We start from the raw sequence: 266,239 nt of genomic DNA on the forward strand, positions 1-266,239 counted from the left end.
GGAGGGGGTGCTGGGCTCCATGCAACCATTTAGGGTGCCAAGGTGCCATCATCTTCAAGGCATGAATCCCGAGGCATCCCAGGGCTTTGACATCCCAGTGACACACCACATGAGGGAGTGAGTGCAGAGTCACACGGAAGGCTTCTGCAGGCCAGGGAGTGGCATCATTTCCACCCACATCCCACCAACTAGAACTCAGTCGTATGCCACAGGCGCCTGAGAAAGGTACCCAGGAGGAAGTGCAGGAGGGGCCACCGTGGTCTGCATCTTATGTTCCCCCAAAATTCACATGTTCAGATCTAACCCCCAATGTGAAAGTAGGGAGAGGGGGGTTTCTTAGGGGGTCATGAGGGTTAGTGCCCTTATAAAACGGATCCCAGAGAGCTGGCTAACCCCTTCTACCATGTGAGGACGCAGCAAGAAGCCTCTATGAGGAATGGGCTGTCATCAGACACCAAAGCTGCCAGCAACTTGATCTTGGACTTCTCAGTCTCCAGAACTGCGAGAAATAAATGGCTAGTGTTTATAAGCCACCCAGTTTATGGTATTTTTGTTATAGCAGTCCAAACAGACTAAGACAGGGGCCTCTAGGACTCGGCCTCCAGGATCTTCTTAGTGGGCCAGACTGTCTCCCATCTCAGGCACCCAGACCCATGGTGGCTATCCTGTCTGCAACTTGCTCTAGGACCACTGTCCATGTGTGGGGCTCACTCCTCCTGTCTCCTTCTTCTCTGGCCTTCTCCAGTTACTTTTCTCCTCTTCCTATTCGCTCTCCAAGGGCATCTACCCTCTATTGAGCTCCTGTGGTTGGAGAAAGGTTCATTGTTTGGCCATGGAGGCCTCTGGTGGTGAGGTTCCCTAGGGATTTAGCAACAAGGGATGTTGTAGGGTGGAGCTGGTAGAGGAACCTTCCAGGGAGGAGAGCCGTGGCCACGTCCACCTGCTTCCTGTGAGATCAGGAGAGCAAAATCCCAGGCTGCTGGGCTCCCAGGAGACTGCAGGGGCTCTTAGCCTCTGATGACCTCCCTGATCCGTAGCAGCCGTATCACCAAGGAACTTAGGAATGCAAACTCTCAGCCCCCTCCCAAACCAGCTAAATCAGAAACTCTGCTCAGAAAAGTCAGTAACCTGCCCCAAGTCACACGGCAAGTAAGGGACAGGACAAAAGCATTTGAACAAGACTTTCAGATGATTGGGGTGCACGCAGGTCTGACAGTCCCTGCTGTAGGGATGGATGGGGCCCACCGGAAGCGTGCAAATGGGAAAGTGCTTCTTACTGCCCTCCAGTGGCCATAAAGTGAACAACAGTCAAGCCTCCAGCTCTGGGGACAAACTTGGGGTTGAGGTGGCAGGAATGACAACACATAGATTAGGAAGCAAATTCTAGAAGGCACTGGGAACTCCACAGTCCCAGCATGGGGCTTACCTGGGTCTGCCTCTTGGACAGTTTTTAAGACTTGAACTAGAGTCCAGCCCAGAGCCAGACCCAAAGTCAGTTTCCAGAAGGGTGAACCCACCTACATTTACATTTCATAGGGACCAAGTACAGCTGGCTGGAAGAGGCATCTGTGGTTGGACCGATGAACCCATCAGGGTCCAGGCTTTAAAATGCTGCTGTCATCCTCAGGGGGTACCAAGGCAGGCAGAGTCCCCTCTTCCCTGGGAGAGCATAGAACTCCAAGCTAGGGGTGCAGTGCGGAGCTTGGGATGTGAGGGAGGAGGAGCAGCAAAGCCACTGCCCAGCTCATCCAGAGGAAGGACAGATGGGGTCCCTGTAGCAGTATGTGGCAGCTCGGCCACCACAAGCCCCAGATGCCAGTGCCCAGACCCTCTGAGCCTGGGATGGTGGTCCTTGGATGCCCCACTGTTCTTCTGGGTGCACCACGTGGGCCACAGCCCCTCAGAGTACAGACACTCAAAAGTAAGCTGGTTTTTAAAGATACATTTCCAGCTGCAGACTTGAAAGTACATAACAGTCATTAAAACAAACATGAGAAAGCATGAATGGATCTGTGCTTTAAACTTTATTCAACACAAAATTGTCATCAGAGAACCCGACATAGATAACCTCAGGTTCTTTCCGGGTATCTGACTCAGGAGTCAGTGGATATGGCATGCTGGACTTTTTGCCTTGCCAGAAGATCCCAAGGACCCTCCAGTTTGGGAATTACCAGTCTGGCTATCATCATCATCATAACCAGAAGCCCAGAGTGTCCACCTCTCTACCTTGGTGTATCTTCCCCAGCCCGTGTCACTGGCCAGATCCTCACTGTGAGGCCCCAAAGATGAGGTGGGCACCTTGAGGGCACCAGGGCTGCTGTCCAACAGGTTGGGTGCAAAAGACCTCTCTTGAGGGTCTGCACAGGCCCCGGCTCCATGGAGTAATCCAGGTAATCGTGTCTCAGGCCTTGGGAGGCAGAAGAGCCAGCAGCAGTTCCATGCCAGGTGGAAAGACAGCCTACATCTGATGCCCTCAGGTTGGTCATCGGCATGGACTCCTCCTTGGAGACATCCCTCTGTGTCGTGCGGATGGACTGGCACCTGTCTGAGGCTGAGGCTGCTGCCAGCCACTCCCTGCTCAAGGTTGATCCAACCTTCCCTTTCCCAAGGAAGCCGAATGGGACAGCAAAGGCCTCCCCTGGAAATCTCAAGAGTGTGGCCCTCATTCCAACTCCACTCTTTTCTAGCCATGCATCTTTTGGTAAGCCTGGGTCTGAGTTTACTTTTCTGCAAAATGGTTGTTTGAGTGAGGCTCCAGGCTTCTTTATAGGAGGCACTTATGAACACCAGTGTACCCTAAAGAAGGTGAGTGGGGTGCTAGAAAAGGGCCTGAAAGCACAGGCACACTCTTTTGCTTAGATTTTTTTTTGGCTTTGCCATTTCTTTTTATTACAGATTGTTTATTATTTTTACACCAATACTTCTGGTACAGGTGAGTCTTCAGTTCTTCAGAGAAATAGCATGAACATCAAATGCAAATAATATTATTATATTTATGATTTGTTTTCATAATTGAATACTAGGTCATGATAAAATTGCTAACATTTAGGCAAACTCAGTATAAAATAGACATTTCAAACATTTAAGTATAGCCCAACAAGATAGCTCAGTAGACTTATCTTTTGTTTAGATTATAGGCTAACTAGAGATGGCTCGGGAGCCTTGGGGACTGGGAACCAGGGCGATACTGAGCCCCTCCCAGACATCTCTTGGTGCTGCCACTGGTTACGTGGCTCAAAGCCTGCCTCCCTCATGGGGGGGCTGCAATGGTCAAATGAGATCATGCAGATGAAGATGAAGCCCTTCAGGAACTGTCATCCTCTCCACAGATGGAGCATATGCTTTCCCCTCCTACAGTAGGACCCCAACTCTCCAGCCAAGAGCCTGACCAGCATTGCTTACTGACAGCACAGTGAATGATGTCCCCTGGGACCCCTTCTGCAGAAAAGCCACCAATGAGCACTTTCCCAGCCCTGCACCATGCACCAGCTGGTTGCCTGGGGGCTTCTTCCCAAGCCAGAGACTTGGTCAGATCTGCCAAGCCCCCTAGAGCACTATTTTCAGGAGGAAACGCATCAGCAGCCCAGGTGGTCCTCTAAATAGGTGGCCACAGCCTTCAAAGCCTTGAGGGCTTTATTCTAAGGGGTCAGTAGTCCTCAAAAGGTGACCACTGCCCAATTATTGCAGGAACATGGGGATGCTGGTGAAAAATGAAATTCCAGGGCCCCATCCTGGGTCTAAGGAATTCATTTTTGGGAGTGAGCTTGAGCGATCTGTGTCTTTTTTTTTTTTTAATTATAAGCACTCCTGTTTATTGTTGTGCACACTTAATTTGAGTTTTGGAAAGGAACCGTCATGAGATCTGGTCCCCTGTCCAGAAAAGACTTCTTGTGAACCATTCAAATTCCAGAGAATCTTTCCCACTTCTAAAGAGCCCACCTTGTTTTGGAGGACAAGGAAGCGACAGGAATGCATTAAACTTATCAGCCAAGTGTCCTTTGGGAAGAGTCAGCTGAGACAGTGCAGGAAGAAGACCCAAGATAAAAAGGAGGACTGGGGAGGTCAGGTCTTAAATGCACTTGCAGCTTTTGCTAAGGGCGGAAACTCCTGTCTGTGGTAAAAGATAGAAAACTAGAGGAGGTCTCACTAGGGGGACTGGTGGGTGCCCCATTAGACTCAGCCCAAACTTCAGCTCCGCCATGCCATTTCCTCCATCACTCCCTCCCCAGCACACCCACCCCTCCGCAGAGCCGTCGTCACTAATGTGCCACACATGCTGTGTGGCCCCTGCTTAGCACTTTCTCACCTTTGAAGTTCTCCACATGTCTGTCCTCACTAGGCTAAAAGAGCTAGCATGAGGTCCTGCTTGGCTCTGCAACCCCAACCCCTGGCCCAAAGTGCTGTTAGATGTGTGTTGAATGAATAAATGAACCAATTCCATAATCAACTTGTGGGATGAACATCCAAAGGAGAGAATCAATTTTAAGAGATAATTTAAAGAGAGAAAGAAGGTCGGGCGCAGGGGCTCACACCTGTAATCCCAGCACTTTGGGAGGCCAAGGCGAGTGGATTACCTGAGGTCAGGAGTTCGAGACCAGCCTGGCCAACACGGTGAAACCCCGACTCTATTAAAACTACAAAAATTAGCCAGGCATGGTGGCGGGTACCTGTAATCCAAGCTACATGGGAAGCTGAGGCAGGAGAATTGTTTGAATCCGGGAGGCAGAGGTTGCGGTGAGCCGAGATCACATCACTGCACTCCAGCCTGGGCGACACAGTGAGATTCCATCTCAAAAAAAAAAAAAAAAAAAAAAAAGAGAGAGAAAGAAAAAAGAAGTCTTTATCATACAACCCATTATCTTTATAAATAACATAGTGAAAACAAACAAATCAAGGAAGGGTTAGACGAACCCATCATCAATAGTTCTAGAAGTGAATAATTCAGGGAAGTAGTGTCCTGTGAGTCTGGCCCAGTGTGGCAGTCCTGGGGATCTCTAGGTAATTCCTGGAGCAAAAAAAAAAACAATCAACACAATGAACGTCTGTCTTTCATGCCTCTACTGTCTCAGAAGAACGAGGGTTGTGGTGGAAACCTAGGAATTAGGAATGCTCCCTGTTGGAAGCGGTGGATCTCCTGTGCAGTCTGGGGGGCAGAGCCTCTTCTCTCTTTCCCTGTGTCTTCTCTTTTTTGCTGCTCCCTCACTTGGTGGCCATCCCGGGACTGCATGGAGCGGGTGTCAGTGCTGCCTTCACTGGATGGGAAGTCACTTTTATTACCTCGAGGCCAGGTTTTCCAACCCGCCTTTCCCCATCCTCCACTCCCTTCTCACATCCACCTTGTCTTCCGTTTCTGAATTGCCCCAGAGGATAGGGGAGGGGAGGAAGATAAGCGTAGGGTAGGGAAGAGTGCTGGGCGGGCCCAGCGCCAACCACTCTCGAGGAATCAGCCCGGCCTTTGCGGGGGCGCCCGTGGGTGGCTGAAGTTTGTTTCTCCACAGAAGCAGACGCCAGTGGCTTGTGGCTTCCACAGTCTGGAGACGGCCTCGCAGCACCATCTGTGTTCTTTCCCCACCACAGTCACAGATGCACCCACGGGTTTGGAACAGCCAGGCTGCCCAAGAAACCGAATCTCTATATTGTTCCTCTTCATGGGAGAAGTACAAAAGCCTTCTGTAAAGAAAAGAACAGCCGGGTCATCTTTCCAGTCAGGCCAGAGGGAGTGTTTCTGGGACAGCCCGGGAGCCACGGTGGGGAGAGGCAGTGGCTGTTCTCGGCTGCCTGGGGCAGCTACTGCAGGGCGATGCCTTCAGGGTATAGTCTCAAAATAGCAGCTCCAGCAAGATCCCAGGGTTCTTCGGGACCTTGTTAGGAATACAAAGTCTTGGGTCCCACCTCAGACCTACTGTGTTCCTACAGGCCTTCCGGGTGATTCCAAGTTTGGGAACCTCTGGGTTAAGGGATGCCATGAAGTGAGCCCTCGGCCCTGGGATGGGAGGCAGGAGCTGGGGTATGGGAGATCATGCTGGGGCCTCCACTTACAGACCTCATCCCTTTACCCCAGCGTTGCAGAAATACATAGTACTCGTGTGTGTGTGTGTGTGTGAAAGTCGTGTCCTTTTCTCCCTGAGAAGCATACAATGGGGGAGAAATGCTGAGAAATGGTGCTTTCACTCTTCCAGGCACAGGCGAGCATCTATCCCGACTTGGAGAGCTTGTTTTCACAGATTCCCAAGTAACCTGGCTCCGAGGCTAACACCGTGTCCAAATCCTGTTGCCCCACGTGCATCTGCTGTTTGAGCGCAGGGCCGCCATTTCTTGCTTGTTCGTCCCCAGGGACCTGGCATGGAGAAACCATGCGGGTGTGGCTGAGGGGTTCCTGTGGAAGGGAGCCCCTCACTGGGCCACTGGGTGGGGCCTGGAGCAACACAGCCCGAGGGTGCCCAAGGGATTCCACAAAGGAGCAGCCTTTGGTGAAAAACAGCATGCTGTCTCCCATTTCACAGATGTGGTGTCCTGGACAACTTCTACCTCCAGTTAGGCTGAGTCACTGGGCTGTTCTCGCATAGACCATCCCATGATTTGGCTTCATGCGTCACTAGAAAGGTCATTGATAGCTAACATGTCACCACTGCCCCATGCAATGTGACCTTCCATCCAGGCAGTGGGAGGTCTCTGTGCGTGTGTGTCTGTGTGTGTGTGTGTGTGTGTGTGTGTGTTTGGGGCAAGTGACTGCTACAGGTTTGATGATATGGCTGAAATGAACTGGCACATCCCGGTCCCTTATCCTCAATACCCCCAACCCCCTCAACACAATCCAGTGAAATTTCAGCAATGAGTCTGCAACAGTTCATGAAATGACCAGTAGAGAGGGTGCTTTCCCCATCTGTGGAATGGAAATGGCTCTAGGCACAGTGCCAAGTGAGGGTCTAGCTGCCAGACTTTCAGGGCTTAGAAAAAGTCAGATGTACTTGCAAGCCAAAGAGGCACTGGTCTAAGGCAGAGTAACGTTAAGGACACAAGGAGAGCCAAAACCTCACCCCGTTTGTCTTACTGGACAATGGAGGCTGGCGGAGCTGTATCTATTCAGCCTAGACCACGTTAAAATGCAAATACAACTGGGATTATATTTGAGGTTGTTGCCTGTCTTTTGTATCTGAGATGAAAGGAGATGAGACAGTATTTTGACAAACTAGAAGGTGAGAATGAGTTCTGGGATGGACAGAGAAGCATAAGGGGCATAAAACAGTCAAACTGGGGCCTCCTGAGCAGCGCAATCCTCTGCTCAAACAATCAGAAAAGCCCTGCCTGATTCCAACACTGAGAACTGAGTCTGCTCCTGCATGTCTGTGTCTAGCAGAAGGGGCCGCTGCCCCCCTGGGGCTCCCGTTTCATTTGCACATGTATGTCCTCTTGGCAAGTGCTGTGGACTGAAATGATTTCTTTTCTTGTCTTTGAGCATCTTGAAAGAGGAACATTGTCTTTGCATTTCCAGCTCCTATCACAAACTGACAAAATTCTAAATGCTCAATGTTGAATAAGTGAATGAATGAATGTCCACGAGTAGAGAAGCAGTAGGTAAGGATGTTATGTCAGCTTATTGCAATATTATGTGGTTATGTAAAATAATGCTTATAAAGGACAATTGGAAAATGCTTATGGTCTTATGTTAAATATAGAAATTGCTTTATTCTTATGTAAAATTATGCATGCCTATAAACTAAAAGAGAACAAGAAAAATTGAGTTGTACATGGGTAGTGGGCTTGTTGGTGGCTTCCTTTCTACCTTGTTTTTTAATTTCCTTTGTGGAGGATTGTGCAATAAATATAGGAACCATTTTTCCTGCTCACAAAAGCAACTCAGTTTTGTTCTTTTGGTGCCCAAATCCCTTGGCTACCGTCTTATTTGCCCATATCTCCCCTGAATTCAGATATGTGCTGAATTCATTTTTGTTTCACCATCTTTGCACAGTGCCCAGCACTGTACCCACATGTACATGCAAGTGACAATATTTTGGGATAATAATAATTTTATTGGCAGCTGCTTATAAATAGTGTCAAGTTTGGACCTGGGGCGGTGGCTCACACCTGTAATCCCAGAACTTTGGGAGGCCGAGGCGGGCGGATCACAAGGTCAGAAGTTCGAGACCAGCCTGACCAAAACAGTGAAACCCCGTCTCTACTAAAAAAAAAAACAAAAATTAGCCAGGCGTGGTGGCGCACGCGTGTAATCCCAGCTACTCAGGAGGCTGAGGCAGGAGAATCTCTTGAACCCGGGAGGCGGAGGCTGCAGTGAGCCGAGACTGCGCCACTGCACTCCAGCCTGGGCAACAGAGTGAGACTCCATCTCAAAAAAAAAAAAAATGTCAAGTTCAAACACTGGTTCTTTCAAATCGGGCTGCTGCTTCTCAAGTGTGTGTTATCAGTAGCAAGTTCCTATTCACACTGTTTTTTAAAATGAGAGTCATAATGGATCTGATTCATTGAGGACCTACTGTGTGCCTTCTGCTTAAATTTAACCCTCACCACAAAGCTGCAAAACAGGAAATATTGTCCTATTTAATTGAGGAGGAAACAGAAATTCAGAGGGTTTAAGTTACTTTCCCAAGATCATAAATAGGTTTCAAACTTAAGACTTTGGGCCCCCCAAAGACCATGTTTTTATCCTGTAATTCATGATGAATACTTTGTTTCTTTTCTTTTCTTTTTTTTTTTTGAGATGGAATTTTGCTCTTGTTGCTCAAGCTGGGGTGCAATGGTGCAATCTCAGCTCACTGTAACCTCCACCTCCTGGGTTCAAGTGATTCTCCTGCCTCAGCCTCCTGAGTAGCCGGGATTACAGGCATGTGCCAACACGCCTGCCTAATTTTGTATTTTTAGTAGAGACGAGGTTTCTCCATGTTGGTCAGGCTGGTCTCAAACTCCCTACCTCAGGTGATCTGCCCACCTCAGCCTCACAAAGTGCTGGGATTACAGGCGTGAGCCACAGCACCTGGTCAATGAATACTTTCAAAGGGCTCATGGTACAGTTGAGGCAGTGAGATAATGCACATAAATAACAGAAGAAAACCATTCAAGGAATCTACCTTATGAATAAGAGTACCAAGTATTGAATAACGTTGCAAAGAATGAGTCTATTGCTGTGTATAGCCTCTCCAGGGACATCTTTTTAAATTCTGAGCTCCTGATGACACAAAAGAAAGCTCTGGCCGTGGACAAATTCTGCCCTAGCTGGAATGACCCAGAGCTTGTCTGTCTTGGTTTGGGGTCAAAGTATGTTTTGAAGAATTCAGCCTTTTAACTGAAAAAGAAAGCACTGCCACTCCTATTTCAGCCTCATTTTAATTTTTATGCATTATGAAACCTTATGAAAATCTAATTTATCATTTTATCTCAGGGAGTGTGGGGCCAGTTCATCCCTGGAAGAATCAAATGTTTTCCTCATTATGGGAATGAGAGGTATGCTCAAGGAGCATTTGTCAACCAAAACCTACGGCTCCAACCAGAAATCAAGTTTCCACTGGTTTCCGCCAGGTTGTTCTCTTTACAGTTACCATTTCATCCAGGGGTTAAAATAATCAAGATAAAGGGAAAAGTGCAAATGGGTACATATAACAAGATAAAGCAAAGGCTTAATATGCCACTTGTCGAAATGGAAAATGAGGCTTATATGTCTTATTTTAATGAGTCCTTTCTAAATTTCTCTCCTGTGACGTCCTCTTCTCCTTTCTCGAGGCTATAGGGCCTCCAGGCCCCATCTCCTCCTCCCTCCTATTCAAACCTGCTCGCAGGACAGCCATCAGACTTAAGATGAGATATTCCCTCTTGGTAGTCTGGTGTGCTTTGAAACCTTCTCTCTCTTTAGGGACCCAAAGATATTGTATCTCCGGTGAAAGGTCAGAAAGGCATTTTCCAGGCATGGGATCCTGTCAAGGGCCCTGAATAGGGCGGGATGTCACCTATTAGTTTGACCACTCTTCTTGCAGAAAGTGAGGGGCAGTGTGGTGAGGACAAGAAGCTGACACTAACAGGTGGCTTACAGGAAAGAGGTGACTTCAGAAATGTGTTACTTACCTAGATTTCTTTGCCTGCTATTGAAAATAAAAAGGTATCTTTTTTTCTGGATGGAAGTAGTTTTTCCCACTGAAAATCTAAATGTAAATTTTAGTGATTCTGAATGGGATCTGAGAAAGGTCTTAGATTTTAAAGTTCCTATTTCTTATAGGGTAACCGGTAACAGATAAAATGCCATGTTATTATTTTATATTTTAAACAGTTTCATGGCTTTTGCCTCAGATATTTAGCTGTTTGTAACACTAAATAATGCTGGAAACTTTCTCCTGAAATATCATACTAATTATAATTTAAATTGCATGACAACGGATGGTAGTAGCAGCTTTTTATAACTTTTCGTTTACGCAGAGGTAGTATCTTTCTTTGCAGCTACCAATTCTCTTCTCTTTGGCCTCATTAATAAAACCACCCTAATTCTTCTGCCTGTCTTTCCCTTAGGCTCCTTCTTTGTCTCCACTAACTCTATGTTCCACCTACCTCCTTGTTAGAGGCCTTTGATCCTTCATCCTCCCTTACTCTTTATTTTCTCTATATTCTCACATTGTGAATCATTGATCAATGTAGTGATAGCCAGTTTCTCCTTTCTAGAAGCAAGACCCTTTTCAGGGAATCCATAATGTCCAAACTCTTTTCATAATAATACAAAGAAGTTATACACCTTTTTCACTATGTTGACATTTGCAATGATGGTGTAAAGGTGGTGGCGGGTAAAATTGCTGTTCTACACTAATAGTTTAGTCCCACTTGCTTATGTTTGTTTTTGCTCTCTGTTTTTGGTGTCATATTAAAAAAAAATCATTGCTCATCAATGCCTATGTTTCCTCCCTACATTTTATGATTTCAGGTCTTATATTTAAGTCTTTGTTGTTGTCGTTGTTGTTGTTATTGAGATAAGGTCTCATTCTGTCACTCAGGCTGGAGTGCAGTGGTGCAATCTCGGCTTACTGCAGCTTCAGCCTCCTGGGCTCAAGAGATTCTCCCAACTCAGCTTTCCTGAGTAGCTGAGACTACAGGCATGTGCCACCACACCTGGCTAATTTTTAAATTTTTTTTGGTAGAGGCAAGGTCTTACTATGTTGCCCAAGCTGTTCTCAAACTCCCAGCTCAAGTGATCCTTCCACCACGGCCTCCCAAAGTGCTGGGATTACAGGCAGGAGCCACCACACCTGCCCTGTCTTTAATCCATTTGAGTTGATTTTTGTGTATGATGTAAGATAAGAATCCAATTTCTTTTTTTTTTTTTTTTTTTGCATGTGGTTATCCAGGTTTCCAAACAGTATCTATTGAAGTCTATCCCTTCCACATTGTGTATTCTTGTCACAGATTAATTGACAGTATATGTATGAGTTTATTTGTGGGCTTTCTGTTCCATTGGCCTATGTTTGTTTTTATGAGAGTATCATGCTGTTTTGACTACAGTAACTTTGTAATATCATTTGAAATCAGGAAGTGTGATACAGCTTTGATCTTTCTCAAGATTGCTTTAGCTATTCAAGTTCTCTTGAGGTTCCACACAAATTTTAAGATTGTTCTATTTTGATGAAAAATGCCATTGGAATTTTGAGAGATATTGTGTTTAATCTTAAGGTTGCTTTGGGTAGTTGGACATCTTGACAATATTGATTCTTCTGATCCATGTACTTGGGGTATCTTCCCATTAATTTGTCTTCAATGTCTTGCATCTATGCATTATAGTTTTCATTGTACAGATTTTTCACCTCCTTGATTAAACTTATTTCTGAGTACTTTATTCTTTTTGATCTTATTGTAAATGAAATTTTTTGCTTAGTTTTTCAGATAGCTCATTAGTATATAGAAATGCAACTTTTCATATGTTGATTTTGTATCCAGCAACTTTCCTGAATTTATTTTTAAATGTTTTTTCATAGAATCTCTAGAGTTTTTTATACATAAGATCATGTTATCTGCACACAATTTTAATTCCTTTCAGATCTGGATGCCTTTTATTTCTTTTTCGTGTCTAATTACTCATGTTAGAACTTCCAGTCCTACTAAATAGAAGTGGTAAGAGTGGACCTCCTTGCCTTGTTCTGGATCTTAGAGGAAGAGATTTCAGCTTTTTCACCATTGAGTATAATGTTAGCTGGGGGCTTTTCATAAATGGTCTTTATTGTGTTGAGGTAAGTTCCTTCTATGTCTATTATTTTTGAGGTTTTATCATGAAGGGGTGTTGAATTTTGTCAAATACTTTTTCTGCATCTATTGAGGTGACTATATAATTTTTACCCTTATAGTATATCACATTTATTGAATTGTATATGTTGAACCATCCTTATATCCCAGGGATAAATCCCATTTGATCATAGTGTATGATCCTTTTAATGTGTTGTTAAATTTGGTTTGCTAGTATTTTATGGAGGATCAGGGATACTGGCCTGTAATTTTATTTTCTATAATGTCCTTGACTGGTTTTGGTGTCAGGGTAATGCTGACCATTAGTTTGGAAGTGTTCATCCTCTGAAATTTTATGGAAGACTTCGAGAAGGACTGGTATTATTTTCTTTGAATGTGTGGTAGAATTCACCAGTGAAGCCACTGGGACCTAGGTTTTTCTTCTACGGACAATTTTTGATTACTGATACAATCTACTTACTTGTTATTGGTATACTCAGATTTTCTATCTCTTCATGACTCAGTCTTGGTAGGTTGTATGTTTCTAGAAATTTATCAATTTCTAGGTTATCCAGTTTGTTGAAGTACAATTGTTCATAATAGTCTCATGATTCTTTGTATTTCTGTGGTATCAGTTGTAATATCTCCTCTTTCATTTACAATTTCATTTGAGACTTCTCTTTTTCTTACTCTAAGGTTCATCAATTTTGTTTGTCTTTTCAAAAAATAAAACTCCTAGTTTCACTGATCTTTTCTATTATTTTTCTAGTCTATATTTCATTTATTTCTATTCTCATCTTTGTTATTTCCTTCCTTCTACTAATTTTGGGCTTAGTTTTTTCTTCTTTGTCTAGTTCCTTCAGGTGTAAAGTCAGGTGATTTATGTAAGATATTTCTTCACGTAGGCATTTATTGTTATAATTTCCCTCCCTGAACTGTTTTTGCTGCATTCCATCAGTTTTGATATGGTAATGGAAATAGAAAGTATTTCTATTTTCATTTGTCTCAAAATATTTTTTGATTTCCTGTTTGATTTCTTCTTTGACTCACTAGTTGTTCAGAATCTGTTGTTTAATTTCTACATATTTTTGAATTTTCCAGTTTTCTTTCTATTGGTGGGTAACTTCATATCATTGTGAAATAATATGTAATTGTGTAATTTCCTATCATTGTAAGCATCAGAGAAGTTGCTTAATATGATATTATGTCTTAAGGAACATATGATTATTTCAATTGTATTTCTTATTTAAATGTATTTTAAAGACATTCTTTTGGGCCTAACATATGATCCATCCTGGAGAATGTTCCATGTGTACTTGAGGAAATGGGGATTATGTTGCTATTGGATGGAATATTCGATGTATGTCCATGTGGTCTAAGGTGTAATTCAAATCCAATGTTTCCTTATTGATTTTGGCTGGATGTTCTAACAATTGTTGAAAGTGGGGTACTGAAATTCCCTATTAATTCTACTGCTACCTATTTCTCCTTTCAGATCTGTTAATATTTGCTTTGCATAATTTTAGGTAGTCCACTGTTGGCACACACACACACATGCACACACAACTTGTTGGATCCTCTTAAAGAATTGACCCCATTAAGGCCAGGCACGGTGGCTCATGTCTGTAATCCCAGCACTTTGGGAGGCCAAGGCGGGAGGATCATGAGGTCAGGAGATCAAGACCACCCTGGCCAAAGTGGTGAAACCTCGTCTCTACTAAAATACAAAAAATTAGCTGGGCATGGTGGCGCAGGCCTATAGTACTGGCTACTTGGGAGGCTGAGGCAGGGGAATTGCTTGAACCTGGGAGGTGGAGGTTGCAGTAAGCCGAGATCACGCCACTGCACTCCAGCCTGGCAACAGAGCGAGATTCTGTCTCAAAAAAAAAAAAAAAATTGACTCCATTATCATTATATAATAGTCTTCTTTGTCCTTTGTTAAAGTTTTGTAGGTGTTTTGTTTGTTTGTTTTTTGACAAGAGTCTCACTCTGTTGGCCAGGCTGGAGTGCAGTGGCACAATCTCAGCTCACTGCAACCTGTTTCCCAGGATCAAGCAATTCTCCTGCCTCATCCTCCTGAGTAACTGTGATTACAGGCGTCTGCCACCACGCCCGGCTAATTTTTTTATTTTTAGTAGGGATGGGGTTTCACCATATTGGTCAGGCTGGTCTCGAACTCCTGACCCCAGGTAACCCACCCGCCTTGGCCTCCCAAAGTGCTGGGATTACAGGCATGAGCCACCACACCTGGCCAAAGTTTTTACTTAAAGTCCATTTTGTCTGATTTAAATATAGCTACCCTGGCCAGGTGCAGTGGCTCACAACTGTAATCCCAGCACTTTGGGAGGCCAAGGCAGGCAGATTACCTGAGGTCAGGCATTCAAGACCAGCCTGGCCAACACAGTAAAACTCCATTTCCTAAAAATACAAAAATTAGATGGGTGTGGTGGTGCACACCTGCAATCCCAGCTACTTGGGAGGCTGAAGCATGAGAATCACTTGAACCCAGGAGGTGGAGGTTGCAGTGAGCTGAGATCATGCCACTACACTCCAGCCTGGGTGATGGAGGGAGACTCTGTCTCAAAAATAAATAAATAAATAAAGCTACCCTGCTCTATTTCTGTTTCCATTTGTATGAATTCTCTCTTTCCATCCCTTTACGGCCTATGTATATCTTTAAAGCTAAAGTGACTCTGGTAAGCAGCATACAGTTTGGTTTTTAAATCCATTTAGCCAATCTATGTCTATGATTGGATAATTTAACCCATTTACATTTAAAGTAATTATTGACAGGTAAGAACTTATAGGCATTTTGTTAATTGTTTTCTGGCTGTTTTAAACATCCTTTGTCCTTTTCTTCCTCTCTTACTGTCTTTTGTGATTAGATGATTTTCCTTAGTAGTATACTTAGATCCCTTTCTCTTTATCTGTGTGTGTCTACTACAGGTTTCTGCTTTGTGGTTAAAACAGGTTTACATAAAACATCTTATTGTCTATTTTAAGCTGATAACAACTTAACTTTGTTCACACACAAAAACTCTACACTTTTATATGCCCTCATTTTATGCTTTTGCTGTCACAATATGCATCCTTTTATATTGTGTATCATTTAACGAATTACCAAAGCTAGTTATTTTTAATATTTTTATCTTTTAGCCTATACACGAGTTAAAATGATTTACACATAACCACTGCAGTATTAGAATATTCTGATTTTGACTATATACATATCTTTACCGGTGAGTTTTATACTTTTTTATGTTTTCATATTAGCATTAGAATTAGCATACTTTTGTTTCAGCTTGAAGAACTCCACTTAGCATTTATCGCAAGGTAGGTCTGGTGGTGATTTAACTCCCTCAGCTTTTATTTGTCTGGGAAAGTTAATCTTTCCTTTTCTGAAGGACAGATTTATCAGGTAAAGTATTCTTGGTTAGCAGTTTATTTTTGTTTTTTAAATTTCAGCATTTTGAATATATCATCCTACTCTTCTTGGCCTGCAAGGTTTCTGCTGAGAAATCTGATAGCCTATGGGGTCTCCCTTGTATGTGATAAGCTTCTTTTTCCTTGTGCTGCTTTAAAAATTCTCTTTGATTTTTGGCTGGGCACAGTGGCTCATACCTGTAATCCCAGCACTTTGAGAGGCCAAGGCAGGGGGATCACTTGAGGCCAGGAGTTTGAGACCAGCCTGGCCAACATGGTGAAACCTTATCTCTACTAAAAATACAAAAAAAAAATAGCCAGGCATGGTGGTGCACACCTGTAATCCCAGTTACTTGGGAGGCTGAGGCATGAGAATCGCTTGAGCCTGGAGGAGGTGGTTGCAGTGAGCTAAGATCGTGCCACTGCACCCCAGCCTGGGAGACAAGAGTGAGATTCTGTCTCCAAAAAGAGAAAAAAAAAAAAGAAAAAAAATGTAATTATTTTACTTTTGACTGTTTCAATGCAATGTGTCTTGGCAAAGTCTTCTTTGGGTTGAACCAGATTGCAGACCTTTGAGTGACATATACCTTAATGTCTGTGTCTCTCCCACATTTGAGAAGCTTTCAGCCATTCTTTATTAAATAAGCTTTCTGCTCCTTCTTTCTCTTCTCCTTTATTATTTCCATAAAGCAAATGTTAGCTCTTAATGTTGTTCCATAAATCTCATAAGCTCTTTAATCTTTTCATTCTTTTTCTCTCCTCTGGCTGCATATTTTCAAATGACCTGTCTTGGAATTCAGATTCTTTCTTCTGCTTGATCAAATCTGCTGTTGACCACTGCATTTTTCCTTTCTGATTGTATTCTTCAGCAACAGAATTTGTTTTTTATGATTTCTATGTCTTTGCTGAACTTCCATTTTGTTCATGCATTGTTTTTCTGATTTCATAGAATTGTATATCTGTTCTCTTGTAGCTCACTGAATTTTCTTAAAACAATTTAAATTTATTGTCAAGCAATTCATAGATCTCAATTTCTTTGGATTTGTTACTGTAATATTATTGTGCTCCTTAGGTGATATCATGTTTCCATTTTTTGTTTTCTTGAAGTCTTCCATTTCTATCCTTGCATTTGAAGAAAATCACTTCCTCCAGTCTTTATTGACTAGCTTCAGGAAAGAAATGCCTTCATCAATCTGCCTGGCTAGGAATTCTGAGGCTCTCTCCTACCTTTCCTGTGGATTCACCTGCTCCACAACCCCTGTTCCCACTTGTGGCAGGGGATTCTTAAAAGTTATATGCCTTCTCTTAATCCCACAAAGCCAGGCCAGGTGCTGACAGCCTCCTGTTTGTTTCCCCTAGGGTGGTGCCCTGAAGTACTCAAGTTTGTGTACCTTGCTTCAATTCCACAATCAAGCCATCTGTCTCTATATTTGATGCTTGCAGTTGCCATCCAATGATGCTTGGGAAGCCAGCCTCAGGGAGGTGGGGGTGAGGTGCACAGAGAATTTGGCGTGGCCATGGGTCATGTGGGAGGTCCATATGCAAGGTATCCCAGTGGCTGGTGGGTAGGCTTCCTGATGGAGTCTGTGGAGTGCTGAGTAGGTTTCAGAGACTTTCTTCCCTGCTCCCAGCCTTTCCCAATGCTTAGCTATGCCAATCACCTCAGTATTTTAATTGGGGCAAGGAAGAGGTAGGGTTCTTAGGCAGCATCCCACACAGCTAGGGGCTGAGCACTCACTCACTATGCTATCACCTTCTCCCATGGGAGAAATTGTGTACTGAGGGGAGTCTCTCTTGCCACTAAGCTGTGCCAACTTCAAGGAGGAGTGATGCAGATAAAGTGAAAATCTTCTTCTTCCTTTTCTTTAATGCATTTATTCTCAGATATTTCTGCTCCAATGGTGTGCTGGAACTTCCACATAGGACTTCTGGATTCCTACAAAAGAACTACCATCTGAAAGTACTGGTAAAAATCAATGCTTCTGTGGAAGAATGATGACATAAAGCTCCTGTTCTGCCATCTTGCTAACATCACTCTCTAAAGTTACTTTTAAAGGAATAAAATATTTTAGTATCTATTTTAGCCCTGACCCTGGTAGACTTTGTTTCCTCATTTTATGTTCCATGCACTACCTCATTCCCTCTTTGCCCATTCTGAAATTTTATAATACCTTTAAACTCCCCATGTGTACCTAAGCATCAGAATTCTTCAAAAAGTCATAGAAAATTAACATAAAAAAATAAATTTATTTTGAGTCTGAAATACTGAAGAACAAGCATACAGATAAATAGTACAAAGAACAAAAATTAGAACATGAGTAATGACTTAAGACACAGGCATTTTTCTAGCTATTGCATACAGACACATTTTTACACACAAACATATTTTTTAAAGACATCTCTCCAACATTCTCAAAAAGCAAGAGCTGTATTTGGGACATTTGTAATAAATGCAACAGCTTTTGAAACATCCAGTTTCTTTCCTAAATCATTTGATTAAAATTCACACAAGTGATGATTACCTATTCCATTTTCTGAAAATACGACATACAGTCATGTTTCGATCAACAATGGACCACATATGACAGAGATCCTATAAGATTATAATGGAACTGAAAAATTTCCTATCACCTAGTGATGCCACAGCCATTGTTACATTGTAGCACAATGTATTATCTGTTCTATGTTTAGATTACACAAATACCATTGTGTTACAATTGCCTACAGTATTCAATACAGTACCATGCTGTACAGGTCTGTAGCCTAGAAGCAACAGGCTTTGCCATCTAGCCCAGGTGTGCAGTAGGCTCTACCACCTAGGTTTGTGTAAGTACACTTCACGATGTTCACACAATAATGAAACCACCTAATGACAAATTTCTCAGAATGTAGCTCGTCATTAAGTCACACATTACTGTAGAATTATAACATTCTTGCTTGACATATTACAGACAACTTTCACTCAAAATACATAAAAATTATCAATTCATTTTGCATTCTGTCACATATTCCATCCCCTTTCTAATCAACAAGGAAAAATACACATAACATATATGTATATGCTTTTCACAAATAAAGTATTCTAAATTTTATTTGTAATTTGTTCAAAACCTCAGGAACTCAACAAGTACATGATTATTTTAAACAACATTGATAGTTTAAAAATAAAAACAATTATTTGGGGAGAGACCTTAAAATATATTTTTGGCCATTTTTACCTGTAATGTAAATATCAAAGGAAGCTAATGATTGGACATACTCTGCTTGAGTTACCCTCAACTGACTAAAAAGGCTAAAAAGAAATGTAAAAGTCCCTTGTATCCATAAGGTAGCAATCACATTTGTTTATCCAATTGTCCAGGGAATTTTTCTCTGGCTGGATTCAAGTTCCTGTGATACAATAATTTGGTCTATTCCATGATTAATGGCATTTAATATTTTGAAAAGATCTTTGAGATCAAACTGAACATATTCATTTCATGGATGAGGAAAATGCTGCCCAGAGAGGTTTAATGATTTGTCCAGAGTTATAGGAACATACAGAAATATATCCAGGACATGGACACAGAGTTCCTGATTCTTAGTCAAATTCTTTAGGTAACACATTCCCCAGGGTCAGAATCTACATAATTTACAGTCACTTGATTATAGAGAATGTTATAATTTCAATATATATCAATGCATATATTCTGCCTGATATAGTTGGGATACTTGTCCCTCCAATCTCATATTGAAATGTAATTCCCAATGTTGAAGGTTGGCCCTAATGGAAGGTGTTTGGGTCCTGCGGGTGGATCCCTCATGGCTTGGTGCTGTCCTTGCAGTAGTGAGTTTTCACAAAATCTGGTTGTTTGAAGGTATGTGGCACCTCCCTGCTCTCTTGCTCCTGCTTCGCCATGTGACATCTCTGCTCCCACTTAGCCTTTCACCATGAGTAAAGTTCCCTGGGGGCTCCCCAGAAGCCGAGCAGACACTGGTGCCATGCTTACACAGCCTGCAGAACTGTGAGCCACTTAAACCTCTTTTATTTATAAATTACCCAGTCTCAGGTATTTCTGTTCTTTTTTTCCTGAAACAGAGTCTCGCTCTGTCACCCAGGCTGGAGTGCAGTGGCGCAATCTCAGCTCACTGTAGCCTCCGCCTTCCAGGTTCAGGCAATTCTCATGCCTCAGCTTCCCAAGAAGCTGGGACTACAGGCGTGTGCCACCATGGCTGGCTAATTTGTGTGTGTGTGTGTGTGTATGTATTTTTAGTAGAGATGGGGTTTTGCCATGTTGGCCAGACTGGTCTTCAACTCCTGGCTTCAAATGATCCACCCATCTCAGCCTCCCAAAGTGCTGGGCTGGGATTATAGGTGTGAGCCATCGTGCTCAACCTCAGGTTTTATTTATTTATTTATTTATTTATTTATTTATTTGAGACAGTCTCACTTTTATCTCCCAGGCTGGAGTGCAGTAGCGTGATTTTGGCTCACTGCAACCTCTGCCACGTGCATTCAAGCAATTCTCCTGCCTCAGTCTCCCGAGTAGCTGGGATTACAGGCGCCTGCCACTGCGCTAATTTTTGTATTTTTAGTAGAGATGGGGTTTCACCATCTTGGCCAGGCTGGTTTTGAACTCCTGACTTTGTGATCCACCTGCCTTAGCTTCCCAAAGTGCTGGGATTACAGGCATGAGCCACAGTGCCGCGCCTGGCCTTTTTTTTTTTTTTTGGTATTTTTTTTTTAGTAGAGATGGGGTTTTACCATGTTGGCTAGGCTGGTCTTGAACTCCTGACCTCAGGTGATCCACACGCTTCAGCCTCCCAAAGTGCTGGGATTACAGGCGTAAGCCACCACGCCCAGCCGAAATATTTCTTTATAGCAATGCAAGGATGGCCTAACACACTGCCTAAATCAAAATTGCTATTCACTTCAAGGGTATTCATTACCTGACTAGCTTTTTTGGGTGCATATGAACATAATGTAAATTTTATGGCTGATCAAATGTCATTACTATGAAGATACTCCCTATGAGCTCAGAGAGTCAGGACATCAACAATATTTAAGCTCTCACTGTAAACATGACACAGTGGTAGGCACTGTGGAAATATATTTGGTCTTATTTTCCCTACCTGAGCATATAACAAAGCAGACTGTTCCAATAGTGTGATGACTCTGCAGTGAAGAAAAGAATCCACTCTCCCGGCACACTGATGGAGCATGTACCTGGGCATAGTATTCCTCAAAGGAGAATGGTCATAAAAATGATACTGCAGAATTCAAACAGCATTCAAGAGGTCTCCACTAAATGGGGACATGTAGGCTATCTGAAGTTATTACAGATTTCCTTATTTCAGGAATCTTCAAGGCAAAATATAGGATGTGATACATGAAATCACGAAATAGCCAGTAACATATATGATGAAATTGTCTTACTAGAAAGTTATACATCAGGAAGAAAAAAAAAAAAAAAAAGAAAGTTTAAAAGAAAAAAAAGGCAATGGGTACAAAACTACTCTATCTCAAGTTGGAGTGAAAAAATACAGTGTTAGCATTTATCCATGATAGAAAGGCAGCATAGAAAAGAACTCAAGAAAGAATGAACCTGTAACCAGGCTCCTTAATTAGAACATAATTCTAAGACCAAAGTCTGGGTAGAATCTGTACACAGAATAGTTTTTGTAGCCATTGACTGCATGTGTTAAAAAGTACTTTGTAACAAGAGTACAATAAATGGGAAAAATCTTAGAGGTCATCTGAAAGCCTGATCCCAATGCTGTCCTTTGTGGGTGAGCAGTGTCATGTTGGTATGTTGTACTCATACTGAAGTGGCTTGAACAGCTGGTCAGCACAGTGAAAAAGGCAGCCAATTAGGAATATACTGTACATTTAGTTCCACTGGATATTTTAATATATAAACTGCATGAACTATTATATCTTATGGGGACTGAACACCCCATATTATCACTTTAAAAAGTCTTCTAAGCTTCCATTTTCTACAAAAAAGAAAAACATCGACTTTTAAAAAGTAAATGTCAAGAAGCTTACTTTCAGATACAATATAAGACTAAAAATCGGATACTAATTAGATAAATAGTAGTGTTAACATGATGTAAACAGAAGAATTTTAAGAAAATTTCCCTTAAATTAACAATTAAGCAAAATAATAATTATGCATTTAGAGTTCATATGGTAATTTTCAAGTAAGTGTGTCTATTCCCCCACCACATACAAACCCAGCCTTGGTGCTCACATCTCTCTCCAAGGATGATGATATTGTCTCAATTACTACAGGACAGTAACTTTTCCTTTCTCTTCAAATTGCTGATTCTGACTGCTTGGATAACATAACCGTTTTTGGTTCTTGGTCTGTGGGACTGTCAGCTGGTACCTATAAAAACAATCAGAAGATTAAAAATGTATAGCATCTGGTATATCCTATTATAACAGATCAACAGTTGACTCGGGGGGAAAATATCTAAATAAAAAAACATGGTTTCACATTTATTCTATACATACTTCTCAACAGTATAATCATAAAAATATTCATTACTTACGGCTTTAATATCAACATTTGTAATTCCTATATTTATGTTGTGTCTTCGCAGATCAGACTTGATTAATGCTGAAACAGAGGGGCATCAAGTTACTATAAACTGTTATGCGAAGATTTTTTTAAAAAGCAGCTCAAAGTCTTTCTTGGTATTGTCAAATTTAATACACTGTAGTGTCATGATATTTAATAGCATCCCAACAGCCTGAAAAATAATAGTACCTCTCTAAAGTTGTTAACAATTAATAAGTCATTCAGTATTGAACAAATACGGGAATGCTAGCAACCAATGATACAAAAATGAAAAGTGTAATTCTTTTTCTTAAAGGACTCTCCAATCTAGGGAAACTTTGACATGTAAACAAGTATAACAGTGTGTGATAATTGCAAGGTACAGTGGGGAAGTGGGAGCAAAAAAGTCTATGTCAGCCAAAGGAAATTAGAGAAGGCTTTCCAGAGAAGACATACTTGATACTGGAAAAAACTGAGTAATAACTTGTCAAGCAGACAAGAGGAGAGGAAGGCATTCTAGGCAGAAGGGAATGCAGGTATATCTCAGAGATATTGTGGGTTCAGCTCCAGATCACCACAAAAGAGTGAATATTGCTGGGCATGGCGGCTCACGCCTGTAATCCCAGCACTTTGGGAGGCCGAGGTGGGTGGATCACAAGGTCAGGAGATCGAGACCATCCTGGCTAACACGGTGAAACTCCATCTCTACTAAAAACACAAAAAATTAGCCGGGCGTGGTGGCACGCACCTGTAGTCCCAGCTACTAGGGAGGCTGAGACAGGAGAATCACTTGAACCTGGGAGGTGGAGGTTGCAGTGAGCAGAGATTGCACCACTGCACATATTTTTTGGTTTTCCAGTGCATAAAAAGTTATGTTTATACTATACTGTAGTCTATTTAAAGTTTGCAATAGCATTATGTCTAAAAAAAAAAAAAAAAATCAATCTACATGCCTTAATTTAAAAACACTTTACTGGCCAGGCACGGTGGCTCATGCCTGTAATCCTAGCACTTTGAGAGGCCGAGGCAGGAGGATCACTTGAGGTCAGGAGTTCGAGACCAGTCTAGCCAACATAGTGAAACCCCCATCTCTACTAAAATACAAAAATTAGCTGGGTGTGGTGGTGGGCATCTGTAATCCCAGCTACTCAGGAGGCTGAGGCAGGAGAATCACTTGAACCCAGGAGGCAGAGGTTGCAGTGAGCCCAGATGGCGCCATTCCACTCCAGTCTGGGCAACAAGAGCGAAACTCCATCTCAAAAAAACAAAACAAAACAAAAAACACTTTACTGCTAAAAAATGCTAATGATTATCCAAGCCTTCTGCAAGTTATCTTTTTGCTGGTGGAGGGTCTTGCCTTGATGTTGATGGCTGCTGACAGATCAGAGTGGTGGTTGCTAAAAGGTGGGAGTGGCTGTGGCAATTTCTTAAAGTAAGACAGTGACGAAGTTTGCCATATTAATCAACTCTTCCTTTCACGAAAGATCTCTCTGTGTGCAATACTTGTTTGATAACATTTTACCCACAAAACTTCCTCAAAACAGGAGTTGATCCTCTCAAACCCTGCCACTGCTTCATCAACTAAGTTTATATAATATTCTAAATCGTTTGTTGTCATTTCAACATTTACAGCATCTTTACTAGTAGATTCCAACTCAAGAAAACACTTTCTTTGCTTATCCATAAGAAGCAACCCGGCCAGGCGCAGTGGCTGACACCTGTAATCCCAGCACTTTGGGAGTCTGAGGCAGGCCGATCACAAGGTCAGGAGATCAAGACCATCTTGGCTAACATGGTGAAACCCCGTCTCTACGAAAAATACAAAAAATTAGCCAGGCATGGTGGCGGGCACCTGTAGTCCCAGCTACTCGGGAGGCTGAGGCAGGAGAATAGCCTGAACCTGGGAGGCGGAGCTTGCTGTGAGCCAAGATCGTGCCACTGCACTCCAGCCTGGGCAACACAGCAACGCTTCGTCTCAAAAAAAAAAAAAAAAAAAAAGCAACCCTTCATTTGTTCAGGTTTTACCATGAGATGCAGCAATTCAGTTACCTCTTCATATTCCACTTCTAATTCCAGTTCTCTTGTTATTCCCACCACATCTGCAGCTATTTCCTCCACTGAAGTCTTGAACACCTCAAAATCATCCATGAGAATGGGAATTAACTTCCTCCAAACTCCTGTTAATGTTGATAGTTTGACCTCCTCCCATGAATCAAGAATGTTCTTAATGGCATCTAGGATGGTGCATCCTTTCCAGAAAGTTCTCAATTTACTTTGCTCAAATCCAAGAGAGGAATAATTATTTCTGGCAGCTACAGCCTTTTGAAATGTATTTCTTAAAGAATAAGACTTGAAAGTTGAAATTACTCCTTGATCCATGGGCTGCAGAAGGGATGCTGTGTTTCCAGACATGAAAACAACATTGATCTCCTCGTACATCTTCATCAGAGCTCTTGGGTAAACAGGTGAATTGGTCAAAGACCAGTAATATTTTGAAAGGAATGTTTTTCTCAGTAGCAGGCTTCAATAATGGGTTTAAAATATTCAGCAAACCATGCTATTAACAGATGTACTATCAACTACGGGGTTCAGGTTCATTGTTCCATTGTTAGAGCTTAGGCAGAGAAAATTTGGCCTAATTCTTAAGGGCCCTAGGATTTTCAGAATGGTCAACAAGCATTAGTTTCAATTTAAAGTCACCAGCTGCATCAACCCCTCACAAGAGAGTCAGCTTGTCCTTTGAAGCCAGACACTGATTCCTCCTCTCTAGCTATGGCAGTCCTAGATGGCATCTTCTTCCAGTATAAGCCTGTTTCATCTACATGGAAAATTTGTGGTTTATTGTAGCCACCTTCATCAATCACCTTAGCTAGATCTTCTGGATAACTTACTTCAACATCTACATCAGCACTTGCTGCTTCACCTTGCACTTTTATGTTATGAAGACAACTTCTTTCCTTACCTCATGAACTCACCTCTGCTAGTTTCCAGCTTTTCTTCTGCAACTTTCTCACCTCTTTCAACGTTCACAGAATTGGACAGTTAGGGCCTTGCTCTAGATTAGGCTTTGGCTTACGGTGATGTTGCGGCTGGCATGATCTTCTAACAAGACCACTCAAACTTTCTCCATATCAATAGGCTGTTTTGTTTTATCATTTGTGTGTTCACTGGAGTAGCATTCTTAATTTCCCTTAAGAATTTTTCCTTTGCATTAGCAACTTGGCTAATTGTTTGGTGCAAAAGGCCTAGCTTTTGGCCTATCTGGGCTTTTGACATGACTTCTTCACTAAACTTAATCATTTTTAGCTTCTGATTTAAGAGGAGAGATTTACTACTCTTCCTTTCGCTTAAACACTTGGAGGCCACTGTAGGGGTATTAATTTGGGGGTATTAATCAGGGCCCTGATTTCAATATTGTTGTGCCTCAGGGAATAGGGAAGCCCAACAAGGGAAAGAGAGATGTGGGAATGGCTGGTCAGTGGAGCAGTAAGAATACACAAAACATTTATTTATTAAGTTCACCGTCAGGCCGGGCACGGTGGCTGATGCCTGTAATCCCAGCACTTTGGGAGGCTGAGGCGGGCGGATCACCTGAGGTCAGGAGTTCGAGACCAGCCTCAGCATGGAGAAACCCTATCTCTACTAAAAACACAAAATTAGCCGGGCATGGTGGTGCATGCCTGTAATCCCAGCTACTCGAGAGGCTGAGGCAGGAGAATTGCTTGAACTTGCGAGGCGGAGGTTGCAGTGAGCCAAGATCGTGCCATTGCACTCCAGCCTGGGCAACAAGAGTGAAACTCCGTCTCAAAAAAAAAAAAAAAAAAAAAAAAGTTCACTGGGTGTAGTTCATGATGCCCCCAAACAATTACAATATTAACACCAAAGATCACTATCACAGATGACCATAACAGATATAAAGCTCTCTAGTAAAATACTCAACATATGAGAGAAATTAATTAGCATTTGAGATGGTAAAAGCATCAATGTAAAACTAATTTTAAAGATCTATTTTCAGTTCTTAATTTTCTAGACTTGATTTGTTTGAATTAGTTTCATGAATCTCTTGTAAAAGTAATTTGAAGGAGGATTACAAAACTGCTCCCTTCTTTGGTATAACAATAATACTGTTTTTTTTGAGACGGAGTCTCACTTTGTCACCCAGGCTGGAGTGGTGGTGTGATCTTCACCACTCACGGCAACCTCCGCCTCCCAGGTTCAAGCAATTCTCCTGCCTTAGCCTCCCAAGTAGCTGAGATTACAGGTGTGTGCCAATACAACTGGCTAAATTTTTTTGTATTTTTAGTAGAGACAGGGTTTCACTATGTTGGTCAGGCTGGTCTTGAACTCCTGACATCAAATGATCCACCTGTCTCAGCCTCCCAAAGTGCTAGGAATACAAGCATGAGCCACCACGTCCAGCCAATAGTAATAGTCTTAGATAAGATATAGTACTTGCCTAGAAATTAAGAACCAACATGGAATTACTTATGAAAGAACAATAGTTAAAGCAGTTAATGTATTACATATTTCACAGTTCTGTATGTTTTATTTTACTAACTGGACAAGGGGAAAAACTCCCTGTGATAAGATGTTTTTCTTTGAGGAAACAGAGTGCATTCACTTTCTTTTAGCTTCATGAATGAATGCTCAGGTTCCTGTCATTCATACAATAATGAGTGAGTGACCTTAGGTAGTTGTGTATATCCAAAATGTCTATCACTGGTGAGATTTCATATTGAAGGTTTCACAAAGAATGATCAGGTATTCAACAAACAGTAGAAGAAATTCTGATTCACATCTTTCTGATAGATTCTATCCTCCAACTAAGTTATAACCAGATCAAAGAAGCACAATCTCCCTTGGTATCTGCGGGGGATTGATTCCAAGACCCTGCCTCAGATACCAAAATCCACGAATGCTCAAGGCCTTTATATGAAATGGTGTAGTATAAGCTTGTTCAACCTGTGGTCTGCAGGCCATATGTGGCCCAGGACAGTTTTGAATGTGGCCCAACACAAATTCACAAATTTTTTAAAAACATTATGAGATTTTTTGCAATTTTTTTTTTTTAGCTCATTAGCTATCATTAGTATTAGAGCATTTCATGTGTGGCCCAAGACAATTCTTGTTCCAATGTGGTCCAGAGAAGCCAAAAGATGGGACACCCCTGGGTAGTATTTACATATAACGTACACACATCCTCCTATGTACTTAAACCATCTCTAGATTACTAATACCTAACACAACGTAAATAGTTGTTATACTATAATGTTTAGGGAATGATGACATTTTAAAAGTATGCGCCTGGAAAAAGTTCTGAACATAAGTCTTGCCTCCAAATCTATTGTACACCCATGTGCATGGGCAAACTATGGATAAAAATTCTTTGACATTCTCTTTCTCTGGAGATTGAGCACTATTTTCTTTCCTGCCCATGTCTATGATGACTATACCTAAGAAGTATAAGCACTAGCTAAGGATTCCACATACTATTTCCACCACTACCACTTGACTGCTTACCATCTCTACCACATTATAACAATAGTAACACGTGTTAGGCACGTCCCAGGTGCCAGACACTAGGAACTTTTCATGAACCATTTCAATTAATCCTCACAGTAACCCTATAAACCAGGCTTTAACACTCTATTATATAAATAAGGAAAGGAGGATTTGAGAGGTTAAGCAACCTGTCTAAAGTCACACTCCCAGTGAGCAACAGAATCAGAATTTGAGGCCAGGTCTTCCCAACTCCAGGTTTTTTTTTTTTTGAGACGGAGTCTCGCTGTTGCCCAAGCTAGAGTGCACTCGTGCAATCTTGGCTCACTGCAACCTCTGTCTCCTGGATTCAAGCAATTTTCCTGCCTCAGCCTCCCAAGTAGCTGGGACTACAGGTGCGCGCCACAACTGGCTAATTTTAGTAGAGACGGGGTTTTGCCATGTTGGCTAGGCTGGTCTCAAACTCCTCACCTCAAGTAATCTGCCCGCCTCTGCCTCCCAAAGTGCTGGGATTACAGGCATGAGCCAACACACCCAGCCTTTACTACTCATTACAACAGTTTTGCTTGCTATGCAGAGTAACTGTATTGAATTTGAAATCTGCAAAATGAAGTAAGAGATTCATGACCTTAGAAGAAAACAAATAATGTCCTGCTTTTTATCTCATTTTTTCCCCTTGAGTTGTCAAGCTATTGAGAAGCAATATACATGAAAATTAACACATAACATAAGACCTTTTGCCAGGCAAACGCCCTAATTTACCTGTTAAAATGATGCCTATAAACATCCAGACACAGAGAAAAATGTTCCCTGCCTTAGGACCATAGTCTGATGTGAGCTTTCCTTGAGCCAATGTGAACAAAATTCCAAATATCTAAAATACAATAAGAAAAATAATTCGTTATTAAGTTAACTTATTTAAAGCAAGTATAAAATATTCACCAAAACTTCTCTTAACTTATTTTGTTTATATGATTTGGTTTCCAGAAACATTCATTGAAAAGTTGAATTGTTAAAACAAAAACCATGGTCAGGCTGGGCGCAGTGGCTCACACCTGTAATCCTAGCACTTTGGGAGGTTGAGATAGGCGAATTGCTTGAGCCCAGGAGTCCGAGACCAGCCTGGACAACATGGCAAAACACCATCTCTACAAAAAATAACAAAAAAAATTTAGCTGGGCATGCTGGTGTACACCTGTAGTCCCAAATACTCTGGAGGCAGAGGAGGGAGGATTGCTTGAGCCTAGGAGTTTGAGGCTATAGTGAGCCATGACTGCACTACTGCACTCCAGCTTGGGTGGCAGAGCAAGACTCTGTCTCCAAAAAACAAAACAACAACAACAAATAAAACCATGGTCAAACTCATTACTCACTAGAATATCTGGTACAATAATCATCTCAGGTTTAGAGAAATCAGAGGTTTACCTGTGCAGAAGCATTAAGAAGACCAGATGAAGTACCTTCAGATTCAGGGTAAGTGATTTCAACAGCAAATTCAAAACCCAAAGGGAGGTAACCAGTCATGTAGAAGCTAGGAAAATAAATCCAGAATTACAGAAAGAATGATCAGAAAGTCACAATCACATACTGATGCAATCATTCTGCCTCTCAGGCTTATTCTAATGACCAAATAAGTGAATATTTTGAAGTTGCTAGTCAAAGTAAGGAACTATTATCATTGACCAATCAGCTCAAGGTTACAGAACTGGAAGCAACAAATACAAATTTCTTTTCTCAGAAAAATGTACTTCTAGTTTTATAAGTTGATTGTCTTTGTAACCAAATAAAGTTACACAGATTAAGTAAGGCTCATCCATTTTTTTTTTACCTATGGTATACCAAAAACCAATTTTAAATAATTTTTAATAGTTCTTAAGAATTACATGTTTATATGCATATAATGAATCCTTTAAAGTTTAAAATATTGAAGAACCTTTGGATGAACTGAAAAAATTAAAGACCAGAGTAATAATACTTCAGAATTATAACAGCATGCTATCATTCCTCCTAAACACATCTGATACTTACCCAAGCACCCCTCCAGTAACAAACACAATGATAATGTATCCAAGGTCCAATGTGAAAGTAAAGATAACCATTCCAATAAAAGACAAAATATAAACTATCAGAGTTGTCTGTCTAAAACAAAAACAACAAAGCTGTTAGTATTTTGTCTGATTCTCCTAGGAATATAAAAATCATCAGTCTTAGCTGTTCAGTAATGAATCTTTGTTTTTCAAAGTTCACCCCTTCTTGTCTATGGAAAATGTATCCACCAAAGCATAAATTTTAAAGCATTTTAAATTTTAAAGATTCAGCAGCACCAGAAAACCACACCATATCGAATGCTCAGATGGGGATCATTTTATAGGAATAAAATCATTTTTATGCCACAAAATGGGATAGTTCTCTATTCACATTTCAAGATTCAGATCAAATTCTACCTCTTCCAAATGCCTTCTGTAACCACACCAGTTTATAAGAGTCTCTCTTTCTTCCAAATTCCCTTATCATATTGGCACTATAAAACTTATGACATCTATTTTACTTTGTTATATTATTTAACTTTTCACATGTGAATGCCTTATTTGCTCCATTTAGACCACAAACATCTTAAGAACAGGGATCACATACTGCTTGCCATAATTTTCATCTAAGAGAGATGCACACAACAGGAGTTTGGTGAATGAATGGCAGTTACCCTGAGAAGAAAGCCGCAGTGGCAAAGAACACAAGTCTATGCCTATCAAGTTTTCTAAATGTATAACGGATAAAAGACTTAAGAAATCTAATCCTTTACATATGCTCCCTTCATCTATAAATCAAGTAGGTTTCACTCTAAGCTATCATTTTACAATAATGACGCTAAGGCAAGTGTTGTCTTAAATTATGGAAGAATTATCTTGGAGAATTTCAAGATTAGAGATACTTTTGGTAGGATTTAGACTAATAATATCAAATATACCTTGAGCCTTGAAAGGCACACGGGACACAGTTCCATATTTCATTCATTTATTCCTTAATAGTTTCATTCATTCATTTCCAAGTACAGTGGAAAGTTTTGGCCTGTTACAAAATGTGGTGATTCTTTTAACTCCCAGAGCAAAATATGCTGCCTCTGAAACCCCTTTCTTAGTCTCCCAGTTGGTATCATTCATTTTCTTTGGTGTTAGCATTTTGGTGGTTCCATATAATATACAATTAACAGAGTACATTCTTTCTTTCTTTTTTTTAAGACAGCGTCTTGCTCTGTCACCCAAGCTGGAGACCAGTGGCAGGCTATCTCAGCTCACTGCAACCTCTGCCTCCTGGGTTCAAGCAATTCTCCTTCCTTAGCCTTCTGAGTAGCTGGGATTACAGGTGCCCACCACCACACTCGGCTATTTTTGTATTTTCAATAGAGATGGAGTTTAACCATGTTGCCCAAGCTGGTCTCGAACTCCTGGCCTCAAGCAATCTACCCACCTTGGCCTCCCAAAATGCTGGGATTACAGGCAGACATTGTGTCAAGACAGCATTTTCACATTATGCATTATATTACAGTTAAGTGGTACTGTAGTCTGGGGGTACTTTAGCTAAAAAGTTCTTACCAAAATAAAGTCTTATGCTCAACAATAATTTTTTGATTGGAAAGAACTACTTTTTTGTTTTTGTATTTAAGCCCACAACATAAGAAAAGAACAAGATAGGTCGGGTGCAGTGGCTCATGCCTGTAATCCCAGCACTTTGGGAGGCTGAGGTGGGCAGATTGCCTGACCTCAGGAGTTCAAAACCAGCCTGGGCAACATGGTGAAACACTGTCTCTATCAAAAATTCAAAAAATTAGCTGGGTGTGGTGGCGCACACCTGTGGTCACAGCTACTCAGGAGGCTGAGGTGGGAGAATCACTTGAGCCTGGAAAGCAGAAGTTGCAGTGAGCCAAGATGGTGCCACTGCACTCCAGCCTGGGTGACAGAGTGAGACCCCATATCAAAAAAAAAAAAAAAAAAGAACAAGATAAAGTCTATCAAAAGTCAAATATTTCTCAGAAATGGCTCTTTTTAGAATAGAAATAATTCCTTCGGAAGTGGTAGGTATAAGTACTGTTAGAAAGAAGGGGCTCATAAGGTATCCAAGTTCTCAAAATAGAAATAAGTGTGACCAATAAAACAATACAATACATAGAGTATTGAAACACTTGTTAAGTGAAGAGAACCTACTAGTGTTTAGAATCCATATCTTTAAGTAATAACATGTTTTAAATTTCTTGAAATAAAAAGCATATTGTCCTTTAAAATCAAAATACCTTTGGTTATACACCATATATGTATTTACTTTCACTTACTTGTATGTTTTAGTATAATCCAGCCATAAGCCACAAAGAATAGAGCCCACCATTCCAGCTACTACTAGCGTTAGCCCAATCCTTCCAGCATTGACTTCTTCTCCCTGAAAACAATTTGCATAAGAAGTTGATCAAATAAATGGATTAACTAATTCAGACTCTTCACATTCCCACACCTTTCATAGTCAATGAAAATAATTAGATAAAACTAAGCGCACAATAGGAAGATTTAGTACACGTGGCAGGGTGGGAGGGGAGGGCAGGTAAAGAATATATAAAAGCATTATATTTTAAAACCAGAAAAAAAGCCTAAAATAATAGAAGAAATAAAAAAGGAAAATTTTCCTCAATCCTCTATGGTTAGAAGTACAATGATTTTTGTTAGGATTCTTAAGTATAGATAGTCATGTGCTCCATAATGACGTTTAGGTCAACTCTGAATCATATATACAGTATGATCCCATAAGATTATAATACTGTATTTTTATTCTACCTTCTCTGTTTAGATATATTTAGATACACAATACTTACCATCGTATTACAACTGCCTACAATATTCAGTAGCATAACATGCTATACAGGTTTGTAGCCTAGGAGCAATAGGCTACACCACATAGTCTAGGTATGTAGTAGGCTCTACCATCAGGTTTGCATAAGTACACTCTATGATATTCACACAACTATGAAATTGTCTAGCGAATTTCTCAGAAGTTATTCCTGTCACTAAGCAAGGTATGACACTGTATAGATACCTGAAAAGGAGGTTAATCGATAGCTTTTACATAGTACAACTGCTTTATCCTTTCAAAAGCAAAGATACATCAATCGGAACTTGATATTTATTTATCTATATTTATGCTGAGTTCCCTTAAAATGTTTTGTCTTTTTCCATATAACCAATCATATTATTTCCTAAAAATAAATTTAGGTATTGTCACAGGGATAGTAACTTCTGCTTTCCATATTGTGTGTGTGTGTATTTTGTTTTGTTTTTTTTTCAGGTGGAGTCTCACTCTGTCACTAGGCTGGAGTGCAGTGGCACTATCGTGGCTGGGATTACAGGTGTGAGCCATGGTGCCCGGCCTGTTTTTTTTGAGACGGGGATTCGCTCTTATTGCCCAGGCTGGAATGCAATGGCACGATCTTGGCTCACCACCACCTCCACCTCCCAGGCTCAAGTGTTTCTCCTGCCTCAGCCTCCTGAATAGCTGGGATTACAGGCATGTGCCACCATGCCCAGCTAATTTTGTATTTTTAGTAGAGACAGAGTTTCTCCATGTTGGTCAGGCTGGTCTCGACCTCAGGTGATCCGCCTGCCTCAGCCTTCCAAAGTGCTGAGATTACATGCGTGAGCCACCACGCCTCGCCATACTGTGTGTTTTATAAACTGGATTAAATAAGTTAAATTAAAATGATGGGAGGCCATTGTTTTGGAGTGAGCTCCCACACTAGGCCCAACAGACCAGACCACATAGAATGGTGTCACTAATGCTAGGTGCCACATAATCAAACTGAACTTTAAAAGGGGCCACTTTTCCCAAAAAAAAAAAGGAGATTCACAGCAACCTATCAGATGGGGCCCAGTCCCCTTTGCTTTAATCCTATAAGGAAAGTAACTTTGTAACAACCAATCTGCTCTTCGTTCCTTGTTTCTGCTTTCTTCAGCCTTTTTCTGCCTATAAAGCCATCTCCTCTGCTCAGCTCATCAGTACCTTTCTAAATCTTTAGATGGGATGCTGTCCAATAAAGGAATTGATAATAAAAGCCAATTAGATATTTAAAGTTGTGGAAATTTCATTTTTTAACAAATATATTCTCAATTAAAACAAATGTAAATATTTGATAGCAACAATGTCATAACCCTTAATCTCATGACCCTGCTAATGACAATTATATTGCTAAAGAAAAATTCTTGGCCAGGCATGCAATCTGATATAAGCAGAAGCTTACCTCATAATATGTCAATATCATTTGATTTAATAATGTTGAGACTGAATAAAAGGCACCAGTCATGATACCTACAATAATAAATAAAGATGATATTAAGTCATGATACCTACAATAATAAAGAGAATACTAAAAGTGTGTCATTTACCAGTTCATGAAGTGACATGGAATATTATGTGACAATTGTGGAAATATATTTCTTAACACAGTTGATAAAGGAAATTAAAAACCATTGCCATTCCCTTTCAGAACATGGACTAATGAATTTAACGCCTAACTGTACTAAAGATATAATAGCAGAATTCTGTCCTAACACTATTATTATTTAGATTGACACATACTGACCATAAATCATACCCCCACATGCAACACATATATGGCAACCAGTCAAGCAATGGATTGTTTACTGAATTCCTACAATGTACTACTACAGTCAACGAATGTGCAAAGCCTAACAGAAACTGTGCTTCATAAATCTTACCTTTTTGTATCAAAGACTTACTGAAAAGTCATAAGACAAAATCAGTTAATACTTTTTCTTTTGAGATGGAGGCTTGCTCTGTTGCCCAGGCTGGAGAGTAGTGGTGCAATCTCAGCTCACTGCAACCTCCGCCTCCTGGGTTCAAGCAATTCTACTGCCTCAGCCTCCCAAAGGATACTTTAAAAGTGAATAATAAAAACAACTGATTATGAGAAGCACAGGATAGGTTTGAATCCTGATGTCTCCTAGCATGTATTGTATGAATTTAGGTAAGACTCTTAACCTAAATTAAGCTAAAACTTAAGTTTATTATTTACCCATTACTAAATATTTTAAGCATATAAAATAGTATACAGAATATAACAAATATCCTCATATATCACCCAGATTTGGCAAACATTAACATTTTTCCATCTTTGCTTCAGATTCATTTTTCAGACTTTTCTCAGTCCTATTCTTTACCAAAGGCAAGCCCTAGCTTCAGCTTGGTGTTTATCATTTTATATATTACCATATATGCATATTCATAAACAATTAGAAGTATTCTGTATGTATATAAATATTATTTGTATCCATCTGCAACTTGCTGTTATTACACAATATTGAGGTGGTTTTGAGATGTACCCATGTTGATATTTTTTGTTGTAGTTCATTAGTTTTCTGTTGTACAGTATTCTATTATATTAATATACTTCAATTTAATTATCTCATCCTGTCAACAGACACTTAACGGTTTCTTTTTTAGTTTTTCACTGTTTAAAACAAGACTGCAATGAGTATTATGTTTTTGTTCTTATATATAAGGGCTTCTCTAAGTATATATCTAGAATAGACCTTCTACTTTCTAGATATAAGCAATTCGCTCTTCAAAGTAGTTGTTATCTGTTCATACTACCAGCAGAGTTCCTACTGCTCCACATCCTTGCCAAATTTGTTTTCACCAGATTTTAAATTATTTTGCCAACGTGAATGTGTGTGATATTACATCTTACTCCGGCTTTGATTTGTATTTCCTTGATTACTGGTAAGGCTGAATATCACATAAGAACAATACACACAGACACACACACACAAATGTCTTCTGGTGTCCTTGGATTGTTTGCTCTTCCTCATTTGCAAGAGTTATTTTTAACTAATACTAATCCTTTGTTGGTTATATGCATTGCAGACAATTTTCTCATAGTCTAAGTCCTGTCTTTTCCCTTTTTTAATAATTTCTTCCTAGAAAAGATTATTTTAATGTAATAATATTTATCAATATACTTCTTTAGGGTTTATGTTTTTTGCATTAAGAAATTCTTGGCTGGGCACAGTGGCTCACGCGTGTAATCCCAACACTTTGGGAGGCCGAGGTGGGTGGATCACGAGGTCAGGAGTTCGACACCAGTCTGGCCAAGGAGTTCGTGACCAGTCTGGCCAACATGGTGAAACCCCGTCTCGACTAAAAATACAAAAATTAGCCAGGCGCAGTGGCGTGTGCCTGTAGTCCCAGCTACTGGGGAGGTTGAGGCAGGAGAATTGCTTGAATCTGGGAGGCGGAGGTTGCAGTGAGCCGAGATTGTGCCACTGCACTCCAGCCTGGGTGACAGAGAGAGACTCTGTCTCAAAAAAAAGGAATTCCATAGAGCGAGACTCTGTCTCAAAAAAAAAAAAGACAAAGAAATTCTTTGAGAATACTAAAGATGGTCTCCTATATTTGTTCCTAAAACTTTAAAGTTCTTATTTTTTCTCTTTGTTCTCTACTACAATTCATTTTTATGCATGGTATGATGTAGAGATCTAATTTTAGTTTATTTCTCCCATATGGACAATCAATTATCCTGGGACAATTTACCAAATAGTTCCTCTTCTGCAAAACCTCAAGTTTTCCTATATGTATACAGTTTGCAAATATTCTAGTTTTTATTTTTCTAGGCATGGCAACATGACTTTAAATATAAACAAAGATGACATTCCCTGTTTTCTGCCTTAGTAATCATGGAAGCATTTACAGAGATGTCAGGCTGTATCCTTGAGTAACTTTGATGAGCAGAAACTAGCTGCCAATTCACACTGGACATGCAGTTTTAGCAAGAAATAAACTTTTCATGTTTCAGGCCACTAAAGTTTTTGAGCAGGACTTTTTTTTTTTTTTTTATACGGAGTCTCGCTCTGTTGCTCAGGATGGAGTGAAATAGCATGGTCTCGGCTCACTGCAACCTCCACCTCCCAGGCTCAAGGGATTCTCCTGCCTCAGCCTCCTGAGTAGCTGGGATTAACAGGCGCCCACCAACACACCTGGCTAATTTTTGTATTTTTATTAGAGACAGGGTTTCACCATGTTGGCCACACTGGTCTTGAATTCCTGACCTCAGGTGATCCGCCCGCCTTGTCCTACCAAAGTGCTGGAATTACAGGTATGAGCCACTGCACCTGGCCAGCAGGATTAATATAACCTAGCCTAGGTCAAGTGACACCCAAGGTAGGTCTCTGGGCTCTGTATTCTGTTCCAGTGATCTGATGTCTATCCCTTATTCATGGCATCTTAATTACCATAGATTTATAAATTTTGATAACTAAGAATAAGTCCCTTACCATGTTCTTCATCAAAATTATCTTTGTTGTTCTTGGCCCTTACTTCACTCACAGGAATTTTTACAGTTGGTTTGTTCCATTACAATCCCTGTTTAAACTGGAGATTAAAGGATGAGACCTATAGCTGGTCTAAAAACTTGTTAACAACACTTATCAAAAACACCTGGGTAACTGGCCTTTGTTATTCAACTTCCCACTGAGCTCGGGAACGCACATGGACCAGGTTGGGTTAGCCTGCGGAAGATGAGGATAACAAATGAGGCCTGTGCTCAGGCCTGAGTGTACTCTACTACACTGCACCCTATGGTGATTTTGAATCTAATACATACTGAAATAAGGATAGCAAGAATTTGGATGAAGAATTATAATAGCAAAAAAAAAAAAAATACTATGTTATCTGAACCTAGAGTATGGTATCTAAGTTTCAGATAGCAAACAGCAACAGTTGGGATAGTAAGGGATCATCTTTTCTCCAAATAGTGCAACCTCAAAAAAAAAAAATGTGGCCGGGCGTGGTGGCTCATGCCTGTAATCCCAGCACTTTGGGAGATCAAGGTGGGTGGATCACATGAGGTCAGGAGTTTGAGACCAGCCTGGGCAACATGGCAAAACCCCATTTCTACTAAAAATACAAAAAATTAACTGGGCATAGTAGTGCGTCCCTGTAGTCTCAACTACTCCGGAGCCGGAGGCATAAGAATTGTTTGAACCCAGGAGGTGAAGGTTGCAGCGAGCAGAGATCACACCACTACACTCCAGCTTGGTCAACAGAGTCTATAAAGATATCTATTTATATTATAGACTTTATTATAGATAATTTTTTTCCAAAAAAATTTTATCTTAGTCCATTTGGGTCCTGAGTTTGGGACACTGCATATATGATCCTGAAGCTCTATTCTAGAAGTATTATTCCTTATCCACAGTATCCCACATGCAAGACTGCTCCAAGCTTATATATATCATATTAGGCATGGAGGGGGACCAGGGACATGTCTAAAAGGTATGATGTGACCCTCACACAAACATTATGATCCCTAACTCTGGACCCCTTTGGTGAAGAACATGAAGTCGAGAAACTACTCGAACTTTATCAGAAAATACTGTTGAACCCTCCACAGTGTTTCCCAACTCCTTCCTCCTTATAATTCCTTCAACAAGTAAACTCTGTTTAATTTCCTAAGCAGTTTCTGTATCTGGTTTTTTAAAATCAACCCAAATCTACAATTGGCATTTGATAACACAGTGGTCCTGTAAGGATTAACTGGCACCTTTATAATTTTAAATCTTTCATAACATGGTATATCCCTCCATTTAAATTATTTAGGGGAGAGGTGGCTGGAGAAAAAATAAATTATTTAGGTTTTTTTTTTTTTTTTTTTTGAGACAGGATCTCACTTTGTCACCTAGGCTGCAGTGCAGTGGCACAAACACAGCTGACTGCAGCCTTGACCTCCTGGGCTCAAGCGATCCTCCTATCTCAGCCCCATAAGTAGCTGGGACTACAGCCACAGACCACTGTGTCTGGCTAATTTTTGTATTTTTTTTGTAGAGATGAGGTTTTGCCACATTGCCTAGGATGCAGATCTCCCTTTATACCTTTCGATGTTTTATAATTTTCTCTATGAAGTTCTTTTGGTATATTTATTCTAAGATATCTTTATAGTTTTAGTTGTTATTACAAAAGATATCTTTTCATAGGAATACAATACCTATAAATACATAGGAATGCAATTGATATTTTCACATTGTCAGCTATTTAGTAACTTTGCTAACTCATTCTTATTAGTTTTAATAGCTGTCTCTAGGTTCCCTTGTATTTTTTTTTTTTTTGAGACGGAGTCTCACTCTGTCGCCCAGGCTGGAATGCAGTGGCGCCATCTCGGCTCACTGCAAGCTCTACCTCCCACGTTCACGCCATTCTCCTGCCTCAGCCTTCCTAGTAGCTGGGACTACAGGTGCCCACCACCACGCCTGGCTAATTTTTTGTATTTTTAGGAGAGACGGGGTTTCACCGTGTTAGCCAGGATGGTCTCGATCTCCTGACCTCGTGATCCACCCGCCTCAGCCTCCCAAAGTGCTTGGATTACAGGCATGAGCCACAGCGCCCGGCCTCTCTTGTATTATTTTACTAGATGGGCGACCACCAAACATTTTCTGTAAAGGACCAGGTAGCAAACCTTTGTTAGCTTTGTAGGACATATGGTCTCTAATGTAACTAATGTAACTACTCAACTTGCCCTGGTAGTTCAAAAGCAGCTATAGACAATATGTAGACAAACAAAACTTTAATTAAAAAAACAGGCAATGGCCAGATTCGGCTCATGGGTCACGGTTTGCTGACCTCTGATATGCACAATCATATTATGAGCAATAACACCTTTTTTCTGTTTCGTATACCTTTTCTTTTTTCTTGTGTTAGTGAGCCAGCCAGGACCTCCAGTTACATGTTGAACAGAAGTGATGACAATAAATATCCTTAAGGATACTTCTTATTGATTCTTAAGGATAATGGCTCTAACGTTTGCCTTTAGTATAATATTTGCTATAGGGTCTTTGTAGATAAGCTTTATCAGGTTCAGAAAGTTCATTCGTTGGCACCTAATTAAACTAAAGAGCTTCTGCACAGCAAAAAAAAAAAACTATCATCAGGGTGAACAGACAACTTACAGAATGGGAGAAAATTTCTGCAATTTATCCATCTGACAAAGGTCTAATTATCTAGAGTCTACAAATAATTTAAATTTACAAGAAAAAAACAACCTCATTAAAAAGTGGGCAAAGGACATGAACAAACACTTCTCAAAAGACATTCATGGCCACGCGCGGTGGCTCACGCCTGTAATCTCAGCACTTTGGGAGGCCGAGGCAGGCGGATCATAAGGTCAGGAGATCGAGACCATCCTGGCTAACACAGTGAAACTCCATCTCTACTGAAAAATACAAAAAATTAGCTGGGCATGGTGGCGGGCACCTGTAGTCCCAGCTACTAGGGAGGGTGAGGCAGGAGAATGGTGTGAACCCGGGAGGCAGAGCTTGCAGTGAGCCAAGATCGCGCCACTGCACTCCAGTCTGGGCAACAGAGTGAGACTCCGTCTCAAAAAAAAAAAAAAAAAAAAAAAAAAGACATTTATGTGGCCAACAAACATGAAAAAAAAAGCTCAACATCACTGATAATTAGAGAAATGCAAATCAAAACCACAATGAGATACCATTTCATGTCAGTCAGAATGGTGATTATTAAAATGTCAAGAAACAACAGATGCTGGCAAGGTTGTGGAGAAAAAGGAACACTTTTACACCACTGGAGGGGGTATAAATCAATTCAACCATTGTAGAAGACAGGGTGACAATTTCCAAGATATAGAAGCAGAAATACCATTTGACCCATCAATCCCATTAGTGGGTATACACCCAAAGGAATATAAATCGTTCTATTATAAAGATACATGCACATGTATGTTCACTGCAGCACTATTCACAATAGCAAAGACATGGAATCAACCCAAATGCCCATCAATAACAGACTGGATAAAGAAAATCTGGTATGTTTACACCATGGAATACTATGCAGCCAAAAAGAAATGAGATCAGGCCGGGCGCGGTGGCTCACGCCTGTAATCTTGGCACTTTGGGAGGCTGAGGCAGTGGATCACCTGAGGTCAGGAGTTCAAGACCAGCCTGACCAACATGGTGAAACCCTGTCTCTACTAAAAATACAAAAATTAGCTGGACGTGTTGGCACATGCCTGTAATCCCAGCTACTCGGGAGGCTAAGGCAGGAGAATCACCTGAACCTGGGGGCAGCGGTTACAGTGAGCTGAGATTGTGTGCACTCCAGCCTGGGCAATAAGAGTGAAACTCCGTCTCAAAAAAAAAGAAATGAGATCATGTCCTTTGCAGGGACATGGATGGAGCTGGAAGCAGTTATTCTCAGCAAACTAAGGCAAGAACAGAAAACCAACCACAACATGTTCTCACTTATAAGTGGGAACAAAATGATGAGAACACATGGACACATGGTGCACGGGGGTGGAAACAACACACATTGGGACCTTTGGGGTTTGGGGGAGAAAGAGCATCAGGAATAATAGCTAATGGATGCTAGGCTTAATACCTAGGTGATGCCTGAAGTCAGGAATTCAAGACCAACCTGGCTAACATAGCAAAACCCCATCTCTACTAAAAACACAAAAATTAGCCAAGTGTGGTAGCACATGCCTGTAGTCCCAGCTACTCATGAAGCTGAGGCAAGAGAATCGCTTGAACCTGGGAGGTGGAGGTTGCAGTGAGCCAAGATCATGCCACTGCACTCCAGCCTGGGTTACAGAGTGAGAAACCAACAAAACCGAATATTGGGGGAAATTCAGCCAGATATCAGGCAAAATTCACCCCCGATATTTCACGTAGGTTCTTTTCTATTTTCCCTAAGTGTCAGCCGGTCTGAGAAATAAAGGGACAGAGTACAAAAGACAGAAATTTTAAAGCTGGGCATCCGGGGAAGACATCACATGTCGGCAGGTTCCATGATGCCCCCTGAGCTGTAAAACCAGCAAGTTTTTATTAGTGGTTTTCAAAAGCGGAGAGAGTGTATGAATGGGGTGTGGGTCACAGGGATCACGTGCTTCACAAGGTAATAGAATATCACAAGGCAAATGGAGGCAGGGTGAGATCACAGGACCACAGGACCAGGGCAAAATTAAAATTGTTAATGAAGTTCCCAGCATGCACTGTCATTGATAACACCTTATCAGGAGACAGGGTTTGAGAGCAGACAACTGGTCTGACCAAAATTTATTAGGCGGGAATTTCCTCGTCTTAATAAGCCTGGGAGCGCTATGGGAGACTGGGGCTTATTTCATTCCTACAGCTTCAACCATAAAAGACAGCCACCCCCGGAAGCGGCCATTTTAGAGGCCTACCCTCAGGGATGCATTCTCTTTCTCAGGGATGTTCCTTGCTGAGAAAAAGAATTCAGCGATATTTCTCCCATTTGCTTTTGAAAGAAGAGAAATATGGCTCTGTTCCGCCCGGCTCACCAGTGGTCAGAGTTTAAGGTTATCTCTCTTGTTCCCTGAACATTGCTGTTATCCTGTTCTTTTTTCAAGGTGCCCAGATTTTATTTTGTTTAAACACACATGCTCTACAAACAATTTGTGCAGTTAACGCAATCATCACAGGGTCCTGAGGCAACATACATCCTCCTCAGCTTACAAAGATGACAGGATTAAGAGATTAAAGTAAAGACAGGCATAGGAAATCACGAGGGTATTGACTGGGGAAGTGATAAGTGTCCATGAAATCTTCACAATTTATGTTCAGAGATTGCAGTAAAGACAGGGGCAAGAAATTATAAAAGTATTAATTTGGGGAACTAATAAATATCCGTGAAATCTTCACAATTTATGTTCTTCTGCCATGGCTTCAGTCGGTCCCTCCGTTCGGGGTTCCTGGCTTCCCGCAACAACCGAGATTGCAATTAACTTAATCATTTATGTATAGTCAAGTTTTTTGGGTTTTTTTTTTTCTCAGATGGAGTCTTGCTCCGTCACCTAGGCTGGAGTGCAGTGGCACAATCTCAGCTTACTGCAACCTCTGCATCCTGGGTTCAAGCGATTCTCCTGCCTCAGCCTCCCGAGTAGCTGGGACTACAGGTGCACACCCACCATACCCACCTAATTTTTGTATTTTTAGTAGACACAGGGTTTTGCCATGTTGGCCAGGCTGGTCTTGAACTGGCCTCAAGTGATCCACCCACCCTGGCCTCCCAAAGTGTTGAGATTATAGGAATGAGCCACTGTGCCTGGCCCCAGTAAGTATTAAGTGATGTGGTATCAAAGACACCAAAACTCCTCAGATATCTGAGTGTTCACTGAAGGCACCATCTAACATCCTCGATGGTGCCATTTTCTTCCTCCCCTTTGTCTATTCAAATCCAATCCTCTCTTCAAGGCCCAGCTCAACCACTCCCTGCCATCCCTAGGCCTTCCCTTCATTTATCCTTTCTCAATGATAGGCCTCAATGAAGGCCTTCAGCATGCACTTGCCATACAACTTATCTTGTGTTGTTATCCTTTTGATAAATACCGACTATATTGTTGCTTTTCAGATGTTTATATTATCTCCCCAATTAGACAATCAATTTCCTATGGGCAGAAATCATATATCATGCCTCTTTCTAGAGGCAAGAATGAACAATAAGTGAGGCAAACATTAAGCTAGCTCTTATAGGATTGCTTACAGAAAAAAGAAGCACATTTCCAATAAAAGAAATATTGGCACAAAATTACAGAGACTAGAATTAACAGTGTATATGCATGTGGAGATGTGTCTCTGTGTGTGTGTGTGTGTGTGTATGTCTGTGACAGGGGTTGGTTATAAGTGTGGCTGAAAGAGAATTTTGTATTGGGAAAGTGAGTGATAAAAGAGTGATAAGAAAAAAGCCAGGCCAGATGCGGTGGCTCACGCCTGTAATCCCAGCATTTTGGGAGGCCAAGGAAGGAGGATCACAAGGTCAGGAGTTTGAGACCAGCCTGGTCAACATGGTGAAACCCTGCCTCTACTAAAAAAACAAAAATTAGCTGGGCGTGGTGGTGTGTGCCTGTCATCTCAGCTACTAGGGAGGCTGAGGCAGGAGAATTGCTTGAACCTGAGAGGCGGAGGTTGCAGTGAGCCGAGATCGTGCCACTGTCCTCCAACCTGGGCGACAGAGCAAGATTCCATCTCAAAAAAAAGAAAAAGAAAAAAGCCACCTTAAATGACAGGCAAAAGAAATGAATTTGCTCTACTATTTAACAATAAGCCACTATATTTTCTCTATATCTAATTAGGAATTTTAGGTTTAACCTAAACAAGGAGGTAACCAGCAAAATTAAGAAAATGAACTATGTCATGCAAAAGTATTAATATATAAGGATGAGACGATATGGCATCTGGGATTTGCTTTAAAATATTCCAAGAAAGGCCGGGCGTGTTGGCTCACGCCTGTAATCCCAGTACTTTCGGAGGCCAAGGCGGGCAGATCACCTGAGGTCAGGAGTTTGAGACCAACCTGGCCAACATGGTGAAACCCCATCTCTACTAAAAATATGAAAAATTAGCCAGGCATGGTTGCGGGCGCCTGTAATCCCAGCTACTTGGGAGGCTGAGGCAGGAGAATTGCTTGAACCTGGGAGGCGGAGGTTGCAATGAGCTGAGATCGCGCCACTGCACTCCAGTCTGGACAACAAGAGCAAAACTCTGTCTCAAAAAAATACATTCCGAGAAAAAAACTGGAGGAAATAGATGAAGCAAGAATGGCAAAATGTTGATAACTGTTGAAGCTGGATGATGGCATACACAGGATATGGGAATATGGGAATTTATTAGATTAAATGTTCAACTTTGGTGATTAGCAATTTCTACTGAAAAAAAAAGGAACTAATCCTGATAAAAATAGTTTAGGTCAGGACTTAATCTGTTACAACTTGTAAAACATTTATGTACTAGGTCCCCAAAAAATGTGAAACAGAGAATAGCAGTGAGTGATTTCTGGAGGCAAGTAAGACAGAAATAGGGAGTGCTAGTGTTCATGTAAATGGTGCTAACACAAGAAACAAAGAATGAACTGTCAGAAAACTCTGAAGAAAACCAAGTGTGTTGGTGTCTGCAGTCAAAGCTAGTGTCAGGATGAATATCTGTCAGCTATCCTGAAAGATCTGGAGAGAGAGAATTTTCTTAGATGTCAGAACTGGTTAAGGTGAGCTCCTTAATATCTAGTTTTGACTGAGTAGTCAAAACAGATGCCAGCTTTCACAGTGTCAAAGAAAGGTATTGTTGATAGCATTTCCCACCTGCTTACATCAGGATAACTATAGTTCACAAATGGCCTAAAATACTCCATGAGAACTCACAAAAGAAGACCGAGTTTCTCTATTTGAGAACTAGTTTTCTTTTCTTTTCTTTCTTTTTTTTTTTTTTTTTTTTTTTTTTTTTGAGATAGTCTCACTCTATTGCCCAGGCTGGAGTGCGGTGGCACAATCTTGGCTCACTGCAACCTCTGCCTTCTAGGTTCAAGCGATTCTCCTGCCTCAGCCACCCAAGTAGCTGGGATTACAGGCGTGTGCCACAACGCCCAGCTAATTTTTGTATTTTTAGTAGAGATGGGGTTTCACCGTGTTCACCAGGCTAGTCCCGAACTCCTGACATCAAGTGATCCACACACCTCGGCCAACTCAAGTGCTGAGATTACCAGCATGAGCCATCACACCTGGCCGAAAACTACCTTTTAAAAATTATTATTTTTAAAAACATGTAAGAAGATCCATCCTGGATTTTCTGCTTTTAGTTTAAAATTTAAGTTCATGATTATGCTATAGAGTTAACAGGCCAATCTCATTGAAGTTCAAACCAGTAGGTTAACTGAAAAGAATCCACAATGCTGAAAGGCTCACACAGACATTAAAGAAAGTACAAGAAAACCACTTACCATAAGTGATCAACAGAAGGACAAAAGGAATGTTTTTAAACAGGTTTCTTATTGATTTCTTATAGGAGTACTCTTCAGGGGGACTGTCTTGAAGAGCTGCTTGAGCCTGACTTGGTGGATACGGAGGTTTTTCTTTGAAGGCTGAGAATATACATGAAAAGGATTATGTATATTTAATATATATACAATATGTTGTTATATATTACAATATGTAATTATATGTATCTTTCTTAGTGAGCAGACAGAATACAGTTTAAGTTTAAAGAGGTAGTATAAGTCTTTTATGGTAAGGGTTTTCATTTTCACTGATTTCTAAGTGAAGAATAGTTTAACACTGTCATCTCAGTTCTCTGAAACTGACTAAAACTCAGAGATACGGCCAATTCACAAAAGTGAACTGCAAAACTATCAATAATATGCCACAACCTTGCCTACTGATTATTCTATTTTTACCTAAGAAAGACTAATTTTTACTACATTAAATATTCAACAATTCTACTTTTAAATTCAGTTCAATTTGTAATTAGAGATAAACATGAAGGCTGGGCACAGTGGCTCATGCCTGTAATCCCAGCTCTTTGGGAGGTTGAAGGGGGAAGAACCCTTGAGCCTGGGAGGTCAAGGCTGCAGTGAGCTGTGATTGCGCCATTGCACTCCAGCCTGGGCAACAGAGCAGAACCCTGTCTCAAAAAAAAAAAAGGAAAATAAAAGAAATAAAAAATCAGATATGAGGAAGCCAATATACTATTGAACTTTTAAAGGACTTGAGTTAGTAACCATTTTCTTCTGAAATTTGATATAAAGTTTATCATCTGATCCAATTGCACCTCTGGGATTGAAAAACTCCAGGTGGATTCATGGAAGCAGAGCTAGGTCTTGCTAACTCACTTGAGCTGCATATGGAAAATACAGGGGTAGAGCTAAGAGATATAAAAGTGTAGTATATGGTGTCTGAAAACTCTAAGTTTTAGCACTGTCCATTTCTAGTTAGAAATTTCACAGGCATCCCAGGCAGACATCTAGAGACCACCTTTTTGCTGTGCAGGAAAGGATTGACCAACTTTCCACAAAAGATACTAGAGAGAGATTTCTTCAGGGTTAGGCTAACCAGAAGTCAAGACTAATTCATAGGCCAAGCATGGTGCTCACTTCTGTAATCCCAGCACTTTGGGAGGTCAAAGTGGGTGCATCACTTGAACAAGACTGTCTCTAGAAAAAAATTGTTTAAACTAGCTAGGCATGGCAGCATGCACCTGTAATACTAGCTACTTGCGAGGCTGAAGCGAGAGGATCGCTTCAGGATCGCTTCACTGAGCCCAGGAATACAGGCTGCAGTGAGCTGGGATCATATCACTACACTCTAGCCTAGGTGATAAAGCAAGACCTCGTCTGTAAAAAACAAACAAAAAACACAAAAAACTATTTACAGAAGGGCTGAACTGCTAAAATATGGTACAGCAGAAATTAAAATCTAGACTTTGTATTGACTCAAAACTTTAAACTCTCTCAAAATTGTTAACTACAATAGAAGGAAAATACTGTACTTCATTGAATCTAAGATACTCTAATACTTGCAGTCAATGATCTTGCCAGGTATCAATAGAAGGTTTTCACATAACCATGTCTCAATTACCACAAATGTTAGATGCCACTGATTATTAAAGGCACCTTGATTTCAGAGATTTCATGAAAAAAGTATACCTCAGGATTGATGAAACAGGGTAAATTCAAAAAGAAAAAAGAAGCCCAGCACAGTGGCTCACACCTGTAATCCCAGCACTTTGGGAGGCCGAGGCAGGTGGATCATTTGAGGTCAGGAGTTCGAGACCAGCCCGGCCAACATGGTGAAACCCCGTCTCTACAAAAAAATACAAAAATTAGCCAGGCATTAATGGTGGCACATACCTGTAGTCCAAGCTACTTAGGAGGCTGAGGCAGGAATTGCTTGAACCCAGGAGGTGGAGGTTGCAGTGAGCCGAGATTGTGCTACTGCACTCCAGCCTGGGCAATGGAGTGAGACTGTCTCAAAAAACAAAACAAACAAACAAAAAGAAACAGAAAGAAAAAAGAAGGTAAATGGATTCAGAAAATAATATTGTTTAGGAATTTTTTTTAGAAATTAGGATTTTTCTGCCATCCTCAGCCAGACAGGAAGAAAAAAAATTTTTTTAATAGAAATTAGGATTTTTTTTTTAATTGGCCATTTCTTTCTTCCAACAAGGAAGACCTGCTTTGTGTTTGAAAGAGGGTTAGATCTGCTGGACCTATCAACTGGAATCATTTGGAAATTAAAAATAATACAGATTTTGAGATTCTACCCAAGGCTCAATGAATCAGAAACTCCAGGATGAAGCCAAAGAAACTGTTTTAAACACAAAACTCCCCAAATGCTTTTGAAAACCAGCCAGGGAGAAACAATCACTAGGAAAGTAAGAAATGAACCTTAAAATTTCCATGAAATACTATAATTCTCTAATTTTCCTGTTTACTGCTAAAAATTTTTTAAATTACAGTTCATTGCTGACCAACACATTAACTGTGACATAACTAAAACTTATCAAACTAAAATATATTTCTCTTTTTACAGATCTCACAACTAATTAAAGAGGAGATATAACTCATAAATATTTACTTTTTAATATCCTTACATTGGAAGGCTGGTACACATAAAAGGTTTAAGTTGCAAATCCTCCTCTTCCTTTCATTCTATCTGATCTTGTACTGTTAGGATGTCTGTTGTCTTTTCCTGAATCTCTTTGTATCCTAATCAGATAGGAAATATCTCTTTTTACTAAGACTGGTAATGCAGAACTCACATAGTTATAAAACAAAGTTTCAGAAAATAAAAACTATGCTTACAAGGTAGTCATGGGTATTTAATGAATCTTAAGTCTCTTACTTTTTTATTTACCATGGCAAAATAAATCTAAATGGCCCAAATCTGAACTGAAATGCAAAAATGAAAATATTTCTGACTTCTGGCTGGGCACAGAGGCTCACGCCTCTAATCCCAACACTTTGGGAGGCCTGAGGTGGGCAACTCACCTGAGGTCAAGAGTTGGAGACCAGCCTGGCCAACATGGCAAAAACCTGTCTCTACTAAAAACACAAAAATTAGCCAGGGGTGGTGGGCGCCTTAATCTCAGCTACTTGGGAGGCTGAGGCAGGAGAATCACTTGAACCCAGGAGGCGGAGGTTGCTGTGAGCCACGGTCGCACCACTGCACTCCAGCCTGGGCGACAGAGTGAAACTGTGTCTCAAAAATGAAAAGAAAAGAAAATACTTCTTACCAGTCTTTATATCCATTACATTTATTTTTTGAATACAAGAGTTATCTGTTAGTTTCAGGAAGTCAAACAATCTTTTGGCAAAAATCAAGCCTGTATTTACCAGCTACATGTTGTAGGAAAGTCGAACTTAAGTCTACTTGAAGAAAGAAACAAAAAGCCATGGATCTATGACCTTGTTTACGCCTAACTGCTACTTTCAAAGGATGAAATATGGCTTCTTCTTTCTCCTTTGAAACTGAAAAATAATAGCTTTCTATTGTCTTCTCCCAACCAAAAATTTGCACCAATAAAACAACTGATTATTTGAAGCAGTTATTCTCCACTTCCGGCGTTAGTCTTATAAAGTAGCCAAAATATTCTCGAGCACCACATTTAAACTTTTCCTCCTGTGATGAATACGTTGCAAATCTATTGCTGTTTAGGGCTACTTTTACATTTTAAAACCATATTTTAACATTTTTAAAATTTCATTATTTGTCCCTGTGTGATTCAGGCATATATTACATATATTAGGTTATTATAAGACAAATAAATGTTTGAATCCTGGCTCTGCCTCAGCTCACTGTATGACTTTGAGGAAGTAAACTCCTGTCTCTCACCTTTACAGCTTTCTCATCGATAAAATGTAAATAACAATAGCAAGCTGTTATGAAGAATACATGATACAATATATGTAAAATAATTCTGTAATTATCAAGTGCAACACAAAATATATTGTCTTTTTTTGAGCAATATTTATTTAAAAAAATCAGAGACTGCCTCAGGAGTTTGAAATTCTTACAGACTAAGTTAAATGGATTTCTGTTAAGAGTATGCAGCTGGGCCAGGCATGGTGGCTCACGCCTATAATCCCAGCACTTTGGGAAGCCGAGACAAGCGGATCACCTGAGGTCAGGAGTTTGAAACCAGCCTGACCAACATGGAGAAACCCTGCCTCTAGTAAAAATACAAAATTAGCCGGGTGTGGTAGTGCACGCCTGTAATTCCAGCTACTCGGAAGGCTGAGGCAGAATGGCTTGAATCCGGGAGGCGGAGGTTGCGGTGAGCCGAGATCGCGTCACTGCACTCCAGCCTGGGCAACAAGAGCTAAACTCTGTCTCAAAATAAAATAAAATAAAATAAAGTTTATAGATATCTTGAATTAAGAATCAAAAGCAGCTGGGCGTGGTGGCTCATACCTGTAATCCCAGCACTTTGGGAGCCCAAGGCAAGCTGGGAACAGCCTGGGCAACATGGTGAAACCCTGTCTACAAAAAACATAAAAAATAGCCAGGCATGGTGGCACACACCTGTAGTCCCAGCTACTCAGAGGGCTGAGGTAGGAAGATTGCTTGAGCCTGGCCAGGAGATCGAGGGTGCAGTGAGATGAGATTGTGCCACTGCACTCCAGCCTGGGTGACAGGGCGAGACCCCATCTCTTAAAAAAGAATCAAAAGTAAAATTATCACGCCTGTAATCCCAGCACTTGGCCGAGGTGGGCGGATCACGAGGTCAGGAGATCGAGACCATTCTGGCTAACACAGTGAAACCCTGTCTCTACGAAAAATACAAAAAATTAGCCGGACGCGGTGGCGGGTGCCTGTAGTCCCAGCTACTCACTCAGGAGGCTGAGGCAGGAGAATGGCGTGAACCTGGGAGGCAGAGCTTGCAGTGAGCCAAGATCGCGCCACTGCACTCTGGCCTGGGTGAAAGAGCGAGACTCTGTCTCAAAAAAAAAAAAAAAAAAAAGTAATATTATGCACACGTTATATGCTTATGTGTTTAAGCACATTAATATTAAATATTTTTATTGTGATTACTTTTGGCTTCTGTCATCCACTCATTTTAGTGAATCAGGAAAGTATTTTAATTGACACATGAGTTAAATGACATAGTTTACTGCTCTGCTGCACAAGAACAGCTTTTAAATACAACAGCATTACCACTTATGCAAGAATCTGAATTCGAACAAAAAATAAGGCTCAGTAAAAATTAAAATGATATTTTTTATCTGTAACTTTTATATAGGGAGTTAAATTGTCTAGGCTTAAATCTGACCTTCAGTGTTTACAATAACCTTGGACAAATTAGATTTAACTAAATTCTGTGCCTCAGTTTCCTCGTCTATAAAATGGGAATAATATTGGTACCCTCCTCATAGAGTCATGAGGATTAAATGAGATACGGCATGTAGTAAGCCTCCAAACATGTTTGGCACATACCAACAAACCAAATGTTTGAGGCTATAATAGAGTTCTCCTAATAGGAATAGGGTATTAGTGTGAAATTCAGTGGAATGCTTAGGTTAATTCCTGGAAACACTAGATGGATTATACTCAATATAAGCTCCATGAGGGAGAGGAACAGTTACATGGCATGAACCTTTGAGACAATATTTTAAGCAGACTGCTGAGTATCAATTTAGTACATATCACATTGCGGAAAAATCTCAACAAAATTAAATTATTTTATAAGAACGTGGTGGGACTTCCAAAGTAAGTATGGGTAGAATTTAGAGAGAAGTAAAATCACCTTTTAGTAATTAAGCAACTTTATTTGGTATGGATTTTTTAAGTAATCCAAAGTTTGCTCAATAGCAAATATTTGGGAATGAGAAAAACAAGTACGTGTTCTATTTAAATGTCACAATTTTCAACTTAAGACTTTCATATCACAACTGTATATTATCTTGCTTTTATAATATGCTTGGGATCATAAAATTAAAATTAGAGTCCTCCAAGCAAACGTTGACAAAGAGCCTTTTTTAAATGCCATTTTTCCCATTATTTTCCCCTCATTTCTATTTCCACTCTCTACCTGTAGGCCATGAGTACATAATTAGTTAAGTACATAATTAGATCTCTCTTTTAATTTCTCAAATAACAAAGGGTAATATGCCAATAGTCATAACTATTATTATCATTCTTGGTCTCCCTCCTTCAACAAGTAAAAATCTTTTATTTGTAGCAGTTTAAACATACACACATCACATGTATGATTTCATGATATCTTACATGCAATCTCTTACTTTCTCACTTCTTTCTGAGAAAGCAATTGAAGAGGTTTTTTTTTTTTAAAAAAAAAAGGAAAATCAGAATTTATGTGAAGACACAAAAGCAATCAAAAGAAAGAGAATTTTGGCCAGGTGCAGTGGCTCACACCAGTAATCCCAGCACTTTGGGAAGCCGAGGCAGGCGGATCATTTGAGGTCAGGAGTTCGAGACCAGACTGGCCAACATGGTGAAACCCCGTCTCTACTGAAAACACACAAAAAAGGCCGGGCTCGGTGGCTCATGCCTGTAATTCCAGCACTTTGGGAGGCCAAGGCGGGCAGATCACCTGAGGTCAGAAGTTCAAGACCAGCCTGGCCAACATGGTGAAACCCCGTCTCTACTAAAAATACAAAAATTAGCCAGGCATGGTGGCACACGCCTGTAATCTCAGCTACTTGGGAGGCTGAGGCACAAGAATCCCTTGAATCTGGGAGGCAGAGGTTGCAGTGAGTCGAAATCGCGCCACTGCACTCCAGCCTGGCTGACAGAGCAAGACTCTGTCTCAAAAAAAAAAAAAAAACCAAAAAAATTAGCCAAGCGCAGTGGCAAACGCCTGTAATCCCAGGGAGGGAGGCTGAGGCACGAGAACTGCTTGAACCCAGGAGGCAGAGATTGCAGTGAGTCCAGATAGCACCACTGCCCTCCAGCCTGGGTGACAGAGCGAGACTCCGTCTCGATAAAAAAAAAAAAAAAAGAGAGAATTCTATACTTTAAAAATCCCGATTGCTGGCCGAGCCCGGTGGCTCATGCCTATAATCCCAGCACTTTGGGAGGTTGAGGCAGGTGGATCATTTGAGGTCAGGAGTTCAAGACCAACCTGACCAACATGGTGAAACCCTGTCTCTACTGAAAATACAAAAATTAGCTGGGCATGGTGGTGCATGCCTGTAAGCCCAGCTACTCGGGAGGCTGAGGCAGGAGAATCACTTGAACCCGGGAGGTAGAGGTTTCAGTGAGCTGAGATCGTGCCACTGCACTCCGGCCTGGGTGACAGAGCGAGACTCTGTCTCAAAAAACAAACAAACAAAAAAAAATCCCTATTGCAAATGGAAGGTCCATTTATGCAAAATGTATTTCCTATTTCATCTAGCAAATCAAACATGGCTACCAGAAAAGTAGACTTAAGAATTTTGGTGTTTTTACCGCATGTTCTCACTCATAGGTGGGAATTGAACAATGAGAATACATGGACACAGGAAGGGGAACATCACACACCGGGGCCTGTTGTGGGATGGGGGAAGGGGGGAGGGATAGCATTAGGAGATATACCTAATGTAAATGACGAGTTACTGGGTGCAGCACACCAACATGGCACATGCACACATATGTAACAAACCTGCACGTTGTGCACATGTACCCTAAAACTTAAAGTATAATAAAAAAATAATAATAATTTTGGTGTTTTTTTTAAGAATACAAATTTCTTTTAAAACTTTGCTAAACTGCTAAAATAGGATAGGAATAATGTGTCCTTCTTAGTAGTCTGCACATTACAAATATGCCACTCCCTAACTAACTGAAAACAAAAACCAACAAGTGGATTAGACATGTTTGAATACTTCATATGTTACCAAGAGAACATTCTGCTCATTATATTAAGGGAAATTAAGTACGTGGCCTGAGCTTCCTGTACCTGGATCCTGCAGTTCATCTACCAAGGCAGTCTCTATTCAAACACTCTAGAATCTTCAGCATACATTTCTTTGAAAACTAAGGATTTTATATCTGGAGATCACAAAATATGAATTTTCCATTACTATTGTAGCTATTGTAAAAACTAGTATATAAATTTAAAACTCCAGCTATAATGAAATTATAAATTTGAATGATTAAAAGATGGCATTTCAACTTTATGAGTTCTTTTCCTCTTCAAATCAATTTCAGATGAGTGCCTAAAGGGCAATAGTATAGTTATGCTAGCAGCTATATTACTTAAATAAACCTTACCTATCCTTTTCCCTGAAATCAAAACTTTCCCATTAAAAATAAACTTTAAAAAGCAGACCTTCCCAAAGCTTCTTCCAAACTGATGATGGCTGCTTGCAGCTGATTTTGACTGACTGCTTCAAGAGACAGGCTCAGCCGAGACGACTCAGTGACGAGTGGTGGCAGCCGTGCTTTGCTGGAGTGGCCTAACAAGTAGATAGTTGCCACAGTTTGAAATTCTGCTGAACAGCTTGCTGCTGCCCAGGACCATTCACTAGTCAACATTTTCAGATCCAGTTAATTGTTAAATTGGAAATCCTTGGGAGAATTTAGCATTACCAGAAAGACCATAGCCTACGTGCATCACTTCAAAGCATGGCAAGAACTTGTTCCTGGCTAGGTAGGCATAAGAGGCATAAGATGCAGACCATGTAGGCGAATATGGGAAGAGGAGGCAGGTAATATATTTGAAACCAACAGTTACCAAGAATAAAAGTTAGTAGAGGGATAAATGAATTAGTCTTCAAACCCTTCACAATGTGAAAACAAATGCAGTGGGCCATAACATCCCTAGGGTTGTAGCATTCATTACCTGAGCAAGACAGGGCATGGAAGAATGAAACAAGCGCATGACACTTGAGATATTATCAACAAAAATTTCCAGAGTTAGTTATCCTCAAATTTCTACCATGCATTCATTTAAGCTTTAGGGAAAGTAATTCACTTACCAATTGCTGTTAAAATAAATAAAAGTGTGGCAACAGCTGATGTTCCATAAAACATGGTGCTGATATTACAAGCCAGGAGATTTGTGTCATTCTGTGTGTTGGGTACTAAAACTGGTGGTAGCAAAAAGCCAACTGCAGTTCCAAGCTGAAAAACACATAGTCCTGTTAACAGCTATTATCATTAGAGAAAAAAGTAAATGCTGGCAATTAACAGAACATAAAGAGGACAGCTAGTGTTCATAAAGGTGCTTTGAAAATTAAACTATTATGTTCTTTTTTTTTTTTTTTTTTTTTTGAGACAAAGTCTCACTCTGTTGCCCAGGCTGGAGTGCAGTGACGCAATCTTGGCTCACTGCAACCTCTCCCTCCCAGGTTCAAGCAATTCTCCTGCCTCAGCCTCCTGAGTAGCTGGGATTACAGGCACGCGCCACCACGCCCAGCTAATTTTTGTATTTTAGTACAGACGGGGTTTCACCATGTTGGTCAGGCTGGTGTCGAACTCCTGACCTCATGATCCGCCCGCCTTGGCCTCCCAAAGTGCTGGGATTACAGGCATGAGCCACTGCACCCAGCCTAAACTACTACGTTCTAATGTCTTTTTTACTATTGTATTGTTAAAGGGAAATTGCTCACCAATATCTTTCCTATTCAAAAAACGTTTACTGAGTTCCTACCATCTGAGTGATGCTGCTATTACAAAGCTGTGTAATATACAGTCCTTGTCCTGCAGATGCTTACAAAAGGGGAATAAGAATATGTAAAATAAGGCTGACAAAAGATGACCTACAGAATGAGAAAATATTTGTAAATTATATATCTGATCAGGGTATAGCTTCCAGAATATATAAAGAACTATTACAGCTCAACAACAAAAAAGCAATATCCCAATTTTAAAATGGGCAAAAGACTTGAATAGACATTTCTCCAAAGAAGATATACAAATGGTCAATAAGCATTTGAAAACATGCCCAAATCAAAACCATAAGATACCACTCCACACCAGGTAGCATGGCTACTATAACAATAATAATAGCAATAGAAAAGTGTTGGCAAGAATGTGGAAAAACTGGAACCCTTGAATACTGCTGGTGGGATTATAAAATGGTGCAGCCACTGCAGACAAGTTTGGCAGTTCCTTAATAAGTTTAACATAGAATTACCATATGACCTAGCAATTCTACTCCTAGGTATAAGTCCTCAAAACTGAAAACAGAAATTCAAACAAATAATTATATATGAATGTTCATAGCAGCCCTATTCACATTACCACAATAACCAAAAGGTGAAAATAACCCAAACGTTTATCAACAGATAAATGGATAAACAAAATGTGGTATATTCATACAATGAAATATTATTCAGCTATTAAAAAGGAATGTACTGATACAGTGCTACCACATGGATGAACTTTGCAAATAAGCTAAGTGAAAGAAGCCAGACACAAAAGGTCACCTACTGTATGATTCCATTTATATGAAATATCCAGAACAGGTCAATCCACAGAAAGAGAAGGGAAACTAGTACTTGCCACTGGCTAGGGGAGGGGGCAATGGTGGGGAAGTGACTGTTTAGTAGGTATTGGGCCTTCTTTGGGGGTGGATAAAAATGTTTTGAAACTAGACAGAAGTAACAGTTGCACAACACTATAAATGTACTAAATGCCACTGAATTGTACACATTAAAATGGTTAGTTTTATGTTATGTGAATTTTACCTCAACAAAAAATATGGCTAAATATCATAATCACAAGAAATAAAATCAAACTATTAGGAGGTTCAATGGAGGAAGGCTTTTAGGAGGAAGATTTTTAGGAGGAAGGGCGTGAGGAGGAAGGGCCCAAGAAAGGAGTCTGAGGCAGAGATAGTCACACTTATCAAATATTTCATTTGCTCCCTTACAAAAAGCTAGATAGAGGCCGGGCGCGGTGGCTCACACCTGTAATCCCAGCACTTTGGGAGGCCGAGGCGGGTGGATCACGAGGTCAGGAGATCAAGACCATCCTGGCTAACATGGTGAAACCCCATCTCTACTAAAAAATACAAAAAATTAGCTGGGTGTGGTGGCGGGCGCCTGTAGTCCCAGCTACATGGGAGGCTGAGGCAGGAGAATGGCATGAACCCGGGAGGCAGAGCTTGCAGTGAGCCAAGATCGCGCCACTGCACTCCAGCCTGGGGGACAGAGCGAGACTCCGTCTCAAAATAAATAAATAAATAAATAAATAAAAATAAAACAAAAAGCTAGATAGAAAGAATATAACTGGTAATTACAAGAGAGTGTGGTAATACAGTACTGTGATTGAGACATAGAGTGCCAAGACTGGGGAGACCACGTAATTTACTATCCATCTAGAATACTCTTCAGAATGAAAGGGACTTCATTAGTAATTATACCAGACAACAGGTGTACCACCTGGACTATCCCAAGCAAACTGGGACATATGATCATGGTAGTTAAGAGGGCACTTTGGGGGAGCACCTTATATAGAAATATTATTCAGCTATCAAAAAGAATGAAAAGAAATGGGGTTCAGAAAAAGTTCCTGGAGGAGCAAAGATCTGAATAAGAAATTGGAGTTAGTCAAGTGAAGAAATATTCCAAGCCAATAGGACATTACATACAAGGCCAGGAGGGAAAGGGCATGACCTTGTGAGAAACTGTAAGTAGGCATAGTTCTGCACAGAGCAGAGAAAGCATACGTCTGTGGGGACAGGGGTCGTGGAGACAGATAAAGTGGAAGGGCTGGCAGGAGGCAGATCTGGAGGGTCCCATATGTCACATTAGAGTGTTTGAATTTTATCCTAAGGACAATGGAAGCCACTGCAGGGGGTAAGGATGTGCCCTGAACAGATTCGCACGTTGTAAAAGACCACACTGGATGAATGTGAGAACAAAGGGAAGAGAGCAAGGGCTACAGATAGGGAGGACAGTTAGCAAGCTCTAGGTGAGAGCAGTGGGTGGCCCAAACCAAGATAGTGGCATTAGAGATAAAGGGAAATGAGCAAGGAGAAAGCAATTTTGAGTGGTGTGTTCCCATGAGATATCCAAGTAGACTATCCAGCTGGCCAGTATCTGTATGAGTCTGAAGCTCCTTTATTTATTCAACATGGTTTTATGGAGAGTAATAAATGCTGGTGATACAGCTGTGTACATTCAGACCACATTCCTATTTTCATGAAACTTACAATCTAATGGTGGGGATGAGAGAAAAGTAATAGGTAAGTAACATACAAACATGTAAACAATAACATATGAGACAGGGATGAGTGCTATAAGGAGAATTAAAGTAAAATAATGTAAAGAGAGTGATCGGGCAACTCTAAATGGCATCAAGAAACGCTACTGAATATTTAAAAATGAATTTAAACTGAGAGATGTGTGACAAAGAGAATGTAATCATGGCCGGGCGTGGTGGTTCACACCTGTAATCCCAGCACTTCGGGAGGCAGAGGTGGGCAGAGAGCTTGAGCTCAGCAGTTCGAGACAAGCATGAGCAACATGGAGAAACCCCATTTCTACAAAAAAAAAAACAAAAAATACACACACAAAAAAAAACTTTATAATAGCTTCTGTCCAAACCTGCAGATGCAACCAACTCAAGTATCCGTCATGAATTATTTTGGACAGACAAACAACTATAGTTCAACCTACTCCATCTTCTGTACTTTTAGATAAGGGAAATGACTATAAAGCAATAAGCATGTGGATTCTCATGCCTCGGCCACCTGAGTAGCTGGAATTACAGGCATGCACCACCATGCCCCACTAATTTTTGTGTATTTGGTTTTGCCATGTTGGCCAGGCCGGTCTCAGACTCCTGGCCTCAAGTGATCCGCCTGCCTCAGCCTCCCAAAGTGCTGAGATTACAGGCGTGAGCCACCACGCCCAGCCCAGAACTTTTGGTTAGCAGTCATTTATGTGTCCCTTATGTGCCAGGCACTGTGCTGACTACTAATATATGAAATTAAAAGGGAGCTGTTCACAATGACCTCTCAAAACGGAAACAATCTTCCCAGAACCCAATACCTTCCTTTCACAGATACACTGGTGACAAAAATAATACCCCAAGTCTTGTTCATTACTGCACTGACAAATTTTCCATGTTAGGCATACACAAGCCAATACAGTTAATTATTATTATTATTATGGTTATAGTTTATTATAATTATTTGAGAGAGAGTCTCACTCTGTCACCCAAGCTGGAGTGCAAAGGTGCGATCTCCGCTCACTGCAACCTCCACCTCCCGGGTTCAAGAGATTCTCCTGCTTCAGCCTCCTGAGTTGCTGGGACTACAGATGCCCGCGAGCAGGCCCGGCTAATTTTTTTATTTTTAATAGAGACGGGGTTTCCCCATGTTGCCCAGGCTGGTCCCGAACTCCTGACTTCAAGTGATCCACCCACCTCGGCCTCCCAAAGTGCTGGGATTACAAGTGTGTGCCACCGCGCCTGGCCCAGTTAATTATTTTATAGGTAATTTTCAAAGCAAGATAACAACGTCGTTTGGAAAATTCTGTCCTTACAAAGAAATTTATAGCCCTCTTCAATCCAAGACGGCCTCCTATTCAACGGCTTCATCTCCTCTTTTATAGACAAATACCTCCTGGGGCAGTTCATCCATACAGGCCGTAGTTCTCACGGCCTATGCTTTTTTCTGGTCTTTTAAGGATCTGACTTTCACCTACCACTCCAGTACTTACCTGATTGCCCAGCACGGCGGTGGCACAAGCTGTGGACACCTCTTTGGGCCCAAACCACACTGAGGCGATGCGGGAGGGCAAGCCCAGGATGAACACCTGGGCCACCGAGCACAGGCACTGGCCCAACATGGTGACCCAGAAGAGATGCTGCTGCACACTGCCGCACTTGATCCAGGCACCCAGGCAGTTGAGGCCGGAGCCCAGCAGGGCGGTGAGCCGCAGGCCTCTGGTGTCCAGCAGCCAGGTGGCCGGGAAGATGAGGGGCACGTAAGCAAGCATGTACACCATGGACAGCCAGTCGATGTGCAGCAAGGTGACACCGTAGAAGCCCTCGAAGACGTTGCTAATGATGCTGTACTGGATCCACTGAAAGGCGTTTACCAGCGAGTACAGGCTGAAGATCAGGAGCACCACGAAGCGCCGCGGGGAGAGCGCCGTCCGGGGCAGCGGGGTGCTCTCGGCCCCCGGGGTCTCGGCTCCCGCGCCCGCAGGCAGCAGCCGGGCCTGGGTCTCCTCTTCTGGGGCCAGTGGAGTCTGAGGCCCGCCCAGAACTCCCGAGGCGGCAGCGAGGCTGTCCCGGGGGGCCCCATTCACCGGGAAGGTGCCCGCTTTGGGCCCGTTCTGCGGCTCCACACTCTCCTTCCCAACGGGCGCGCCCCTCGGCAACGGGAGGTATCCTTTCGCGAGCGGGTGTCCGGGCGCCACCGCCGCCCCCTCCTCATCGTCTGGCCGCGCCATATCCCAGGCTCCCCGGCGCCACCTCGCTCCCCGGCGCCACCTCCCTCCCCGGCCCCACTCCCCGACTCCGCTCCCCCGGCCCACAGCCCGAAGTCCTCCTGGGACCCCACCTCCAACCCCTCGGCCCACCGCTCCTTCCCTGGTGGCGCGCGCCGCGAAGTGCAATCCGCGCTGCCGCGTGAACAGATGACGGTGTCCTCCCCCGCGCCGCGAAGCAGTCACCTCTTGTCTGGTCCCGCCCCTAGAGTCGCGCGTCCTGCATGACGACGGCCCTCCGGCCAATCAGCGTGCGCTTTTGTCCGGCGCGAGAGCCAGTCGGGGAGCTGCCTGGCGAGAACTGCGGGAGGCGGGGGAGGAAAGCGGGCGGGGAGCGCTGGCTGACATTTTCCTGCCCGGAAGGATGCATGGACCGGGGTCTCCTGCACCTGAGGGTGGGCGGGAGGCGGCCCCGCGGGTTGTGTTGCTGGAAAAAGGGGTCTCGATCCAGACCCCAAGAGAGGGTTCTTGGGTCTACCGCAGGGAAGAATTGGAGGCGAGTCACAGAGCGCAGTGAAGGAAGCAAGTTTATTGGAATCTACTCCGTTAGAGAGTGCAAGTCCTCACACTGCAGGAGGAGGAACTCCCGTCCTTCGGTAGTGTCACTACTTAGAGGCAACTGTGAGGAGCTGTGATTAATCGTGGAATGTGCTGATGTGCCCACTAAAGGTAGAGGCTGTTGGTGCACTAATGACTATTAATCCTTCAACCTAAGCCTGCGCATTGACATTATCTCTGAGTAGAGGGTCGGGCCCGGCGCGGTGGCCACGTCTGTAATCCCAGCACTGTGGGAGGCCGGACAGGAGTCTCCCTTGAGCCCAGGAGTTCGAGACCAGCCTGGGCAACATACTGAGATGCCATCTATTTAAAAAAAAAAAAAAAAAAGCAAGTAGCCAGGCGTGGTGGTTCATGCCTGTAGTCCCAGCTACTCGGGAGGCTGAGGCAGGAGAATTACTTGAACCTGGGAGGCGGAGGTTGCAGTGAGCTGAGATCGCACCACACTGCCCTCCAGCCTAGCCTGGGCGACGGAGTGAGACCTTGTCTAAAAAACAAAACAAAACAAAAAAAAACTCCGGACATCTGGACAATTCCGCAGACTTGGTGGGAGATGTCCTGTATGGCCATAAATATTGTGGAATTATAATTGTTGGTCAGCTTAGAATGCGGCTATTTTCAGACCTTTAGCATTAACCTTATAGGTGCCCTGTGAGTGCCTAGTTACTCACTTTAACATGCAGTCGCTCTGGCCATGTTTTATTAAACCAGACGCCTGGTAAGCAGTGGCTCCTCTAACAAGTGGGCAGCTTGGAACTGGGAACGAGAGAGCCACCGAAACAGAAAGAGGGAGACAAAGAAGTGGGCATCACCCTCAGCTCCACAAGGGCTTCCCAAGGGCGCTGTACCGTATGCAGGCGCAGGACGAACTTTATTTCTCGCCCCAGCATCGCTGTCCTTGTCAGTGAGACCCTGGCTTTAGGGCAGACAGGACCACGTTTCATAAATTCATGCTGTCCCAGCAGAGGAATAACGCCAGAAACTGTTCCAGTACAACCAGAGAGAGAGTCCATGAGAAATCTGCCCTTGTGAAGTTGGAATCCCCTCAACCTCACCCCGCTGACTTGAATGAAGCAACTGAGACGGGCTGTGATGGAGCAGATCCGGTTGCTCGACCTTCTCGCTTGCACCAACACATGTAGTTAATAGTTACTGGACATGCACATTCAGTGGGTTCAGTGGGTTCCAGGTACCAAACTTGTGTTGAATGGTATGTGCCAGACACCGTCTTGAGATCTGGAGAATAAAAAAATAAAAACGAAACATCCAGAGCACAGTAGCCTTGCGGTCTTCCTGGACTAGAGAAAATTCAGCCCTTCTGCTCCTTGGGAAGCTATGTTTGGGGGGGAAAAAAAAGAGAGAGACTCCAAAGAATTTGTTATTAAATTGAAGTTGAAACTAGGTGTATATAGTACAAGAGTTCTTACCATGCATTTAATCTTAAAAAGTGCTGATATCTAGAACCCTAAAACCTTGCACTTTTTTATTGCCTCTTACATTATTATTTTGGTCATGTACGAAATATATCAGGCATCTCTCGGTACAGGTGAAATGCTACATGTTCTAGACTAAGGAATAAGTGCATTATTATAATGTCTTCCTTGGCCAAACTGTATAAATCACCCCCCCCCCAACCCCGGCCAACATCCCTTCCCTGCTTTTTTTTCTTTCTTTCCTAGTGCTTACCTTCACCTAAAATGTCCTATATTTTTACTTTTTTTTCTGGTTTTCTTTTTTTCTTTTTTTTTTTGACAGTCCTGCTCTGTCACCCAGGCTAGAGTGCAGTGGCGCGATCTCGGCTCACTGCAACCTCAGCCTCCCAGGTTCAAGCAATTCTTCTGCCTCAGCCTCCCGAGTAACTGGAACTACAGGCCCGCGCCATCATGCCTGGCTAATTTTTGTATTTTTCTTTAGTGGAGATGGGGTTTCACCATATTGGCCAGGCTGGTCTCGAACTCCTGACCTCGTGATCTGCCCTCCTCGGCCTCGCAAAGTGCTGGGATTACAGGCCTGAGCCACCGAGCCCGGCCTCTTTTCTTTCTCTCTCTCTTTCTTTCTTTCCTTCTCTCTCTCTCTCTCTCTCGGCTGACCACCAAGCCTGAGTACTTTTTGTATTTTTTGTAGAGATGGGGTTTTGCCACATTGCTCAAACTGGTCTCAACTGATCAGCTCACTTCAGCCCCCTAAAGTGCTAGGATTACAGGCATGAGCCATTGTGCTGGGCCTTTTTCTGGTCATTTTCTCCCTGCCCACTAGCATGTGAGTTCCATAAGGGCAGGGCTGAAAGTTTTGTTGCTTTTTGCTACCGCTACTATTTTTCAAGAATTTGTAACCAGTGTACTTTGTGCGAGTACCTAGCACATAGTAGGTGTTCAATAAATATTTACTGAGTACAGCTAATGAGCACTGAATTACCGTGAATATTTTAAATAATTACTTGCTTTGTAAAGAAATCTATTTCTTCTCTCCGCCCAACTGCTGCTGCATCGCCATCACAGACACCAGCCATGTGCAGCCTATCTAGCTAGCCAGGGTCACCAAGGTCCTGGGCAGAACCAGCTCTCAGGGACAGTGCACGTGGGAATTTATGGACGACACAAGCCACTCCATCATCCACAGTGTAAAAGGCCCCATGCACAAGGGCTATGTGCTCATCCTGTTGGAGTCAGAGTGAGAGGCCTGGAGGTTGCACTGAGCTTGGCTGCTCACTGGGTCTTGGATGTTGGGTTCCACCACTTGGTCCGTGAGAATGCTGTGCCATGATCTGCTCCTTTATTTTATTTGCCAGCCACACAGGAATTGAGATATGCATTTAAATAAAGTGTTTGTCTGCAAATTAGAAAGAAAAGAAAGGAAAGAGACAAAGAAAGAAGAGAGAAAGAAAGAGAAAAAGAAAGGAAGGAAGGAAAAAAGGAGGGAGGAGAGAAGGAAGGAAATCTTGTTTTTAATTATTATTTTTTATTTTTATTTTATTTTATTTTATTTTTGAGACGGAGTTTCGCTCTTGTCACCCAGGCTGGAGTGCAGTGACGCGATCTCGGCTCACTGCAACCTCTGTCTCCTGGGTTCAAGCGATTCTCCCTCCTCAGCCTCTCAAGTAGCTGGGATTAAGGCACCCGCCACCACGTGAAATCTATTTCTTAAAAAAAAAAATCTTGGCCAGGCACAGTGGCTTACGCCTGTAATCCCAGCACTTTGGGAGGCCGAGGCGGGTGGATCACAAGGTCAGGAGATCGAGACCATCCTGGCTAACACGGTGAAACCCCATCTCTACTAAAAATACAAAAAATTAGCCGGGCATGGTGGTGGGCGCCTGTAGTCCCAGCTACTCCAGAGGCTGAGGCAGGAGAATAGCATAAACCCAGGAGGTGGAGCTTGCAGTGAGCCGAGATCGCGCCACTGCACTCCAGCCTGGGCGATAGAGCGAGACTCTGTCTCAGAAAAAAAAAAAGTCTTGCAAACTTCCAGAAGGAAGGGAAGGAGGGAGGGAAATCTATTTCTTTCTTTTTCTTTTCTTTTTATTATTATTATTATTTTTATTATTATTTTTTTTTTTTTGACACAGAGCTTTGCTCTTGGAGTCCAGGCTGGAGTGCAGTGACACAATCTCAGCTCACTGCAACCTCTGCCTCCGAGGTTCAAGTAATTCTCCTGCCTCAGCCTCCCAAGTAGCTGGGATTACAGGTGCCCACACCCGGCTAATTTTTGTATTTTTAGTAGAGACAGGGTTTCTCCATGTTGGTCAGGCTAGTCTAGAACTCCCGACCTCAGGTGACCCACCTACCTCAGTGTCCCAAAGTGCTGGGGTTACAGGCATGAGCCACCATGACCGGCCACCATTCTAATTTCTTAATCTTGTCTTCTTTCTCTGGCTTCAGTGGTAGATATTTATTAAGCAGTTTAAACATGAGTCATAATTTATATCAAATGTTTGGATGTATAACATAAAATGAACCTTAATCTCTGTCAAAAAAGATACTACTGGGAGCATTGTTTGGCTAGGAGTCAAGATGAGATTGAGCTACATTATGGGTGTGGAATGCCAAGTCAGAGAGATTTGAATAAGTAACACTTCAGCAATATGGGATCTGGACAGCATCCAGGAGCCAAGGTCCAAGATGCTAGTAGGAGTGATGTAGCTGTCCCTGAACAAAGGTTACCCACAGTTTACGAGCCTCAGAGGTTAAGATGCAAACCAGAAAAATGCTAGTGGATGTGCAGTCCGTAATGTTTCATGGGGAGGTGGGTAGCTTTGGGCAACCTTGCCTTCAGTTTACTCCTACTAGCATCAGACTCTGTCCCCTGAGCAGCAGAGGCTATATGGTTCTATTCTGTGAAAAGATCAAGTTGGAAATGGAGGAGTAGAGGAGAAGGCTGGAAATCAGAATCCTCCCACATGTATTCTTCCCTCCATTGAGACATTTTATTTGTATGTATTTATTCCTGAAAAAAAAAAAAAAAGAGTCCCAGGATTTTTTCTCCTGTGTTTTTGTCTTGTTTCTTCTCAGTCCATGATGCCAGTTGAGGTCATCAGTACAGCGAAACCAAACTGGTGAGATGGGAACAAATTATTCTGTCACTTTTCTAGATCTTTTTTTTTTTTTTTTTTTTTTGAGATGGAGTCTCGCTCTTGTCGCCCAGTCTGGAGTGCAATGGCGAGATCTTGGCTCACTGCAACCTTCGCCTCCCGGGTTCAAGAGATTCTCCTGCCTCAGACTCCCGAGTAGCTGGGATTACAGGTGCCCACACCACACTTGGCTAATTTTTGTATTTTTAGTAGAGATGGGGTTTCGCCATGTTGGCCAGGCTGGTCTCGAACTCCTCAAGTGATCTTCTGGCCTCGGCCTCCCAAAGTGCTGGGATTACAGGCGTGAGCCACTGCACCCGGCCCATTTCTCTAGATCTTCGAATTGTACATCAAATCTGGAGCTGATCGCTCCACACTTGTTTAACCTGCCTATGAGGTTCACAACAATTTTCCCAGCTCTGTGATCATCAATGACTTTGAATTCACCAATATAACCATGCTTCATCATCACAGTTAGAAACCAGACCATGACTTTAGAGCATGACCTAATTAAGAACCTGGCATGTGGGTCTCTTTTTGGCATTCATGCACACCATTATGGTGGCACAGAAAGATGATGGAAACTATTTGTACATTTTTGTGTAAAGGTACTAGAGATTTAATTCTGCAACGGCAGAGTTTCCTGTCCTAAAATATCTCTGAGGATTTGCTAAGGCAGATCCTGCCTTTCATGTCTGGCTTAAAATTTACCTGTTGCGTGATTTAAATATAACCAATGTCAAATCACAACTAAATTTTCCATGTTACATCTGGTTCTTATTCCTTTGGGCATGATTTAATTTATCATATTAGCTAGTTGACATGTTGGCTTTAAAGATCATGAGATTCAGGCTGGGCAAGGTGGCTAACACCCGTAATCCCAGCACTTTGGGAGGTCGAGGCTTGTGGATCACCTAAGGTCAGGAGTTCAAGACCAGCCTGACCAACATGGTGAAACCCTGTCTCTACTAAAAATACAAAGTTAGCCAGCCAGTGCTAGCAATTTTAAAACTCTCTTTTATAATTTTTAACTGCTTAATTTGAATTGATTGAAACATGTACTATCTCTGTTCACCCCCACTTCACATATCCAGAATTGATCCAGGTTTTTAGAGCCTAAAGGCTTAATTTGGGGATGGGGGTGTTATTTAAGAAACTAATATCAAAATTAAAATTTAAAATGAGGTTGGGTGCGGTGGCTCATGCCTGTAATCCCAGCACTTTGGGAGACTGGGGCAGGTGCATCACTTAAGCTCAGGAGTTCAAGACCAGCCTGGGCAACATGGCGAAACCCCTTCTCTACCAAAAAAAAATACAGTATTTAGCTGGGCGTGGCGGCGCATGCCTGTAGTCCCAGCTACCTGAGAGGCTGAGGTGGGAGGATCGCTTGAGCCCAGGAGGTCAAGGCTGCAATGAGCTGAGATCACGCCACTCCAGCCTAGGCAACAGAGTGAGGCCTTGTCTTAAATAAATAAATAAATAAATAAAAATAGAGAGAGAGAGATACAAGCCTTCAGAGACCCTCATATTAACTTCATGGTAAATCTGCCTCTGCTCACCCCTCCCACCTGTAGCAATTAATATCTTCATTTCCATATTTACTCTGAAAAAACTGTGCAACTGCTTCACATGTTTCCTCTTGATTCACTAATTTGTAACTCACTTACTGAAACTCTGATGAAAGAATTGAGTTAAAAAATAAATAGACCTCCTTCCCAGCCCTGGCCTGTTCAGAGCATCTACTACAGAAGGAGTCTTAAGGGTTTTGTATGTTTAAAGTTGAGAGACCAAATAGCTCCTGAAAACTGTAATTAGAGGGAATGCCATATGGAGACAGGGCACAAGGAGAACTCAAACCCCTGTAAACCAAAAATGAAATATTCTAAGCCCCCAATTTACTAAACAGATTCAACCTCCCACTTCAGCCTCCCAAATAGCTGGGATTACAGGTGCATGCAACCATGCCCGGCAAACTTTTGTGTTTTTGTAGAGATGGGGTTTCGCCATGTTGGCCAGGCTGGTCTTGAACTCCTGACCTCAAGTGATCTGTCCACCTCACCCTCCCAAAGTGCTGGGATTAGTGAGCCACTGCAACAGGCCTCTAACACTTATTTCTGAAGTTTTTTTTCTTCCCTCCTTCTCGGAAGCCCCTTCCTCCCTCTCTTGTTGCCTTAAGGTACCTTCACCCTGGCTGGGCCCTATTGTTCTTTTATCAGTTTTTTGTTTGTTTCTTTAGCCTACATATGCTCTTCCACCTGGGTTATACAAATGCAAAGTTCATCCTAGTTCCATGCTGGGCCTTATTATTAACAAGAACTTTCTGAATCTCTTAAGATGTAGTGAAAGCAGATATACATAAACTATGTTGAACTAAACTGTATTTTCTAAAAGTAAATAAATGTGTTGGCTGGGAGCGGTGGCTCAGGCCTGTAGTCCCAGCACTTTGGGAGACCGAGCAGGAGGATGGCTTGAGCTCAGGAATTCGAGACAAGCCTGGGTAACATAGTGAGACCCTGTCTTTACAAAAAATACAAAAATTAGCCAGGCCTGGTGACACAAACCTATTCTTCCAGCTACTTGGGAGGCTGAGGTGGGAGGATGGCTTGAGCCCTGGAGGCGGGGGTTGCAATGAGCCAAGATCATGCCACTGCACTCTAGCCTGGGCAACAGAGCAAGACCTTGCCACCAAAAAAATAAAATAAATAAATGTGTTAAAAAATGCACTGCCCACCTTTGAAGGCAGCAATGGCACTATGAATGATCTGTAATTTCTTGAGTCAGCTTGTTTCTTGAGTTGCTCCTCCATGTAGTGAGTTAGTTAGTTAGTTTTGCCGGGCCCCCTTCTCCACATTGGAAACATTCCAGAGTGACCTGAAGATTTTTTTTAAAAAAAACTGGAGACCTCCTCTTCTTAGAAAAGAAATATATGAATAAAATAACTTTCCATGTAGCCTGGGCAACATGGCAAAACCCCATCTCTATGAGAAATTTAAAAATTAGCCAGTTGTGGTGGTCCACGCCTATAGTCCCAGCTACTCAGGAGGCAGAGGTGAGAGAACCACCTGAGTTCAGGAGGTCGAGGTTGCAGTAAGCCTCAATCACACCACTGCACTCTAGCCTGTCCGATGGAGTGAGATCCTGTCTCAAAAAACAAAACAGGCCAGGGAGGCCAAGGTAGGCAGATCACCTGAGGTCAGGAGTTTGAGACCAGCCTGGCTAACTTGGTGAAACCCCATTTCTACTAAAAATACAAAATTAGCCGGATGTGGTGGCGCATGCCTGTAATCCCAGCTACTCAGGAGGCTGAGACAGGAGAATCACCTGAACCTGGGAGATGGAGGTTGCCGTAAGCCGAGATCGTGCCATTACATTCCAGCCTGGGCAACAAGAGTGAAACTCCATCTCAAAAACCAAAACAAAACAAAAATAAACAACAACAACAAGTTCCTCATGTAAAATATGAAGTTTTAATAAAACCAATAAAGTAGCTACCACTTACTGAGTACTTACAATGAATCTTTAGATTAGAACTCTTCTTCATTGGGGCAAGGACCCATTTGTCCCCAGTATCCACAACAGCACCAAGCAGAGTATGTGCTCAAAACGTATCAGCACATGTAATAAATTGATGCCAGGCACAATGCAAAAAGCTTTACATGCATTCCTAATTGAATCTCAACTCCCTCCTCATCACTTACCATACATACAAACACACAACTTGGTGAAAGCAGTATCTTTAGCCCCCATTTTACAAATGATGAAACCAATATTATGAGGGTTGAATGGCTGGGCCTTGTGATGCACACCTATAATCCCAGCATTTTGGGAAGCCAAGAGGAATTGCTTGAGCTCAGGAGTTCAAGAGCAGCGTGGCCGACATAATGAAACTGTGATTGCACCATTGCACTCCAGCCTGGGTGATAGAGCAAGACCTTGTCTCCAAAAAAAAAAACAAACAAACAAACAAAAAAAAAGAGGGTCGAGTAATTTATATTTATCCAAGGTCACCTGGCTGGTAAGTAAATGATCTCTGACTCCAGAACCTCTCTTAACCTGGCTTCTATGAACAGAACAAAGTTGGAATGGCACTGATCAGAATATTCCATCACCAAGGTAGCATCCCAGTGGGCTAATCCACACCAGTGGACTTGAAACACGCTTTGGGTTGCTGTATGGTAGTATGTTAAAGGTAATTTATAATAATATACCTGTAGAAATAGTAATATATTTTCTCATACAGTCAATTCTTGTTATTATGATAGTTATGTTCTATAAAGTTGCCACAAACATTAAATTAGCAAATACTGAACCATTGCTCCTAGAAAGAATACGGCCGGCCCCCAACTTACAATGGTTTGACATACAATTGTTCGACTTTACGATGGCTCAAAAGCAATATGGATGGTGCAAAAGCAATATGGAAACCACAGTTTTGATCTTTTTCCCAGGCTAGTGCTACTAGTGCTATTTGGGGTAACAAATACATTTTAGGGAGTAGCCAAATTTGCAAATATGTAATCAATGAATAATGAGGATCTACTGTATATGCATGTTTAATATTTTCAAAACCTGGGTTGGGCACAGTTGCTCACACCTGTAATCCCAGCACTTTGAGAGGCTGAGGCAGGAGGATCATTTGACCCCAGGAGTTCAAGACCAGCCTGGGCAACATGGCGAAACGACATCTCTACAAAAAATGCAAAAATTAGCCAGGCATGGTGGTGTGTGCCTGTAGTTCCAGCTACTTGGAAGGCTGAGGTGGGGGGATCACCTGAGCCTGGGAGGTTGAGGTTGCAGTGAGCTGTGATCAAGTCACTCACTGCACTCCAGCCTGGATGACAAAGTGAGACCTTGTCTCAAAAAGAGAAAAAAAGAAAAGAAAAAAAAGTTTCAGAGCCCTTTTCAGTCTAATGCTCTCCCAACTGAGCTATTTTGGGCAGCCCTTCAAAGCCCCTTTTGTCACGTGCGTCCATGTGAACAGACCACCAAACAGGCTTTGTGTGAGCAACAAGGCTGTTTATTTCACCTGGGTGCAGGCGGGCTGAGTCCAAAAAAGGAGTCAGCAAAGGGTGGTGGGATTATCATTAGTTCATATAGGTTTGGGATAGGTGTACAAGGTACATTCTTAAGGGCAGGGGAGAATATTACAAAGTACCTTCTTAAGGGCAGGGGAAAATATATCGTATCAGTTAGGGAGGGGCAGGAACAATTCACAATGGTGAAATGTTATCAGTTAAGGCTATTTTCAGGTCTTTTGTGGATATTCAGTTGCTTCAGACCATCTGGATGTATACATGAAGGTCACAGGCGATATGATGGCTTAGCTTGGGCTCAGAGGCCTGACATTCCTGTCTTCTTATATTAATAAGAAAAACAAAACAAAATAGTGGTGAAGTGTTGAGGCAGCGAAAATTTTTGGAGGTGGTATGGAGAGATAATGGGCAATGTTTTTCAGGGCTGCTTCAAGCGGGATTAGGGGCAGCGTGGGAACCTAGAGTGGGAGAGATTAAACTGAAGAAAGATTTTGGGGTAAGGGGTGATATTGTGGCCTTGTTAGAAGGAGCATTTGTCGTATAGAATGATTGGTGATGGCCTGGATGTGGTTTTGTATGAATTGAGAAACTAAACGGAAGGAAGACACAAGGTCCGAATAAGAGAAGGAGAAAAATAGGTATTAAAGGACTAAGAATTGGTAAGACCCAGGACATCTAATTAAGGAGTGCCCAAGGGGGTTCAGCATAATTATTTGCTTGGTTGGCAAGATTTTGGGCTCTATCCTTGAGTTTTTTTATGTTGTTGTATACCTGGCCAGATTGATTTAGGTAAAAATACTCTTCGTTTAAAAATATAGAGTCCTCTTTTTTTAGCAGTAAGTTGAGGCCTGGGTGATTTTGGAGGAAAGAGAAACACAAAGCCAGCAATTGTTTGTTAAAGAAGGATTAGAAACAGCTAGGAGAGAGTGAGATTGATAGTGTGGTGGAGATAGCTGGGGAGAGGTAGAGGGAGGCATAAGAACAGGAACCAGAATAAAAGTGAGTATAAAAGCAAAGAATAGGACTTCATCAGGGTGAAAGTATTGGAGGGTACCTTGCCAGTGAAAATCTTCTATCCACTTCAAGAGAGACTTAAGGGTGGTGATTTGAGGTAAAACCAGGAGCTACTAAATACCAACAGCCTGAGAAATTGCTTGGGTGATTTGACTAATAAAGGCCGGTCCATTATCAGACTGTATAGAGGTGGGAAGGCCAAACAGAGGAATTATGTCTGACAGAAGGGAAGAAATGACCATGGTGGCCTTCTCAGACCCTGAGGGAAAGGCCTCTACCCATCTAGTGAAAGTACCTCCCCAGACCAAGAGGTATTTTAGTTTCCTGACTCGGGGCATGTGAGTAAAGTCAATTTGCCAGTCCTGGGCAGGGGCAAATCCCCGAGCTTGATGTGTAGGGAAGGGAGGGGGCCTGAACAATCCCTGAGGGGTAGTAGAATAGTAGATGGAATACTGAGAATTGATTTTCTTGAGGATAGATTTTTCACGATGGAAAGGAAATGAGAGGTTCTAAGAGATGGGCTAGCAGCTTGTAACCTACATGGAAGAGATTATGAAATGACAACAGAATAGAATGGGCCTGTGAGGCTGGAAGGAGATATTTTCCTTGGTCCAAGAACCATTTGCCTTATGTGGGAAGAGATTGATAGGTGGAAGTTTCAGTGGGGATGTAGGTGGGAGTGACCAATGAGAAGGAGAAAAACTGGCCATGAGGGACAGAAGTTGGAACTCTAGCTCTTGCTTTGGCTACCTTATCAGCATAAGTGTTGCCCTGAGTGATGGGATCTGATGCCTTTTGGTGGCCCTTGCAGTGAATGACTCCAGCTTCCTTTGGAAGTAAAGTGGCCTTGAGAAGAGTTTTTATTAAAGAAGCATTAATGATAGAGGATACTTGCGTAGTGAGGAAACGTCTTTCATCCCATATAACAGCATGGTGGTGCAGGATATGGAAGGCATATTTAAAGTCAGTATAAATAGTGATGCATAGTCCCTTTGCAAGAGTGAGGGCCTAAGTTGAGTCTATGAGTTCGGCTTGCTGAGAGGTAGTGGAGGGTGGCAGAGCAGTAGCCTCAGTGATAGATGTAGAAGATACAATAGCATAGCCTGCCTTTGCTGATGAGTGGCGATTAGGCCTGGTGGAACTGCCATCAATAAACCAAGTGTGATCAGGGTGAGGAACAGGAAAGAAGGAAATATGGGGAAATGGAGTGAATGTCAGGTGGATCTGCGAGATACAGTCATGGGGGTCAGGTGTCGTATCAGGAATAATGTGGGAGGCCGGATTGAAGTCTGGGCCAGGAATGATGGTAACTGTGGGAGACTCAATAAAGAGTGAGTATAGTTGAAGGAGCTGGGGGGGCAGAAAGTATATGCATCAAGTGTGAGAAGGAAAATAGATTTTGAAAGTTATGGGAACTGTAGAGAGTAAGTGGAGCATAGCTTGTGATTTTGAGGGCCTCTAAAAGTATTAAAGCAGCAGCAGCAGCCGCACACAGACATGAGGGCTAGGCTAAAACAGTAAAGTCAAGTTGTTTGGACCGAAAGGCTACAGGGCACAGTCCTGGCTCTTGTGTAAGAATTCCGACCACACAGCCCTGCACTTCGGCTGTGTGTAATGAAAAAGTTGGGATGAGTTAGGGAGAGCTAGTGTGGGAGCAGCTTTTAGGGCTGTTTTTTAAGGAATGGAAAGGAGAGTGGGGAAAGGATTTAGGATTTATGGAGTCAGCTAGGTTGATCTAGAACAGAATAATGGGTTGTGGAGGGAGATATTGAGGATAGGAGAGTATATGGGTTTGGCACTATGGGGTGGATAGGCAAGACAATTTGGTTGATAAGGCGCAGATCCTGAACTAACCTGTAAGACTTGTCTGGTTTTTGGACCAGACCTTTCAAAGTCATGAGTTAAACATATTACTTATCTCCATTTAAGAGATTGTAAATTGGATGAATTAACAGTTGAAATTGGCCTGTTCCTATGTCACACACAGGACCAGTTTCACACAGTTTCACCCAAACAGTCACATAGGGCCCTTTGCTCAGAAGGGTCTCACAATTGGCTTAAAGTTTTACTGTCATTACCTTAAACATCTCCATTGTTTGTTAATAAAGCGTGCAGCATTTTTATTTTCACTGGACCCTACAAATTATGTAGCCAATTCTAGTCACACAGCAAGTAAACAAGATTAGAAACTGGGGAGAAAAGAAAATACTAAATTATTTACTTATCAAATTGAACAAAACTTTTTTCAAAGTACCTATTTAATATGATAAAGTTACCACTTATTGAGGGTTGGTTGTATTAAGCTCTTGGTATTTATTAGCTCATTTAGTCCTTATGACACTCTGAGTTGGATATTATTTTCTTTACTTTTCTTTCTTTTCTTTTCTTTTTTTTTTTTTTTTTTTTGAGACAGAGTGTCGCTTTTGTTGCCCAGGCTGGAGTGCAATGGTGTGGTCTTGGCTCACCGCAACCTCTGCCCCCAGAGTTCAAGCGATTCTTCTGCCTCAGCCTCCAGAGTAGCTGGGATTACAGGCATGTGCCACCGCGCCTGGCTAATTTTGTGGGGTGTTTTGTTTTGTTTTGTTTTGTTCTGTCCTGTTTTGAGATGGAGTCTTGCTCTATCGCCCAGGCTGGAGTGCAGTGGCGTGATCTCGGCTCACTGCAAGCTCCGCCTCCTGGGTTCACGCCATTCTCCTGCCTCAGCTTCCCGAGTAGCTGGGACTACAGGTGCCAGCCACCACGCCTGGCTAATTTTTTTTTTTTTTTTGTATTGTTAGTAGAGACAGGGTTTCACCATGTTAGCCAGGATGGTCTTGATCTCCTGACCTCGTGATCCGCCCACCTTGGCCTCCCAAAGTGCTGGGATTACAGGCGTGAGCCACCGTGCCTGGCCGAATGGGGTTTCACAATGTTGGCCAGGCTGATTTTGAACTCCCGATTTCAGGTGATCCACCCACCTAGGCCTCCCAAAGTGTTGAGATTACAGGCGTGAGCCACGGCACCTGGCCTGGATATTATTTTCATTTAACACATAAGGAAACTGAGGCCCAGAGAAGGTAAATAACTTAAACAAGACCATACAGTTAGGAGGCAGCATAGGTAAAATATTAATCAAATCTTTTTTACTTAAAAAATATACTTGTACCACTAGACTCTATTACTGTGTCTATTTTGTTTTATTTAGCTCCAGTTGTCAGGTAACTTGTAATAAGAGCTTGAATTTTGTGATCTTCGTGGTGAACTTTTAACTAAGACATCCATGTTATCCATGTTTTATTTGCAGTTCACCTATAAAATAGGCTTTTATTTTATTTATTTTTTTTTTTTGAGACCAAGTCTCATTCTTGTCCCCCAGGCTGGAGTGTAATGGCGCGATCTTGGCTCACTGCAACCTCTGCCTCCCAGGTTCAAGTGATTCTCCTGCCTCAGCCTCCCGAGTAGCTGGGATTACAGGTGCCTGCCACCACACCTGGCTAATTTTTGTATTTTTAGTAGAGTCCAGGTTTCACCATGTTGGCCAGGCTGGTTTCGAACTCCTGACCTCAGGTGATCTGCCTGCCTTGGCCTCCCAAAGTGCTGGGATTACAGGCATGAGCCACTGCACCCAGCCTAAAATGGGCTTTTAACAAAATATAAATTAACTCAGGCCGGGAGTGATGGCTTACGCCTGTAATCCCAGCACTTTGGGAGGCCGAGGCAGGCAGATCACTTGAGGTCAGGAGTTCAAAACCAGCCTGGCCAACATGGTGAAACCCCCTCTCTACCAAAAATACAAAAAAATTAGCTGGGTATGGTGGTGTACACCTGTAGTCCCAGCTACTCAGGAGGCTGAAGCACGAGAACCGCTTGAACCCAGGAGGCAGAGGTTGTAGTGAGCCAAGATCACGCCACTGCACTCCAGCCTGGGTGACAGAGTGAGACTCCATTTCAAAACTAACAAACAAAAACAGGCACTTGACAAACTGACCTTTTTATTTTTTATTATTTTATTTTATTTTTTTGAGAGGGAGTGACGCCCAGCCTGGGCGACAGAGCAAGACTCCTCAAAAGAAAAAAAAAAAAAAAGAAAAGTATCTCTTCTTTGCTTATTTAGGAATGAAAAATTGATAGCTCTGGTAGCTTTCCTAAAACAATGTGTGTTTGTGTGATTTCTGTCACTTCAATGTGTTTCAAAGCGTTATAAAAATAAACCAAAAACAACCTAAATTCTAGCAATAAAAAGAATAATTAATGTCAGGCACAGTGGCTCATACCCGTAATCCCAGCACTTTGAAAAGCTGAGGTGGGTAGATCGCTTGAGCTTAGGAGTTTCAGCCCAGCCTGGGCAACATGGTGAAACTGTCTCTACCAAAAATACAAAAAAATTAGCTGGGCATAGTGGTGTGCACCTGTGGTGGTCCCAGCCACTCAGGAGGCTGAGGATGGAAGATCACTTGAGCCTAGGAGGCAGAGGTTGCAGTGAGCCAAGATCATGCCCCTGGATTCCAGCCTGGGTGACAGAATGAGACCCCATCTCAAAAGAAAAAAAAAAAAAAAAAGGAAAGATGGTGTCTGCCACTCCAAAAGAATTTAAAAAGACTTACAAACATTAGCTGGGTGTGGTGGTGCATGCCTGTAATCCCAGCTACTGGGGAGGCTGAGGCAGGAGAATCGCAAGAAACCAGGGAGTCAGGGTTGCAGTGAGCTGATATCGCTCCACTGGACTCCATCCTGGAGACAGAGACTCCGCCTTAAAAAAAAAAAAAAAAAAGAGAGAGAGAATTTAAAAGGTGAGCGCGGAGCCGGGTGCGGTGGCTCACACCTGTAATCCCAGCACTTTGGGAGGCCAAGGCGGGCAGATAACGAGGTCAGGAGATCGAGTCCATCCTGGCTAACACGGTGAAACCCTGTCTCTACTAAAAATACAAAAAAATTAGCCGGGCTTGCTGGCGGACGCCTGTAGTCCCAGCTACTCGAGAGGCTGAGGCAGGAGAATGGCGTGAACCCGGGAGGCGGAGCTTGCAGAGAGCCGAGATCGCTTCCCTGCACTCAAGCCTGGGCGACAGAGCGAGATTTCATCTCAAAAAAAAAAAAAAAAAAAAAAAAAAAAAACAGGCGAGGGCGGTGGCTCACGCCTGTACAAAAATTAGCTGGGCATGGTGGTGCGCCTCTGTAATCCCAGCTATTTTGGGAGGCTGAGGCACGAGAATCGCTTGAACCTGCACTCCAGCCTGGACGACAGAGCGAGACTACGTCTCAAAAAAACAAAACAAAATAATTTAAAATTAAAATTAATTTTGTTTGTTTGTTTTTGAGACGGAGACTCGCTCTGTTGCCCAGGCTGGGGTGCAATGGAGCGATCTCCGCTCACTACAACCTCCACCTTCCGGGTTCAAGTGATTCTTCTGAATCAGCCTTCCAAGTAGTGTTATACCCAAGCGAGTTAGAGAAAACGCCACTCTTTGAGACGAATTAAGAGTCCTTTATTTTAGCTGGCGGCCAAGAGAGGGCTTAATGCTCCAAAATTCTCTCGGGCCCCGAGGAAGGGGCTTGATTAACTTTTATACCTTGGTTTAGGAGGGGGAGGGGAACTCAAATGCAATAATTCTACAGAAGTAAAAACATGCAAGAATGAAAAAAACAAATGGTTATAGAGACATAAACAATTTAAAAGACAGATGGTTACAAAAAAGGCAACGGAACCAGGTGCAGGGCTCTAAATCCTTCATTAGAGTTAGATATAGATGCTATACTGGACACGGACTCAAGGCTTTATGTTGTTATCTCTTTGAGCAAAATCCTGGGAACTTCATACATTGTTCGTTCCAGTACCTTATCAGTTAATTGGGCTCCTTTGAAATGCTGAGGATCTGCTTACACAGGTTAACTCCTTGAGGAAGGGGGTTGGGTAAGGAGCCCTTAATGTCTTGTAAATCAAGGAGCCAAAAGGAGTTTGTCCGGCTTTCCCAGCCAAGGGAGAGTCTTATTCATATGGGAAACAAGGCTGGGTAATTAAGGAAACAAAAAGGGAAAATTCGAAAGTAGCGAGTTAGAGTAAAAACAAGGTTAGGCATTACAGTAGCTGAGATTACAGGCAGGCGCCACCATGCCTGGCTAAATTTTGTATTTTTGTAAAGACAGGGTTTCAGCATGTTGGCCAGGCTGGTCTTGAACTCCTAACCTCAGGTGATCTGCCCACCTTGGCCTCCCAAAGTGCAGGGATTGATTACAGGCATGAGCCACTGCACCTGGCCCACTAAAATTGAATTTAAAAAAAGAAAAAAATTATAAATTCACATGATAGACTATTACATTATCAAATATTACATTTTTATTACTAATGACACATATGTAAAGACATGAAAAATTCTCACAATAACTATATTAAAGTGAAAGAAAATCAAAACTTGTAAGTAATATATACTATTTATTCATTCATTAAAATACTTATCAACCACCTGATATTCATTAGGCAATGTGCTAGGTACTCAGCCCAATTTTACGTAAGAGCTTTATTGACTGGTCATTGACATACAATGAACTGTCCATGTTTAAAATGTATAGTTTGATGTTTTTGACATATGCATACACCCAGGAAAGCATCACCACAATTAAGATAATAAACATATCCATCAGCCCCAAAGTTTATTCATATCCCTTGTAATCCCTGCCACCCTTGCTGCCTGCCTTTCCCCATTCCCAAGCAACCATTGATTTTCATTTGTCACTGTAGGGGACTTCATATTTCCTAGCATTGTTTTTTTTTGTTTTTTTTTTTTGACACAGAGTCTTGCTGTGTTGCCCAAGCTGGAGTGCAGTTTTGTGATCACGGCTCACTGCAACCTCCACCTCCTGGGCTCAAGCCATCCTTCCACCTCAGCCTCCTGAGTAGCTGGGATTACAGGCAGGTGCCACCACACCTAGTTAAGTTCTTGAATTTTTTGTAGAGACAAGGTCTCATTATATTGCTTAGTCTGGTCTTGAACTCCTGAGCTCAAGCAGTCCTCCTTCCTCAGCTTTCCAAAGTGCTGGGATTACAGGCGTGAGCCACCATGCCTAGCCTAATATTTCCTAGAGTTTTATATGCATGGAATCGTACACTATACATTCTGATTTGTCTGGCTTTTAAAAATTTTGTATTTTTTACTCCACATAGTTGTTTTGAGATTCAGCCATAATATTGTGTTTATCAACAATATATGAACACTACTTAAAAATATATATTGATGAATTAGCATCTCAGGTAAAAGGAATATATTATATACATATAATATATAAATATATTTTATAACTCAGTGTCCACTGTGCACATATACCACAATTTATTTGTTCTGCTTTTGATGGACATTTGGGTTGTTAGAACTTTTTGGCTCATAAAAATAAAGCTGTGGGCTGGGCCTGGTGGCTGTGCTCACACCTGTAATCTCAGTACTCTGGGAGGCCAAGGCAGGAGGATCCCTTGAGCCCAGGAATTCAAGACTAGCCTTAGGAACATAATGAGACCTCATCTCTACAAAAAATAAAAACAAAAATAGCCAGGTGTGGTGGCCTGCGCCTGTATCCCAGCTACTTGGGAGGCTGAGGTGCAAGATGGCTTGAACCTGGGAGGTCGAGGATGCAGTGAGCCGTGGTCACACCACTTCACTCTAGCCTGGGTGACAGAAAGAGAACCTGTCTCAAAAATAAAGAAATAAAAATAAAGCTGTGTAAAAACAACAACAACAAAAGTTTTTTAAAAAGCTGTGATGAACATTCATGTGTTAGTTTTCATATGTACAGATACATTTCTTTATGCATGTGTGTGGAGAATTTCATTGCTCTAGGGTAAATACCTAGGAATGGATCAAATGATAGGAGTATGTTTAACTTTTTAAGAAACAGCATGATTATTTTCCAGACATTGTTCCATTTTACATTCTCACTAGCAGCATCTGAGAATTCCAGGTCCTCCATATCTTTGCTAACACGTGGTTTGGTCAGTCTTTTTCATTTCAGCCATTCTAGTGGTATGTAGTGATATCTCATTGTAGTATTGATTTACACTTTCTTAGTGACTGATGATGATGAATGTAATTTTTTTTTTTTTTTTTTTGAGACAGAGTCCTGCTCTGCCACCCAAGCTGGAGTGCAGTGCTATGATCTTGACTCACTGCAACCTCTGCCTCCCGGGTTCAAACAATTCTCCTGCCTCAGCCTCCTGAGTAGCTAGGATTACAAGTGCATAGCACCATGGCCGGTTAATTTTTTTTTGTATTTTTAGTAGTGACAGGGTTTCGCCATGTTGGCCAGACTGGTCTCAAACTCCTGACCTCAGGTGACCCATCCACCTCGGCCTCCCAAAGTGCTGGGATTGCAGGTGTGAGCCACCGCGCCCGGCCCCATTTCTTTGTCTTCTGGCTTATGTTATTGCTTGATGAGGAGTCAGCTGTTGGTCCAATTGCCCCTCCTTTTATTCTCTGGTTGCTTTTAAGATTTTCTTTTCTTTTTAAGTTCACTGTAATCTCAGCGTGGGCTTTTTAAAAATCCTAATGGCTATTGTTTGAGCTTCTTGAGACTGTGGACTGTATCATTTATCAGTTCTGAATATTTCTCTATCTTTCCAAATCTTGCTCTGTCACCCAGGCTGGAGTGCAGTGGCACAATCTCAGCTCACTGCAACCTTCACCTCCCAGCCTTAAGTGATCCTCCCACCTCAGCCTTCCAAAGTGTTGGGATTATAGGCGTGAGCCACTGCGCCTGGCCACTTTATTTTATTTTGTTTTTTGAGATGGAGTCTCACACTGTCCCACGGGTTGGAGTGCAATCACGTGATCTCAGCTCACTGCAACCTCTGCCTCCCGGGTTCAAGCGACTCTCATGCCTCAGCCTCCTGAGTAGCTGGGATTACAGGTGCCCGCCATCACGCCTGGCTAATTTTTTGTATTTTTAGTAGAGATGGGGTTTCACTATGTTGGCCAGGCTGGTCTTGAACCCCTGACCTTGTGATCTGCCCACCTTGGCCTCCCAACGTGCTGGGATTACAGGCATGAGCCATAGCACCTGGATGCCACTTTTTAAAAATAAAATCCCTTTGGATACTTATTGGGAAAGTAACACCCAAAATATTAATGGATGTCTCTGGATCGAGAGTAATTTTAACTTTTCTACTTTATGTTTTTCTGTATTTTCTTAATTATCTACCATGAATATGTATTATTTTTTATAATCATGTATTAAACATGTATTATTTATCTATTACATTATTAATATATGTAATAAACATGTATTATTTTTATAATCAGAAGAAATAATAAATGCTTCTAAAAGCAAAAAACAATGCATAGTATAATTTTCAAAAACAATAATATATCCTCTTACCATATCTTTTTAACCTTTGTTCCCCCTGAAGAAAACCTAAAAAACAAAAAATAAAACCCTTAAGAAACAATAATAAAAAGTGAGGTGTGGCCGGGCGCGGTGGCTCACGCCTCTAATCCCAGCACTTTGGGAGGCCAAGGTGGGTAGATCACAAGTTCAGGAGTTCGAGATCAACCTGGCCAATATGGTGAAATCCCCGTCTTTACTAAAAATACAAAAAAAAAAAAAAATTAGCTGGGCATGGTGGTGCATGCCTGTAATCCCAGCTACTCGGGAAGCTGAGGCAGGAGAATTGCTTGAACCCTGGAGGCGGAGGTTGCAGTGAGCTGAGATCGAGCCACTGCACTCCAGCCTTGGCAACAGAGTGAGACTCTGTCTCAAAAAAGAAAAAAATTTAAAAAAAGTGAGGTGTGCTGTCCAGGCATGGTGGCTCACACATGTAATCCCAGCACTTTGGGAAGCTGAGGTGGGTGGATCACCTGAGGACAGGAGTTCGAGACCAGCCTGGCCAACATGGCGAAACCCCATCTCTACTGAAAATAGAAAAATTAGCCGGGCATGGTTGTGCGTGCCTGTAATTCCAGCTACTTAGGAGGCTGAGGCACAAGAATCACTTGAATCTGGAAGGTGGAAGTTGCAGTGAGCTGAGATCATGCCACTGCGTGCCAGCCTGGGTGACAGAGCAAGACCCTGTCTAAAAAAATAAGTAAATAAAAAAGTGAAGTGTGGGTTGGGAGGCTTGGTGGTGGTTGTGGTGTTATTTTATAGAAGTAAAAAAGAGAAACTGGTAAACGTGATTGTGAATACTGGCTTCTGAGTCAAAAAGACAATCGAAAGTATTTTTTCATTTGTTTGTAGGACAGCAAGAATCACTTGACAATTGGTTTGTGAGCATAATGGCATCTATAAACAGAACCACTGAAATAATTAAAAAACATGGAGTAAGCAAACAACATCTCCTGGAGGAGATAAACAAAAAGCGTGAATCCAACTGCTTGGTGGAACGAAGCAATCAAGTCAGCTTACTGAGAGTTCAAAAGAGGCACTTCCCACGTGCTTATCAGTCCTTTACTGATACCACAACCAAAGAGCCTGTTCCCGACAGTGGCAGGAGCTCCTGGGTCAAGCTGAGTCTCCTTGCTCACACAGAGAGAAAGCACTTTCCACCAAAAAGTAAGAAGTTATCATAAGATTTTTTTTTTTTTTTTTTTTTTTTTTTTTGAGATGAAGTTTTGCTCTTGTCGCCCAGGCTGGAGTGCAATGGTGCGATCTCAGCTCACTGCAACCTCCACCTCCCAGGTTCAAGCGATTCTTCTGCCTCAGCCTCCCAGGTAGCTGGGAATACAGGCGCCTGCCACCACACCTGGCTAATTTTTTTGTATATTTTAGTAGAGACGGGGTTTCACCTTGTTGGCCAGGCTGGTCTCAAACTCCTGACCTCAGGTGATCCACCCACCTCGGCCTCCTAAAGTGCTGGGATTACAGGCATGAGCCACCACACCCAGCCTATGATAGGATTCTCTTTTTTTTTTTTTTTTTTTCGAGACAGAGTTTTGCTCTTGTTGCCCAGGCTGGAGTACAATGGCACGATCTCAGCTTATAGCAACCTCCATCTCCCGGATTCAAGTGATTCTCCTGCCTCAGCCTCTCGAGTAGCTGGGATTACATTCATGCACCACCACGTCCGACTGATTTTTTTGTATTTTTAGTAGAGACCGGGTTTATTCATGTTGGTCAGGCTGGTCTCGAACTCCCGACCTCAGGTAATCCACCTGCCTTGGCCTCTCAAAGTGCTGGGATTACAGGCATGAGCCACTGTGCCCAGCCCATGATAGGATTCTTAACTAATTTATAGGAAGGATTTGAAGGTATTCCTAAGAATTAGGAAGAATTCCTGGGATTGAAAGAGGTCCCTGAGTATTGCCCTGGTATAGCATAAAGGCAATCTGTTTGAAGGTAAAAAGTGTCATTAAACTAGGCTGGTGGATTGTAAGATCTATTATAGACCAGAGACGCTCATTTTTTTATGCATACAGAATCCCAGACCCCAGCTTCAGGCCATCTCATTCAGTAGGCTCTAGGGAGGTGCCTAGAAACCTGCATTCTCAGCAGACTAAGGTGATGCTGATGCCAATGGCCTGAGAACCACATTTTGATAAGAGTTGTTACAGTAATTACAATAGACCACAAAAACTTCAGAAACCTGCTATCTCATCAATTTCTCTGGCCTTTACAAACATTTCATGTGCAAAATTGAGGTGCAGTTGAGATCCTTTTGATGACAAATATCACACAAAAAGCCCTAATAAAACGTGGAGGGGCTGGGCGCGGTGGCTCACGCCTCTAATCCCAGCACTTTGGGAGGTCAAGGCAGGCGGATTACCTGATGTCAGGAGTTTGAGACCAGCCTGGCCAACATGGTGAAACCCTATCTCTACTAAAAATGCAAAAATTATCTGGGCGTGGTGGCACGCACCTTTAGTCCCAGCTGCTTGGGAGGCTGAGGCAGGAGAATTGCTTGAATCACAGAGGTGGAGGTTGCAGTGAGCCGAGATCATTCCAGTGTACTCCAGCCTGGGTGACAGAGTGAGACTCCTTCTCAAAAAAAAAAAAAAAAAAAAAAAAAAATGTGGATGAAGGTTGTTGGGGGCAGGGGATGGCATGGTGGTGATGGTGGTGGTATTATTTTATAGGAGGAAGAAGGGGAGCTGATAAATAACTTCATTGTGAATACTTGTTTCTTAGTCTAGGCAGGGAGCTGAGATAGCATTTTTTCATTTATTTGAAAAAAAGAGAAGGGGGTGTGTAATCATATCTAATACAACCAACAAATTATTAATTTAGATCAGAAACAAAAGAATCACCACACTTGAGATTTCACTTCTTTGATGTGGCTGTGACTTTACACTTGCCTAGTGCTCTTAGGAAGTGGAGTAGAGTGTGATACAGTGTGGTGTAGAAAGCTGAGATTCTCCACTGTGTTTAGAGTTAATTTGTAACAGTCATGTGTTTGTTTTATTCAAAAATAACTCTAGGGCTGGGCAAGGTGGCTCATGCCTATAATCCTGGCATTTTGGGAGGCTGAGGTGGGCGGGTCACTTGAGATGAAACGAGGAAGTATTACGTCTCACTTTAAATCAAAAGCTAGAAATGATTAAGCTTAGTGAGGAAGGCATGGCAAAAGCCAAGACAGGCCAAAAGCCAGGCCTCTTGTGCCAATCATTTATCCAAACTATCAATGCAAAGGAAAAACCCCTGAAGGAAATTAAAAATTTCCTTTAGTGAAAACATAAATGATAAGAAAGCAAAACAGCCTTATTGCCGATAGCGAGAAGGTTTCAGTGATCTGGACAGATCAACCCAGCCACAATATTTCCTTAAGTCAAAGCCTAACCGAGAGCAAGGCCCCAACTCTCTTTAATTCTGTGAAAGCTGAGTCTCTCTGTCACCCAGGCTGAAGTGCAATGACGTGATCTCAGCTCACTGCAACCTCTGCCCCCAGGTTCAAGTGCTTCAGCCTCCCAAGTAGCTGGGATTGCCTGCCACCACGCCTGGCTAATTTTTTTTTTTCTTTTTCTTTTGTATTTTAGTAGAGATGGGGTTTCGCCATGTTGGCCAGACCGGTTTCAAACTCCTGGCTTCAAGTGATCCACCCATCTCGGCCTCCCAAAATGCTGGGATTATAGGCTTGAGCCACTACGCCCGGCCAGGAGACCATTATTCTAAGTGAAGTGACTCAGGAATGGAAAACCAAATATTGTCTGTTCTCCCTTATAAGTGGGAGCTAAGCTATGAGGATGCAAATGCATAGGAATGATATAATGGACTTTAGGAACCCCAAGAGAAAGAAAGGTAAAAGAGGGGCAAGCGATAAAAGACTACATGCTCGGGTGATGGGTGCACCAAATTCTCAGAAATCACCACTGAAGAACTTACCCATGTAACCAAAACCCACCTTTACCCCAAAAACTACTGAAATAAAAAATAAACAAAAGAAACCACCCTATCTAAGCAGCACTCCTCAACACTCTATAATCCCTTACCCAGCTTTCTTTTTTACCACAGTGTTTATCACTCCCTAATGAAGGCTAAGCTCCTTGAAGGCAGGGATGGTATCTGCTTTTTTCACTACTTTATCCTCAGTCCCTAGAACAGTGTCTGGCACAAATTAGGAACTCAGGAAACGTTTCCTGGCTGATTGAATAAATGTTGGGACATGGAATATACTTTCCCGGAAGTAGTGGTAGAACTTACCTCATTCCTCTCAAGACCAATAGCTATGTCCTTGGGCAATGGCTCACAAACTTAAGAGTTTCTCACAGCAACCTTAGTTGGTTGCTGTGGAATAATCTTTAGAAATGCAAGAGGGTAATAATACAGTAATTTTGCTGGACATATTCCATAAGAATTGGAAGGCACTGTACTCTTCCTTTGCATACCTGTGCAAGAGGAAGAAACACTCATTTACTCTTTATTCATTCAACGAATATATATAAGTGCTTACTTTATGTCAGGCACTCTTCTACGTGCTTGTCAATACAGTGATGAATAAAATCTTGCCTCAAAAAGCTTAGGTTTTGGTGTGCTGGCTCACGCCTGTAATCCTAGCACTTTGGTAGGCTGAGGCAGGAGGATCCCTTGAGCCCAGGAGTTTGAGACCAGCCTGGGCAACACAGAGAGACTCTTCTGTGTTCCTAAAAAAAAAAAAGCTTAGATTTCATTGGGTAGAGAGCCAGATAAACAAGTTAAAAAACAGTACATTTCAGCCGGGCACAGTGGCTCACGCCTGTAATCCCAGCATTTTGGGAGGCTGAGGCGAGTGGATCACCTGAGGTCAGGAGTTCGAGACCAGCTGACCAACATGGTGAAACCCCACAAAAATTAGCGAGGCATGGTGGTGCATGCCTGTAATCCCAGTTACTCTGGAGGCTGAGGCAGGAGACTCACTTGAATCCGGGAGGAGGAGGTTGCAGTGAGCAGAGATCGTGCCACTGCACTATAGCCTGGGCAACAAGAGCAAAACTCTGTCTCAAAAAAAAAAAAGAGAGAAGTAAATATCAGATCAGATAGTGATAAATGGGTAAGAGCTATGGGGAAACAGAAAACAGCAGGGCGGGGGATAGGAAGTGTTGATTGGAGGGTGTATTGCTGCTCATATAACTATATGGGGATTACTATCCAAGGCATGAGGGATGACCCAGGACTCCTGGGTTCCTTGAGGAGTCCAGTGTAAACAGGGATAAGGGACAGAATGAGATTAGTCCTGATGGTCGAACCTAGCGGTGGTCTAACCTGGTGGGGAGGCCTGTGTGTTGAGGGGAAGTAATGTTACAGATTTTGCATAGAGTATTTGGAGTTCTGGGTGCTCCTCTTTGCTTCTATTAAGAGTGACGTGAAGACTAGGAAAGAAGTTCTCTTAGTCAGAGATTTCCAGGCCCTCTTTTTCAATCTTCCACTTGGAGATGTGGAGCCCAAAAGAGGGGCAGTTTATTTAAATATATAGAATTAAAAACACCTGTGTTCAAGTTTTGCCTCTGTCATTGACTAGTATCATGCTTTTAGTAATTTGAGGTTTTTTGTTTTGTTTTGTTTCGTTTTGAGGCAGAGTCTTGCTCTGTCACTGGGGCTGGAATGCAGTGGTGTGATCACGGCTCACTGTATCCTCAACCTCCTGGGCTCGAGCGATCCTCCTACCTCTCAGCCTCCCGAGTAGCTGGGACTATAGGCATGTGCCACCATGCTTGGCTAACTTTTGTATTTTTTTAATAGAGTCTGGGTTTTGCCATGTTGCCCAGGTTGGTCTCAAATTCTTGACCTCAAGCAATCTGCCTGCCTCAGCCTCCCAAAGTCCTGGGATTACAGGCGTGAGCCACCATGCCCAGCCATTTGGTGTTTCTTCTTTCTTTCTTTTTTTTTAATTTATTGAGACGGAGTTTCACTCTGTCACTTTGTCACAGGCTGTAGTGCAGTGGCTCGATCTTGGCTCACTGCAACCTCTGCTGCCCGGGGTTCAAGAGATTCTCCTGCCTCAGCCTCCAGAGTAGCTGGGATTACAAGTGTGCACCACCACACCGAGCTAATTTTTTTTTGAGATGGAGTCTTGCTCTGTCACCGGGCTGGAGTGCAGTGTTGCGATCTCAGCTCACTGCAGCCTCCACCTTCCGGGTTCAAGTGATTCTCCTGCCTCAGCCTCCTGAGTAGCTAGGACTACAGGCGCATCCCACCACGCCCAGCTAATTTTTGTCTTTTTAGTAGAGATGGGGGTTTCACCATGTTGGCCAGGATGGTCTCCATCTCTTGACCTCGTGATCCGCCCACCTCAGTCTCTCAAAGTGCTGGGATTACAGGCGTGAGCCACCGCGCCTGGCCGCCATTTGGTGTTTCTTTTTTTGGAGACGGAGTCTCGCTCTGTCGCCCAGGCTGGAGTGCAGTGGCATGATCTTGGCTCACTGCAAGCTCCGCCTCCCGGGTTCAACCGATTCTCTTGCCTCAGCCTCCTGAGTAGCTGGGACTACAGGCGCGCACCACAACGCCTGGCTAATTTTTGTATTTTTTTAGTAGAGACGTGGTTTCACCGTCTTGGCCAGGATGGTCTTGATCTCCTGACCTCGTGATCCGCCCACCTCTGCCTCCCAAAGTGCTGGGATTACAGGTGTGAGCCACCGCGCCCAGCCCATTTGGTGTTTCTAAACCTTAGTTCCTGTATCTGAAAAACAACACTCTGCTCTCCAGGGTTATTTTAAAAACCGTGAAATGTATTATAAGTTATATAACAAATGCTTTTTTTAATTTTTTCAGATAATGCCATATTTGGATAAAGTGCATCTCCAGAGACACACAGAAATACATTCTCTTTGATTCTTCTTCAGTGTGTCTAAATTATTTACAAATTATTAATTACAAACAAAGCTAAACAAAAGTATTCACTAGATCCCTCAAAAAACATTAAGTCACATAAAACATATTATATCTTTATTCATTCCATTCTATCATTTAGACTTAGATGATTTGAAGAGAGGATTTGAGTTTTTTAGATACTTTCAAACATGAATACCGAAGAGTTTAGTTTACAGTGATCCCTTTTTTTTTTTTTTTTTTTTTTTTGAGACGGAATCTCGCTCTGTTCCCCGGGCTGGAATGCAGTGGCATGATCTCAGCTCACTGCAATCTCCACCTCCTGGGTTTAAGCTATTTTCCTGTCTCAGCCTCCTGAGAAGCTGGGACTACAGGCACATGCCACCATGCCCAGCTAACTTTTGTATTTTTAGTAGAGATGGCATTTCACCATGTTGGTCAGGCTGGTCTTGAACTCCTGACCTCAGGTGATCCACTCGCCTTGGCATCCTAGAGTGCTGGGATTACAGGTGTGAGCCACCATGCCCAGGCGATCTTCTCCTTAGTAATCTAAAATGTTTAAATAATAGTTTATATTTGTTTCTGTAACTCAGTGGAATATATTAACCAACCCCACTGATCAGGTTGAAGGCTAGAAAGTTAACACTTGCTTCTAAATGATAGATTAACTTCCTCTGTTAAAGTTATAGTTTTGATTATTTGAATAAGGAGATATTTGAGAGGCTAATATAAGGTGCCTATAGACAGGGCTTTCTGTTACATTACATTGTCCATCCCCACAATGGTGATGGTTAGAATTATCTCATGGCCACATCCTGTTTGGCTACTATCACCTCTGTTCCATTGCTTCTTGGATCACAGTCTCTTCAAATCACTTTTTTTTTTAGACGGAGTCTCGCTCTGTTGTCAAGGCTGGGGTGCAGTGGTGTGATTTGGCCCACCGCAACCTCTGCCTCCCAGGTTCAAGCAATTCTCATCTCAGCCTCCTGAGTAGCTGGGACTATAGGTATCTGCCACCATGCCGGGCTAATTTTTTGTATTTTTAGTAGAGACGGGGTTTCACCACATTGCCCAGGCTGGTCTCGAACTCCTGACCTCAGGTGATCTGCCTGCCTCAGCCCCACAAAGTGCTGGGATTACAGGCATGAGCCTCTTCAAATCTTAACTTGGCTTGTGTTCCTTTGTATGGTTAAGAACCTAGTCCATATGCCAAGCAGAGCCCTGCCTAGCCTGGAACCCAGAGCTTCTTGGCATTTGTATTTATTTCAATAAGACATTCACTTTTTATTTGGTTGCCCTCTACTTCCACAGGAAGCTCAGATTCATAGAGAGCCAAAGCATTCTGATATTTGAAGGGATATGGATAAGTCAGCTGGCTTAAAACCCTATGTCAGCCAGGACTATATAGTAGGGCACAGTGTGGATAAGACTCATCAACCACGAGAATATGTTAAAAAAAATAATAATAAACAACACAGAACTACAGCTAATTTTTCACTTCCCAAAAGGCAAATACCAGGCCAGGCGTGGTGGCTCAAGCCTGTAATCCCAGCACTTTGGGAGGCCGAGGCGGGCGGATCACAAGGTCAGGAGATCAAGACCATCCTGGCTAACACGGTGAAACTCTGTCTCTACCAAAAATACAAAAAATTAGCCGGGCGTGGTGGCGGGCACCTGTAGTCCCAGCTGCTCGGGAGGCTGAGGCAGGAGAATGGCATGAACCTGGGAGGTGGAGCTTGCAGTGAGCCGAGATCGCGCCACTGCACTCTAGCCTGGGCAACAGAGCAAGACTCCGTCTCAAGTACCTAGCCAGGCAGTGGTAGTAGATACCTATAGTCCCAGCTACTCAGGAGGCCGGTGGGAGGATCACTTGAGTCCAGGAGTTCAAGGCTGTAGTGTGCCAGGATCATGCCTGTGAATAGCCACTGCCCTCCACCCTGTGCAACATGGCGAAAGTCTGCCTTTTTTTTTTTTTTTTGAGACAGGGTCTCATTCTGTCACCCAGGCTTGAGTGCAGTGGCATGATCATGGCTCGCTGCAGCTGGACTTCCTGGGCTCAGATGATTCTCCCACCTCAGCCTCCTGAGTAGCTGGGATTACAAGTGTATGCCTGGCTAATTTTTGTATTTTTAGTAGAGATGGGGTTTCACCATGTTGCTGGTCTTGAACTCCTGGCCTCAAGCAATCCGCCCTTCTCAGCCTCCCAGAGTGCTGGCATTACAGGCATGAGCCACTTCATCTGGACTGCTTTTGTTTGTTTGTTTGTTTTAAAGCAAATACCTAGTGTCAATAACTAAAGGATTATCCTGGCACAGCTGTCATGGGCACCTACAGAAGACATGAGGCTCCTGGTTCAGAGGCAAAGGATTTTACTACTTAAAGCACAGCAAGGAACACAAGCCTCATGTTCGGGTTGGTTCCCCTTGCCCTCCCCCACTCCCTCAAGATCCATGGGGCGATGTGAGGATGTCCAGGTAGATGCCACACACACAGAGGTTTGGCCTCATAGCTGAGGAATCCTGAGCTTAAAGAAACCCAACCTTTGCCCAGAAAGAGACATTATCTTCATTATAGTGGATGGTAAACAGAGCTGCCCTCTGCTCCAGAGGGAGTCATGATCTTCCAAAGAGATTATCTGGAACAAAGGTTGTCAGTGCCTCTGCTCCCTAGATGTGCAGAAACATGGAAGTCCTGTAGATAATTATCTCCACACATTCAGAAGCTCAAATAAAGACTATCAAATACAGTATTATTTCTTTGGCTCTAGCTAGGATGAATAATAGGAAATAAACACATAGGTGGTAAAGGAGTGTCAGGGTATGGACGGTACATTTCTTTTTCTTCTTTTTCTTTTTGAGACAGGGTCTCACTCTGTTGCCCAGGCTGGAGTGCTGTGGGGTGATCATGGCTCAATGCAGCCTCAACCTCTCCTGCTCAAGCAATTGTCCCACCTTAGCCTCCTAAGTAGCTGGGAAGACAGGTGTGCACCACCATGCCCAGCTAATTTTTTTACTTTGGCTATGTTGACCAGGCTGGTTTCAAACTCCTGGCTTCAAGCAATCCTCCCACATCAGCTTCCCAAAGTGCTGGGATTACAGATATGAGCCACCACACCCAGCTGGACAGTACAATTAACACATTCTCTAACCTCAGCTCTCTCCTAACCCTACACCTCCTCCCCTACGTGCCTCTGGTTTTATAGAACTACTTGTGACTCTCTGAACTTGCCTCATTCTGTTACCTCCTCTCTACCTAACTTCGATTTGTGCAAGATTTAATTTGATACCACCTCCTTCTGGAAACCTTCCCTCACCCCTGATCCCACTGTTAAATTTATAGTGAACCCCAAGTTTCTTTTCAAAGAATCAGTATGTTAGCATGTTTTGTTTGTTTGTTTGTTTTGAGACGGAGTCTCGCTCTGTCTCCCAGGCTAGAGTGCAGTGGCGTGATTGGCTCACTGCCAGCTCCGCCTCCCAGGTTCATGCCATTCTTCTGCCTCAGCCTCCCAAGTAGCTGGGAATACAGGCACCCGCCACCACACCCGCCTAATTTTTTTTTTTTTTAAATTTTTAGTAGAGACTGGGTTTCACCGTGTTAGCCAGGATGGTCTCAATCTCCTGACCTCATGATCCACCCACCTCGGCCTCCCAAAGTGCTGGGATTACAGGCATGAGCCACTGTGCCTGGCCTGTTTTTTTTTTTTTTTTTTCTTTTTGAGATGGAGTCTAGCTTTGTCACCCAGGTTGGAGTGCAGTGGTGCGATCTTGGCTCACTGCAACCTCCTTCTCCTGGGTTCATGCAATTCTCCTGCCTTAGCCTCCCAAGTAGCTGAGATTACAGGCATGTGCCAACACATCTGGCTAATTTTTGTATTTTTAGTAGAGACAGGGTTTCACCATATTGGTCAAGCTGGTTTTGAACTCCTAATCTCAAATGATCCACCCACCTCAGCCTCCCAATGTGCTGGGATTAGAGGCGTGAGCCACCACGCCTTGCTGAGTATGTTAGTATGTTCAGCTATCTTATTCTTTGATTCTCTATTTTAAAGTTTAACTTCCTGGTTCTCTTCACCCCCTTGCCTCTAGTTTCAGTAAACAACTTTCCCGCCAGTCCTAATTAGTAGTTCACATCTGTTCCCCTGGTCACCTGCTTCATCCTGACTCATTCTGGTCACCTGCTCTGAGCTGAGTCACGCCTGGTCACCCACTCTGACCTAACTCACCTTTAGTTACCTGTTCCTAACCGTCTTTCCCGCCAAACTACTCACCCTGCCACTCCAGCTCGTACTCCTGATCTTTTTAAAATAGCCAATTGGAATTAGCTTAGACTGTGCTGTCCAACATTAGCCAATAGGGGAACGACACAGCAGTAGGGGCTACCTGCATCAGGAATAAGAACCCGTTCCCTTCCCCTGTCCAGGTGTGCTCTCGCCATTGTTCCATCTGTGAGGGGCACCCTTTCTGCAGAAAGTAAAAATTGCCTTGCTGAGAAAATTAAATTTATGTTGGAGTGCTATTTCTTTGTGGCACTGGGGAACAAGCATTTTGCATTTCTAACACCACCTTAGGCATTTTCTACTTTATCCTCCTCTATACACCCTACAACAGTCACAGGCTAAAACCAGAAACTCAAAAGTCACAAGACAATATATCTGTTGGGACTCTGACCTTACCTGATATGGCAGAAAGTCCACATGCTCTCTACCCCCTCCCAGGAGTGTTTCATATCTGTCAATGCATGGGTTTCCTCAGTAGCACTAAATCACAGACACTTTCCTCCTTTTCTGCCCTGGCTCCCTGCAAAGCCCAAAGGCAGTCTGCTGGTGGAATTCCTTCTTGCTTGGGGAGGTGAGTCTTTTTCTATTTATAAAGCCTTGGACTGATTGGATGAAGCCAACCCACTTTACAGAGGGCAATGTGCTTCACTCACAGTCCACTGATTTAAACGTTAATCTAATTTACAATATACCTTCACAGAAACATCTAGAATAACGTTTAACCAACTAGCTGAGTAATGTAGCTTCATGAAGTTGACACATCAAATTAACCATCACAGAACTATCCCCCAAAATAACCCTTTACCTTATACTGGGGGATTCTCTGGCATCTGAAAGACCCAGGCCAATGCTCATGATTCCCAATTCCCCACTCTCGGAATTCCACCGGCGGGGATGGACTCTGGCCTTGCCCGTGCCCTTGAGAACCAGAGAGGGGTAGAGGAGGCCCCACATGAAACCCATTATCCTCAGCTCTAACACGTGGCTCAGGAAATCCATGGGGCAGCCTTGGTAGGCTTCTGGGAAATTTAGTAAAGAGCAAGGCTGACTGGCACTCTGAAGGAATTGTAAGAAATTTGCTATTTGTGGCTGGGTGTGGTGGCTCATGCCTGTAATTCCAGCACTTTGGGAGGCCAAGGCTGGAGGATTGCTTGAGGCCGGGAGTTCAAGACAAGCTTGGGCAACACAGCGAGACCCCGTCCCTAAACATAAATTAATAATATTTAAATAAAAAAACAAATTTTGTGTGTGGCCACAATGGCTCATGCCTGTAATCCCAGCTCTTTGGGAGGCTAAGGTGGGATGATCGCTTGAGCTCAGGAGTTCAAGACCAGCCTGAGTAACATGGCGAAACCCTGTCTCTACCAAAAATACAAAAATTAGCCAGGCATGGTGGCTCATGCCTGTGGTCCCAGCTACTTGGGAGGCTGAGGTGGGAGGATGGCTTGGACCAGGGAGGCAGAGGTTGCAGTGAGCCAAGATGGCGCCACTGCATTCCAGCCTGGGCCTGGATTGTCACTCTGTCGAGTGAGACCCCATCTCAAAAAAAAAAAAAAACCCACACACAAAAACCAAATTGCTATTTTATTAACTGTTTTAGATCTTTCTTTCTCTTTCTTTTCTTTCTTTCTTGTCTCTTCTTTCTTTCTTTTCTTTCTTTTTCTTTCTTATTCTCTCTTCCTTCTCTCTCTTTCTTTCCCTCTCCTCTCCTCTTCTCTCCTTTTCTTTTCTTTTCATGGGGCTGCCCCAAAGGGCCTCATGAGCGCCTGCGCACAGCAGCCAGATGGTCTGATTCACACGGCACAATGGGGACACTTCCACAGTCTGTCGTCTCACGGTCCAGGCTCGGCTCGCCCAACATGTGTGGAGTCCTCCCGGGGACCACTGTTGATGACGGCGTTCACCAGGACCTGCAGAGAGCCCTCTCCTGTGAGCAGGTGAATGGTCTCGAAGGCATGCTTGGCGACGCGCAAGGTCACAAGCTTCTTGCAGTTGTTGCAGCCGTGCATCATCATGGAGTGAGTGAGGCAATCCACAGTGGGGTGCTGAGCTTTGAGGAAGCGTTTGGCGGCATACTGCCCTGCACTGTGAGGCAGGTGCTTGGCATACTTCTTCACTGCAATGTAATCCTGCAGGGAAATGTCATTCATCTACATGCACATCATGGATGCTCCACTTCCCAAAGAGCTTGATGTCTGGGCTCTCTGTCCCCGCAGGTGCTGCTGTCTCCCATTTGGTCCCTGAGGGCACAGCCTGAGCATCTCTATTGCTTGGCGTGGACCACGTGCCGCCCTGGCACAGACAGGAAACTAGATATTTCAATGATCGTTTTTAGGCTTCTTTACTTGACATCAATAATAAATGTTTCCATTTGGGTCCCAGATAAGAAAGTGAGAGGAAGCAGATTCAAATGATATTTGCATGTAGAGTCCTTCTATAGGAAGCTACTGATTTCAGAAGGCCCCTGTTAAAATGGACTTCCCTGATAATATCTGTTCAGCAGTCCAGTACATTTCTGTTTGGTGACAGTATTGCATTGACAAGCTTTGTTGTGGTGGTAGAGGTAGCTGTGTGACATACCTCAAATCCAGAGAGGAACCTTGGGAATTGGGGTTATTGGAGATCTCTTGTGACCTTTGGGGATTGGGGAGAAGTTCCCCTAGGGCTTGTTTTGTGTGGGGTTTTGGGCTACAATTTCACAGACTTGATCCTTTGTTTGATTCCAAAGGGTGTATTTTTTCTGGTCAAATTAATTCCTGACTCCTGACTTTTCTTCTGAGTTTTTTTTTGTTTGTTTGTTTGTTTTAACAGAGTCTTGCTCAGTCACCCAGGCTGGGGTACAGTGGCTCGATCTCATCTTACTTCAACCCCCACCTCCTGGGTTCAAGTGATTCTCATGCCTCAGCCTCCCGAGTAGCTGGAACTACAGGCACACCCACCATGCCTGGCTACTTTTTGTATTTTTAGTAGAGACGGGTTTCACCATTTGGCCAGGCTGGTCTGGAACTCTTATCTCAAGTGATCCTCCCGCCTTAGCCTCCCAAAGTGCTGGGATTACAGGCATAAGCCACCACTCCCGGCCTCAACAAGAGGGCTTTTTATAATGACAGGAGTATTACATAAACAGTGAATTGTGGCTATTGATGAATTGCAAGGCATAACTACCCCCAAGGGTTTAATGGCTCAAGACCATCTCTGGGGTTGAGGTTAAGCAATTCCTGGAAAATTCAAAGTTCTTATTGCCTATCCTGACATTTTAAAATCAGGAAAGAAGCCTCAAAATACATGAAAGGTGGGAGTGAAAGAGAGGAAGGTAAGTTTTGGTCTTGGGAATGGCGGAGTTTTGTGGACTGATTGCCTTCTCTAACAGTCAGAGTTTAGTTTCAAGAAACAGAAACCAACCTTGACTAATTTAAGCATACAAATTTATTAAATATATTAAGTAGCTCACATAATCTCCAAGAGGGCCAAAAACCAGGTTTGTAGGTTATAGAGCTAGAAACAGTGCCCCAAATCAGGTCACAAGGCTGGTCCATGAAGACTCACTGCCTTGGGACACTGGATACAGCTACTAGGATCAGTGCCACCACTGCCTCTGAAAATGGGTGCAGTTGCTACTTCCCACACCAGCACAAAGTCCCATGCAGTTGGTTTCTTTATATTCCTGGCTTCTGACTCAAAATCTGGGCTGTGTACCTCTGATTGGTGGAACTTAAGTCATGTATTTGCCATAATAGTGAGGAACACTGGGAAAGTAAGTATTTGGCATTTTCAGTTTCTAGGGTGGAAGATGGGTTCTGCCTCATAAAATGAGGGCTTTCTCACTTTATTATATGAAAAGTAGACCCAAAATATTAAAAAATGTTCATTGCAGTGTATCCCTTGGTTGCCCCCAAGTCAATACATATCCTTCTTGCCATAAGAATTTAAAATGCTTTCACAAGTTTGATCAGCATCTTCCATATCCTTCCAGTGTCTCATCCTTTAAATTAATTGGAATTTTGCTGCCTGGAGACCTATGCAGGCTATATAACCAATCCCAGATTTCCCTCTCTTCCTGCTTTCCTATTTTCCTTCATTTTCCTAAGGGTCTCTTGATGACAACTACTTCAGGGTATTGATTTTCTCATTAAACAGGGTTCTTAAAAATGCAAGCATCATGACTGGGCGTGGTGGCTCACGCCTGTAATCCCAGCACTTTGGGAGGCCGAGGCGGGTGGATCACCCGAGGCCAGGTATTCGAGACCAGCCTGACCAACATGGAGAAACCCTGTCTCTACTAAAAACACAACAATTAGCTAGGCATGGTGGTGGGCACCTGTAATCCCAACTACTCAGGAGGCTGAGGCAGGAGAATTGCTCGAACCCAGGAGGCGGAGGTTGCAGTGAGCCAAGATCGCACCAGTGCACTCCAGCCTGGGTGACAGAGAAAGACTCTGTCTCAAGAAAAAAAAAAAAAAAAAAAAAAGGCAAGCATCAGAAACAAAATCTGGCTAATTTATTATTATTATTATTATTATTTTTTTTTTTTTTAACACAGTCTTGCTCTGTCACCCAGGCTGGAGTGCAGTGACACGATCATGGCTCACTGTAGCCTCAACCTCCTGGGCCCAAGCGATCCTTCTACCTCAGCCTCTCAAGTAGCTGGGAATACAGGCATGCACCACCATGCCTGGCGAGTTTTTAAATGTTTTGTAGAGACCGAGTCTCCCTATGTTGCTCAGGCTGGTCTTGAACTCCTAGCCCCCTTGAAATCCTCTCGCCTTGGCCCCCCAAAGTGCTGGGATTATAGGCACAAGCCACTGTGCCCAGCCAAATTTGGTTAATTTAAGCAGAAAAGGAATTTACTGAAGGATATTGAATAGTTCATAAAATTTCCGGGAGGGATGACAAAACAAACTCATGCCAGTGTACAAGAACCATAGAGACTCCACTGCCACAGACACTGGGCATAGACTGTGTGGCTAACACACTGCCACCTTCTGCAAGCTAGGCTCAGAATGTTGCCATTAAAATCCCTGCCACAGTACCCACACTTGTGAGCATGGAGTAAGCTCAGTCCTGGCTTTTTAAAATCAGTGTCCTGGTTGCAAGAGAGGCTGGAAAGTGATTGCTTGGCAGTTTTAACTTCTATAGTGGGAAGCAGGTTCGCTTAATAAGGTGAGGCATTCCCCACACAAAGGGAACTCACATATGGGATGACCAAAAACAAAACAAAACAAAAACAACAAACCTGTCTAATATCCATCCATGTGAACCGCAAGATCCCTTCTCCCTCCCTAATATTTCCCTCAGTTATTGCCTGTACACTCAGAGGCCAGCCTCCCAATTCAGAGTTCCTGATTTGCAATACTCTAAGGATGGCCTGTGAAGGATGTCACTTAAGCTCATGTAGACGGCAGACTGGGAGGCATTTGATATTTGGAAAACAGTGCTGGGATGGAAGTCAGGGTATTATAGTTCTAAATGTATCACACATTAGCTGTGAGAATTTATACAATTTAGTTAAATTACTTGGGCCTCAGAAGTAATCCACAGAAAAGTCTTGTACACACATTAGACTCTTAACACTTTCTGTTCTTGCACACTAGGCAAGGTTCTCAACATGTACAACTTTTTTTTGAGACTGAATCTCGCCTTGTTGTCCAGGCTGGAGTGCAGTGGCACAATCTCAGCTTACTGCAACCTCCACCTCCTGGGTTGAAGTGATTCTCCTCCTTCAGCCTCTTGAGTAGCTGGGACCACAGGTGCATGCCACCACGACCAGCTAATTTTTGTGTTTTTAGTAGAGGCAGGGTTTTGCCATGTTGGCCAGGCTGGTCTCGAACTCCTGACCTCAAGAGATCCACCTGCCTCAGCCTCCCAAAGTGCTGGGATTACAGGCGTGAGCCACTGTGCCTAGCCTCAATATGTATAACTTAAACTACTAAACTGAGAAATGAGAAGTTACTTGCACCATTTTTAATACCTAAGGCATAAATAATACAGATTTTCATGAATTACAGGAATGCTCACCAAAGAAGTCATCTTTTTTGGAGATACGTGTGTTTCAGAATTAGCCAGAGGAAGGGTTTCAGGAGGTCCTATTAGGATATTTTTGCTTAGAGTCCTATGTTTAAACTTGTAGCACTGGTAATCTTTGAATAATCTCATCTCTTTCCATTTTATCTTTTTGACTGACTCTGTAATTATCAGTACTGACTTTGTCATAATTTATAAAGGACAGTGAGATTTGCCTATGCTTGAAAAGCTAAGCTCTAACAAGCATAGAACAGTCTCTGGAAACCCTTTCTAAGTTACTCAGATCCTATAAATGAAATGAAAATTTACATATGCTGCTTTGAACTATTCTGTCAAAAGCACAAAAGGGCAAGAAAGGGCAAAGGCAAGAAATTAAACTCTGAAGTATAAGTGTAGCTTGACCATGCAAAAACAGGATTCCTCTTTATGTTTAGTTTAGAAGGCGGGCTTGGAGAGGGGAAGGAAATGTGCAACAGCAAAGTACGGAGGGGATTACGACAGGAAAATAGTGAACCAGAGATAAAGAGCAAGCAGCAAAGTGATTAAATGAACTCTTAGTTACAAAATAATGAAAGAAAAGAGCTGATAACAATTCTTTAAAGAATAATACAATTTCATCTGATTCTTACTCAAATAAAGACAAGAAATAGAATAAGAGGGCAACCCATCCATCTTTCTGGGACCCCTCTCTCATCCAGACAGCTTTCTTCCTTTTGCGTATTAAACTTCTGCTCTAACCCAAAAATAAATAAATAAATAAAAAGAAAGAAAGAAAAGAAAAAAAAGAGCTAGAATACGAACCATTTCCTTTAGTAAGGAAGGTCACCATATGCTGGGGCAGTGTGGGGAGGGAGGCGGCAGATCCCTTTTTGCCTTTCAGTTGAGGGGACAGGGTGTTCCTATAGAATGCAGAAAGACTTGTTCCAGGCCAAAAGAGTTTATCCCTATTTTTCAGAATGGTTCAACATTAGGAAATCTCTGGATGGTATTTAGTAGATTTATAAGTTAAAGGAGAAAAATATGTTTCTCAAAAACTGTGGAAAGGAGGCCACACTTGGTGGCTCACACTTGTAATCCCAGCACTTTGGGAGGCTGAGGCAGGTGGATCACCTGAGATCAGGAGTTCAAGACCTGCCTGGTCAACATGGTGAAACCCTATCTCCACTAAAAATACAAAAAATAAGCTGGGCATGGTGGCAGGTGCCTGTAATCCCAGTTACTCAGGAGGCTGGGGCAGGAGAATCACTTGAACCCAGGAGGTGCTGGTTGCAGTGAGCCGAGATCGTGCCACTGCACTCCAGCCTGGGCGACAGAGTGGGACTCGTCTCAAAAAAAAAAAAAAAAAAAATTGTGGGAAGGTATATAATATCCAATATCCATTGCAGATTGAAAGATAAATATTTTTCTCAATTGCAGTCAGTTTAAGACTTACTGCCTCCATTCATTTATTTAAAAATATTTGAGGCTGGGCGCGGTGGCTCATGCCTGTAATCCCAGCACTTTGGGAAGCTGAGGAGGGCGGATCATGAGGTCAGGAGTTCGAGACCAGCCTGGACAACACGGTGAAACCCCATCTCTACTAAAAATACAAAAAAATTAGTTGGTTGTGGTGGTGGGCGCCTGTAATCACAGCCACTTTGGAGGCTGAGGCAAGAGAATCATTTGAACTCGGGAAGCGGAGGTTGCAGTGAGCCGAGATCTCGCCATTGCACTCCAGCCTGGGTGACACAGCGAGACTCTGTCTCAAAAAAAAAAATTTTTTTTTTTGAGAGCACATCATATTGCAGGCCTTGTTTCAGACTATGTAGAAGATGCAAAACCAAACCAAAATTGGTTTGTTCTCAAAAGGCTTGCAATTTCTAAAGATGGAAAACACATACACAGGTAGCTATAGTCAAAAGGAATACGTGAAAGTGTCAAAGAACTGGTTTATAGTACTTTGTTCTACATTACTGTAGTGTTGCTGGAAAAGAGACTCCAAGAGCCAGTCCTTGGGTCTAGCACAGGGAAGAATTGGAGGCAAGTCACAGAGCACAGTGAATGAAGCAAGTTTATTGGAATGACTCTGTTTGAGAGTAGCGAGTCCTCAGAAAGCAGGAGGAACACACTGTCCTTGGGTAGTGTCTCTACTTACTTAGAAGAAACTATAAGGAGCTATGATTAAACTTGGAATGTGCAAATATGCTCACTAAAGGTCAAGGCTATTGGTGCTATAATGACCATTAATCCTTCAAGCTAAGCCTATTCATTAATGTTATCTTTGAGTGAAGTGGGCTGCACTCAGGACATCTGGACATTCTGCAGGCTTAGTGGGAGATGTCCTGCATGACCATAATTTTTTTTTTTTTTTTTTTTTTGAGACAGAGTCTCACTGTTGCTTAGGTTGGAATGCAGTGGCGCCATCTTGGCTCACTGCAACTGCCACCTCCCAAGTTCTAGCGATTCTCATGCCTCAGCCTCCTGAGTAGCTGGGATTACAGGCATGTGCCACCACACCCAGCTTTTTAAAGTATTAATATTTTAGTAGAGATGGGGTTTTGCCATGTGAGCCAGTCTGGTCTCAAGCTCCTGGCCTCAAGCGATCCACATGCCTTGGCCTCACAAAGGGCTAGGATTATAGGTGTGAATATTTTGTAATTATAATACTTATGGCTATTTTCAGACCATAAGTATTAATATTATAACTGCCTTGTGAGTGCCTAGTTACTCACTTTAAGATGGGGTCACTCTAGTCATGTTTTTTTTTTTTTTTTTTGGGGGGGGGGTGGGGACAGAGTCTTGCTCTGTCGCCCAGGCTGGAGTGCAGTGGTGCGATCTTGGCTCACTGCCATTTTGGCCTCCTGGGTTCAAGTGATTCTTGTGCCTCAGCCTCTGGAGCAGCTAGGATCACAGGTGTGTTCCACCATGCCTGAATGATTTTTTTGTATTTTAGTAGAGATGTAGATTTGCCATGTTGGCTGGGCTGGTCTTGAACTCCTGACCTCAAGTAATCCACCTGTCTCAGCCTCCCAAAGTGCTGGGATTACAGGCGTGAGCCATTGTGCCCGGCCTCTAGTCATGTTTTATTAAACCAGAGGCCAGGTAAGCAGGGGTTCCTCTAACAATAGCACTTCTCACATTGCTATGAAATTATTTGTCTGCTTGGCTATCTCCTTGATTAAATTGTGAACTGAGGGCAAAGATCATATCTTATTCATCTTTGTAACCTAGGAACCTAGACTAGTGGGCAGCCTATAGAAGGGGCTTAATAACTGAAACAAACAAATGGATGAACAATTTAGAGGGCAAAGATCATGTCTGGCTGGGGTGATAAGGCAAGATGAAGTAATTTAACTTGAACCTTAATCTATGTAATGGTAAGAGTCTGACAAAGGGTATGTGTACAGGAGGTAGGAAGTAGGGAAAAGAAATACAGAGTTGGAAGAGAGCTTAAAAGTCTGGTTTTAATATAATCTCCTGTTAAATGTAGGAATTTCATTTATAATGGTGCTGATGAGTCATTAAATACCTCATAAAATATCCTATTCAGTTTCTTAGTCTGGTTTGGACAATCTGACCTACTCTTGATTCTTCCATAAATGAATTCATTTCCAAATATTTATTGAAGATAATCTCATAAAATCACTTTGATTTAGGAAGTTTATTTTTTTCTATGACAGGTACTTTTTCCAGCATTTGCTGCTTATATAATTTAACAACATTAAATACCTACGTTTCGATATTGACCACACCTGTTAAACTACATATAAGATTTTTTAAAAATTGTAGTAAATACACATAATTTATCATCTTAATTCTTTATAAGTGTACAGTTCAGTGGCATTAAATACCTTCACACTGATGTGTTACCATCACTACTATCTATCTACAGAACTGTTTTTACACCTGAGATTTTTTATTTTTTTGAGATTTTTATTTATTTACTTTTTTAGAGATAGGTGTTCACATCTCACTACGTTGCCCAGGCCTGACTCAAACTTGGGCTTAAAAGGTCCTCCCATCTCAGCCTCCTGAGTGGCTGGCACTACAGGTGAATGCCATTGTGCCTGGCTTACACTAACATTTTTAAACTTAAAAATACGAAATATTACTGTTCACAGAGAAATCAGATACATTTTTAATAATGCCATTTACATTCTAAATATGTTGACAAAATTCAGACCAGAACTTAAAACTGGTGTATTAACTAAACTTTTGGGCTTGGTATTTAATAATGATTGTTTAAACCACTGGCCACATAAGTCAAAAATCTAAGATCAGTGTAAAAATCATATGCACTTTTATCTTAAAGAGAAATAATTCGAAGTACTAAAAGTTCAATTTTACAAACCTAGAAAAGAGATTTCTGATAGCATAGAAAACCAGGCATTCTCCCTTCACTGGCTAACTCTTATGGGAAGAATAATAGGTGGTAAGATCACACTTTAGGCTGGCGCAGTGGCTCACGCCTGTAATCCCAGCACTTTGGGAGGCCGAGGTGGGCGGCTCACCTGAGGTCGGGAATTCGAGACCAGCCTGATCAACATGGAGAAACCCTGTCTCTACTAAAAATACAAAATTATCCAGGCGTAGTGGCACATGCCTGTAATCCCAGCTACTTGGGAGGCTGAGGGAGGAGACTCGCTAGAACTTGGGAAGTGGAGGTTGCGGTGAGCCAAGATCGTGCCATTACACTCCAGCCTGGGCAACAACAGCGAAACTCTATCAAAAAAAAAAAGTATACTTTAGCTTACTCCATCCTCATCACAGTAGTGCTTATACTCTTCCTGTGGGAGCCACCCTTCCCAGTAGCAACGGTTTCAGTTCAGGTGGTGGTTCCATATAAAAGGGCAATGTAAGAAGTAGCAGTATTTTCCTAATATCCTGCCAGAACTCGGCTAATTGAAAAGCAGCACAAGGCTAGAATCAGAACCCAGGGTTTCAGGATCCAAGCCCAGTTTTATTTCTAAGAGAAATATTTCTCTACAATTACAATCTTCTATAACCCTATAAAACAGCTTCTTCAGTTCAGATTCTTCATCAGAACATTTCTATTTTTCAAATGCTGCCCCCTGCAGTTGATTTGATTTTGTAATGGATGGTTTTGAAGCTATTTCTGGAGCAAGTGTCGGAGCTTAGGAAACAGTTTTAATGCATTCTGTGTTGTCACTTCTATAACTTCTTCCACTGAGATCCCTTTCACCTGGGCAATATATTCTGCTGAAATAGAAATGTTCCAGGGCTCATTCCGTACCTGAAACAAGACAGCAGACGCCATGTCAAACATGACACTGAAGGGAAGCAGATCCTTGGAGACTATAGATAAAACAGAAGAAAATGAGTTGGTAAAAACAACTGATGGGCTCTTTTTTTTTTCTTTTTAGGTGAGGATGAGGGCTGGGAGGGAGGTATGGCTAAAATGTTGATTGTAAATCTATGCTGCTCCTGAAAAGAACCCTGGGGTATTAACAATTGAAGTCCCTAGCTCCTAGCACATGAAGCAGTCTGCAAACAGTGAACACTTGGTAACCTGCCTGACTAATGGATTAATTGTCCTTTAGTTTGTTGCTTACATGAATGCTTGTAAAAGGTCACTGTTCTGCTGCTTGGCTGCCTACCTCATAGGCTACATGACAGTTTGATTCAAGAATTGCCAACATGTACTGGAAAGATGAAATAGATTATGTACTGGTATTTCACTGATTCTAAGATGCATTTCCTCCCCTATTTTAACATCTCTGAAATTGATATAGTATATTTCATTTAGATTCAGTGGTATTTCATAGTATAACGGGCAGTGTTTTTTCTTTCTTAATGGTCATAAAACAATGGTAAACAATGGTGCCTCTAAAATCAGTAGCATTTAGATTTGATGAAATAAATTATTATTGTTACTATCAATAAGTATCTACTCAGGATGATAATGTTCAGAAGAATAACATTATTGTTAAAATTTTAAAAACGCACTTTGGTAATGTAGCCTAAAAAAATTAAAAATGGGCACAAAGATTTATGTTAATCATGTTGTTTATAATACAATCTAGATGACCAATAGCAAGTTAAATATGGTAAACTCACATACTGGAATATTATGCAGTTATTAAACATGATGAAGAAACATATGTTTACTAATATATACAGAGGTTCAGCCAGGTGCAGTGGCTTACACCGTAATCTTAGCACTTAGGAAGGCTGAGGTGGGAGGATCACTTGAGCTTAGGAGTTTGAGACAAGCTTGGGCAACATAGTGAGACCTTGTCTCTAATTAAAAAAAAAAATTAACAAAAAAAATATATACAGAGGTTTACCACATAAAGATCAGTTATGAAATATATGTGCATACATAAATGAACATAAAGAAGTCTGAAAGAAGGCTGGGCGCAGTGGCTCACGCCTTTAATCCCAGCACTTTGGGAGGCCGAGGTGGGCGAATCACGAGGTCAGGAGTTGGAGACCAGCCTGGCCAACATGGTGAAACCCCATCTCTATTAGAAATATGAAAAATTAGCTGGGCATAGTGGTGGACGCCTGTAATTCCAGCTACTTGGGAGGCTGAGGCAGGAGAATCGCTTGAACCTGGGAGGCAGGGGTTGCAGTGAGCCGAGATGGCACCACTGCATTCCAGCCCAGGTGACAGAGTGAGACTATGTCTCAAAAAAAAAAAAAAAAAAAGTCTGAAAGAACATACGAACTTTAGTGTTTTCGGTAGATGAGGCATTGTTCTAAGCTTTTTATGGAATTTCTCATTTAATCTTCAAAATAACTCTGTGGGATAGGTACTATTATTAATAGTATCCCTATTTTTATAGACAAGAAGGAATCCCAAACAGCTAGTAAGTAGCCTGGCTGGGGTTTAAACCCAAGCAATCTGACTTCAGAGTTTATGGACTTAGCTACTATATTATAGTGGTAACCTTTGGGTGGTAGATGATTTATTTTCTTGTTTATGATTTTCTGTGTTTTCTAACTTTCTATAACAGACACATTTTACTTAACAAAAATCATATGCAGTTAAGAAATTCATTTATCCAAAAATATTTACTGAGTACAGGTTGAGTATCCCTTACCCAAAATGCTTGGAACCAGAAGGGTTTCAAATTTAGAATTTTAAAAATATTTGCGTATACATATCAAGATATCTTGGGGATGTGGACCAATTCTAAACACAAATTCATTTTTCTCTCTTTTTTTTTTCTCTGTTGCCCAGGCTGTGGTGCAATCTCAGCTCACTGCAACTCTCCGCCTCCTGGATTCAAGCAATTCTCCTGCCTCAGCGTCCCGAGTAGCTGGGATTACAGACATGCACCACCATGCCCAGCTCATTTTGTATTTTTAGTAGAGACGGGGTTTCTCCATGTTGGTCAGGCTGGTCTCAAACTCCCGACCTCAGGTGATCTGCCCGCTTCAGCCTCCCAAAGTGCTGGGATTATAGGCGTGAGTCACTGTGCCTGGGCTCATTTATGTTTCATATACACCTTATACACATAGCTCAAAAGTAACTTTATACAGTATTTTAAATTATTTTGTGCATGAAATAAAGATTTTGTTAAGTACTCATTTGTGGAATTTTCCATTTGTAGTGCAACATTGATGATCAAAAAGTTTTAGATTTTGGAGCGTTTTGGATTTAGGATTTTCAGATTAGGGATGCTCTCAACTGGTACCTACTTTGCACAAGGCACTATGCCAGAAACTCACATTTTTTGTCAAATCAACTAAATATAAATATAAAACTGACTTACAACAGCCATCAAAATTCATTCCTGTTTGGGAAGAATAATGCTAGGTCCTTTCCTTCCATTTTATACTAATCAAAGTGGCAATTTTGTACCATTCTGTCCTACACCAAAATAGAAAAAACTAGTGTGATCCTCTACTTTCCCATTCCTCTATATTTTACAATCTTTTTTTTTTTTTTTTTTTTTTTTTTTGAGACAGAGTTTCACTCTTGTTGCCCAGGCTGGAGTGCAATGGCGCAATCTCGGCTCATGGCAACCTCTGCCTCCCCAGTTCAAGCGATTCTCCTGCCTCAGACTCCTGAGTAGCTAGAATTACAGGCGTGCACCACCACGCCTAGCTCATTTTGTATTTTTATTAGAGATGGGGTTTCTCCATGTTGGTCAGGCTGGTCTCGAACTCCCAACCTCAGATGATCCACCCACCTCAGCCTCCCAAAGTGCTGGGATTACAGGTGTGAGCCACCACACCCAGCTTTACATTCTTATAATAGCTGATTCATAAAAATATGTAATTGACCAGCCTGGGCAGCTACTGGAGATGGGGGCTGAGGTGGGAGGATCACTTGAGCCCAGGAGGTGGAGGCTGCAGTGGGCTATGATTGTGCCACTGTACTCCAGCCTATGCCACAGAGCGAGATCCTGTCTCAAAGAAAATAAAAATAAAGGCTGGGCACAGTGGCTCACCCCTATAATCCTAGCACTTTGGGATTTGGGAGGCCAAGACAGGAGGCTAGGATTCCTTGAGGGCAGGAGTTCAAGACCAGCTTGGGCAACATGGTAAAACCCCGTATCTACAAAAAATATAAAAATGGCCAAGTGCAGTGGCTCATGCCTATAATCCCAGCACTTTGGGAGGCCGAGGCAGGCGGATCACTTGAGGTCAGGAGCTCGAGAACAGTGTGGCCAACACGGTGAAACCCCATCTGCACTAAAAAACAAAAATCAGCCAGGTGTGGTGGCACAAGCCTGTAATCCCAGCTACTAGGGAGGCTGAGGCAGGAGAATTGCTTGAATTCGGAAGGCGGAGGTTGCAGTGAGCTGAGATTGCACCACTGCACTCCAGCCTGGGTGACAGAGCAAGACTCTGTCTCAGAAACAAAACAAAAACAAAAACAAACACAAAAACAACTAGCCAGGCATGGTAGCACATGCCTGATGGAGAATCATCTGAACCCAGAAAGTCGAGGTTGCTGTGATCACGCCACTGCACTACAGCTTGGGTGACAGAGTGAGACCCTGTCTCAAAAAAAAAAAAAAAAGAAAAAAAGAAAATAAAAAGAAAAACATAAACATTAATTGAACATCAGTTAGTAAAATTCACATTGCAATCACATATAATCATAGTTTCTGGATAAACAGATAATAATTGCTACTGTTCCCAAACCTCTAAATTTTGAGTGCCAATTCTCTGAATTTGGCAGGCATAGAGACACAAATCTGATGGGTAGTCAAAGGCACTTATTAAACTGCACATTGGGAGGTCATTGTAATAGGTACTGCCTAAAGCAAATAAAGTATATATTGTGGCTTACTTTCAGAAAATTATAATTTAAAATAGTAGCAATATGAAAGAGAGTGAAATTTAAAATATGATTATTTGTGGCTTACAATAACAAAAAGAGATACTAACAGCAAAGATCATATAAATAAACCCACGACTATATCAATACTTGCATTGAAAGAAATAGAACTTCATTATAACATGCTAATTAAAGGAAGAAAAATGAACACTCACTGAGTACCCACTGCATACCAGATACTGCTAGGTACTTTCACATACATTACTTCATGTAATACTTACCATAATCTTTTCTTTTTTTTTGAGATGGAGTTTTGCTCTTGTTGCCCAGGCTGGGGTGCAATGGCATGATCTCGGCTCACTGCAACCTCCACCTCCCGGGTTCAAGCTATTCTCCTGCCTCAGCCTCCCGAGTAGCTGTGATTACAGGCGCATGTGTACCACACCCAGCTAATTTTTTTGTATTTTTAGTAGAGACCGGGTTTCTCCATGTTGGTCAAGCTGGTCTCGAACTCCTGACCTCAGGTGATCCGCCCGCCTTGGCCTCCCAGAGTGCTGGGATTACAGGTGTGAGCCACCGTGCCCTGCCCACCATAATCTTTTAATGTATTTATTATTTTACCCATATTTTATAAATGAAAAAGCAGTTTCAGAGAGATTAAGTAGCTTGCCCAAAGTCAGCTACTAGGTAGATAACAGGATTTGAATTTGTTTTTCTGACTGCAGACACTGTGCTTTTTACTATACTGGTCTGACTCTTATGATTACATACATTAGGACATGCTGCATTATCAAATAATATTCTCTGGAGCACAACAGCTATATTTAGAAAGACCTGAAATAAGGTTAATATAAGCCCTCAATCTGGCAGTATATGAGGATTCCACTGTATTTACACTATAATGAGAAACACAGCTAAATAGAAAAGAGCTCAAATGAAAGATACAATCTAAATAATATAGAAATTAGAAAATCATTTACCTGTTTTTCTGGTCCTAGTGCAGGTGAATCTGTTTCTAAGCATATAGAAGTTAAAGGCAATTGTTTCACAAGTTTCTGCTTCTTAGAGAAAAGAGAAAGCAGGTAAGTTTAAAACATGAGAAATAAAGATAAAGAGCATTAAATTGACATGCTAATAATGCATTTTATTCTGCAATAACTTAAAATTTATGCTTTAGGCCGGGTGCGGTGGCTCACGCCTGTAATCCCAGCACTTTGGGAGGCCGAGGCAGGTGGATCACGAGGTCAGGAGTTCAAGACCAGCCTAACCAACATGGTGAAACCCCGTCTCTACTAAAAATACAAAAATTGCCAGGCACGGTGGCTCATGCCTGTAATCCCAGCACTTTAGGAGGCTGAGGAAGAAGAATCACTTGAACCTGGGAGGCGGAGGTTGCAGTGAGCCAAGATCACGCCACTGTACTCCAGACTGGGCAACAGAGCGAGACTCCGTCTCAAAAAGATAAAAAAAAATAATAATAAAATAAAAATACAAATATAAAAATTAGCCAGGCAAGGTTGCGGTAAGCTGAGGTCACGCCACTGCACTGCAGACTAGGCAACAGAGACTCCATCTCAAAAAAATAAAAAAATAATAATAAAATAAAAATACAAATACAAAAATTAGCAAGGCAAGGTTGTAGTGAGCCGAGATTGCGTCACTGTACTCCAGACTGGGCAACAGAGTGAGACTCCACCTCAAAAAAAAAATTATTTTTTACTATTCAACTGATAGGCCAGTTGTGGTAGCTCACGCCTGTAATCCCAGTACTTTGGGAGGCTGAGGTGGGTGGGTCACTTGAGACCAGGAGTCCGAGACCAGCCTGGGCAACATGATAAAACCCCATCTCTACTGAGAATACAAAAATTAAGCCGGGTGTGGTGGCTCATACCCGTCCAGCACTTTGGGAGGCCAAGGCAGGCTGATCACTTGAGGTTGGGAGTTCGAGACCAGCCTGGCCAACATGGTGAAACCCCGTCTCTACTAAAAATACAAAAATTAGCTGGGCGTGGTGGCAGGTGCCTGGCGAGTGCCCAGCTACTCGGGAGGCTGAGGCAGAATCGCTTGAACCCAGGAGGCAGAGGTTGCAGTGAGCTGAGATCGTGCCACTGCACTCTGGCCTAGCCACAGAGTGGAAAAAAAAATACAAAAATTAGCCAGGCATTGTGGTACACGCCTGTAATCCCAGCTACTTGGAAGGCTGAGGCAGGAGAATCACTTGGACCTGGGAGGCGGAGATTGCACTGAGACAAGATCACATCACTGCACCCCAGCCTGGGCGACAGAGTGAGACTCTGCTTCAAAAAAACAATTCAATTGATAAATGCTAACTGGATGGTCTCATAATTCCGCTACTAAAAGTTATGTTAAAATATAAACACTAATTCCTAAAAATTATCCAAAGCTTCTAGGGAAACCAAAGAATAGTAACCATAGCAAAAATGAGGTATAGCCAGCAAGCAGAAATCCAAACATCTGATATCACGCGCCAACGTTGACAAGGAAGTGATTTCTGTTGTTTCTCCACCCTCATCACATTCAGTGTTTCTTTCTAACATCCACTTTAAGGCACTCAAAGCTTTATGTTTATAAATCTAAGGGTTTTGTTTGTTTTTGAGACACAGTCTGGCTCTGTCACTCATGTTGGAGTGGAGTGGCACGTACTCAGCTCACTGGACCCTCCATCTCCTGGGCTGAAGACATCCTCCCACCTCAGCCTCCCAAGTAGTTGGGACTATAGGCACACACCACCACACTTGGCTAATTTTTTTTTTTTTTTTTTTTTTTTTTTTGAGACAGAGTCTCGCTCTGTCACCCAGGCTGGAGTGCAGTGGTGCAATCTCAGCTCACTGCAAGCTCTGCCTCCCAGGTTCATGCCATTCTCCTGCTTCAGCCTCCCAAGTAGCTGGGACTACAGGCGCCCACCACCATGCCCGGCAAATTTTTTGTATTTTTAGTAGAGACAGGGTTTCACCATGTTAGCCAGGATGGTCTTGATCTCCTGACCACGTCGTGATCCACCCGCCTCGGCCTCCCAAAGTGCTGGGATTACATGCGTGAGCCACCATGCCCTGCCTTCACTCGGCTAATTTTTATGTTTTGTAGAGACAGGGTTTCGCTATATTGCCTAGGCTGTTCTCGAATTCTTGAGCTCAAGCAATCCGCAAGCCTTGGCCTCCCAAAGTGCTGAGGTTACAGGTATGAGCCACTGTGCCTGGCCCAAATCTAAGGTTCTTATGCAATTTAAATTTTATTTTTTTATTAATTTATTTATTTTTGAAATGGAGTCTCTGTCACCCAGGCTGGAGTGCAGAAGCGCGTTCTCGGATCATTGCAACATCTGCCTCCTGGGTTCAAGTGATTCTCCTGCCTCAGCCTCCTGAGTAGCTGGGATTACAGGCATGCGCCACCACACCCAGCTAATTTTTGTATTTTTAGTAGAGACAGGGTCTCACCATGTTTGCCAGGCTGGTTTTGAACTCCTAACCTCAAGTGAACTGCCTGCTTTGGCCTCCAAAAGTGCTGGGATTACAGGTGTGAGCCACAGTGCCCAGCCCAATTTAAATTTTAGATTGGGTTGTGGACGGTTTTCTTTTTTCTTTTTTTCTTTTTTTTGAGACAGAGTCTTGCTCTGTCGCCCAGGCTGGAGTGCAGTGGCGCGATCTTGATCTTGGCTCACTGCAGGCTCCGCCCCCCGGGTTCACACCATTCTCCTGCCTCAGCCTCCCGAGTAGCTGGGACTACAGGCGTCCACCACCATGCCCGTCTAATTTTTTGTATTTTTAGTAGAGATGGGGCTTCACCGTGTTAGCCAGTATGGTCTCGATCTCCTGACCTCGTGATTTGCCTGCCTCGGCCTCCCAAAGTGCTGGGATTACAGGTGTGAGCCACTGCGCCTGGCCTAGTTTTTAATTTTTAAAGCTATAATTCACATACCATAATATTCACTCTTTAAAAGTATACAATTCAGTGTTTGTTGCTATATTCAGAAAATTGTACAATCATCACCATTATCTAGTTCTGGAATATTTTCATCACTCCAAAAAGAAATCCCATACCCATTAGCTGTCACTCCCTATTATCCTTCCCCTCAAAATCCTGGAAACCACTAATCTATATTGTATCTATAGATCTGCCTCACCTGGACATTTCATATGAATGGAATAATACAAGATGTGGTTTTTTGTCTGATCGCTTTCTCTTAGTATAATGTTTTCAAGGTTCATCCATGCTGTAGCATGACTCAGTACTTCATTTCTTTTCATGACTTTATTCCTCTTCATTCCTTTTTATGACTTTATATTCCATTGTATGGATATAGCACATTTTATTTATCCATTCATCAGCTGACGGACATCTAGGTTGTTTCTACTTTTTAGCTATTATGAATAATGCTGCTATAAACATTTATGTACAAGTTTTTGTGTGGACATATGTTTTAATCTCTTTTGGGTATCTACCTAGGGGTGGAATTGCTGGGTCACGTGGTAATTTTATTAAGTTTCTAAGGAACTCCAAACTTAGTGGTATAAAGTGGTATCTCTCACTGTACCTTTGATTTCTATTTCCATAATGGCTAATGAGGTTGAGCGTCTTTTTATGAGCTTATTGGACATTTGTATGTTTTCTTTAGAGAAATATCTAATTTAAATAATTTGCACATATTTTAATCAGGTTATTTGTCTTTTTATTGAGTTGTAATGGTGCTTTATATATTCTGGATACTAGACCCTTATCAGATACATGGCTTGAAAATATTTTTTATCTTTCTATGGGTTACATTTTCACTTTTTTGATAACGTGCTTTGAATTATAAAAGTCTTAAATATTTTATTGTGAAAATTTTAAATTTTGATTATGTCCAATAAATTTGTTTTTTTCTTTGGTTGCTTACGGTTTTAATGACCTATCTAAGAAGCCACAGCCTAATCAAGGAGTCACACAAATTAAGGCCTGTTTTCCTCTAAGAATTTTTAGTGTTTTTTTTGAGATGGAGTTTCGCTCTTGTTGACCAGGCTGGAGTGCAATGGCTTGATCTCGGCTCACTGCAACCTCCACCTCCTGGTTCAAGCAATTCTCTTGCCTCACCCTCCCAAGTAGCTGGGATTACAAGCACATGCCACCACGCCCGGCTAATTTTTGTATTTTTAGTAGAGACGGGGTTTCACCATGTTGGTCAGGCTGATCTCAAACTCCTGGCCTCAGGTGATCCACCCGCTTCAGCCTTCCAAAGTGCTGGGATTACAAGCGTGAGCCCCTGTGCCCGGCCTTATTTTGGTTTTATATTTAAGTCTTCGATCAATTTCTGAGTTCATTTTTATATATATGTGAGGTAGAGACCTAAGATTAATTTTTGTAATGTAACTAGAATAGTATCACAAGTATGTAAGAAAAGCTCATGTTTTAAATTTTATTTCATAAAGTATTAGATGAGTTTCAATGAAAAAATTTACCTGTCCACTTCTTATGATAGAAGGGGGAATTGAGAAGAAGTACCCAGCTCTTACTCCTTCCATGGCTACAGACGGCCGACCATCAAATGCATGCAGCAGCACCTTGTCAGCACCTTTCAAAAATGGAAGATAAGGCAGTATTCCATTTTATGTCCCATCAATCAAATTAAATAACATAAGTCTGAAATTTTAAGTAAATGTTGGTCACTAGGATGTAAACAAGAGGTTCTATAACTTCTAAAGGGCAGATGAATGTACAGTGTTCAAAGAGTGGAATAAAAGCATAGTAAATTTTAGGCCAGGCACAGTGGCTCACACTTGTAATCCCAGAACTTTGGGAGGCCAAGTCAGGCGGATCACTTGAGCCTAGGAGTTCGAAACCAGCCTGGCCAACATGGTGAAACCCCGTCTCTACAAAAAATACAAAATTTAGCTGGGCATGGTGGTGCAGGCCTGTAGTCCCAGCTACTCGGGAAGCTAAGGTGGGAGGATCACCTGGGTCTGAGATGTCAAGGCTGCAGTGAGCTGTAATCGAACCACTGCACTCTAGGCTGGGCATCGGAGTGAGACTCTGTCTCAAAAAATAAACTAATAAAAACATATATAGGCCAGGCACAGTGGCTCACGTCTGTAATCCCAGCACTTTGGGAGACCGAGGTGGGCGGATCACCTGAGGTCAGAAGTTCAAGACAAGCCTGACTAGCATGGTGAAACCCCATCTCTACTAAAAATACAAAAAAATTAGCTGGGCATACTGGTGGGCACCTGTAATCCCAGCTATTTGGGAGGCTGAGGCAGGACAGTCACTTGAACCCAGGAGGCAGAGGTTGCAGTGAGCCAAGATTGTGCCACTGTACTCCAGCCTGGGAGACACAGCGAGACTCCATCTCAAAAAAAAATATATATATATGTGTGTGTGTGTGTGTACATATATATATATGTGTATATATATATATAGAGAGAGAGACAGAGAGAGAATAAATTCTTAATCTTCAGAATAAAATTGAAATATTCAATAATGTTGGCCAGGCACAGTGGCTCATGTCTGTAATCCCAGCACTTTGGGAGGCTGAGGTGGGAGGATCTCTTGAGCGAGCTCAGGAGTTTGAGACCAGCCTGGGCAACATGGTGAAACCCAGTTTCTACTAAAAATACACACAAAAAAATTAGCAGGGTGTGGTGGTGTGTGCCCATAGTCCCAGCTACTTGTGGGGCTGAAGTGGGAGGATCTCTTGAGCCTGGGAGGTGGAGGTTGCAGTGAGCAGAGATCGCCCCACTGCAATCCAGCCTGGGCAACAGAGTCAGACCCAGTCTCAAAAAAAAAAAAAAAAAAAAGGAGAGAGAGAGAGAGATTCAATTTTAAAGACAAATATAAATTTTCTGCACCATCAGACCTTTTCTAGAAGTCTGTGAGCTAACTGTTTCCAACAGGAGGTTTTTAAGCAGTCAAATGGATTATCTTAACAAAAATGCTAGTGAAAGAAGAAATGGGGAACTAAGTGACACAAATTCAATAGTCAAAGTGGGCTTCATAAAACTATCCCCAGTTATAAAAGGGTAGCTGCTCAGCCTGCATAAAAATCATGCTTTCAGTGACTCCAAAACTATTCATCACTGATTTCTAGTTGCAGGCAACTACATTTACTTTATTATTTGACAGTTTTTTCAAACGGTATGAATGACTATTAGAGGGTTATAACCATAAGCAAGTTATGAAACCAACTTAGTAGGTCACAACCAATGAGTGCTTATATGTATGTGTGTGTATGTAGCACACACACTTACATACCTATACATATATACACATATGTGGATTGCTTGTTAAACTTTTGTTAGCTTTCTTTATGTAAATATGAGTCTCAAACTATATTTCTTACTGTGGATGGCACCTTTAAAATGTTGAAAAATAATGCTATAAGATGTAATTTTACTTTAGGAACAACTGGCAAAGAAGAGAGTGTGTGTATGTATCATGGCCAAAATCTGTATTTCTGCATTTCTGTAAATTCTGCATTTCTGAAGCAGCAGATAGAAAACATAAAAAAACAGTGACCCAATGTGATTGCTGTGTGATTGCCCTTCTTTTTTTAACCTTTTCCCCATTAATCAGCTGATTGAGCTGATTAAGAAACTGGAGCTGCTGGCCGGGCACAGTGGCTCACGCCTGTAATCCCAGCACTTTGGGAGGCTGAGGCGGGTGGATCACCTGGGGTCAGGAGTTCAAGACCAGCCTGGCCAACATTGTGAAACCCCGTCTCTACTAAAAATACAAAAATTAGCTGGGTGTGGTGGCACGCGCCTGTAATGCTAGCTACTTGGGATGCTGAAGCAGAAGAATAGCTTGAACCCAGGAGGTGGAGGTTGCAGTGAGCCAAGATTGCGCCACTGCACTCCAGCCTGGGCAACAGAGCGAGACTGTGTCTCAAAAAATAAAATAGGCTGGGCACAGTGGCTCACCCTGTAATCCCAGCACTTTGGCAGGCTGAGGCGGGAGGATCACTTGAGGTCAGGAGTTCGAGACCAGCCTGGCCAACATGGCAAAACCCCAGCTCTACCAAAAATATAAAAATTAGCTGGATGTGATAGTGGGTGCCTGTAATCTCAGCTACATGGGAGGCTGAGGCAGGAGAATTGCTTGAACCCAGGAGGCAGAGGTTGCAGTGAGCCGAGATTGCGCCACTGCATTCCACCCTGGGCGACAGAGTGAGACTCCGTCTCAAAAAATAAATAAATAAATAAAAGAAACTGGAGCTGCTAATTTTGTTTCTTTTTTTTATGAAGCTGCTAATTTTTAAATTAAGGGACATAAATTATTGTATTCAACTTTTCATTTACTCTATCTGGGCCTGGGAAATATCATAATTACACTGAAAACCTTGTAAACAATAGCCTGACCTGCAACATCATCTTAGATGATTTCTACCCCCCTTCTTGCCCCTGCCCTTCAAGAAATCAGATTAAAACATGGCTTGCTTTATGAGAACATAAACTGGAATTGTCGCTCTCGCCCTCTCCCTCTCCCTCTCCCTCCCCCTCCCCCTCCCCCTCCCCCTCCCCCTCTCCCTCTCCTTTCTTCGGTCTCCCTCTCCTTCTTTTTTCGGTCTCCCGCTGTTACCGAAGCTGGACTGTACTGCCATGATCCGGCTCGCTGCAACCTCCCTGCCTCGGGCTCCGGTGACTCTCCTGCCTCGGCCTGCCGAGTGCCTGGGATTGCAGGCGCGCGCTGCCACGCCTGAATGGTTTTTGTATTTTTGGTGGAGATGGGGTTTCGCCGTGTTGACCGGGCTGGTCTCCAGCTCCTGGCCTCGAGTGATCTGCCTGCCTCGGCCTCCCGAGGTGCTGGGATTGCAGACGGAGTCTCGCTAACTCAATGCTCAATGGTGCTCAGGCTGGAGTGCAGTGGTGTGATCTCGGCTCGCCGCAACCTCCACCTACCAGCCTCCTGCCTTGGCCTCTTAAAGTGCTAAGATTACAGCCTCTGCCCCGCCGCCACCCTGTCTAGAAAGTGAGGAGCATCTCTGCCTGGCCGCCCATCATCTGGGATGTGAGGAACCCCTCTGCCCGGCTGCCCTATCTGGGAAGTGAGGAGCGCCTCTGCCCGGCCGCCCATCGTCTGGGATGTGAGGAGCGCCTCTGCCCGGCTGCCACCCCGTCTGGGAGGAAGGGAGGAGCGCCTCTGCCCGGCTGCCCCGTCTGGGAGATGAGGAGCACCTCTGCCCGGCCGCCCCGTCTGGGAGGTGAGGAGCGCCTCTGCCTGGCCACCCCGTCTGGGAGGTGAGGAGCGCCTCTGCCCAGCCGCCACCCCGTCTGGGAGGAAGTGAGGAGCACCTCTGCCCGGCTGCCCCGTCTGGGAGATGAGGAGCACCTCTGCCCGGCCGCCCCGTCTGGGAGGTGAGGAGCGCCTCTGCCTGGCCGCCACCCCGTCTGGGAGGAAGTGAGGAGCGCCTCTGCCCGGTTGCCCCATCTGGGAGGTGAGGAGCGCCTCTGCCTGGCCGCCACCCCGTCTGGGAAGTGAGGAGCGCCTCTGCCCGGCTGCCACCCCATATGGGAAGTGAGGAGCGCCTTTGCCCAGCCGCCCCTTCTGGGAGGTGAGGAGCGCCTCTGCCCAGCCGCCCCGTCTGGGAGGTGAGGAGCGCCTCTGCCCGGCCGCCCCGTCTGGGAGGTGAGGAGCGCCTCTGCCTGGCCGCCACCCCGTCTGGGAGGAAGTGAGGAGCACCTCTGCCCAGCTGCCCCATCTGGGAAGTGAGGAGCGCCTCTGCCTGGCTGCCACCCCCTATGGGAAGTGAGGAGCGCCTCTGCCCGGCCGCCCCCTCTGGGAAGTGAGGAGCGCCTCTGCCTGGCCGCCCACTCTGGGAGGTGAGGAGCGCCTCTGCCTGGCCACTCCATCTGGGAAGGGAGGAGCGCCTCTGCCCGGCCACCCCGTCTGGGAGGTGAGGAGCGCCTCTGCCCGGCCGCCACCCCGTCTGGGAGGAAGTGAGGAGCACCTCTGCCCGGCCGCCCCGTCTGGGAAGTGAGGAGCGCCTCTGCCCGGCCACCACCCCGTCTGGGAGAAGTGAGGAGCGCCTCTGCCCGGCTGCCCCATCTGGGAAGTGAGGAGCGCCTCTGCCCGGCTGCCACCCCGTATGGGAAGTGAGGAGCGCCTCTGTCCGGCCGCCCCGTCTGGGAGGTGAGGAGTGCCTCTGCCCGGCTGTCACCCCGTCTGGGGGGAAGTGAGGAGCACCTCTGCCCGGCCGCCCCGTCTGGGAGATGAGGAGCACCTCTGCCCGGCCGCCCCGTCTGGGAGGTGAGGAGTGCCTCTGCCCAGCCGCCACCCCGTCTGGGAGGAAGTGAGGAGCGCCTCTGCCCGGCCGCCCCCTCTGGGAAGTGAGGAGCGCCTCTGCCTGGCTGCCCCATCTGGGAAGGGAGGAGCGCCTCTGCCCAGCCGCCACACCGTCTGGGAAGTGAGGAGCGCCTCTGCCTGGCCACCCCGTCTAGGAGGTGAGGAGCGCCTCTGCCCGGCCGCCCAGTCTGGGAAGTGAGGAGCGCCTCTGCCCGGCCGCCCAGTCTGGGAAGTGAGGAGCGCCTCTGCCCGGCCGCCCTGTCTGGGAGGTGAGGAGCGCCTCTGCCCGGCCGCCACCCCGTCTGGGAGGAAGTGAGGAGCGTCTCTGCCCGGCCGCCCCGTCTGGGAAGTGAGGAGCGCCTCTGCCCGGCCGCCCGGTCTGGGAAGTGAGGAGCGCCTCTGCCCGGCCGCCCCCTCTGGGAAGTGAGGAGTGCCTCTGCCCGGCCGCCCCGTCTGGGAGGTGAGGAGCGCCTCTGCCTGGCTGCCACCCGGTCTGGGAGGAAGTGAGGAGCGCCTCTGCCCGGGCGGCCCCGTCTGGGAAGCGAGGAGCGCCTCTGCCCGGGCGGCCCCGTCTGGGAAGCGAGGAGCGCCTCTGCCCGGGCGGCCCCGTCTGGGAAGCGAGGAGCGCCTCTGCCCGGCCGCCCTGTCTGGGAGGTGTACCCAACAGCTCCGAAGAGACAGCGACCATCGGGAGCCGGCCATGAGGACGATGGCGGTTTTGTTGAAAGGAAGGGGGGGGGAAGTGTGGGGAAAGGAAGGAGAGATCAGATTGTTGCTGTGTCTGTGTAGAAAGGGGTGGGCATAGGAGATTCCATTTTGTTCTGACTAGGAGAAATTCTTCTGCCTTGGGATGCTGTTGATCTATGGCCTTTCCCCCAGCCCCATGCTCTCTGAAACATATGCTGTGTCAACTCAGGGTTAAATGGATTAAGGGCGGTGCAAGATGTACTTTGTTAAACAGATGCTTGAAGGCAGCATGCTCTTTAAGAGTCATCACCACTCCCTAATCTCCAGTACCCAGGGGCACAAACACTGCAGAAGGCCGCAGGGTCCTCTGCCTAGGAAAACCAGAGACCTTTGTTCATGTGTTTATCTCCTGACCTTCTCTCCACTATTATCCTATGACCCTCCCATATCCCCCTCTCCGAGAAACACCCAAGAATCATCAATAAATACTTCATAAATTGAAAAAAAAAAACAAAAAAAAAAACTGGAATTGTCAAACTTAAACATTAGGCTTATTTTTCTCAGGAAACGAAATACCTTGCTCTTGTAAAAGGCTGATGGTAGGTCTTCCAGCAGAGCGTGAGTGCACATTTCTGTTTAACGATAACAACATTTCTTTTAAGTACCATTCTGAAAGTATTGTTTTTGATCTATTAAAGTAGTTCAGAGAAAAATAAATGTAGAGTTCCATTTCAGGAGAACTCTGATCATTATTTAATTTGCTCTATAGCTATTAACATAGAAAAATAATTAACCTACACAGGCAAATTGAGTCTTTTGGCTAACTGGATCTGTCTGATTAGGACTTGTCTTTGCTCTTCCTTCTGTTCATCAGTGCCAGCAAATCTGGGGGAGAAATCTAGTCCAACCTAGAGCAGAAAAATAAAAGATATTACATATTTAGGCTTAAGGAACCTCAAAAGAGATCTTTGGATTGATACTATCCAACAGAAATATAATGTGAGGCACAAAAGCACGCCACATAAAAGTATTAGTAGCCACATTAAAAATATTCACAAAAACAGGTGAAATTAATCTTAATAATATACGTTAACCCAATATATCCCAAATATTATTATTTTAAACATGTAGCCAATATAAAATACTGAGTTATTTTATATTCCTTTTTTTTGTTTGTTTTGTTGAGACGGAGTGTGGCTCTGTCGCCCAGGATGGAGTGCAGTGGCATGATCTCGGCTCACTGCAACCTCTGCCTCCCGGGTTCAGGCGATTCTCTTGCCTCAGCCTCCTGAGTAGTTGGGATTACAGGTGCCCGCCACCACGCCCGGCTAATTTTTGTGTTTTTAGTAGAGACAAGGTTTTACCATGTTGGTCAGGCTGGTCTCAAATTCCTGACCTCAAGTGATCAGCCCGCCTTGGCCTCCCAAAGTGCTGGGATTACAGGTGTGAACCACTGTGCCCAGCCTTTTTTTTTTTTTCTTTTTGGTACTAAAACTTTGAAATACACAGTGTATTTTACACTTACGGCACATCTCAATTCAGAGCAATCACATTTCAAATGCTCAGGAGCCGTTAAGTGGCCACTATATTGGCACAGACCATAGATGACTCCTTCTCCTGGGACTATTTTGGCATGCATTCTATAATCTATATTCTGAATTTAAGTGTTATTCTTATCTTTTGTCTTTAATTAAAAATGGAATTTATTACCAACTAATAAAAATATTTCACAATTGGCCGGGCACGGTTGCTCATGCCTGTAATCCCAGCACTTTGGGAGGCGAAGGTGGGTGGATTACTTGAGGCCAGGCGTCGAAGACCAGCCTGGCCAACATGGTGAAACCCCGTCTCTACTAAAAATACAAAAAATTAGCTGGGTTGGTGGTGCATGCCTGTAATCCCAGCTAGTAGGGAGGCTGAGGCAGGAGAACCACTTGAACCTGGGAGGCAGAGGTTGCAGTGAGCCGAGATTGCGCCACTGCACTCCAGCTGGGATTGCACCACTGTACTCCAGCCTAGGTGACAGAGCAAGGTTCTATCTCAAAAAAAAAAAAAAAAAAATTCACAATTATAAATTATTTAAATAAAAAAGTTCTTTAATTACAAACTCTAGCCCATTTAAAGTGTGTTTCTAAATTACTTATGAAGAATTATAGATACTATATTAACTCACCAGAGCAAGGACCCATATTTAAGCATAAGAAAAAAAAAAGCAAAGTATTTAGAAATGCTATTATTTTTCTCCAATTAAGGTAGGCCTATGGTAAGGCTTTTGATTGTTTCATCCCCAAGCTTTCTTGCTTATTAAAGAAGTATCAACGAATTATTATTTGGCTAAGTGGGGTGAACATAATTATACAAGTCAGTTATAATCACCAATACTGAACCAAAGATTATTTTCATATATCATATAGAAGTCTGAATTAAAAGTCATTTGATCAGCTAGTGGGTGTTTACCTCTCCAATTGCCAACAACCGATCCTTATAATTCTCGATAATGGGCAAAGCTACATCCAAATCCTGGGAGAAAAAAAGTAAAATTGTTAAAATGGAAGAAAGGAACTGCTAATTCACAAGCTCTTATTATGTGCTAGATGCTATGCTATCCTGGTGCTTTACATACATTTAATCCATTTAAGCAGTCAAAGAACTACCAATAGTAATCCTTCTATAATGGTGAGTACCTCTACCTGTAAATTTGAGTAGAAACATATCCCATACCCATTCAGGTTACAAGAATATGACTTTTTATGAAGAGCGCCACTTAAACATGGCCTTCTGTTTAGGAGGTATTTCCTGACATTTAGGAGGCATTTGGACATTCTGAAATCACTAAGAAAAAGAAGGCAAACCACCAGGGAGTCATCTCTGCATGTGAGCTTTGCGATTGCATTGTTGTGTTCTCCCCTTAGAATTCGTCTGGTTGGTGAGTTTATAATGCTAATCCCATACTTTCTTTGCACTGTTTTCACTGATTTCATTTGTCTTTATAGTCCTGCTTTGACTACTTGTTCTCAATGCCCAGCAATATAAACAGTGAGTATCTCATATATGCTTGTTAAATATTGAAGTAGCTGTGTACCATTAGTTTCAATGACACTACCTTTTCCACTGAGGAGAATTTGCCCTGTAGGGTTCCCTTCTTAGGGAGGGAAAATAAACATACGGAAAATTGCTTCTAGATACCTTTTAGACTACATTGCAAATTTTAGTTTCAGGATATATAAATTGCAAAGTATTTCTCCTGAGGATAATCAGAACAAGAGAGAATTAAGAAAAGGAAGGTAAAGCAGATGATAGAGGAACAGGAGTAGATTTTACAACTATGAGAGAGAGAACAAAGATGAAGGAGGGTAAGTTAAGGCCTTGAAATATATTCTACTAGACTTGAAGAAGAATTAACATTGTCATGAAAAATGATGGGTATATGAACCTAGATGTCAGAAAAGCTATTTGACAACAAGCTGAGTAGGTTAAACAGTTCCAGGCAAAGCTTTTTCCATATCACACATCCAAACTACTCTATGTCTCTGAGATCTCAGAGGGACTGGAGAAGTAGGAGAAATCACCCAGGAAATGTCTAACACTTAGAAAGCCTGAGTCACAGAAATTACACACTTGGAGGAAGATCAGATGAAGAAAAAGCCATGCCTCTTGGAATATGTATTACCTATGAAAAAGCAAAACAGATTTACAGTGAGACTATTCAAACTCCTAATAAAATAGATCTGGAAGCTTTCAGCAAGTCAAGAATGATAAATAGAAATTAATAGTACAATGTAATTCATATTACTTATTTAATATGTACAAATGCATTTGTATGTGTGGTCTTTGTCATTTTATTTTAGTAGATGTAAACATATTTATAAGGCTATTTATAGGTCTATTTCTGCCCTCAGTTCTATCCCCACTCCCTTCATAAGGTCTCAAGTTCCTTAACAGCTAATGATTCTATTATACTTTTGTATTTTTGTTTTTTTTAAAGATAGGGTCTCAGTTTGTGACCCAGGCTGGAGTGTGCAGTGGTGCGATCATAGCTCACTGCAGCCTTGAACTCCTGGGCTCAAGTGATTCTCCTACCTCAGCCTCCCGAGTAGCTGGGACTATAGGCACATGCCACCATGCCTGGCTAACATTTTTAATTTTTGTGTATGTTGCCTAGGCTGGTCTCCAACTTCTGGCCTCAAGCAATCTTCCCACCTCAGCCTCCCAAAGTGATGGGATTACAGGAGTCAGCCATGGCACCCCACCCTATTATGGTTTTTGTAAAAAAAAAAAAAATTATATACCCCTATACCTTATGATTGGGCATAATACTATATAATTATTCATTATTTACAAATGAGGAAATTCAGACTTGGCAAAGGTAAGTAATGTGCCACAGATCACAGAAGTCAGTAGGCCAGGTCCCTCTGACTTCAAAGCTCATGCATGCTGTTTCCACCATGCTGCTAAAAGAAGAAAGGAAGAAGGGACAAAAAAGGGAATGAATGAAAGAAGGAAGGAGGGCAAAAGGGATCAAAGGAGGAGAAAAGATTTATTCAGAATGATTTTAAATAATTACAATAGATTTTTTTATTATAGATAATGTTTAGTCTTCAGAACCTTTAGAACAGGGGTCAAGTGTTTAACAGAAATTAGTAAAGTGGAACAAGTAGAAACAGTAGCTAACTGGAGAGCAAATACCCTGCACGCAGGGGCAGCAGAATGCCGCCAGTGAATTGTGGTTCACCACAGTTCACTGTGGTTTATCCCCAGTGCCTAAACTGTGCCTGGTAATAATATCTACTGAATGAATGAATTAATTCAGGAATATGTTAAAAGATTTGTGTGATGCTAGGCAATTCATCTTATAAAACAAGTTAATTTGATGAATACTTACTACACACCTAGCTTTGTACCACATATTTTAGAAGCCTGTAAAGGTGCAATGAGGCATACTTCCTGTTTTAAAGGGGTTTATAATCTAATCAGCAGGACAAAACTAAACTGCAGTATGGACTACAAGTGCAACTGGAATAAAATAGGGCTAACTCTGCTCATCTCTAGTCTATTCCAGAGTATTATCACAACATTTGATGGATTCATATCTGCTTTGATAATCAAGATTTACCTATTGGCTGGGTGTGGTAGCTCACACCTGTAATCCCAGCACTTTGGGAGGCCAAGGCAGGTGGATCACTTGAGGCCAGGAGTTTGAGACCAGCCTGGCCAACATGGCAAAACCCCATCTCTACTAAAAATACAAAAAATTAGCCGGGTGTAGTGGTGCATGCCTGTAATCCCAGCTACTCAGGAGGCTGAGGCAGGAGAATCACTTGAACCAGGGAGGTGGAGGCTGCAGTGAGCCGAGATGGCACCACTACACTCCAGCCTGGGTGACAGAGCAAGACTCTATCTCCGAAAAAAAAAAAAAAAAAAGTACCTATCATACTGTTGGTATATTAATTACTTTGGTAAGTTAACCAGTCCAATCAATTCTATATTAATGCCAAATATATGCCAAATCCACCCATTTCTCTACCTCCAATGCTAGTACTCTGGTTCAATCCAGCATCATTTGTAGCCTTCTTTTTCCCCTTTTCATTTTTTGCCCTCTTCAAAACTCACTCTTCATACCATAGCCAAGGGGTTTTTTTTCTTCACCAAACTCATTTTGGCCAGAGCCAAGGGGATCTTTTTAAAACATAAATTACATCTTGGTACTTCTCACATTAAACCCTCCACTGCATGTAAACTAAAATCCAACAAGGTCCTGTATGAGATCTCCGGCCATCCCTCTTACCCCATCACTATCACTTCCTCTCTTCCTCTAGCCATATCAGCCCTCTTTCTGTTTCTTGACTACACTGAGCTTATTCCTACCTTAGGACCTTTGTGCTTTGCTGTTTCCTTTGCATATAACACCCTGATCCTCTCTTTGCATGGCCAATTCCTTTGTAGCATTCAGGTTGCAGCTCAATTGTCACTACCAGAGTCCTTCCTTGATGATATCATCTAACAATCAGCATTCACAACACCTACTACATAATCTTGTTTTACTGTCTTCAAAGCACTTAGTGCTATCGAAAGTTTTCCTGTTCATGTAATTGTTGACTGTCTGTCTGGGCCATCTAGAATCTAGCTTCCATGAGCGGGATCTTACTCATTATTGGGTCTGCAGTGCTGACAGCAGTGCCTGGCACATAGCAGGTGCTCAGTACACACTGGTTGACTACCTAACTAAATGAATGTCTATTAGTATAAATCCCCACATAAATGAAAGAAGTGCTGCCTTGCTATGATTCCACATTTGTAGAATTGTGACTATCTGGCAATGTAGCTAATTTTATCATACTTAACAATTCAGGATAGCTACAGGATAAGCATTTTTACCTGAAATGAATGAATTTTATTTTATTTCTATTTTTTTTTTTTTTTTTTGAGAGAGAGCGTCTCACCACGTTGCCCAGGCTGGTCTTGAACTCCTGAGCTCAAGTGATCCTCCCATCTCAGCCTCCCAAAGTGTTAGGATTACAGGTGTGAGCCACCATGCCTGGTCATGAATTTTATTTTGAAATAAGTAGAGCTACCTAAGGTATCTTAATATAGGAACAGAGATACATTATTATTATTATTATTTTTTGAGATGGAGTCTCACTGTGTCACCCAGGCTGGAGTGCAGTGGAGCAATCTCGGCTTACTACAGTCTCCACCTCCTGGGTTCAAGCGATTCTCCCACCTTAGTCTCCCGAGTAGCTGGGACTACAGGTGCATGCCACCACACCTGGATAAGTTTTTGTATTTTTAGTACAGACAGGGTTTCACCATGTTAGCCAGGAAGGTCTCAATCTCCTGACCTCATGATCCGCCCACCTCAGCGTACCAAAGTGCTGGGATTACAGGCACGAGCCACTGTGTCCAGCCGACATTATTATTTTTTAAATGGCACTATATCTTAATTTATTCATAGGTAACAAAAAGTCATTACTTCTTTGAAATGGAGCTATCAACCCCATTATGCAATAAAACACTCATGAAACTGTGGATCTTCCAGATGCTGAGTCAGGAGACAAGTGTGAAATATAAGATATACCGACTATCATGAGTCAGTGTGGGTAGGATGTTCTTAGAGAGGGTACAAAATCAGTGCAATTTAATAGCTGGAGAGCAATCCTGTAACAATGGTTCTATGTTCAAAGATAATACTACTTACTTGAACTAATCTGTTCCCTAATAGTATATGGCACCTCTGAATTTGTATCTTTCTTTTTCTAGATATTCTATCACTTTTTTTGCCAAAGCAACATGACTACAGTACCAAAAAAAGTGAAAAAAGTTACAGATAATTCTAACAGATCATCATAATTACTATCATTTCTGTGTTTTCTCTCCAGTCTTTTCCTTATGAATATATGCTTATGTAGATGTCACTCATAGTGAATACGCTATTTGGTATCCTGCTTTTCTCCCTATATTACACAGTAAGCATTTTCCATGTGCTATACACACTTTATAATCCTCATTTTCTATAAATGTACTATATTTAACACTCTACAACTTAACTAATGATTCCTTTATTTCTGAACCTCTAGGCTGTTTCTACTTTTTCTCTATTACGAATAATGTTGCAACAAACATCTTTGTTAAAGAAGGTAGTGTTTCCTTCTTTTGGATTATTTCCTGAGAATATAAACTAGAAAGAGGAGGATTACTGAGTCAAATAATTCTTTTGTTTGTTTGTTTGTAATGGTTCCTGTTTTGTATGACTGTTACCTTTAGTGTGACACTTCTTTGGTCTTCTGGTGAAAGTCCTTGAACTGGATGAACACCCAAGCATGGCAGGACAAACCCATTATACCTAAAAATGTAGAACCAACTGAGAAAGCAGGAACAGTAGACTAGTAGATTACAATGTATTCTAAAGAATAAGCAGAGGCCGGGCATGGTGGCTTATGTCTGTAATTCCAGCACTTTGGGAGGCTGAACCAGGTGGATCACTTAAGGCCAGGAGTTTGAGACCAGCCTGGCCAACATGGTGAAATCCTGCATCTACAAAAAATATAAAAATTAGCCAGGCCTGGTGGTGCATGCCCTAGTCCCAGCTACTCGGGAGGCTGAGGCAGACAATTGCTTGAAACCAGGAGGCAGAGGTTGCAGTGAGCCGACATTGCGCCACTGCACTCCAGCTTGGGTGACAGAGCAAGACTCCATCTCTCAAAGAAAAAAAAAAAAGGAATAAGTAAAAAATAATCTCTTTAGGGCTATGTTAAAATGCTTTTTCCTCTTTATTCTCTTTAAAAATGGATCTTTGATATTATAAACTGGATGTCATAACTGTGTTCTTATTGTCAACCCTTTAAAATCTTAATTAAAAGTAGCACCTTTCTGAAAGTTGCATAATCTTTTCAAATTCTCCTGAATGTTCGGCAACTGCCACAAGGGCCACAACATTGGCCTGAAAAAAAAAAATAGAGTTACAAACAATATACATTTAATATAAATTATATAAAATTTTAAAGTTTTCTCTGCATTTTAGTTATCCTTGTTCAGCCATGCTTCATCAATACAATCAGAAGGGCTATCATTGAGTATTTACTATGTTTCGGACCCTATGTTCAGTGAATATAAATATTGCCTCATTTAATTTACAGAAACCTATAAAGTAGGCTGTAGTCTACTATATAGATCAGGAGACAGAGTTTTGGATGTCGAATAACTTGCCCAAGGTCATCAGGTCTATATATGTCCAAAGCCCACATTCCTAATTAAGCTGCCACAGCAAAAGTTACCTGTATGTAAAAATGCACTACAACCATTTCTGGCTGTATTATTTTTTGAGATGGCCACAAAATGCTAGTTACAATGAATTTCATAAACACTTCCAAAAAAATAATTTTTCTAAGCAAATCAAAACATTTCAGAAAACTTTAATAATATATCCCAGATCTCCAGAACCACGTGAATTTAAAAACTGAAAGATGGACCAATTTGTTCCATAGTGCTGTTGAGCATGGTAGCTATAGGAACATGTTTTGAATTCAGACTAACTTGTCTCTATCACTTCATTAGCATGTGTCTTTGGACCAGTTACTCATCTCTAGGCCTTAAATTCCTCATCTATAAAAATGGGGAATGATTGGCTATAAATTAGTAATTTCCTCAGAAGGCTGTTGTGAAACATTGAATGAGGTAAAGTCAAGAAAGGGCTTAGCTCACTACCTGGCATGTAGCAAACACTTAATAAATGCTACTTAGGCTGGGAGCAGTGCCGCATGCCTATAATCCCAGCATTTTGGGAGCCCAAGGTGGGTAGATTGCTTGAGCTCAGAAGTTTGACACCAGCCTGGGCAACATAGTCAGACCTTGTCTCTATTTTAATTATAAATAATAAAAATTGGCTGGTCGTAGTGGGTCACGCCTGTAATCCCAGCACTTTGGGAGGTCAAGGTGGGCAGATCACCTCAGGTCAGGAGTTCGAGACCAGCCTGGCCAACATGGTGAAACCCTGTCTCTACTAAAAGTACAAAAATTATCTGGGTGCAGTGACATGTGCCCATAGTCCCAGCTACTCAGGAGGCTGAGGCAGGAGAATCACTTGAACCTGGGAGGCAGAGGTTGCAGTGAGCTAAGATCATGTCACTGCACTCCAGCCTGGGAGACAGAGCGAGACTCTGTCTCAATAAATAAATAAATAAATATAATAATAAAAATAAAAAATGCTACTTACTATAAACTACTGAAACAACATCAAAGTAGTATATCTAAATTTCAAGCTGTTTTTGCTTGAAATGATAGTTAAAATAAAAAACCAAAACAGCAATTACAAATATTGACTTACCTTCCTGGCTTTCTCCAACACATCATCCAAATCCTAAAACAAGCATAAGAAATCACCATTATTTTAGACGAATAAGCAGCTAATCTTGGACTGTATATGTCAATGTAGTTGTGGCGTCACAAAGAATAACAATGATAGCAACTAATGGAGTGGTGGAAAACAAAGAGCCTACACTGACCCACCTCCTGTTTACTTACTATCAGTAAAGTCTGGCTACTGTTCCCAGCACTAAAACAGAAGCCTCTATTGTCAAATATACAGGGTATTTCTCTGTCTTCATCTTACTCTACTCCTCAGCAGCATTTGGAATCCCTCACTTGCTTACTCCTTCCTTCTTGAAATGGTTTCTACCCTTCACTTCTGCAATACCACTCTCTCATTGGTGGCTACTTGTCAGTCTCCTTGACTAGCTCCCATTCCTCTTTCGGACTTCAAGAACCTCTGCTCCTCTCTCTGCACTTGCCTTGAGTGATTTCACTTCCTCTCATGGTTTTATCACCATTATGCTGAGGCCCCCATTTTTTTTCTTTTTTTTGAGATGAAGTTTCACTCTTGTCTCCCAGCTGTAGTGCAATGGTGCGATCTTGGCTCATTGCAACCTCCGCCACCCGGGTTCAAGTGATTCTCCTGCTTCAGCCTCCAGAGTAGCTGGGATTACAGGTGACCGCCACCACACTCAGCTAAATTTTGTATTTTTAGTAGAGATGGTGTTTCACCATGTTGGCCAAGCTGGTCTTGAACTCCTGATCTCAGGTGACCCACTCACCTCGGCCTCCCAAAGTGCTGGGACCACAGGTGTGAGCCATCGCACCCAGCCTGAGTCCCCAATTTTTTTTTTTTTTTTTTTGAGACAGAGTCTCGCTCTGACACCCAGGCTGGAGTACAGTGGCGCGATCTCGGCTCACTGCAAGCTCCGCCTCCCGGGTTCACACCATTCTCCTGCCTCAGCCTCCCAAGTAGCTGGGACTACAGGCACACGCTGCCATGCCCAGCTAATTTTTTTGTACTTTTAGTAGCGACAGGGTTTCACCGTGTTAGCCAGGATGGTCTTGATCTCCTAACCTTGTGATCCGCCCACCTCGGCCTCCCAAAGTGCTGAGATTACAGGCATGAGCCACTGCGCCCGGCCCCCAATTTTTATCTTTAACTTGTAATTCTCTCCTGAACCCATGACTCATGTTTAAAAATTATGACATCTTCATTTGGATGGGATTAGGTTTCCCAATATGCCCCAAACATAAATCTTTATTTTCTCCCCACAAACTTATTCCTGACCTCCCCACCTCCACCTCAGACCTTGGTCTTCCCTTATCTCAGTAAACCAGCACCACCATCTTCCCTATAGCACAAGCTAATAATCTGAGTCATCCTTGACTCCTCCCTTTCTCTTGCTATCCACATCCAATTCTTCAGTACTTACTGTGGATTCTCTCTCTAAAATGTATCTTGAATCCATGTATTCATCTCAAACTCACCTGCTATCATCATAGTACCAACAGCCAACATCTCTTGCCTATATACCGCCAAAGCCTCCTAACTAGTCTTGTAGCTTCCACTCTTCTCCTCCATCCATTTGCCATACAGCAGCAAAATGGTGTTAAAATGGATAGCATCACGCCTATCCATTTTTGTGTAATCCCAGGACTTTGGGAGGCCAAGGAGGGTTGATCGCTTGAGGCCAGGAGTTCAAGACCAGCCTGGACAACATGGCAAAACTCTGTCTCTATTAAAAATACAAAAAATTAGCCAGGCGTGGTGGGACACACCTGTGATCCCAGCTACTTGGGAGGCTGAGACAGGAGAATTTCTTGAGCCCAGGAGGTAGAGGTTGCAATGACCTGAGATCATGCTATTGCACTTCAGCCTGGGGGACACAGCCAGACTCAATCTAAAAAAATAAAAAAGAAAATAAATTTAAAAAAAGCCCTTTAATGAATCCGCATTGTGCTTCAAATGCAATCCAAATTCCTTACTGACCCACCTCATCTATCCCCTGCAAACCTCCCCAGTTTTGTTTCATGCCTTTCTCTTTCTAGCTCATCAGGCTCCACTTAGCTTTTTGGCAACTGAAATGTGCCAAATTCTAGCTTGTCTGGGGGCCTGCAACCTATCTGTTTCCCTAACCAGCATACACTCACCCCCTTGCTTGGGTGGCTCCTTGTCTTTTCAGCCTTAAGTGTTAGTTCCTGGGAGGATTTCCCCCTGAAATAAAATCCCCCTTAATCCTCTATTATTAGTCTCTAGTTTTCCACGTAATGGGTAAAACAGTTTGTAACTGATTTTATGTGTGTATTATTATTTTAATTGAGACAGGGTCTCACCACATTGCCCAGGCTGGTCTCAAACTCCTGGGCTCAAGCGATCCACCCGCTTCGGCCTCTCATAGTGCTAGGATTACAAGTGTGAGCAACCACACCCGGCCATGTATTTTTGTTTGTTTGCCTCTCTCCCCCATTTGTGAATTTTTTTTTTTTTTTTTTTTTTTTGAGACAGGGTCTCACTGTTACCCAGGCTGGAGTGCAGTGGCTTGATCTTAGCTCACTGCAACCTCCACCTCCTGGACTCCAGCGATTCTCCCACCTCAGCCTCCTGAGTAGCTGGGACCACAGGCACCCGGCTAATTTTTTTTTTTTTTTTTTTTGTAGGGACGAGGTTTCACCATGTTGCCCAGGCTGGTCACGATCTCCTGGACACAGGAGATGCGCCGCGCCCGCCTCGGCCTCCCAAAGTGTTGGGATTACAGGCGTGAGCCCGCGCCCGACCTCTCCCCAGTTTGAACGCGTTTCGAGGACCGCTTCCCACGAAGAGTGGCATTTCAGCCAGGAGGTGAGAGCCCTCAGGGGAAAAACAGGTCAGCCAAAGGGAGTGAGGGAATGATTCCAGGAACTCAGAAGAGCAAACAAAAGCCTTGTGGAGATAGCTTACCGCGACTGAATCAGGAAAAAAAAATCGGTATGTCTGAGGTTAAATAGGGAATAGGGAAATGAGGCGCAGGTCATATGGCCATAAACAAGGGTCTGGGCGGGGGATATGGGGTTTCGTCCCAAGGGAGGAGAGCAAAGATAATACGAGGGGAAAGGACGGGGGCCTCCCTGCTCCCTCTGGCCCCGTATCGCCCTCACATACGCGGTCAAAGTCCGGGGCGGAGAGGTGGCAGTGACAGTCCACCAAGCCTACTCCCGCCGCTCGCATTGCGCCCCCGCGGCCGCCGCTTTAGACCGGCCAGCAGAGCCGGAGCCGGAACGTTTCAGCTGCAGCGTCCTGAGTTTCCAGGCGGATGCATGCTAGTTACACCAGTGTGAACCCGCTTTTCCGCTCCCAGAGTGCCCCGCCCACAGTTCAGACGAAAAATGGCGGGGTCTTCTGAATTGTTGGTCCTTGACCCCCCATGGGACAAGGAGCTCGCGGCAGGGACAGAGAGCCAGGCCTTGGTCTCCGCCACTCCCCGAGAGGACTTTCGGGTGCGCTGCACCTCGAAGCGGGCTGTGACCGAAATGCTACAACTGTGCGGCCGCTTCGTGCAAAAGCTCGGGGACGCTCTGCCGGAGGAGATTCGGGAGCCCGCTCTGCGAGATGCGCAGTGGGTACGGGACCAGTTAGCTACTTCTTTACTTATCATCCTCTTACCCAACACCCAGGATCTTAGGATTCAGAAAGATCCCACGCCAGGCCTTGGCAGAATTAACGGTGCCCCAGGCTACTGTAGAACCAGTTCGAGAAACGCGAGGGGAGAAAGAAATAGATGCTAGTGTTAGCTGGGTCTTATTAATTACTTAGACCAGCGCTGTCCAGTGAAAATACAAGGAAAGCTAATCTTTATGTAGTTTTAAACTAAAAGTGAGAAATAGGTGAAGTTAATGGAAATAAGACATTTTGTTTAACCCAATAAATCCAGTATATTTTAACATTTAATAATATCAAATGAATGAGATATTTTACATTCTTTTGTTCGTACTAAGCTTTTCAAATCTGGTGTCTTGCATTTAGGGCACATCTTTCGAACTAGTTACATTTAAGTGCTCAGTAACTACAAAGTGGCTAGTGGCTCACCTGTTGGACAATGCAGCCGTAGACAATGAAGAATTCTCCTGGAAAGGGTAATTCTGGAAGTCAGCCATTCACCCAAGCAGCATTTGATCTTTCCTTTTGCCTGTTTTATGTATTTATTTATTTATTTATTTATTTTTTGAGACAGTCTCGCCCTGTCGCCCAGGCTGGAGTGCAGTGGCACGATCTCGGCTCACTGCAAGCTCCGCCTCCTGGGTTCAGGACATTCTCCTGCCTCAGCCTCCCAAGTAGCTGGGACTACAGGCGCCTACCACCACGCCCGGCTAATTTTTTTGTATTTTTAGTAGAGACAGGGTTTCACCGTGTTAGCCAGCATGGTCTCGATCTCCTGACCTCGTGATCGCCCGCCTCTGTCTTCCAAAGTGTTGGGATTACAGGCGTGAGCCACCTCGCCCGGCCTATTAACCTTTATTTTTACTGTTTGCACTGTGGTCATTCGTAACTCACAAATGTGCGGTATTATGAGCTTTTAAATTTTTTCCCCTACATATAAGTAGATTCGTGCCTGTTATAAGGAAGCACACAATCCCTTTATTTCTTGTCTTCCCAAAAAACTACCACCTTCAGGGCTTTGCAAAAATGTTTAAGAAAGGCTGGGGAAATGCGGTATAAGGGCAAATGTGTGATCTTAGTAAAGTTTTCAACCAATACAATTTTTTTTTAACCTATTTTAGTCTTGTAAAGAAAACGTTTTCACTCTAAAACAGGCAAAGGGGTCGGGCGCGGTGGCTCACGCCTGTAATCCCAGCACTTTGGGAGGCCGAGGCGGGCGGATCACGAGGTCAGGAGATCGAGACCATCCTGGCTAACACGGTGAAACCCCGTCTCGAGGTCAGGAGATCGAGACCATCCTGGCTAACACGGTGAAACCCCGTCTCTACTAAAACAATAATAATAATAATAATACAAAAAATTAGCCGGGCATGGTGGCAGGCACCTGTAGTCCCAGCTACTCGGGAGGCTGAGGCAGGAGAATGGCGTGAACCCGGGAGGCGGAGCTTGCAGTGAGCCCAGATCTCGCCACTGCACTCCAGCCTGGGTGACAGAGCGAGACTCCATCTCAAAAAAAAAAAAAAGGTTAAGTGGAAGAATGAAGAAACACTTCCTGGGTTGTGACTCTCTATGTAGTTTTGTATATAGTGACTCTTACGTCATTCCCTCCTTGCAAGCAAGGCAAGAATAGGGATATATCTCAGGACATTTTTAGTAATTTTTTGGGAGAAGACTTTTGTTGTATAATGATCTTAGAATTTGTCTGATTCTAGGAAATGCTAAGGTATTTAAAACATTTAGGTGTCTTACAGAAAAAGAGGAACTTGGCTTAACCTATTATATCCTATTTAGTGGGATGATAAAGTGAATTATAAGATAAAGTTTCCAGGGCTTAGACTACCACAGGAATTCATTTGTGTTTTATTTTAAGTAAAGCAGAAGCTTTATGTTGTATCTCTGTTTAAAATTGCATATTAAGTAGCAGATTTTCTTTAAAAACAGTATTGGTAGCAGTCTGCAATGAATATTACAAAGGCAATGTGTTTTCTCAGCAATTCTTGAAAGTAATTCTAGAAAGTAATTTTAAAACATACATAGGCCGGGCGCAATGGCTTACGTCTGTAATCCCAGCACTTTGGGAGGCCGAGGCGGGCGGATCACCTGAGGTCAGGAGTTCCAGACCAGCCTGGCCAACATGGTGAAACCCTGTCTATACTAAAAATACAAAAATTAGCCAGGTGTGATGGCGCTTGCCTGTAATCCCAGCTATTTGGGAGACTGAGGCAGGAGAATCGCTTGAACCTGGGAGGCAGAGGTTGCAGTGAGCCAAGATTGCACCATTGCACTCCGGCCTGGTTGACAAGAGTGAAACTCCATCTCAAAAAAAAATAACAAAAAAACAAAAACATAAGGATTTTACTTTATGAAATCTTTGAAATGTAGAATATGTACTTTAACTCATAATTATCAGTAATTTGGTTTATGCTATTTTTAATTATACAAAGGGTACAAAATATATGCTCATAAAAAAATTCAAAAAAAATTCTTTGAGTTCCCCTTCCCCATCCCTCTTCCTTCTAGGACATAACGTACTATTTTGGAGAGTACTTGGGGAGAGTAAACTTTCTATACACCCTTTCTGTGGCTTTACCTCTTTCTCTCTGTTGATGTTTGTTTGTCTCCATTAATAATGTCATGCTGATGAATTGTTATTGACCTGCCTTTTTTGAAACCAAACATGTCTGACTATTATTTATTAGTGTTACGTAGAGATTGTCTTCATTCTTTTTAGGTACTGCGTGGTATGAATATTGTCTGTTTAACTCTTCTAATTTTGACTTTAGGTTTTTTCCCACAATTTAAAAAATTTCAAACAGTGCTGAAATGAACATTTCTAGCACATTCTCTTTATGTTTTTATAAGAGTAGTCCTTTAGGATACATTGCTAGAAGTGAAATTGTTGGGTAATAGGAAATGTGTACTGCCGAATTCCTTTAGTCCATCATTTAAAAAAATTTTTGATGAAGTCCAATTTGTCTATTTTTTGTTTGTTTTTGTTTTTTAGTTCTTTATCTTTTAATGTATTATGAACATTTTCAACCTTACAAGAAATTAGTTTAGTACAGTGGACACCCATATATCCACCACCAAACTCAACAGTTGTCAAAATTTTGTTACAGTTGCTTCTCCCTCTGTCTCCCAGGCTGGAGTACAGTGGCAATCATAGCTCACTGTAACCTCAAGCCTTTGGGCTCAAGTAATCCTCTAGCCTCAGCCTTTCAAGTAGCCAGGACTACAGGCATGTGCCACTGTGCCTGGCTAATTTTTAAATTTTTTGGTAGAGAAGGGTGTCTCACTGTGTTGCCTAGGCTCGCCTGGAACTGGCCTCAAGCAATCCTCTTGCCTTGGCCTCCCAAAGTAATGGGATTATAGGTGTGAGCCACTGCACCTAGCCTACATTTGCTATTTTAAAGCATATCTTAGATCTCATGTCATTTCATCACTATATAAGTGTTCATCTCTCAAAAATACAGCCCTTTATAAAATATAAATTAATTTTATTTTTAAGCATGTATATTTTCCCTCTTGTTAACATCAACAGTCATTCAGCAGCATATATAGTACTTATACCCCTGAGATTCAACTGAGTCTAAATTTGTTAGATTTTATTTTTTCTTTCATTATAGGAGTACTTTTTTTTGTTTGTTTATAAGAATATTCCAAAATTTTGCATCAGATTTTCTCTTGGGTAGCATAATGGCTATGAGACCCAAAATGTAGGTAGAATCAATGATTGAAGTGGAATCTTCATTGAAAAGAATAAATGTACTAATTAGCTATTCTGCTACTTTTCTTTATTTCCTCTGTCACAAATCTGGAAGTGTTATTTTGCTAAAACGTTTGAATTTAGTATTTAAAATTATTTTTAGTGACTTGACAATACTGTGAATTTATTGCAGACTTTTGAATCAGCTGTGCAAGAGAATATCAGCATTAATGGGCAAGCATGGCAGGAAGCTTCAGATAATTGTTTTATGGGTATGTGACTTTTTCCTTCTATTATTAATTTCTGGGTTATTTTTGCTGCTAATTTTGTTTTGAATGCTGTTTTTTAATCTCCATATTTAGTGTCATTTATTTGCAAGAAGTTCTTTACTAGGGGAATAATAAAGAACTGAGATTATGACTTCAGTAGTCTTCTTTGTCAATAGTTTATTGGAAAATACTGTAGAGCTATCTCCAGATGACAAAACAGGCCCAGGGAATTTCTGTAATTATTTACAAAGCAAGTTGTATTTTTGTAAGTGATCTCTAGAGTGAATAGTGAAGTACCCTTAAAAGTGTGAAGTTATTATTAATTATACAAGTACCATGTAAAGGATGAGGTTACATCTTTGTAGAAGGCTCCTTAAAAAGACAATTTTTTTTTTTTTTTTTTTTTTTGAGATGAAGTCTCACTGTCGCCCAAGCTGGAGTACAATGACACAGTCTCAGCTCACTGCAACCTCTGTCTCCCAGGTTAAAGTGATTCTTGTGCCTCAGCCTCCCGAGTTGCTGGGATTACAGGCATGCGCCACCATGCCTGGCTAACTTGTATTTTTGGTAGAGGACGGGGTTTCATCATGTTGCCCAGGCTGGTCTCATACTCCTAGCCTCAATCTCCTAAAGTGCTGGTATTACAGATGTGATCCACTGCACCTGACCTTGTTCTCAACTCTTGGCTCATAGTAGGCACCTATGAAATATGTTAAATTAATGAATAATTCTTTCCTGTTCAATTTTTCTTTTCTTTGTTTTTAGACAGATTCTCACTCTTACCCAGGCGGGAGTGCAGTGGCGCGATCTCAGCTCACTGCAATCTCCACTTCCTAGGTTCAAGCAATTCTCATGCCTCAGCCTCCCAGGTAGCTGGAATCACAGGTGCTTGCCACCACGCCTGGCTCATTTTTGTATTTTTAACAGAGATGAGGTTTTACCATGTTGGCCAGGCTGGTCTCGAACTCTCAACCTCAGGTGATCTGCCTGCCTTGGCCTCCCAAAGTGTTGGGATTATAGGCCTGCGCCTGGCTCCTGTTCAAATTTTGTGATACATTTTAATTGTAGCTTTATCATTAGGTGGTGCTAAGAAAGCATGTTCTTCTCTACAAAAAAGATTTACCTGGGAGCCTTCTTTTTTTTTTTTAACTAATTGTGAAATAGTACATTTTTTTTTTCAGGCTAATTATTTAACTGTTTTTAATGGATAAATGAAAATTTAGGGAGGGCTGCTTATGTAAATAATTATTCAAAGTAAGAAATAACTGTTATTTCTTGCCCTCAAAAGAAGGGTACTTTCACAACGTATACTACTGGGTGATGAGCGCACTAAAATCTCAGACTTCACCACTGTACTATTCATCCATGTAACCAGATACCACTTGTACCCCAAAAGCTATTGAAAATCAATCTATGTGTCTCTCTATCTATCTATCTAGGAAAGAAGGAGGGAGGAAAGGAAAGAAAAGAAGGAAAGGAAGGGAGGAAGGAAGGGAGGGAGAATGAATGGGAAGGAAAGGGAAAGAAAGAAGGAAGGAAAGAAAGAGAAAAAGGAAAAAAAGGGTACCCTCAAAAGAACTAATTTAGTGGAATTCAATTAATATTTGTTACATGAATGAAAGACTATACCTGATATACTTGATTATCTTTATCTGATATGTATATACCAAAACGTATCAGCAATTTCTCAAAATGTTTCAAAAAATTATGTTTCAGATGTTAGATTTCTTCCTAATAAAGCTTCTGATCAATAAAATAAATAGGTCCATTTCTAGCATAGACTTTGACACAGCAGAGCAGTATGAGGACCATTTGAGCTAAGAACTTAGCTCTTTAGTATTTGTAACTATTTAGTATTTTTACTCTTTAAAATGATTTTCAAAATAAAGTTAGATGGATCACCTACATTCCTTTCATCTAGGGTGCTTCATTTCTGGGCCCCATCTCAGACTTACTGAATCAAAATTCTGTACTCCTGAAAACCAAATACCGCATGTTCTCACTCATAGGTGGGAATTGAACAATGGGAACACTTGGACACAGGTTGGGAAACAACACACACTGGAGCCTGTCGTGGGGTCGGGGGAGTGGGGAGGGATAGCATTAGGAGATATATCTAATGTAAATGACGAGTTAATGGGTGCAGCACACCGACATGGCACGTGTATACATGTGTAACAAACCTACACATTGTGCACATGTACCCTAGAACTTAAAGTATTAAAAAAAAAATCTGTACTCCTAACATACTCATTAGGTGATTCTTCTAACGTTTGAGAATCACTGTTTTAAAACATGAAAAAGCATACGATAAAGTAGAGTTAGCTAAATGAAAGAAACTCTAAACTCACTGTATCTTTCAGTTTTTCCTACCATCAATCCAGTTGAGTCCTGTTTCAGATCTAGTTACTCCACTCACTGCTACTGTCATAGCTTTGGGTCAGTTCATAATAAGTCAAAACTTCTTAGCATCCCTGATATTAAATACCCTTTACAGCCTGGTTCTTATATATTTTATCATCCATTTTTCCTTTACTTTATTCTGTAGCCATTTAGAACTTTTCTCAGGTCTCCAAAGACTAGGATCTTGCAAATACTGTTTCCACTGCCTAAAATGCTTCTCCCTATTCCTTTTTTCCCCTACCACTTTTTATCCATTGGACTTACACTTCTATTTCAAGCTCAAATGTTACTTCTTTAAAGTCTTACATTTCCCAGTCAGTCAGTTTTCCATTGTTCTGTGTCCTGATGGCATTTTGTTCGTACCTCTATTGCATTTATCAGGTTGCCTTGCAATTGTCTGTTTCTTTCAGCAAACTGTGAACTCTTAGAGAGTAGGAATCATGTTGTGCTCATCTTTGTATTTCTCTTGTTTAGGCCTAGCTTCTTATAGATGCTCAATAATTGATTGTTCAATGCGTAAATAAATTAATCACCAAAGTGGGGGCATTCATTAACTTGCCATATTTGTTTTCCTTCATTATTTTGTGTTTTCCAAATTTAGTTTATAGCGCATTTCCATACAGAATGTAAACAATGAGTTTTAGGGAACTTTTTATATATACATTTTTTTTTCTCAAATAGATTCTGACATCAAAGTACTTGAAGATCAGTTTGATGAAATCATAGTAGATATAGCCACAAAACGTAAGCAGTATCCCAGAAAGATCCTGGAGTGTGTCATCAAAACCATAAAAGCAAAACAAGAAATTCTGGTAAGATGATTTGCCTTTAAAATGTTATTGTATGTTTTACCACAATAAAAACATTAAAATATAAGGCTCTATGTGGAGATAAGTGACATTTTGTTGTCTTTTTCTTTCCTGCTTCAACGAGTATTGTTTGTCTCTTGTAAGACTTTACTCTTCTAAGTTGTACTATGACATAGTATAGTCATACTATACTGTGTTTTGAACACACTGGTTCAAAAATGAAAAAAATGAAAGTTATAGTGAGTGGTTAAAATTGAAATTGGAGATGGAAGACTGACAATGACTTGATGATTCTGAGACCAGGATGGAAAAAGAAGCTTTTCTTTTAACACTTTTCTTTCTGTTTGTTGTTTGTTTTTGGCATATATTTGTATGTTTGTATATTTTGGAAGGCCCTTTAGTTAAATTGATGATGAAGATTGTTTTAGTACCTGTTCATAACACTGAAATTGCTTTATGAATTGGGCGTAATTTGTTTTGCTGGAAAAATCATGACCATCTGGGTGACAAGACCAGGAATTCAGCTCCTTCAGCACGAGCTTTTTAGACAAGCAGAGCCTTAGACTTCCTTCTTATAATTACTGTAGATATCAATGACAACCATATCACACCCTCATCTTTTCAGATTTATTAGGACTAGAATAAATAAAAAATAGGAAATCCACAAGAAAATTGGACCCAAATCTTCCCTTGGTGGGGAGGGGAGGTTTGCTGGGAATAGCATTGTCCCTCCAGTGAGGTACCATGTTGTGTTTAGATTATGCTATACTATTGCCTTTAGTTTTTGAAATTAGTACATAAATGTTCACATATAAATCTTCTAGTTGCCTCAGTTTCAGGATTGTTTCAGGTCATGATATCCCCGGCTTAATATTGTATCTAAAATATTTTATTCTGTGAAAAACAGTATTCATGAGCAGAATTTTTAATTTTTTTTACAGCAGTTCTCAAATACCCCATTTCATCACTTCCCCCACCCCCCCACTTGAAAGTTTTTTTCAGGAAAAACATTCAAAGTGTATTTTTCAGTGTTTACCTTGTTACTGCCCCACTACCCCCAAATCCCCAAAACTAGTAATCAATATTACAGGAAAGAAAGATGGCTGGCCTAGGTGAGGTACTGCTGTGGTAGTTTAAAAAGTAATGCAAAATGGATGAGGTGAGGATACCAAAGACCTTTTTAAAATTTTTTCCTGCCCTGCTATGCCCTGCCCTGCATCTTTCCTCCCTTCTTCCCTCCTTGTTGCCCAGACTGGTCTCAGGCTCCTGAGCTCAAGACATTCTCCTGCCTGGGTCTCCCAGAGTGCTGCGATTACAAGTGTTGAGTCACCACAGCTGGCTGAAGACCTTTTTTTTCTTCTTGTTTTCTTTCTTTTAACCTTTTTGGCTTCTGCTGGCTTTGGGCAAGAATAAGGAAAAGCAATTTCCTCTTTCTTTTGCCTGAATTGTAGATTCTGTGCCAGTAATTCTGCTACTATAATTTCAGTGTGTCATAGGATATATAGGCTTAGTGTGGTGGTAATGTAGCCTCGCCACCTTTTAGAACTGAGTTTTCATGGAAATATGCATTTTGAGTTCTAAACACGTGGTCCTGAATGAACTTTTGAAACATAGTCCATTCATAATTGGAAACTACCCTGTACTTTAAACATAAAATTCAGTTTCTGTGCTTTTAATTTGCTTGATTGCTTTTTCTGATTATACTTTTTTATGGTGCCACTTCTTAGTATATGCAGTAGGTGGCAGTACTGTAAAAGACATAATTCAGACTTAGTTTGGTTTTACCTTCTCTCCTCCTCTTCCCAACAGTAGGATTTAATTTTTTTTTCCTCAAAAGAATGGTACTGACTCTATAGGATATCTCCCATATTAGCTGAAAGAGATGTTTGTATGAAGCATTAAGTGATTAAATCTGTTTTAATTTATGTTATGTTTAGAAGCAGTACCACCCTGTTGTACATCCACTGGACCTAAAATATGACCCTGATCCAGGTGAGTCAGTATCCATTTGTGGTAAAAATGAAGCATCTGCTTATAATTTTTATGGGTTTCTGATAAACTTCCTATCAGTCATTCATGTTTAGCATTTCACCTAGAATTAAGAGGACTAGCTTTACACCCACTGACTCAGAATTCCAGGGGTGTTACCCCGGAATCTGAGCTTTTATAAAGTTCTCGCCTGACCCAGACTATTATAACACATACCCATCTCTAACTTCTAATACCCTCCTATCTCTGTCATTGTACTATCTATTCTTTGCATTATAGCCAAAGCTATAGTATTAAAGCATTCTCTCATAGTGTCACACCCAGTGCAGTAACCATCATTGGTTTCTTATTATTTCTAAAATCAAATAAAAATATATCGAATTTAAGAAGAAATACGTATACTCATTATGCCTTTGAACTCAGTTTTGTTTCCATTTAGATGTATCCCATACAACAGGGAGAAATAAACTTGACACAAACAAATTTATGTAAATCCAGCAGCAGAACTAGCATTGCTAAAAATGTGGATTATGTATATTTTCAAATGACTGTATTCTCACATTTAAAAATTTATAACAGTTTTTCTAAGAGTCCTTTTGGAATTTCCCTTTGGCACTTAAAATGACATTTCTGAACTGTTAGGATAAAACAATTAAATCCCCGATTTATTTATATGGGATATTTATACTTAAAGCTTTGAGTACTTTGTTGAATTCTGAACTACTCCTTAATATGTTCCTCTACCTTTCCCAAATATCCTAAGCTAATGGGATAAACTGAGAGGGGGGAAGTATAAGCATAAAGCTACTCTGAAGTTGACTAAAATCACATCACTTACTGTGTGTGACATTAAAAATTGACCTAGGACCTAACACTCATCAGTTTTCATGGTTCACTAAAAAGGGGTAGTTGCCAATATGCAGTGGTTGACATATACTTGTTTTGGTTTTGAATAACATAAAAACAGTAATTGAAACTTGTGGTATTATGATATACTCAAGTATTACTTTTTAGATACAGTTAATTTCCCTCTAAAGAAATTTGGTTACCTTTTTATGGTAGGGAAAACACAGTTAAATGATCCTTTGAAATGTGATTTTACTTTCACTGTTCTGATTATGTAGTATTAGTGGAAGAATCTTCTGTATCATATGATTCAGACTTCAAAAGTAAGCAAAAGAATTAGAATCTATCTTTTGGATACATTTTGAGTTTTTTCATTATGCATTTTCATAATGTTAACAAGCTTAGAATAGCATCAGTTCCTTAAGGAGAGCAAAATTAGCTTACAGTTATTAACTTTATATCTTTGGCCAAGTCACCTGACTTCTTCAAGCATCAGTTTCATTATTAGTAAAATGACGAATTCTAGATTTGCCGCCTGATGCTTTAAGCGTGAATTCCAGCTCTGCACTAAATATTACAGAATGTCCTGCCTACTTATCAAGGTGGTAGTATAACCAAGCCACATAAGGGGCTGTATAAACTATATAACGAAAACAATACATGACCAGTAGTTTATAAGGATATATTGTGTAATAATAACCGTATTATAAATTGCATCCCATTTATAATAGTATACATTATAGTATTGTATACCTTATAATCTACTGAACTGGTTGAATCATATGAAACTGATTTAAATGGCTTAGTAAGAAGGTGGAAAGCATAAATTTTTATGGGCCTTAAAAGTCTGAATCAGCAGCATAGGAAAACTTTTGTGGGACCCTCTTGAAAGTTTTTTTTCCTTTATTGTAATATTAAGTGATATAAAATTTCTTTGAAAACTGACACTTTTAAAGAGGGTTGTCTTTTTCAAAACTATTTAGGCAGTGTGTATAACGTTGATTCAACTTAGTTACATTATAAACTTTGGGGGATACAAAGATAAAGCAGACAGATTCTCCCCATAAAGAGCTCCCCATAAAGAGTTATGTCTGAGTAGGAGAAACAAAAGATGAACATAAAACAGGATTCTTTCATGCCCCCTAACTGATTCCTTTGCCAGCTTTCCCTGTTTGAGTAAGTGGCATCTATACCTACATGTTGCTTTAGCTGAAGTTAACCTTGATTCCTTCGTCTGTCAAGCTCCTCATACCCAGTCCATCAATAAGTCCCATAAATTGTTCTTAATATAATCTCACATTCGTTGACTTCTCTTCATCTTGCTATTGTCATCTCTATTCTAGGTTACCATCACTCTAGTCAGGATTTCTACAAATGCTTTCTTAGAAGGTCTTCTTGTTTCACTCTTGCTCTCTTCCATTTCATTCTGTATACATAGGGCAAAGTGATTATTTTATTCTTTGAAATATTTCACATATTTGAAAGAAATATAGAAAATAAAGAATGCAACATAATGAACATCTCTGTTCCCACCACCCACATTTAAGTGTTAATCACATTTTGTCATACTTGTTTCAGACCTTTTTAGGAACTAAAATGTTCAGATATAGTTGAAACTTTCTTTGTGTCTTCCACTATTCCATTCCACTCCCTCTTACCTCAGAAGTATAACCAGGATGCTCAAGCTTTGTAAATCCTTGCTATTCATGTTTTTATACTTAATTTATAGATACATATCCATAAACAATGTATGGGATTTAAGTTTTTATATAACTTGTATCATACTGATCATATCATTTTGTAACTTTTTTCTCCATCAACGTTGTGTACACACAGAGCTCTCTATTCATTTAGCTATTGTATATAGTATTCTAGTTTATGACTATGCCACTATCCATTCCTCTACAGGGGGACTAACTTAGATTGTTACTTTTTTTCTTGACATCTTGTTCTAGGTTCCTTTTTTTTTTTGAGGCAGGCTGAAGCCACCCAGGCTGAAGTGCAGTGGTATGATCATGGCTCATTGCCACCTCAATCTCTTGGGCTCAAGTGATCTTCCAGCCTCAACGTCCTGAGTAGCTGGGACTTCAGGCATGTGCCACCATGCCTGGCTAGTTAAAAAAATTTTTTTTGTAGCAATGGAGTCCCACTGTGTTACCCAGGCTGGTCTGGAACTCCTGGGCTCAAGTGCTTCTCCTGCCTTGGCCTCCCAAAGTGCTAGGATTACAGGCATGAGCTACTGCACCAGCCTAGGTTTTTTTTGTTTTTTGTTTTTTGTTTTTTTAATTAGTCTTTTCAGAAAGTCAGCTTTTAGTTTTGTTGCCTTCTCTAATTTTTTTGTTTGTTTGTTTTCTGGTTCCTTGATTTCTAATCTTTATTATGATCCTCCTGTTTTTGTGAGGTTCCCGTTATTTTCAGCTTCTTGAATTGAGCACTTAATTCATTTTTTGTCTTATTTTTTAATAAATTCATTTAAGCCTACACATTTATCTCTAAGTCCTGATTTAGCTACATACCACAAGCATTGACATGTAGAACTTTCATAGTTCAGCTCTATTTTTTAGTTTCCAAATACTATATAGAAGTTTTTGTTGTTGGTTTTTTTGTTGTTGTTTTGTTTTGTTTTGTTTTACCATTTTCCTTTTATTGCCTTCCATTGTGTTGAGTGAATTTTCTTTTTCCTCTTATTTTTCTCTTTCTCAGTTTGGAAACTATATACTGTGTTTCTGTTCCATTTGTGTTTTCTATAAATTTTATTTTAATTTTAATTTTATTTTATTGAGACAGAGTCTCGCTCTGTCACCCAGGCTGTAGTACAGTGCTGCAATTACAGCCTCACTGCAGTCTTGACCTCCCAGGCTCAAGCAATCCTCCCACCTCAGCCTCTCAAGTAGCTGGGACTATAGGTGCAAGCCACCATGCCCAGCTAATTTATTTTATTTATTATTATTATTATTATTTTTTTTTTTTTTGAGATGGAGTTTCTCTCTTGTTGCCCAGGCTGGAGTGCAGTGGCGCAATCTAGGCTCACTGCACCCTCCGCCTCCTGGGTTCAAGCAATTCTCCTGCCTCAGCCTCTCAAGTAGCTGGGATTATAGGCATGTGCCACCACACCCAGCTAATTTTATGTTTTAAGTAGATACAGGGTTTCACCATGTTGGTCAGGCTGGTCTTGAACTCCTGACCTCAGATGATCCACCCGCCTCGGCCTCCCAATGTGCTGGGATTACAGACGTGAGCCACCACACCTGGCCCCCAGCTAATTTTTAATTTTTTTGTAGATATGGGGCCTCACTGTGTTGCCCAGGCTGGTATCAAACTCTTGGATTCAAGTGATCCTCCTGCCTCGGCTTCCTGAAGTACTGGAATTATAGGTGTGAGCCATCATGCCCGGCCTAAAATTTTAACACACTATAATTCTAAAATTACCTAACAAAGTTTGATATTTTAAGTACCCCCATAAGCAAGACAAGGACCTCAGCACAGTTTACACACTGACTAAGCATATTCCTTCCTCAATTTTCCTTATTGTTAAAAAACACAATTTATGGGCTGGGTGCAGTGGCTTACGCCTGTAATCCCAGCACTTTGGGAGGCCGAGGCAGGCAGATCACGAGGTCAGGAGATCGACACCATGGTGAAACCCCGTCTCTACTAAAAATACAAAAAATTAGTCGGGCGCAGTGGCGGGCACCTGTAGTCCCAGCTACTCAGGTTGCTGAGGCAGGAGAATGGCGTGAACCCGGGAGGCGGAGCTGTCAGTGAGCCGAGATCGCGCCACTGCACTCCAGCCTGGGGCGACAGAGCAAGACTCCGTCTCAAAAAAAAAAACAAAAAACAAAAAAACACCAATTTACGGTTACTACTTTTTTTGTACTCAATGATTAATTACATTTATGAATCAAAATTCTCAAATTTTGTAAGTATTGTTTCTTGAATTTTATACCTTTTTTTCTGGGTTCACTTTTATTCTTGCTGAAGTGCCTCTGTAGATACTTTAAAAGTCTGTGGGTGGTAAACTCCCTTAGTTTTTCTTTCATCCTTGGTCTTGAATTTTTTTTTTTTTTTTTTTTTAATCTGGGAGAGATGGGGTCTTGCTATATTGCCTAGGCTGGTCTCTAACTCCTGGCCTCAAGTGATCCTCCTGCCTTGGCCTCCCAAAGTGCTGAGATTGCAGGCTTTTGAAATTTGTTTTATTTACTTTCATTCATTATATTGAATCTATTACATCATTATCTTTGACACTCTTTTTATAAATGGCTTTATCGAGATATAATTCATATACCATACAGTTCACCCATTTAAGGTGTACAACCCAGTGGCTTTAGTTTATTCACAGAGTTATGCAACATCATGATAATCAATTTTAAAAATGGTTTATTATTCTGAAAAGAAACCCAACACTCCTTAGCCATTATTTCCAGTCTCTCATCTCGCTTCCCTGGTCCTAGGCGGCCACTAATGTATTTTCTATCTCTATAGACTTGACTATTCTGGACATTTCATATAAATTGAATCATGTGGTATGTGGTCCCTTGTGATCAGCTTCTTTTAATTAGCATAATGTTTTCAAAGTTCATTTATGTTGTAGTATGTACCAGTAGTTCATTTCTTTTTATTGCAAAATAATATTCCATTGTATGGACATATACTATATATTTTATATATTTATATATTCATGAGTATACAGACTTTTTAAAAAACTTTTCTTCTTGTCACTTGTTAACACACACTAGAGTATACAGACATTTTACTCAATGACGTTTTACTCATTTTGGCTACTACAAATGATGCTGCTGTGAACATTCATGTACAAGTTACTGTATGGATATGTTTCCAGTTCTCCGGAGTATGTATACCCACAAATGGAACTTTTGGGTCGTGTGGCATCTCTTTATGTAGCTTTTGAGGAACTGCCAGACTGTTTTCTAAAGTGCCTGCACCATTTACATTCCTCCCTCAGTGTGTAAGGGTTCCAGTTCTCTATGCCCTCACCAACTCTTGTTATTGTCTGCTCTTTTATCAACCTAGTAGGTATTAAAGTGGTATCTTATTGTGATTTTGAATTGAATTTCTGTAGTGGCCAACAATGTTGAGCATCGTTTCATGTGCTTATTGGCCATCTGTATATCTTCTTTGGAGAAATATCTATTCAGATCCTTTGACTGTTTTTTGAGGGAGGTATTTGTCTTTTTATTGTTGAGTTATACTTGTTCTTTATGTATTCTGGACGCTAGTCCCTTATCAGATATATGATTTGCAGATATTTTCTCTCATTCTCACTTTCCTTAAATTTTTTTTAAATTGGTACATAATATTTGTACATATTTATGGGGTACATGTGATATTTTGATACATACATACAATGTGTAATGATCAAATCAGGTATTTAGGATATCCATTACCTTAAATATTTATTGTTTCTTTGTGCTGGGAACATTTCAGATCTTCTCTTCTAGCTATTTTGAAATATATGATATATTATTTTTAATCATTGTCACCTTACTGTGCTGTCAAGCACTGGGTCTTATTCTTCTATCTAACTGTATGTCTCTACCCAAATAATTTTTTTTTAAACCCCTGCCCCACCCTCAACTAACTTCTCTGCATGCCCTCCATACCGCCTTCCCCACCTCGCACATACCCTTCCCAGCTTCTGGTAACTATCGTTCTACTCTCTACCTCCATGAGATCAATTTTTTTAGTTCTCACATGTGAGTGAGAACATGGGATTTTTTTTTTTTTTTTTGTCTTTCTGTCTCTGGCTTATTTCACTTAACCTAATGCCAGTCCATCCTTGTTGCTGCAAATGACAGGATTTTCTTTTTTATGATGGAATAGTATTCCATTGTGTATATATACCACTTTTCTTTATTTATTCATCTGTTGATGGACCCTTAGGTTGATTCCGTATCTAGGCTATTGTGAATAGTGCTGTAATAAAAACGGGGATGTGGATATTGCCTAGATATACTGATTTTGTTTCCTTTGGATGAATACCCAGTGGCGGGAATGGTGGAGCGTATGGTAATTCTATTTTTAGTTTTTTTGAGGAACCTCCATATTGTTTTCCATTGTAGCTATACTAATTTACATTCTGCCCAACAGTGTCTAAAAGTTCCCTTTTCTTCACATCCTCACCAGCATTTGTTATTTTTTATCTTTTTGATAGTAGTCATATCTTAACTGGGGTAAGTTGATAACTCATTGTGGTTTTGATTTGCATTTCCCTGATATTTAGTTATGTTGAGCATCTTTTCACATCTTTTGGCCATTTGCATGTCTTCTTTTGAGAAATGTCTATTCAGATCCTTTACCTTCTTTTTAACAGGATTTTTTTTCTTTGCTGTTGAGTTATTTGAGCTCCTTGTATATATTGGATACTAGTCCCTCATCGGATGAATAGTTTGCATATATTGGATACTAGTCCCTCATCGGATGAATAGTTTGCATATAGTTTCTCCCTTTCAACAGGTGTCTCATTACTCTGTTGATTGTTTCCTTTGCTGTGCAGAAGCTTTTTAGCTTGATGTAATCCCATTTGTCTGTTTTTGTTCCCTGTGCTTTTGAAGTCCTAGCCGTAAAATCTTTGCCTGGATGTCCTAGAGTGTTTTTCCTATGTTTCCCTATAGTAGTTTTATAGTTTTGGGTATTATGTTTAAGTTATTAATCCATCTTGAGCTGATTTTTCTATGATGAAAGATAGGAGTCTAGTTTTATTCTTGTGCATATGGATATCCAATTTTCCCAGCACCATTTATTGAAGAGGGTGTCATTTCCCCATTGTGTGTTCTTGGTGCTTTTGTTGAAAATCAGTGGCTATAAATACCTAGATTTCCATGCCTCTATTCTGTTCCATTGGTCCATGTCTTTTTAAATACCAATATCATGTTATTTTGGTTACTATAGCTTTGTAGTATATTTTGAAGTGAGGTAGTATGATGCCTCCAGCTTTATTATTTTGGTTCAGTATTGCTTTGGCTATTCGGACTCTTTTGTGGTTTTGTACTAATTTTAGGATTTCTTTCTTTCTTTCTTTCTTTTTTTGAGACAAGGTCTCACTCTGTCACTCAGGCTTGAGTGCAGTGGTGCAGTCTCGGCTCACTGCAACCTTGGCCTCCCGGGTTCAAGTGATTCTTGTGCCTCAGCCTCCCAAGTAGCTGGGATTACAGGTGCACACCACCACACCCAGCTAATTTTTATTTACTTATTTATTTATTTATTTATTTTTGTTTGTTTTTTGGTAGAAACAAGAGTTTCACCAGGTAGGCTGGTCTTGCCCTCCTGACCTCAAACGATCCACCCTCCTCGGCCTCCCAAAGTGCTAGGGTTACAGGTGTGAGCCACTGTGCCTGGCCTAGGATTGCTTTCTCTATTTCTGTGAGGAATGTTATTGGTGTTTTGGTAGGAATTACATTGTGTTTGTAGATTGCTTTGGGTAGTATGGTTATTTTATAATGTTAATTCTGATCTGTGCACAAGGGATGTCTTTCTATTTGTATCCTGTACTAGTCCGTTTTCATGCTGCTGACAAAGGCATACCTGACGTTGGATAATTTATAAAGTAAAAGAGGTTTATTGGACTCACAGTTCCACATGCCTGAGGAGGCCTCGCAGTCATGGCAGAAGACAAACAGCACTTCTTAAATGTTGGTGGCAAGAGAGAATCAAGAGAGCCAAGCAAAAGGGGTTTTCCCTTATAAAACCATTGGATCTCATGAGACTTTATTCACTGTTACAAGAGCAGTATGGAGGAAACCGCCCCCATAATTCAATTATCTCCCAACAGGTCCCTACTGTAACATGTGGGAATTATGGGAGCTACAATTCAAGATGAGATTTGGGTGGGGACACAGCCAAACTATATCATATTCTCTTCAATTGCTTTTAATAGTGTACTGTAGTTTTCCTTATAGAGGTCTTTTGTTTCCTTGGTTAAATTTATTTCCAGATATTTTATTATTTTTTTATAGCTATTATAAATGAGATTGACTTCTTGATTTCTTCTTTAGCTAGTTCATTATTGGTGTATAGAAACGCTACTGATTTTTGTGTTTGTTTTGTATCCTACAACTTTACTGAATTTGTCTATTAGTTCTAAGGTGTTTTTTTTTTTGTTTTTTTTTTTTTTTGGTGGAGTCTTTAGGTTTTTCTCTATATAAGAACATGTCATCTGAAAAGATGGACAGTTTGACTTCCTCATTTCCAGTTTGGAAGCCTTCTGTTTCTCTTGCCTGATTGCTCTGGCTAGGACTTCCAGTGCTATGTTGAATAGGAGTGGTGAAAGTGGGCATCTTTGTCTTGTTCCAGTTCCTGAAAGGCTTCAAGCTTTTCTTCATTCATTATGCTAGCTGCAGGTTTGTCATATATGGCTTTTATTATGTTGAGGTACATTCTTTTGTTGAGAGGTTTTTTGTTTTTTGTTTTTTGAGATGGAGTTTTGCACTTGTTGCCCAGGCTGGAGTCCAATGGCACAATCTCAGCTCACCGCAACCTCTGCCTCCCAGATTGAAGTGATTCTCCTGCCTCAGCCTCCTGAGTAGCTGGGATTACAGGCATGCACCACCACGCCCGGCTAATTTTTGTATTTTTAGTAGAGATGGGGTTTCTCCATGTTGGTCAGGCTGGTCTCGTACTCCCAATCTCAAGTGATCCGCCTGCCTCAGCCTCCCAAAGTGCTGGGATTACAGGCATGAGCTGCTGCGCCCGGCCTGTTGAGAGTTTTTTTTATCATGACAGAACGTTGAATTTTATCAAATGCTTTTTTTGCATCTATTGAGATGATAGTATGATATTTGTGCTTCATTCTGTTGATATGATGTATCACACTTATTGGTTTGCACATGTTGAGCCATTCTCATATCTCTAAGATAAATCCCACTTGATCAGGGTGTATTATGATCTAGTGGGACTTTTGATGTGTTGTTCAATTCGGTTTGCTAGTATTTTGTTAAGGATTTTTGTGTCTGTTCATCAGGGATATTGGCCTGTAGTTTTCTTTTTTTGTAGTGTCCTTGTCTGGTTTTAGTATTAGGGTAATGCTGTTCTCACAGAATGAGTTAGGAACAATTCTTCCCTCTTGAGGTTTTTGGAATAGTTTGAAAAGAATTGATGTTAATTCTTCTTTATAAGTTTGGTAGAATTAAGCAGGAAAGCCATCTGGTCTGTGGCTTTTCTCTTTTGGGAGCCTTGTTATTACTGATTCAATCTTGTTATGTGTTATTGGTCTATTCAGATTTTCTGGTTTTTTTTGTTTGTTTGTTTCTTTGTTTGTTTTTTTCCGGTTCAATCAACGTAGGTTGTATATGTCCAGGAATTTATTCATTTCCTTTAGGTTTTTCAGTTTGTTAGTATATAGTTGTTCTGTTTTAATAGTCTCTGATGATCATTTGTATTTCTGTGGTATCAGTTATAATGCCTCCTTTTTTTGTTTCCAATCTTGGTTAGTCTAGCTAGCCATTTATCAATTTCATTTATCTTTTCTGTTGAGAGTGGGCTGTTGAAGTCCTCAACTACTATTGTGTTGGTGTCTCTCTGTTTAGATTGATAATATTTGCTTTAATCTGGATGCTCTAGTGTTGGGTACATATATATTTAGAATTATTATATCCTCTTTCTGAATTGATCCCTTTATCATTATGTAATGGCCTCCTTTGTCCTTTTTTACTGTTCTTGACTTAAAATCTCTTTGATCTGATCTAAGTATAGCTACTTCCACTCACTTTTGGTTTCCATTTGTGTGGAATATCTTTTTCCATTCTTTCACTTTTAGTCTATATGTGTTTTTACAAGTGAAGTGAGGTTCTTGTAGGCAGCATATAGTTGGGCCATGTTTTTTTATCCATTAAGCTGTTATTTAAGTGGATAATCTATTTACATTCAAGGTTATTATTATTGATATGTGAGGGCTTATTCCTGTCATTTTATTAGTTGAGTTCTGATTGTTTTATATATCCTTTGTTCCTTTCTCTCATTGTTTATCATCGTGGTTTAGTGGTTTTCTGTAGTGGTAACATTTGAGTTTTTTCTCTTTCTCTCATTTGTATGTCTGTTCTACCAGTGAGTTTTATACTTTGATGTGTTTTCACATGATGATAGATGATACTGTCTTTTTGCTTCCAGATGTAGAACTTCCTTAAGCATTTTTTGGAGGGCTGGTCTAGTGGTAATGAATTCCTTCAGTTTTTACTTGTCTGAGAAAGACTTTATTTCTCCTTCATTTTTGAAGGATAGCTTTTCTGGGAATAGTATTCTTGGCTGACAGGTTTTTTTTTTTCTTTCAGCACTTTAAATATATCATTGCATTCTCTCCTGGCCTATAATGATCCTGCTGAGAGATACACTGTAGTCTGAAGGAAGCTTCCCTTCTATGTAACTTTAGGCCTTTCTCCTGTTTTTAGAATTTTATCTCTTTCTTTGCCTTTTGATAGTTTGAGTATAATGTGCCTTGGTGAAGACCTTTTGGGATTCAATCTATTTGCAGACTTTTGAGCTTCCTGTATCTGTATATGTATATCTCTTGCAAGATTTGAGAAGTTTTCAGCTACTATTTTGTTAAATAGATTTTCTTTTCCTTTACCCATCCCTTCTCCCTCTACAACACCCAAAATTCAAATATTTGGCCAGTTTATGCTGTCCCAAAGTCAGTTAGGCTTTCTTCATTATTATTTTTTTAATTCTTCCTCTATTTTATTGTCATTGTTTGTTTTAAGACAGGGTCTCACTCTGTCACCCAGGCTGGAGTGCAGTGGAGTGATCATAGCTCACTGCAACCTCCAACTCCTGGGAGGCTCAAGGGATCCTCCTGCCTTATTCTCTTGAGTAGCTGAAGTTCTGAAATTCTTTATTCTGCTAGATCTAGTCTGTATATTTTTAAAATTTAATTTCAATAGTTTTTGGGTCACAGGTGGTTTTTGGTTACATGGATAAGTTATTTAGTGGTGATTTCTGAGGTTTTAGTGCACTCCTCACCCAAGCAGTGTACACTGTACCCAAAATGTAGTCTTTTATTCCCTCAGCCCCGCAACCTTACCCCAAAGAGTCCCTAAAGTCTATTATATCATTCTTATGCCTTTGCATCCTCATAGCTTAGCTCCCACTTAAAAATGAGAACATACAATGCTTGGTTTTCTGTTCCTAGGTTACTTCACTTAGAATGATGGACTCCAGCTCCATCCAGGTTGCTGCAAATGCTATTATTTTGTTCTTTTTTATGACTGAGTAGGATTCACATTTTCTTTATGCACTAGTTGGTTGATGGGCATTTGGGCTGGTTCCATATTTTTGCAGTTGCAAATTGTGCTGTTATAAACGTGTGTGCATGTCTCTTTTTCATACAATGATTTAGTTTCCTTTGGGTAGATATCTAGTAGCAGGATTGCTGGATCGAATGGTAGTCCTGCTTTTAGTTTTTTTGTTTTTTTTTTTTTTTTTTGAGACGGAGTCTCGCTCTGTCACCCAGGCTGGAGTGCAGTGGCCCGATCTCGGCTCACTGCAAGCTCTGCCTCCCGGGTTCACACCATTCTCCTGCCTCAGCCTCCCGAGTAGCTGGGACTACAGGCATGTGCCACCATGCCTGGCTAATTTTTGTATTTTTAGTAGAGACAGAGTTTCACCATATTGGCCAGGCTGGTCTCAAATTCCTGACCTCAGGTAATCTACCCTCCTCGACCTCCCAAAGAGCTGGGATTACAGGCATGAGCCACTGCACCCGGCCCTGCTTTTAGTTTTTTAAGGAATCTCCATATTGTTTTCAATAGTGGTTGTACTAATTTACATTCCCACCAACATTGTGAAAGTGTTCCTTTCTCAACACAGCCATGCCAACATCTATTGTTTTTTGACTTTTTAATTATGGCCATTCTTGCAGGAGTAAAGTGGTATCTCATTGTGGTTTTAATTTGCATTTCTCTGATAATTAGTGATGTTGAGCATTTTTTTCATATGTTTATTGGCTGTTTGTACATCTTATTTGAGAATTGTCTATCCATGTCCTTTGACCACTTTTTGATGGGACTGTTTGTTTTTTTTCTTGCTGATTTGTTTGAGTTTCTTGTAGATTCTGGATATTAGTCCTTTGTCAGATACATAATTTATGAATATTTTCTCCCACTCTGTGGGTTGTCTGTTTACTCTGCTGATTATTTCCTTTGCTCTACAGAAGCTTTTTAGTTTAATTAGGTCCCATTTATTTATTTTTGTCTTTGTTGCATTTGCTTTGGGGGTCTTAGTCATGAATTCTTTGCCTAAGCCAATGTTTAGAAGAGTTTGTCTGATATTATCTTCTAGAATTTTTATGATTTCAGGTCTTAGATTTAAGTCTTTGATCGATCTTGAGTCAATTTTTGTATAAGGTGAGAGATGAGGATCCAGTTTCATTCTTCTACATGTGGCTTGCCAATTAGGGTGTCCTTTCCCCACTTTATGTTTTTGTTTGTTTTGTCAAAGATCAGTTGACTGTAAGTATTTGGCTTTATTTCTGAGTTCTCTGTTCTGTTCCCTTGATCTGTGTGCCTATTTTTATACCAGTACCATGTTGTTTTGGTGACTGTGGCCTAACAGTATAGTTTGAAGTCAGGTAATGTAATGCCTCCAGATTTGTTCTTTTTCCTTAGTCTTGCTTTGGCTATGTGGGCTCTTTTTTGTTTGATATGAATTTTAGGATTGTTTTTTCTAGTTCTATGAAGAATTATGGTGGTATCTTGATGGGAATTGCATTGAATTTGTAGATTGCGTTTGGCAGTATGGTCATTTTCACAATATTGATTCTACCCATCCATGAACATGGGATGTGTTTTCCATTTGTTTGTGTCATCTGTGATTTCTTTCAGCAGTGTTTTGTAGTTTCCTTGTAGAGGTCCTTCACCTCCTTGGTTAAGAATATTCCTAAGTTTTTGTTTGTTTGTTTGTTTTTGCAGCTGTTGTAAAAGTGGTTGAGTTTTTTATTTTGATTTGATTCTCAGCTTGGTCATTGTTGGTGTGTAGCAGTGCTACTGATTTGTGTACACTGATTTTCTACTTTGATACTTTACCAAATTTATTTATCAGATCTAGGAGCTTTTTGGATGAGTCTTCAGGGTTTTCTTTTTCTTTTCTGTTTTTTTTTTTTTTAAGATGGAGTCTCGCTCTGTCGCCCCAGGCTGGAGCACAGTGGCACGATCTCGGCTCACTGCAAGCTCCACCTCCCAGGTTCACACCATTCTCCTGTCTCAGCCTCCCGTGGAGCTGGGACTACAGGCACCTGCCACCACGCCTGGCTAATTTTTTTTGTATATTTAGTAGAGATGGGGTTTCACCGTGTTAGCCAGGATGGAGTCTTCAGGGTTTTCTAAGGTATACGATCATATCACTGGCAAACAGTGACAGTTTGGCTTCCTCTTTTGCAGTGTGGATTCTCTTCATTTCTTTCTCTTGTCTGATTGCTCTGGCTAAGTACTATGTTGAATAGAAGTGGCGAAAATGGGCATCTTTGTCTTGTTCCAGTTCTCAATGGGAATGCTTTCAACTTTTCCCCACTCAACATGATGTTGGCTGTGGATTTGTCATATATGGTTTTTATTACTTTAAGGTAAGTCTCTTCTTTGCCTAGTTTGTTGAGGGTTTTTTTTTTTTTTTTTCTTTTTGAGATGGAGTCTTGCTCTGTCGCCCAGGCTGGAGTGCAGTGGCGCGATCTCGGCTCACTGCAAGCTCCATCTCCCAGGTTCACGCCATTCTCCTGGCTCAGCCTCCAGAAGAGCTGGAACTACAGGCACCCGCCACCACGCCCAGCTGATTTTTTGTATTTTTAGTAGAGACGGGGTTTCACCGTGTTAGCCAGGATGGTCTCAATCTCCTGACCTCATGATCCACCCACCTTGGCCTCCCAAAGTGCTGGGATTGCAGGTGTGAGCCACACCCAGCCTGAGGGTTTTTAATCGTAAAGAGATGCTGGTTTTTTTTTGTTTTTTTTTTTTTAAAGACAGAGCCTCACTCTCTTTCCCAGACTAGAATGCAGTGGTGCGATCCTGGCTCACTGCAGCTTCCACTTTCCAGGTTCAAGCGATTCTCCTGCCTCAGCCTCCTGAGTAGCTGGGATTACAGGCATGCTAATTTTTGTATTTTTAGTAGAGATGGGGTTTCACCATATTGACCAGGCTGGCCTCAAATTCCTGACCTCAGGTGGTCTGCCTGTCTCAGCCTCCCAAAGTGCTGGGATTACAAGCATGAGCCACTCTGCCCAGCAGAGACACTGGATTTTACCATACGCTTTTTCCATCTCTTTTGAGATGATCATATGGTTTTTGCTTTTAATTCTGTTTATGTTATGTAGCATATTTATTGACTTGCATATGTTAAACCATCACTGCATCCCTAGTTTGAAACCCACTTGATCATGATGTATTATCTTTTTGACATGCTGTTGGATTTGGTTAGCTAGTATTTTATTGAGGATTTTTGCATCTATGTTCATCAGGATATTGGTCTGTAGTTTCCTTTTTTTGTTATGCCCTTTCCTAGTTTCGGTATTAGGGTAATACTGGCCTCATAGAATGATTTAGGGAGGACTTCCTCTTTCTGTCTTTTGGAATAATTTTAGTAGGATTGGTAATAATTCTTCTTTGAATGTCTGATAGAATTCAGCTGTGAATCCACCTGGTCCTGCACTTTTTTTTGTTGGCAATTTAAAAAAATTGCCAATTCAGTCTCACTGCTTGTTATTGGTCTGTTCAGGGTTTCTATTTCTTCCTGATTTAATCTAGAAGGGTTATATATTTCCTATCTCCAGGAACTTATTTACCTCCTCTAGATTTTGTAGTTTGTGCACATAAAGGTGTTCATAGCAGCCTTGAATGACCTTTTGTATTTCTGTGGTATCAGTTATAATATCTCCAGTTTCTTTTTTTTCTTTCTTTTTTTTTTGAGACAGTCTTGCTGTGTCAGACAGGCTGGAGTGCAGTGGTGTGATCTTGGCTCACTGCAACCTCTGCCTCCCAGGTTCAAGCAATTCTCCTTCCTCAGCCTCCCAAGTAGCTCGGATTACAGGCACCTGCCACCATGCCCGTCTGATTTTTGTATTTTTAGTAGAGATGGGGTTTCACCATGTTGTCCAGGCTGGTCACGAACTCCTGACCTCAAGTGATATGCCTGCCTTGGCCTCCCAACATGCTAGGATTATGGGCATGAGCCACCGCAAATTGAGCTTATTTGGATCTTCTGTCTTCGTGGTTAATCTCACTAATGGTCTATCAATTTTGTTTATCTTTTTAAAGAACCAGCTTTTTGTTTCATTTATCTTTTGTATGTTTTGTTTGTTTGTTTGTTTGTTTCAATTTCATTTAATTCTGCTCTGATCTTTGTTACTTCTTCTCCTGGGTTTGGGTTTAGTTTGTTCTTGTTTTTCTATTTCTTTGAGATGTGACATTAAATTGTCTGTGCTATTTCAGGGTTTTCGATGTAGACATTTAACACCGTGAACTTTCCTCTTAGCACTGCTTTTGCTGTATCAGAGGTTTTGATAAGTTGTGTCACTATTATTCATTTCAAAGAATTTTAAAATTTGCATATTGATTTCATTGTTAACCCAAAAATTATACAGGAGCAGATTATTTAATTTCCATGTATTTGTATAATTTGAGAGTTCCTTTTAGAGTTGATTTCCAGCTTTATTCCACTGTGGTCTGAGAAGATACTTGATATGATTTTGATTTTCTTAAATTTATTGAGACTTATTTTGTGGCCTGTCATATCACCTATCTTGGAGACTGTTCCATGTGCTGATGAGGAGAATGTATATTCTGCAGTTGTTGGGAAGAATGTTGTGTAAACATTTGTTAAGTTCATTTGTTCTAGGATATAGTTTAAGTTTGTTGTTTCTTTGTTGACTTTTTGTCTTGATCTATCTAGTGCTGTCAATGGAGTACTGAAGTCCCACACTATTATTGTGTTGTTGCCAGTCTCATTTCTTAGATCTAATAGTAATTGTTTTATAAATCTGGGAGCTCCAGTGTTAGGTGCATATAAATTTAGGATTATAGTATCTTTATGTTGGGCTAATCCTTTTATCATTGTGTAACATCCTTTGTCTTTTTTACTGTTGTTGCTTTAAAGTCTGTTTTGTCTGAAATAAGAATAACTACTGCTCGCTTTTGGTTTCCATTTGTATGGAATGTCTTTTTCCACCCCTTTACCTTAAATTTTTGTGAGTCCTTGTATGTTAGGTGAGTCTCTTGAAGACAGCAGATATTTGGTTGGTGGTTTTTTATCCATTCTGTTATTCTGTATCTTTTAAGTGGAACATTTAGGCCATTTACATTCAACGTTAATATTGAAATGTTAGGTACTGTTCTATTCATCATGTTAGTTGTTACCTAGATACTTTGTTTTTTTTTCCATTCTGTTATTGTTTTATTGTTTTTTAGGCCCTGTGAGATTTATGCTTTCAGGAGCTTCTATATAGGTGCATGTCAGAGCTTTTGTTTCAAGATTCAGAACTTCTTTTAGAACTTCTTTAAGACCTCAGGTTCCTGGGATAATGTTCCAGAGAGTAGTTAACTGCATCTGCTGCATAGAAGAGTTCCCAAAGGGAGTAGAGAGCAGTGGGCAACAATGAGCCTCATCCAGCTCTTTCACAGTTGGCAAGGCTGGTCTCACTCCCGCAGTGCTTCACTCACTGGATTTAGTTCCAGGCAGTCTGCTCATGGAACTCAGACCTGCCCAAGGCCATAACCATGCCTCTCTCCATATTCCCATAAGGCCAGACACCCAGCTCCTCTGCTCATGTCTGTAGCACACTTTACACTCACCCCGTGGGTTCTGTTCAAGAGAGCTCATCCCTACTCAAGATTATATCGCAAAATTCACCTGGGAGCTTCTTTCACCCTATGACCCCTCCCTGAACTCGTTGACTGCTTCTTTGAGGGCCCCTATGAGATACGGTCAGGAATGGCTTGCCTCTGTTCGCGCTGGAGACTGGGAATGCCTACAAGGCACTTCATGCTGCTGCGTCTACTTTTATATTTCACATAGACTAAGTCCATTCCAGCTCTCAGTAGGGTTAAGGCTTTCTCTCATGGTCTGGATTTTCAGACTTGCAGGTGGGGATGTGTGCTCCGAGACAGGCTCATTCCCCTGCTTACACTCTGGGAACTTAGTTTTTCACCTGTCTCATGCAGTAGGCTCCAGCCTGCTGCTTCTTTCAGAGGGTTTGTGGATTCCTTCCATCTTCCTGTGGTGGTTCTTGGAAAAAAGAAAATTAACAGTGTGACTCTCTAGCCACTATTCTTTCCTTCCAAGTGGGAGAGGCATGCTAACACTGACTCTTATCTGTCATCTTGGAAAACAAATAAATAAAAGATCTAATTCAAGCTTGTCTAACCTGTGACCCATGGGCCTTACGCAGCCTAGGACAGTTTGAATGTGGTCTAACACAAATTTGTAAACTTTCTTTTCTTTTTTTTTTTTTTGTTTCTTTTAAGACAGAGTGAGACTCTGTTGCCCAGACTGGAGTGCAGTGGAGTGATCTCGGCTCACTGCAACCTCTGCCTCCCGGGTCCAAGCGATTCTCCTGCCTCAGCCTCCCAAGTAGCTGAGATTACAGGCATGCACCACCATGCCTAGTTAATTTTTGTACTTTTAGTAGAGACATGGTTTCACCATGTTGTCCAGGCTAGTCTCAAACTCCTGACCTCAGGTGATCCACCCACCCCAGTCTCCCAAAGTGCGGGGATTACAGGTGTGAGCCCCCGCACCCAGCTGTAAACTTTCTTAAAACATGATTTTTTTTTTTTTTTTTAAAGCTCGTCAGCTGTCATTAGTGTTTGTGTATTTTATGTGTGGCCCAAGACAATTCTTCCAGTGTAGCTTAGGGAAGCCAAAAGATTGGACACCCCTAATCTAGTCTGTTTCTGAAGCTCTCAATTGTATTTTTTATTTCATTCATTGAACTCTTCAGATGCAGGATTTCTGTTTGATTTTTTAAAATGGTATCTCTTTGTTAAATTTCTCATTCAGATCATGAATTGTTTTTCTTATTTCCTTGTGTTTATCTGTGTTCTCTAGGATCTCACTGAGCTTCTTTAATATCATTAGTTTGAATTATTTTTCAGGTATTTGATGTTGTTTTATTTTTTATATTTTATTTTTTGAGACAGGGTCCCAGGCTGGAGTGCAGTGGCACAGTCACAGCTCACTGCAGCCTTCCTGAGCTCAAGCAATTCTTTCACCTCCGCTTCCCAAGTAGCTGGGACAACAGGCATCTGCCACCAAACCCAGCTATTTTTGTGTTTTTTGTAAAGGCAAGGTTTTGCCGTGTTGCTAAGGCTGGCCCCAAACTCCTGGGTTCAAGTGATCCTCCTGCCTAATAATTTTTTGTAATTTTTGTAGAGAGGAGGTTTCGCCACGTTGCCCAGGCTGGTCTCGAACTCCAAGGTTCGGGTGATGCACACACCTTAGCCTCCCAAAATGCTAGGATTACAGGGGTGAGCCAGAATGCCTGTCCTATAGATTTCTTTTTCACTGGAATCTTTTGCTGGAGAATTATCGTAGTTGTTTTGGAAGTGTCATGTTTCCTTGCTTTTTCGTGTTTCTTATGTCTTTAAGTTGATACCTGCACATTTGGTGAAACAGTTTCTTCTTTCAGATTTTTAGATTGGCTTTCATAGGAAAAGACTTTTGCCTGTAGATGTATCTATAATATCGATTGGGTAGGGTGCTTTAGCTTGGATTCCGGGTTTGTACAATAGTATAGTCTCTGTATGATTTCTTTGGGTGTAATCAGTGTCAGTGATGTTTGTGAGTTCCTCAGTGACTTACGCTATGGTTGGTACTGGAGGGTATGATAGGTCTTTACTTGGGATGGGGACTCCAGGCAGGCCCATTCTTGGGCCCCACTGGTGGTGATGGCATGCCGAGTACGTCCATTTTTGGTTCCCTTGGCAGTGTACACAGATATTAGTGTTATCAGGTCCAGGCAGACCAATTCTTGGGCCTCCAGGTGGCTTGCTAAGGTACCAGCAGTGACAGCAATGGGATGGGCAGGCAGGTGGTTTCATGAGTCCCTGGGCAGTATGTGTGGTGGTGGTGATGGCAGTAGCAGTGGCGGGTCAACCTTCAGGCCCCTAGGCAGCAAGCACAGGCGGCAGTGGTGGTGGCAATGGACTGGGCTGGCCAGTCCCCCCAGAGCACATTTAGGGGGGTCCTGGCGGTGATGGTGGTGGTGATGATAGGCTAGTCAGGCCCATCCTCAAGCCCTGGGGAGGAGTGTGTGGATGCCGGCAGTAGTGACCAGTGGGATGAACCTCAGGACCTCAAACGGTATGCTCAGGCACCCGCAGTGTGTTGGCTGGGCCTGTTATCAGGCCCCTTGATGGCTGAGTGTGTGCGCCTGTCCACAGCAACAGACAGAATGAGGCTATTCCTGGGCCCCTAGATGGCGCTCTCAGACACTGGTGTGGTAGAGTGGTACAGAGCAAGTGGGCCTGATCTTAGCCTCCTGATGGTGTGCCTAAAGTTGTGGTGGCCAGGGCAGGGCTATCCCTTTGCCCTTGGTTAGTGTGCTCAGGCACCAGTGGCCCACAGGCTGGACCTGCTGTTAAGCTCCCTGATGGTGTGTGTGTGTGCCCCAGAAGCAGCTGGCAGGGCAGATCAATCCCCAGGCCCTGGACAGTATGACTGGGCACTGGCGATAGATGAGCTGGTCTGTTGTCTTGATGTGCTCACACACCCACCATGACAGATAGGGCAGGGTGATTTTCCGGACCCCAGGACAGCATCTGGGTGGGCCTGTCCCTAGGCACACTAAAGGCACATGCCAGTGCGCAGTGGCCTTGTTGCTGGGCGGCCCCAGGGAAATGGCTCTCAGGCTCTGAGGAGTGTGCGCTTCAGCTCCCTCTGTCCCATGGGCAGCCTCCCTGGTGCACTGCACTGCTGGTTCCTTGGGGTGTAGGACACTGTGTAGGCTAGAGTGCCGGGGACCTGGTTTTACTATTGGGTTCAGTCAGTGTTGTGCCACTGCAGCTCTCCAGGTGGATGCAGTGGGGATGTCAGCAGGGCTCCAGGGATGTAGAGATGTAGGGGCTGTTGGGCCCTAGGGAAGAATATAGTCTGGTGGGGGTTGAATTCTCAAAATGGTGCTATGCTGCAGTGTCTTGGGCCTTGGGGGTATGTGAGGTACCCAGTGCTGTCTCTCTGGAATTAATGTTGTATGGACTCCAGACAGCTCACTATACTAGTCTTAGGGCCTGCAGAGGCCAAGGGGCTCTCCTGTGGCTAGTACTGCAGGATTCTGCAGTAGAAATGTGGAACCCCAGGGATCTCTCATTTACATTTTTCCTGCTTCCCTTTCTTTCCATGCCTCAGTTGTTCCCTGTCACTGTTCTGCTGAATTCCACTCTTTTTTCTTAGATGCTCTCTTTGACATGTGATTATCTACCCACTGTTTAGTCCTTCTTTGTGGAGGAGGCAGGTGCCAGGTGCCCCTAGTCAGCCATCTTGAAGCCCCCTCCCCATCTCACTTTCTTGATGATGTTCTTTGAAGCACAGAAATTTTGAATTTGGCAAAATCTAATTTACCTATTTTTTTTCCTTTGGTTGCTTTGGTTTTAGTTTCATATTTTAGAAACTGTTGTCTAATATAAAAGTATAAAGATTGATGCTTGCCTTTCTCCTAAGAGTTTTCCACCTTCATTCTTTTGTATGTATATATCCAGTTGTTTTAAGCACCATTTGTTGAAAATGCTTGAATGGTGTTGGAATCTTTGTCAGAAATCAGTTGACTGTAATATGTAGATTTCTTTCTGAACCCTCAATTCTGTTACATTGATCTATGTCTGTCCTTAGGCCACTACTACACTGTCTTGATTATTATAGCTTTGTAAGAAATTTTGAAATCAGAAAGTATGAGTCTTCCAACTTTGTTCTTCTTTTTCAAGGTAGTTTTGGCTCTTCTGATCCCTTACATTCAAATTCCATATGAATTTTGGGATCAGTTTGTCAATTTCTGCCAAGAAGTCAGCTGGGATTTTGGTAGGAATTGTATTGAAATTGTAGATCACTTTGAGAGTAATGCTATCTTAATGTTAAGTTTTCTGATCCCTGAATAATGGATGGCTTTCCATTTGGAAATTGATTTCTTTCAACAGTGTCTTCCAGGTTTTAGCACTTCTTTTGTGAAACTTATTCCTGAATATTTTATTCTTTTGATGCCTTTGTAAATGGAATTATTTTTAAATTTTATTTTTGGTTTCCTCTTTGCTAGTGTGTAGAGATAGAATTAATTTTTGTATATTAATCTTGTATCTTACAACCATGTTAAACTCATTTATTAGTTCTAATAGTTTTTTAATCGATGTTTTAAAGGATTTTATATATAAAAGATCATGTCATCTGCAAACAGATATTTTACTTCTTTTCTTTCTAATCTGGATGCCTGACATTCATTGTTGATGAGCAGTCTCTTGAGAGTGTAATTGCCATGCCTTTATAGATATTGTTCTTTCTCTTCTGACTTTTCGGATATTCTCTATATTCTTAATGCTCTGAAGTTTACCACAGTATAGCTAGATGTTTATTTTCTAGTATGGTGTTTGATATGTACATTTTCTGATTTGTTCACACTGAAAATAATGTTATTGCTTTTTCTTGCTTGTATGAACAATACATGCACATTCCAAAAATGTTAGAAGCATAAGAAACAAGTTTAAGTCACATGAAATCATATACCCAGAGATAAACACTATTAGCATGTTTATGACCAGTGACCAGTATTATGATATATTGCATGATGCCTACACATCCTCAGTCCATCAGTAGATCCTGCTGCCTTTACCTTGGAAACATATTTCAAATCCTGCTGCTTACCAAATCTGTCTCTCCTGCTCTTATCCATGTCACCATATTCTCTTAGCAGGACCACTATAATAGCTTTCTCACTGATTAATATGGTTTGGATGTTTTGTTCCTTCCAAATCTCATGGTTGAAACGGGACCTTCAATGTTGTAGATGGACCTAGTGCAAGGTGTCTGGGTCATGGGGGCAGATCTCTCATCCATGGCTTGGTGCCCTCCTTGTGGTAATGAGTGAGTTCTCCCTCTGAGTTCACCTGAGAGCTGGTTGTTTTAAAGACTGTGGCACCTCTCCACATCCACATCCTTACTCCGTGTCTTGTCATGGATGTACCTCTTCCTCCTTTGGCTTCCATCATGATTGATTGAAAGCTCACTGAGGCCCTTACCAGAAGCTGAGCAAATGTTGGTGCTATGCTTGTACAGCCTGCCAAACTGTGAGCCAATTAAACCTCTTTTCTTTATAAATTACCCAGTCTTACATATTCCTTTATAGTAATAAAACAGACTAACACCCTGGTCTCCTTTCATCCAGTTCTACTTTTCACACTGCATCCAAACAATTCCTTTTAAAGCATAATCAGATTATGTCACTACCTGTTGAAAGCCCTCCAGTGGCTCCCCATTATAATTCCTTTGGTTTAAGAGGCCCTCAATGATATGGTCCCTGGCTGCTTCTCTGATCTCATCTCTGACAGTGTTAACTTACCATCTCACCCTCGCTTACTGTGCTCCACTAACACTAATATTCTTGCTATTTCAGGACATACCAAGAACACACTGGCCCTATGACTTTCATACTTGCAACTCCCTGTATTTGAAACTGCTCTCCGAAACTACCTGCCTGACTCTTGCACTTCATTCAGCTCTCTGTTCAAAGTGTCACTTCATCTGATACACCTTACAACCTGTGTCAGATTCTCTTATGACCCCCTTGATCATACTGTATCCCTTTAACCTGCTTTATTTTTCTCTGCCACTTACAGATATTGTATAATTTCTGCTTATTTTCCTCTTCCCTCCCCCCAGTATTGTAAGCTCCCTGTGAGCAAGAACTTTAGGATGCCCAGTTTTCCCTCTTTTTTTTTTCTTTTCTTTTTTTTGAGATGGAGTCTTGCTCTGTCGCCCAGGCTGGAATGCAGTGGCACGATCTCAGGTCACTGCAACCTCCACCTCCCAGGTTCAAGCAATTCTCCTGCCTCAGCCTCCAGAGTAGCTGGGATTACAGGCGCCCGCCATCATGCCTGGCTAACTTTTGCATATTTAGTAGAGACGAGGTTTCACCATGTTGGCCAGGCTGGTTTCAAAGTCTTCAACTCAGGTGATCCTCCCACCTTGGCCTCCCAAAGTTCTGGGATTACAGGCGTGAACCACCGCGCCCAGCCCCGACTCTTAAGATTATTCTCTGACATGGTACACTCAATAAATATTTATATTTATGCAAACAATACATAATTTTATATAAACAGGATTGAATTATATATTACATTGTCCCTTTTAAAAACCAAAGTTGGCTGGATGCAGTGGCTCACACCTGTAAGCCCAGCACTTTGGGAAGCTGATCGCTTGAGCACAGGAGTTTGAGACCAGCTAGGACAACATGGCAAAACCCCGTCTCTACAAAAAATACAAAAATTAGCCAAGCATAGTGGTGCATGCCTATAGTCCCAGCTACTCGGGAACCTGCAGAGGGAGGGTCATTTGAACCCAGGAGGTCAAGGCTGCAGTAAGCTATGGTCCTGCCACTGCACTCCAGCCTGAGTGACAGAGTGAGACCCTGTCTCAAAAAAACCCAACAAGGATAGCATTGTATTTTTACTTTTTGTTTTTGGTTTCTTCTCCCTCTTCCTGCCACCCCTTTAGATATCCAACATTAACCTGGTATAAATTCATTTATCCTTTTTTCTGTGCTCATATAATTGCTACAGGAATAAATATGCACTGGACATTTTGGGGGCATAATTTACAGAAAATTTATTCGTGTATTCAAATTATCTGCAATTTCCTAGCTTAAGTTTATGGTAGACATCCTCCAATTCGACTGCCGTAGCTCTAACCTTATTGTTTTAAATTGTGGTTATCTTTTAAATTGTATTTCTTGTGCTTTTAATAAATGCAAGCTTAATGTAAAATTTTTAATAATTACATATAGATATATATGAAAATATATACATATTCATATTTATATGAAATATACCATAACCTCTCCTCCCAATCTGTCACATCCCACACATCTTCAAATAGGCAACTATTATCGGTTTGCTGTGTCTAATTTTAGATCTTTATCAATGCATTTGTATGCACATAGGTAGACACAGGGTTTTTTTTAGTTGTTTATATAAATATTACATAACGCATTTTATTCTGTCATTGTTTTTCTGTTTTCACTCAACAATGTAACATAGTTCAACTCTGTGGTTTTTATTGGTAATTTTTTTCTTGCTTATACACACAGAGACAATTTTATTTAAATAATATTATATACGTATTTTTGTTTTTTGTGAGAGATTATTTGGTTTTGCTAGATTCCTCTTTTCTCCCATCTTCCATTAACATCTCCACATATACTTTTATCTGAGGACTCCTATATTCTAGAAAATCTTTAACCTAATCCTTCAACTTTGCTTCTTTCTCATTTCTTCTATTTTTGTATTTTATGTTTTTATTTTATAACCTATTTTTCTTTTGTAATGTCTTATGATTTTCTTTAGCTGTTGGAGCTGTGTAGCATTTTAAAGTCATTTTTATATTGCTCTATTTTCATTTCATCTGCAGTAAATTCCTCTCCCTGACATTGGTTATATTGACTGTCTTTCATGGTTTTAATTTCTTCATGTATTTTAGACTTTTGATTTGCAAGTGCTTCTTGACTAGAATTTTTCATGTGCATATCTGACTACCACTGCTTTCACTCCCTCTGTCTAGTAGTTTTGGTTGCCTTCCATCTGGCCGCAAACAATCCCAGGCTGGAGCCATATCTTAACACTGGCAACAGAGGGCCTCTGTCCCAGTGTGATACTGGAGATTGGTCCAGGCCCAGGCTTGGAGGCATTATCTGCTTCCCATCATTTCTGGTTTAAGTAAGCTTCGCTTCCTGGCAGTGGTTAGGAGCAGTTTTGTCTTTTGAGTTGTTCTTTTTTTTTTTTTGAGACAGAATTTCACTCTTGTTTCCCAGGCTGGAATGTAATGGTTGCTCACTGCAACCTCTACCTCCTGGGTTCAAGTGATTCTCCTGCCTCATCCTCCCGAGTAGCTGAGATTACAGGTGCCCACCACCATGCCCGGATAATTTTTGTATTTTTAGTAGAGAAGGGGTTTTACCATGTTGGCCAGGCTAGTCTCGAACTCCTGACCTTACATGATCCACCCATCTCAGCCTCCTTAAGTGCTGGGATTACAGGTGTGAGCCACCATGCCGGGCTGGTTAGTGGCAGTGTTTTTCAGCCTCCTATTCAGGGTGGGTAAACTCTGTCTCAGCCCTCGGTTTCAAACAGTGAAGCTGTCTCGTCGTTTCCTGTTCCTCTGGAGCACTTTGAACACCTTTTGTCTTGCAGGAGACCAATTCCTGGCTACTTCTGCCTACCAGTAGGCCTGCAGCTTTAGCCTGACTTGCAGCTTTTTCTCTTCTCCTTTTTTCTGGTTCATTGAAATGTTTATTTTGTATATGCTTTAGGATATGTCATTTTAATTTTCTATATTCACTGATGCTTTTGGACAAAGGAAGGGAGTTTTAATGAACTCTGAAATCGACTAAGAAGTCTAGGATACTTTTAAAATTGCAAATCAGTTTTCGGTCCTCTGCTTAAAATACTAAACTCTAGAGTTTTAGCATTCCCTTAGGTGATCTGGCCCCTGCCTACCTCTCCAGATTTATTTCAGGCACTTTCCTGTTTGCTGCCAGTCTTTCAGTTCTTTGAAAGTGCCTTACTGTTACACATGCATGCCCCCTCGCCCAAGTTTGACATCTTCCCAGTTTTCTTTTCTCATTTAGATGTTACCTCCTCAGAGAGATCTTACCTAACCACCCTCATTAAAATACTCTCCCCAGTTGTTTATCATGACACCTGTTTATTTCCTTAATAGCACTTGTTACAGCTTATAAGTATTTGTGTTTATTTTCTTGTTTATGCTCTCTCACAAAACTGAAAGCTCCGTGAGTTTTTTAATATTATATTTACATTATATGTAGCCAGCATATAGCAGCATGCCCAATAAATAGATCGTGAGTGACTGTTACTCATCGGTCCATTCAGTTGTGTATATTGAATGTCTACAGTATGACAGAACTGTTCTCAGTGTGGAAGATGTAATATTAGTGAGCAGCACAAAGTTCTTACTCTATAGAGTTTATATTTTAGTGGGAGAAGAAAAGTAATATAAAAATAAATAAGTGACATCAGTGCTTTAGGGTGGTGTGTTTAGGTGATGGGGAAACACTTTTCTGAGGTAGTAACAGGAAGGAATTTATCTGGTGATGATCAAGAAAAAGAGCTGTCAAGCAGAGGGAAGAGCTAGAATAAAGTTCTTAAATCAAGAATGAGCGTGAGTATTCATGGAACAAAAGACCACAAAGGCTGTAGTGGAGTGAGTAATAGAGGGAAGGAGCATTGCAAGACAATGTCAAAAACTTGGCTGAGGCCAGATAATATGAGCGAGGGTCAGGAGTTTGAAAGTGTGCTTAAGAGAGGTGCAACATGGTACTGAAGGAGGTGGTGAGGTGTAGGTGGGAGGGTGTGCTGCAGAGGATTTCATCTACTGAGCAAATGGGTTCAACACATCTCTATAAATTGTAGCAAAGGGTTATCTTTCAGAAAATCATAAATCACTGCTGTGTTTTTGGTTTCATTTTCACCAGGGATGCTGCTTGCCAATTCTTGGTTCTAATGGTTTAATTACCTCTTTAGAAACCAGTAGAAGCCACACATCCAATGCTGTGTGTGTTTGCTTGTTTATATTCATAAAATACATTGGAAATAGAAAGGAAGTACTCACTTAGTGCTTTTTTTTTTTTTTTGCTGAATTTCTGAATTTGGGCAGGCTTTTGGAAGTTCATGTTTCCTAGTTTAGTCAGTACAGTGACCTGAAAGCAAAACTAGGTTGATTACTCAATCTTTCATTTCCACTTTTTCATTTCCCTGTGTTTTAGAAAGCAAGTGACTAGGGAAGGCAGTGTTCTCAAGGGTGCCTAACTTCCACATTTTTAGGAGCAAACTCTTTTTAAAAATATCCTTATAGCAATCTACTGATGAGCTGTCCACCAATAAGATGTGGTCTCATTTGACAATACAACCTTTTATAATCCTATTGTAATGAATAATTGCTTCCATATTGTCTTTTTTTAAAGTTCTTTGAAATTAACTGAAGAGACTCCCTTTTTTCCCTGTCCTTCACTAAACATGTAGCGATGGCAAGGAGCTATTTTAAGTTTCTGTATGGTAAACTTAATGATACTTCCAGTTCTTTTGCTGACCCTACAGGCAGAGGACTCGGAGGCAGTTCCTCTTCTTTCCTAATAATGCTGTCTTGCTTAAGCCACTGTCACAATATTTACAGGTAGCCACTCACAAATAGTTACACTTTAAAAATTCATGTAAGTCTGGGTTTTGGAATTTGAAATACATTTCCCACTGGGAAAAAATGTACAAATAAATAAATAAATATGTTTCTAGGAAACCCTTTACAGGCTTATTAAACCTTAATCTATAATGTAGCTGAAATACTATACATTTATGATGAAAAAATTAGGAAAATCATATTTCAGATGCATATTAGTTCCACTATATGACATTTAAGTAGGATTTTATATGGAATAGTTTGGCTCCTTTAACACCATTGTTGGTGGTGAGAAGGGTAAGTAGTGGTGTCATGAGGTTCTAGAGAGAAGGCATTGAGAATGGTCCTCAAGAAAGCCCATCCCATCTCCTGCATGGCATGGACCAGCCATCTGCATGTGAGACAGTCTTAAGTCACATACTTGTATATCAGGAGTATTGTATGATCTTACTAGTTGCAAAATGTGAAAAAATTCATTTAGAATAATCTTGAGTGAGGGAGTGAAAAGTATATATATTTTGAAATTTCCTAAGCAGATATTGTTGGGAAATGCCTTTTTCATGCATTTACAGACAATATATTCATATATTTAATGACCATTTTTAGTTGTGTGTGTTTTCCTTCTTTTGTCTTTAAAAAAAAATGTTTTTTTAAATTATTGGTGCTACTTAGTTTTAAATGCAAAGGACTTAATTCATTTAAAAAGAAAAAAAGGTACCATAAAGCTAATAGTCAAAACATTTAATTCTATAATTGTTCTAGAGTTTCAATGTTTTAATTCTTTACCAGGCACAATTATTTTTATTTCAAGAGATTTTCATGATGTTGAAGCCAACTTTTTACCATTAGTTAACTTATATTCTTATGAGGACAGTATAATTCCTGACAAAGCAATATTTTGGAAAGTTATAGAATGTAGAAGAGTGTGTGCTTTGGATTCTAGGAGGGAGATGTGAGTTCTTATTCAAGTCTAGACACATTTCTCAGCTTCTGTTTCTTTAACTACAAAAGGAGGCTGATGAAACCCACGTGCCTCCCAGGGTTGCTAAAATTGCATAAGATTGAGAATGTATGTCAGCCCATACTACTATAGGAATGGGCTGTCCACGGAACAGGCAGGGAAAGCTTTCATGCCATTGTGTTTTTCTTCCTTGTACCCTTCTTCCTTTTATAACTAAGTTTCTCAAATGAATAATCTATACTCAGTAGCTTCACTTTTAATCTTTCATTCTTATAAAAAAATCAGTAGTATTTCATATTTATATTGTTATGACTATGTAAGTGTTCTTGAATCTGAGTCAGGTAATTATTATTATTTTGTTCCTGAGTCAGATAATTATTACTATGAGTATATTCTTTTTTGAATAGCTTTCTACCCCTTTTGGAACAATAATTGCTTTATTATTTTTTTTTCCCCTTGGGACAGTCTTGCTCTGTGACTCTGGCTGGAGTGCAGTGGCACTATCTCGGCTCACTGCAACCTCTGCCTCTCAGGTTCAAGCCATCCTCCCACCTCAGCCTCCCTAGTAGCTGGGATTACAGGCGCCTGCCACCATGCCCGGCTAATTTTTTGTATTTTTAGTAGAGACGGGGTTTCATCACGTTAGCCAGGCTGGTCTCGAACTCCTGACCTCAGGTGATTTACCTGCCTCTGCCTCCCAAAGTGCTGGGATTACAGGTGTGGCTCACCATACCTGGCCTATTTTTCTGTTTGCTTTGTTTTCTGTTGTGTCTAACAGAACTGTCAAATTCATCTCAATATGGCAAACACTTAAGGTTATCTCTCAGATCCATTTTTAAACTTTATCTTTTCCTTGGAGATACTTCTCTAGGAGCCTTCTGTCCTCCTATTCCAGTCTGGACTGGCTGCTGTCTAGGCCTGGCGCAAAATTTTCATCCTGCCTGTTCCTTTCATCATTGTCCTGGGAATTTCCCTTCCTTCTCTCATGTTTTGAATCGTGTTTCCTGGTTCCTGTGTTTTCCTCTTTCTTGATTTGTTCTCTTGTCTTTGATGTAGCACATCCTCTACCACCCACCTCCTACCCCAGCAGACCCCCAGCTCACCTAGCACCAAATCCTCTATTAAGGCAATTTTCTTACATCACCTGTGAAGATTTCCCTCTCCCTTCAGTTCCCTTGTTAGATTGATCTCACCCTCCTTTGTGCCTCCATGGCACCTTCTATCATAGCCTTGGTCCATCATGACTACTGAACACCTACTGTACACGTCAGGCACTCTGTTCAACATTAGGGATTCTAAGATTAAAAGAATGTGGTTCCTGTTCCCAAGGGAGTTCTGGAAGCTAAATAAGAATGCCAGGGTTCTCACTGGAGTTATTACTGCCCTCTAGTGGACCCTTTGAAAAAGTGAAAAGGTTTTTGGTTGCCATATTAATGGGAAAGTGTAGCTGGCACTTTGTAGTCAGGGGCCAGACATACTAGATGTCTCATATGTCCAGCACAACTTTAGGATATCTCACTAGACATTCATTTGTTAAAATATTTTTATAATTATTCAACCTAGGACCTAATTCCATTTTACACACAAACCCAAACTACTCTTAGCACTTTTTACATCGTCATTGCTTGTGCAACCGATAGAAAACAGCTATTGTTCAGTAATGTGAGTTTAGAGACAAATTTCTTTTTAAGGTAGCATGAGATATTTTAGGAATTCTTTATATTGGTCATTGATGGCGCTTAGTCTCTAAGAATCCTAGTGGGAGGCTTCACAAATCAGTGAATATAGTTATCAGTGCCGTTAGTTAAAAAATAAAGTGTGGGCTGGGCATAGTGGCTCATGCCTGTAATCCCATCACTTTGGGAGGCTAAGGCAGGAGGACTGCTTGAGTCCAGGAGTTTGAGGCTGCAGTGAGCTATGATCGTGCCAGTGCACTCCGGCCTGGGTGACAGAGTGAGATGCTTGAGCCCAGGAGTTTGAGGCTGCAGTGAGCAGTGATCACATCACTGTACTCCACCCTGGGTGACAGATCGAGACCCTGTCTCAAAACAAAACAAAACAAAACAAAAAAACGCAAAATCCCTTAAGTGATGGATTATTTTGTAAAGTTTGTAATGTAAGCAATATGATAACAATGAAGAAGAATATGATTTTACTTTACCCTATTCATAAAAGATAATTTTTCATATTAAATGTTAAGAAATATTTTGTTCATTATTGTGTATGTGTGTGCGCACATATATTGCAGTATAACATATAATGCACAGCTTTATGAATTTATTTACATGCATACACCTACACACATGTAACTGCCACCATGATCTAGAAACAGAATATCTGTGTAGTTGGAAAATATAGGATAAACTTATTTTTAAACAGTATATTGGTTATATTTTTTTAATACTGTGCCTATTATGTTTTCATGTCTAAAAAAGCTGGAAGCATAAAGAAAACAGTGTGTTTATTGTATTTTTAAAAATATGCACAATTGGGGCCATTGCTTTAAATTTAGAAGTATTTTACTTGGAAAAATATATTGAGGTTGAAGAAAAAGATGTTGAGCATATTATTTGAAAATGTAACTAGCACATATTTTTCCTGTTCCCCAGCCTTGTGGATACCCTGTATAACATTTCCAGTACCCCAAAATGTTTCCCATACCCCTTTTTAGTCATTATACCATTTCTATCAGGTATAACCACTATTCTATCAGGTATAACCACTTACATCATCATAGATTTTTGTCTTTTCTTGAACTTCATGTAAATGGAATCATACAGTATGCATTCTTGTGTTACCTTCTTTAAATCGGTGTTATTCCTATGAGATTCATCCATGTTTTGAATGTAGCAGAAGTTCTTTGTTATTGTTGTGTAGTATTCCATTGTGTGTCTATAGACAATTTATCTCTTCTCTTCTGTTGTCACTTGATTTGTTTCCAGATTTTGGCTATATGAATAAAGCTACTATGAACATTCTTATACCACATTTATACTCATCTCTCATAGATATATATCTAGAAATAGAATTTTTGGGTCACATGTAGGCATATGTTTGGCTTTTGTAGCTACTACTAAAAAGTTTTCTGAAATGGTTATTTCAATTTATACTTCTAACAGCAGGTATGATAGTTACAGTTGTTCCATATCCCTAACAACAATTCATAGTGTTATTATATTACATAATATTTATTCAATCAGTGATAAGTAAAAAGTTAACAGATGTTATCATATCATTAAATATATTTGAAACTGCAAGAAGATGATATAAATCACATTAAAGTGAAGCAATTATAGTATTTATCTACAATCATATATTATTTGAAAGTAAGGCTGGTCACAGTGGCTCATACCTGTAATCCCAGCACTTTGGGAGGCCAAGGTGGAAGGATCACTTGGGGTTGGGAGTTCGAGACCAGCCTGACCAACACGGTGAAACCCCATCGCTACCAAAAAATACAAAAATTAGCCAGGCATGGTGGCACATGCCTGTAGTCCCAGCTACTCAGGAGGCTGAGATATGACCATCACTTGAACCAGGAGGCGGAGGTTGCAGTAAGCCGAGATCGCACCACTGCACTCCAGCCTGGATGACAGAGTGAGACCCTGTCTCAAAAAAAGAAAAAAGAAAATAAATCTCACTAGGAATTTTATTTCTACCTAAGATAGGCTTAAATTTATTCCTTTGAAAATATATTGCTCTCATGTTGTATTAGTTACCTATTGCTGCCTAACAAATTATCCCAAAGTTTAGCTGCTTAAAACAATAAATATGTTATCTTTTACTGTTTCTGAGGGTCATTAATCTGATAGCAGCTTAGCTAGGTAGTTCTAGCATAGGGCTCTCACAAGGTTGTAGTCAAGATGTCATTTGGAGCTGCAGTTATCTCTCAAGGCTCACCTGGGACTGTGGGAAATCCACTTTCAAACTCACTCACATAGTTGTTGGCAGTACAGCCCTGGCTGGTGTGTTAGAGACTTTAGTTCCTTACAACTCGGCCTCTCCATAAGCTTCTGTAACATGTCAACCTACTTCTCGCAGGATGAATGATCTGAAAGGCATAGAGAATGAATGAATGAATGAATGAGTACCCAAGACAGAAGTTGTAGTCTTTTTTATAACCTAATCTTGGAAGTAATTTGCTATTACTTGAGCTGTTAGTTACTGGTCGTGCAGGCTGACCTAGTACACTGTGGGAGAGGACTGCACAAGGAAGCATGAATACCCTGCACAAGGCAGAGATCACTGGGGGCCATCTTTTTTTTTTTTTGCTCTGTCGCCCAGGCTGGAGTGCAGTGCGATCTCAGCTCACTGCAACCTCCGCCTCCTGGGTTCCAGCGATTCTTGTGCTTCAGCCTCCCTCGTAGCTGGGACTACAGGCATGCACCACCATGCCTGGCTAATTTTTGTGTTTTTAGTAGAGATGGAGTTTTGCCATGTTAGCCAGGCTGGTCTCGAACTTCTGGCTCAAGTGATCCACCCACCTCAGGTCCCAAAGTGTTGGTATTACAGGCCTGGGCCACCGCACCTGGCCACAGGGGCCATCTTGAAGGCTAACTACCACACATATGGATACTTATTTTTTGTTGTGGCAGCGGCAAAATACACATAAAATTTACCATTTTAACCACTTTGAAGTGTATGATTCACTGGCAGCACATTCATAAAGTTGTGCAACTCATCTAAGCAGTTTCTTACCTTTGGCATGGAGCATCTTAGTTTATTTTTTCATTTTCAACCTATGTTTGTCTTTGGATCTAAAGTGAGTTATAGACAGAATAGAGTTGGAATCATGTCTTTCTTATCCATTTGCCAACTTTTGTCTTTAATTGGAAAGTTTAATCCATTTACACTTACTGATAAGGAAGGACTTTTGCCATTTTTGTATTTGTTTTCTATACTTTTTTACTTCCACAATTCCTCCATTACTGTCTTCTTTTTTGTTTAATCGAGCTTTTTGAAGCGTGCCACTTTTATTATTTTCTGTATAGTTCTTAGGGTTTTTTTTTTAGTGGTTTTCTTGGGGATTACAGTTTGCATCTGAAATTTATAACAGTGTAGTTTGAATTAGTACCACTTTAGTTTTAATACTGTATAGAACTTCTGCTTCTATACAGCTCTGTTTCTCCCCCTTTATGTTGTCATTGTCACAGATTTCATCTTTATACATTGTATATCCATTAATGTAGATTTATTATTGTTGTTTTATGCATTTGTCTTTTAAATTATGTAGAAAAAAAGGAGAAGTCACAAGCCAAAAATACAGTAATGTTAACTTTTATATTTACCTATGTAGTTACCTTTATTGGTATTCTTTATTTCTTCATGTGGCTTCAAGGTGCTGTCTAGCATCCTTTCATTTCAGCCTGAAACACTGTTAGCAGTTTTGTAGTCCAGGTGTACTAATTATGAACTCCTTCAAGTTGTTTTGTTTTGTTTGTTTGTTTGTTTGTTTTTGAGATGGGGTCTTACTCTGTCACCCAGGCTAGAGTGCAGTGGTGCCATCATAGCTCACTGCAGCCTTAGCCTCCCTGGGCTCAGGTGATCCATCCACCTCAGTCTCCTGAGTAGCTGGGACTACAGGCATGTGCCACCAAGCCCAGCTGATTTTTTTGTATTTTTTGTAGACATGGGGTTTCGCCATGTTGCCCAGGTTGGTCTCGAACTCTTGGGCTCAAGTGATCTGCCCACCCTCAGCCTCCCAAAGTGCTGGGATTATAGGCATGAGCCACAGTGTCCAGACAATTCCCTCAGTTTTTATCTGGAAATGTCTTAATTTCACCTTCATTTTTGAAGGATATTTTTGGCAGATAGTGAATTCTTGGTGGACAGATTTTTTTAAAAGTCTTTCAGCACTTTAACCATATCCTCCCACTGCTCTATTCTTCATGGTTTCTGATGAGACATTGGCTGTTAATCTAATTGAGGATGTCTTATATGTAATGAATCACTTCTCTCTTGTTGCTTTCAGGATTCTGTCTTTAGCTTTCAGCAGTTTGATTATTATGTGTCTTGATGTGGCTTTCCTTGAATTTTTCTGCTTGGAGCTTGTTGAGCTTCTTGGACGTGTAAATGCGTGTATTATCAAATTTGGGAAGTTATTGGCCATTATCTCTTCAAATTTTTTTTTTGCCCCTGTCTCTTCTCTTCCCCTTCTGAGACTCTTGTTATGCATATGTGTATATATATATATATATATATATATATATATATATATATATAGTTTGTTTGTTTGTTTGTTTTGAGATGGAGTCTCACTCTGTTGTCCAGGCTGGAGTACAGTGGCACAATCTTGGCGCACTGCAGCCTCGGCCTCCCAGGTTCAAGCAGTTCTCCTGCCTCAGCCTCCAGAGTAGGTGGGACTACAGTCATGCACCACCATGCCCAGCTAATTTTTGTATTTTTAGTAGAGACGGGGTTTCACCATGGCCAGGCTGGTCTCAAACTCCTGACCTCACGTGATCCGGCCGCCTTGGCCTTCCAGAGTGCTGGGATTACAGGTGTGAGCTATGGCACCCGGCCTTGTTATGCATATATTGAAGGGCTTGATGATGCCCACAGATCTCTTAGACTTCATTTGGCCTACCTTCAAGTTCCCTGATTCTTCTGCCTGCCCAAATCTGCTGTTGAACACTCACCGTCTCCCCTCTGAGTTTTTCATTTCAGTTATTATACTTTTTAGCTCCAGAATTTTTTTTGTTCCTTTTTATAATTTCTGTCTGCCATTGGTATTCTCTGTTTGGTGACACACATTATTTAGGTTTTCTTTAGTTCTTTGAGCATATTAAGATAGTTGATGAAATGTCTTTATCTAGTCAGTCGAATGTCTGAACCTCCTCAGTGACAGTTTGTTCATTTCCTTTTTTTCCTGTGAATGGACCATACTTTCTTGTATTTTCGCATGCCTTATAATTTTTTGTTGAAAACTGGACATTTCAAATATTTTAATATGGTAACTCTAGAAATGAGATTCTTCCATCTTCCCAGGATTTGATGTTGCTGCTTGTGGTGAGTTGTAGTTGTTTGTTTAGTGACTTTTCTAAACCTTTTTTGGAAATACCATGTTTTTTGTTGTTTGTAGTCACTGAAGTCTCCATTCCATTAGCTTAGTGGTCAGCTAGTGATTTGTCAGAGATTTCCTTAAATGCCTGGAGCAAAACAAAACATTAAACTCTGTACGTGTATGTTGGGATATGCCTTCAGCTCTCAGCCAGGCAGTTCATAACTGCCTTTGTCTTCCCATCCTGCTTGTTTGGAGCTTTTTAGCAAGCAGTTTGTTTGCCCTAACTGACTTCCTGTGCTGCATGCTCCATCTGCTGCTTCATTACCTTTCAATGTTTTTAACAGATAACCTCCAAGTAGCCACTTTTCCACCCTGAGAGAGTTCCGAATCAGGTGAAATAAAGGCAAGCCTTTTGCATTAGTCCTTCAGAGAGCCACTCACCAGGTCAAAACAATACAATTCTTTGAGAGCAGAGTCTACTCTGTTATCTCCAGCACCAGTAACCCATTCTGGGAATTACTGCCACCGAGCCAGGAAGAAGGGAATGGGGCAAGGGTAAATTGAAATACACCAAGTTCTCCTATCAGATTTCACTTGCTCTTGCCTTGATTAAACATTCTGTTGATTGGTGAAAACCCTTGACTGTTTTCCAGATTTTTGATAAAGTTGATTGTGACAGATTTTGCCAGCATTTTTCTGTGGAGGGATGGGCCTTTGGAATCTCCTATGCCACCATTTTTGATGATGTCACTCCTATGCATGCTATTTTTAAGATAGGGTGATTATATTTAAAGATTGTATATACAAGGTATTTAAGAATGAGACAAATGAATTTGAAGAGACAAAAAGAATAAGAGACAAATGAATTAACATGGAACCTGTTAATGAACATGTGGAGGAAGGGAAAATTGAGCTAAAAAAAACAAATAGGCCAGGCGCTGTGGTTCACGGCTATAATCCCAGCACTTTGGGAGGCCGAGGCGGGCGGATCACAAGGTCAAGAGATCAAGGCCATCCTGGCTAACATGGTGAAACCCTGTCTCTACTAAAAATGCAAAAATTAGCTGGGCGTGGTGGTGCATGCCTGTAGTCCCAGCTACTCGGGAGGCTGAGTCAGGAGAATCACTTGAACCTGGGAGGTGGAGGTTGCAATGAGCTGAGATCGCACCACTGCACTCCCTGCTGGCGACAGAGGGAGACTCCATCTCAAAAAAAAAGAAAAAAAAAAACAAAGTAAACAAAAATCTTTGCAGCTAGAGCTACATTTAATCAGTAAATGTTTTAGATTCAGTTGAGACTTTCATACCTGTTTTTTCCTAAGGAATTACTTAGAGCATTTCCAACAATTTTAATTAAAAGGGATTTTAATTAAATGCAGTATTTAGTTATTGCAAAAGCAGCAAAGCTGATGGAAAATATGTAACAAAGTTTGAGAGTCCTTAGGACTAGAACCAAATGTTACTGAATTAACAGAAGCACACAAAATATAGGGATCGCATTTTTTTTTAAGAAAAAGTGGTTTAGGTATATTTGCTATTGTCAAACTAAATATTAAAAATTATATTTTTGTACCACAATGATAAGAAATTATGTAAAGATTTAAAATGTTTAAAATATTCTAATTATAGTTTTGAATTGCCTGTTTTGAGTGTTAGTCAGATTAACTACAGAGGTCAGCTATATATCATCTCTATAGTTTCTTGTATTAATATTTTTGCCTAATCCATCCTCTATTTCTCATCACCTTTCGACAGTATGATCTTTGAAGTCTTTTTAAGTTAATGTATATATTGACTATAGTCTAAATTATGGAAATTTTGAAGCAGGAGATATGTTTTCTGTTAGACTTTAATCTTGCACTTTTTCATGTTATAGGGGATAATTTTGACACTACACTTTTAATAAGGCCATCTCATTTGCAGAAATAATGTACTTCCTAATTTTCACCAGTTCAACAGTCAGTACTTTGTCTTGGTATGTTATCTCTATTTCAGTTTTTCTTCCTCTTATATTCAAATAAATCTAATCTATTATTTCTTATGTAACATTAAGTTTTATTCAAGTTCCATCCATACTTCTGATCTGCTTTCTGTATAGAATGGCTTCAAATGTAAATTTTCTTAAGTCCAAGCTTACTCATTGTAAGTAGGCACAAGTCTGAGAGTACTTCATTATGTCTTCTGGTACAGTTGGGTCTGAGCATATTTAAACATAGTAAGTACATATTTTGATGACTATTATTTCTCCCTTTATTTCTATTTATATGTGTAGAAATATTACCTATGAATTTTGCTTTAGAATAGTAATGGGATCTTTACAAAATATGTTCTGAAGTGGGGGGCGGTGTTGGGTCAGGTCTGATAGGGTTGAGAAATTTATTCTACACAAATTAGTGCAATGATGTCTTCCAGGCATTGTACTAGAACTGTGCAGGACCCAGTGGGAGCCTGTAGCAAGGCAGGGCCCATTCAGGCAGGAGGTGAGGTATGTGTTAACCAAGATCATGGAAACATGAGACTACCCAGGAAAAGTTTGAGCTAATTTTGAAGAACTTCCTGTGCTTCTCTCTTCTAAACTGAATGTTCCTTGAGGGGCAGGGACCATTTTTACTTATTATAAGTACGTACTGCTCAGCTGTATTAGTCTGTTCTCACACTGCTGTAAAGAAATATCTGAGACTGAGTAATTTATAAAGAAAAGAGGTTTAATTGGCTCACAGTTCTGCAGGCTGTACAGGAGGCATGATGCTGGTATCTGCTCAGCTTCTTGGGAGGCCTCAGGAAACTTGTAGTCATGGCAGAAGGCAAAGGCAGAGCTAGCACCTCACATGGATGGAACAGGAAGAAGCTGTTTTGGGGGTGAGGTGCCACACACTTTCAAACAACCAGATCCCATGAGAACTCACTCACTATCATAACACAGTACCAAGGGGGAAATCGCCCCGTGATCCAATCACCTCCCACCAGGCCCCACCTCTAACGTTGGGATTACGATTCGACATGAGATTGGGTGGGGACACAGATCCAAACCATATCATAAGCCTAGCCCATGGAAGATACATCATAAATGTTTGTTGAACGCATAGCTCCTACACAGGTGTGCAAGCTTGAAGAGAGAGTAAGTGTGGGCCTGGCTAGAATCCATATTGCCACAGGAGGCCCAAAGGATGAATTATTTATTTGCTATACCACAGAGAAAATTTAACAATTGTTATGCCCCTGAGTACTTTTGGGGAATCTCCTCAAATTGTAAATAATAGAAATTATGATGTTATTCCAAGGCAAGGATCCTTAGGACTCTCCTGTGAACTTGTATAGGAAAAAAAGTACATTTTTATTTTTACTAGCCTCAAACTGAAATTTAGCATTTCCTTCCATTTTGAATGTAGGTAATAGTGGTGATGTTATCAGTATCACTAACTTTCTTTCTGTTACTTAAAGCTACAGATATTTTCATTTTCTGTTGTTGTAGATACCTCACACTGTTGTTTACACTCATTGTTTTTATATTATGGTAATCATTATGCCATCAATTTTGTTATTTAAATCATCAGTAAAGAAGCACATATATTACCTATCACAATTTTCTACTTAACATTTTAAATTTTATTTTAAAACATTCTGAAATTTAAGAATAAGCAAAACTAATGTATAGTGATTAAAATCAGATAAATGGTTGCTTCTTATGGAGAAAACTGACTGGGAAAGGGGCACAAGAGAACTTTCTAGGGTGATGAAAATGTCCTGTGTCTTGGTATACACTTGTCAATTGAATGCTGAACTTACTGTCTATACATTTCACTATATATAAATTATACCTCAATTTAAAAAACAAGTACATTAAAAATTTTTCTGAGAAGGTATTCATAGGTTTCACCAAATTGCCAAAGAAATTTCTGGTACAAAAAAAAAAAAAAAAAAAAACCCTTTTCTGAGATTATCCTGTTGCCATTGTCTGTCTCCTTCTTTGAGTGCCCTCTTTCAGTTAACTGTTTTTGTGGTTCATTTCCATTTTTCTAAATATGTTCTCACTTTTTAAAGATGAACCTAAGACAAGTCAGAAAAGAAAAATAGCAGTTAGGAAAGAAATATTTTGCCTGGGTTATTGACCAATCTCTTCTAGCCAGTAAAAATGTGGCCCTCCTAACATAGTTATATACTTGCTTTGACTCTAAGAAATTTCTGATGAGAACTACTGTTCTAAAAACTAATTCATAGATCATTTCATAATGGAACAATTTTTTCTTATTTTCAGTTTTGTTTGGAGTTTTAGTAAGATTTTTATCTTTCTGTATCATTGAATATGCAAAGATTGGAAGAAGAAAATATGTATTAGGAAGTAAGGAAAGAGAAAGTAATATTACTGATAATCTGTTCCAGATTAATTCCATCTAGGCATGATCTCAGTGCAGTGTGATTGTATATTGTAAGATCGAATATGTGTTACTTTTATAAAATTCAGAGTAATATAAAAAGTATTTATTTAAAAATGTGACGATAGTGCTCAAAGATGTTAAACATAGTGGTAGGTAATGTATAGAATGAACATTGAACTCTCTTTTAGGGGCACACAGTGTTATGACTACTCAAAATAGAATTTTGTCTACCATCTTATGCTTATAACTTTTAGTTTTACTCTGTTATTATAATGGTCTCACTCTAAGAAAGATTAAGCTGAGGTGAATCATCCTACCAGATTTTTGTCCAGATAGCATCTATATGCCTTTCAGATAGTATCTATATGCCTTTTATGATTTGCTATTAGATAAAAACCTAAAATACTGTTTGGCCATTTTTTTGCAGCCCCTCATATGGAAAATTTGAAATGCAGAGGGGAAACAGTAGCAAAGGAGATCAATGAAGCCATGAAGGTAAAAGCTATGTGCTAAAAAAATTATCAAACGAACAAAATAAATGGCTAGGTATTTGCATTCAACATTCATATGTGTTTCAGTCTGCTGTAACAGGAATTTTCAGCGGTCTTTTAAATAAATCTTTAATGAATTTATTAAGCAACAGTAACATTTAGAATAGCTACCATTTATCAGGTACCTACTATGTGCCAGGTAATATACCTGTCTTCTTTAAAGGTTGATTATATTTTTGTGTTCTGGGTGTTAGCAGTTCACCGAACAGTTTCGGATAATAATACCAGCTAAAATGTATTGAATAATTGGTATGGGCACCATCCAACTGCTTTACATGTATTGTCTCATGTAATCCTTACATCCTATGAGACAGATACTGTTATTTCTTTTGTAGTTGAGGAAGCTGAGGCACAGAGAGGCTAAGCAGATTGCCCACATAGGTAACCTACAATCCAGCATTTAAAGCCTGGATCAGCAAGGGCACAGTGGCTTACACCTATAATCCAAGCACTTTGGGAGGCCAAGGCAGTCAGATCACCTGAGGTCAGGAGTTCAAGACCAGCCTGGCCAACATGGTGAAAGTCCACGTCTACTAAAAATACAAAAATTAGCCAAGTGTGGTTGTGTGCGCCTGAAGTCCCAACTACTCGGGAGGCTGAGGCAGGTGAATCGCTTGAACCCAGGAGGTGGAGATTGCAGTGAGCTGAGATCGCACCACTGCCCTCCAGCCTGGGCAACAAAGCAAGACTTCTCAAGAAAAAAAAAAATTTAGAGTATTGCGTCCATCTTTGTCTGTTTGTGTTTCAACCTGAGATTAATGTTGAATATTACTGTTTGTTTGTTTGTTTGAAGTCCTTGCCTGCATTAATTGAACAAGGAGAGGGATTTTCCCAAGTTCTCAGGATGCAGCCTGTTATCCACCTCCAGAGGATTCACCAAGAAGTCTTTTCCAGTTGTTGTAGGAAACCAGATGCTAAACCTGAGAACTTTATAACACAGATAGAAACCACACCAACAGAGACTGCTTCCAGGAAAACCTCTGACGTGGTACTGAAAAGAAAGCAAACTAAAGACTGCCCCCAAAGAAAATGGTATCCATTGCGGCCAAAGAAAATTAATCTTGATACATGAGCTCTTTCTGTTTATTTTGGGAGTTGAAAATAGGCACCATCAACATTTAGATTACAGCCTAATTAATACCTAGATAAGACTTCATTTGAAATAAGAAATAACTCTTTTACTAGTGATTCATTTATACAGATATAGTATCTCTGTGCGGGGATATGATATAATATTGTATTTCCTTACTGTTTTATCTATTGTAAATAAAAAGCATTTTAAAAAGTATTGACACAAAGCCCATCAGTGGGCATTAAAAATATTAAAAGTGCAGACTTTTACTGTCCTTAAGTGCCATCAACTCTCAGCTCCCTTGTAGCTTTTGTGGGATTTAACAAGTAACAAATTCTGTTGTGTTTCCCTGGTATACATCTTTCTAGGAAAAAAAAAAAAAGAGAGAGCTGTATAATGATTTTTCGTTTACATGCTGAAAAGTAATTATCAGTTCTGCACAGCAGCAGATGCAGGGTTTTTTTTTAAAGATGTAGTTTGATTTATCAAATTAATGTGCTGATGATAATACTGGCTTTGACTTTGTTACTCCATATTCAGCTAATTTAGGTTTGTGAGATTAATTTTAGGATTTTTTGTTGTGTAAGACAATGATAACTATTATTTGTGCAACATTACTCTTTGAAATAAAAATTGGCATGTAGCCAATGTTTCCTGCCCACACTTACTTTTTTCTATAGACCATTAACATAATTTGACTTGGAACTAATGGTTTCTTTTTAGGGTTTCTTATTTATTTCTTTACAGATCATTCCAGTTCAAAATATATATCAGATTAATACACTGGCAAAGTGTCATTGTGTTATTGAACTATTTTACATTTGAAGATGTTTATATATCAGGTATATAATCACTGGGAGAAGTCTGAGAAAACGATATTGGCTTTACTTCTAACATTTAACTATAGTTTTTTATAGCTTTTATTGTGTGTCTTACATTATACAGTGTAGGCAGGGCCATCAAACTTACCAACTGTTTCCCCTTTTGATGACTCTGATACCTTCATTCATTTTTCAAAGGAATTTACTGATCATGAGGTTGGAAAATCTGTATTTCTCTTGCTTATTATGTATTAATAATCATAAATGTCTAGATTCACCAGAAGTCACCAGAAGGTCTGTCTCAGTGAAGAAAACTTATAAAGCCACTTTACTGCATTTTGTGTTTCAGTGTTACAGTTTGAGATCTGTATATTTGTACACAGCTATGTGTTTTTCATTGAAATACTGTACAAAGACTGATCTTGATGCTGTGTATTTTTATGAGTTGTCTTAGGCATTCCTGAGCTCAGCTTCAGTTGGATGGTGGGTCAGCACCCTGCATTTCTGAACATGCTAGACTTCAGTTTAAAACTGTTTTGAGGCTGCATAATATGTTGCTGTTTTTACAGTGCTAATGTTTTTATAGTATTAAAATTCTGTATGATTTGTTTCACTTCAGAGGTCCCCAAACAAAAGAATTATTGTTAATTCTATTAGATTATATAAGCTAATTGCATTTTGATTATATAAGAACATGGTCCCTCCTCCCTTTTAAGAGAGGTATATTGTGCTACATAGAGTTTTTAAATGACATGATAGATTTGCTCTGAAATATTCAGCAGAGAAACAAGAAAAGGAATCGATTAAGGAAATGTGACAAAAATCCTGTTAATGTTGAATCTGTGTAATGAATATATTCTACTTTGTGTTGGAAATTTTTATATTTTTTTAAAAAATGGTTATATTTTAAAGTCCCCAGGCAGACAGCTGAGATTTGAAATCCTCTTGAGAGCCCAAAGTTTTACTCCATAGTTATAGCAGAGTTTAAAATAGAAATACCACTGGGAAAGACAGTACATATTAGCATTAGCATTATTAACTAAGAAAAGCATGACCAATAGCAGTAATAGTATTGAATAAGTATACTGTGTAAGAGGAGAAGTTGCATTTCTGCATAGGCCAAGAACTAGTAAGCTAAGGATTAAAAGCAAGAAAGTCTGTAGTTTTAAGGAATTGGAAAGGTCGAAGGAAAAAATTGAAAATCAAATCCTGCTCTATGATAAAAAGTCTGGATTAAATAGGGTCTTAAAATTCTCTTTCAGAAAAGAAATAGCCAGGCGCAGTGGGCTCATGCCTATAATCCCAGCACTTTGGGAGGCTGAGGTGGACAGATTACTTGAGCCCAGCCTGGGCAACATAGTGAAACTCCAGTTCTACAAAAAAATACAAAAATTAGCAGGGTGTGATGGCACACACCTGTAGTCCCAGCCACCCAGGAGGCTGAAATGAGAGGATCACTTGAACCCAGGAGGCAGAAGTTGCAGTGAGCCAGGATGGCACCACTGTACTCCAGCCTGGGTGACAGAGTGAGACCCTGTCTCAAAATAATAATAATAAGAACACAAGAAGGTTAAATCCAGTCCCAAAGAAGAGAGAACACTGTCAAAGCTGGTTTCTGAAAACTGGTACCAAAATCTACATTAGTTTATTTAGGCTACTATAACAGAATACCTCAGGCTGGGTGGCTTAAACAACAGATACTTACTTCTCACAGTTCTGGAGGCTAGAAGTCCATGAGAAGGTGCTGGCAAACGCAGTTTCTGGTGAGGGCTGTCTTCCCGGCTTGTAGATGACCACCTCCTTACTATGTCCTCACATGGCCTTTCCTCAGTGCATGCGTGTGGAGAGAGAGACAGAGTGCAAGCTCTCTGGTGTCTCTTCTTATAAGGACACTAATTGTATCAGATCAGAGCCCCACCCTTATGGCCTCATTTAACCTTAATTATTTCCTTAGAGGCCCCATCTCCAAGTACAGCTACAGGCACATGGGAGTTAAGGCTTCAACATACAGATTTTGGGGGGACACAAACATTGAGTCCATAACACAAGCCTACAGAAAATCTTATCCTAGACCTCTTTCCCTGGCCCTTTATGGCTTGGGCTCCATAGAGGACAAAGTGAATAAAATCAAATTTTTTATTTGCTTCAAACAGTATGATTTCATCTTGTAAGATGTACTTTTTCTTTTCTAAGGCTGAATTTGTTTGATTTCTGGTGAACACCTATCTTCTCTATCCACCTTCATTCATTTATTCATCTCTTCAACACATACAGTTGGACACCTACTCGGATCAAGTCAGAGATCTTAAGAGCACAGCCTCTGAGCCAGATCATCTGGGTTCAGATTGCAGTTCTACCATTATTAGTTCAGTGACATTGGGCAAGTTACATAACCTGTCTATGCTGCAGTTTTCTCATATGCAAAATGGGGATAATAATTATGCCTACCTCATAGCGTTATTCTGAGAAGTAAATGAGTTCATAATGTGAAGGCCTTAGACTAATAACTGGCGCATATGAGTACTCTATGATCACTGTTATTACTTCTTTTGATAAAGGAAATGAAAACACTCAGGATAAGTGTTGCCTTCAGGAAGCTCATATTCCAGTGAAGAGGATGAGTGTGCAAACAATGACAATGCCATGCAGCAAATGGTATGATAGATGTATGTGTGGAACTTAGGGAAGAAGTCATGGAAGTCTTTGTAGAAGAGGTGACATTTGAGCAGTCTTGAATGTTTTAGGCAAATAATCAGGGAAGGAATACAGGAATAAAGAACAAATTACTGTTATAACAACGTGGATCAATATCAAAGATACTATATTGAATAAAAGAAGCAAAGCCAGGCACAAGAGAATACATACTGTGTATGGAATCATAGAATGGGCAAAACTAAGCTATGGTGGTTCCTTCTGGGGAGAGGGGAGATATTAACTAGGAATGGCACGGGAAACATTTTTGGGTGAGCGAAATGTTCTGTATCTTGATCTGAGTGGTGCTCACATGGCTGTGTATATATGTAAAATTTTGTTGAACTATACACTTAAAATTTCTGCACTTTATTTAAGTTTTATATTTTAAAAATGCACAAAACTGATTCACCAAATATTTGAGGAGAGTCTCCAGCATCAAAGACAGACCAAAAAACTGTGAGTCCCTTAATGGCAGGAATCTTTGTTCCATCCACCTGGAATAATTGCTGGCACATGATGGGCCCTCGATGCATAGTGGTTAACTGAGTGAATTAAAACAAAAACCAAAGAGAATAAAGGACCTCAAAGAAAACAGATACATACAAAGCAAAATCCCAGAATGACAACTGTACTCCCAGAAAGAAGAGAAAATCATGCATTTTTTGAAAACCGGTATGCTATTAAATAATGTTCAGTAAACAAGAGAAAGTTTTTGAAAATTAAAAATATGTAAGTTGAAATAATTCAGTGGGAGGGCTGGGAGATAAAATGAAATTTTCCCAAAAGTAAAACACAAAGATTAAGAAATGGCAAATTAGAAAAGTAAGAATAAAGAGAATAACTTCATAAAGTTCAAAGTCAAATTGATACCCATTCCAGAGAGAGCATGCAGAAAAAGCAGCAGAGTCAAAATTATCAAAGAGATAATGCAGTTGCCATATGGCCCAGCAATTTTACTCCACATTCTAAACCTAAGAGAATTGAAAACATGCTCACACAATAACTTACACACAAATGTTTGTAGCAGCAGGTTGAACATTCATCAACTGATGAATGGATAAATAAAATGTGGACTATCCACTCAATGGAATATTATTTGGCAATAAGAAGAAATAAGGTACTGGTAAATGCCACAGTGTAGATGAACCTTAAAACATGCCAAGTGAAAGAAGCCTCTCACAAAAGACTGCTGTCTTTTGTAGACTCCATGTAAATGAACTGTCCAGAATAGGCAAATCTACAGAAACAAAAAATAGATCTGTCACTGCCTAAGGCTGGAAAGATGGAGAGGGTGGAAGGAATAGGAAGTGACTGCTAATGGGTATGGGATTTTTTTTTTTTTTTTTTTTTTTTTTTTTTGTGAGACAAGGTCTTGCTGTGTTGCCCAAGCTGGAGTACAGTGGTGCTATCTTGGGTTACTGCAACCTCCGCCCCCGCAGCTCAAGCCATCCTCCCACCTTGCCTCCCAAGTAGGTGGGACTACAGGCATGCACCATCATGCCCAGCTCATTTTTGTATTTTTTGTAGAGACGGAGTTTTGCTATGTGGCTGGTCTCAAACTGGTGAGCTCAAGCGATCCGCCCACCTCTGCCTCCCAAAGTGCTGGATTACAGGCGTGAGCCACTGCGCCTGGCCTGGGATCTCTTTTGAGGGTGATGAAAACCCTCTAAATTTGATTATGGTGATTCATAACTGCTTGTTGAATATACTGAAAACCATTGAACAATACACTTTAAAAGGGTGAGTGAGATGGTAAAGTATATCTCAATTTAAGAAGAGAATAAAGAAATAGAAATAGCACAAGAAACATTCCCAGACCTGAGGAATACCAAGAGGAATTGGAATGGCATCAAATTACTAAACAACAATCCTAAAATCTAGAAGCATCTGGAGCAATATTCTCAGCATAAATGATATACAACCTAGGATTTTATACACAGTCAAACTAATGGTCAAGTGCATGATTAGCTAAAAGATATTCTCAGATATGCAAAGCGTCAAAAAAAAATTACCTCCAAGGCATCCTGTTTGGGGGTTCTACCAGGGGCTGTGCTCTATTCCAAAGGGTAAACCAAAAAAGCAGCAGCCATGGGATCTGGGAAACTAAGGCTCCCAAAACACAGCACACTCAAGTCTACAGGCTACTAACTAATCAGCAGATTTGGACAATAGGCAGACCAAGCTGGAATAAGACTATGTAGGCCGGGTGCGGTGGCTCACGCCTGTAATCCCAGCACTTTGGGAGGCCGAGACAGGCAGATCACCTGAGGCTGGGAATTCGAGACCAGCCTGACCAACAACTAAAAATACAAAATTAGCCGGGCGTGGTGACGCATGCCTGTAATCCCAGCTAGTCAGGAGGCTGAGGCTGGAGAATCGCTTGAACCCAGGAGGCAGAGGTTGCAGTGAGCCAAGATCACGCCATCGCACTCCAGCCTGGGCAACAAGAGCGAAACTTCGTCTCCAAAAAAAAAAAGACTATGTAGGACTCCAAAAGAGATATTTTCAGAAAAATAAAAGTGACAACATGAGTGATAATGTTAACTATGCAGAAAATTGTATAAAGGAGATGTTTTGTAATATGATTAAGATGTTCAAAGAAACAAAAAATAAGGCAGTTATTCACTACAGTAAAGGCAGAAAGCTGTACAAAAAAAGAAATGTAATCATGGTTACAAATTAGTTCTCCAGTGAACAATATTTATATAGCCATAATAATAAAAACCTTAATCTGAATTCAGTAAAAAAAAAAAAAAAATTGGGGACAGTTATACTGGGAGGCTAAAGGATGGGAATTAGCAATTAGTACAGCATGGGCACTGAACAGTCAGATGGACATTGGTTAAAGCACTAAGGTGGGGTGTGGAGGCCCTTATAGCTGCTGGGTCTTGGGGCAGGGTGGGGTGTCCCAGGACATGGAGCTGGAGCAGCGAGAGTGGTAGGGATAGTGAGGAGGCTTCTGTGCCAACCAGTACAATCCATATGTTTGTAACAGTGTGACTCTCTAAACACCAGCTTTGACATGGCAGTGTTGGGGAGTGAAATCTTCATCCACCACAACTGGAAGTCAGTGGATAATGTCTAAAAAGCTGATTCAAGATCATACAATATGGATATAATTTAGTGTAGTAGAATAAAGAGCTGACAAAGTGGGAAGTATTAACTCTGTGGATGAATTTAGGTGGGGGAAGTGGGCCAGGGACTGATAATTTTTGATAGAAGCCTCATAGATTTGATTTTTAAAATTAAGTGCATATAGTAATTAAGGGAAAATAAATTTGGTTTAAGAGACAAATCATCCCCTAGAACCTTTCTCACAGTTTCAGTTTTTCAGGGTTTCAGAAGCTTTCTTAGGGTTTCAACACAGGCGTGTGCCACCATGCCCGGCTAGTTTAATTTATTTTTTTTTAGAGATGGGGTCTTGCCATATTGCCCCGGCTGGTCTTGAATTCCTGGGCTCAAGCCATCCTCCCGCCTCAGCTTCCCAAAGTGCTGGGATTACAGGAATGAGCCACTGCACCTGCCCTATCAGTATATTTCAGATAAGACTTCTATTCTCTGTTTTTGGCTGATAATTCTAGTTTTGGTTTCCTCGGGTTGTTTTTTTTTTCTCCCCTCTGACCATTTATTTGTTTTGCAAATAGATTATATTATGAAAGTCTCTGAAGAAAAAAATATCTCTCTAGAGAACCACTGAAGGGGGTTCTTGGGGATTTTATATGAAAGGATTTGAGAAAATGAATGTTATATTCATTTGAAGCTTCAGGGGTGAAGAATCCCTTGTAATTCATTGCTGTGTCTCTACATTGCTCATACTTTGCTCATGGGCTCTAAACTAATATTCGTTGAATGAATGAGTTCATATTGCAAATTTCTAACTTGTCGGTTTCCCTGGATCACAATCTCACACATTAATGGCTTGTGGCATTTATATTCATTATTAATTGAACTTAGAAGGTGAGCGTGGGGAGGGGAGAGGTAAAAAACTGAGGACAGATCACTGGGAAACTGACCTGAATTAGGACTCCAGAGTCTCCTGGCTACTAGAACTAAGTCTAATTCCCATATCCCTGCAGGACATAAGAGCAGAGGATGGCATTGATATCCCTCAGTGATGTCACTGTGCTAGCAGGTATAGTTGCCTTCTGATCACCTTTTCCTTTGGTCACATCCCCTGACTTCTGGGTGGCCTGAGATAGCTAGAGAAGAAAACTCAACTTCTCCCTGCAGGCCTTCTGCTCCAGCTGACTCCTGTGCCTGTGTAAAGATTGGGCATTTCTATCGTCACCTTGACTAGCCTTACTCAGAATGGCTCCAATGCCTTTGGGCTCATACCTAGTTGCAGATTTTAAGACCTCCCTTGGTGCCCATTCATGTATGTCTGTGGCCCACATCTTCTACAATGATGGCACTGGAGTTCTTTTGTCCATTTCTGCCCCTGATGCCACCTTGATGGGAATGCCGCCCTCCACGCAACTCTTCACCAGTCCATAAATACCTGAGACTTGCGCATTTCATTTTTTTTTTTTTGAGACTCTGTCACCCAGGCTGGAGTGTAGTGGAGCGATCTCAGCTCACTGCAACCTCCACCTCCCAGGTTCAAGAGGTTCTCATGCCTTAGCCTCCAGAGTAGCTGGGATTACAGGCACGTGCTACCACGCTGGGCTAATATTTGCATTTTTAATAGAGATGAGGTTTCGCCATGTTGGCCAGGCTGGTCTCGAACTCCTGACCTCAGGTGATCCACTCGCCCTGGCCTCCCAAAGTGCTGTGATTACAGGAGTGAGCCACCACACCCAGCCCATTTCATTCTTAAAAAAAAAAAAAAAAAAAAAAAAAAAAAAAAAAAAAAAAAAAAATCCTTCCGGAGGTTTGGTTCCTCCACAAGGCAGCTTCTGGTTACCTGCCCCCTCAGGGTCCTTGCTGCCTGGGTCACCCCAGCAACCCCTTCATCCATGCATCACTGCCCTTTGCAGCACCAGCTGATTACATTGCTTTTTCCACGTTCCAGCTGTTTTTCTTTTGAGCCATTTTATAGCCGAGCATCTCCACCAGAAGAGCGGATAGGAAAAAGGAAAAGAGAGGAGGCTTTGACCTTGGTATCTTGCTTCATTTCCTTCTCTGACAAAAATTTGGTGAAAAGGTTAAAATAAGTGTTCGAATTCTCTCTGACTTGTCATATTCTGTCTATGCCTTGTGTGCCTGCCTCTAATCCTTAGGAAGTGTAGAAATGAGGGGATGACACTGGCAGAATAATAAAAATGGGCAAAGTTTTAGAGCACCCCTGCTCCAGGTTCCACACACCCCAGCTCCAGAGCCTCAGGATCTTTCCTAGCCACGTACCAAACAATATTGTAAAATGATTTTTCATAGCCACACCTTTTATTACACATACTCGATGAATCTAAATACTGTGCTAAGAGCTGTGTGGATGTACACCTGTAAACCAAGGCACAGACCCTGCCCACAAGCAATTTGCCATCAGTTACGGGAGCCATCAGTAGCATCTAGGGATCCATTAGAGGGAGAAGAGGGAGCTGAGGGAGAGGCTAGGAGCCCAAGCAAACCTGCACTTCTGCTCCTAGAGGGAACCTGGGAGTGAAACTCATGGGTTTGGAAACTTCTGTGGAATTAGCTGCTTGCAAGAAATGATTTTGTCTGGTTTTAGAAACTACGATGGAACACTAGGATATTCCTGTAATTGACTGGCAAGTTTTAACACTTACTGCAATTTATTTTTGTTGTAAGCCCAACCCAAGAATTCTTCCTTTAAAAAAAAATTTCAGATTGACAAATGACTGCTTCTTTAGAAATCCTCCTTACTAAAATTACTCCTCATTTCTTTTTCTTTCATATTCAAAGGGAACAAACGTTCAAACACACAAATAAACACTGCTCTTTGCCAGAGTGGTGGACTGTGTGACCTCCCCACCCCCAGCACTCCCAGTCTTGCCCTCCTGCAAACACTAGACTTAATTTTCTCTGCGCTGAGGGCCCTCCTTGAGTCAGAGTGAGAGGAAACAGAAGGGAGAAGCTGTGAGATGTGGCAACAAAGGGGACAGTGATCAGGTTTATCCCTGATGTTGTCTGTGAAGATATTCCATTCTCCAGAGATGTCATCAAATGGTATAAGTGATGTGCAGATAAGCCTGTGGTTCCCTTCACTCATCGGAGCCTCAGAATTCTCAGAAACCATTTTTTTCCTAACATAAAACTCCTTTTCTCATTTATATCCCTCTGTAAATCTGATTTGAAAAAATTGTTTGAACAAACCCACAATGTCAGATTTGTTCCAGCTTTATGAGCTCACAATTCATCTACTCTTGGTAGTTCAAGATAAAAGATTACGCAAAGAAAAGGAAGAGATTGAGTAAAGCCACAACTGTAATAGTGTCCCAGATTGGGTAAAAGGCCATTAATAAATAGCGTGAATTGTAGAACTGTTTAAAGGCAGCATATTTTAAAAACAGGCATATCAAGAATCCACTTTATGCCTGGAATTGTACAAAAATAAATAAATGTTTACATATATAATGTTATCAGCTTATTTGCTGAAGGTAATAGCAATATAATGCTAGTAGTTACCATGTATTAAGTGCTTACTACATGCCATGATCATGCTAAAAGCTTCACGTGCATCATCTCTTTCAATCCTCAAGACAATCCATGAATTAAGGGCTATTATCACGCCCATTTCATGAGGAAGAGGTGGAGATGAGAAGGGAAGTGCCTGGCCACCTTCCCAGCGGTCCATAGACCATGTAGAGCAGAGCGAGGCCTTCTGACCACAAACTCTGCTTCCACTTTCTCCCCATGGTTCACAGCAAAGGCCTTGTCCAGAGTCTCAGACGCCCGCGCCACTACACCACAGCGACCTCGTTGGTTCTTCTCATTTTTTTTTTCAATGACACATAGCAACAGAGAGTATCAACAAACATTTTTAAATTTCCCAGCAGTTAATGAATAGTGAATATTACTAGGTAATACCAGCATCTAAGAAAGTGCCCAAAGTTGTTTAAAGCAATTTATTATCTTAATGAGGTTAAATATGAACTTTTGCTGTTAATTTCTTGGGAAATATAAATCATCATAGTTAGTCATTCTTTCATCGTGGGAAGCTAACAGTCCTGATTGTTCAGGATTATAATTATAATAAATTCTGAATTGGTGACGTGTGAATTGAAGAAGGTTACAAAACAACTTCCAGACAGCTGAGTCATAAAGTATTTGAGAGAAGTATGTGCCACACGTCTAATTCATTGTCCTTTCTCTCCACTGGTATAGTTATGATATTAACCTAAATTGCAGAAGGAATCGTTTTAGTTGACTGCTGCTTGAAATTGTATCACTTTTCCAAATTTAGGTAGTGTCTGTTACAAGGAGAATGTTTTTGGAAACATTAACTTGACTGATACTCATTTCCCTGGTTTAGTGACCTTCCTGCCATGTGCTGAGTGGTGGGACTTACTGCCCCTCAGTAATTCGGAAGGGGATCCTGGGCCCTGCCTGGAACAAAGGGTTGTGAAACAGCTGTGAGTCTCAAGGCAAGTCTTGAAAGCCATATATAGTTTTCAGAAAAAGAGATTTTCTAAATTCCATTCACCCCCATTTAACACATTAGGAGCCAAGCCTGGTGGACTAGCTCTAGGGGCAGTCTAGGAGAGAAGGCGATCGGGGAACCTTCATCCCTTCTGCCTCTGGTGAACTGCGCAAGATGAAGAGGATGAAGCTGGGCGACCCAGAGCCCGCCCTCCCTCTCTGGGCAGTCATCTCCAAGGCTGGAGTAGACTGGACTGGAGGGCCTCTGAGAGGACACAGCCAGGAAGCACACTGTCCCTGTGCTCTTCACCCACCAAGAAGAGACAGGACGGGAAAGACCATGCTGTGCTGGTGTCCATCAGAGGGAGGGACACCATTCAGCCCCTGGGACCGGGCTCGGCTCTGTTGTTGCACAGAAGGCATTTGGAGATCCCCACGTGCCACGTGGAGGATTGTGGGAGGACCCCACCGAGGTGGCCGGCAGCCTCTCATGGACACCATGGAGAGTGACCCAATCACTCTGCATTTTAGGACTGCAGAGTGACTCAGCGGTCTGGACATTGAAGAAGAGCCAACCTCAGGGGTAACGCAGTGCCGCTGGGAGCTGAGATGAGCCAGGTGGTCTGTGGGGGACACAAGCCTAGAACAAATTCAATAAACTACCCACAGACGTTATCCTCAGATGTGCCCAGAGACGAGGTGGACAGGGGCATTTGCTGTGGAGACCAGAGGGCCAGAGAGAGTACAGGGACCTGGATAGATGGCTCCAGCACCTCTTCTTCTCCCTACACCCATATGCCATCTTGATAAACAGCAGGGAAATCTGAAAAATACCAAGTCTTCCCATAGAGACAGTGTTACCTCCCAAAAACTGTTTCAATAATTGGCTTGAACTGGATTTTCTGAACTGAACTAATGCTATTGTTTTGTGGGGTTTTTTCTTCCTACTGAGTAGAGTAGTTGTTTATGGGGGACATCTGATCCTTTCATTCTCTTCCAGAGAGCTAACCACCTGTTCTGACACCATTTATTGAATAGTACCTCCTTTTCCTCACTGATGTGAGAGGCCGCATTTTTCATCTAATAAAATCGAATATATATTTAGATCTATTCCTAGTCTGTTCTTTTCGTATGCTCATACCGTGCTGCTTTAACTTGTATAGCATCATGATAGATTTATTTTTTCTTAGGACTATCTTCCTCCACTTGTTATTACTATTTTTCCATAAAGTTCCTGGCTACTTTGGCTTATTTATTTCCCTACATGAACTTTAATATCAGCTTGGCTGAGATGCCAAGGATATCCTGTTGGTAATTTTGGGGGATCGCATTAATTTCATAGTTTATTTTAGGGAAGATGGACTTGCTAATTCTTACCTAAGAACTTGATATGGGCTAGTTTTTTGTTTGTTTGTTTTGTTTTTAAGGTTTATTGCTACCATGACTCTGCTTGTTTTATTTTATTTGTTGAAAAAATTTTTTTTTTTGTACAGGCGAGGTCTCACTGTGTTGTACAGGCTGATCTCGAACTCCTGGGCTCAAATGATCCTCTTGCCTTGGCCTTCCAAAATGCCTAGGATTACAGGTGTGAGCCACCACACCTGGCCTCTGCTTGATTTTAAACGTCTAAACATGTAATCTATCAAAGTATCTTGAAACTGCTTTGGAAGATCGTATATTACTCTCCTGTCTTCAGAAGTGATGAGATTTTTAAGTTACCAGTTGCTCGTATTAAAAAAAAAAAATCCCCAAACTAGTGGCTTAAAACAACCAAGTGGTTATTTGCTCACAGTTCTATAATATGAACTGGGCTTAGCTGGATGGTCTGCTGGTGTTGCTGGTGTTCACTCATGTGTCTGTATTCGGTTGGGTTGGCTGGAGACTGGGTTCTTTGGGACACTGGAATGTCTGAGCTTTTCTCCCTTTCCCTGTAGTCTCAGGGCCACTCCCTCTCCAAGTGGACTCTCCACACGATTTCTCCAGCAGAGTAGCAGGTCTATGCTCATGGTAGCTAAGAGATCTCAAAACCACAAAAGCAGAAACTGCCAGCTCTTCCTGGCCTTACACCTGGAATTGGCACAATGCCACTTCTACTATATCCTGTTAATTAAAGCAGATCACAGCCCAGCTCAAAATCAAGAGGGGTAGGAGACTACACAAGGGTATAAATACTTAGAGAAATAGTTCAGTGTGGGCCACCAAATTGGTGGTCCACTACAATAATCTTAAAAATTTCAGCCAGGCACAGTGTCTCATGCCTGTAATCCTAGCACTTTGGGAGGCTGAGGTGGGTGGATAACTTGAGCTCAGGTGTTTGAGAGCTCACCAGCCTGGGCAACATGGTGAGACCCAATTTCTACTAAAAAAAAAAAAAAAAAAAAAAAAAAATGGCTGGGTGTGGTGGTGTACGCCTGTGGTCCCAGCCACTTGGGAGGCTGAGGTGGGAGGATCACTTGAGCTGGCAGGCGGGGTGGGGGAGTGGTGGGGAGCGGAGGTTGCAGTGAGCTGAGATCACTGCAGCCTGGGTGACTTTTATATATAGATTTGTTTTATGAAACTTGCCTGAAATCACTTACTTTAAAAATGACATAAAGTTCTAGCTCTTGGGAGCTTGGTAAAAATAAAATTTCTCAAAGAAAAATTCAATGGGCACTACATCTCCAGTACCTAACAGTGCTTGGCTCATAAAAGGCTCTCAATAAGCATTTGTTGAATGAATACTACTGAAGGATCTGGCTAATGCTGCACATATAAGCAGCACCACTGGAAATATAGAACAGGTTCTGAAGGCAAAGTCTGAGCAATTACTTGCAAAGTCACACCTGTGGCAACAGCCTTTGTTTGCTGCTGATATGTTGGGGTCATTTGCACATCAAGCTGGACACCATCCTACTTCTCAGAAGTCACCATCTATAATTACATCCTTCCTGAGAGTCTGAAAACACACATTAAACTAATAAATTGCAGCATTTATGTTCTGTGAAAACAAAAAGGAAGTTATTTGAGGAGAGCGGTTAGTGTAGAAGGAAGCCAGGAAGTTTCATTGCTCTTGTTAGTCAGGGAAGACTTCCTGGAAGAGGTAATTTCAGGAGCCCTGAGAATGATGAGAGAAGATAGAGGTTGATTGGGGGTGTTCTGAGCAAGTGGTATGAGCTTAAATAAAATGTCAGAGACACAAGAGCAAGATGAATAACGGGAGTAGTGAATAACTTTCCAAAGAATAAAGGGCCAGTTTTGGAAGGTGTTTGACAGACTAGTCCAGGCACTTTCTGCAGAAGTAAAGGCCTTGAGTGCCTCTGCAAAGGTTGAATGTTGATGAGTCTGAGCTCTCAAAAGATGCTCATTTTGTCCCCATCACTCCACTGCTTGGGCTCCCTCCTGCTCTGACTTCCCAGTTACTTCTAGAGGGATTCCATGTGAGGCACAGAGTGAGCACGGCTGTATTTCATAGGTTCACCGGCACTGGGGTGCAGCAAAGCACAGTCTCAATGCCATCACACTTAGAAAGAAACGAGGAAATGAGAAGGAGTCCACTTGAGTGAGCCCCTCTACCTAGACCTCCCTTCCAAGTTGAGTGAAAGCCGCCCCTAAGAAGCCTGTGCTCCTTGAGGAACACCATCCGCAGGACATGCTCCCTGCCGGGCAACACGTTGCCTGGGGTCTCTGGGGTCTGTCTTACGGTCTTTGTGACCATCCCTTTGTGACCAGGTGCATATACGGAGAAGTGGCTGGGAAATGGGCAGGAAGCCTGCATTATTTTCCCTGCTGCATCCACCACTACTGAGTAAGCAGCAAATTCCTGGAACTGCTTTTACTGTTTTTTGTGACTCTTATTAGGAACCACACTCATGAGTCATACAACCAGTAAGGCTTACCAAATATTTGCCATGAGCAGAATCCTAAGCCAGGTCCCGAGAGGGCCCACATAAAGTCATAACTGAAAGGAAGTCCCCAAAGTTATCTGATCCAGCTTCCTGCTTTCAGGTAGGTGAATGTCAATAAAGTGAGCTAGTTGTTAGAAGAAATATGCCTTGCGCTCAGCCTCTCAGAAGGCTCAAGGGATGCCCCAAAGTGGCAAAACAATTGGAGAATGAGACTCACCTGCCAAGAGGAAAGACACTGAATTGATTCACCCCTGAGGAGAGCAGGTTAAGGTGTGGTAGTTTAGTTCTGTAGGAAAATCACAGGTGGAGCTCGAGGCCAATGCTTCTCTGCCTCTGTTGGGGAAAGAACAAGAGGAAATGGGTTTGAGGAACAACGTGTAGGACCAAAAATAAACGCAAAGAACTGCCGATCATCAGTGTTGTTAAGTCCTGGAACGCTGAAAGCACTGCAGAGTCCTTCCTTAAAAGAAAAACAAAAACCAAACCTCAGGTATAATCTTGCCTAGACACAAACCAAAAAAAGTTCTAGGACAATCTCTCTAAGATCTATGTTATCAGCAGTTGTCTCTGGGTAAAGGGATTATTGGTGGTAACAATAACTTAATTATTTTCACTATGTATTAATGAAATATATAATAATTTATTATTAATGATCAATAATTATCATTGCTGTTTTCTGAATTTTTAAATTTTCTGTAATGTCCCTTTTTGTAATAAGAATCTTCATTTTTAGGAATCTCTTCTAGTCTTCTGTGACTTAAAAATTTATGATTAAATTTTTAATGAAGTCTGGAATTGCCTGGTATATAAAATTGTATCCATGCAAAATATAAAAATTCATGGCTACTTTTATATATAGATATGTTGTATGAAACTTGCCTGAAATCACTTACTTTAAAAAATGACATAACATTCTAGCTCTTGGGAACTTTGTAAATAATAATAATAATAAAATCATAATGATATAAAGGTGTATTTAGACTTATTCTTTGTAAATCCCTTTATATTATGCAGACCACTGAAACTATCAGCTAACGATAATTACTCCAAAATCTGCCATCAGCTAACTAGCTTGAAGATACAAAAGTTCAAAATTCAGTGGAGTGTTGCCCACTTTGACTCACAATAAAAGTCAGACTTTTTTTTTGAGACGGAGTTTTGCTCTTGTTGCCCAGGCTGGAGTACAATAGCGTGATCTCAGCTCACCACAACCTCTGCCTCCCGGGTTCAAGTGATTCTCCTGCCTCAGCCTCCCAAGTAGCTGGGATTACAGGCATGTGCCACCACGCCTGGCTAATTTTGTATTTTTAGTAGAAACGGGGTTTGTCGATGTTGGTCAGCCTGGTCTCAAACTCCCGACCTCAGGTGATCCGCCTGCCTCGGCCTGCCCAAAGTGCTGGGATTACAGGCATGAGCCACTGTGCCTGGCCAAAAATCAGACTTTTAAAATAGATTTTTTGAAACGCTCAACACCACTAATCATCAGAGAGAGGCAAATCAAAACCATAATGAGATACCATCTCATACCAGTAAGAATGGCTATTATTAAAGTAAAAAAAAAAAAAACAGATGTTAGGTTTCATGGAAAAGGGAATGCTTATACACTGTTGTTGGGAATGCAAATTAGTACAGTTCCCGTGGAAAGCAGTTTGGAGATTTCTCAAAAAACTAAAAGTAGAATTACCATTCAACCCAGCAATCCATTACTGGGAATATACCCAAAGAAAAATAAGCCATTCTATCAGAAAGATACCTGTATTCATATGTTTATCACAGCACTATTCACAATAGCAAAGAATGGAATCAACCTAGGTGCCCATTAATGGTGGACTGGATAAAGAACATGTGGTTCATATATACCACGGATTACTATACAGCCATAAAAAAGAATGAAATCACATCCTTTACAGCAACATGGATGCAACTGGAGGCCTTTATCCTAAGCAATTTAATGCAGAAACTGAAAATCAAATGAACTATCATGTTCTTACTTATAAGTGGGAGATGAACATTGGGTACCCATGGACACAATTATGGGAACAATAAACCCTGGGGATTCCAAAAGGAGTAGGGGAGGGAGGGGAAATGGGTTGAAAAACTACCTATCATGTACTATGTTCACTACTTGGGGGATGGGATTCTTAGAAACCCAAACCTCAGCATCATATAATTTACTCATGTAACAAACCTGCAAACATACCCCCTGAATCTAAAATAAATAAATACACAAGTAAAATACGTTTTTTCAGTTGTTTTGCTACTGATAGTTCATCTCCCACATCTAACTGACATGTATATGGAAATCACATCATAGCATGGGTTTATCAGCATTCTGAATAATTTATTCCTCCAATCTATCATATTAGTAATATTTCTGCTGAACAAGTTGGCAGTTTGTCCAATACACCACTTTTGGTGGATATAGTCATTTGAGATGGAATTTTAACAATGTTCACTACATGAGGTAGAATATTAATAAAAGAAGCCAGGCACAGTGGCTCACGCCTGTAATCCCAGCACTTTGGGAGGCTGAGGCAGGCAGATCACCTGAGGTTATCAGAAGTTCGAGACCAGCCTGGTCAACATGGCGAAACCCCGTCTCTACTAAAAATACAAAAACTAGCAGAGCGTGGTGGTACACACCTGTAATCCCAGCTACTCGGGAGGCTGAGGCAGGAGAATCGCTTGAACCTGGAAGGCCGAGGTTGCAGTGAGCTGAGATCGCACCACTGCACTCCAGCCTGGGCGACAGAGTGAGATTCCATCTAAAAAACAAAAGAATATTAATAAAGGAGAGGCACTTTGCCTACAAGTCAATAAAATAGATGTAAAGAAACAAGACACTTCTGCTCTGAATCACTGAGACCACCCAGTGGTTTCCCAGCTGTGTGCATTATGATACCAAACCGTGCAGTCATTATACGACAGACGTTCTATAATCTGTTGTTAAGAGGAAGAAGGCAATCACTTCCAGTTGGAATGATCAAGAAAGTCTCCATAGAGGGAGCATTTGAGCCACATTTAAAGCATAAATAGGATTTTGGTTGACAGCATTGTATTCAAAGAAAATGACGTGGCCAAAAGCGTGGAGGGAGGAACAAGCTGAGCTGGGAAATAGGGAGGCATTGACGCAGCTGGATTAGGTAAATTTAAAGTGTGCCATATACGACTTAAAAGTCAGCCTAAAGTTTTGGATTATATTTGTCACAATACGGGGAATAATTGAAGGGTTTTGACCTAAGTGTGTGGCTAATTGCTTGTGGCACTGTCCCAGGCAGAGATACACAAGGAGAATTACCCATCTCTATTCAGATCCATTGGCAGAGGTCACTACATATGTAAAAACAAGAACAAAAACAAAACAAAAACAGGAAAAAAACAAATAAGGAAAAATAAAGCAATAAATTTGAATAATTATTAGGTTGGTACAAAGTAACTGTGGCTTTTGCCATTACTTTTATGGCAAAAAACCGCAATTACTTTTGCATCAAACTCATAAGCTATATCATTGGTAAAGTATCAATGATATATTTTTAAAAGTACAATTAGGGATAAAAACATAATTTGATAACCAATCTCACTAGAACTCAAGGAAATGCAAATTAAGATCACAATAATTTAACATTTTACACCTCCTAGATGGGCAAAAATTAAGAAATCTGACAATGGTTGATAGAACCACTAGACAAAAAAATCAGCAAGTCTGTAGATCTCAGCAACATCATCAACAAACAGGATCAAATCTATATTTCTAGAACACTCCACCCAATGACAGAAGAATATACATTCATTTCAAGTACCCATGAAATGTATACCAAAATAAACTATATCCTGGGCCATAAGACAAACCTCAATAAATTAAAGAATTAGAATCATACTGTGTGTATTCTCTGACCACAATGGAATGAAACTAGAAATCAATAACAGAAAGGTAAGAGGACAACAAGATAACACTCTTCTAAATAATCCATGGGTCAAATAGGAAGTTTCAAAAGAAACTTTTTATAAAATGCCTTAAACTAAATGGAAATGAAAGCACAATATATCCAAATTTGTGCTACAGCAGTGCCAAGAGGGAAATTTATAGCACGAAATGTTTCAAAACTTTCACCACAAGAACCTAAAAAAGAAGAGCAAAATAAGCCCAAAGCAAGCAGAAATAAGAAAATAATATTAAGAGTAGAAATCAATGATGCTGGTAAAAATAATAATAATAATAAAGCAAACCACTGAAACAAAGAGCTGATTCTTTGAAAAGATCAATGAAATTGACAAACCTCTAGCAAGACCAACAAGGAAAAAAAGAGAGAAGACAAAGGACATTAATATCAAAAATGAAACAGGGACTATCACTAGAGAACTTGCAGATAACAAAAGGATAATAAAAGAATACTAAGGACAATGAAACACACATAGATTTGACAGCTTAGATCAAATGGACCAATTCCTTGAAAAACACAAACTATCACAACTCACCCAATATGAAATAATTTTAATAGTCCTATTACAGCTAAGGGATTTGAGCAATATAAAGAATTCAGCAGTATATATATATATAAATTGGCCAGGTGCGGTGGCTCACACCTGTAATCCCAGCACTTTGGGAGGCTGAGGTGGGTGGATCACCTGAAGCTGGGAGCTTGAGACCAGCCTGACCAACACGGAGAAATCCCATCTCTACTTAAAAAAAAAAAAAATACAAAATTAGCCAGGCATGGTGGCGCATGCCTGTAATCCCAGCTACTTGGGAGGCTGAGGCAGGAGAATCGCTTGAACTTGGGAGGTGGAGGTTGCAGTGAACCAAGATCGCACCATTGTACTCCAGCCTGGGCAACAAGAGTGAAACTCCATCTCAGAAAAAAAAAGAAAAAAAAATTTATAACTAAGCAGAGTTTATTCCAGGAATGGAAGTCTGGTTCAATTTTTGAAAATCAATGTAATCTACCATATTAATAGGCTAGAGAGGAAAAATCACATGGTCATATCAATTGATACAGAAAAAGCATTTGAAAACAAAATCAACAATGATTCATGATAAAAATTCCCACTAAAGTAGGAATAGACGGGAACTTCCTCAGTTTGATAAAGGACAGCTACAAAAACCCCACAGCTAGTATTATTATACTTAATGATAACAGATGGAATGCTTTCCCCTCTAAGATTGGGAATAAGGCAAAAATGTCCACTCTCAGAAGTTTATTCAACATAGTGCTGGAAATTCTAGTTGGTGAAATAAGGAAAGAAAATAAAAGAAAAAGTATACAGATCAGAAAGGAAGAAATGAAACTGTCCTATTTGCAGATGACATGATTGTCTACACAGAAAATCCCAAGGAATGCACCAGAAACTCCTAGAACTTACGAATGAGTTTAGCAAGGTCACGGGACATAAGATACACCTACAAAAATCAGTTGTATCTCTCTATACTAGCAATGAACATGTGGACATATAAATAAAAACACAATACCATTTGCAATCACTCAACAAAAAGTGGTTGGGTGTAAATCTAACAAAACATGTATAGGGCTTATTTGCCAAAAGCTACAAAACATTGATGAAGGATGTCAAAGATACAAAGAAGAGACACAACATGTCCATGGATGGAAGACTCAATCTGGCCAATTCGCTCCAGAATTATACACATATTTAATGTAATTTCTATCAAAATCCCAGTAAGTAAGTAAGTAAAATCCCAAAATATATATACACAAGATTATTTTAAAATGTATATGGAAAGGCAAAGGAATTAGAATAGCTAAACCAATCTTGAAAAAGAAGAAAGTAGAGGGAATCAGTCTATCTAATTTCAAGACTTATTATATAGCTATAGTGAAGACTGTGGGATATTGGCAGAGAGGTAGACACACAGATCAAGAACACACAGAATAGAGAACCCAGAAGTAGACTCACACAAATATGGCCAGCTGAGTTTTGTCAATGTTGCAAAAGCAATTAAAGGAGGAAAGATAAGTCTTTTCAACAAATGGTACTGGAACAATTGAGCATCCATGGGTAAAAGAAACCAACAACCGGCCAGGTGTGGTGGCTCATGCCTATAATCCCAGCACCTTGGGAGACTGAGGCAGTAGATCCCTTGAGGCTAGGAGTTCAAGACCAGCCTGGCCAAAATGGCAAAACCCCGTCTCTACTAAAAAAACAAAATTAGCCAGGTGTGGTGGTGCATGCCTGTAATCCTAGCTACTTGGGAGGTTGAGGCATGAGAATTGCTTGAACCCGAGAGGTGGAGGTTGCAGTTTGAGCCTACATCGGACCACTGCACTCCAGCCTGGGCAATAGAGTGAGACCCTGTCTCAAAAAAAAAAAAAAAAAAAAAAGGAACATCCACCTAAGTCTCACACTTTATGGAAAAATTAACATGGGTCACACACTTAAATATCAAATGTATAACTGAAACATTTAGAAAAACTAGGAGAAAATCTTCAGGATCTAGGGCTAAGCAAAGAGTTCTTAAACTTGACACCAAAAGCATCATTCATTTTTAAAAATGGATAAATTGGATTCGTTAAAATTAAAGATTTTGCTTTTTGAAAGATGTTGTTAAAAGGATGAAAAGACAAGCTATAAAGCGGGAGAAAATATTTGCAAACCGTGTATCTGACAAAGGATTAGTATCTTGAATATATAAATAACTCTTGGCTAGGCATGGTGGCTCATGCCTGTAATCCCAACACTTTGGGAGGCCAAGGCAGGAGGATTATTTGAACCCAGGAGTTCAAGACTGGGCAACATAATGAGACTGTATCTCTACAAAAAGTAAAACAAAACAAAACAAAATTAGCCAGAAGCGGTGGCACACAGCTATAGTCCTAGCTACTTGGGAAGCCGAGATGGGAGGATCACATAAGCCCAGGAGATTGAGGCTACAGCAAGCCGTGATTGCACCACTGCAATCCAGCCTGGGCAAAAGAATGAGACTTTGAAAAAAAAAAAAAAAAAAAAGCCTCTCAGAACTCTGAACTGCAAAACAGCAAGCAACATAATTATAAAATGCACAAAAGACATAAACATTTCACGAAAGAGCATTTACGGATGGCAAATAAACACCTGAAAAGATGTTCAACATTAGTAGTCAATAGGAAAATGCAATTTAGAACCATAATAAGATATCATTACACACCTATCAGAATGAATAAAATAAAAAATCATGACAATATCAAATGCTGGAGAGCATGCAGAGAAATTGTATCACTCACATATTGCTGGTGGGAATTAAAAATATACAGCCACTCTGGAAAACACATTGGCAGTTTCTCAGAAAACTAAGTGTTCAACTACCAAGTGTCCCAGCAATTGCACTCTTGGGCATTTATCCCAAAGAAATGAAGACTTATGTTTACACAAAACTCTGTACACAATTTTTTTTTGAGACAGAGTCTCACTGTGTTGCCCAGGCTGAAGTTCAGTGGTATGATCATGGCTCACTGAAACCTCCACCTCCTAGGATCAAGCAATCCTTCTGCCTCAGCCTCCTGAGTAGCTAGGTCTACAGACACGCACCACCATGCTTGGCTAATTTATTTATTAGAGACAAGGTCTCACTATATTGCCCAGGCTGGTCTAGAGCTCCTGAGCTGATGAAATCTTCCTGCCTTGGCCTCCCAGACTGCTGGGACTTACAAGCATGAGCCACCATGCCCAGATACACAAATGTTTATAGCAGTTTTATTTGTAATAGCCGAGAACTAGGAAACAGCCCAGATGTCCTTGACAAGGTTAAACAAACTGTGGTACATCCCTGCCATATATGGAATACTACTCAGCAACAAAAAAGGAGCAAACTATTGATACAGGCAACAACTTCCATGAAATCTTTAGAGAATTGTGAAGAAAAGCCAATCTCAAAAGGTTATATGCTGTAGGATTACATTTATATAATGTTCTTGAAATGACAAAATTACAGAAATGGAGAACAGATTTGTGGTCACCAGGGGTAAAGGAGCGGGTAGGCAAAGCATGAGCAAGAAGTGGTTGTGACTAAAAAAGGGCAACAGGAGAGATCCCTGTGGTGATGGAAACGTTTTGTGTCTCGGCTGTATTGATGTCAATATCCTTTCTGGTTGTGATATCATACGGAACATAGGTTTGCAAGGTTTTACCATTGGGGGAAACTGAGTATAGGGCACATGGGATTTCACTGCAAGAGAATCTACAAATATGTCAAAATAAAAAAGTTTAATTTTTAAAAAGTGACAAAACTATAAACACAAAATTCGGGATAGACAGATGGGGGAGAAAGGGGCTGGAATAGTGAAGAGAACAGAGGTGAATAAAAGGGATTGTCGGTGTTCTGGTTCTTGGATTAGGTGATGAGTTTAGAGATGTCTGTTATATTATTAACAAACAAATGAGTAATAAATAAACACAAGAAGTATATTCATGAAACAATGATGTCAGAGTATCAGGAACCAAGGATAAAGGTTAATCCAATTTTGCCTGTGTGAGGTCTATTGGAGGGAAATAACAAACTGGCTCTGCTTTTTTAAAAAGAAGACTGAGATGCTATTTTTTTTTTTTTTTTTTTTTTTCTGAGACAGTCTCTGTTGACCAGGCTGGAGTGCAGTGGCATGATCATTTTCTCCAACTCCTGGGCTCAAGCAATCTCCTGCCTCAGCCTCCCAAGTAGCTGAGATTACAGGTGTGTGCCATTTTTCATAGAGATGGGGTCTCACTATGTTGCGCGGCTGATCACAAACCACTGGGCTCAAGCAATCCTCCTGCCTGAGCCTCTCAAAGTGCTGGGATTACAAGCGTGAACCACTGGCCTAAGGCTCTTTCTGCCCTAAACTATCAAAGAGCATGGGCTATTGTTAAGAAAGAAAAGAGATTTCTTGAAACAGCCCCAGGCATCCACTTTGAGTGTTAGGGGAACTACCAGAGTTGTTAGTGTCTTTGTAAGGAAATCCACTGCTGCCAGTAGAAGTCATTCGTGGTTTATTCATTCAGCAGATGTGTGACCAGGATTGTGAGCACAGCTCTGTGCCAGGCACAAGAAGTTGGAAATGGATCCAAGGAAATGCAAATTAGTTGTAGGTGGTAGTAGGTCCTACAGGAAATGAGTGAAATTATTTTTTTAAGTACATCACAAATGGCACATATCTTATTCATGGTTTAAAACAGGATAATGAGCAATCTCTTCAGATACTACACTACTATAATTCCTATGGTGTGGCATCATTTAGGGCTTCAGTAGAAACCAGCATTACATGACTTTAGCAAAAACACATTTTTGCTAGGCACCTCTCCCTTAGAAACAAAGTTGGGGAAAATAAGAAAAAATAAGTTATTGTTGGTTGTGGTGGCTCACGCCTGTAATCCCAGCACTTTGGGAGGCCAAGGTGGGTGGATCTCTTGAGGCCAGGAGTTTGAGACCAGCCTGGCCAACATGGCAAAACCCCGTCTCTACCAAAAATACAAAAATTAGCCGGGAGTGGTGGCACACCCCTGTAATCCCAGCTACTCGCGAGGCTGAGGTACAAGAATTGATTGAACCTGGGAGGCGGAGGCTGCAGTGAGCAAAGATCCCACCACTGCACTCTAGCCTGGGCAACAGAGCAAGACTCTGTCTCAAAAATAATGGTAATAATACTTTCTTAATTTTTGAATGAAGTATGCCACCATGATGCATGTAGAAGTCATTAAACATTCTCATGTGTACTTTGATAGTATGTGCTGGATCTCTTTTTGGGGTAACTCTTCTATCTAATCCAAATGTCACTTGCTGCAACATGACTATTTATTCATTATTGACCAATTAAAATTTTATTAAGTGCATGCTCTGCCTGAGTTTGAATCCCAGCCCAGTCACTTCTCTGGGTAACGTGGGCAAGTTTCTTCAACTGTCTGCGCTTCGATGCAATCATTTCTAGTGCTGTTTATTACTACAGCTAGCACTGAGTTGGGAGGGGCTAGCATAATGAAGACATTGCCTTTGTCCTCATATGGTTTGTAATCTAGGAGGAGGAGACAGATTTGTAAATGAGGAGTATGTATATACATATTATAAAATCTGGAAGGATACACACCAAATTAATAACCAGAATTGAAAGTGATGATCATAGCTGGGCACGATGGCTCACCCCTGTAATCCCAGCACTTTGGGAGGCTGAGGCAGGCAGATCCCTTGAGGCCAGGAGTTCGAGACCAGCCTGGCCAACATGGTGAAACCCTGTCTCTACTAAAAATACAAAAATTTAGCCAGGCGTGGTGGTGGGCGCCTGTAGTCCCAGCTACTCAGGAGGCTGAGGCACAAGAATCTCTTGAACCCGAGAGGCAGAGGTTGCAGTGAGCTGAGATTGTACCACTGCACTCCAGCCTGGGCAAAAGAAGGAGGCTCCATCTCAGGAAAAAAAAAAAAAGTGCTGATCACTTTCAATTTATCTGTAATGGTTAAATTCCATTTTATTCTGGGAATGCATTCATATATTTCCTTTAAAAAATGTTTTTCTGTACTTGCTTCCTTCACATATATTTCTTATTAAATAAAAACATAATTTAAAAAACTTTATAACAAAGTAGAGTAGTGGAAAAAAGAAATATGTGGTTAATTCTACCTGATTGTCAAGGAAAGGCTTTCTGGAGGGAGAGAGATTGAAGCTACTTCTTCTTGAAAGAGGAGTACATGTTCATGAAGCCGACTGAGTTAGGGGTGGGGAAGGGATAAGCATGGAGAAAAGAAGAGGGACCGAGAAAGGCAAAAGCCATAGAGAGTAGAGACATCTTGGTGTGGTCTGGAGGTTCCCAAGCAGTCCTTCTATTTCATGAGCATGAGGGTGAGGCGAGTCAGGGAGAGGGAAAGTCAGAGCAGCCTCTAGAGAAAGCCTTGGAGGCCAAGCAGAGCCGCTGGGCTACATCCTGGCAGGATTTTAAATACCAGAGTCACATGACAAATTTGCATGTTAGATGGGCCGGAGGCCCCTGAGAGCAGAAGGAAGGCCTGTCACAGGGCTGTTGCTGTGGCCCAGATGAAAGGAGGAAGGAAGGGAGGAAGGAGATGAAAGGAAGAGGAATAGAGATGTCGTGAAGACAAAAGTGAAGATGGACTCACTGCGAAGCTACTAATGTTTAAGCTTCAGCCCATCCATTTCCCAGGCCCTGGGAGGGGACATAGTACTGTGTTCGCCTAGACAAATTTTTTTTTTGCAAAATTTGCAAAAGAAAGGTATTTTGACTTCAATGAATTAAGATTGTGTCTCTTTCCACTCCAGCCTTCCCTTTGACATATATTCTTTCAGGGCAGGTGGCATGGGTGGCCACGGGCATTTTTGAGAGAGGGAAGGGGAGTTGGGTGAGTTTGCAGTGAGTTTGGGTTTCACTTGGGAGTAGAGTTGCTATTGCTAGGATACTGGTGAAAGCGAAGCTTCCAGGATACATACTCCTAACACACACCAAGCCAACTTACCGGGCATGGAGATGCCGAGGTGCAGGGCCAGAGGTGATTGGATATGAACATGTCCTACGGTGCCAAAAACAGAAGTAAGTGGGCAGTGGAGGTTTGAAATATATGCAGTGGAAGCTAGCTGGTGGCAGAGGCTTCCAATCATTAGATATGTAAAAATGTAGGATCCTGTTCTTTTTTGTTTGAGACGGAGTCTCGCTCTGTCGCCCAGGCTGGAGTGCAGTGACACAATCTCGGCTCACTGCAACCTCCGCCTCCCAGGTTCAAGCAATTCTCCTGCCTCTCAGCCTCCTGAGTAGCTGGGGTTACAGGCACCTGCCACCATGCCCAGATAATTTTTGTATTTTTAGTAGAGACAGGGTTTCACCATGTTGGCCAGGCTGGCCTAGAGCTCCTGACCTCAAGTAATCCACCTGCCTCAGCCTCCCATAGTGCTGGAATTACAGGTGTGAGCCATCATGCCTGGTCTAGGATTCTGTTCTCATGGAAGCCTAAAAAAAAAAAAAAAAGAGTTCTCAGTTGCCTGGAATACACTTGCCAATGTAGCTGATACAATTATAAATGCATATACTTAAAAAAATTTTATTTTTAGACAGGGTCTTGCTGTATCACCCAAGCTGGAGTGCAGTGGTGCAATCATGGCTCACTGTAGGCTTGACCTCCTGGGCTCAGATGATCCTCCTGCCTCAGCCTCATGTGTAGCTGGGACCACAGGTGTGTGCCACACCACACCCAGTTAATTTTTTTATTTTATTTTATTTTATTTGTAGACATGTGGTCTCACTTTGTGGCCCAGGCTGGTCTCTGAACTCCTGGGCTCAAGCAATCCTCCTGCCTCAGCCTCCCAAAGTGTTGAGATTATAGGCGTGAGCCACTGTGACTGGTCTGTATATACTCTTTGATGGGAATCATAGAAAATAGAATTGATCAGAATTCCTGAATTTTGGTGAGTGATCAGCAAGTATATCTCTGGATAGAATCAATCACATGATTTATGTAATCTCAAATATCAAAAATAAAATTTTAATCAATCACAAGAGTGGGTTATCTTTCTATTATCTGTATAAAAATAACTTTCAAAAGCATTGTTATGTGAAGAAGTGGTCAAAAAGCATGCAGCCAAAAACAGACACAGTAGAGTGTTAGCCATTAATGAAAATAAGTATGCAATCTTCTGGAATTTTATATTTGCAATATTTTGTTAAGATTTATTTTCTCATTCTACTTAACATTTAACTTGAATATCTAGATTTGAATGATTTTTCTTAAAGAGGCAGCTCCTAGTAGTATCAGCTTTAGGCCCCACAAAACCTGGCTCGGCCCCAGAGTAGGTGCTATAGCTATAGAGACTGAGTGTGGGGTCTGCAGAAAATGTGGCCATGCCCTCCGCCCTGGTGGCTGGGCAGCCTTTGGCACAGGTCCCTGAGATGGTGCATGAAGACGAGCACATTTGGTTTGATAATAAACTTAATGCTGAGCATGCTGAGTCTGAGATGTCTGTGGGATATCCCAGGAGAGGCCCAGGAGAGAGGTCCGTCTCCTTGGAGACAGGGAAGGAGAGGAAGAGGAAGGGAGGGAGAGGGAGGGAGAATAAGAGGGAAGGAGAGAGAGGAAGAGATGGAGAACACCAGGACAGAGAACCAGTCACTTAAACTTCTCAGTCTCTATTCCAGAACCTTCTATGGCTCAGGTACAGTCACTTGCTGGCATCCCACCATGAATACCTTCTTTATTGTCTTCTTCCCCCCCACCCACTTTTTTCTCCTTCAGATTTTTCTTTTTTCCTCTATCCTTTTCCATAACCAATGCAATGCATAGAAGTAAGAGGATAATAACCTGACCTAATGTGATTAAGTGTTCTCCCCCAAATCACTCCCCCATTCTTTAGCAGAGGTGAGATGAACACCCGGGTTTGACCTGCTTTCTTCCTAGTCTCTCCTCTGTGAAAGTGGGAGAGAAAAGCCTGCCAGATGAGAAGTTTGGATGGAGCAAATGTGGTGATGCATTTTGGATTAGGCTGCAGAACTAAGGTTGCCTGCCCCTTGGGGAATCCTGGGCTCCAGGGACACAGCTTCAGGGAGTCAATGTAGAACTGCCTGTGGAAGTTGGATGGGGGCGGAGGGTGGGGAGGTCCCCATCGTATATTTATCTGTTCCTGATTTCTTCTCCTTCATCAGGATTCAACAAGTGATCTGAGAAACAAGTTGAGTTCTTCTGATCTTGAAATGTAGCCCACCTCAAAATGTTACCTAATTAGCTAGTAGGATTTTCACACAGTGCTGGCAGGACTCTTAATTGCAAGGCCATTTGGTAATATGTGTCCAATACCTTGCAAATACAAATATTCTTTATTCTCAGCAATTCTATTCCTAGTGATTAAACCTAATGCCTGTCTGGGTGTGGTGGCTCACGCCTGTAATCCTAACACTTTGGGAGGCTGAGGAGGGTGCATTGCTTGAGGTCAGGAGTTCGAGACCAGCCTGGCCAACATGTCCAAACCCCGTCTCTACTAAAAATACAAAAATTACCCGGTTGTGGCGGCGCGTGCCTGTGATCCCAGCTACTCGGGAGGCTGAGGCAGGAGAATTGCTTGAACCCGGGACAGTGGAGGTTGCAGTGAGCCAAAATCATGCCACTGCACACCAGCCTGGGTGAGACTCCGTTTCAAAAAAATAAATAAATCCCAGCACTTTGGCAGGCCAAGGATGGCGGATCACAAGGTCAGGAGTTCAAGATCACCCTGGCCAATATGGTGAAACCGTGTCTCTACTAAAAATACAAAAGTTAGCCGGGGATGGTGGCAGGTGCCTGCAGTCCCAGCTACTTGGGAGGCTGAAGCAGAAGAATCACTTGAACCTGGGAGGCAGAGGTTGCAGTGAGCAGAGATTGCGCCACTGCACTCCAGCCTGGGCAACACAGCGAGACTCCATCTCAAAAAAAAAAAAAAATCCCTAATGCCATAATCAGACAAGTGCAGACATACATGAGTACAATGATATTAACAATGTTGTTTCATCATATGTAAAAATTAAAAACAGAATAGTAAGGACTTACTTAGACCATCTATGGCATATCTCTGCTATGGAAACTGTGCATATTTAAAATAATGACAGATGTATATTTATTGTCATGAAAAGATGCTCTGTAATACTAAGTGAAAAAGCAGCTTAGAGTATGATTTCTTTTCTTTTTTTTTTTTGAGACGGAATTTGGCTCTTGTTGCCAGGCTGGAGTGCAATGGCGCGATCTCGTCTCACTGCAACCTCCACCTCCCCAGTTCAAGCGATTCTGCTGCTTCAGCCTCCCAAGTAGCTGGAATTACAGGCATGCACCACCATGACCAGCTAATTTTGTATTTTTAGTAGAGACAGGGTTTCTCCATGTTGGTCAGCCTGGTCTCGAACTCCCGACCTCAAGAGTCTTGAGGCCCATCTTGGCCTCCCAAAGTGCTGGGATTATAGGCGTGAGCCACTGTGCCTGGCCTAGAGTATGATTTCATGCATATAAGTATATATGTAGTATATACTTGCATAGAAAAAAGTGGGAACACAATAAATGCCAAAATATTAGCAGTTATCTCTGTGTGGATGCTTGGATTATGGAGAATCTGTTTCTTCTCCATGCTTTTCAATTGATTCTAGATTGTATTATTATGGATGACCAAGTTTCATAAAAATATGGACCTTTACGGCCCATATCTGTAATCCCAGCACTTTGGAAGGCTGAGGTGGAAAGATCACGTGAACCCAGGAGTTTGAGACCAGGCTGAGCAACATGGCGAGACCCCATCTCTACAGAGAATACAAAAATTAGCCACGTGTGGTGATGTGCATCTGTAGTCCCAGCTGCTCAGGAGGCTGAGATGGGAGGATTGCTTGAGCCTAGAAAGTTGAGGCTGCAGTGAGCCCTGAGCATGCCACTGCACTCCAGCCTGGATGACAGAGCAAGACACTGTCAAAAAAAAAAAAAAAAAAAAAAGAAAGAAAAAGAAAAGAAAAAAGAAAATATGGAAGGTTGTGAAGTTACCTAGCTATTGGATGCTGCCCATCTCTACCACAGTGTCACAGACTGTCGAACAGGGCTCTGAGTTAGGAAAGTAATTTTCTCATTCTAAAAAAAAAGTACAGGGCCAGGCAAGGTGGCTCATGCCTGTAATCCCAGCACTTTGGCAGGCCAAGGTGGGCAGATCACTTGAGGTCAGGAGTTGTCAGGAGTTCAAGAACAGCCTGGCCAACATGGTAAAACTCCGTCTCTACTTAAAAAAAAAAAAACACACAAAAAATTAGCTGGACGTGGTGGTGGGCGCCTGTAATCCCAGGTACTCGGGAGGCTGAGGCAGGAGAATTGCTTGAACCCAAGAAGGTGGAGGTTGCAGTGAACTGAGATTGTGCCACTGCGCTCCAGCCTGGACAACAGAATGAGACTGTCCCAAAAAAAAAAAGTACAGCAGATTACAAATTTCAAAAGCTGACAAACACCAAAAATATTAGAAAATCAGGAAAAATACTGTTTTAATTAACTTCTCCACATACCTCTTTAATACTTTTTTCTTATCCTATAGTTTTTGGTAGCATGCTTTTGTTCTCCTCTTCATAAGACGATGATTCCATAATAACATTTTCTACAGACTAGAAAGATAATTCAGTCTTTCCATGTAATGGGTGAAAAATTAATGTAAAAAATATTTAGATAATTTTGTTTCAGCTTCACAACACATTATTTATTGGTAGTGTCATATAATTTTTAAGAATTGTAGGGCTGGGTGTGGTGGCTCACGCCTGTAATCCCAGCACTTTGGGAGGCCAAGGCAGGCGGATCACCTGAGGTCAGGAGTTTGAGACCAGCCTGACCAACATGGAGAAACCCCATCTCTACTAAAAACACAAAATTAGCTGGGTGTGGTGGTACATGCCTGTAATCCCAGCTACTCAGAAGGCTGAGGCAGCAGAATGACTTGAACCCGGGAGGCGGAGGTTGTGGTGAGCCGAGATCATGACATTGCACTCCAGCCTGGGCAACAAGAGCAAAACTCCGTCTCAAAAACAACAACAACAACAACAACAACAACAAACAAAAAGAATTGTCAGATTTGGAAAAAACCTCTTTTTTTTTATTTATGGGTTGTAACATTTCAGGGTATTTCATATTTTTCTTTTCCAGTGATTCACTTTAAATATTCTTAGAATTGATGACACTCATTAACCAATTTGTTATAAATGTCCTCATCGTGTTGGCATATTATGAGCTTGGTATTATCCTCATCAATGTCAATATTTCAGCTGAGGGCAGTAAGAATTGTAAATATTTTCCTATTGTGTTTATATGATCCATCCTTCCTCATTATTGAATCATCAAACAACCCAAAAGCCTGCTCATTGCTTCCATTTGACATTTATCTTTTTCTCTGAATAAACTATTGCTTCTAGTATAATCTGAAATATGTTGTTACAAATTGTTTATTAATATCAGAAACATTTCTATTTATTTCAATTGCTTATCCTTAGATCTTTCTTACATTTCATTAATTATATATTTTTTTTCTTTCAGTCCTTTAACACACACATACATTTAGAGATGAAAAAGGGTGGTGCTCTTCATATATGAACAAATGTTTCACAACACATTTCCAATAGCAGTTAAAAATTCAACTATGCAACTCCAGATAACAAAGGAAAAAACCCCTCTGGGTTTTTCAAAATGCAATTTGTAACTGTATAAGCTGTATTATTGCTTTCATTCCCGACAGGAGATAATTTGGTTTTGACTAGATGCAAATAAGAAATGAATCCTCTGTTTACAACTTAACACGTATGTTCATTTGAAGGATTTTCACAGACTGCTTCTGGGGCTCCCCTTCACCACCTTGATACATATATATCTGGTGCAGGGCAGTGTAGGATATAAGCATGTCTCAGTACAATAGATGTTGTCGAGTGAGTTAGCACAGTGGGCAGTCGGAATATTCCTGGAGGCCATACAAAATGTGTAGCAAATATGTGACTGTATACAGGAGTTTCTGAAACCCACATACCCTACTATATTAATATATCTGATTAAACCTTCCTTTGCTGGGTCCCTCAAATGTCCATAGCCATTGCAATACCACTAGATATGAAGAGACTGGGGGATGTTGGGGTGAAAAGAAACAGTGGCCTTCACAGCTTATGGTTTAAATATCCCATTTTTGCGCATTTTATTAAAATATATCACCATGTGGACACATTGCTAGGGCCCCTTCTGAGCTGTCATGACAGGGGCCTGTGTAAGTGAGGTGCCCTGAAGCTTAAGCTCTTTAACTTCCTGGCAAATTTGCCTCGGCCTTCCCATTCCCAACATCTTCCAAGCCCCTATCCCAGCTATCCTGGACTGCTGCTGTCATTTCCTGTTTCTTCCTTGCCCCTCTCAGTCTGTTCTCAACACAGCAACCAAAGCGATCTCACAAAAAACTCAAGTCAGATCACGTCATACCTCAGCCCAAAGGCTTCCAATGTTTTCCATCTCATGCGCAGTAGAAGCAAGCAGCCCAGGAGGCTCCGCAAGACCTGGCTCTTACCGCCTTTTTGACCTCATCTCTTGGCCTCCATCCCTTCCTCACTCCACTTCAGCCACATGAGCCTCCTGCAGTTTCTGGAGTGGCCAGGCAGGCTTTCACAGGGCTTTTGCATTTGCTGTTGGTGCAGCCTGGACCACTTCCTCCAGGTATCCAAAGGGCTCCCTCTCTCACCTCCTTCCAGAAGCCTGGCTGGACCTCCCTATTGAAAAATGCACCTCTCCCCATACCTAGTCCCTATTCCCTGCTTTGTATTCTGCCATAAAATGTACCACCCTCTGACACACTACTAAATTTTATTATCTGCCTTCCTCCGCTGAAATGAGAGCTCCGGGAGGTGTGGACAGTTTTTTGTCCACTGCTGTATCCCAGTGCCTAGAACAGGGCCCCACACACAGTGGCTGACTTCTGGCAAACACAGAGGATTCTGCCTTCAGCTTTCTATTCTCCAGCCCCACCAGGAGCCCACAGGACCACCTTCTAAGGAAGGACAATGAGACTACAATGACTGAAAGGCCAATTTTCCTAAAAGAGAGAAGCAAAGGTGAACTAGTGACAGTGTTTGCTAGCACTGGAGTGATGCGTTTTTATAAAGAGTTGTCTTTTGTGAAGTGAATCACCAGAGGATTTGGTCATTGAGCTATAAACCTCTTGCACCTCCTCCCCCCTCCCCAAAGATGTAATCCAGGGTAATTGTGGTATTAATCAGAAAATGCCAAATCATATAATTTCTCTTCCCAGTTCAAGGAAAATAATACAAATAAAAAGAAAATAAAAGGCAGAAGAAAAGGAGACATTTGAAATGCTTATTCTTGTTTATCTTTTCTTCACTTTCATTTTTCTTTCTCCTGACTAAAGAGAATAAAACAAACGAGAAGATATTACAGAAAAGCAAGGAAAAGTCTGTTATTAGAGCAAACCACTTGATCAGAGAAGTGCTGGCATTCTGGTGAGGCCAGTGAGCTTAGTGCCATGCAAATATATTTATATCACTTACACATATGAAATGTTTTAAGATGCTAACATAATAAAAACAATTTTTCAACAAGTACAGGTAAAAGAAATTATAATGCCACCATTATGAGAGAAAGGCTACCATCAGGGTACGTTTTCTTCCAATCTTTTCTCATATGCATACATTCATACATACTGTTCATGTCATATATGTACTTTTTGTATCCTGATTTTTTTTTCTCACTCTACTTCAGATCAAATAAACATTCCATGTGGCAAATTTGTCTGCATGTCTGTAATTGTTTTTTTTTAAGAGACAGGGTATCACTCTGTTGCTCAGACTGGAACGCAGTGGTGAAATCACGGCTCACTGCAGCCTTGCACTCCTGGGTTCAAATGATCCTCCCACTTCAGCCTCTAGAGTAGCTGGGACTACAGGTGACAGCCACTGCATCCAGCCTGCATGCTTGTAATTTTAAAGATGCATAACATTCTATCCTGTGGCAATAACATATTTTGTTTAGCCATTCAACTATAATTGGACATTTATGTTGCTTACATTTTTCACTCTTAAAATGTTATTATGAACTTTTAGTGCATATAGTATTTTTCTCCCTAGTATTTTCAATGATCTTTCTAGGATGATTTTCTAGCAGTAGGAAAATTGAGTCAAAAGTGTTGACTCTTTTATGGTTCTTGAAAGTGACAGTAAAACTGCTTTCCAGCAGGTTTGTGCCAATTTACAATGAAGCCAGTGAAACGTGTTGAGTACTAATTTCACCATACTCTCCCCAGCATTTGATATTACTACTTTTTATTTTGCTAATTTAAAAAGGATTCTTATTTTAATATATATTTTCCTATATCTATTTTCCTTGATTATTTCTTCTGCTGGGAAATGCCATTTCACATCCCTTCTGCAATTTACCTTTGCAGGTTGTCTCAGTATTCTTCTTATTCTTTTTCATGGGCTGTATATTAACCCTTTCTCATATGCACTGTATTGATCCAGTCTGTTTGTTTTCCATTCCTGGTTATACTGTCATCTAAAACAATTTAGTCCTTTTATATAGTTCAGATCTTATCAAGTCAATTTCTTCTATTACATGTATTCTTATAAAATCCTTTCCTTGTCTTATCTCCACAACTTTATTTTATTTTATTTATTTGAGATAAGGTCTTGCCCTGTTGCCCAGGCTGGAGTGCAGTGGTGCAATCATAGCTCATTGCAGCCTCAAACTCCTGAGCTTAAGTGATCCTCCTGCCTCAGCGTCCTGAGTAGCTGGGACTACAGGTGTGCACCACCACACTCAGCTAGTTGATTTCTTTTAATTTTTGGTAGAGTTGGGGGTCTCACTATGTTGCCTATGCTTCCATGACTTAAATAAGAATTTAATTCTGCTTTAGCTCTCTGATTTTCATTTCTGTATCTAGCTATTTAATCCATTCATTTTGATGTATGATCTTTACATCAAATTGATCTCTGCCCTAAATGCTACCTAGTTAACCAAGACTAAATGTATTTGAAGAAACCCTTGCGTAACACAAGACAGTAGACTATGCCTATATAAAGAGTTCCTGTGTGCTGGGGCATGGTTCTAGGCTCCCTGGGGAGAGACAGGGAAGCAGCAGCTCCAAAGGACTGAAAATGTGATGTGGTTCAGTGAGAAAAGTGGGCATGACCAGAATAAAGCGTAGGAGTGCACGGGAATGTTCCCGACGTGTTTCTACCTTGCCCTTTCTGTGCACAAAAAACACTGGGGAATGAAATCACTTCTGAAAATGATAACCCCTTGACCCAGAGGTTTTCCTAGCTCGTTAGAGTCCTTTTAGTGCTTCAAGAATGAGAGCTTTCAGCTGACCTAGTGCAATACATATACTGAGCACCTGTTGAGTGTATGTAGCGTGCTATGCTAGGCACCTTGTTTGGGTACCTTGTGGGATGCAAAATAGTCCCGGGGCAACCACGAGTTAAGCTGAGTGATGAAATAACGGAGATGAGAAGATTAATCCGGGCAGATAACCCAGCGTAGCGCTGGCTCTGCTGCGCAGCCTTGCTAGTGTGGAGTGTGGCGCTGCAACTCTAAAGGGCTGCGTCCACCCTCCGTCTTCCTCCCCACCTCTCAGTTGGCCGAAGCTTCTGATCACACAGACAAGAATCTCCGCTCGTTTTCCCGCTGGCCGCCAGGCAGCCAAGTTCACTCAAGCTCTCTCAAAGCTTTTGCAAGAGTGGGTCTTAAATCCTGGCGGGGGGCACGTGCACTCATTTAAGACTTAAAAAGGAATCGGAAATGCCTGTCCCCCATGCCCACTGCTGCCCACAAACCTGAAGACCCAAGGGACCACACTTAGTAGGCACTTCTGCCCTTCTGGTCTGGTTCCCACCCGCCCATCCCGAGTCGCGGTTATCTTTCCCGGTGCTCACAGCATGCAGACCACAGCCTGTGGTCGCTAGTGTTTCCTTCGCTAGGACCACGTGTAATTGTCTTGGCTTCGCATCTTTTGACGGGCAGGCAGGTGGACAGGGAATTGCCCTACCTCAACCCGGTCCCCAGCTTGGCACGAGCAGATAAATCTTGAAAAAGAAAAATGATCTGGGCCGTTTAACCGTGGCATGGCGGGTCCAGATCCCCAAACCTGTCACTAGTGACGTCCCACGTGGCAGATTCGCTCTCAGGGAAGCCCGTCACCGTTTTTGTCCGGGACATCCTCCCCACGCCCACCCTCCGCTCCGGGAATTCACCCTCGGGGCCGCCCTGCCTCGTTCCCTCCCACAGCCCGGCGGACCCGAGACGGGAAGGGCAGGCACTCCCTGCAGAGTCCCTGGGGCGCCCGTGGCTCGGGGTGCGCGGTGGGACTCGGTGAAGCCGGCTTCTTCGCCCCAGAGCCGCGGCTTCGGGGCCGCTGGAGGAGCGAGAGTGGCGCCCGGATGACTGATCGCCACGGAGAAAGTCCCCCGGGACTGTGACCCCCGCGCCGGGGGGCGGGCGCAGGGCGTGGCTGAGGCGCAGGAAGATGCCGCGATGGGACCCGGAAAAACCCACCGACCCCAAAACACCCACTGTGTTTCTCAACCTGAGTTCCCCAGCAGCGGCCGAAGGACCCCAAAGGCTGCATGGCGCCCCCGTGGCCCCCACCCGCCCGGACGTCGCCTCGCGTGGGTGGGCTTCGCGTTCCCTCCGGGGTTTCAGAGCCACCACGTGACTTCCACGAAGCGCGGGGCGCCGGCGGAAAGCCGCGGCAGGGGTGGGATTTGGGACCCCGAGGTGCGGAGAGAGGGCGGGCAGAGGAGGAAACGAGGCGGGGGTGGGAGAAGGAGGGCGGGGCAGACGTGGGACGGGAAGGACGGCTGCCGGGACTGGCGCGCGGGGACACCGGGCCGACGCGTGGAGGAGCGCGGAGAGCGGGAAGCCTGAGGGGGCGGGGCCGGCGCGAGGCCGTGGGTGCGGCACGAGGATGCCGGCGGCGGGACAGCGCCCGTAGGCAGCCCCACTGGCAGGGCGCGCGGGCGGGGCGGGGCGGGCCGGGCCGGAGGAGCGCCCGGCATGTCGCAAGGGCTCCCGGCCGCCGGCAGCGTCCTGCAGAGGAGCGTCGCGGCGCCCGGGAACCAGCCGCAGCCGCAGCCGCAGCCGCAGGTAGAGGGCGAGAGGCTCAGGGAGGGCCGTGGAGTGCGGGGACCGGCGCGCCGCGGGGGGCGAGGAGGTGGGTGCCGGAGTTGCGTGGTGGTGACCGCGGAGGTGCAGAGGTGGCGGGTGCGGCCAGAGACAAGCAGAGGTAGGGGCGTAGGGGTGTGGGGGGGGTGGGGGCGATTCAGGGACCCTGGCGTGCGCACAGTGTCCGCGGCGCCTGGAATGGCTCCTGAGCCAGCTCCTGCGCCCTCTGGGGGAAGAAGCCCGAGGGCGCCGACGCCTGGCTGGGCAGGGCATGGCCGGTGCTCCCCGGCACGTGGGCTCCGCACTGCCCTGGGGGCCGCCCCATCCTGGCGCAGCCAGCGACTGCCACCCCACCGCCCGCGCATGTAGCCCCTCCAGGATTCCCCTGGGTGGGGGAGGGGGGGGTGCTGCCGCGGGAATGGAGAACGCGGGACTAGTCAGCCTGGGAGGGGGAGACCCACAAAGGGCCGACTCCGCCCCCAGCTGGTGGAAACTCTTGGCCCCTTCCCAGTTCTCTGTCCCCTAGCAACGTTTACAGCGGCGCAGTCAGGAAAGAGACCAGGTTGGCCACAGGGACGGCCGTCTGGAAACTTTGCCTGGGTCTTGGCCACCTGCCTTACGACGAAGACTGGGTCTTTTCATCCTTACTCCCCACCTTCCCAATTCAGCGCCCGGCACATGTCATCAGGTGTCGCTGGAGTGTCACAGAGATCTGAGTTTGGGCCTGGGCTTTGCCACACACAAGCTGAGCAGCCTTGAGCAATTTGTTTAACCTCTCGGACCCTGCGTTTCCCCATCTGTAAAATGAATATAGTAACATCAACCTCTCAGGATTTTTGAGACTGAATCAGATATGGTTAATAACGTAATACTATCTCTAACTTTTGCTCACCTTTTTCTGTCTTGATTAAATGTTTCTGCTGGGTTGGCAGGTGTGATCATGGTGATGAGTCCAGTTTAGAGTCAGCTCCCCGAGGGCAGCATGCAGGCTGCTTTCTTGTGCTAGTGACTTTTTGATTACAGAGAGCAAAGAGGCATGAAAAGCACTATACAGAATACATTTTTTTTTTTTTTAAAGTAGCAACTTCAACAAAGGCAGATAACTTCTTGAGGGCATACTGTGTGCTGGGAGCTTTAGGACAAAATCTCATTTCATCGCATCCCAATCCTAAGCATTAGGCTGTTAGCACCAAGTCTGCAGAGTTCACTGACCCTTTGTTTAGGGCTTGTATCCCCAGTGTCTAGGACAGTGTCTGGCACGTGGTAGGTGCTCAGTTAATACATACTGAAAGAATGAATGAATTATGCTTACAATAAATGAGAAAACTGAAAATTTAGAGAATTTAAACCATTTACACAAGGCCATGTTGACACTAAGAGACAAAACTAGGATCTGTGTGATTCTAAAGCTTAAGAGCTGTCTTCTAACCACATGTTCCCCTGTAATGTTCTGGTTTTGTTTATCAAGACTTCTTTGCCTCTCTAGAAGACTGTATTATCATACTTTGTTCCCTTAAGCTTCTATTTGCTATGTATGTTATTTATTCCTCTCCTTTTTATGCCTTTATATTCTTGCATATCTGAAACTTCTTACCTGCAATAGCTTGGGAAGATGTGTGTCTTATGTGGAATACAAGATGAGATCAAATGATAATTGAAAATATCCTTTTTTGTGTTATTAATATTTGCGTTCCGTGAATATTAATAACCGAGTAGTTTTCCTGTGTTTGTACCTCTTGGCTCTTAAACTCTGTAAGTGTGGTATTTTTCCCGCTTGGTGGTGTCTTCTCATGGGGTTCTAGAAAGCAAATAGTGCTCTCCTTTTTCATGTTTTCTATAGCTGATTGAAGTGTTTTTACCATGGTTGGTGCATTTTTCCGCCTGCCTGTTTCATGATCACTCTTGAGGGATTTGACTGAATTTGGTTAAATCTTACATATAGCTAACAGCTTTCAAGACACATCAAAAATTTGCTTTCTGATTCACTCTGACTTCTGAAACAAAATGTCAGCCAAGCATTGTTCAAATGAGTACACTGTCAGTGGGGTTTAAGGTCATTTGGTGTGTTGGTAGAGTTATGTGGCTGCAATTAGTTGTAAGTGTAATCATGATTTGCATGCAGTATCAAAAGTACCTTTCATGCGTAGTAGTGTAAGGACTGACAAACAGCAAGTTCCAGATAGCAGATCTCTCCACCGCCCCCCGCCCCCACCCAGCTTTCCAGTCTCAGATGGACGACATTGACACCACAGCTCTTCCAGGCACACGCCCTGTGGGCTAGAGGTTTATGAACGTTGATTTGGAGACCAACAGACCTGAGTTCCACTTCCCACTCACCCACTTAGTGGCTGTAATACCTGGAGCAAGGTCCTTAACCTCTCTGAGTTTCTTATTCCTCATCTTTTAAACGGCAGTCACACCACACACTTTACACACTCACATGGTGAGTGCTCCTGGGCAAGGGGCTGTTGTGAGCCCATTGGTGTACCAACTAGTGCTGCTGTCTACTGCAAAGCAAATGATGAAGCTCAGTGAACAACGCTGAGTGATGAGACAGGGCAGAAAAGGGTAAGGCAAGGGGCCACGACATCACACCCACCCAATGTTTTTCCCCAGAGCCCTGAGGATGATGACAGGAAGGTCCGAAGGAGAGAAAAAAACCGAGTTGCTGCTCAGAGAAGTCGGAAGAAGCAGACCCAGAAGGCTGACAAGCTCCATGAGGTGAGACCGTGGTGGGGGCAAGCCAGCTTAGAGCCACACAGCCTCTGCCCTTGCACGGGAGTGGGGGTGATGGCATCACTGTTCTCTTTATCACGATTTCAGCAACACTCATATCTAATTTCTGCCAGGTCCTTCCAGCCCACTGTTCTCACTGTTTGCTCACGGACATGTTCATTTCTCCCTCATCCACTGAGTGCTTCTCATGCTCAAGTTTCTTTCATTATAAAACAAAACAAAGCCTCTTCTGGACCCTGATTCCCTTTCAAGTTCTTGCTCCATTTCTTTTCTTCCCTCACGTCCTTGCTTCTTGTTTTGTTTTGTTTCCCTCCAAAGTAATCCGCTAACATCCTTGCTTCTTAAAAAAGAGTAGTTACACCTGTTGTCTCTGTGTCCCTGGTTCCTGGTTATTCCCCAATCCTCTGTGATTTAATTTCTGCTACCCCCTTTCAACTCAACACACATATATGTACACACAAACACACACATCCACACATGTACCCAATGTGTGTGTGTGTACACACACACACACACACACACATACCCTACAGAAACTGCTCCCATTGCAGCCACCAGTGCCCTGGCACTGCCCTATCCAGGACTTTCTTTCTGGTCTCATCATCCTTTACCTTGTTAGAACATTCGACACTTTGGACCCATCTCTTCTTAAAGCTTTCCCCTCTTTTGCTTCTAAAAGACCACATTTCCTAGTTTTCCTGACCCTCTTCACCAATTTTTTCTCCATTTCTTTGTTAGCCTTCTACCCTCTATTTCCTTAAATGTTGGTGGTGACCAGTGTTTCAAACTCTGCCCTTTTTTTTTTTCTCACCCTGGAAGACTTAATCTATTAATCTGTTCTCCCAGCATCAGCTCCCAACATTGATTACTCCAGGCAGGCCCTCTGTCCTGGACCCTAGACCCCATAACTTCAGTCTGCTGAGCTGTTTCCCCATGGGTCCACTGCAGGCTCCTGTGATGTACCACATCCATAAAAGAGTGTTATTGTCCATTTACCCTGAGACTTTCTCTTCTCATTGTCTTCAAACTGTAGTTAATGGAGCGAACCATCTTTCTCATCACTCAAATCAGAAGCCTAGGATTTATCCTAAGCCATTCCTTTTCCCTCCGCCCTCATGCATACACCTGCATAATCCTGCAGTTGGGACATGGAGCTGCTCCATACCAGGAACTGGCCTCAAAAGCATCCAAGGATCTATCTGAGGAATGGGCCACCATTCCATGTTCTTGTCTTTGTCGGGGTTGGTGTGTGTAATTAAAGATTTTAGTTTAGCTCTCTCCTGCCATACTTTCTTGTCTTTTTGAGATGGGATCTTGCTCTGTTGCCCAGGCTGGAGTGTGATGGCATGATCATGGCTCACTGCAGCCTCCACCTCCCAGGCTCAAGCAATCTTCCCACCTCAGCCCCTCAGCCCTTATTTTTGTAGGCTTTTTTTTTTTTTTTTTTTTTGAGACGGAGTCTCTGTTTGCCCAGGCTGGAGTGCAGTGGCATGATCTCAGCTCACTGCAACCTCCGCCTCCTGGGTTCTAGCGATTCTCCTGCCTTAGCCTCCCAAGTAGCTGGGACTACAGGCGCCCGCCACTACACCCAGCTAATTTTTTGTATTTTTAGTAGAGATGGGGTTTCACCATATTGGCCAGGCTGGTCTTGAACTCCTGACCTTGTGATTCACCCGCCTCGGCCTCTCAAGTGTTGGGATTACAGGTGTGAGCCACTGCACCTGGCCATTTTTGTAGTTTTGTAGAAATGGGGTTTTGCCACATTGCTCAGGGTAGTTTCAATCTCCTGGACTCAAGCGATCCACCTGCCTTGGCCCCCCAAAGTGTTGGAATTACAGGCATGAGGCATTGTGCCAGGTCTCCTGCCATGCTTTTCTCAGCAAGGCCATTCTGGGGCATTGGCAACGTGAAAACTCTGAGGTGTGTTGGGGAGAGGAGAGGAAAACGGCAATCTTAAATATCTAACAATGAACAGAGAACAAATTTAGAACACACATGCTCCACAGAGAGGTGACCTTCCGATATAAATTCACAGTGTGGCATAAATCATAAATGTCAGATTCTTTCCTAGAAGTCAGAAGGCTGGGCCCTAGAAAGAGACTGGGGTCTCTAGACTAGTGTCACAGAAGGTCCCTCCCAGCCTTTGTTCTGAAGAATTTCCACAGAAGAATGGCAATGCCCTTTGCCTCCTTTCTTTCTTCCCCCTTGCTCCTGAAGCAATTGTGGTTCTAGCGTCATGTTACCAAAATAGCCCCCAGAGGGGACCTGTGGCTCCCAGTTAGTGCATGGCCCTGTATTCAGACCACATGTGCTGCTGGATGGCCAAGGCGTTACTCCTGAAGAAGCTCCTAGTCCCAGCCAGGTGCATTAATACTTTTAAAAACTAGTTTTAAAAACATCAGTTGTAAATCTGGACTGAATATGTATCCGGAAGACAATATCTTGGACCAGATCTTTCATGGAGCAGTTAAGTAGATCCATTTCCCAAATACGAAGGCATTGCCATTGGGTCACAAAGAGAGGAGGAAGATCTCATGCCTTGCCTGTCGGTGGGAAGCCTAGAATTTCCCAAGGAAAGGATGTTAATTTCCTACTGCTGCTGAAACAAACTCTCACACATTTGGTGGCTTAAAACAACACAAATTTACTATCTTACAGCTTTGGCAGTCACACATCAGAAGTGGGTCATATTGGGTCAAAATGAAGATGGCAGCAGGGCTGCCTTCCTTCTGGAGGTTCTGGAGAAGATTCGTTTTCTTGCTTTTTCCAGCTTCCAGAGGCCTCAGTGTTCCTGGGCTTGTAGTCTCCTTCCATCTTCAAAGCCAGCAATGGCCGGTTGCATTTTTCTCAGGCTGCGTTACTCTGGTGCTGTTTCCATTGTCACATCTTCTCTGACTCCCTGACACCCTCTTTCACTTACAAGGACCCTTATGATTACATTGGGCCTGCCTGGATAATCCAGGATAGTCTCCCCATCTCATGCTTCTTAATCACATCCGCATAGTCCCTTTTGCTATGTAAGGTGACATAGTCACAGGTTCAAGAGATTAGAATGTAAACTTCTGTGAGGGGCGAATCGATTATGCTGCCTACCACAGAAGGTAATGTAAATACTCACGGAATTTTACTACAATATCAAAAAAGTACCCATATGAAGTGTTGGCCCTCTCGCGCTTTCTGTCACTGCTGCATTTGATAACCGAGTGAACCAGGTGCTTGGGAACTTCAGAGTGGTGCCACGTTTACCACTATCTGACCTCTCTTGGAACTGTGGGGTGGAGACCTCTTCTGTAGGGTCCCTGGCCTGCTCTCCAACCCAGAGACTGTGTTGCATGACAGTCATGCCAGCTGCCCTTTTCAGAAATGGGGCGGGTTGATCTGAAGCCCAGACACTCCATAGAAGAGCACCCCCTTCTCCTCTCTATCTGTGGGGCTGAAGGAATGGGTCAGGATTACTCACCACTGGCAGATCACCTCAGCAAGACCAGCTTTATTGAGAATCACAGGGTCAAAGAGGCCAGGACAGCGGCTCCACTTGTATACAGACCCCAGAGCTGTAGCCCTCACCTTAGCCTCACTAGCTCCACACGAGTGTCGCTGGTCACAAGTGGGTGAGGAAGCAGATGACTGGCTTAGGAGAATGGAAATATATCCCAAACCTTCTGCAGAACCAAAGGAACGTCATCTCTGAACCAAATCATTACTCACCACGTGAGTAATCCCTTCCCTGTTCCTTCCAGGAGGGCATTGTAGCTGTGGGGGTCATTGGATGACCAAATCTACTATTGGAGGCAAGGTATCTGGTTTAAAAATGGTGTAAAGAACCCTTTTGTCAAGCTCCAGTGAGTTGAGCACAGAGCGCCTTGCACACTACTGCGGGCCGTGACAGAAAGCCTCTTGGGACCCCTGGACCTCCCAGGCCAATCTAGGATGGGGACACCATGCATAGGAACCTCCTCCTCAAATCTGGAGTGAGGCCAGCTCATTGGGAGACACCAGGGGCCCAGAAAACAGCCACTGACAGCCACTGCCTGCTGCTCCCTGGAGACTGTAGCACATCAAAAGGGCTTTCTTCATGTGTTCCTCTATCCCACACTGCAGGGATTGCATTCCTGAATATCTCAAAGTAACTCAAGCTCTTTACTTGCATTTCTTGCATATCCTGAGGGGGGATATTTGGAGCAAACTTGTTTAAAGTTTCCACTTTTTGGTCAGGCACAGTGGCTCGTGCCTGTAATCCCAGCACTTTGGGAGGCTGAGGCGGGTGCATCACTTGAGGCCAGGAGTTCAAGACCAGCCTGGCCAACATGGCGAAACCCCATCTCCACTAAAAATAGAAAAATTAGCCAGGTGTGGTGGCGTGCGCCTGTAGTTCCAACTACTCGGGAGGCTGAGGCAGGAGAATCGCTTGAACCTGGGAGGCGGAGGTTGCAGTGAGCCGAGATCACGCCACTGTACTACAGCCTGGGCAACAAGAGTTTCCACTTTTCTCTCCTCACCTCACTCACATACTCCACCTGTACTTGAGCCTCTGGTTTTTTGGGGTTTTTTTTGCTCTTTCATCTTCCTGGGTTTTTAAAAAAATATGGAACACTTTATGAATTGGCATATTATCCTTGCTCAGGGGCCATGTTAATCCCTGTATCATTCCAATTTTAGTATATGTGCTGCTGAAGCGAGTACTTGAACCTCTGTTGCCTTCAACACCCTGAGAAACTTGCCCCAGTTGCAGCTCTTAGGAGTTTTTCGGCCACCTCCCTCCCCTCCTTGTTCTCCATCTCCAAAGTCCTAGGAGTGTCCGTCAAGGCGAGACCTCTTTGGAGGGGAGAATGGGGAAGAGGCTCTGTCAAGCCAGAGAGGCAGGGGCTGGGGTTCCCCTTCACGTAGAGTTTTCTGGGCAGTGGTTGCTGGCAGTTGGACTACGGTGATGAGAAGCAGTTCTTAACATGTGTCTGTAGACCTCAGAGTTCACTGTGGGCTTTGAAATCATCCCTTCAACCTGCTTACACCTCCCGTGGGGATTTCGACCTGCATTCATCTCTGAACACTAGGCGCATGCCAAAGTCCACACTGACAAATGAGAACCAAAGTGAACAGTCAGGGTCTCATCTCACCCAGGTTGAAAGGTGGCTCAGAAGTGGGTCAGACTGGTTCGACCAGGCACCCCAAAGGTGTAAGACTGAGAAAGAATTTTGAGTCACAAAAGGAAAGCAGCAGTGCCATCCTCAGGAGCCCCAAATGTCACAAACTGACAAATGACTTGGGCAATGTGATTGTGGTGTGTGTTGCCATGGTTTTTTCAGATATTGCATGTTCTAAGAGAGAGCTTCATGCCAGCACCCACATGGCTTAGAAACTGATTATGGCACTCATTTGTACAGCCCTTCCTGGTAACACAGTTTTTCTGCTGGGAAGTGCATCAGTGAAGGCTTGGCAGTGGACTTATTCTAAAGTCCTGAGAACTTAGGGCCTCTTACTTCTGGTAACCATCATGGGGAAATCTGGACCCAGGCACTGCCAACCAAAAGCAGAATTGTTGATGCTACAAGAGATTTGCAGTTGACCTTGAAGTTAGGAGTCAGATCCCAAGTCTATGTGACCTTGGAAAAGTCACTGTACCTCTCAGAGCTTCAGTTTTCTAACTTGTGAAATGGGGTCTGTGTGTGGCTATGGCCTCCTGTTGGCCTGTTCCTACTGCTTTCTTTCTCACCTTAGTTGTCATATCTGGTCCCTGGTACCCACTTCTTTACCAGTCCTTGATCCTGTCTTCAGCCTCAGAGGCACCCTGGACCCTGCGTATCCCTAGGCAGCCCGTTGATCCCAGTCACCTGCTCCTAGATGCCCAGAACAGGGTTTCTCAGCCTCAACACTGTTTATGCATGAGGCAGCATAATTCCTTGTTGTTGGGGGCCTGTCTTGTGTGCTGCTGGACGTTGAGCAGCATCCCTGGCCTCTAGCCACGTGATGTAGTAGCACCCCTGACCAGCTGCGATAACCCAAACTGTCTCCATACACTGCCAGTGTCCCCTGCAGACTGCCACAATTGCCCTACTTGAGATCCACTGCCTTAGGCAGCTTAATTTCTGAGGCAGAGCTGGGATCTACAGTGATTTCACCACCTCTAATTTTTAGGTGTCTGCTTTGAAACTGTCCCGGCAAATACCCAGAGAGGGAGCACAGCAACCTCAAACCCTCCCATAGCAAAGGATTTGGAACTTGGCAGAATTCGAGCTAGAGGGGTCATATTTTTGGAAATAATGAAGGGTTTAATGTTCTTTGCTTGCTTTTTGTTTGCGTTTGCTCCAGGAATTTCTTCTGGGTGTGAGGTGGTTTCATTTCTTCCCCCTTTGCTGCTATTCGGTGTTCTCTGGCCTCTTCTTTCTTCCCTCCCAGCTCCTCTTTTTATTTTCATAGGGCTCGTCTCACCTAAAGATTTTGACTTCTTCTCTTCTTGTTATTCCCTCAGCTCAATAAAAGTCCCTCAGCGGGTTTATGAGTAATGCTTAAATCCTAGAAGAGAAAGTCCCTATGGAGAAGGCAGATGAGGGGCCTGTGGGGTACCTGTGACAGGCGGCTCTGAAGACTCTGAGCATGGGTTGGGGGAGGGCAGTGGACCTCAGGGAAGCCTCAGGCCACAGGGCTGCACACGGCTTCCAGAGACAAAACTGGGAAGCTCAGAGCGTCTTGCTGCGGAATTCAGTATATGTAGAAAGGCAGCTTGGAATATTCTACCAAAGGAAGAGGGCTTCTTGTCCTTTGGAATCTACTTACAATGTTAGCACGTTGGAACTATTCAAACGTACTCTCCATTTTACTTGAAAGTGAAGGGCATTTCCAGCTGCAGGGTGGAGTGTGCGTGTGTGTGTGAGTGTGTATGTGAAAGTGAATGTGGGGAGTGTGCATGTGAGTCTGAGTTTTTGTGAGTGTGTGTGACTGTGTGAGGTGTGTGTATGTGTGTATGACTGTATGTGTCTGACTGTGACAGTGTATGTGTGACTGTGTGTTGAGTGTGTATGTGTGTGAGAGTGTCTGTCTGTGGCTGTGTATGAGACTGTGTGTTTGCAGACGTGTGTGTGACTGTGTGTGTATCTGTGTGTGTGTCTGTGGTTGTATATGAGTGTGTGTGTGAGAGTGTGTATGTGTGTGAGAGTGTGTGTCGGGCTGTGTATGAGAGTGTGTGAGTGTGTTTGCGGACGTGTGTGTGAGTGTGTGTATAAGTGTATGTGTGTAAGAGTGTGTGAGTGTATGAGAGTGTGTGAGTGTGTTTGCAGACGTGTGTGTGTATATGTGTATGTGTGTAAGAGTGTGAGTGTGTATGAGAGTGTGTAGGTGTGTGTTTGCAGACGTGTGTGCGTGCTGCAGCTTTTCTCATCCCTCTGTTGCCTGCAAGATTCCCTTGACGCCTCGGCTTCCATCCCATCCTCTCATCCAGACTCTCCTCTTGCCCACGGAGGGCTTGTGGCTGGGTTTGTAGACAGAATTCTGACTCCAGAACTAGAGCTTGTCAGAGGTCAAAGGAGGGCATGAGGGCTTGGGAGTGGGAGGCAGGGAGGAGGATGGAGGCAGAATGGGGCCGGTGTACTGGTGAAGCCACATGGCCCCAGAACAGCTTGCTGCCCTGGAGAGTGCTCCAGACCACCCTGGGAGCCTGCCTGGGGAATGGCTCAGATAGACCCTACAGGCAGCCCCGCCAGACCCCTTGGTTCTTAAAGGGAGGAGGATGCTGAGAGTCCCTTCTGAAAGGAAAGGATGGGGTTAAAGAAGAAACAGAGAATAAAGGCTGAGGAATCACTGAGCATGTAGATGCTGGTGCTGTGGCGCATCAGGTGGGGGTAGAGGAGAGGAGTAGCAGAAGTTCCTGGGTCCTTTACATTTCTGATCTTTGGGGAGAAACATTACTTAATATGAGTGAAATTGGATGTGATACAAACTAGAATAGAACGCATAATAAAAGATGTGGTTCCTATAGGTGCTGTGGTCAGGGAAGCCTTCCTGGAGGTGGTGGGCTTGAGCTGGACTCATGCATAAAAGGAGGAAGGCTGTCCAGTTGAGGATAACTGCATGAGCAAAGGGGCAGGGCTGAGAATTTGCATGTGTCTTTGGGGGCTATAAGATCACATTTCTTTAGTGATACTCCCTTAAAATTACTAGTCAGAGAGAAAGTGTGATGCGTAACACAATTGGGCCCTGAGCTTGGGAAATGCATGGTGTGCATGGTACAACAAAGACTTACTATAAACTAGAAATGAACAAAAACATTTCAGCAAGATTTAAATGAGATTGCCAGCCTAGAGAGGATCTCTATTGGCATGCCGTAGAGCTCTGCCATTGGCTATTTATTGTAGAACTTATTAATGACTTGGATGAAGAAAAGGAAGACCTGCGTGTTAAGTTAGTGGATGGCTTAAAGCTGTGTGCTGTCACCATTCATGAGACGATGCAATTGAGATTCCAAAAGATTTTGCAATTTTGCTGGTCTGGAAGATGTCCAAATAAGGAATGAAATTCAGTGGAGATGGATGTAAAATCCTACCCTTAAGCCCCGTAGCATCCATCATCATCCAAGGACAGACAGAGAAGCAGCACATGCAGATAAAGCTTGCATTTCTCTGCAGGCTCAGGGAGAATCCTCAGCGGCTTGGGCCCAGCACAGGAGAGGTCACTGCCACACATTTGCCCTTGGCATGGTCTCCAGAACCATGCATTGCATCCTGGGAGCAACATTTTCTGAGATATTCTGGTAAATTGGAGTGTGTTGGTGAGGGTCCCCAGAACGGCAAAGAAGAGCCTGATGCAAGGAACTCAGAGGACCTGCGATGCTGTATCCTAACATTTCAAGAACTGCGATATTGAAAAAAGCATTGGATCTACTAGATGTGGTTCTATTAAATGGAACCAAACCCAATAGGTACATTTGAAAGTGAGAGCATTTGGATCAGTACAAAGAAGAGCTTTTTCTTTTCTTTTTTCTTTTCTCTCTTTCTTTTTTTTTTTTTGTTTTTTTGTTTTTTTGAGTTGGGATCTTTCTCTGTTACCCAGGCTGGAGTGCAGTGCTGTAATCATGGCTTATTGCAGCCTCGAAATCCTGGGCTCAAGCAATCCTCCTGGCGGAGCCTCTCAAGTACCTGGGACTATAGGTGTGCATCACCATGCCTGGCTAATTTAAAAAAAATTTTTTTAGAGATGGGGTCCCACTGTGTTGCCCAGGCTGGTCTCAAACTCCTGGCCTTAAGTGATCCTCCCACCTTGACATCCCAAAGTGCTGAGATTACAGGCTTGAGTCACCATGCCCAGCAAAGAGGATTTGTCTAGTACAGCAGCCCAGAAATGACAGAGTCTGTCCACTGAGGGCAGGAGTGCCCAGAACAAGTTGGATATGGATGGTTTCTACATTGTATGGATTGGGCTAAGGGACCTCTCTGATACCCTGCAGTTCTGCGCCTCTGTAAACCCTGATGGAGAGGAAACTGAACAGGTGAGTGCTGGAGCAGAGCCAAGGCAAGGGATGTTTTCATTCATTTGTTAGTGCAATCAACAAACATTTGTTATGTTCCAGGTACTGTTCTAGGTGCTGGGGGTATAGCTGTGAACCCAACAGAGATCTTCGGAAAGCACATCAGCATTTGGGGGGACTAACTGCACAGGGGCATGGGGAACTTTTTGGAGTGATGGAAATGTTCCGTGTATTGATCAACACAGGTGTATACATTTGTCAAAACTCACTGGATCATACTTAAAATAGATACATTTTATTTTATGTAAGTTATACCTCACTCAATAAATTGTTTCTCCCAGTGGGAGGGGAGAGACACTCATCAAATAGACAAATATCTGTGTATCTGAGCAGTGGAGGGGACATGCGTAATGAGACAGCTTTCATGGGCAAGAGACAAGCAGTGCGGCACCGGAGGACGGAGGAAGGGAACACCGCATCAGAAATGATTTTTCCCATTCTGTCTCCCCCAGGAATATGAGTGCCTGGAGCAAGAAAACACCAGGCTGCGGAGGGAGATCGGGAAGTTGACGGAGGAGCTGAAGCACCTGACAGAGGCACTGAAGGAGCATGAGAAGATGTGCCCGCTGCTGCTCTGCCCCATGAACTTTGTGCCAGTGCCTCCCCGGCCAGACCCTGTCGCCGGCTGCTTGCCCCGATGAAGCTGGGGATACTCCTCTGCCCAACAAGGAGCCTTGGTCATTTTCACACCTGGGAGGAAGGCTTTCCCTTCACAATTGTATACAGGGGGCACCTGTGGCCAGGCCTCCTCCTGGGAGCTCCAGGACCAGCCAGCTGTGTTCCCTGCAGACTGGGCTCAGCCCGACATCCAATAGGCGCCAGACTCACAGAGCCCTTGTGCAGATCCAGCATGGAGGATACCCTCAGGAGTGACTTTTCATCCACCCTGGCAGCTAGTAGGTTCTGCTGTTACGCAGAGCCATTTCCTCTAGAATTTGGATAATAAAGATGCTTATTGTCTCTCCCTTCTCCAGTTCTTGGAATTTAGAGGCACAATACACTTCCTTTTCCTGGAGAGGTCGTCTTCTGTCTTCTCCGGGTGTTCTATTGCTCATGGGTCTTGCCTCCCTGCCTGGCTACTCTCCCACAGCCACATCCACGGCAGACAGGGGAGGTGGCTTTAGGGGGCTATGGTGGAGCATAAGCCAATGGGACTTCCTTGCCACTTCTAGGCCTTCAGAAGTCTTTGACCCAGCTGGGTCACAAAGGTCCATGCTGGGTGTGACCCGGTATTTGTCATGCTCTGCACCAACTCTCACACCCATGCTGGACTGGCGTGGGAGATTTTCTATTCCAGGTTGGTTTTCTCAACTGCACCGTCCACTCCAAGGCCACCTTCTTGTTCTATAAGTAGGTGTAGGATAGGGGAGAAACTTTGTATTAGTCTGAGTCACAATTGAGTGGGGACATTTGTCTCCTTATTTAAACAAATATTTGGATAGATGAGAAGAGGAGCAATTTCTTTTCAAAAAGCCCTGTCTGCCTGATTCTCATCTTTTGGGAAAAACAGAACCAAGTCAGGATGAAGTTGAAACCAATTGGGAAGACACTCCTCATCCTCCAATTCTCTTTTTCCCTGGAAGAGGTGGTTCTGGAGGGTGGAGCCATTCCATCATAAAGGGAACAAGAAATGGGAACAGAAAGGAAAGTGCTTGGCTGTAAATGTAGATGGTTAAAGAAGTAAAGAAACAAGAAAGAAATAGAAGGCAGCCCCTCCCAGGGGTGAAGGACTTGCTGACTCTCGGCTACTCCTCTCAACCCCCCCTTTCCTAGGGAGAGTTCCCCTTCCTACTGGAGGCCTGCCTGGTCTCTAACACTCACAGGCTGAAGGGCAAACTTGCCCTTGTCAGGCGTGTTGGAAGGCTGCTGTTAGAGAACAGGACTCATACCTGCTAGGAGTTCAGGGGTAGAAAGCATGATACAAGGTTTTAGAACAAGAGACATTAAAATCATCCATTCTGACCCCTCCACTTTGCAGAGAAGGGGCTCAGCTGCAGCGAGGGGGAGGGACTTGCTCAAGGTCCCCTGTGGGTGAGCAGCAGAACCAGGCTAAGACTTCAGGTGGTCTTCCACCTGATCCTCTATGAATTGAGTCAGGCTGATGTAACAACGAGGTACTCTGGGTGTGGCTCAGCTAGTGTCTAAATGTGGCCTGTCCTTCCATCTGCACGGTTCAGATGAGCACCCTGTCTGTAATGGTTGACTTAGAGCCAGGGTCCCAGGGGTCTCTGCAGTGGTGAGGAGGAACATACAAAGTGTGTGCCTGGCACATGCAGGAGTTTTACTGCTGCTGACTTTCAACTCCAGGAATTTGTGGCCCTGAAGGAGTCTCAGCCTGATCCTGCAGAACTTCCAAGTTCTCTAGGCTTGTGGACCTGGACTCTGGCTGACCTGACTTCCAAAATCCAGCTGTCCTGACTGTCCGCTGACCTGCTCCGACCCTTGTGGTCGTTGCTGTTCTACTGCCTGCTCCCCTACTCCACTGCTAACTCCAGGGTGTCCAGGCCTGCTGGCCCCGTTGGCCTGCTTATCCTTAAGCCCTATCCAGCCTGATCTCAGGTGTAATCCCCTGGCTCCACATCATAATCCTCGTTAGTCCCCTAGCTTCCATTTGCTGTGCACCCTCAAGGCCTTGCCATCCCCCAGCCCCTCTACTCTGGCCGGGAGGCTGGGGAGGAGAGAGTCCATGGGGGATGAGGCAAAGGACTATGTCCTGGAGGTGACGGTGTATCACTTCCCCACAGTTCAATGGCCAGAACTCGGTCACCTGGCCCCATCCAGCTACAAGGGAGGTCAGGAAATGAAATTTAGCCAAGGGCTCAGTGGGAGGAAGAATTGGGTTTGGTGAATATCTGTCAGGCTCTACCATAAGATCCAGCCTTTTCTCCCACCCCCTCACTGAAACTGACTCCTTGGAGTTTACAGTAAGCTCTGGTCACTAAATCTAATGGTCACACCTCAAGTCTTATTTTCATTTACTTCCCAACAGCCTACGAAAATGGCTTTTACCTTTGTTCTTTGTTCTACCTGCTTGTTCTCAGCCACCATCTATCTCTATGCTGGTAACTTTCCCATCTGTACCCAGAGCCCAGTTCTCTCTCCAGGGGGCAGCCCTGTGGATCCAACCAGCTGCCTGTTAGGTGTCTCTCAGAGGATGTTTCACAGCACATCCCACTCAACAACTCAACGTGGCGCAAGATACACTCATGATCTCATCATCTTCCCCTCAAACATGCTTCTCATCTGTTTTTACCTATTTAATCAAGTGTCCATCACCCACCTGGCTAGAAACCTATTGATTTCTCTGTGTTCCCAAGCTAATCTACCCAGTCCTGTCCATTGTGTCTCCTAAATATCTCCCAGATCCAGCTACTTTGCTGCAATATGTCAATTGCTTTATCTGTGATCGAGAACTTCATTCAAATTAGCCACTGAATCAGGCGTCCTCCTCCCTAGCTGCTGTGTTGAGCTTGAGATTGAGCTTGAATTTTGGGAGGATCAAGACTGCCTCCACTTTCAATGTGAAAGCAATATATTTGGAAGCAGGGAACCAAAATTAAGGCAGCCCATGGTGCTGAGGGTCATGTCCCCTCCGAGATAACTAGAGATGGGACCAGAGTCCTGAAAAACAAATGTCCCCTGGGCTACTCCTACCTGAAAAAGTAAAAATTCTGCAGAGTATAAGCCTGAGAAGATGCTGTATTCTTCCAGGAGGGACTAGGGGAGTACACAAGGTGCTGAGGACTGGATTTGCATGGTTCTATTCGTACTGCCGCTGGGCAGCAGGCCTTGTGCTGGGCATCTGCATCTCAAGTCTCAGAGCGGCTGCCTGCTGGGTTGAAGGAAGGAAGGCAGCCTGAGAAAGGCCCTCTCGGCATAGAAAGTGTCAGAGAGGGAGGAAGTCCTTCCTTCACACCCACACAGCCACACCACTTCCTGTCCGCAATCTCGCCCTGTATTGCACCAGTCAGCCTTGAACCTTGGGGTTTCCATTCAGTAATCAGGACCCAATTTTGACCCCAAATCTTGGTAAAGAATGATGACTCTAACAGACAGGAAAGTGAGGTCCCAAAAGCCCCTCTCTTCTTTCCCACCAATGCTGGGGTCTCCGCCACCCAGGGGGTATTTACTGACACAGGGCTGTGGGCTTTGCCCCAGCAAGTACTAGAAAAAAAAAAAAAAAAAAAAAAGGGAGGCCCCAGCTCTCAGTGACACACCTTCCCTCCCTTGAGGTCCAGGAAGTACTGGCAGGGTCATCCGTGCTGCATGAAGGAGGCTTGTAGAAGAGAGCCAGGGAGCAAAAAGAAAGAAGCAAGAATGGAGAGGAGGAAGGGAAGGAAAGAGGGATGGAAAAGGGAAGGAGGGAATGGGGATCCTTGTTCTCTGAATCTAAATCATCCCTTCTCCTGGGAAGGTTTTGCTGAATCCACAGGAGGGTGTGCTGGGGGAAGTTCCCTCACACCCCCATAATGCTGCATAATTTGAGGTTTGAGAGTGTGGCCAACCAAGGCCCGAATCTGGAAACTGTTGTATGCTTGGAGTCAAGGGAACTTTTCTGGAGTGCCCATTTGGAAATGGACCACCTTGATGAAAGTGTCCCACCCTATCTATGTGAGACAAAGGAGATAGGTGTGGTCAACACCACCACCATGGACATCATCACCATTAGCGTGACCCACACCAAAAGTTTGTATTTAACAGTGGTAGTGCTCTTGGCGTGGTACGCTTGAAGGGCTTGAACCCTAACTCCAAGGCTGTGTTCAAGACAAACTGCCCCTTGAAACAGCTCACCTGTTCTCTTGGCTGTTCTAGCATCATCTTTTTCTGGTATGATATTCTTGAGAAGACCAGAAATATCATCACAGATCAGAACGAAGGCTACTAGCACAGAATTCTAACCACAGCCCTGAGGGAAAGTGCAAGGGAGAGTCCATTGTTGGCATTCTACCACACCATCCTGAAAGGCCAGAGATGGGCTCTGGAACTTCCCTGATTTCCCTTAATAACCTGCTACTTATCTATTCATTTCTTAGTCAAGACTTATCTGGAACTGGGTTAAGTTTTCAGTTGCCTTGTGTAGGATATAAGCTTCTGCTGTGCTCTGAATTGGCCCCTGGGTTGTCTGAACTTGGGGGTGGCAGGTTCTTGGACAATGTGTAATCGTTACTGTTTTCCAGAAGCCTGAGAGGAAGGACCATTTTCCAAGCATCCTCAGCTTTCACAGAGCTTCCTTAGGCTTTCCTTCAGGCTAATGGCATGACCAAAAAGTACCTTCCAGAATGTCACAAACCCAGAGAAGGCTCAATTCACCAGGCAGTACTTTCTGAAATTGAGAAAACAAGAAAGTTTGAGAAACACCAGTGGCGGACAGCAACCTGAGGCTGAGAGTTGAAAGAATAAATGAAAGTACCTCTCAGAAGTTCTTTAATTGTCACAGCTAATTTGCAAATTAGCTGTGACCATTTGGAATATGGAATCTTTATTAGTAATAAATTATTTATGCTAATCATAAATCATATTAATTATAAATATTTAAATATTATTAATCATTTATGCAAATTATAAATATTACTTTCAATAAACTAATAATTTTTATAAAAATAAATGCTAATAATATAAAAATGATTAAAATAATGATTAGTTATTAATTTACAAATTATTGTTCAAACAATAAAAGTTTAAGTCCCCATTGTGTACATCGTGGTGAAACAAGACACACAAGGGAAAGACACATCCCTCACCCACATACACCTTAAAGGGCCCCCTTATCATACAACTTCCGAAATCTCACCTCCAGACCTGTCTCATTTTGATCAGAGGAAATCTAATGCTTTCCCCCATCTGGTCTGAACAGGGAACATACCTACTAAGATTGTAAGCAACAGGTCAGAGAGTGTTTTATTCATTCCTATATGCCTGGTTGCTTAGCACCATGCCTAGCACATGGTAAGCACTAAAAAAAAAAAAAAAAAATCTGTGTGACTGACTGACTGAATGGGTACTCCCTCCCTAGTTGTCTTCATCCCAGTTAAGCCTTCACCCCTACTCCAACCCCTACAAAATCACTTTCATATTTGTGATATGAATTTCTCATTGTTGTTTCCCCATTTAAGAGCATGGACATAACCTACTTTCTTTGCTCTTATAATTCATCATCTAGGTCAGTTTGCCTGTTGTAAATGTGGAGTTCCCATAAATCAGCAAAGACGCTGCTTAAGAAAGGCCTTGTAATAACAGTGATGAAAGTGACAATAGGTTGATGATGATGATGGAGATGTGAGACAGAAATAGACACAGGACACAAATCTCTTCAGTTGTTAACTTTAATTTCATTTAAATGCTGTAAATATAGTTATCACATTTCTATCTGTTCAACATCATTACCGCGTAAGACCTTAATATTTGCTTAGGATTACTTCATTTATCATGTGTGCACAGAGGAGTTGGGTACACAAATCACCCACGGTCCTGGCCAGAAGAGACAAAAAGCAAGAGAGTTTGACAGGCTGGCCACGTAGGGAAAATATGCAAGAGGAAACTATGCATTGTCTAGGGGACACCCCTCAGGTTATCTGATAAGAGTCTTGCAGTGTCTTTGAGCTTTGACAACTCTGTCAATTGTAGCTGATTCATAACTATGCAAAGTCATTATCTGTAGACATGCAAATTATGTCCTGCCCATAGATGATCAATTGATTTTCCTCCTCCCTCTCCCTTGGAAAGACCAGTTTGCCTCCATTTGCACATTCATATTGATATTCCAAATCTGGAAACATGCCTGTTTTTCAGATTATCTTTTGAACTGGTTACAATCGCTTGGCTCCCTCATTGATTAGTGATTTCCAGTAAATAAGTCTTAACACTTGTATATTTCCTGTATAAATAAGAACATGATTTTGCCTTTTTAAAAAAATATATTTAAACAGTGTCAAATGAAGCTCGTGTTTTTGGAAGATGTTTATTTACCCCCAAGTGCATACAGACACTGAGAAAGTCACGGCATGATGTATTGACTGTGTAATTTCCAAGGAGCAGAGAGTCCCCGAGCCACCTCACTTGTTCTGCTGTCCTGGGCTGCCTTGTCCTGAATTAGGCCCTCATAGCTGCTATTCCTCCCCGTCATTTCTCTCCAACTCCTAAGCACCTTTAGGGCACAAGCTAGACACCGCTTCCTCAGAAGACTTCTGTGATCTCTGACAAATTTGATGAGAGGCTTTTCCCATTTGCTTCCCTTGACTCTGAATCACAGCATGCATCCCATTATATTGGTTGGGTTTTTTTGTTTGTTTGTTTTGTTTTTGTTTTGTTTTTTTGGGGGGTTTGTTTTGAGACAGTCTTGCTCTGTCACCAGGCTGGAGTGCTGTGGCGTGATCTTGGCTCACTGCAACCTCCGCCTCCTGGGTTCAAGTGATTCTCCTGCCTCAGCCTCCCGTTACAGGTGCGTGCCACCATGCCCAGCTAATTTTTGTATTTTTAGTAGAGATGGGATTTCACTATGTTGGTCAGGCTGGTCTTGAACTTCTGACCTCAGGTGATCCACTTGCCTCAGCCTCCCAAAGTGCTGGGATTACAGGCATGAGCCACCGCACCCAGCCATATTGTTGTTGTTTATTTAAGTAAATGAGTAAACAAATGACTGTGTCCTGATGTGAAAGATGCCACAGCATCTTGTATCCACCTCTTCCAGTGTCTGGTGTCTGACTTCAAGGAGAAAAACGCCTTGGGCCTCAGTGAAATCTTTGTGGTAGCGTTTCCCTTTCCTCTTCCTCAGTGGACGCATCACCTTCTTTCTTTATTATGTATTTCCACATGCTTGGGAACCCTTGCTAACCACCTGTTCCACCTTTTCATTTTCTTGTTTTTCTCTTTGTCTTTCTTGTTTCCCTGCTTTATCCTCCTTAAATAAACTGCAGAACACATATTTGAACATGTATTTGTGACCAAACACTTTGAAGGCAGCAAGATTCCAGTCTCTGTTTGTCCTCCCAGAGGCCAGGGACACTTCATGGGCACAGTAAGGGAACGAGCAACTCCCTGACCTCGACCTGTGAGTGACTTTGAAGCCAGTGTGAATAGGCCCTTCCCACCTCCAAAAGAAAACAGTAGCATGTGCTCCTATGAGGCATCTGACCCTGTAGAAACTAGGAAGGGAGAAAATTGTAGAAAACTAAGAGGCCCTCTGGGACCCAGAGCTGACTGAGCAAATCTGTGCACTTACCTGGACCAATTCTCTACATTAATAAGGAGAAAGATGACACATGTTAGAAATATCGGGACCCCCTTTCAAACCCGGATTCCAGAAAGGCTCTGCGGTGCAGCCGCATTTTACCCCAGGGCTGTGCAAATGTGGTTGGTGGTCACTGAAGCTTCTTTGCCTCCAGCTTATTGGGTGAGAAAATATGGAATCCTGTGTCTTTAAGAACTGAAACCATCTAGAAACAGGATTTGATACCCTGTAGGAGACAGGAGAACTTCCCTTTTGCTGTTCAAGTTTCATCTTCAGTTATCAGGAACTGAGCAGGGGGCACCAGGACTTGGAGCTACAGCAACATGGGTCTGTGAAACTGCTGCTCTCTGGAGATGAATACTCTTCTTTCTTTTTGAATATATCTCACCAACGTGAAAAGTACGTTTAAGAAAAGTCCCTTGTTGACTCTGCATGTCCCATGGGTTTGCTGGAAAAGAGGAGCATCAGCTCTAGTCCCAGATGCTGGCCAGTCCCAGGCCTCCCCGGCACTCGCCTCGCTCAGCACTACTCCTCTCTGCCTGGGGTCGAGCCACAGTCTGTGCTTGGTGGGAGGGCCAGCTGACTTACAGCAGGGTCAGAGGACTCTCTGTGGAAGGCCACAAAGTTCACGCAACTGAATGGTCCAGCCTACTCATTTTGCAGCCAAAGCAGAAGAGGCCTAAGATGCCAGCAGCATGCCTCCCAGGACGCTCAGTGTGCATTGGGGCAGGGATCCAAGAGTCCTGACTTCTGTGCTATGGTTTTTCTGTCATTCCTCCGAGTTACCCATGCCCCTGCTTTTACACAGGCCGTGTTCCAGTGTGGCTGTGTTGGTATCTTGCTTGCCCTTGACCCCACACACCTGGTCCATTCCCTACCCTTCTTTGCTCATGCTCACCTGATTGCTGGCTTCCAATCGGCATTAGCCAGTGGGAGGCACCAGTTGGAGACTGAGGGGTAAGGAGAGTGGTGATGGAGGGTATTTTTTGTCTGCACCCTCTTGATTCAGAGGCTTGGCCTGGCAGTGGCTGCATTCTTCCAGAGGCCCAGCTCCTCCATGACTCTAATCTCCACTGGGCCTCAGTAATACCATCCTCTCCCTCTGCCCCTTCCAGCCTCCATGTGGTAATAGCTTCCACTATGGAGAGCTCCTGTGTGCCTCCACATCCCTGGTCGGCTCCCTAACTTGGCTCTCATCCCTGGAAATATCCCTTTATTAAAATCTCTTCAGTGGAACAATGTGAGTAGAATCCTGGAACTGGACTCCACTGGTCAAATTTGTTCTGGCATTCTAAACCAAGGGACAATTGTCTAGAGGCTAACAAAGTCCATGCTAAACAACAAAACCATGGAGAAAATTGCTTTATAGTAGCTCAGAGCCCTAAGATTCAGCAGCTGTCCAACTAATGCTCAGAGCACAACTTCCTCAGCAGCAGGGTCTGCTCCATGGAGGCAAAACCTAAAGGGCAGCTGGGGTCAGCCTGTCTCCAGCTCTCTGCCCTGCTGGACCCACTTGGGAGGACTGAGTTTCTGAGCTCTCTGGAGGGCATATAGAGATCATTTTTCTCTCAACTTCTCTCTCATCCCCACTGCCATGTATAAAACTAATTTGCTTTCCATTTCCCAAATCCTGGAATATGAAATCATTATCCACCCAGCTTCCCAAGCTGGAAACCAGAGTTAATTGGATTTTTTTCTTCCACCAAGTCCAGTTGGTGTTCATATCCATCCTGTCTTCCATCTGTTCTCCCTTCTCTGTCCCTACAGGCACCACCTTGTTTGAACCCGTAGTTCTCAACCAGGATCAAGCAGGGAGTTTTTTTTCAAAAGTCAGATGCTTACCTGAGCACCCAGATGCTGGCGCTCGCTGTTCAGTCATCTCCTTTGAGGAGCCTCCCTCGAGTCACCTAATCAGAGCTATTCTTTCTTCCTCTGTGCCATTGCAGAACCTCATGTGTGTCTCTGTCACAATCTTGGTCTTATTTTTTTCTATTTTAGATTCATTGTATGATTTTTAAAATTCTGTGTAAATTTATATGTCAGAATCACCTCGTCAATGTCTAAAAACTCCAGCTGTTTTCACATAGGGTTGTACTGAATCTATAGGTCAATGTGGAGGAAACTGACATCCTGCTAATAGTGAGTCTTCACTATTCGTAGATGGTAATACATCTATTCATGTATTTAAATATTCTTTAATTTTTCTCATTGATTTTTTTTTTTTTTTTTTTTTTTTTTTTGAGACAAGGTCTTGCTCCACCACCCAGGCTGGATGGAGTGCAGTGGCATGATCTCTTAGGCTTAAGCAATTCTGTTGCCTCAGCCACCTGAGTAGCTAGGACTTCAGGCGTGCACCACCATGCCCGGCTAATTTTTGTATTTTTTATAGAGATGGGGTTTCACCTTGTTCAAGACCCAGGCTGGTCTCGAACTTCTGGGCTCAAGCCATCCGCCCACCTTGGCCTCCCAAAGTGCTGTGATTACAGACATGAGCCACCATGCCCAGCCTCAGTTATGTTGTATAATCTTCAGTGTAGAAGTCTTACAAATCACTCATTAAACGTGTGCCTAAATATTTCATGCTTTCCAAGGCTATGTAAATGGGATTTATAAAATTTTAATTTTTCAGTTGTTTGTTGCTAGTATATTCATTTTTGTATATCACCCTGGTATTCTTTAACCTTGCTCAATTCACTTATTAATTCTAGAAGGATTGGGTTTTTTTTTGTTGTTGTTAGATTCCATAGGATTGTCCACATAGACAATCATGTTACCTGTAATTAGAGAAAGTTTTACTTTTTCTTTCCAACCTTTTATACCTTTTATTTCTTTTTCTTGCCTTAGACATTGCTAGGGGCTCCAGCACAATATTTCATAGATATGTTCAGAGCAGTTATCCTTTCATTGTTCCGTATCTTAGGGGAAATCATTCAGTCTTTCACAATTATGTTGTTAGCCGTAGTTTTTTTCAGATTCGCCCTTTGTCAAGTTGAAGAAGTTCCTGTCTATGCTTAGTTTGCTGAGAATTTTTATCATAAAGGAATATTAGTTTTGTCAAATGCTTCTTCTGCATCAATTGAGATGGTTATTTGATTTTCTCTTTTATTCTGTGGAGAATTATTAATACTTGATTGATTTTTTTTTTTTTTTTTGAGATGGAGTCTCGCTATGTTGCCTGGGCTGGAAGACAGTGGCAGTTCACAGGTGTGATCATAGTGCACTACAGCCTCACACTCCTGGGCTCAAGTGATCCTCCTGCCTCAGCCTTTCAAGTAGCTGGGACTACAGACATTGATTTTTTAATGTTGAGTCAACCTTTCATTTGGTCATGCATATTCATTTTTTATATGAGGATTCAATTTGCCAATATTCTGCTGAGAATTTTTGCGTCTATGTTCATGAGGGATATTGGACTGTATTCCCCTCCCCTCCCCTCTGCTCCCCTTCCCTTCCCTTCCTTCTTTCGACAGAGTCTTGCTCTGACGCCCAGGCTGGAGTGCAGTGGTGCGATCTCGGCTCGTGGCAGCCTCTGCCTCCTGGGTTCCAGCAATTCTCCTGCTTCAGCCTCCTGGGTAGCTGGGATTACAAGTGCATGCCACCATGCCTGGCTAATTTTTGTATTTTTAGTAGAGACGGGGTTTCACCATGTTGGCCAGGCTGGTCTCGAACTCCTGACCTCAGGTGATCCACCCACCTCGGCCTCCCAAAGTGCTGGGATTACAGGTATGAGTCACTGCACCCAGCCTGTAATGTTTTTCTTAGACTGTTTTTGTCAGATCTTAGTATAAAGTTTTATTTTTTAACATTACAATTTAATTTTTGATCAAAAAATGCATAATTTAAAAATGCAATAGTGCTAGAAGGCTTATGGAACAGTTAGAATTACTTTTAGCAACAAACAACAGAAGAACCCAAAATATTTGTGCTTAAACAAGATATATATATATTTTCGTATAAAAGCAGACTAAGAGGAAGGTAGCCAAGCTGGGAGCAGCTCCACTGTGTCATTAAAGGCCCAGGCTCATTTTCTTTTCTGTTCATCCTTAAGGTCACTTCATACTCCAAGATGAATGCCAGAGCTCCATCCATCAGGTCCACATTCCAGGCCAACAGCAAGAGAAAAGAGAAGAAAAAGAAAAGGGTGTCTGCTCCTCACTTTTACAGAAGTTTTTCCAGAAGTCTCACATGACTTTTCTATGTATGCTTCATTGGGCGTCATTTTGTCATATGGCTACGTCTAGCTGCAAGGAAGGCTGGGAAGTGCAATCTTTCAGCTGGGGATATTGCCCAGGATGCAGTTACTAAGGAAGAAGGAGAGGATGGATGTGGTATTATGCTGAGCAAAAGGAGCCAGGACACAAAAAGAGTACATAGTATATGATTCTAATTCATAGAGACAGAAAACAAGATCTAACTTATAGTGACAGAAAACTCATCATTGATTGCACACCAGGATGGAATGAGACAAAGTACAAGGAAACTTTCTGGGATAATGGAAATGTTCTGTGTTTTGATTGTGGTGATGGTTATATGAGCATATAAATTTGTCAAAATTCCTCCAAATGTATACTTAAAATAGATGCATTTTTGCATATAAACTATACATCAATAAAGTTGATTTTTATAACCATGGAAAATCCCAATGCTGTAACATAACTACTCTTAAATTTTGTTCATTTTTCTTTGAGTCTTTTTTTTATTTGCTCATTTTTACATAGATGACATTGGAATGCACGTACTGACTACGGATGTTCGCTTTTCTCACTTTACATCATAAAAATTTTTCATGCTGCTATATTAATCTTCATAACCATAATTTTTAAATGACCATATAATCCTTTGGGAATTTAAAATGTAATATATACAGACAGTTAAAAAAAAGTCAAAAGTACCAAATAGTACACAGTGAAAGTAATTCTTCTCCCAGCTCCGGCCTTTAAGACCCTTTGCTTGGTGACTCACGCCTGTAATCCCAGAACTTTGGGAGGCTGAGGTGGGTGGATCGCTTGAGCCTGGGAGTTCAAGACCAGCCTGGCCAACATGGTGAAACCTCTTCTCTACAAAAAAATACAAACACTAGCTGGGCATGGTGGCGTGTACCTGTAGTCCCAGTACCTAGGAGGCTGAAGTGGAAGGATTGCTTGAGCCAGGAAGTCGAAGCTGCAGTGATCTGTGTTCATGCCCCTGCACTCCACCCTGGGTAACAGAGTGAGATCCTGTCTCAAAAAGAAAAGACCCTTTGCTTAGAAGCAGTGGCTATTCCAGGTTCTAAGATATACAACCAGCAATAGTCTGTGCACATAAAGACCGTACGTGAAGATCGTTTCCTCTTCTTTCAGGCACAAATGAGGTAATACTAGATACAGTTGGCCCTCTGTATCTGAGAATTCCACATCTGTGGATTCAACCAACTGTGAATTGATAATATTTTAAAAACCCAATATAATAATAAATAATACAAATAAAAAACAACATAGTATAACAACCCCTACATAGCATTTACATTGTAATGGGTATTATAAGTAATCTAGAGATGATTTAAAGTATATGAAGGATGTGCATAGGTTATATACAAATAGTATATACCATTTTATATAAGGGACTTGAGCACTTTCAGATTTTGGTATTCTTGCATTGTTCCTGAACTAATCTCGTGTGGATAAGGAGGGACGACAGTATTTGCTTTCTCATGTAATACATCCTGGACTCTATCTCATGTTCACACACTGAGACAGGCCCTATTCTTTTTAACTACTGCCTAATACTCTATGGCATGGATGTTCTATAATTTATTGAACCAATAATTGGTAAACACTTAGGGCTTTCCCAGTTCTTTTTCTATTATATGCCACAAGATGTAATGTTGAAGTTTTGAATCAGCTACCAAGTTATAATAGATGCTACTTTCTAAAGGAAGTGCTAGGCTGTATACAAAATTTACTACAAAAGAAATTTAAGACCGGTTACCTGACCGGTGAAACCTCTCAGTTACACTGAAGATCTAAAACAGTGGAGACAGAGAAGATTGCAAAAGGATTTGTGAGGGCTTCCTCCTTTCCTTGAAGTCAAGAAAGGGGAATCCAACAGGTAGCTCAAGAAATGTCCTTGTTGCTCCTCCTGATCTGGAGGCCAGCTGCCAAGGTCATGGTGTGTGAACCCACCCACTTGATCTGTTTTTGAGGCCAAACCCCAACAAGGTCTAGTACCAGCTGTCCTCAGAACACTGCCACTTGCTCAGAGAGAACCAGCCCTTCTAGCATCATTGGGAGCAAAGCAAAAACTCTGAAAGGTCATTGCCCATGAGGACAATATCCAACAGGTGTTTTTTGGACTTCAATGTGCATTGAAAGCACCTGGAGATCTTGCTAAATTGCAGCTCCTGGACCAGGAGAATCAGGAACTGAAGATTCTGCATTTCAATCAAGCTTCCAGTTGATGCCAATCCTGCTGGTCTGCAGACCAAAATGTAGAAGACTTACAAATGCATCCCAAATAATGCATCCCAAAGCCAAAGTCACTTTATAAAAGCATTCTTTTGAGTTATCTCATTCATTCACAATAATTGATATAGGGAAGATATTCTGAAAATTTGAAGAAGTAAATTATTTAAAAATTGTAAAACACAAATGCCTTTTTTTTTTTTGAAGGCTATGTATTTTCATTGCATGGAGTGAGAGAGGTTGACAAGAAGGGGGTTCTGTGAATCTACCTCAATAAAGAGAAAAGCATTATTTGAAATTTCTAGGTCTGTTTTTCTACTAAACTCAAGACCCTTGAAACAACTTGAAAATGCCTAATTCTCTCCCATAGGCTAAAGTGCTACAGCTGATTTTTCATGCTAATAAAAGCCATTTTTAGGGTTTTTTTTAAAAAGCTCTCCTTTATTGTGTTGTCATGTATACATTGAATAAATGAGCAAATAGTTGAGTTCCTTTGCTTATAAATTAGTTCCCTCATAAATGGCACAAAAGTAAGCTTTGGTTCCATCACTAAGTTGTTACAAAGTCTGTGCACTGTCCAGAGGAATGACACTTTTCTAAGACCCGAGCCAGCCTGGCATCAGTTTCCTTCCCATGCCCCACGTGTCCAAGAATTAGCCAGGGCTGGAGGAGTGTGTTCTCCTGAACAAGGCTGAGCAATCATTTTCGCTGCCCCTGCAAAGACAGCTGGTAAGAGCCTGCTTATTATCACCTCCCCCTGCCTGTGCGGGGGTGCGGGTGGGTGAGGAGGGTTGGCAGGGAAGTGAAGAGGCTGCTTCTGGAGTCTGCTAGGTAAATTACTGTGTGGTTTCTCCCTGAGTCATCAGGGCAGGGATGAGGCTGGAGGAGTGGGGTTTTCCTACCAGTATTTGTGTTTTATGTGTGAGAGGACACAAATGGCTCTGGCAACCAGGCCCACAGCTGCTGCCTCATTTGCATGATGATTTACAGGGCTGAGGCTTGGACGCTCAAGGGTAGGCATTTTTCTAAGGTGTTTAGGCAGATTCATCCTTTATGCATATATATGCAAGTAAGGAGTTGTTGGGGGTGAAGAAGGATCAGGGAACTCTGTTTTTGGCTGTTTCCCCATTTCTGCATTTCCACCAGCGGTGCCAGCTGCTGATGTCATCCTAGCTGTGAAGTTGCAGCATCGAACCAGAGCCTACCTTACAAAGAGCTTTATGTGGGGCTCTTGGAGTTAGAGAGGAAGGATGTGAAGAGAACTAGTGAGCACAGCCTTGGCTTTTGAGGAACTGACAGGCAAGAGCAGAAGCAAATACAGATCCTGAGAACCCCGTGAAGGAGCTTCTGTGCAAATAGGTGTAGAGGGCACAAGGGTGGTGACCATGTAGAAAACTTGGGTGCTATGGCCTGGGGAAAAGCAGAGATGAATTCACTGTGGCCTCTAGGTCTCAATTTCCTCCTGGTACAGTGAGACTAATAATACCTACCTTGCTCAGTGGCTTTGAGGATTAAATAAGATCATGAATGTAAAATACCTAGAACAGTGTCTGGCTCTAAGTGGTATCTGTCATAATATTAATTATTATTAATAAGATGAAACCAGGGAGCAACCAAGATCCTGTCTTGCATATCCTACTTCTTTGCTGCCTTTTCCTTTGTGAGAAAAGCCTGCCTTGAGCTCCCTTACTCCTTCCAACGTTGGGTTCTCTTTGGGATCTGCAATATTAACAAATGGCTGGACAGACTGCAAGGTGCCATCTGTGGCTCCCAAACAGGACAGGCCAAGGTGTGACTGAGTAGCTCACTTGAGGGTAAAACCTGGGACTTCAGCCTCAGGGACAGCATAACTTCCCACTCTGCAACCAGCAGGTTGTAATGAGTTGGGAAATTGGGGCTCCACGGTAGAGTAGAAAGAGCGCAGAACCAAACTGCTTTCAAATCTCGGCTCTGTCACCAGGTGTATGACTTTGAGCAAGTTGTTTAACCTCTTCGTGCCTCGGTTTCTTGATCTGTTAAATGGGGATGATAATAGTACCCACCTCATAGGGATGTTGTGTGAATCAAAAGTGTTAACACATACTGTTGTCTCTCAGTATCTTCGGGGGATTGGTTTCTTTGGGTAAAGAGAACCCAAATACTGGCAGGAAAACCTCGCTCCTCCAACCTCATCCCTGCCCTGATGACTCAGGGAGAAACCACACAGTAATTTACCTAGCAGTCTTCAGGGACATTAAAATCCAAAGATGCTCAAGTCCCTGACATAAAATGGCTTAGTATTTACATTAACTTATGCACATCCTCCTGTATACTTTAAATCAACTCCAGATTACTTATAATTCCTAATACAATGTAAATGCTATGTAAATAGTTATACTTTATTGTTTAGGGAATAATGACAAGAAAAAAATGTAGATATGCAGTACAGATGTTTGGTTTTTAAAAAATATTTTCTATCCACAGTTGGTTGAACCCACAGACATGGAGGGCTGAATGTATGAAGTACTTGGAACTGTACCTGGCCCAGAGTAAACCCAAGACAAATGATCAAATTTGGCTTTTGATAATTTTTGATTGGGGGGGTGACTAGGGTGTGAAGGGTGTGTGGCCAGAGGACTGAGGACAGCTGGGTGGGCAGGCAGAGACCTCCACTTGCCATGGTTTATGTGTCTTTAGGGAAGGAAAGGACAAAGATGGTGGCTGGGATGGAGAACGACGCACTTGTGCAAAGTCAAACAAACCTCCCAAGGACTCTCACTAATATCCTAGGAGCTTCCACAGGATCTCAGGGCTCTGCCCAGGCCACCATTGCCTCATCCTGCAGAAGGAGGATGGCTTGCGTCTGCGTGACCCTTCTGTGAACCAGGCCTGCCAGCTGCAGCCTGTGCCGCCCAGCCCCGCTGGCCTGCTCCTCCTCGGGTACATTGGTACATGAACCTTGCCCTGGGGATGTCTGACGTCTCTATCATTATTTTTCCTTCTTTCCATTTCTGCTTTGCTTAAAAAAACTTGCTGAATGATATGTATTAATATTCGATAAGCCATCTTAGGTTATTCCTGGAATAGGCAGAGAATAAAGAAATAAACCACCTAGTTCCTAGAGTTTTTATTTAACTTTCTTAAAGTTTTTATAGCAGTGGTTTTCAAATTCATTTTTTTCAGAGGATCCCCCTTTTAAAAAATGAAATCTTTTCTAGAAACCCTAACATATGTAAACAGCCTGATCAGGTTAAAGCGGGGAAAAGGACCTCAGCACCCACCTGCCGCTCACCCCCCGGCCACTCCCTGCCGGCGCCTTTCCTACCCCTTGTGCCCCAAGGTGTCTTTACCAAGTCCTGTCTCTGAGGGCACCGTTTGTAAACCATGAGTCCCTTCCATGGAAATCACACTGCAATGTTTGGTATGTCATTTTGGTGCAAAAATAAGGAAGTGAGATGGTTTCCTATGACCTTTTGGACAATTTCCTAATTATTGCTGCTAAACAGCAATATCTATACCTGCTATATCTATGTCTGCTATATAGACATTAACTGCTAAAGAATGAATATTAGTTAACCTCTAACAGGAAATAACAAAATGAACAAAAACAAAAGTCCTGTTTGCCTTTCTATTACAGAAGATAATCATTTGTGAGTTTAAGTAACAATTGAGCTTTAATTATCACTGACAGAATGAAAACAAGTAACAGCTAGATGCAGATCTTCAATGTGAAATACAAACAAAATACAATTCAAAAGTAGTTTAGAAACTGAGTTTTAACTAATAATTAACACAACCTCTACATCAGCTACCCCCAGTCTCCCCCAATACAAGGAATTCTCCATTCCTCAAATTGTCTCTACTTTCCCATCCTTTCACGTTTAACCCTCTCCTCAAATCCCAGCTCCTTCGTGAAGCCTCGTGTGATCTACCTAGTCCAAGCCCAGTGGCACTTTATTAAATACAGTCTTCTTTATCTTAGGGTGTGGGCTTAGTCCCCTCAGTGAGGGGGCTGACGTGGCATCTGGGCCACTTTCACACAGTGGTCAGCCCCGCCAAGCACAGTGGACACCCAACCACTGCTCCTTCCATTCTCTCTCTTTCTCCCTGGTACTCAAGACGGTGCTGCTTCTGAAAGAGTTAAACTTTATATGACTGTATTGGTAGAAAGACAAATACATTACATTCTCTTTCAACATCAAGTTCATTTTTTTCTGATTTTAAAATAAATTAAAATATTTACATAGGCCCCTAAAAGCATGATAGGCCCTTGGCGATGCTAGTGTGCACGTATATAAAGCTGCCACTTTACTAGCTATGTGGACTTGGGCAATTTACTCAACCACTCTGGGCTTTAGTTTTCTCATTTGTAAAATGGGGATAACGATAGCACCCAATTCACAGAATTAAATGTCAGCTATGGCTTGCCTGCATTGCAAAGTTAAAAATAGGGAAACACAAAGGATAATATCTTCTTGATTTCTTTTTGTGCTCTGATCCAATATCAAATCTAGCTTTTCAACTTATTTTTGGCAAACATAAACTTCCTATTTCAAAGGAAAAGCACTAGAAAGAACAAATGAAACCAAACCGAAAGCTCTTCCGAGACATCCAAGGACTCTTGCCAAACAGCAACTTGATGAGTTCACAGTAAATGAATCAGAGACATATGGTTTAGATTCCCCACTCAAAGTCCTCAGGGGGAAACAGGAAGGCCAAGGACTCCAGAGAGCAGCTGGCTGTGTCAGCCCCACTCTGCCAGCTGAGCAAGAGATTACGATGCCCTGGAGCCCCTCAGGCATCTCCCGGATGATCCCCTTTCCCCTGGGCTCAACTCACGTTTCTCATTTGACTCTGTCTTCCCCCAGAAAGAAGATGTCACCCAGGAGCCCTAACTGGAAACCGGACAGTTACCAGGGCACCCAAAACCCAATATTTGGTTATTACTTTATCCTTGACCTTCATTCCATTCATTTCCAGCTGCAGACAGTAGGATTTCTAAGGAAGAGTTAAGAGGGTAGAGGTGGTGGACTATCTCCCTGTGATTGTTGTTTTCCAGGAACTCAGCTTGTTGCCAGGGAGATGTCACACACTAGAATGTTCCCACTGACCAGCAAGGGAACTCTGGAATGACTCATGTGAGGACCTGCCCCAGGAAAGGGAGGGTTATGGCCTAAAACCACACCACCCCCCTCATTGTATCAAACTCCATCCTTTTCAATGACAACTTCAGCCCCTCCCCTTCCCCCACCAGGAAGCCTTCCTGGATGAACCAGAAGCACTTTCTACCCCAAGCCACCCTCACACCTCCAACGCTTTATTTGCATATGTGGTCAGCTTTTTAATGATATCAGAGCAATCTGTGAACAGCTTCAGCAGGGGGCCCTCTGGCAGAATTGAATAAATTGGATGATTAAAGATCTGATTGAGGCCAGGTTTGTTGGTTCACTCCTGCAATCCCAGTGCTTTGGGAGGCCTAGGAGGGAGGATTGATTGAGCACAGGAGTTTGAGATCAGCTCCAGGCAACATGATGAGATCCCCATCTCCAAAATATAAAATAAAAATTAGCCACGTGTGGTGGCAGGCACCTGTAGTCCCAACTACTGAGAAGACTGAGGTGGGAGGATCGCTTGAACCCCAGAGTTCGAGGCTGCAGTGAGCCATGATTGTGCCACTGCACTCCAGCCTGGGCAACAGAGTGAGATCCTGTCTCAAAAATTAAAAATATATATATATGACTGAGAGCCAGCTTGGTAAAGCCTTCAGAGCCAATGTGTCCTGCAGTCCATCAACACACATGGAATGACTGCGCACTGGGGAACTGCAGTGCAAGACAGAGATGTGGAGGAAAGACCTGACTCTTAGAGATAGAAAAGTCAGGAAAGACACAAATAAAAACCCCAAAGAACTCCCAGACACAGACCTCTACAAACTCATTTGTTAACCTTTTGGGCCCGATCACAGCAGAAGCAAGGGCTCCACACCATACGAACCTGGGTCAAGGCTAAGGTGCCGGGGCTGGGTTCTTCTCCTCTGCTCAAGCAGGCTTTATGTGGAGCATACTCTCTCCAGGACACAAAACAAGAACCATGCCCCCTCCATCCTGGCCCCCCTCACCCTCTCAGAAGGGGCTTCCTGGCCTAGCAGAGAGCAAAAGGCTACAGCTCTCACCACTCAAAGCTGGGCACCACCCGCTCCAAAGCAGAGAAGTGGAGGAGAGGACACTAGGTAGCTGCGCTAGCAGGGCTGCGCATGAAGCCGGCACCTGAGAGAAGACAGGAGGGAGGCAGAACTGAAGCCAGAGGCTGTGGTTTGTGGTGGTCACTATGGCCCACTCTAATTACTATGTACCAGGCAAGAGCCTGTGCTGGGTGCTCCTGAACATACAGATATGCAAGACACGGCCCTTGGGGGTGGGATGTCCTATAGGAGAAATTAGCCAAAAACACAAGGCTGCCTGCATTGAATGCCAAATGATGGACACACACTGTAAGTGTCAGAGGAAAAGAAATAATATTTACTGAGTACTTACTATGTGTTAAAGCACCTGTAAATGGTTTAGATGTATTTAATTTTTCCAACAGCCCATGAAGTGATTACTAGTATTATTTCCACTTTATGGATGAGAAAATTGAGGCCCAAAGAGTCTTAAAGAACTTGCTTGGTGTCACACAATTTTTCATGGTAGATTCAGATTTTCAACTCAAAATTCTACCTCTCCAAGTGCGCGCGCAGGGACCCACGCACATGCATGGTTTTCTGGATGGGAGAGGACTTGGGGAAAGAGAGGTGACACCAGGCACGGGACTCTGGCTCCTGCGCATAACTTATTTTTGACACATAGAGGGAACTTCGATGGCTACGTTTTCAAGCAGAGGGATGTCTTCTAACGAAGAGTTCAATTTTGATGTTTAGTTGTGCAGTCGTTAAGTCTGCGAGTTGCGATCCTGCTTCAGTTGTGCTGTGGGAGCGCAGTGGCCCAGGACTGGCTGGCCGGGCTGGGGAGGAGCCCAGGGAAAGACGAACGGAGGGCAGGGGAGGGGAGAAGCAGCTGTCCCCGGGCTGCCTGGGAGTCGGTGGGGAGTCCTAGTCTGCCCTTGGGCCTAGGGCTCCCTGATGCGGCCTCCACTCCTCGCAGGGCCAGGGGGCGAGGAAGGAGGAGGGAACGAAGAGGGAAGTTGGGGAGTAGGAGAGCGTCCCCCGCGACCGCTTGGGTCTCCCGCGGGGCAGCCTCGGGGAGGGTGGCTGCAGGGCCCGGAGTCGGCTGGATCGCAGCGCCATCTCGTGGCTGCTGGCAGGTCTGCCTTGGGCCCTCTTGGCGCACATAGGAAACAGGAGCTCTTCCCATCAGTGGCAGGTGCCCGCCGGCCCGCAGTGAGTCCCAGGGTGCTTTCTCCTGCGTCGGGGAGCCAGGAGGGGAAGGGGGCATGGGTGCTGGGACCAGATTTGCCTGGCTCTGTGCTCCTGGGTAAGGACTGATTGTCAAGAGTGGGCCTCCAGTTCTACCTCAGGCCCTGAGGGCCTTGTCCTTTTGCTGGGAGCCCCCACCGTTCTCCCCTGCTCCCTCCTGTCTTCTCAAAGTATAGCATAGTGGAAGAAATCATCCTTAGAGTATGCAAGCCAGAACCCTGCCCCATTGCCTATGAGCTGTTGTCCCGCGTCTCTCTGAGCCTCAACGGTCTTATCTGTTAAAGGGCATAATAACACCAGGAGGAGAATATATTGTGAAGCCTCTAGCACAGTGCCTCCAAGTAGTAGGAACTTAATCCATCCTTGAAGGCAACATCATTGTCAGTGGTTACAACAGGTCTCAATGTTGCGGAAGCTCATGCTTAGCAGATGGTAGGTGCTCTGGGAATATTGCAGACTAGTAGCGATGTCTACTTAGCTCCTGCCCAAGAATGGGACAGTCCTAGTGCTAGATGTTTGCCTAGTTTCATAGATGATAACAGTCCAGCTGGTCTTGCAAACCTAGTAAAAATAGCTGTCTATTCTACCCCTCAGCCCAGGAGAATGCTCCAGTGTCACCAGTGACTCCTGCTCCCACATCTGCCTGCAGGAAGCCCTCTTGGAACAAAAGCGTCTCACTTCAGGGAGGCATTGAGGTGGTGAGGGGAGATGGCAGTGGTGTGGGTCACGCAGACCTGGGGCCCCCTTACCAGGTGAGGACCTGGGGCAGGCCGCTAACCTCTCCAAACCCCATGTTTGTCATCTGTAAATCAGGGATATTAGTATACTTCCCACCTCTTTAGGCTTGTATGGAATTGAATGAGATTATTCATGTAAAACACTTAGCACAGTGGTTTTAGTGTGCATCAGCATCACCTGAGGATTTATTAAAATATGAGTTGCTGGGCCCCACCTCAAGTTTCTGAAGCAGTAGGACCGTGGTGTGGCTCAATAATTTATTTGCACTTCTAATTTGCATCTCAGGGGATGTTGGTGCAATCTGTCCAGGAACCAGACTTTGAGAAGGACTAATCTAGCACATACTAGACCTGCAATGAATTTTTTTTATTATACTTTAAGTTTTAGGGTACATGTGCACAACGTGCAGGTTAGTTACATATGTATACATGTGCCATGTTGATGTGCTGCACCCAGTAACTCATCATTTAACATTAGGTATATCTCCAAATGCTATCCCTCCCCCCTCCCCCCACCCCACAATAGGCCCCAGAGTGTGATGTTCCCCTTCCTGTGTCCACGTGTTCTCTTTGTTCAATTCCCACCTATGAGTGAGAACATGCGGTGTTTGGTTTTTTGTCCTTGCGATAGTTTGCTGAGAATGATGATTTCCAGCTTAATCCATGTCCCTACAAAGGACATGAACTCATCATTTTTTATGGCCGCATAGTATTCCATGGTGTATATATGCCACATTTTCTTAATCCAGCCTGTCATTGTTGGACATTCGGGTTGGTTCCAAGCCTTTGCTATTGTGAATAGTGCCGCAATAAACATACGTGTGCATGTGTCTTTATAGCAGCATGATTTATAATCCTTTGGGTGTATACCCAGTAATGGGATGGCTGGGTCAAATGATATTTCTAGTTCTAGACCCCTCAGGAATCGCCACACTGACTTCCACAATGGTTGAACTAGTTTACAGTCCCACCAACAGTGTAAAAGTGTTCCTGTTTCTCCACATCCTCTCCAGCACCTGTTGTTTCCTGACTTTTTAATGATCGCCATTCTAACTCGTGTGAGATGGTATCTCACTGTGGTTTTGATTTGCATTTCTCTGATGGCCAGTGATGATGAGCATTTTTTCATGTGTCTTTTGGCTGCATAAATGTCTTCTTTTGAGAAGTGTCTGTTCATATCCTTCACCCACTTTTTGATGGGGTTGTTTGTTTTTTTCTTGCAAATTTGTTGGAGTTCATTGTAGATTCTGGTTATTAGCCCTTTGTCAGATGAGTAGGTTGTGAAAATTTTCTCCCATTTTGTAGGTTGCCTGTTCACTCTGATGGTAGTTTCTTTTGCTGTGCAGAAGCTCTTTAGTTTAATTAGATCCCATTTGTCAATTTTGGCTTTTGTTGCTATTGCTTTGGTGTTTTAGACATGAAGTCTTTGCCCATGACTATGTCCTGAATGGTAATGCCTAGGTTTTCTTCTAGGGTTTTTACGGTTTTAGGTCTAACATGTAAGTCTTTAATCCATCTTGAATTAATTTTTGTATAAGGTGTCAGGAAGGGATCCAGTTTCAGCTTTCTACATATGGCTAGCCAGTTTTCCCAGCATCATTTGTTAAATAGGGAATCGTTTCCCTGTTTCTTGTTTTTGTCAGGTTTGTCAAAGATCAGCTGGTTGTAGATACGCAGCATTAATTCTGAGGGCTCTGTTCTGTTCCATTGGTCTATATCTCTGTTTTGGTACCAGTACCATGCTGTTTTGTTTACTATAGCCTTGTAGTATAGTTTGAAGTCAGGTAGCGTGATGCCTCCAGCTTTGTTCTTTTGGCTTAGGATTGACTTGGCGATGCGGGCTCTTTTTTGGTTCCATATGAACTTTAAAGTAGTTTTTTCCAATTCTGTGAAGAAAGTCATTGGTAGCTTGATGGGGATGGCATTGAATCTATAAATGACCTTGGGCAGTATGGCCATTTTCACGATATTGATTCTTCCTACCGATGAGCACGGAATGTTCTTCCATTTGTTTGTATCTTCTTTTATTTCATTGAGGAGTGGTTTGTAGTTCTCCTTGAAGAGGTCCTTCACATCCCTTATAAGTTGGATTCCTAGGTATTTTATTCTCTTTGAAGCAGTTGTGAATGGGAATTCACTCATGATTTGGTTCTCTGTTTGTCTGTTATTGGTGTATAAGAATGCTTGTGATTTTTGTACATTGATTTTGTATCCTGAGACTTTGCTGAAGTTGCCTATCAGCTTAAGGAGATTTTGGGCTGAGACGATGGGGTTTTCTAGATATACAATCATGTCATCTGCAAACGGACAATTTGACTTCCTCTTTTCCTCATTGCATACCCTTTATTTCCTTCTCCTGACTGATTGCCCTGGCCAGAACTGCCAACACTATGTTGAATAGGAGTGGTGAGAGAGGGCATCCCTGTCTTGTGCCAGTTTTCAAAGGGAATGCTTCCAGTTTTTGCCCATTCAGTATGATATTGGCTGCGGGTTTGTCATAGATAGCTCTTATTATTTTGAGATACGTCCCATCAGTACCTAATTTATTGAGAGTTTTTAGCATGAAGGGTTGTTGAATTTTGTCAAAGGCCTTTTCTGCATCTATTGAGATAATCATATGGTTTTTGTCTTTGGTTCTGTTTATATGCTGGATTATGTTTATTGATTTTCATATGTTGAACCAGCCTTGCATCCCAGGGATGAAGCCCACTTGATCATGGTGGATAAGCTTTTTGATGTGCTGCTGGATTCAGTTTGCCAGTGTTTTATCGAGGATTTTTGCATCAATGTTCATCAGGCATATTGGTCTAAAATTCTCTTTTTTTGTTGTGTCTCTGCCAGACTTTGGTATCAGGATGATGCTGGCCTCATAAAATGAGCTAGGGAGGATTCCCTCTTTTTCTATTGATTGGAATAGTTTCAGAAGGAATGGTACCAGTTCCTCCTTGTACCTCTGGTAGAATTCGGCTGTGAATCCATCTGGTCCTGGACTGTTTTTGGTTGGTAAGCTATTAATTATTGCCTCAATTTCAGAGTCTGTTATTGGTCTATTCAGAGATTCAACTTCTTCCTGGTTTAGTCTTGGGAGGGTGTATGTGTTGAGGAATTTATCCATTTCTTCTAGATTTTCTAGGTTATTTGCGTAGACGTGTTTATAGTATTCTCTGATGGTAGTTTGTATTTCTGTGGGATCGGTGGTGATATCCCCTTTATCATTTTTTATTGAGTCTATTTGATTCTTCTCTCTTTTCTTCTTCATTAGTCTTGCTAGCGGTCTATCAATTTTGTTGATCTTTTCAAAAACCAGCTCCTGGATTCATTGATTTTTTGAAGGGTTTTTTTGTGTCTCTGTTTCCTTCAGTTCTGCTCTGATCTTAGTTATTTCTTGCCTTTTGCTAGCTTTTGAATGTGTTTGCTCTTGCTTCTCTAGTTCTTTTAATTGTGATGTTAGGGTGTCAATTTTAGATCTTTCCTGCTTTCTCTTGTGGGCATTTAGTGCTATAAATTTCCCTCTACACACTGCTTTGAATGTGTCCCAGAGATTCTGGTATTTTGTGTCTTTGTTCTCATTGGTTTCAAAGAACATCTTTATTTCCGCCTTCATTTCATTATGTACCCAGTAGTCATTCAGGAGCAGGTTGTTCAGTTTCCATGTAGTTGAGCGGTTTTGAGTAAGTTTCTTAATCCTGAGTTCTAGTTTGATTGCACTGTGGTCTGAGAGACAGTTTGTTATAATTTCTGTTCTTTTACATTTGCTGAGGAGAGCTTTACTTCTAACTATGTGGTCAATTTTGGAATAAGTCCGGGGTGGTGCTGAGAAGAATGTATAATCTGTTGATTTGGGGTGCAGAGTTCTGTAGATGTCTATTAGGTCTGCTTGGTGCAGAGCTGAGTTCAATTCCTGGATATCCTTGTTAACTTTCTGTCTCGTTGATCTGTCTAATGTTGACAGTGGGGTGTTAAAGTCTCCCATTATTATTGTGTGGGAGTCTAAGTCTCTTTGTAGGTCTCTAAGGACTTGCTTTATGAATCTGGGTGCTCCTGTATTGGGTGCATATATATTTAGGATAGTTAGCTCTTCTTGTTGAGTTGATCCCTTTACCATTATGTAATGCCCTTCTTTGTCTCTTTTGATCTTTGTTGGTTTAAAGTCTGTTTTATCAGATACTAGGATTGCAACACCTGCCTTTTTTTGTTTTCCATTTTCTTGGTAGATCTTCCTCCATCCCCTTATTTTGAGCCTATATGTGTCTCTGCACGCGAGATGGGTTTCCTGAATACAGCACACTGATGGGTCTTGACTCTTTATCCAATTTGCCAGTCTGTGTCTTTTAATTGGAGCATTTAGCCCATTTACATTTAAAGTTAATATTGTTATGTGTGAATTTGATCCTGTCATTATGATGTTAGCTGGTTATTTTGCTCGTTAGTTGATGCAGTTTCTTCCTAGCCTTGATGGTCTTTACAATTTGGCATGTTTTTGCAGTGGCTGGTACTGGTTGTTACTTTCCATGTTTAGTGCTTCCTTCAGGAGCTCTTTTAGGGCAGGCCTGGTGGTGACAAAATCTCTCAGCATTTGCTTGTCTGTAAAGTGCTTTATTTCTCCTTCACTTATGAAGCTTAGTTTGGCTGGATATGAAATTCTGGGTTGAAAATTCTTTTCTTTAAGAATGTTGAATATTGGCCCCCACTCTCTTCTGGCTTGTAGAGTTTCTGCCGAGAGATCAGCTGTTAGTCTGATGGGCTTCCCTTTGTGGGTAACCTGACCTTTCTCTCTGGCTGCCCTTAACATTTTTTCCTTCATTTCAACTTTGGTGAATCTGACAATTATGTGTCTTGGAGTTGCTCTTCTCGAGGAGTATCTTTGTGGTGATCTCTGTATTTCCTGAATTTGAATGTTGGCCTGCCTTTCTAGATTGGGGAAGTTTTCCTGTATAATATCCTGCAGAATGTTTTCCAACTTGGTTCCATTCTCCCCGTCACTTTCAGGTACGCCAATCAGACGTACATTTGGTCTTTTCACATAGTCCCATATTTCTTGGAGGCTTTGTTCATTTCTTTATTCTTTTTTCTCTAAACTTCTCTTCTCACTTCATTTCATTCATTTGATCTTCCATCACTGATACGCTTTCTTCCAGTTGATCGAATTGGCTACTGAGGCTTGTGCATTCATCACGTAGTTCTCATGCCATGGTTTTCCGCTCCCTCAGGTCCTTTAAGGACTTCTCTGCACTGGTTATTCTAGTTAGCCATTCGTCTAATTTTTTTTCAAGGTTTTTAACTTTGCCATGGGTTTGAACTTCCTCCTTTAGCTCGGAGTAGTTTGATCGTCTGAAGCCTTCTTCTCTCAACTCGTCAAAGTCATTCTCTGTCCAGCTTTGTTCCATTGCTGGTGAGCAGCTGCATTCCTTTGGAGGAGGAGAGGCACTCTGATTTTTAGTTTCCAGTTTTTCTGCACTGTTTTTTCCCCATCTTTGTGGTTTTATCTACCTTTGGTCTTTGATGATGGTGACATACAGATGGGGTTTTGGTGTGGATGTCCTTTCTGTTTGTTAGTTTGCCTTCTAACAGTCAAGACCCTCAGCTTCAGGTCTGTTGGAGTTTGCTGGAGGTCCACTCCAGACCCTGTTTGCCTGGGTATCAGCAGCGGAGGCTGCAGAACAGCGGATATTGGTGAACAGCAAATGTTGCTGCCTGATCGTTCCTGTGGAAGTTTTGTCTCAGAGGAGTACCCAGCCGTGTGAGGTGTCAGTCTACCCCTACTGGGGGGTGCCTCCCAGTTAGGCTACTCGGGGGTCAGGGACCCACTTGAGGAGGCAGTCTGTCCGTTCTCAGACCTCCAGCTGCGTGCTGGGAGAACCACTACTCTCTTCAAAGCTGTCAGACAGGGATATTTAAGTCTGCAAAGGATTCTGCTGCCTTTTGTTTGGGTATTCCCTGCCCCCAGAGGTGGAGTCTACAGAGGCAGGCAGGCCTCCTTGAGCTGCAGTGAGCTCCACCCAGTTCGAGCTTCCCAGCTGCTTTGTTTACCTACTCAAGCCTCAATAATGGCGGGAGCCCCTCCCCCAGCCTCGCCGCCTTGCAGTTTGATCTCAGACTGCTGTGCTAGCAATGAGTGAGGCTCCGTGGGCGTGGGACCCTCCAAGCCAGGCGCGGGATATAATCTCCCGGTGTGCCGTTTGCTAAGACTGTTGGAAAAGCGCAGTATTAGGGTGGGAGTGACCCAATTTTCCAGGTGCCGTCTGTCACCCCTTTTTTTGACTAGGAAAGGGAATTCCCTGACCCCTTGCGCTTCCTGGGTGAGGCAATGCCTTGCCCTGCTTTGACTCACACTCAGTGTGCTGCACCCACTGTCCTGCACCCACTTTCCAACACTCCCCAGTGAGATGAACCCAGTACCTCAGTTGGAAATGCAGAAATCACCCATCTTCTGCGTCACTCACGCTAGGAGCTGTAGACTGGAGCTGTTCCTATTCGGCCATCTTGGCTCCATCCGCAATGAATTTTTATTGTCATTCCCCACCCATCCACTTACAGATCAAAAGGGAAAATGAGGACATACGGGGAAATACAACCCAAATCCAGTCAAGTAAAACTATGAAACCCACATCTAGCTAGACATAAGAACAGTTCAATTTAACAAATGTTAGTTGAATGCCTTTTTCTATTTCTTCCATATATTTTGTTGGGTAGAGATTCACTCAAATGCCCCATCTCTTTCGATGCTCATAACAATCTTGTGAAGTATATCACGATCTCCATTAAGAGGTGAGTGACTTGCTCACAGGCACAAAGCTCTGGAAGGCAGAGCACAACCTCAGTTGGAATCTGCTGACCCGGCTGCGCCCTTTGGAGTGCGTCTCAGACACCTCAGCATGCTCGTGGAGGCCGGCTGGGCTGATGTCAATCTGTCTCAGGCGCTGTCTTCTAAGGGCTTCCGTCTTGACTGACTTTCCTGGCCAAGCTCACTCTCTTAACCAGCTCACACTGCTTTGGGGTCAAGTGTGGATTGGTTTATCCTTGCCAGGCTCACTCGCTGTCTCTTCTCATCCACTGTACTTTCAGAACATGGCTCCCAGCAGAAGGATGAGGCCATCAGGGCCTGGGGTAGACTAGAGGCTCACCTTATCCAGGCCCTCTAGGTCTTATCAGTCCTTATCCAGGCCCTCCAGTTCTCAGGAATAGTCCTTATCCAGGCCCTCTAGGTCTCAGGAATAGTCCCCTTCTCTCTCATCTTGGACATCTGAGAGGCCTCAGTAGCAAGACACCTGGAGACATGGGAGGAGCTGCCATCCTTCCCTGCTCAGTGCCTCCTTTGCCTCTCCTAAGTGGGGTGAAGGAAGGGAAGTGCACTAAACCTAGGTGAGCTCTGGGATGCCAGGATTTTCTCTTCCAGTTTCCTCCTCCAGAACCCAGATGGTTTGGGTTTTTATGTTTGGTGGAACGAACATGGCCTTAAGAGCAAAACGACCTGATTTGAACCAATGCCAGGTCTCTGCTACCAAAATACTTTGTGGTCATTAGGAAGTCTCTTAACTTCTTTGTGTTGGTTTCCTCATCAGCAAAAATAGGCATAGGAAGACTCGCCTTTCAAAACTACCGTTTGGTTTCAGTGACATCTGCGTGTTAAAGTTGCGGGCACCTAACGAGCAGTGTCTTAGTCCATGCAGGCTGCTGTAACGAAGTACCATAGAGTGGGTGGCTTACACACAACCAAAATTTATTCCTCACTATTCTAGAGGCTGGGAAGCCCACAGTCAAGGTGCTGACAGATTCAGTGTTGGGTGAGGCCTGCCTTCTGCCTGTGTCTTCACGTGGTAGAAAGGGTGAGAGGTCCCTCTTGGGCCTCTTTTATAAGGGCACTAATTCCATTCAAGAGTGCTCCACCATAATCACCTCCCAATGGCCTATGATTGGGAGGTAATCACCTCGATAAAGCCCCATCTCCTAATACCATCATATTGGGGTTAGGATCTCAACATCTGAGTTTTTTTGGGGGGGTGGGGGGCACAAACATTCAGACCAGAACAAACACCAAATAACTCTATTTTTCTTCATTTGGTATTTACTAAGCATCTACTGTGAGCCTGTCCATGGGGGTACACAGGTGAGTAAGCCAAAGCCCTTGCCTGCTGGGAGCTTCCACCCCATACCCTTGGCCTGTGTGGACAGGCCTGAGACCAGATCTCACTGGGGTAGTTGGGTGTAGGAGGCAAGGCTGCTGGTCTGGGGATGGGTGCTCAGGGTGTGAACTCTGCAGCCAGGGCGACTGAAGCTTGCTCTGTGCCTGCTGGGCTTGAATTGCAGCTAATGGTTTTCACAGCTTTGCCTTGGAGGCATGGAGAGCCCTGTGACTCACCGAAGCCTCCTCCATTCAGCAGCCTCTGCTCTGGCATCCTTTGTTACATGCCCATTCTCCCATTCATTCACTCATTCACTCATTCATTCATTCATTCTACAAACATGTGTCAGGAACCCAAAGTGTGCTGGACCCTGGGGCCTGCAGTGTGGAAGACAGACTTGACGGGGAGGCTGAGAGGGGATTATACCCTACCCATCCCACCTCTCCTCACCAGGCCATAAGAGGGGTTGGGGGTAGGGGAGTAAGAGATTTTCTCCTAGTTCTCAAGGCTCACCTCATGGGGTCCAGCGAAGCCTGATGAAGGAGAAGTTTCTGAAGTTAATTGGGCTGGATGTGGCTCCTGAAGGGATACGGGATGAGGAAGGAGGAGCCATCGTGCTGGGGGACCAAGAGGGCGGGTACCACTGACACCTGGCTTGAAGGGGAAGGAAACCAATTTGGCTTCAGTGTAAGTGTTCCCTTGAACTTCTTTTCTTTTAGAAGATGAAAAAACAGTGAAGAGGCACAGAGTGGGGAATTGGTGGATGAAAGTGAGCACAGAGAGAGGGTGAATGCTTCCAAGGCCCTGCTCCCTCGAGCCCTCATGCCCTGTCCCTCTGTCTCCTCCACCTCCCTCCCTCTGCAGGCCATCCTCTACTCTCTCGTCTCGTCAATGTCTCCCCTACCCTCCAGACTATGTCTGAAGCTCCCAAGGAATAGCTGAAAAGTGCAGTGACCCCTAAACCTGCTCCCTCCCATCCCACTCCACCTCTGCATCCAGATTTTGCTTCGAAGTTCTGTCCCAAGACTTACAACCAGAAAAGAAGTCCTACTTAGAAAAGCAAGTTGTCTTGATTAGAGGGTGGAAGGAGCAAATAGCCTCCTTCACGCTGAGTTACGGGTTACTCTGCTAGTGAGCTTGTGAGCTGTTGTTAGTGGGTTGTCAATGCCAACTCCAAACCCCATTTAAATCCTGGGGAATAGGGAAATTGCTCTTAGAGGTCTCATTCAAGGTTAGCTGACAGATGGTGACAGTTCAGCGACTTGTCTAATGATACGCCATCAAGATTTGTTCTCTCCTCTTCCTTTTTGAATTTCTTTAGGGAGGTCCCAGCCATTCTTAAGATTTCCCTTGTCATCTCTGTGACCACAGACCAGCTTCTGACCTCTTCCCCAAGCACCAGAGCCTCATGGTGGTTAGGAGCTTTGGAGCCAGGGGTCTGGGGTCTTACTAGCTGTGGGAACTTGGGCAAGTAGTTAACCTCTTGGAGCTGTAGTGTCCTCATCTGTAAGATGGGGATAACAATATCTACCCTTTGGGATGTTATGAGAATTAAATGAGATAATGCATGTGAAGGGCTTAGCATGGTGCCTGGTAGAGAGTAATCTCTTAATGCTTGTCAGCCGATACTAATGACAATAATAATATCTCCACTTGGATGACCTACAAGTACCTTAAACTCGGTATTTCTTCACTATAAACCAGCTTTCTGGCCTCCCTTTCTAGTTCCCTTTAAAGAAATCAGCATTCTTCCTACAAGTCTTTGGGGACAAGGTCACCTGGATTCTACTTTGTGCCTTTCTTGTGACCTTTCTACCCTTCCTTTATGGCCATGTTCAGCCCTTCATTATGTCTTCCCTGGAGTCCCTGATGCCAGTCTCTCCATTCAATCGTCTCCACGTAGCCATCACATTTGACTTTTGGATTATGTCACTCTCCTCCTCAAGAACCTTCAATGTCTCTCTAGTGTCTACTACCAAAGTAACCACATACTTCTTACACTTCTCTCCACAATATGCCCCGATACACCTGACCTCCCACCTCCATGCCCTTCCCCTTGCCCAGATTTTCTCCCTGGAAGTTTACATAATTGTCTCCACCACCCTCTTGTTCTCCAGTATGTGCATCACCAGCAGGACAGACTTGCAGCACCTATTCTGAGTGAAAAAGAGAATCTTTTGGTGCTACCCTCAACCAACTTCATCCTTTCTCCACTCGGATTCTTCTCAACATTGACCCTCTTGAAAAGATCATAAAAACTCACTTTAAGGTGTATATGAGGAGTTTTGTCTCCCAGGAAGCTTTGCATTGTATCTCTAATGGTGGAGTCTCAGGCATTGACTTCCTAGGTGAAGGAAGGGTGATTTTGGGATGGGGGGGGCCTTCCTGAAACCTCTGAAGAAACAGCACACCAGCATCTCTGCCAGCCAGCTGCATCCAGGATCAGTGTTCCCCCTAGTTCTGGTTCACTCTTTTGAAGCTTTGCAAGGCCCAGAAGTGAATTCCTAGCTTTCTCTGAGCTCTCTTTGGTCCAGGCACAGCTGTAGGAAAAATTGTGAAGTGGCATGAAAAAAGTGAAGGGTTTAGTGTAGTAAATTCTGCAATTTTTCTTTAAAAAAAACCTGCATTTTAAAAAATAAAAATACTGTGTCCTATTGTAAGGTAAATGTATTTCTACATACACATATACACAAATATACTTAAGGGATAATTCAGTTGAAAGTCGTTATATATCTTTACCATAAAAATCCTTGGTTTACCCAAATTAATGTTTCTCCTGAAAATGAGAATTCTTGAATTACACTGGATTTGGGGGAACAACTGCTAATCTATAGGATGTGAGCATCTGGTAGGTGCCCAATATATTTTTTATATACCTGCATATAAAGTGCAAATACTCTGGGCTAGGCAACATGGTTTTCAGTTTTTGCGTGTGCGCACACACGTGTGTGTATGTGTGTGGTAATACATTCTTATGCATTCTATCCAAATGGTATTCAGAAAC

The 266,239-nt window shown here is 42.3% G+C and overlaps 5 protein-coding genes, 2 long non-coding RNA genes, 1 other non-coding gene and 2 pseudogenes across 19 annotated transcripts; 4 read left to right on the forward strand and 6 right to left on the reverse strand.

The window, feature by feature from the left end:
* Positions 1 to 17,854: 17,854 nt before the first annotated feature.
* Positions 17,855 to 60,072, reverse strand: FLVCR1 (FLVCR choline and heme transporter 1). Of its 4 annotated transcripts, XR_008510024.2 has the most exons (12): positions 59,133 to 60,072; positions 54,438 to 54,582; positions 47,227 to 47,319; positions 45,462 to 45,602; positions 33,946 to 34,013; positions 31,996 to 32,099; positions 29,700 to 29,810; positions 29,097 to 29,202; positions 28,434 to 28,545; positions 22,165 to 22,232; positions 21,861 to 21,998; positions 17,855 to 21,603 (listed from the first exon to the last, which is right to left on the reverse strand). XR_008510024.2 is itself a non-coding variant. In XM_054520702.2 (11 exons), the coding sequence occupies exons 1-11, from the start codon at positions 59,868 to 59,870 to the stop codon at positions 21,924 to 21,926; spliced, it is 1,761 nt and encodes a 586-aa protein (XP_054376677.1). In that variant the 5' UTR covers positions 59,871 to 60,072; the 3' UTR covers positions 17,855 to 21,923. The 4 variants fall into 4 exon arrangements, 2 of the variants coding, with proteins under 2 accessions (XP_054376677.1, XP_002809514.1); XR_008510029.2 differs by lacking the exon at positions 47,227 to 47,319 and having other exon boundaries at positions 59,133 to 60,069; XM_054520702.2 differs by having other exon boundaries at positions 17,855 to 21,998.
* A 329-nt stretch (positions 60,073 to 60,401) lies between these two features.
* On the reverse strand, positions 60,402 to 130,836 carry TATDN3 (TatD DNase domain containing 3). Of its 7 annotated transcripts, XM_054520760.2 has the most exons (11): positions 130,707 to 130,787; positions 129,347 to 129,468; positions 127,581 to 127,613; positions 126,124 to 126,197; positions 125,516 to 125,600; positions 120,218 to 120,280; positions 118,559 to 118,668; positions 118,337 to 118,392; positions 112,255 to 112,367; positions 107,782 to 107,862; positions 100,981 to 102,796 (listed from the first exon to the last, which is right to left on the reverse strand). In XM_054520760.2, the coding sequence occupies exons 4-11, from the start codon at positions 126,138 to 126,140 to the stop codon at positions 102,653 to 102,655; spliced, it is 669 nt and encodes a 222-aa protein (XP_054376735.1). In that variant the 5' UTR covers positions 126,141 to 126,197; positions 127,581 to 127,613; positions 129,347 to 129,468; positions 130,707 to 130,787; the 3' UTR covers positions 100,981 to 102,652. The 7 variants fall into 7 exon arrangements, with proteins under 7 accessions (XP_054376720.1, XP_054376729.1, XP_054376735.1 ...); XM_054520745.2 differs by lacking the exons at positions 100,981 to 102,796; positions 129,347 to 129,468 and adding an exon at positions 60,402 to 61,697 and having other exon boundaries at positions 130,707 to 130,835; XM_054520754.2 differs by lacking the exons at positions 100,981 to 102,796; positions 129,347 to 129,468 and adding an exon at positions 80,412 to 80,447 and having other exon boundaries at positions 130,707 to 130,834.
* Positions 61,974 to 63,449, forward strand: LOC112132323 (small ribosomal subunit protein eS28-like; annotated as a pseudogene).
* On the forward strand, positions 69,075 to 87,275 carry SPATA45 (spermatogenesis associated 45). The gene is made up of 3 exons (XM_024256804.2): positions 69,075 to 69,217; positions 81,270 to 81,584; positions 87,210 to 87,275. Exons 2-3 carry the CDS (start codon positions 81,308 to 81,310, stop codon positions 87,227 to 87,229), a joined length of 297 nt encoding a protein of 98 aa, XP_024112572.1. The 5' UTR covers positions 69,075 to 69,217; positions 81,270 to 81,307; the 3' UTR covers positions 87,230 to 87,275.
* LOC129060571 (small ribosomal subunit protein uS7-like) lies at positions 89,307 to 101,415 on the reverse strand (annotated as a pseudogene).
* A 44-nt stretch (positions 130,837 to 130,880) lies between the features above and the next one.
* NSL1 (NSL1 component of MIS12 kinetochore complex) lies at positions 130,881 to 183,205 on the forward strand. Of its 2 annotated transcripts, none has more exons than XM_002809471.6 (6): positions 130,881 to 131,164; positions 135,101 to 135,179; positions 138,261 to 138,391; positions 140,326 to 140,380; positions 181,362 to 181,429; positions 182,279 to 183,205. In XM_002809471.6, the coding sequence occupies exons 1-6, from the start codon at positions 130,931 to 130,933 to the stop codon at positions 182,555 to 182,557; spliced, it is 846 nt and encodes a 281-aa protein (XP_002809517.1). In that variant the 5' UTR covers positions 130,881 to 130,930; the 3' UTR covers positions 182,558 to 183,205. The 2 variants fall into 2 exon arrangements, with proteins under 2 accessions (XP_002809517.1, XP_009236142.1); XM_009237867.2 differs by lacking the exon at positions 182,279 to 183,205 and adding an exon at positions 154,706 to 154,790 and having other exon boundaries at positions 130,890 to 131,164; positions 181,362 to 181,419.
* On the reverse strand, positions 142,202 to 170,829 carry LOC129048034 (uncharacterized). Its single transcript, XR_008510034.2, has 3 exons — positions 170,660 to 170,829; positions 168,035 to 168,122; positions 142,202 to 142,649 (listed from the first exon to the last, which is right to left on the reverse strand). It is a non-coding gene; the product is annotated as an uncharacterized LOC129048034 (long non-coding RNA).
* Positions 183,206 to 219,148: 35,943 nt separating the features above from the next.
* BATF3 (basic leucine zipper ATF-like transcription factor 3) lies at positions 219,149 to 233,278 on the forward strand. 2 transcript variants are annotated; one of them, XM_054520797.1, is made up of 3 exons: positions 219,149 to 219,572; positions 222,685 to 222,789; positions 232,771 to 233,278. In XM_054520797.1, the coding sequence occupies exons 1-3, from the start codon at positions 219,531 to 219,533 to the stop codon at positions 232,957 to 232,959; spliced, it is 336 nt and encodes a 111-aa protein (XP_054376772.1). In that variant the 5' UTR covers positions 219,149 to 219,530; the 3' UTR covers positions 232,960 to 233,278. The 2 variants fall into 2 exon arrangements, with proteins under 2 accessions (XP_054376772.1, XP_024087081.1); XM_024231313.2 differs by lacking the exon at positions 219,149 to 219,572 and adding an exon at positions 219,755 to 220,050.
* LOC112131022 (U6 spliceosomal RNA) lies at positions 227,384 to 227,487 on the reverse strand. The gene has a single exon (XR_002913182.1). It is a non-coding gene; the product is annotated as a U6 spliceosomal RNA (small nuclear RNA).
* Positions 233,279 to 244,467: 11,189 nt separating the features above from the next.
* On the reverse strand, positions 244,468 to 252,051 carry LOC129048039 (uncharacterized). Its single transcript, XR_008510038.1, has 3 exons — positions 251,912 to 252,051; positions 245,646 to 245,761; positions 244,468 to 244,846 (listed from the first exon to the last, which is right to left on the reverse strand). It is a non-coding gene; the product is annotated as an uncharacterized LOC129048039 (long non-coding RNA).
* Between the last annotated feature and the right edge of the window lie 14,188 nt (positions 252,052 to 266,239).

This window comes from Pongo abelii, chromosome 1 (assembly GCF_028885655.2).
Source record: "Pongo abelii isolate AG06213 chromosome 1, NHGRI_mPonAbe1-v2.0_pri, whole genome shotgun sequence".
Lineage (NCBI taxonomy): Eukaryota > Metazoa > Chordata > Mammalia > Primates > Hominidae > Pongo > Pongo abelii.

Coding starts and splice junctions, on each gene's coding strand:
- FLVCR1 (XM_054520702.2), bottom strand. CDS start 59,870: ATGGCGCGGCCAGACGATGAGGAGGGGGCGGCGGTGGCGCCCGGACAC. Junction 29,811..31,995: donor GATTATACTAAAACATACAA/GTAAGTGAAAGT, acceptor TTTTTGTTTTAG/ACAGACAACTCTGATAGTTT. Junction 21,999..22,164: donor CAAATGTTGATATTAAAGCC/GTAAGTAATGAA, acceptor TTGTTTTTATAG/GTACCAGCTGACAGTCCCAC.
- SPATA45 (XM_024256804.2), top strand. CDS start 81,308: ATGGCATCTATAAACAGAACCACTGAAATAATTAAAAAACATGGAGTA. Junction 81,585..87,209: donor AAAGCACTTTCCACCAAAAA/GTAAGAAGTTAT, acceptor TAATTTTTTCAG/ATAATGCCATATTTGGATAA.
- TATDN3 (XM_024238380.3), bottom strand. CDS start 130,772: ATGCGAGCGGCGGGAGTAGGCTTGGTGGACTGTCACTGCCACCTCTCC. Junction 125,601..126,123: donor ATTATGCAACTTTCAGAAAG/GTGCTACTTTTA, acceptor CTACATTTTTAG/GTATAATGGGTTTGTCCTGC. Junction 118,669..120,217: donor GGTTGTTGGCAATTGGAGAG/GTAAACACCCAC, acceptor TTTCTGCTCTAG/GTTGGACTAGATTTCTCCCC.
- NSL1 (XM_002809471.6), top strand. CDS start 130,931: ATGGCGGGGTCTTCTGAATTGTTGGTCCTTGACCCCCCATGGGACAAG. Junction 135,180..138,260: donor TTCAGATAATTGTTTTATGG/GTATGTGACTTT, acceptor TTTCTCAAATAG/ATTCTGACATCAAAGTACTT. Junction 140,381..181,361: donor AAAATATGACCCTGATCCAG/GTGAGTCAGTAT, acceptor ATTTTTTTGCAG/CCCCTCATATGGAAAATTTG.
- BATF3 (XM_024231313.2), top strand. CDS start 219,961: ATGTCGCAAGGGCTCCCGGCCGCCGGCAGCGTCCTGCAGAGGAGCGTC. Junction 220,051..222,684: donor AGCCGCAGCCGCAGCCGCAG/GTAGAGGGCGAG, acceptor GTTTTTCCCCAG/AGCCCTGAGGATGATGACAG. Junction 222,790..232,770: donor AGGCTGACAAGCTCCATGAG/GTGAGACCGTGG, acceptor TGTCTCCCCCAG/GAATATGAGTGCCTGGAGCA.